This window comes from Crotalus tigris, unplaced genomic scaffold, assembly GCF_016545835.1.
Source record: "Crotalus tigris isolate CLP2741 ecotype Arizona unplaced genomic scaffold, ASM1654583v1 scf7180000023675.2660513, whole genome shotgun sequence".
NCBI lineage: Eukaryota > Metazoa > Chordata > Lepidosauria > Squamata > Viperidae > Crotalus > Crotalus tigris.
The window spans coordinates 2,066,325-2,310,117 of record NW_024100112.1 but is presented as its reverse complement, the minus strand read 5'-3'; the positions used below and the strand labels follow the sequence as shown (position 1 = coordinate 2,310,117).

General features: G+C 37.8%; 4 protein-coding genes and 1 long non-coding RNA gene across 20 annotated transcripts; 3 read left to right on the top strand and 2 right to left on the bottom strand.

Annotated features, from left to right (window-relative positions):
- Positions 1-3,410: 3,410 nt before the first annotated feature.
- Positions 3,411-123,581, top strand: WDR17 (WD repeat domain 17). 6 transcript variants are annotated; one of them, XM_039320643.1, is made up of 30 exons: positions 3,412-3,800; positions 22,557-22,685; positions 23,186-23,369; positions 24,352-24,582; positions 30,380-30,631; positions 31,139-31,261; positions 40,730-40,917; positions 42,072-42,240; positions 43,536-43,627; positions 47,098-47,180; positions 48,392-48,478; positions 58,178-58,342; positions 71,325-71,527; positions 71,629-71,778; positions 73,253-73,383; positions 74,145-74,270; positions 76,513-76,668; positions 77,620-77,684; positions 84,922-85,054; positions 85,667-85,758; positions 86,268-86,367; positions 101,603-101,742; positions 103,192-103,212; positions 105,873-105,984; positions 107,673-107,814; positions 107,929-108,031; positions 121,058-121,159; positions 121,762-121,860; positions 121,987-122,170; positions 123,409-123,581. In XM_039320643.1, exons 2-30 carry the CDS (start codon positions 22,563-22,565, stop codon positions 123,526-123,528), a joined length of 3,876 nt encoding a protein of 1,291 aa, XP_039176577.1. In that variant the 5' UTR covers positions 3,412-3,800; positions 22,557-22,562; the 3' UTR covers positions 123,529-123,581. The 6 variants fall into 6 exon arrangements, 5 of the variants coding, with proteins under 5 accessions (XP_039176579.1, XP_039176581.1, XP_039176577.1 ...); XM_039320645.1 differs by lacking the exon at positions 58,178-58,342 and having other exon boundaries at positions 3,411-3,800; XM_039320644.1 differs by lacking the exon at positions 103,192-103,212.
- A 2,187-nt stretch (positions 123,582-125,768) lies between these two features.
- Positions 125,769-137,016, bottom strand: SPATA4 (spermatogenesis associated 4). 3 transcript variants are annotated; one of them, XM_039320656.1, is made up of 7 exons: positions 136,893-137,016; positions 135,235-135,398; positions 132,457-132,586; positions 131,972-132,090; positions 131,437-131,657; positions 129,968-130,084; positions 125,769-128,857 (listed from the first exon to the last, which is right to left on the bottom strand). In XM_039320656.1, the coding sequence occupies exons 2-7, from the start codon at positions 135,333-135,335 to the stop codon at positions 128,724-128,726; spliced, it is 822 nt and encodes a 273-aa protein (XP_039176590.1). In that variant the 5' UTR covers positions 135,336-135,398; positions 136,893-137,016; the 3' UTR covers positions 125,769-128,723. The 3 variants fall into 3 exon arrangements, with proteins under 3 accessions (XP_039176590.1, XP_039176588.1, XP_039176589.1); XM_039320654.1 differs by having other exon boundaries at positions 136,837-136,992; XM_039320655.1 differs by having other exon boundaries at positions 136,793-136,976.
- A 3,043-nt stretch (positions 137,017-140,059) lies between these two features.
- Positions 140,060-197,757, bottom strand: ASB5 (ankyrin repeat and SOCS box containing 5). Of its 9 annotated transcripts, XM_039320629.1 has the most exons (11): positions 197,599-197,755; positions 196,806-196,914; positions 196,664-196,697; positions 194,745-194,800; positions 190,696-190,989; positions 165,193-165,272; positions 157,891-157,998; positions 157,357-157,507; positions 157,129-157,263; positions 142,826-143,017; positions 140,060-142,368 (listed from the first exon to the last, which is right to left on the bottom strand). In XM_039320629.1, exons 5-11 carry the CDS (start codon positions 190,889-190,891, stop codon positions 142,241-142,243), a joined length of 990 nt encoding a protein of 329 aa, XP_039176563.1. In that variant the 5' UTR covers positions 190,892-190,989; positions 194,745-194,800; positions 196,664-196,697; positions 196,806-196,914; positions 197,599-197,755; the 3' UTR covers positions 140,060-142,240. The 9 variants fall into 9 exon arrangements, with proteins under 9 accessions (XP_039176563.1, XP_039176561.1, XP_039176560.1 ...); XM_039320627.1 differs by having other exon boundaries at positions 196,806-197,757; XM_039320626.1 differs by lacking the exon at positions 196,664-196,697 and having other exon boundaries at positions 197,343-197,757.
- LOC120297700 lies at positions 194,809-196,737 on the top strand. The gene is made up of 2 exons (XR_005553861.1): positions 194,809-195,054; positions 195,661-196,737. It is a non-coding gene; the product is annotated as an uncharacterized LOC120297700 (long non-coding RNA).
- Positions 197,758-197,898: 141 nt separating the features above from the next.
- On the top strand, positions 197,899-206,147 carry SPCS3 (signal peptidase complex subunit 3). The gene is made up of 5 exons (XM_039320634.1): positions 197,899-198,315; positions 199,776-199,849; positions 201,012-201,088; positions 204,202-204,317; positions 205,738-206,147. Exons 1-5 carry the CDS (start codon positions 198,173-198,175, stop codon positions 205,868-205,870), a joined length of 543 nt encoding a protein of 180 aa, XP_039176568.1. The 5' UTR covers positions 197,899-198,172; the 3' UTR covers positions 205,871-206,147.
- Positions 206,148-243,793: the final 37,646 nt, after the last annotated feature.

Sequence of the window (243,793 nt, the reverse complement as noted above, 5' to 3'; positions counted from 1 at the left end):
TTCTTTCTCATGGATTAACTTCCTAAAATTTCTCTTTCTTATGAAGTGTTAATGAATTATGATTCATTTTATAATGAAGTGAGTAAATATGTAATTGTACAATAAACTCATTCTCTTTCTCCCTGATGGGTATAAGGTGCATTTCATTGTATGGCCTTCCATTTGCTCTTTACTATATCCTGCTATAATTAAAATATTGGCAATTCTCCACTAGTGCTTTCAATTCTATTCTGTAAAACTTCTGCTGTTAATTACCTGTTAACTATCCACTACCAAAGATATATTGTAGTTTTCTATTTTGTAGATCAATCTCAAGGAAGTTATTTTGTATATACTATGGTTTTGAATATGTACATCTATTGAAATATTTTTCATATCTGAACATTCCATTTCAATTACTTTGATGTAATCACAGTTTTGGTCACACTTACTTTTAATAGTATGCTATACATTCATTCAAAAGTTCCCTTAACTGTAGGAAAAGAGAACAAGCGACCTCTGCTGATCAAGTGATGGAGAATAACATCCAAAATTCATAAAAGGAACACCTTTATAATATTAGGTCATTGAACGTTATATAAAGTCACTACAGGGTTATAACAATAAGTTATCAGGCAAATTGTGAAGTGAGAAATTCTATCTATCAAAGAAAGGATGTATGGTATATATATCTCCTCTAGTCTTTCTTTCTGCACTCATTCAATCCTCTCCTCCTATTTTCTAGAAGTGGTGGCAGTGTTAGTCTGGGTATTCTACTTTGCAAACCCTAAAAACAAAGTGGAAAAATTGTTGCCATATTCCAAGCTGCCATGGATCTTGCAGTAACAAACAAACAAATAATTCACTCCTACTACTACGACTCAAGAGGAAAGTAAATCAAATGCACTCTATTGCAGGAAAAGCAAAGACTCATCTTATTGCACCTTTATAGAAATTATTGGATTATATTACAGTATAAGGTGCCTACTTTCTTGCTTTCCACTTTATGGAAAGATTATGATCCTTACCTATCATAAGCTAGGAAAGAGTTCATTTTTCATATATTTAAGTCTCATCATAGGGTACTTTTTTTATATTCCTTGCTATTTAACCTTTATACTTTGTCCCAGCATACAAACCACTATGAATATATACTACATATACAATTACACTCCAAGAATTTGGTGATATGATTTGTATTTTATAAAAAAATGTTTTTAATGAGCTGCACTTTCCTTTGAGACAGCTCAAGATAGGAAGCAAAAGCAAATAAACTTTGAAGGGAATTTTGAGAGTGTATCATGATACCACATGCACTTTAAGTTGCTGAGATGCAGGTAACAAATGTTGGATTGCAAAGCAGTCTATAGATTCCAGATTTCATAGAATATTGTGAGATTTTGCACTGCAGTATCAAGACATATGTTTCATTATATAACACACATTTCATCAAGAAGTAATGCCATATAGCCAAAATGGCTATTATTCATCCTAAATTAAAATTCATGATCCATTTTTTCATTTAGTTTCAGGGCTGCACTTAAAGTGAGATAACTGGATAAAACTGAATTAGTGATTTAAACCAAGCAAGAATATCTTGGCTTAGCATATTGTGTAAATCTTACTTTAGTGTGTCCTCTTTTTAGATTTTACTCTTTTCATTTGCATTATCCTTTTAGGAGTTCTATGACGCTCAAGCATGTACTTGCTGTGGAGTTACTCAACAAAATCTAATATCAGTGAAGAGTAACCAACATTTCCTATAATCATTATGGGACAAGCACCTTTATATAAACTATATGAAATGGTATTTTATGACAATTGTGTCCCAGCATTCCTGTAAGGAGTTCAGCATAACATGTATCAAGATTCCACCCAACCTTCTATACCCGGGTGTCAAACCATGTCATGTGACTTTTTTGCATTGCCAGAGTTGGGGTGGGCGCGGCCTCCATATGACGCAACCGGCCCACAGGCTGGCAGTTTGACATCCCTGTTCTATACTCTCAACAACAACTAGCTTGAGATATAATCATTTAGTTCCCTCAACCAATAAAACCACAATCACTTTGTTAAACAATCTAATTGACTGGATTTGTTCAAAACAACCATCTGCAAATCATGCTTTACTAACCTCATGCTGGGTTCACACTATTTCTGAAGTCAGATAAGCCGTATTATTATGTCACATGTGTGAATTAGGCTAGCAGTCAATCTTTAGATGGTTAGTGATGTTGGTAGTCAAGTGGAACTTGAACATAGCCCTCACTAATCCCAGTCTGATTATAGGATTAGGGATCAATATTTCAGGAGGACAAAGGATGGAAATTAATCAAGGAGAAAAGCAATCTATTGTAGAACTAAGGGCAAATTTCCTAACAGTGAGAACAATTAACCAGTGGAACAATTTGCCTCCAGAAGTTGTGGCTGCTCCATTACTGCAGGTTTTTAAGAAGAGAGAGAACAGCCATTTGTCTGAAATGGTATAGGGCAGGAGTGTAAAACTGCCGGCCCGTGGGCCGGATGCATAATGCGGAAGCCGCGCCCACCCCATTGCTGGCAATGGCAAAACCGTCCTGATACGTTGTGCAATGTCATGTGACATCACGAGTTTGACATGTCTGGTATAGAGTTTCCTGCTTGAGCAGGGGGTTAGACTAGAAGACCTCCAAGGTCCCTTCCAACTCTGTTATTTTTTATTTTATTTTCACCAGCTTTGGTACACTTAGGGAAAGGAAGCTGAGATAGACAGTGGGCTCTGGCCATGAATGCAAGGAGCAGGCCATCTAGTGGATTCTACAGACTATTCTTCTAGAACAGACCTGTCAAACTCGTGATGTCACGTGACGTCCCGTGATGTATTGGAACTGTTTTGCCATTGCCAACAATGGGGTAGGCACACTTCCACGAGACGTGTCCGGCACATGGACCAGCAGTTTGACACCTCTGTTCTAGAACCACTATTTTAGACACTTTTCTGGGATACATTTCTATGGCAAAGTTTAATTGAATCATAATGATTCATTATTGATAATAAATAAGTAAAGTAAACCTAGTAAACTGATCACATATCTTGGCAGGCTAAAATCTGACTGGCTAATTTGTGATTCGGTGTCCTATAAAAATATAATCCACAAATATAATTGCTATCATAGACCAATAGTTGAATTAATCCCTGTCACAGCATCTACCCAACTTGGCTTTTCTTGTTATTACTCGGATGGGAGAATAGCTGGAAAGCTATAAACTAAAACAGTCTCAGAAGGCAGTAAAGCAAACTGCATCTGGATCATGCAATAAAGCGTCACGATTTATTCACATAGGAACCAAACATGATTGGGAGGATTCTTATTAGAACTACCTCCAAGCAGGCAACAATGATTTTCAAAAGAAAGGCAAGGTCAATTAAAACCGCGCAAACTCAGAATGCTTCCCGGCGCTCAAACATTAAATCCAGAACCTCTGATACAATTTGCGCTACCCTAGGACCATTTTCCTTTCCGTTATTTGGCACTTTATTCCCACGCCACGCCTCTGATGTCCATCAAGATGATATCACCTGCTGTGAAGAAGCCTACAAACGGTTAGGTAGAGGCGGGCTCAGATCGTTGCCGGGGAAACGAGGATAGTTTTGTGCGACAGCTGCCTCTCCTTAGCAAGCCGTCTTTCTTCATCGCGTGCGGGTTGAATCGGGAGCCCCGGTGTGGCTGCCAATGCCTGTCTTCGGGCAGGTGGGAGCAGGCCGAGAGCAGAAATAGAGCCACGGCGATAAGAGGGAGACACAGGTGCAGGAGCGAAGCGGAAACAAGCAGCCATTGGAGGTACTCAGAAAAGCTGGGAGGGAGAGCGTATTTTGTTGCTCTTCTGCGGGTTCCTCTGATCTGGAACCCAACTTGAGGGGTGAAATCTTACTATCAATCATACTGGAGTTGGGAACTTCCTCATACATATCAGGGGAAAAAAAGATATAGTGAAAGCAACGTTCCTGCCATTTAATCGACAAGTAGTTTACAACTTTTAGTGGGGTAGTTAGATTAAAATATGTATCATGTAATGATGCTTCTTCATTTATTTTGGAGCATGTAGGAAATTATTATGACAAGCTTATACAATCATTATCTTGTTGGCCACAGGATAAAAGACTGAATTGTGCAAAGATTTCTGTGTATAAATGTTGTCGGGTTGTATATCATCCCTTAGTATTTTGGAGTATGCCAGGTTTAAAGAGGAATAAGTATGCATCTAAGATTTTTGTTGCATTAGTAAAGCTTTGTGCTCAAAGGCTCAGCATACTTGAGGAAAACATGAACTTGTTAGGATATTGTGACAAGAAACAGGAATCTCAAAACTAATGAATTACAGAATACATATTTATAAGTGTGCTGGTTAAGTATCAAGGTTTTTTTAACTGAAAAAAATATTTGCAATTCATCTGAAAGTTAAGGATAGTTTACTGAACCTGCTTCAGTTTTATTTATGATGTATAAGATTTAAACAATTTGGAACCAGTATATAGCATATGATGACCTTAGATAATTGTTTTTACTGTGTATGTTAAAAATTACAGATGCCATTTTGCAGTTGCTTGAGTACGATTTTGGTGGCTTCTATATTCTGCTGCCATAAGCATCTGCAGACAGAAAAGGAGGCAAGGAGTAAAATATACATCAAAACATCAAATTGCAAACTTGATTACTGAGGAATTTGTGTGAGATATTACAACTCAAATCTGAAAGGACAGAACTTGTGCTTTGGCATTTGGTATCATTGTGATCAGAATGAGACATATATCTAGAACATTCTCTCCTCTAAAGTTTATTAAATACCTAATAGGTATTTTAGATACTGCTGTAGACTTATGTCTTAACCCATAGTAGTGCCCTTATATAGCAAATGTGCCAAAATTATAGTTGTTCATATTTCTGTATGCTAATCTTCCTGCTAAATAAAACTAGCTTGATTCCAATCTTACAAAATATAACTATTTGATGGAGGTAAAACTATCCTAAATTAGGCTACAGAATATTCTGCCTCATCATAAGAAAAAAAATCCTCCAGAGCAGAAAACCTGGCATAAGCAACATGTATACAAAATACACTAGCCAATTTTGTCAATTAGCTATCCAAAATCCACACCCCAATCGTACCTATTTGTTTTTCATTACTACTTTAGTTTCATTCAAATATTGTACATTCTGATAGGAATATTTTATAAGTTAGGGCTGCTTTATTCTGGCTTTTGAAGCATATATCCTGTTTCATTTTTGGATTTGTTTATGAAAGTTTCCTTTTCTTAACATTTATTTACATAAGGTTCTGCACTGTAACAAGTCCTGAAGTAATGTAAACATTCTGAATTAAAGAAATTACATATTTGAAAATATTGATTATTTAGGAACTTTAGTCCATTGAAAGTTCAAGCTTCTGGATTCCTAAGATTTAATTCAACAAATTTGAGGAGAACTAAATGGAAAGAAATCATAGGCACATATCATTTGTTAGTTTTATGTAGAGCTAATAGCCTTTAACTTCCTCATATAGACTGCTAAAACTGTTATAATGGTATTAGCTGCTTGCTCTATATGTTTAAAAGCTGATTATACATGATTAAGCTCTAAAATAACTTTACATAGCCTATCTGCAGAAATATTGAACTTCAGTTTAAAACAGAGGTCCCCAACCTTTTTGGCACCAGGGACTGGTTTCATGGAAAATAATTTTTCTATGGATGGGGGAGGGGGAGTTTCAAGATGATTCAAGTGCATTTTCTAAATAAACAAACAAATAAATAATGCACTTTATTTCTATTATTGTATTAGATTAGACCAGTGACTTTCTGTTTGTAAGAAAATGGGAAGGAAAAGAGACAATCCTAAACTCAGCCTTACAGCAAAACTCTTCCTCATTGCAAGCTGGTTAGGAGCTCTTGGCTTGCAAACTTGGATAGCTGCACGAAGAAAGGAGGAACACACACACATACACCCCCCCATACACAAATACATCAAATTAAACCTCAAAAAACAGGCAGGATATTGCCAAAACACGAGGAAACTGGAGCATCAAAATAAAAGCAAAAAACTCCAATTGAAGTGCAACGGAGCCCAGTGCTCTTAGACAAGAGAGAGAATCCCTTAAGGTGAGAGGTAGCTTCTCCCTGCCCCCATTTGGACCCTGAGAAAGACACCCTCACACACACATATCTTGGAAGGGTTCTTCCTCTAATGAGGCTTTGGGGGAGCCCCCGGTTGCAAGCTGGGCTGGTGCACATTTGTCTTGCAAATGTGGAGAGTAGCAGAAAGGGAGCATGACCCCAGTTGGGGTCCAGGAGGGGTAGAGGAGGGAAGTGAGGAAGAAGAAGAGGAGGAAGAAGAAGAAGCAGGAGGAAGAGGGAGCAGGACCAGGAAGAGGAGGAGGGAGAGGAGGAAGGACGCGGAGCTCATACGTTGCAAACCAGTTGCAAGCGGAGCTGTCAGAGAACCTTGCACTAAGCAAGACAGCTTCTGTCCTGCCACTCTCCCGCCCCTGCCCAGACCCCTGCAGACTTGCTGCATTCCTAGAGGTGGAAGACATGCTTTTAGCGCACCTCCAGCTGTGCGGCCTGGTTCTAAGTGCCTGTGGCCGAGTCCTGGTCCACAGACCAGGGGTTAGGGACCTCTGGTTTAAAAAATAAAGGCATAATCTATACCAAGATTTGATAGAAACTGATCTTAAATAAAATTTTATATGTGTATAACATCTAAAATGCTTGTGATGTGAAGACTTATAATTCATATATAATTTAGGAGAAAAAACAGTTTTTATAATGTGGACAAATTTAAGCTGGGGAATTGCTTTCTTTTCATCTTACCTATCGGTGTCATTGGGATTTCTGGTCATATAAAGCAGAAATGCAAAATATGGGGTTTTGAGTTAAATATTCTATCACTATGCTGATACTATTTAAAGAAGTAAGCAGCTAGCATTAATAGTGGATTAGATTTGTTTTGTGTGTCTTACTTGAAGACAGTTATATTCAGAAGTTGAACTATATACTAGGAACAAATAGATTTTCCCACTTATTTGTCTTGGGATTTTGAATATGGGAAACAAGTTAAATTTGCTTAGACTATGGTAATGATTCTTTAAAAAGAAGTAAGTAACTATTTAGAGCAAACTAAACAGAACATGTGATAGACTTAGATCATTATATACTTAAAATATCAATACATGTATAATTTGTTTACAAGTTCAGTTGTTTATGCTCAGATTCTAAGAATTTTTTTTAGCAAGTAATTTCAGTAAAGTTCAAAAGTCAGAAGTCTAGTGCTTCATTCCTTAACACTGCTTTTAACACAAATTTGTATTTAAGTTGGAACAAGTCATTGCATATCAAGAATGAACAATAACAAACTTGTTTACAAAGTTTTTTTGTGAAGTTTAAACTTATAACTTTAAGTGTTACCCCTTAAAACTGAGTTAGTGGGGAAGCAGACTTCCACCAAGGATAGCCCAATTCAAGTAGAAACCATTATAATTCAATCTGTTACCACTCTGAAGACAAAGTGATCAAACTCAAAATGATAGAGAGTATTCTCTTTCCTTGATATGATGAAATGCGGAACCTGTGGCAATGCTTTTATGAACCACTGAAAAGAGGCTGTAGACTATATTAAAAATATACACCTACTTTGCGATATTCATGAAAACATTAGATGGCTTCAGTGCTTTATCAGATCAAGGAAAAAGAACATTGTTCACCATTTTGACTTGGATAACTTTGCCAGCCAGCTAACCAGCCACATTTTAAGTATTATAACAAGTTAGTTGTCTGTCAGAAACCAATTTAAGTGGGAAATAAGAGTTCTATAGTATTAGTAGTATATTTCCTAGAGTATAATTTTAGTATTTTTTATATACAAAGTCTTTTTCATAAGTTATTTGGTTTTCTGAGTACAGGTAATCCCTGAGTTACGAGTGTTCATTTAACGCTTATTCAAAGTTACATGATGAGAGCTCCCTAGTGCTTATGAGCAAGTCCCGAAGTTACAAATATTACAGCACCATGGCAGTTGTTTGCCTTTACGAGCGACCGCAGTGGCTCTGCAACATTCACCCTGGTTATTCCCTCCCTCCCCACCCCCGGTCCGGGTCTCCCTAGGCACCAGGCCTTCAATAATCACCCTGTGAAGATTGAGATCCTTTGCTTTCTTTGCTGCTCCAGGCCTTTGGTGCATTCGCAGAAAATGGAGGCCTAAAGTAACGCAAGATCATGCGAGATCAGTGGGGCGATATCTCACACTACTGATCTTGCATGATCAAATGGATTTGAGGCCAGGGAATGCTTCCATGCACCCCACGTGGCCCGATCCAGGCTCCAGAGGCCTTTTCCAGGCTGCTGTGGCCTGGATTTGAGTCTGGTGAACACTTCCACGCACCCCACATGGCCCGTCTGGGCTCCAGAGACCTTTTCCAGACCACTGTGGAATGGATTTGAGGCCGGCAAATGCTTCTGCAATCACCCCTTGGCCCGATTGGGCCTGCAAAAGGCCTCTGGAGCCTTTATCGGGCCATGGGGGGGTCACAGAAGCGTTCCTTGGCCTCAAATCCAGGCGGCAGCAGGAACAGCAGCAAAGAGGAATCGGATGTTTTCCAGATGAGTCTGATGCAGCAGGAAGGGAGGGGGAAGCATGCAGTATCTAAGCGGGTCGGGGAGGTCTTGGGGCCTGTTCCACTAGGCCCTCTATGGTCTTCCCCACCCTGAGATACCTCATGTTCGCTTAACGAGCCGTGTGAATTTTAATGATTGAGGAAGTGATCTCATACCTCGAACGAGATTCACTCTATGAGCTTTCGAGTAATGAGTGTAATGGGCAGGCTGCATTACACTCATAATTCGAGGACTACCTGTACTACGGCAGTAATTGTATCCATATTTCAAGTAAATAAGTTTTTAGTATACGGATGTCAAGATGGTAGACACTGCAAGAGATAAAAGAAGATGCTGCTATTGAAGCCACAGTATTGTCCAATGTTAAAGTTGGCCAGGTGGGTTCATTGGGACTTGGTTGGAGTGTATACTCACACTTACTGGGAAGACGATCCACTGGACTCAATAGGACAAACTCGGGTGGCATTTTATACAATCTAAGACAAGTATAATAGTAATGTTAGTTATAATTTAGTTCTCATATACTATTTAAATGCAATATCTTGATATTTATTTTATTTACATTTCATAAGGATTTACCTTGAGCTTGTTATAAAGCAGTTTATTTCACAGAATAGAGGATTATTTCTGTGTAGTGTCAGTAAATTTTCACACAGAATCCATGTTGCATTAGCATTATTCAAGTGTTTGGTAACCTAGTCATCATCTTTATTTTTACTATGGCTTGGATAACTTGTATTTCACATTGGTTTGATGAAGAAGATTGGTATGAGGAACAACAAAGAGTAAGGTGTTTTCTTCTATTTGTTTTTCAGTTGCTTTGCCTTTTGTCTCACTGCAGCTTTTTTGTTTTCTTGTGTATTCTGGGCATAATCTGCATTTTGCAATGCAGTGATTGGATCAGAAATATTTGAGAACTAAACCAGATCACAGTTTTGTTTTTGTTTTTCATTGCAGTAGAGTATGCTGGGGAAATAGTTAAGAAATGGTTGTATTTTCTGTGGTTACATATCTTAAGAATACAGTGTGTTTTTAAAATACCTGTTTTATTTAGACGGATGAAATTACATACAATATCTAAGAAGTAAATAAGAGGAGTTTATGGCTTAATGGATATTAAGCTTGTTTACAAAATTTTACTGATGGTATTTTGAAGGCTGCTTTATTCTTTAACAGTATTTTACTATAAGAAATACCGTTGCTATGGCAATCTTTGTACAAAGGAAAACATTTAAAAGATAATGCACACTTTCATTTTATTATATTAAGTGATATTATCATTTTTATAAGTTTAAAATAAGGCAAATGTTTTCAGATAGTAAAGAGAAATCTGCATTTTGGTGCACTGGGGCATGTGTGATTGTGAATTGCATATATAATACTGCACATGTTGCTGAAAGGTGTGTCTGAAGACCCTTCTGTTAATATAACCTGTCTCACATCTGTGTGTTTATTTTGAAAAAATAAAAGAAACAAAAGAAATAGGAAACAATTTAATAAATAATGGAAAAAAAACTTAAATTCTATTCATTAATATTTTCATCAATTCTCTTCCTAGCAGTCTTTTTTTTATAGAGCTTATGGAAAGCATTATCAAGATGCTCCTGCTATCTTTCATTTAGATAGTGAGGAGAGGCTTTTTAACCCCAGCAAGGTGGTATCATTATTTGACTTCAAATCACAATCTGGGTAGTTGAATGAATCAGATGGAGACATGATTGGTATGAACAGGCAAAAAATATTCAGTTTTTTTTCTCTCATTATAAACAATGTAATATATTCACCTGCTTCTATGTGCTGTGTACATAGATGGGTAAGATGGGCATTACTCACTAAGGAATTCAAGCCTAAACTTTGGTGTGCAATGCCTTATAGTGTGATCTTGAGGAAAGAAGTTGAAACAGTTTATGTCCAGGATGTGAGGGGTCTGTAAATATTTTCACAGTCCTCTTTCTGGCTCATGCAATATACAGGTCCTCAATGGAAGGCAGGCTGGTAGCAATTGTTTTTTCTGCAGTTCTAACTATTCGTTGAAGTCTATGTCTGTCTTGTTTGGTTGCAGATCCAAACCAGACAGTTATAGAGATACAAATGACAGACTCAATCCTTCCTTTGTAGAACTGTATCAGCAGTTCCTTGGGCAGTCTGAGCTTTCTGAGTTGGAAGAACAGGAAGAACAATCTTTTTTGTGCTTTTTTGATGACATTTTTCATGTTAGGTGACCATTTTAAATCTTGAGATATATAGAACCTAGAAACTTGAAGGTCTCTACTGTTGATACTGTGTTCTTTAGTATTGTAAGAGATGGTAGAATAGGAGGCCTTTTCCTAAAATCTACTATCATTTCTATAGTTTTGAGTGCGTTCAGTACAAGATTTTTCCAGATGCACCACAAGGCATCAACTTCCCATCCCAGCACAGATTCACCATTGTCTCAAATGAGACCAATCACTGTTGTATCATCTGCAAACATCAATACTTTAACAGAGGGATCCTTTGAGATGCAATCAGTGTTATATAAAGAGAAGAGAAGTCGAGAGAGCCCTGGGGGCCCCTGTGCTAGGTATCTAATGTGATTTTGCCTAGCTTCACCTGCTGCTTCCTGGAATGATGGTATTGAATGGCGAGCTGAAGTCTACAAAAAAGACCTTTGCATAGGTCCTTGGAGATTCAATATTTGCTAGTTTGTGTAAGTTTCACTTTTTGTTGTTGTTACTTGCGAAGTCATGTCCGACCCATCGCGACCCCATGGACAATGTTCCTCCAGGTCTTCCTGTCCTCTACCATCTTCTGGAGTCCATTTAAGTTCACACCTACTGCTTCAGTGACTCCATCCAGCCATCTCATTCTCTGTCGTCCCCTTCTTCTATTGCCCTCAATCTTTCCCAGCATTAGGCCCTTATCCAATGAGTAAGTTTCACTTACACTACTATAAAATAAATTTTTGTTGTTTGGGGGTACAATTCAAGATTATTATTAATAATAAAAGTTCATAGAATTTAAAAGGCTTGAATCCTGGTTAATTTTCAGAACATATAGAATGTGTCTGTCTATTATGAAACGGGAGAAATCATGCTGCAAGTTTTTCTTTATTGGAAGATGAATAATCTGAGTCTGGAATAAGCCATCTCTGTGGTGGCTGCTACTAATAAATATTCATATAATAAGTTAAATATCGGTCTTCTTTCAAATGACCTGTCCTGCATTTTACTGTTCTGCTGTTATTGCTTAATTCAAATAAAGCCCATATTATTTCCTATTTAGGGTAGTAAGTGAATTTTGCATTTTTTTTGCCTTGGAACACCTAGCAGATAAAAGGGAAATGGAAAATGGAAAAACTTACCTAGCATGGTGAACTGGACTTCCATTGTGGAGGAAAGAGGGGAAAACGTGCTCCTTTTCCACATCATATCACACCAAAATAAGAGTATGGCCTATCTACTAACTGGGTAATTTGTGAACTTCTCATAAGGGAAGAAATGTAAAAAAGTCTCACAGTGCTTGATTTGTTAGACTGAAGCATTGATTCCTTGTTAGAATGCAGTACTTTCAATTTAATAGGAATACTTTCCAGTTTGGTAGATCAGGAATTTGCTATGGTTCTGTTTAAGTTACTTTTGTTTTAATCCTTTGAAGCAAGTGTGTTATACTCTAGTCTTAAGACATTTTAAAAAAAATTCGTTGTGATTATTTTAACTTTAATAAATTGTCTGCTTTATACATTAAAATTATGTCAAAACTGTTAACTTTACCCATCTGTTCCAGATCACATGAACAACTGATAATCCATTGTCAAGAATTACTCATGCACTTCTGAGATTACATTGTTTTATTAAAGGCATGGGTCCTAGTTCTGAGAAGATATGCTTGGTAGCCTTTGATATAGTGGAGTGAATTATAAGCAGAGTGAATATTTTATGTAAAAAATGTTCTGGCATGAGAAATTGAAGAGTCAAAAAAGATCTCTGGCTAAAATCACCAAATACCAGAGCTTGTCAGAATAAATAATATATTGTTGTACAGCTTGGATCAGTTTAAAGCAGATCTATATGATAGTATATACTGTGCAGAAATAATAACTATATTTTGAATATTGTTCATATTAAAAATGTCCAAAGTAGTTCCCTTAATGAACTAACAACAGTTTTTAACATCAAATAAACAGCTAATATGAGATAGTATTCTTTCCTTTTGACAAAAAGATGAATTCATGGAGAATTTGATAAAGAGTACGGTACTTCATTGAAAACATGGTAAAATTGTAACATAGAACACAATATTACAATCTCTGTATATGATTAGACATATTCTAGTAGCCAGTTACAGTTTGCAATTAACTACTACATGTTTAATTTTTAAAAAGACATAACATTTCTCTAGGCAAGGCAGACATTTTTACTAATAATATTGCAATAGTGGTATATGAAGTTAAAGTGTAATTTTGGAAATAAAGCAAAAATTGTCATTCTAAAAAGTCACACTTGCTCATTGAAATGGTATGTCTCAGAGAACCAATAGTTCCCAGGCTATTGATATGGCTTGCCTGTACTTCACAAACACGTGCACTTTTCTTTAGCATCTTCTTTAGTAAGTCAGTATTATTACAATTTATGCTAGAATTAATATCTTCAACAAGTAAGATGCTTTTGATTTTATAGCCAAACTGAGACTGCATATCTGGAATCTTCAGGGTTTTAGAAAGGAAGTAGAAATCCTTAAATGGCTTACATAAAACATCTATATGAAGGTAGGAGTAACTTAGTCAATTAGCAATAAAATTTTATCATACCAGTTCGTTTTATTAAAACATATCTACATAAGAAATTTGAAATAACTTTTATAGTTTTATTACTTTTCTTTATTTAGGAAACAAGGAGGCCTTAACATATTACTACTACTGATGCTATATTTTTTCCCCTCTTTTTCTTTTTCATTTTCTTGGTATAAAAATGTCCTTTTATCAGTTTTGTATTTATGTGTTAGTGTAGCAAAATACTTATTAATATATGCAACTCTACAGATAACACAAAATATTTATCCGAAAATATTTATCTGAATTACTGAGGTTCAGTTTATAAGACTGATTCCTGTTATTTCAAAATGATTTATGCAATTGTTTTTGTTTTTTATTGAAAATTTTTAAAAACTTTTACAAAGACAAAAAAAAACAATAACAACAACAAAAAAAAAACCAAAACAATACAACCCTCCCCCAACCCCTCCCAAACCACCCCCTCTCTCCCCCCCCGGAGCTTCCCAGAGCAGAATATAGGCTTAATTAAAAGAAATTAACAAAATTATAAGATAATTAAAAATAAAATATATGTGAAAAAAGAATTATAAACCTTAAAAAGAAAAAATATTTAAAAAAGAAAAGCAAAGAAAAGAAAAAGAAAAAGTAGAATTTTTATACAAGTTATAAAAAAGCTAAATGATATTTTTTCATATCCAATTTAAATTGTATAAAATTTATCCATTTTTCCCATACAGCAAAAAATTTCTCTTGTGTTTGCTCTTTTAAGAAAGCCGAAATCTTTGCCATTTCCGCCAAGTAAGATACTTTAAAAAACCACTCTTGCAAAGTAGGTAAAGATTCCTTCTTCCAGTATTGACCTACTAACAGCCTTGCGGCTGTAATCAAATTCAACATCAATATAACCTCCTTAGCATCACAATCAGTAACAATACCAAGCAAAAACAATTGTGGAGTAAATTTTACCCTCTTTCTAAAAATTCTCTGAATGTTCCACCATATCTTAATCCAAAAAGCTTTTATATTTTTACACGACCACCAAATATGATAATAAGTGGCATCCAGGCAGCCACATCTCCAACATTTAGGCTGTAAGTCAGGATACATGAGAGACATCTTTTGTGGATCAAGGTGCCATCTGTAAAACATTTTATAAAAATTCTCCCTTAAATTCTGGGCTTGTGTAAACTTAACATTTCCCACCCAGATAGTTTCCCAGGTATCCAGTAGAACTGGTTCACCAAAATTCTGCGCCCATATAATCATACAGTCTTTAATTAATTCTGATTCTGAATCCAGTTCCACTAGCACCCCATAAATTCTCTTGATGTGAGTTTGTCTTTGATCCTTTACTTGCTTAAAAAGATTTCATCTTCTCTAAGCAGGCCTAGATTACGGTTCATCTTCCATCTATCTACTAATTGTCTATATTGAAACCAAGAATAGGTAATATTTTCATGTACTAGATCTTCCAAAGATTTTAACTGCCAATTTTGACCATCCCATCTAAGTAATTGTGTATAAGACACCGTATCCATTTTAACACCTCTCTTTATCCCCTCTATCGCATGCCAAGGTATAGCCCATAATGGTATTTTAAAATCACTTTTATAATATTTCCTCCAAACCCTAAGTAAAGAAATCCTTATAATATGAGATTTAAAGGCCCAATCCACTTTTTTATTAAATATTAAATAGGCATGCCAACCAAAAAGTAAATCCCATCCCTCCAAATGGAGTATCTCTAAATTTGTTAAATTTACCCAATCACTAATTAATGTTAAAACCACAGCATCATAATATAATTTCAAATTCGGTACCTTGAGTCCACCTCTCTCACGGAAGTCCTGCATAATTTTAAACTTTACCCTTGGTTTTTTCCCTGCCCAAATAAATTTATTAATGCCTTTCTGCCATTCATTTAAATTAACCTCATTCTTTAAAATCGGTAACATTTGAAATAAAAAGAGAAATTTTGGCAGGACATTCATTTTAATCACTGCAATTCTTCCCATGAGAGATAACTGTAAGTTCTCCCAATTTTTCAAGTCTTTTTGTACCCTGACCCACAACCTTTCATAGTTATTCTTAAACAATTTTACATTAGAAACAGATAAAATAACCCCCAGATATTTTATCTTATCAACAATTTCAAAACCAGTCAAATTAGCCAAAATCTGTTTATCACAAGTAGTCATATTTTTAGATAATATTTTAGTCTTATTATTATTAATTTTGAAACCCGAAACTAATCCATATTGATATATCAACTGTAATAACTTCACTACAGAATAAGTAGGTTGAGACAAAGTAACCACCAAGTCATCTGCAAAAGCTCTTAACTTATATTCTTTTTTGTTAACTTCTATTCCTCTTATTTCCTGCGACTCTCGGATTTTAATCAACAAAATTTCCAATGTTAAAACAAACAGCAACGGTGACAAAGGACATCCCTGTCTAGTACCTTTTTCTATTATAAAAACCTCTGACAAACCCCCATTAACAATAAGTTGTGCCGTTTGTTTTTGATATATAGCAGTAAGAGCTTGTAATATTTTTTCTCCAAAATTCATCTCCTCAATTGCTCTTAACATAAAATGCCAGTTCAATTGATCAAAAGCTTTTTCAGCATCTAAAAATATCAGCCCTGCAGGGACTTGGTTGTTCTTATCTAAATATTCTAATATATTAATAATTTGTCTAACATTATTTTTCATGTACCTGCCAGTTATAAAACCCGATTGGTCCTTATGTATAAGCTGATGCACAACCGTCATAAGCCTATTAGCTAAAATTTTTGCGAAAATCTTATAATCTACATTTAAAAGAGATATAGGTCTATAATTCTTTGGTAAAGTAAGATCTTGATCCTCTTTTGGAATCAAGGATATGAAAGCACTGCGCCATGACGGAGGAATCTCTGAACCCTGCAATATGTTATTAAAAAGCTCACCTAAAGGTTGAATCATCTCTTCTACTAAAGTTTTATAATAAATAGGTGTCAAACCATCCGTACCTGGCGCTTTACCTAATTTTAATTGCTTAATAACTGTCACAATTTCCTCATTAGTAATTGGACCATTAATTTCTTGCTTCTGATCTTCTGTCAATTTAGGAAAGTTAGCCTCCCTTAAATATTTATTTATATCTAAAATTTGTACATTAGTAGTCTTATATAATTTTTGATAATAATCTAAAAAAGATTTCTTAATCAATTCCTTCTGATACACTAATTTACCATTATAATTTATTTTATCTATTATTCTCTGTCTCTGTTTCTTTCTTAATTGATAGGCCAACCATCTCCCTGGTTTATTGGCATTACAAAATGTATTTTGTTTCATAAACAAAAAATTAGTTGCAGATTGATCAGCCATCAACATGTTAAATTGTGTTCTTAAGAACTTTATAGATTCCTTAACTTTTTCATCTGAAGGATTTAAAATCAAAAACTTTTCTTTTGATTTAATCTCATCTTCCAGTTCCTTACGCTTCTGAGTCTGCTTTTGTCTATGAACATTGTTCATTTTTATCAAAATCCCACGCATAAAAGCTTTACCTGCATCCCATACCATTGATGTTGATGTCCCCTTATACATATTCAAAACAAAATAATCCTTTAAACACTTCTTTAACTTTTGAACATTCTTTTCTTGTCTAAATAAGTTCTCATTCACCCTCCAGGATCTCCTCTCCTCTTTTTCATAAATCAGCTCCATCCAAACTGGACTATGATCCGTCAATGACCTAGGAAAAATTTTTACATTCTTTACCCTATTATATAAGTCAGTTGTAATAAAAAAAAATCAATTCTTGAAAGAGATTGATGTCTATCTGAAAAAAAGGTAAAGTCTCTCTCCTCTTGGTTATGTTCACGCCAATAGTCTCTCAATTCCCAGTCCTCTTTCAGATCAAAAAAGGCTTTAGGTAATTTAGCCTGTTTAGAAAGGGTAGAAGAACCTTTTTTGTCCCTTTGTGTATCTAAAACACCATTCCAATCCCCCATTAATATCACAGATCTATAGTCCAGCGAAATTATTTTCTGATGTAACAGTTTATAAAATTGTTCTTGTTGCTGATTTGGTGCGTACAATCCCACTACAAGTATTTTCTTACCATATAAACCAAGTTCAATCATTACATATCATCCTTGAGGATCTGATTCTACCAGACAAACTGGTAGATTTTGCTTAACATAAATAACCACTCCCCCTTTTTTCCCAGGGGCAGGAGATACAAAATGAGATCCCAAACGAACATTAGCTAAATATTTTTGATCTTTAAGTAAAATATGAGTTTCCTGCAAACAGATAATATCATTGTTATGTTGCTTTAAATAATGAAAGATTTTCTTTCTTTTCTGAGGGTAGTTAAGGCCGTTAACATTCCAGGTCAGGAACTTTGCCATCTCCCTTAACCAGGAGCCTGGAGAAGACTGCCTGAAGATCTGCCATTGATGAATGTGTTGCAGAACTCTTGGGTCTTGCTCCTCCCACCGGCAATGAAGCACTTTCATAAGAAGATTCTTTGACTTCTTTCTTCTGTTGTTCCTTTTCCTTGCGTCTGTGTGCTGCACGGGTCATCCTCTGCTCTTTAACCTCTGTTTGACGTTGCCATTCCACTTGTGACTTCCCAGCAGAAATCAGACCTAATCCTTCAGATTGCTGTTCCACCTCTTTGCCGCCCGAAGATTTCTGGATCATAGATAAAGATGAGCCTGCTCCCAGGACCATATTATAAAACTCTTTGGCTTTAGCAACCGTGTTAAGCCTATAACGCATCCCCGCATGGCTCAAAACAATACCCGTCGGAATCTCCCATCTGAATGACATTGATCTTGCTTTAAGTTCATTAGCTAAAAAAGCAAAGTCTTTCCTGTTTCTTAAAATTCTTGATGGAATTTCCTTTAAAATAATGACATCTTGGGCAGCAATCTGAAATCTCTTATTGTAATAAGCTTGTATGATTTCATTACGCAGAGGCCTCTTTGTAAAATAAATCACCACATCTCTTGGCAAATTCTTTTGTTTCGCAATCCAAGAATTAACTCTGTAAACTTTTTCCACTTCTCTGCGTAATTCATCTTTATCCATATTCAAAACAAGAGCTAGATCATTAAGCACCATCTCTGTCAAATCTTGATTCATATCTTCTTTCAAACCCCTGATTCTCAAAGCATGCTCCATTTCCCTGTACTGGGACATAAGAATATCCTCTTGTGAAATTTCCACCTTTCTTTCCATATCCTGGAATTTATCTTCAATAAAGTCAACTTTATCTGCGACCTCCTCACTCTAGAATCCAATTTCACAACCACAGAAGCCAGGCCTGATAAAGCTGTTACTATATCTTGCCTCAAAATAGTGTTATTGTCCTCTAACAGCTGCTTCATTTCCTCTTTACTTTCAGATTTATTCTGTTTAAGGAGGTCTTTCATCTCCTCCTTAGTTTCAGATTTGATCTGTTTAAGAAGATCCTTCATTTCCTCTTTGCTTTCAGATTTGCTCTGTTCAAGAAGTTGCTTCATTTCATCTCTAATTTGGGATACAGCATTTCTCATTATATCTTTAATCTCTCGTGCAGATAAGCCTGGCAAAGGAGGAGAAGGTGGAGGCAGTACTGATGGTGTAGCTTTAAGTTGTTGTTGTACAGTTAGAGTTGTAGGAGAGGAAACCACCTTAGAAAGTATAGAGGCCGGTTGCCTCTTTGAAGCCATTTTTCAAAGTATTATTCTCTCTCTCTTAAAAGGAAAAAGGAAAAAAAAAAGTACTAAAATTCTTAAAGTTTAAAAAAAAAGCCAAGAAAAGTGCCCAAAACACGATCAGAAAATAAAGGAGAAAGTTAAAAGCAATAGATGTATTCATTTAAGTCCATATTTTCTTTCCGGAAAAAAAAGTAAAGAACAAAAGAACAAAGTACTTTCAGAACGCCATCTTACTTTCACTCTCCGTGCCGACAAAAAAGAAACAAGGAAAAAGAATCAAAGTCAACTAGAAAAAAATTAAAATAAAATACTAAACTAAAAAAAAAAATCCTTTAAACTGCTCTGTCCGCTTTAAAAATTACTCACCAGAACACTTTAAACGCGGAGATGGTAGCGGAGTTTCCTTTTGTCTCCGAAGAGACAAAAACAGCTGGGAGGTGGAGAAAGCAGGAACTCCGAGGGAACGCTCCTTCTGCCCCCTCAAAAGAAAAATCCAGAGGGGGCTAAGAGGTTCTACCTCTATTCTTGCAATCTCTACCCCTTCCCTTCGCCCGGGAAGGGGATTCCGAGCCGCGGGCCAGCTCGGAAGTAGCCGCCATCAATGTTGCTCCCCAGCGGAAGCTCATTTATGCAATTGTTGAAAGAAAAATCAGGTCCAGTTCCAAGCCAGGAGAAAATATAGAGGCTGACTGCTTAGGAAAGAAGGTTCTTGTTTATTAATGAGCAGAACCAACAACAGTATGTAGTTCTGGGACAGCTGACAAAGTGGCTGAGTGAGTGGATAGATCTTTATAGGATTCTGATTGACTTGCTCCAGGAAGTTATGCAATGTAGTGAGTCTTGTGTCTTTTGCTATTCTGATGGTGGTGGGGAAGTCCTTTTATGTATGCCCTGTCCTTAGAATTTGGGTGGGGGATGTAAATTCTTAATCCCATCAACTCCAGCCTTCGGTGGCTAGAGGCGTTTTGTTCATAAATATATTGGCCAAGTCTTCCTGAATGGATGAAAAAATCTGCATTCCTAAAGGCCAGCCTCTTCAGGTTTCTTAGTTTGAAGCTGTCTTCCTATGGTAGAGAGATACAGGTGCTTTCTGCGTTTTTTCTTCATTCCTCATTTGGGGAAAATATAATATTCTGCCTCTTTTTAATATTAAGGTAACCAACCATCCTCCTTTAGGGAGGACAGTCCTCCTTTTGTGAGTTCTGTCCTCCCTTGAAAAGTGTCCTTCTACAAGTTCTCCTTTTCGATATTTGAAGACTAATCTACAGGGCTTTTTTTTCTCAGAACTCTCAGAACGGCATTCCGGCACCTTTTTTGATGGTTTTTTTTCAACTTTTGCATGAGCTGTGCTACTACCCCATTGGCTTTCGAAAGCCAATAGGAATTGCTGCTGAGCACGCCAAAACACCTGGCCAGCAAAATTTGCACATGTAAGTTGTCTGCAGCGAAGGCAAATTGGCAGGAACTTTGCACCCCTCCCTGCTACCCAACTACACCATCTCCTAGTTAGTCCCGAAGATACCTGGAGGAGACTGGACCAGCGACGCCACGGTAACTTTCTCTTGATCTTCAGCCCTGCTAGGGCAATAATGGCTGCGGGCACAAGAGGCAGGAGTGGCGGGACTGCTGCAGGGTGGGGGTGTGAGGGACGGCAGTGGCTGGCTGCCCCCTGTGCTTTGGGAGCTGCAGTGCCTGCTCTACATGGGACTGTGCAGGGTGGGCGGTGGTGCTGGCGGGGCAGCTGCAGGCGGGGTGTGTCAACAGCGGGCTGCCCCCCGGGGCTGGAGCCAGCGCAGCTGGTGCTTTGGGAACCGTGGGGCCCGTTCTACATGGCGGGGCAGCAGTGCTGGCAGTGCTGGCAGGCACGGCATAATTACAGTATAAAATGTTATTGTTACAAATATTTTTTATTGTACATTTATCATATTATAGTGTATTCTGTATTATTGTTGCAATGAATAAAATGTTTCTTTTATTTACGATATTTTTTTCTTCAATTTATTTGTGTCCTCCTTTACATTGTAAAAAAGTTGGTCACCTTATTAATATTAAGAATAAAGAATATCTTAATCTGGGGAGGGTGGCTTCCTACACTATATTGTAATTTTGACTATAGCTAAAACCTAGTATGAAGTTATAATGTTGAGTAGTAATTCAAGATTTGTGATCTATTTGATTTAAATATTGGGTTCGAACCCACTTTTTAAAAAAATCATTTGGTAAATTTTCAAATATTTAGAGTTCTCTGAAATAGCTCTTTCATTATGTGTTTAGAACTTAGTACCATTCACATACCAAAAACCAACAGTCCATTCAATCCAGTTAACACATTTATAATAAATTATAGTATCAGATTTATTTAACTTTACCATGATATCTAAATATTGGGTTATAAGGGAAAAATAACAAATTGTGCTCTCATTTGTTTAAATAAATATTTTTCCTGGCTTTCTGTTTAAATAACCCCAGTGTATATGTGAAATTATCAAGTGTATACTATAAAAGTCAAATAAATATAGTTTGTCTTGTTGCTTTATTTTCCATAATGAGGAAGGAAGGTCAATGGAGTCTAAGAACAGAACAGTGTTTTTGAGTTTTGGACTGACAAAACTAATTGGATTTTGCAGATTTCTTCTTTAAAGTATGTGTTATCATTAAGAAATAGTTGGCTACTCTGGCATAGGGAATATTTTAACTGCTCACAATTGGGAACCATAAGGCACTACCTCCAAGGTTCTTTCCATAGTACCACATTAAATTATCGATTTGTTGATTATACATGCATTTTTTACTTTAAATTTCTTTTCTTTCTGTGAATTTCAAGCCAAAGTGGACTTAGTATTTTCATTTAGTGTTAGGTGACCAAATCTAATAATGGATGAAATGAATTCAGTGCAGTTAGATAGTATGTAAAAGTTCATATGGGTATATATTCTATTCTTACTTAGCAGCTGCTAAAATTCTCCTATGAAAGGAATAATTGCTTATGTTTAGCATTGAGTTCTCTGGTGTTTTAAAAAACACAGTGTTCTTGTGTGCATGTATAAGGATTGATAGAAATTAATAAGACATTCACTTTTCAGTTTAAGTGTAATAAAAAACTTCAATGAAATAGTTTTAAAAAATGTGTGTGTCAAAGTGAAGATGTGCCTTTTGTATGAGCAGCTGGTGGTGGAATGTACAGTAATTATCCCTGTTTTATTCAAAAGTTGAGTCTTTAATTTACCATTTCTACATTCTCTTGAATTGAAGGCCTAATAATCATGAGCATATATAGAACTTAATATGATATTGTATATAAATACAATTTTTATAGATCTTAAATCTGATTTATAGAAAATGAATAACTGAAGTATTTGCCTTGAAGTCATTTCCTGAAAATCCTTGTTTAATACTTTCCAAATGTAAGTTTTACAGATTTCAGTGGGATTTACTCTAGACTTGTTTATTAGACTTCTCTTTTTATTTTTTAGGCAAAAATGGCACAGGTTAAGCAAGTGGGTCTATTAGCAGCTGGCTGTCAACCATGGAATAAAGATGTATGTGCAGCTAGTGGGGATAGATTTGCCTATTGTGCAACCCTGGCTATTTATATATATCAGGTGAGAAACATTTTAGATTTTCTTTCTATGTCTTTCTTTTCTTGCTAGTATACAAGTATTTAGTATACTGTTTTATAATTTTATATTTTATAATTTTTAAAAATAACTGTTGCTAAAATTATCCTTGATCATTTAGACATTTTTTCAATCCATATTATTTCTGTAGAAAATATTATAATAATACCAATTTAAAATGCATCCTATTTTAGTAAGGAGACTCTTCTGAACCATGTGACTGGTTCTGTAGAATGAATGAGAAACCTAAAATAGGTGAACTAAGGTGAGCTATCTCTTTCTGTTTCTGTAATCTATATGGCTCAGGATCACACTTTGAGTCTCTGAAAAGATATTCTAGATAGAAGATGCAGAGAAAATAGAGAAAGGAATGTTTCCCCAGCAAAATAGATTCTATGCTATTTAATTTTAATATTTATTAATATAGAAAGATAAATATTTGATGTAAAAGAATTTAATTCTTTTTTGTATTTTTAAATTTTTAGTTGGATCAGCGATATAATGAATTCAAGTTATGGGCAATTATGTCTGAACATAAGAAGATCATCACAGCTATTTCTTGGTGTCCCCATAATCAGGATCTCTTTGCAAGTGCAAGTGCAGAAAACCTAGTAATAATTTGGAATGTGGCTGAACAAAAAATTGCTGCCAAATTGCACAATACAAAAGGTATGATATAAATCAAATATTAACATTTATTTACAGCAAAAGCTATCATGTGCTATACACCATGGCTTTAATGCAAAGTTACTCTTCTGATTTAAAGAAATTTGATTCAGCAAAAGAAACTAAAAAAAAAAAAGGAATGAGAGAACATGACTGTTTTTTTCCCCTAGCGGAACACTGAGCAGGATAAACAGATGGTAATTAGAAGTCAAGTAATTTATCTTTTAGCAAAAGCTAGGCTTGATCAGTTTGCATACATAAAAAAAGAAATTCTATAAACAGAATGCATTTTTGCATGTAACTTCCTTTCAGAATAATATATTCAAGAACCTATCACTGCCCTGGTATAGTATTATTATTATATGATAAAAAAACAAGAGCCACGCTTCCCCCCCCCCTGTGCTGATAAATAGTCATGTTTATTTTTGGTAGGATAATATGAAATAAAACAATTATGATTGTTTTCCATTATATGGTACAATATAATGTTGTGTTTTATTACTGTGCTATAGAAATATTCACTGTAATTGATTCCTGATTCTGAACTTTTTGATGTATTTTCTTATAATATTATTTGGCAGTAAAGTATAGATCTTTCCTCTGCCTGTCTACTCACAGCAACTGTTTTGCATCCAACTCCTATAGAATGGTTACTTGAAGTTTAACAGTCATGAAAAGTGCTATTTTTTTAATCTCTTCAAAATGCATTTTGCTTGGAAATCTTAAGTTAATCTATATCTCAGAATTTATAGCAAAGCAGAAATAATTGTGAACTAATAGATCATCATAGATCTAATTTTCTTTGTGTTTTATTTAATAAAGCTGGTATATTTAGACAATATATCTAAAATATTGTTTCCTATCTGTCATTTCCTAAGAGAAAAGTTACAAACTCTCTTTAGTAGTGTGAAAAAGAGGATGCTTGATTCTGGGGATTTGGAAATATGTGTTTTTCTCAATTATTTGATATCTTTTTATATTTCAGGTATCCCTGCGTTTCTTAGTTGGTGCTGGAATATAGGTGATGCTGTTGCATTTGCCTCGCATAGAGGTCCATTATATATTTGGACATTTTCAGGGCCAGAGAGTGGTGTAGTGGTACATAATGAAGCTCACAGTTTTATGTCAGATATTTGTCTGTTTAGATGGCATCCCAAGAGAAAAGGAAAAGTAGTGTTTGGTCATACTGATGGAAGTCTTTCTCTTTTTCAGCCAGGTAAGAAACTTTATGCCAAGGCAAGAGTCAGTGCATCTGATTAGAGCAAAGAAAGCTGTTACTATGAGATAATTTCTTAGATGGTTTCTTTTTTTCAAATTTTATTCCCTTCACTCAAAATCCCAATGCCATGCATTCTTGCAATCATTTTAGATTAAGATGTCACCAGATTTCAATAGTCTAACAGACTTCACAAAATTTGGAATGCCAGTAGCATATATGCTTACTGTCAACATACTGTCAAAATGTATACAAATAAAATGTACAAATAAAAATGTAATTAATTGGCTGTTGATATTGACAGTGATGATGTGTAATGTTGGAGAAGGCTCTTGAGAGTCCCTTGGACTGCAAAGAGGTCAAACTGGTCAATCCTAAAGGAAATCAACCCTGACTGTCCTCTGAAAAGACAGATACTGATACTGAAGCTGAGGCTAACTTTGGCCACCATTGGAAAAGACTCTGATGTTGGGAAAGATTGAATGCAAAAGGAGAAGGGGATGGCAAAGATTGAGATGGTTAGGTAGTTTCATCAACACAATGGTCATGAGTTTGCGCAGACTCAGGGAGACAGTGGAGAACAGGAGGGCTGGCATTCTATGGTGTATGGGGGTTACAAAGAGTCAAGCATAACTTAGCGACTGAACAGCAGCAACAATTGACGCTGAAACAAGAGAGCTAGTTAGGTATAGTGGTTAATGCGCCAGGTTAGAAACTGGAGGACCAGGAATGCTAATCCTGCCTTAGATCAGCTGGGTGACCTTGGGCCAATGATTCTCTCTCAGCCATAGGAAGAAGGCAGTGATCAACAATATCTGAAAATCTTGTCCAAGAAAACTGCAGTGTCTAGTCCTGCAGTTGCTAGCAGCCAACATTGACTCAAAGGTACATATGCATAAAATCCACTTGACAATGAAATTAAATTCGCCTGATATGATCCTTTGAGTTGTGTGTTTTCTTACTATGCATTAGAATGATTTGGAAATAGTGCATATGATAGCTTATATTCCATAACAACTTAATTTTAACTATTTTCTCAGGCAACATTTTTTATTATGCCCATATTCTTCAGTATTCTGAAATAGAGGAATGTTTACTAAAATCATCTGAATTCATTTGTTCTCGTCCGGTACAAAATTGATGCATTTCTATATTTGAGTTCTTACATATAATCTTTTTATAACATATTGATTTATGTATTTTTATTTATTTAAAACATTTATTTAGCCTCCCATCTTTTTTTATTAAAAAGTTTTACAAAAATTACAAAATATACCCCCAAATCCACCCACCCTCCCCCCTCCCCTCCCCCACTTCCCAGAACTGAATACAGGGTAACAAATATAATAATCATAATCTAACTAACTTAACCAACTATATAGATAAACAAATATAATGCGCTTTAACTCCCCTTTAACACAGAATAAACAATTTGCAAATAAACTTAATCATATAAACAAGTTAAAATCCTAATTCATAAACAATACAATATAATAAAAATTTCACTATAATAAACTATTAATAACAATAATATTCTAAAATTTATTCATAAAATAAATGAAACTTTTTAGTCCCGTATTTATTCTGAATATAATCTATCCATCTTCTCTAAACTGAAATATATCTCTCTTGTGAATGATCCTTCAAATAAGCCGAAATTTTTGCCATTTCTGCTAAATTTGAGACCTTAAGGGTCCATTCTTCTATAGTCGGCAAGGAATCTTTCTTCCAATATTGTCCTACCAACAGCCTTGCTGCTGTTATTAAATTCAACATCAAATTAGTTTCCTTAACATTAAAATCTACAATAATACCCAACAAAAATAGTTGAGGAGTAAACTTTATCTTTCTTCTAAAAATATTTTGAATGTTCCACCAAATTTTAATCCAAAAAGCTTTTATATTTCTACAAGTCCACCAAATATGAAAGTAAGTTGCATCCAAACTACCACATCTCCAACATTTGGGCTGCAAGTTAGGATACATACAAGACAATTTTTGGGGATCCAAATGCCACCTATAAAACATTTTATAAAAATTTTCTCTCAAATTTTGAGCTTGAGTAAATTTTACATTTCTAACCCAAATTGTCTCCCATGTGTCCAATAGAATCGGCTCTTGAATATTTTGTGCCCATTTTACCATACAGTCTTTAACTAACTCTGTTTCAGAATCCAATTCTATTAAAATATTATAAATTCTCTTTATATGGGCTCGAGTTTGATCTTTAATCTGTTTTACCAAATTCGCATCCTCTAAAGTAATACCAACCTTTTGATCTAAACTTCACCTAACTAACAATTGATTATACTGAAACTAAGAGTGTACAATATTTTCTTGCTTCAACTCAGCTAAAGGTTTTAATTGCCAATCCTTCCCTACCAAACTAAGTAATTCCTTATAAGAAATCCTATCCAAATTTACTCCCCTAGATACCCCCTCTATCACGTGTCCAGGAATCCCCCAAATTGAAATTTTATAATTTAACCTATAATAATACTTCTTCCAGACACGTAATAAAGCGTTTCTTAAAATATGAGATTTAAAAACCTGATCTACTTTTTTATTATAAATTAAATATGCATGCCATCTGTATAATAAATCCCATCCCTCAAGAAAAAGTATATTTTTATTTGTTAAATTAAGCCAATCATTAATCAGCGTTAAAGCCACCGCATCATAATACAATTTTAAATTAGGTGCCTTAAGTCCTCCTCTTTCCCGTGCATCTTGTATAAACTTAAACTTAACTCTCGGTTTTTTTCTCTGCCCAAATAAACTTATTAATATCCTTCTGCCATTCCTCGAAGTTGGCATCTTTTTTCAAAATAGGTATCATTTGGAACAAAAAAAGAAATTTTGGAAGAACATTCATTTTAACCGCTGAGATTCTCCCCAACAAAGATAACTGTAATTTTTTTCCAATCATTTAAATCCTTTTGCACCTTTACCCATAATGTCTCATAATTATTTTTGTACAACTTAACATTAGAAGCTGTAATGTAAACTCCCAAATATTTAACCTTTTTCACTATTTCAAAATCTGTTAATTTAGCTAACACAGTAGTTCTCAACCTTTTTAATGCCACGATCCCCCCCCCAACCGGTCATAAGTTGAGGACTACTCAACCGATCATAAGTCAAGGACTACTCAACTGGTGCAGCACTGTTTGCAGAATGGGACTTTTGGCGGGCTCAGCAGGGCAGAGACAGCCTGGACAATTCCTATTGGCTTTTGAAAGCCAATAGAATTAGACTCTATTCAAGAGAGTCTATTCTATTGGCTTTCAAAAGCCAATAGAATAAAAGGGAGTAGCACAGCTAAGGAAAAGGGGGGGGGGAAAAATGGCGGACTGCGTTGTTTGGCGACTCCCGTGAAATGGTCATTCGACCCCAAATGGGGTCCCGACCCACAGGTTGAGAACCACTGAGCTAACATATCCTTTTCCTTCATAGACATATTTTTTGAAAGTATTTTAGTCTTATTGTTATTTACATTAAAACCGGAAACTTTCCCATACTAGGTTATGATTTCCACCAAATCCCTTACTGAATCTGTCGGTTGAGATAATGTCACAACCAAATCATCGGCAAAAGCTCTCAACCTATAATCATTCTGTTTTATTTTTATTCCCTTTATTGTAGTTGATTCACGAATTTTAATTAATAAAATCTCCATTGTTAAAACAACAATGGGGATAGTGGACATCCTTGTCTAGTAACTTTTTCAATTTTAAATGCTTCTGTTAATCCTCCATTAATTATAATTTGTGCCGATTGCTGTTGGTATATAGCCTTAAGAGCATGCAAAAATTTATCCTCAAAATTCATTTTCTCTACAACTCTCAATAAAAATTACCAATTTAATTGATCAAGAGCTTTTTCAGCATCCAAAAATATCAAAGCTGCAGGGATTTGATTATTCTTATCCAAATACTCAATTAGGTTAACAATTTGTCTTACGTTATATTTCATATATCTTCCAGTTATAAATCCAGATTGTTCACTATGGATCAATATTTAGCCTCCCATCTTATAACCAACTCTGAGTGGCTCCCAATACAAAACCATATCAAAATTATAAAACCATAAAACATATTAAAACATTAAAAAAGAGATGTGTGATCACATTTTTCTTTATTATTAAAGATAATCTGTCTTTTTAGATACAAACATCTGGGAGGAAACATGTAGATTTGATAGAAAAAGCCAGATATCCTGCAAAATTTGAAATCATGTTATGTTAAAAATAGACTTATAATAGATAGAAATGTAAAAATACTACTATTTCAGGATTCAATTTTTAAATTGCCTGTAATCTACAGTAGATTAGTAGGTAATGAAGCACTGTTTAAGTGTGGTAGTCCCTTGAAGAGGAGAGGATTGCATATGAAACTACCTTCTTCCATTAATGTATGTGTACATATTGTATTAGGGATTCCTCACGTATAGCAGGAAGAATACACTGCAAATATATATAGTAAAATAAAATAAATAGGGGAAAAATCATGCAAATGTAACATGCTGCTGCAGAATTGCATGTGTTAAACTAACTAAGGTATTAGTTAAAAATTAAGTGATTGTACTTTCCTATCATGAATTCAGCATTAGCAAGTATTGTTTTGTCTATTCAAAATAAAAAAACAAAAAAACCCTCCAAACTCTTTCAGTGCTGTAATTTAAGACTGAGTCATTACTAAATAAGTAATGGATGCAAGGATGTCTTTTAATTATTAGTATTTAGCATTTTATTCAACATGTTTTCTTTATTTTAACTAATTAGATCTCTATAGCAACTATCACCAATGGAGGCATCCAAGAAAAAAAGGGCAATAAGGTAGACAGACGTATGTCCACAATTGAGCTCAAAATTTCTGTTGCTTAGTGAGACAGTTGTTAAGTGAATTTTGTCCCATTTTATGACCTTTCTTGCAACAGTTGTTAAGTGAATCAATGCAGTTGTTAAGTTAGTAAATACATTTGTTAAGTAAATCTGGCTTCCCCATTGACTTTGCTTATCAGAAAGTTGCAGAAGGTGATTACATGATCCAGGACACTGCGACTCTCCTAAATATGACTCCTGATAGTTGCTGAATGTTGATCACGTGACCATGGAGATGCTGCAATGGTCATGAAAAATGATCGTGTCACATATTTCATGGCACTGTAACTTTGAATGGCCACTAAATGAACTATTGTAAATTGACGAGTACCTATACCAGTGGTGGCGAACCTATGGCACGGGTGCCAGAGGCAGCACTCAGAGCCCTCTCTGTGGGCACGCGTGCCGTTGCCCCAGTCCTAGGCCTTCAGCTGGGTTTTATTAAACCTTTTCGCTTTAGGGCTCTGCCGCCATGTGCAAAAAAAAAAGGTTCAATCAATCAGTCAATTTCAACTTCTCTTCTTGCAAAGTTGGGATTGATTGATTGAACTTTTTAGTCCCACCCTGTCTGCCGTTACCACCGCAGCCACGCCCAGCCAATGGGCCACATCCACCCGACATCCAACGATGCATAAGTGATTTTGGGTTGCAGTTTGGGCATTCGGTCTCTAAAAGGTTTGCCATTACTGACCTATACTAAGCCTTCTATATTTTCAGCATGGAAGTTCATAATGTTTACTTGACTGTTATTCTGTTGGGACATGATTTGGAGGAGAAACCAATTCAGTGTATATTGAAAATTAGTTCACATATTTATATTTCAAATGTATGCAAGTATAACTATTTGAACACAGTGATTCTGTATATAGAATTTTTCTCTGTAAATGGATACATTGCATATTTTTATTTTTCAAGGTTGTAAGAGTCAGAAACATATTCTGAAACCAGAATCACTTGAAGGGACAGATGAGGAAAATCCTATCACTGCTCTTGAATGGGACCCTCTGTCAACAGATTATCTTCTTGTTGCAAATTTGCATAATGGAATCCGTCTTGTTGATTCAGAATCTTTCTCCTATATCACAGCCTTTAATCTTCCTAGTGCAGCAGCATCTGTGCAGTGCTTAGCTTGGGTTCCTCGTGCACCTGGAATGTTTATCACTGGAGGTACAAACATTTTTTTTTCCATTTATATTATAGTAACATAGTATGCAGGGTATACAACAAACTTTTTTATCTCAGTAGATTAACTTTGTTACCAAATTATCAAAGTAATTGCATAATTAATGTAAAAGCAAGGATAAATCTAATATTTTAAAATGCTAGTTAGTTTTCTGACGTCACTATCACTTCCTTCACAATGAAAGCTTTTCTTTCATTATCTTTTTTCTTACCTTTAGTCTGATTCTAGAAAATAAAATCTGATGGGGGGAATTCAGAATGTTGGGTAAAAATTGGCATTAAGTGGACAATATGTACATTGGGAGAGAAATTGCATTAGATGGATAATATTAAATGATACTGAAAGCAGAATTTTTCTACCATATTTCAGTCTCTATTTCTGAAGTCATGCTTAATGCTAATTAAAAATCCAATTAGATTTTTGTCTTTTGTTTTTAATTATTGCATTGTATTATTTTATTAAAAATTAAGTTAATCTTTTTTTTAATATAGATTCTCAGGTTGGTGTATTGCGTGTCTGGAATGTATCACGAACAACACCAATAGATAACTTTAAGTTGAAGAAAACGGGTTTCCATGGCCTACATGTACTTAGTTCTCCTCCAAAGAAGAATAGTAAGTATACATATTTATTTTTTGATTTGAACATATTCATGGAAAGCTGTGTGCCAGATCAATGAACCTAACATTTAGCTCGTAAGTGGTTCTGTATGGCAACAAAATATGGACCAATTAATGTCTAATAGTTCTTCTGAAACAACCAGAACTTGCATATAAAGCAGTTCTTAGAGTCATTCAAAGGCATTATACATCTTTCTCTTGTAATGTATCGATAAAATCATTAAAAATCAATTCCTTATTACAGGTGAGTCACCCAAACTAAATAAAATGTTATCAAATGTAGAGAACACGGTTATAAAATATAATATTTAAAATAGAATAAGCCATATGAGATAAACAATCTTGCATTAATTTACTACATCAATACCAATACTGTACGTGAGTTTTACAAATTGCAAAAACAAATTTTGCAATGGTGAATGTTACCTTAGAATTCTTATCTGCCAGTAAAAATGGAACATAAAATTTGTCAGTTTATCCTGCAAATGTGGTTAGAAGATCTGCTAAAAGGTATGTCTCGATGAAAAATGCAGTACAACAGAATATGAGTATTGTACTGTATTACCTTTTTAAGTATTGCAGAGCCTTTCTGCATATGGAATTTTATGAAATGTTTCATTCAGATGTGCTGTTCATATAACATTAAACTATAATGTTAGAAAGCTATTTAATTTAACTTATCAAAATGCTTTCGGATAGTAACATTTATTGATCACTGTGTACAGCATCGTACATTTTGTTCCATCTTGTCTCTGAAAGGTCTAACACACAAAAGAAAAAGAAATGTTGCTTTGTTGTGCTTGTATTGCCACTTGCATTTTAGGTAGCCAAAATCTTAGGGAGCTCTGCAGTTTCCAGAAACAAGACCAAGTAGATAACATACAAACAACTATCAACAAATATTCAAAGGTATAAAATGCACAAAGGAAAACAACAACCCACAATCCTTCCTGGATATCCTCATTAGCAGAGACAGCAATGGCAAACTAGAAATACTAGGTTATCATTAAACCACACATACCAACCAAGTGCTCCACTGTCAAAGGAACCACCCAACATCCCACAAAAGAAGTTGTGTAAGAACACCATTCAGATAAACACAAACCCACTGCAGCAACCCTGAACATCAGGAAAAGAAAACATCATCTATACAACATCTTCCAACAAAATGATATTTACACAACTTAATTAAAAAGTGCCTGACAACTCAACTCAATATAGCACAATCAATACAAACTGTGAAAATGATAACAGCACCATGTAGTATATCAAAAATATCTCAGAGATTTCCGGTTTTGCATCGCAGCAAGACAGATGCAGGAAGGCAGCTGCCTTCCTCACCCAATTTCTCCCTGTTGGGGGCCCTAAAAGCACGCTGCCTTCCGCACCCAATTTCTCCCTGTTGGGGGCCCTAAAAGGGCCTAAAGTCACTCCGAAGAGGCGATGAAGAAGGAGGATTGCCTCGTTGATCATGGAGAGATGGTGGTCTTTCAGTTTGATCCAAGGAAAGCCCTCCAAACAGGTGGGAAAGACTGGCTACATTCATGTGGCCAGCCATTAGTTGCTAACAACTGAAGAAGCAAAGCACTAATTAGCATCGTAAACACATGTTTGGAACTGGGTGAGAATATTGATCCTTTCTTTACTAATTTACAACTGAATTCCCTGGGAAAGGCTCCCAAAAAGCTAAAACCTCTGAATGTGAATGGAAGCGGCATTTTAATTTATTTTATGGGAGACAGAAATACATAATACTGAAGTGGAAGTAAAATAAAGCTACAGTTTTGATAAATTTGAGACCTGAGAAAATTGTTAAGATTTTCTCTTTGAAAAAAATCATTGAGGTGAAATATAAGAAATCAATCTTTTGTCTTACGAATGGAAAATGGATTTTGAATGACATCTAGTGGTGGATTTGAGTATAGCACTACAACTAGCTTCTTGCCTGCTTGGTGATTCCTAGCTTAAGGGAGAACAGCTGGCAATGAAGGAAAATATTTTGATATACTTATCACCCTGACCTTCTTGGACTATAAACATCTATTGAGTTTGGACTTTTAATCTCAAGAACTATTGGGAGAGAAAGAAAAACTTGTCTTTTGACTACGTCTGGCTGGGAGAGACTTTTGAGCTGGTTTCAGGATGGTTGAACATTTTGAATACTTTAAACATTGTGGATTACAACCTTGCCTGACCGACAGTTCTTGGACACCCGAGACAAAGGATCACTACAAAATATTGCTTTTAGGACTGGACCCATATTCTGGAACCTATTGGATTATAAAGGTTACACATAAAGACTAGAAAACTAGATGAAACTTTGTTCTACTCTTATTAAGATTGGTAATACTAGAGCAGGGGTCTTCAAACTTGGCCCTTTTATGACTTGTGGACTTCAACTCCCAGAATTCTTCAGCCAGCATGCCTGGCTGAGGAATTCTGGAAGTTGGTCCACAAGTCATAAAAGGGCCAAGTTTGAAGACCCCTGTACTAGAGGATCTCCAGGAATAATGTCTCAAGAAAAAATAAACACCTTTCAGAAGGAAATATACTCTATGCTACAACTAATTCAACAAACAATTGTTGCACACAAAGAGGACACAGAAAGAAACCATAATGAGACTAAAAACAATTTAGATAATATAAATGAGCAAATCTCCAAATTAAATTTACAACTAGAAAATTCCCAGACAATGACTACAAAGCATAAACAAATAAACCAGAAATCAGAAGATGAAGCAGAGGAAATGGACCTGGAGACGGAAGAGATAAAAGAAGGGAAATACAAACTACCATGTACATATAAAATACTGCAAGACTTAGCCATAACAATGAAAATGGAAAAGATGCTTCACCCCTTAGGTCTGCAAAATATATCTGATGATAAGGAAGAAGATTTTTAAAAATGGAATATAGAGCTGTCAGGAGAAATGTCACAACTTGGGAGACAAAAAATGAAAAGAAAAATTGAGGGAGAAAGAAAGTGGGAGTTCCTTAAGGAATATAAATGGGCAGAATTCCCCCCCCCCAAATACCCTACCTAAATTGTCTTCCTCATGCCAAGCAACTTTTACAAAAATGGAAAGAAATTCCTGGGTTATTTAATTACCTTAGCTTGGAAAGCTACTTGGCAAAGAAAGAAAGTGAGAGTTAGATTTAAAAAACAGAAGATTTGACCCATTAGAGGGGGCATTACATGTTTAAATATTTGAATATAATTAAGAGAATGGATGACCCCTAGATATAATTAGACTTTTATAATAAAACATATGATTTAGAATTAAAATAGCATTCTTTTTTTCTTTTTCTTGATATGGGAAATATGAAAATAAGAAGATGACTGGTATGAAACATTTAGCTATATAAGTGTAATTAATATTGAGAAAACCATAACTAATATTTCAAATACTGATAGGAAATCAAACCTTAACAAGAGCATGAAAACAGGATATTGATTTATGAATTGATATTGTTATTTGTACAATATTAGTAAAAGATGATGAGGATGTTTATAGCTAAACTTGTATACATCAATAGTAACAAGAATTGTAACACTGTAATGAGGGGAAAATGGAAGAAATATGGGGAAGAAAGGATCAGGGAAAAAATACTGGATTGTGCAGCACTGAACAGATTTATATTGAAGAAATTAATGTTAAATATGTGAACCCAGACAACATGTTGTTTACTAAGCACTAAAGATTGTAATTTTTAAAAATCAATAAAACATTAAAAAAATATCTCAGGACTTCCGATTCCGGATCGCGGCGCCTCTAGTCGCATGACGAGTCTCCTCGTAAGCTAGCTTCCCTCCACCAGTAGACCCTTATGTGGGTTGAAAGTCGCCCTGGAGGACGCAACTACCGTCAAGGAGGCTGTGCTCGGCTGCGGAGAAACGGCGGCTCCTCCAGCTGTCCGAGCTAACTCTGAGGGCCGACAGAGAAGAAGATCGGCCAGTAAAATGGCCGATCATCCAGCTGCACCAACCGCAAGTCAAAGAACATCTAAGCATGAAGAACCACTGTGTGAATCCGGGTGAGACCTTTCCTTCTCTCGCTATTCTGATTTTTCCTGTAAACAGCTTTTGACTATTTCCCTTTTCTAAGAAAGCGGTGGCTGCCTATATGGGAAAAAGAGCTAAAAGTTTTTTGGGGGTTTTTTTGGTTTTTTTTTTTACTATTGGACTTTTTGGGGGGATATTTAGGGGAAAAGAAGAAAAAAAGGACACTGTTAACTTTCAATTTTATAATGCTGGAGATACCTCTCTTGTTAACTTTTTTTTTAAAAAAAGAGAAAAACTTTTTTTTTTCTTTAACTTTATTAACTTGGAAAAAAGACTCTACAGTCCATTGAGAACGTCTGGTAGCGAAAAGCAACATTGCAACTGTACTTCTCTTTGTTATTTGAAGAGGGATTGGACTTTTATTGATAACAAAAGAATAAAGATAACCTGACAGCTGGGTGGTGAAGCTTTGGAGGGGGACATTTGTGGATCTTTTTCAAACATAGTCTCTAATAAAGGAACAGGCTACTCTACCACCAAAAATGGAAGAAAGTTATCCATATCTTGACTACAATTTAATACTGGAAAAAATTCAAGAATTGGCAGAAGACTTCAAAACTTATTTGAAACCTTGGAGAAAACTTAAAGATGCTACCTTGGAACCTCAAATTGACCCTCTAATAATGAATCAAGTTATAGAATAAGGAACAATAGAGGAAGAACAGAGTGATTCTGAACAGGCCTTTACACACCAAGATATACAATTTAAAGAATCAGAGACACTATACTTACAACCCAATTGTGAAACTACACTGGGAGAAAACGTGGAAATCACTGAGCCAACTAATTCTACACAACATTACCTACAACTGATGAATAACTTTGATGACCAAGAAATAATTGTAATTGTCTTAATTCAACTATTAAAAATAACACAGATTGACATTCAGATGTGATCCTTTGGAAACTACAATAAAGTGGATAACTTATTTCTAACTATAACATGGAATAAAGGTCAATATAACATTCAGATAATATTGGCAAAAGGGAAGAAAAGTTTGTTCAGTTTGAATTGGTCAGAAATTTTTGTAACCAAATTTTGAGGCTTGATAACCAAAAAGTTTTAATATGGGAACAAACTTGGCATAGAAAGAAAGCTAGAGTTAGGTTTAAACATGACATAAAATGTTATTTGATGGGTTAAAAAGGCTTTAGAAGTCTTGTCTGACTTAATAACGAATAAAGGATGTGAATTTATTGTTATCATAGTTGATAATTACTTGAAGGAGTAAACCTTATTAGGAGTTTAAAAGATTTTATAGACGTAAACTGATGAAATGATAGAATATATTTAAAAAAATAGAAATGTATTTTTGGACTTATTATTTTAAACATGATAATTATGTTGCAATAGAGAGAGAGATTTTGTCTGATTTAATGATGAATGAATGATGGGAATTTGCTGATATTATAGCTGATAAGTATTTGAAAGTGTAAGCTTTATTAAAGGGGTTAAAAGATTTTTTTGTAGATATAGATTGATGAAATGACAGAATATATTCTCAAAAATGGAATTGTATTTGTTGGATTTATATTACTATTTTAAATATGATAACTAGGCTGTAATAGAGAGAGAGGAAGAGCTATTTGTGATAGGGAAAAAATTAGTCTCAGTGAATGATCTATCATTAAGGATACCTGAAATCCCAATTATATGTTCATTAAAACGTAATTGGAGTATGAGAACTGTAATTAGTAAAGTTTAAAAACAGGATATAGATTGTTATAATCACAATGTGACTGAGGATTTTTGCTTGATTGAATTTTATCTAAAACTGTATTAATTTTAATAAGTAATATTATATTTAGGAAACAGAGAGGAAACTTTTGATAATTAATTTGAGTTATACTTATATGATTTTGTTTTTGAATGATTTGACACCCTGACCACCACGTTGTGTCCTAAACTTTTGTAAAAATGGAAAAAACCAATGAAACTTTTTATATATAAAAAAAATATCTCAAAAACCACCAACAGACTACTACATCCACATGGCATCAGTGTAGCACACAAACTAACTATAGCTCTCAAAAACATCCTAAGTAAACCAAAAGCCCCAGAAGAGTCATCTTCCACTTATGTAAGGATTTCAACAGCCAGTATATAGAACAAATAGACAGGAGATAAATAGAGCATACCCATGAATACCAACTAGCAGTCAGAAGACATGATGAAAACTCCTTAATTGCACAACACATGGACAGACTTAATCATAGTTTCACTGGGAAACTGTGACCATCCTAGACCAAGCCAAGTCCAAAAATGCTAGAAAATTCCTGGAAGTCTGGCACTCTGACAAATTGGCTTTCAACAGGTACATAGATATAAACAACATTTATTGTATACTATATACCATTCAAAAAAGGCAATCAAGCCAAAAAGGGAACAAAAAGACCACAATCAACACCCAGATGCGCACAGATTAACACTAAGATTAATATTAGACCAACAATTAAGAAGCATGCAAGACCCCAGTTAAGGAGCTGCCAAATAAGCTAACAGTAAACAGCTGAATCAAATTACTATCAAGACTAATAGGAAAAGCCATTAAAATATAAAATGAGAGCAAAATCCACTTTCTACTATTACTGATAATATTACCTAATTTGGGTAATGAAATATCTGCAAAAAAAAAAAAAAAGAAGAAGAAGCTTGGAGAACATCAAGGACCCTTCAGAAACAAGAATGTTTTGCTCCTTCATACATTTGCAAATGCAGATCTAATGTTTTATTTAGTGTCTGGAGATCCAAAGGATCTGCCATGTTCCTGACTTCCTGCTAGGCGTTTCTGCATGGGGTTACATGCATTACATCATAGCATAAGGGCATTATGATTTGTTTTATCCTTGATTGGTTTAAGGACTGTTTTGGATAGTTAGGAAATTAAAAGATAATCATTTTATAGCATCCTATTTCTCTTATCATTCTATTTAGTATTTTTTTCAGTATTCCAGTATTCCTTCCAAACTTCATCCTGCTGATTTTAAATAAAACTGAGGGTATAGATTGGACACAGTTCAATAGAAAAAGAAAAATAGATAACATAGAGATAATCTTTGAGAAGCTATGCAGAAATAGTTAGTTTTACAAAAGCATACTTTAACCCTGGGAAATAGGAAAGATTAGAAAGAAGCTCAGGATAATTCAAAGTATTTAAGAAGGGAAAGGAACATGTAGTCAAACTTCCAAGATTCTCTTATTATAGTCTATCTGAATAGATATGGTTCCAACCAAATTTGTGAATCTTGTTTCCTGACATGATTGGCTTGGAAAGGTTGATAGAGGTCACCACCGTGAGTGCCACTTCTAGCTGAATAATTTGTATCTTTCCACAAGCAGCAGTTAAATCTGTTGTTTTCTTAAACTAAATTAGCTAGGAGAGGACTTCACAATATCAACAAAAATTACCTATAAGAAACTCCTGAGTATACTTCCAGAACTTGTATTCCCTGCCATCCAAAATAGTAAAATCCCCAGGCGCGTTCTTTGCTGTATTGTACTGCTACTTCAATATATTGTGAAGTAAACCAGAAACACGTTAATGAGTTTCCCTCTCCTAATTATTCCCAGTGGCCAGATGTTGCATCATTTCTCATATTGATTTACGTTTTTGGTGTTGCTTTGTCAATTACTTCTTCATCAACATTCTTTAATAATCTTTGTTTTGATATACATCTGACATAATAAAAACATGAGAATAGTGGAAAGGTCATTAAGATCTTGCATTATTGCTAGTCATCCCTGTGCCAACAAGAACCTTTCAGTAGCCTCTTGCTTGGCATGTTTCTAGCTAAAGATATAGAGTGGTTTATTGGTAACATAATAACATGATTTAAAAAAGTATGGATTTCCTGATCAGAATAGTATTCATTATCTCATAGTTCTGTCCTCTATTAATTAAGTGGTTTCCGTTTTTAATAATGTGTAGGATTTTCTCTTTTGTCAGTGTTGTTTATTCAGTACTTCAAATTCCCTTTCTGAAAATATCAACGTACTTGTATATCCCAACGGAACTGCTTCAAAAGTTCTTGGATGTGTCTAGTGGTGTTCGGGCGAGCATTATTGTGAACCACACCAGAAGTGGTGCCATAGAAAATCCTGCCAAATGTGAAGATGCCAAAGGAGTACTGCTAGTGAAGTTAATGGAATGTGGTTCAACCATCAGTTCAGATGTCTACTGTGAAACATTACGAAAACTCAGATGAGCCATCCATAACAAGTGTCAGAGCATGTGGTGTGGTTTGGTTCACAATAATGCTCGCCCGCACACCGCTAGACATACCCAAGAACTTTTGAAGTGGTTCCGTTTTTGATCGCCCCTCTCCATAGTCCAGATTGGTGCCAAGCAACTACTACTAAGGAATTTCAAACTTTGTAAGATATTATGACAAGTGCCTCAATTTGAATGGTAATTATGTCAAAAAGTAATGTCATGTTGTAGTTTTCTAATGTGTATAATAAAAGTTCTGTATCTGCAAGTGTCTGTCATTGATAACCAAACGGAGGTTTATTTCCAAATTGCTGTCATAATTTAATATCTTGATTATTATTCCTTTGAAATTGTTGTAACTATTATTACAAAGAGTTACTTTTACTATTTGTAAAAATAGTAACCCAGAAAATAATCACCTTCTCTTAATCTATGCTCTGTGTTTTGATAGATCAAGTGTTAATGGGATGTGAGATATCTTATGTAATTTAGTAAATATTACCCAGTTCTTCAAAGACTTCTCTAAACTTCTGTTTTATCAGCTGGAAGAAAAATTATTTGTTATTATTTCAGAGTCCAGTAACTAACTTAAGCAACTATAGGGGATTTCTGGTTTCTGCACTGAGCTAAGACCATATTTTCTGACTGAATGATTCATATCCCAGTTCTATTACATAATCATGTAAATTCTAGTTCTCCTTAGGATGAAAAATGAGCCAATAACTTTGGACCAATCATTCTTAGCCTGTGAAGTCAGACTTAGATGATAAGCCGGTTGGTCAATTTCTGTCAGAACCAATGGATTAATGTAGGGTTGAAATGGAAAAAAAGACCCTGCAACTGTAGGAAAAACACTGGGAGGGAAAAAGAGTTTTAAATTATAATTAATTAATGATTATAATTAAATGCCAAGTAGGTATAGCTTTGGGTGTCAATACCTGCACAAATTTTGATCTCTTTGATAGTTGTTCTTAAATGGCTATTTTTTCAAATTCATTAAAACAATCAAATATATTTTCTGGGACTTATTTTTTTCTGTCTCACATTTAACAGTTTTCTCCAACTATAATAATTTTAGTGCAAATATTGTAAAATATTATGCAAGAAGATTTTTTTATCTATAGTTAGCAACAGATTTAAAGGAGAAGAATGGAAATTATGCTAATAATATTTTACCTTTTCATTCAGCATTTTTTTCACAGTCTCGTACAAAAAATCATCATACATCATCTACAAGTGAGGCTGTTCCACCTCCAAGTCTAACTCAGAACCAAGCATTTTCACTTCCCCCTGGACATGCTGTCTGCTGTTTTATGGATGGTGGAGTAGGGCTTTATAACATGGGAGCTAAGAAATGGGAATTTCTTAGAGATTTGGTATGTTTGTTCTCTTACCTTAATAACAGATTCAGATCAGTTCAGCTGTATTTTATAGTGAAGTAATCTTATTCTAGAGAGTATTATCAGAACATTATGTGCAATATAACTCATGCTTGTATACAGATGCCAGTCCTCATTCTGTTGTTTCTATCACCAAAGTTCCATTACAATCTGGCTATAGGAATCATTAATAGACAATTCTTGGTAGTTCCCTGCTATAACCACTACATGTTTCCATAGTAGTCATTCTTGAAGATATGGATTATCTAATAGAAAATATTTCTGTATATATGAAACACTGTAAAAAAATTGCAGTCCAGCAAATAAAGCACATAAAGAAAAACAATGAAAGAAATATATTTTAAAATAATTCCCCATTTTGATAAACATAATAAATAATTTAGTGGAAGAATAGTGTCCAGCGTGATATTAAACAGTAATTAGCAGCTTTTGTCAGCAATAAGTTAACATAATTTATAGAATGATAATCTACAAGAGTATTGAAAGAACCTATGTGGTTGCTGTGATGAACAGATGATACTGTGAATCTTATACAAAGCCCCATTTAGTGGATTTCAATAGACCAAATTTCTATCTGGACATCTCCCTAAATTAATGCAATAATGTTTGAATCTGCAGTAGTCTCAATTTTATTTTAAATTTAAATTAGTCAGTTAAGTAATTATAGACATTTCTGAAATATTTCCATATTCAATGGATGTTCAGAAGTAACACAAGTCTTCTTCCCCAGAATGGTCCATAAGAATAAGATTGCATTGTATTCTGTCAAAAAACATAAAATGCTGTCAATCAAGGTATCTCAGTGACAATAATCGTCAATATTTATGGACATTAACAAAACTCTAGGTATGTGTATATTTGCATTTCACGGAAAGCTTTGTACAATCCCAAATGACACATTCCTTATTCCAAAAGAAAGACCACAACATCATATTATTTGGATCTGGTAAAATACTTTAATTGTATCTGTGTGGAATAATCTGGATGAAGGGCAGCCTAGAAATATGAAAATCAATAAATAGGGTTTTTCTTTTGCTTTAAGGTGCATTTATTTTAAAAGATAAAACTAGGAGAAAGGAAAGTATATAAAGTATACAAGAAGTGTTCTAAAGAGTTTATTTCTGTTCTAGGGTCATGTTGAAACCATCTTTGATTGTAAATTCAAACCTGATAACCCTGACCTTTTAGCTACAGCATCATTTGATGGAACAATAAAAATATGGGATATAACTACTTTAACAGCTATCTGTACCTCTCCTGGTAATGAGGGAGTCATATATTCACTTTCATGGGCTCCAGGTGAGAATATTGAACCTTCAAAATTTTGGTACACAATTGAAAAGAAAATTCTAATTGATTGTGGGAGATATTTTTTTCTAAAAAATGAGATAGCTGTGTTAATATTTTGCAAAAAAACTATGTGCAGAGCATTAATTGCTAACTTTGCAATGTTAGCAATATTCCCCAACATTAGACCTTCAAGAGATTCCCTTGAGATATTCTTAGTGGATTTTGTGATAAAGTTTATATTTAGCAACAGTTCAATCTATGCATGTTATGGGAAGTATATTCCAATATGTTATGTTACCTTTTGCTAAAGTTCACAATTGAGTTCAGGATATCAATAAATACAGCTAGTTCAATTCTTCAGTCATTGCTTCCTAATAAATGAATAAAATTATAATGACCTGTACATAGCAATGCTTTTGACAGAAAACTGCAAAAAGGGGACATCACAATAATTATGTTAACAAATTTAGTTCATAGAAAATGTAGAACTCGGTTTAGAATAGAATTTACCATTAATTATATTAGGAATATATTGTGGACATTAATAATAGCTTTTATGGATTACACGGATAATCACAAAATATTATTGAAATGTGGTAAATTATTCAACTTGATTGCAAAAGAATACCAGTTTCATAAAATGTTAATACATATGTATATTGATTAAGAATACAAGTTATTGTTCTAAGCAAACCGTGAAAGGCGAAACAATACTGTACTCTTCCTGTTTATTACTTAATAGATGGATTTTTTGACCTTATTTTTTTTAATAATGTGAAATGTGCATTTGAAACTGAACATAGTACAACTTCGTAAATCTTGTATCAGTATAAGGAGAAATTGAAGGCTGATGTGCCATCAAGTCAGTGACCACAGGGATAGATTTTTGCAGAAGGTGCTGTCCTTTACAGTGGTAGGATTCAAATATGTGAACAACCGGTTCTCTGTGTGGATGCCGCTTCCGGAAGTCCATTCTTGGCCTGGGCAACAAAAAATTAGCTACTGGTTCTGCCAAACTGGTGCAAACCGGTTGAATCCCACTACTGGTCCTTTAGAACTTCTAATGGTGTATTCATCACTTCTGTAACTGAGCACAACTTGCTAACAAACAATTAGAGGAAGCTTTTATCAGGTAGAAGATTATGAATGAGTTTGTAGAGTTAGAAGTGCCCTTTAAAACTGGACTTTCAATTCAAGAAAGTCTACTTTTCACAGTGTTATTGACTAAGATACTGAAATAGGAAAGGAAAGATACATGTGTGTACAATGAATCTTCTGTATTTTTATTTCTTTATTCTATAAAGGGGACTTGAATTGTATAGCTGGTGCAACTTCAAGAAATGGTGGTTTCATCTGGGATGTGTCACGGGACAAAATGATAACTCGCTTCAGTGAGGTAAGTTCTTTATTTTGCTTGTTTTTACTAATGATTATTCAAAAAATGTTATGCCAATTTATACACAGTGTACTAATAACCTATTAACTAAGTGTGAATGAATGAATGTGTCTGTATTTCTCTAAAAAAAGCCTAAATATTTTACTGTGTTTTTTATGAAAAGAGACAAAAATTTCCTGTTAAAGAAATGGAACTAAAATAGCTTGTAGAGGGTACAAGAATAACTCAATGTAGCCATCTCAATGCAGCTTTCTTTGCACAGTGTAGTATCTGAAAGATGTTGAGTATCACTGTGTTTTGCTTGAATATCAAAATATCCTGTGGTGTTCTTATGAGTTCTCTGTAGCCCTTACCCATTACTTATAATGGTACTTTTATGATTTCTTTTAAGGGGCTTTAAAGTATTAGCCTAATCTAATTATTTATTGGAATTCAGGAAAAAAAATTGTAGAGAGTTAAAAATCTATTTTATTTTGGCATATCTTTAGGGCTAGTTAAAAGATTTCATAATAGCTACACATGATATTAATTCCTACTTAGCTTTATTTAGTGTTCTATTTTATTTTTAAAGTGTGAATGGAATGAGTTTTGATTGGCAGCTTTTCTAAAGGCTCCCTGGCAAGTTAATATAAGGGTTGGTTACTAACATAATTGTTAAAGTGAAATTAAAAAGATACCACATGGTATTAATGGTAATTTTTTCTGTGTAAAACTGCTTTCTGTTCTGATTAACAAATTGCTACAGTATTTAGACAATTGCTACAGTATTTTAGACCATGTAGTTCAAAGAAGGGACTCTTTGAATAGCTTGTAGTTCAAAGAAAACTGAAAGCAATGGTTTCCTGACTCTTTCAGGCCACTGAAGAAATAACCAGGGAGTGCAGTTTGGCAAAGGAGTTCAACTGACAAGAAAGAGGGCAAATAAAATAGTGTAATAAAGAAGAAAAAGCAATTGATTAATTGCTATTGCTGGCTATTTCCTAAATATTACTGATTGCTGATTGCATGTGATAGGAACATTGTTTGCTGTGGATTAGTTCAGTAAGCTTCAGGATGCATATACAGGTAGTCTTTGACTTACAACTGCAATTTGAATCAGAACTTTTATTATGGTCGTTAAGGCAGTCACATCTGATTTTATGAGCTTTCTTTACTGTGGTTATTAACAAAATCACATAGTCATAAACTGAATCTGGCTTCTATTGACTTTGCTTATACGAAACCCTCTGAGAAGGTTGCAAATGTTGATCACATGACTCCAGGATGATGCAACCATCAGAAATACATGCCAAGTGCCTGAATTTTGATCATGTGACCAGGGACACTGCAACGGTTGTAAGTGTGAGATTGGTCGTAAATAAGTCACTTTTTTCAGTGCCATTGTAACTTCAAATGATTGTTAAACAAATAGTTGTAAGTCAAGGACTATCTCATTGTCAGTGAGCTCATTGAGTAAGCAAAGAGGAGCTTAGCAGAGTAGCTGCCCCACTCTCTCCCCCAAAAAACATGGTGGTGGTATTTAATTCCCATTCTGAAAGTAAAGAAATCAGAAGCAAACCTGTCCATATGCCAGCATCTTAAGGAAGGTAGGGTATATTTATAGAGAAGAATATTTATAGAGAGACAATACTCCAAGAAGTATCACTGGGAGTAGGACGAATTTAAAAAGATAGTCTAAGTCTATCAAAAACTTTTAATTCTTTAACCACATTAGAGGTTTTTTTTGGGGGGGTTGTTTGTTGGTGAAAAAGAATGTGATGAATATAATGGTCTTATTTATAGGAAGTCGGTAGAAGTACACAGAAAGGGAGAGAAAAATATTATTTGTAGAGTAGTGCTAGAGATTAATATACTAAATTATAAATAATGATCCCTTCCTGTCATCCCTGCCATTTATATATCCACAATGGTTTTCCAATATGTTCCTCCCTCATTTGTCATTGAAATGATTTGCAATTATACTTCCAGAATCTATCCAATAAGATTTTTAACATGTATGTGTCTAGTTAAAAAAACATGTAACTTCCTTAATTTTATGTCAGAGCATATGTTATAAAGACTTAAATGTGTGTCATTAGATGCTGCTTATATCTCCAAATATCTGCAAAAAGCATTAAGTATCCATATTTATATTTAGAATTTTTGAAATTATAGTCAAAAAGTAGGTATTTACTATATATGGCTTACATGTTTACAAATATTCACTTTATATAATATATAAAACTTCTGTAAAGTGTCAAATATTTGCAATTTCAGCTAGCCATGTTGATTTCTGGATCTCATATTGGTAAAGCTTGGATACTGTATGTATTTTAAAGCCCACCACTGCAACTCATAATAAAATACTATCATATTTAATCAGTAATTATATTTTAAATATTAATTTATTTGATAGTATTATATACTGTATGTCATCTGACATACAAATTCCAAGTTTTAATAATCAATTATATACTTTAAAATTATTTTTATTAAGAAATTTAATAAATGAGCATATATGAATATCCCATAATTAGTTTGGGATCTGTACATATAATTTTGTTCTAATGTTATTTATAACGCTATGTACAACTTTCAAAAGAAGTGCTTTAGAATATATGGAAACACAGATAAAGCACATTGTTCCAGTAATTAAAGAAGTCAGCTCTTTTTCCAAGTCCATATGTAGCTTCAGATTGTGCTTGTAACAGTCCTCCCATGCTTCATTATTTTTTCCTCCTCGTATTGAAGCAGCTACGCATGTGTTTGCATGCCTGTATAACTGGAAACAGCTTCCAAGGCAGCTGTGTTTCCCTGAAAAAAAGATTGAACTGCTTCCACATTTTAAAAGGAAATGTTATATAAATGTTCTTGCATGTTCAGAAATGTTCCCTTTTAAGAATTTTCACCCCACTAGTTAATCAGTCATTCACTCAGTCCTTCATTCCATTCAATGACTAGTATTCTGTTTAGAAAACATAAACGTTAGAACATATCAGATTAAAGATGATGCAAATATTATAAAATTGGCAATAAAATAAGAAACGGAAATGTCTAAGTGTTCAGTGTAATTGATTTTACAGACAATAAAACAACCTTTGACCACATTTAAAGAAACAGAATCATACTAGCTAGCTAACAATTGTATATAAATAATTGTATATAAAACAATTGTATATAAAACCTACACATTTTATTAATAAGGGTATTACAAAATATAACAATGCCTTTCATTGAATAAACAGTAAAGTAAAACATGCCATTTCTTCCACTACCTCTTCACCACAACAATAGAATCTAGATAGAGGACTTTCCGAAATTTTCTATCAAATATCTCTGTTGAGAAATGAGAAAGACATATCAGCATATCAGAGTCAATATGTAATAAAGATCTTTCTAGGACAAGGGGCAAGGTTCGTAGATACATGGATAAATAAGACAAAAAGGAATGAACTATTTCTTATTGATGGGCATTTTAAATTTTTTTGAAGCATGGGAAGAATGGAATCTTCTGCATTGCATGGAGTCATAAAGATTCCAAAAGGATAGCAACCTGCAGTGGTGATGGATTCTGGTAAGTCTCATTTGAAACGAGTTTAATTATTTGCCACATAATTCTTGATTATACATAATTGTATGGCATTTTAGGAAATGATAACTTGACAAGGAATTTCATGTCCAGGAATGTCAAGTTGTTTTTCTTCCAAATATGCATATGATGTTAAAGATTTCATTTATTTGTATGTTTGTTTTATTAGTAGACTTACATCTACTGCAGTCTTGTTGGTTTACAATATGTCAGTACAGATATAATATTTGTAAAATAGTTAGGTTTTTACCTTATGAAAGGCAACAGGGTGGGGTTGATCAAATTTCTGAGGAAAGACTTTTTCAAAAGCAGCTACACCAACAGGAAAATAGTATCTGCTTCATCTTGTGAAAGTAGGTTATCAGAAACTCTTTTTTGCAATGATCAGATATATCAAAACTGGTAGGAGAAGATAATCCTGCAAGTATTCTGGTGCCAAGCAACATAGGGCTTTAAAGCCAAAGCTAGCTTTAGTTTTGGCTTTAAATTGCACTGAGAATCTAGATATCAACAGTAATATAATGTGGTCTTATAATGTGATAATGAATGTAATTCTGAATGCCATTTTTACCAGCCTGCAAAATAATGGTATTTTCTCTATTAATGGACGTGTATTGTGTAAAAAATTTGAGGCATAAAATTCCAGCACTTGTATGTCTTCAGATAAGTTGAATTGAAAGAAAATGAATGGCCCAAGTTGACCCAGTAAGATTCCTTGGCTGAAGATGAACCTGGGATTGTCTGATTCTAAATCACCATTTTATATCCCCTGCATCTTTTGGTTTATTGTATAGGCATAATTTCATAATATGATGCTTACTTCAGTATAATCTAGAGCTCCATTGCTTAATCTACTTGTCAGCCTTAAAAAAATCTGGCTATATTTTCTGATGAAATGCTGACTAATAAAAGATTATGATGTAGAATTGCATGTTACTTTGAAAAAAGGTAATAACACAGATTTATCAGTAGCATAAACAATACTGCAGAGGAATGATTTGTATGTATTCACACATAGGAATGATCCACATTATAGGATCATTTGGTCTGTTTCATGTGGTTGATAGAATAGTCTTCTTTTGTTATTATATATTTCTAAGAATTGTTGGAATTTAATATTTATTATAGTAATTTTAGTTGCATACTCAGAAAAAAACCCTATTAATGTTTGATGTTTTTTTCATGTTGTAATTCAGCATTATTCGGACAATTGATGGCAAAATTCTCCACAAGTACAAACACCCAGCTGCAGTTTTTGGCTGTGACTGGAGTCAAAACAACAAGTGAGTTATTATTGCGTATAGTTACTTACATATTTATCTCATAGCACCAAAAAGAATTTATACTAAAATCATTGTCACTTATGTAATATTTGTTGGTTTAGGCTATTTTTTTTCTAGTGTTGTGACATTGTCAGATAATTTCGACATAAACTTTGCCTTGTATTGCTTTTTTTTCCAGTGTTACAACTCTTCATTATTGTTTCATTAAGCAAGACATGTTCTAGTTATTTAACAGTTATGAAAAAGCATTCTCTATTCTCTACATTTTAACCATATTCACATGTAGCATCAAGAGTTAAGGTTAATATTGATAAAGTTGACTGGAGTATGCATAATATAATTATTTCAATTAATTAAAATAGTATTTGCTGACCCATTAGTTTATTTTTATCTTTGTCTCATGATGACTGGCAGTTATAACTGCTTGCTTAGCATCTCAGATTAGAATAGAAACTATGGGAACTTTCACTATAATATATATATTTTTAAAAAATATCCAAGGTAAAAAATGGATGTCATGTGCTGTTACATTAAAATTTTGAAAGTATGCTTTGTATTTGCCACTTAAAAGCAGATTTGCAAGCAAATAAAATCAGTTATGCTGACAAAATTGTTCAAAATTATGTTTAGACATAACTATGCCAGCTTCTTTTTTTTCTTCTTCTTTTCTTTTGGCATTGTTTGATAGTTTCACAATTTTGACAGAGAGTACAGATGAAAAGAAATTTTGCTCTGACATCCTTTATTTTATTTATAACATTTGTTTATTTTGTTCTTTATCCAAGGCCAATTATAATATAAAAAACCATTATAAAATATAGCTATAAATTTTCCACTAAGGAAATTAGAATTATTTTCAACTGCATGTGGCAAAAAAGGAAGTTGACCTCAACTATTGTTGAAAACTAAGCTAGCCAATGTTTGTGCTGAACTAGCCTATAGAAAAAAGGCATTTAGAAATGTTAGACTTAATTTGGTTCAGATACAACAAAAAGCTTCCCAAGGAGATAATGAAATATATAAGAAAAAAACTGAAAAGTGTTTCTTTATGTAACTTCTCTATTTTTTGTGTGTGTGTGTATATCAGAGCTTTCAGACTGAATTGGATTAGATAATAAATAGTAAAGCCTTTTAAAAATCAGATTTATTTACATTTTCAATATTATTTTAGGGAAAAAACATTTGTTTTAGCAATCAAGACAATGATTAGCCAATAGTGAAACATTTTGTAATGATTTTTGGATGTTTCATATGTGCTGGCAATGTTGTAAACACCAACAATACTGAAAAACGATTGATTGTTTATATCTCATAGTTTGTATATCTGAGTTATGTTTATTGAAAGCCAATAATATTCAAATGAATCTATATTTAATTCTTATATAGTAATTTTTTTCTAAATAGTTATAGTATTTTTTTTATAAATCTCAACTGTGTATATTGTGCTGGGAACACAGAAGATTACTTTAAGCAAAACATTTACTGAAAGATTTATTGGAAATAGTAGGATTGTATGCTTCCAAAATGTTTTGAAGAGGTATTTTGTAATAAACAGGGCAGTATCTCTTTAAAATAGCTGTATTTGTTTTTTGGGGCTTTTCTATATATCTAAAAAACAAACACAGTTCCTATAATGAGTCAGTTAATTAAAACTTCTATATCTTTAAGGCACTCATTACAATAGTGCAAGTTTTTTAAGGTTGCATGGAAACCTGAAAAAAGATGTGGCAATTTTTAATTAGATGCTGCAATTGTGTATCCATGCATCCCAAAGCACTTCTAAAAGATTTTAAAGCAGTTATAGTACCAGAAAATAAATGAATAGAATAGAATAGAATAGAATAGAATAGAATAGAATAGAATAGAATAGAATAGAATAGAATAGAATAGTCAACACTGTTAATATAGGATATTATTGCTTTGACAAGATATACAGAACTGTCTGGTATTTTTAGAGTTAATTCAGATGACAGAGTGAGGGAGAAGATTCATAAGGAAAGCCTGGGGAAAAGGAACGGAAGTTAATCTAATTGAAAGATGTGACTGCAAAATAAGGGAGGGGTTTAGAAAGAAAAGCTAGACGCAAGAAAGAGAAATTCAGATTCTGACATACATCCATAATGTGCCATCGATTTGTTACATTGTTAATAAAGACTTTAGGATAAACATGCCTGGAAGTTCTTTGAAGTGTTTCATTAGTCGGAAGCATAACATCATGCCAGAATCCACAAATTTTCAAACCAATTAAGGGGTCCCGAACTCCAATCACTATTCCTAAACTTAGGGGTAGACTGATAAAGATTCGGGGAAGATCTCACTATGGAAGGGGAGAGATGGCTTGAGGCCAGTCCCTCAGCAGCAGCAGCTTCCCCAAGGAGTGGAGCGGCAGCCAGCCAGTCAGCGGAGAAAGAACTCTGGCAGATTTCCCAGCTGGGAGTAAAGACTTCAAAAGCAGAATGGAGAGATAACGAAGTTTTGGGTGAGTCACTGGAAAGATTTTAAAACCCAGAGGTGAAAAGCAGAAATCAATTCCTGCAGAGAGAAGCCTACAGCCCTTCCATTGCAGATGTCCCTGCCAGGGACTCCAGCCCTGAGAGGGAATCCCAGTCTGAGGCCTCTGCAGTAATGGGGAGATCGGATTCCCCAGCAGGTGGATGGTCCACGTCCTCTGAACTTGCCACAACTAATAGAGGCCTTTCAACGGCTTGGGGTGGTACAGAAGCCAAGAAATCAGCAGCTGGTGAGAGAATGACCACAGCAAGGAGACTGGCCACAGCCCCCAAATGTGCAACCCCTAGGCATAAATCTGCAGCCAGGATGGGCCCAGCAGCGAGAAGATTGGCCACATCCCCCAAACGTGCAACCCCTAGGCACAAATCTGCAGCCAGGATTGGGCCAGCAGCAACAGCCACCGTAGGGGCCCCAAGATCCTATAATTGCACATTTTTCAGAGCAACCTTCGATGGGGACCCAGAGAAGCTGGTTTTTTTCCTCAACCAAGTGCGCTCTCATTTGAATTGCTGGGCCTATCTCTACCTGGACCCGGGGGCCATGGTTGATGTGATTGCATCCAGCCTAGAGGGAGAAGTATCCAAATGGCTGAACTATTTATATGATGAACAAGCCTCCAAATTGGAGAACCCCCAACTCTTCCTCCTAGGGCTGAGGGAAAGATTTGAGGACCTATCTATTGGTCTTAAAGCAAGAGAACAGATCCACAAAATAAAACAAGCCGGCAGGCCTGCCCTGGAGTACGTACGGGAATTTCGCAAGATAGCAGGTCGAATAGAGGGGTGGCCTGAACAATCCCTAGTCCATCACTTCAAGGAGGGACTGGACAAGCACCCCTCCCAGGCTTGTATCTATTGAGCAGTTCCTAATCAGCTGCAAGAATGGTACCAGGCAGCAGTAAAATGGACATTCAGCTCGCCTGCTATAAGAAGCCACCCCCACAAGAAGCCGAGCTGAGGCCAGATCAACCCAAATGACAGCCACCCTCCCTGAATAGAGGGGTGGTCTGAACAATTCCTAATCCATCACTTCATTGAGGGATTAGACGATCACCTCTCTCAGGCATGCCTCTATCGAGCCGTACCTGATCAGCTGCAAGAATGGCACCAGGCAGCAGTGAAGCTAGACGTTCAGCTCGCCCGCTATAAGAAGCCTCCCCCACACGACTCTGAGCAGCAACCAGAGCTACCCGAACAGAAATCACCCCCCATGAAAGCCTTCAACTACTGCAATGGTTGAGAGACCCAGGCCACCTACAGGCCCATCAATTAAGTGTTTCCGATGCAGACAGGAAGGACAACAAGCAGCAAACTGTCCAGTACTCTACCCCCGATTACAGAGCAGACCGGAACCAGCAGCAAGAAGGAAACCTGCCCAGTGGCTGACGAGAGAGAAAGCCATCCGGGTCATCCAGGAACCTGTTGCCCAGATTACACCCCCCACACAGGAGAATGACGAGACTCCGGGTGGACCCGCCCCTGCTCTACCCTCCTTTGACAGTGACGATGAAGGAGAGATCGACCTGATGGTGAGTCGACAAATCCCGCCTTTTTCACTGGCCGTCAAATTTATAATCCCTTAGTCTGGGGCACAAATGCACTTAAACGTGCTAATTGAAAATAGAACAAGAGCTCCTCACCATTCAGTGGTTCAAAGATAATCAAATCTCTCTAATGTGCAGGGATGGCTTGGCTTACAAGGGGGGGAAACTATATCTGCCCGAAGCCCTCCATCTTAATGCTCTCAAACACAGCCATGATGTAAAACAGGCTGGACACTTTGGATATTTGAAAACCCTACACCTCACCCGCTGGCAATTTTGGTGACTGGGGCTGAAACGGGATGTGGAAAACTATGTAAAAAATTGTACTGTATGTGCCACAATGAAAAGAATCCCAGGGAAAACCCGCAGGTTACTGCAGCCGGTGGCAGACCCTTCTCAACCATGGGAAGAAATAGCTATGGACTTTATAGTAGACCTACCTGAAAGTAGAAGAAATACTGTCATCTGGACTGTGATAGACCTGTTCTTGAAGCAGGCTCATTCCATCTGCCCAACAACTGACCAAATTGTTCCTGAAACATATCTACCGGCTGCATGGAGCCCCTAAGCGAATAATTTCGGATGGGAGTGCAGTTCACAGCGAAATTTTGTAAGAGTTTTCTTAAATTAATTGGATCATCTCAAGGTTTATCATCTGCTTTTCATCCGGCCACCAATGGGGCTGCAAAATCCACTAACAAAATGGTGGAGCAATATCTTAGATGCTACGTTTCTTACCAGCAGACGAACTGGACTGACCTCCTCCCTTTCACGGAGGTGGCATACAATAATTCTGTGCACAGCAGCACCAGCTCCACGCCTTTCAGAGTGGCCACAGGAAAAGAGTTCAACCCAATACCTGAATACCCTCAGGTGCCCTCCGCTTCCCAGACACTTGACCAATGGGTGAGGGGGTGGGAAGAAGTTTGGAGAAATACAAAAGCTGCTTTAAAAAAGACTTTTGAAACCTATAAAAAGCAGGCTGATAGAAAAAGGGCTCCCCAAAGAACATTCCAAGTTGGGGAAAAGGTTTATTTGTCAACTAAATAGTTACGCCTCAAATTGCCCAGCAAGAAATTGGGACCAAAATTCTTGGGGCCTTTCCCCATAGTAAGGATCATCAATCCGGTCACCGTAGAACTAAAACTCCCTAGACTTTTAGGGAGAATTCACCCAGTTTTCCATTGCAGCTTGTTGAAACTTTATCGGGGTTCCACTTTAAGACCTCCCCCGAAGAAGGCACCTGGGCCACTCATAGTTGCAGGACAGACCCACTATGAAGTGAAATGTATTCTTGACTCTAGAATTTTTAAAGGGAAATTGCAATACCTAGTACAATGGAAGGGATACCCGTTGTCAGATGCCACCTTGGTGAAATCCAGTGAGGTGAAAGCTGACAGGCTCGTCAAAAGATTTCATGTGAAATACCCCAACAAACCAAAAACTAATCATTAACATATGCTTTTGCTTACATTACAGGATCTGTTCTTTTTGTAAGGGGGGGCCAGATGTCAACACTGTTAATATAGAATATTATTATTTTGACAAGATATACAGAACTTTCTGGTATTTTTAGAGTTAATTCTGATGACAGAGTGAGGGAGGAGATTCATAAGGAAAGCCTGGGAAAAAGGAACAGAAGTGAATCTCAGACTTCCGGTTCGTCACACAGCCGCCATGGACGGTTGGGAGACTTGCTCTCTCTCCCCTGTTCAGTTTCATATCACTGGGGGGCCCTGAAAAGGGCTGAAAGTTGCCTCAAAGAGGTGACCAGCAAGGAGGGGCTTTCGCTGGATCCCGGGAGAGTAGCAACTCTTCCGTCAGACCAGGCGATTCTTCCAAACCGCAGATGAAAGGACCGGCCATAGAAATATGGCTCGTCCCTAGGCTGCAAACAGCCGAAGTCACACTACCATCTGGCAACTTCAAAGCAGCATGGACAGGACTGGGTGAGGTTTGCCTCTCTTATATCCTAACTACTTAATTACCTGCATAAGCTGCTAAAGTACTTTCCCCCCTGTGATGAGGGAAGGGGGATTCTAGCCCTCCCTCCAGAAACAGCAGCTATCAACCACTTGGGAGTTTAAAACATTGGAAAAATACTGAGATCTTAATTGGAATCCTATTTCCTAAAATTGGTGGATTATAAGATTTGCAACTTTCTGCTCTCTCTATATATATTTCTTCTTGATTTTTATTCTAATTACTGTTGAAGATTTGGGGTTTTTTCCCCCTTAAATTAGAGCGGAAAAAAACCCCCTAAAAAGATCCAACTAACTCTAAGACGTAACCTGCTATTCTCTAAGAGACTTGTTGACAGCTTTGAAAATAGATAATATATAAAATAACCTTGAAACACCATCTGCAAAATTCAGCTCAGTTCCCCATTTGGTGGACTTTCTGACTGTCAGTTTCTTTTTCTTCAGTTTAATATATTACAATGGAAGGAGAACAGGAAAGGATTTCTTCTACAGAGGAAGTACAGGAACAAATTCTTTGTATGTTAAAAGTGATGATCCAAACTCTACGTATGCAAGCTCTGGATATACAAATTCAAACTATGACTTCAATCAAAGAATTATCTATACAGAATTCTATAGAGAAAGAGAAACAACCAAATGTTATGACAGAAGACTTAGATAGTCAACAAATACAGACAATAGAAAACACAAAAAAGAAATTGATAATAGAGAACAAGGAAAGGACGTTTCTTATAAACCAGAAGGAATTTGAAGATAAACAAGAAAAACAGATGAAAACAGAAGATAAATACTTCGGGACAACTGCATCGAACTGGAAAAATAAAGAGACTACCGGCTAAATCAACTAGTCCTTTTAAGAAAACATCAACTGGATGTTCTTATTAACATCAAACAATAGCCACAACAATACAAGGAGATTTTTTTGATGATTTAAAGGCAAAAATACGGAAAATGACCTGGCAGAGGAAAAAAGCTAGAATAAGATTGAAAATGATTGGGGTTCTGATCTATATATGAGCTCTAAAATAGAATATATCTAAATAGATAGAATATGTATTCTGAACACGAGACATTGTAACGACTTGAGATAAAGAAAATTTTGGTTATATAAAATCTAGAAATATGTTGAAATAAAAATATTATATTGTCATTAGATGGGTAAGATAGATGGTAGAATTTATATATAAGGTGTGTATTTTAAATATTAGAATGTATGAGCAATCGGGATAAAGGAATTGTGTTTAATTAAAAATTTGGACAAATTAAATAGTAAATGTAATCTGAATGTCTACAAATAATTAAGATTTGAATTTAAGATATTGTTATGAGTTGAGATAAAGGTTAAGTAAAACTTAAAAGTATAAGTACTAATAATTAAATTTGTATATGGGTTTGTGGTATAAATGTTGATAGTTTATTTTTAATTTTTTTCTCTTTCTGGAAAGGAAGAAAGGATGAATTAGAAGGAAGAAAAGAAAAAAATTATTAGCTCTAAATGTGAGATAGGAGACTTAAAAAATTGGGATCATCTAAAACCTGGAAATGATAAAGATTAAACGTTAAACTTAAATATCAATGGCAAATTAAAGTTAAAAAAACTTACTAGGTTATTGTCTAAAAGGTGGAATGTCAAATTAATTAAGATATGTATAGACTGAAGATTATTGATGAATATTAGAAAGGTATTTTATGTTTGTTTAGTAGAATAAGAACTGTATTGGTTTGAACATGACAGTAGATATCATGGGGGAAAGAGAGGGAATTAGTTTGTTGTAATAATTTGAGATTTGTACTGATGATATTCAAATGTAACAGAATTACTGTGCTCAGCTGCCATGCTACTTTTCAAATATGTAAATGTAATATTGTAAAATCAATAAAAAACTTGAAACTGAAAAAAACGAACGGAAGTGAATCTTTGCCCTCCGGGCTAATTGGAAGATGTGACTTATGACTGCAAAATAAGGGAGGGGTTTAGAAAGAAAAGCTAGACGCAAGCAAGAGAAATTCAGATTCTGGCATACATCCATGATGTGCCATCAATTTGTTACACTGTTAATAAAGACTTTAGGATAAACATGCCTGGATGTTCTTTGAAGTGTTTCATTAGTCGGAACCATGACATGAATAGAATAGAATAGAATAGAATAGAATAGAATAGGAATAGAATAGAATAGAATAGAATAGAATAGAATAGAATAGAATAGAATAGAATAGAATAGAGCTGGAAGTGACCTTGGAGGTCTTCTAGTCCAACCCCCTGCTCAAACAGGAGAACCTATACCATCTCAGAAAGGTGAATGTCTAGTCTCCTCTTAAAAATCTCCAATGACAGAATGCCCACGATTTCTGGAGGTAAGCTGTTCCACTAGTTAATTGTCCTCACTGTCAGGAAGTTTCTCCTTAATTCCAGGTTGCTTCTCTCTTTGATCAATTTCTAGCCATTGTTTCTCATCCTTCCCTCTGGTGCTTTGGTGAAAAACCGCCCTCCCCGCCGCCTTGTGGCAGCCCCTCAGATATTGTAACATTGCTATCATGTCTTCCCTATTTCTTCTTTTCTTTAGACTAGCCAAACTCAAGTCCCATAGCCCTTCTTCGTATGTTTTAGTCTCCAGGCCTTTGATCATCTTAGTTGCTCTTTGATTTTTTTCCAAACTCTCAACATCTTTTTTGTGATATGGTGACCAAAATTATCTATAATGTTCCAGGTGTGTTCTTACAGGGTTTTATAAAGCAGTACTAATACTGTGCGTTATTCTATGCCTCTGTTTATACAACCCAGGATTAGCTTTTTTGGTTGCTGCTGCATACTGCTGGCTCATAGTCAAGTGAACGTCCACTAGGACTCCAAGGTGATTTTCACAGTTACTGTTTTTAAGCCAGGTCTCACCCAATCTGTATTTGTACCTTTGGTTTTTCCTCCTAAATGTAAGACTTTGCTTTTCTCCACATTCTCCATATAGGGCCCATTGTTCAAGTTTGTCAAGATCTTTTTGTATCCTGAACTTGTCTTCTGGGGTGTTGGCTACTCCTGTCAGTCTTGTGTCATCTGCAAATTTGATGAGTTCCCCTTCAATTCCCTCATCTAAGTCATTTATAAAGATATTGAAGAGTACTGGGCCTAATTATTACAAAGGCAATTAGACAAAGGCCATTTAAAATTATTTTCACACTGGTATACCATTCTAGAAAAAAATATCAAAATGTCAGAAATGATTACTTACTATGAGATAAATGCAGTTTCTATTCAATTTGATCATCTTTTTTTCTTTTATTTTTTAAAATGCTTTAACTTGTGAGCCACCCAGAATCATTGGGAGTTGAATGGCATACAAACAAATCTCCCTTTTTACAACCCTGTAAATGTAATAAATAAAATGAATAAATTAAAAAATAAAGTTGAATTTCTGTATTGTTGTTACTGTTAATTTATTCCACTTCATATAGGCTCCTTCATTTTTTAAACATACAAATAATGTGTTGTGCAATTCATGCTGTGAATAAGCAAAACATCCCCCTTTCTATTTTCTATAGTAAATTTGGATGATTGTATATCCCACATCTTCTTTCATATCTGTTCCTAATACTTAATAACCTTGATCTCAGCAATTTTAGAAGGTGGGATTCCAGTATGGTAATTGATGGCTGTGATTTTTCTTACAGAGATATGATAGCGACCGGATGTGAAGATAAAAATGTCCGTGTTTATTATCTAGCAACTAGTTCTGATCAGCCATTGAAAGTATTCAGTGGGCATACAGCCAAAGTATTTCATGTAAGATGGTCTCCCCTTAGAGAAGGAATACTTTGCAGTGGTTCTGATGATGGGTAAATATTTTTTCTTTAAATTTATGTCACTAACATAGAATTAAATTTTGTTTATAATAATTGAAGTTAGTGAAATAGTTACTTTAGATTTAGTAAAGGAAGGAGTACATAGACTATTCATAAAACACTAAATTGTTCTCAAAGACCATTGCTTATATTGTAGCCTCCTCATGTTCCTCAAGGAAACTGATGTTTTTTACTATAGTCTCCACCACAAGGCCTGGGATAGAGTAAAATGTTGTAGTGCATTAATATTTGTGCTGCAGAACCTATATCACTAGCATAAAGGTGAAATACAATATCTGTATTCAAATATTTGGCTAAAATCCCAATATCGGGATAAATTTTGTAGAATTCAAATCTAGACTGTAACCAAATTGCTCTCATTAATAAAAATGGGGATTGATGCCCGTTCTTTAGGTTCATACTGAATGAAACGTATTAATTGTCAACGCTGCTAACATTGGATGTTCTTGCTTTCACAACAGATGGAAATGTAGCCATCTTTTCTCTATCGCTTTTAGAGTTTGTTGATGATGGGAGGGGGAATGTGGATGAAAGTCCAGCTAGTCATAACAATAATACTCAGCCTTGGGAACCCAAGATTATTAGGTCCAGAGTTGATAGAAATTTGGCAGGCAGGGAAGATGGGGAGAAAGCCCGCACTTCAAGTTAATTGGGGAATGTGATTTATGACTGTTAATTGGAGGAGGGAATTGCGCTTTGCTACTTTGTGCCAGGGGAGGTGAATTCAGTTTTTGGCTTCAGCTATGTAGTGCTGATACTTTGTTTCTCGAATAAAAGATTCTTTAAGGAAAACAATGCCTCGAAGTTCTTTTGAAGAGATTCATCTGTCGGAACCATGACATTAAGGCCAAAACTCCAATTTGTACCTAACTATCTTGGGTTCCTGAGCCCTGGTCGCTGTTCCTAAAATTGAGGGATAGACGGACAAAGATTTGGGGAAGATCTCAGCATGGAGAAGGAACGAGTGCCTGAAACCAGCACCCCAGCTGTGGCTGCTACCTCAGAAGGGGGAGCGCAAGCCAGCGTGCTGGTGGAGAAGGAATTTTTTCAGGCCTCTCAGTAGGGAGCAAGACCCAAGCCGCGAGGACAGCTGATATGGTCATCGGAATGGACCTTACCTAGTGGAGACTCTAGACACCTTGAGACGTCCTTGTCACCATCAAGTGCTTCGAAGGCAGACGAGGTCAAATTGCAAAGAGGGGCTTCCCACACGTCGCGTTCCCTGGATCGGTGGAGAACCACAAAATTGACTACCGCTGAGGACTTAGGTGAGTGGAAGTACCTGTCTGCAGCCCGTAGTCAATCAGTGGAGAAATTGGATGTCAATGCTGCAAACATTGGATGTTTTTGCTTTGACAATATAAAGAAGCATTGCTCTTAGAATTAGAAGATGCTGGGGGGAGGAGGAAGAATGTTTCCCCTGGTTGTTTTTAATAAGATAAGAAATGGCACATTATACAATGGAATGGAAGCTTTGCCCTTCAAACTGATTGGAGAACATGATTATGACTGCTAATTGGAGGAGGGAATGGTGCCAGATATTATGTGCTGAAGGGAGCGGAATTCAGATCTTGACATTCACCGTGCTGTGCCAACACTTTGTTACATGATTAAAGACTTTTTAGGATAAACAATGCCTGGAAATTCTTTGAATTTTGTACTCCTTCCTTTCCCAAGGCTGAGTATTATTGTTTTACTAGTCGGAACCATGACATCATGCCAAGATCTTTCTTTTCAAACTATCTGGGGTCCTGAACTCCAGCCATTGTCTCTAGGCTTGAGAGAAGCTGGCAAAGATTCAGGGGAAAATTTCATCATGGGAGAAGAGAACTTGCTTGAAGACCGTGACCCGGCAGCTGCTGATACCCCAGAGGAGGGAGCCTCAGACAGCTTACTGTGGGAGGATGAGTTTTGGTAGATAGAAGTGGAAGCTAAGCAACTGGGAGGGAGGGACTGGAGGCCTCTCTCAGCAGGAGTTGCTTTCCGCTTTCTGCTTTTCACTTCTCACTCTTCAGATCTTTCTGCCAAATATTCTACTGACCGACTACGAGCTGCGGACGGATATTTCCACTCACCTGAGTCTTTGGTGGCAGACGGCCTGGCAGCTCTCCACCGGTCTGGGGAATGCGATATGCAAGAATCCCTTTGTTGTAGCTCTACCTCATCTGCTTTTGTAGCCCTTGAGGGTTGCAAGGCTGTTTCGAAGCGTCTGGAATCTCTGCTGGGCTTATCTCTGTCTGACGACCAAATCAGCTCTCCTAGTTGCTTCGGTCTTGCTCCCAGCTGGGAGATCTGCAAAAGTTCCTTCTTTGATTGCCACCGACAAGATCAGACCTTAAGCCGTCACTGGGACAGCCAAACTCCAGATCAACATGCTTACTGGCCACCCAGCCCAGGGCCCATACAGCAATGGGGGATGTCACAGCCTCCCTGGATGGGAAACCAGCAGTCGCTGGCTGTGCATCAATCGAATTGGGGGGCCACAGCCACAGCCCCCGAATGTGCAGCAGCAGATGCGGGCCTTGCAACAACCAGAGGTGATGCAGCCACCAGGAACTCTGCAACTGCTGGAAGTACAGCAGCAGCAGTGGGGCTGGCTGCCGCCTTCGATTGTACAGCAACCACTGAGGGCCTGGCAACCGATGAGATCCAGCAACAACCACCTCCAGGGCCACAGGAGGCTTACAAAAACTGGGGATACCACAACTGCCCACAGGTCAGCAACAGTGAGAAGGGCAGAAGCTCCCGCACATGCAGCAATCACTGGGAGGCTTGCAGCAACTGGGAGTGCCCCTGAGACCATTGGGGTCATACAGTAGTTGGAGATGCCACAGCCGCCGGCAATATAGCAACAGTGATGGGGGTGGCAACAGCCCCCAAACGTGCAACAACTGCTGAAAGGCTTGCAGCAACTGGGGATATAGCAGCAGCCATGGGGGGGCTAGCAACCAGTGGGGGTGCAACATCCACAGTGGGGAGGCCAGCACTGGTGGCGCCACCTCTTAGAGCAACCTTCGATGGGGACCCAGAGAAGCTGATCTTTTTCCTCAACCAGGTGCGCTCTCACTTGAACCGCTGTGCCTATTTCTATCCGAACCCAGCCTCTATGGTCGACGTGGTTGCTTCCAGCTTGGAAGGTGAAGCATCTGAGTAGCTGAACAATCTATATAACGAGCAAGCACCTGAGCTGGAGGACCCCCATCTCTTCCTCCTAGGACTGAGAGCAAAGTTTGAGGATCCATCCTTTGCCCTCAAAGCGGAGAAGCAAGTCCACAAGATAAAGCAAACTGGCAGGCCTACACTGGAATACGTACGAGAGTTTCACAAGATAGCTGGCCAAATAGAGAGGTGACCCGAGCATCCCTAGTCCATCACTTCAGGGAGAAACTGGACAAGCACCCCTCCAAGGCTTGTACCTATTGAGCAGTTCCTAATCAGCTGCAAGAATGGTACCAGGCAGCAGTAAAATGGACATTCAGCTCGCCTGCTATAAGAAGCCACCCCCACAAGAAGCCGAGCTGAGGCCAGATCAACCCAAATGACAGCCACCCTCCCTGAAAACCTCCAACCACCGCAGCTACTGACAATCCCAGGTTGACTGCAGCCCCACCGATCAAGTGCTTAAGATGTGGACAACAAGGACATCGAGCAGCGAGTTGCCCGGTCCCTTACCCTCAGCAACAGAATAGACTGGGACCACCAGCGAGAAAGAAACCAGCCCAGCAGCCGGTGAAAGAGAAATCCAACTGGATCACGCAGGAACCTGTTGCCCAAGTCACATCCCCCACGCAGGAGAGTGCCGAACCCCAAGCCGGACCTGCCACCACTCTACTCTCCTACAACAGTGATGACAGAGAGAATGACCCAATGGTGAGTCGGCACGTCCCACTTTTTCTCTACCTGCCAAACTCATAATCTCTAAGATGGGGACCCAGGTAGATTTGAAAGTACTAGTCGACTCTGGATGCTCCCGGTATGTTATTAGCTTATCACTTGCTCTGAAAATGGGCATACGAGCAAGGCTGCTCTCCAAACCTATGAGGTTTGAGCAAGCTGATGGCTCCCTAATGGGAGGAACTTTAGTCACGCAGTTGACTGAACCTCTACGCTTAGAAATAGGTGAACACTGGGAGTTCATTCGTTTCATTGTTGCTTTGAAAATGACTGAGACTGTGATCCTAGGACTAACCTGGTTAGACAAATGGGAACCATTTATCTAGTGGGAGAAGGGAACAAGGACTGTGAACAAGGACCCAAGCCCCCCCTTAACTTGACAGACATTACAAGAGAACCTAGCCCACCCAATGGGCTAGTGCACATGGCTGCCTTGACTCAACCAGGTGAGCCACTCATCCCTAGCGAATACTGGGACCTAGTGGAGGCATTTAGTGAGAAAGAATGCAACACTGCCTCCTCACCGGCCCAATTATTGCTCTATCGAACTGTTACCGGGAACCAAACTCCCACAACCGAGAATGTACGCTATGTCCCCCCTTGAGATGGAGGAGATGCAGCAGTATATGAACAAAAACTTAGCGAGGGGATTTATCGAATGGGCCAAGTCTGCTGTGGGAGCCCCGGTGTTATTTAAAGAAACAAAAGACGGGTCGCTTCATCTCTGCATAGATTATAAATGTCTGAACGCGGTGAGCATGGAAAACAAATATCCCCTCCCCCTCCTGAATGACTTACTGACCCACCAGGCAAAGGGGAGGGTCTTCGCTAAGTTGGACTTGAGAGAGGCTTATTACCAGGTGAGGATAAAGGAAGGAGATGAGTGGAAGACTGCTTTTAACTGTTCCGTGGGGAGCTATCAATTTAAAGTCATGCCTTTTGGACAGCAAATGGCTCCAGCTGTCTTCATGCAGCTGATTAATCAGGTATGTGATCATTTATACAAAGGGGTTTTGGTGTATCTTGATGACATCGTGATATACAGCACGAAAACGGCTGACCATGTAAAACTGGTGAGAAAAGTGCTAAAGAAACTGTTGAACGCCAAACTTTATGTTAAACTATCAAACTGAGTTTCACCAGACCCGACTAGATTATTTTTGCTACAGAATTTCCAGCGAGGGCATTGAAATGGACCCTACCAAAGTGAAAGCCGTAATTGAATGGCAGCCCCCAAAGACTCGCAAACAGCTCCAGAGATTTCTGGAATTCGCCAACTTCTACTATCAATTCATCCCGTCCTTTGCTGAAATTGCCCTGTCCCTTATGGAATTACTAAAAACAAGCAAAGAGGGAGGAAAGCCATATCTGGGCCAACCACTAGCATGGACTATGAACTGTCAAACTGCTTTTGAAAATTTAAAAAGACTATTTGCGGTCGAACCGGTCTTAAAGCATCCTTGCCCAGGGAAGCGCTTTGTGATTCAAGCCGATGCCAGTGATGTGGCCATCAGAGCCGTGCTACTGCAAAAGAACCAGAGTGCAACCCTGTAGCCCTGCGCCTACACTCAAAAAAATTCACTTACTGCGAGAGGAGAGGGGCTGTGTGGGAAAAGGAAGCTTTCATAATCCATTGGCTCTATTAAACTGGAAACACTATCTAGAAGGGAGTAAGGTGCCTTTTGAGATATGGACTGACCATAAAAACCTAGAAGCACTAAAGACTCCCCGCAAATTGTCCCTGAAACAAGTATGATGGGCTTTAACTGTTTTAACTTCACCCTAAAGTACATACCGGGAGGAAAAAACTTCTTAGCTGATGCTCTATCCAGATTGTCCAGTACAAAAGCCAGCATGATGAGGTTAATGAGGCAATTATCTCCAATCCACAAACTGCTTCTCAACCTGCACCGCGCAGAGTCCCACCTTCAAGAGCCCCTAAAACAAGATCTCACCGACCAATGGTTCAAGAACAATCAAACTTCCCTAACATACAGGGATGGTTTGGCTTACAAAAGGGGAAAACTATATTTGCCAGAGACCCTCCACCTTAATGCATTCCGACATGGCCATGATATAAAACAGGCTGGGCGCTTTGGATATTTAAAAACAGTACACCTCACCCGCCATCAATTCTGGTGGTGGGGATTGAAACGGGAGGTGGAAAATTATGCCTGGAGTTGTGCTGTATGTCCCACCATGAAAAGAATTCCAGGGAAATGCCCTGGGTTATTGCAACTAGTGACAGACCCTTCCCAACCATGGGAAAATATTGCTATGGATTTTATAGTAGATCTACCTGAAAGTAGGGGAAATACGGTCATCTGGACTGTGATAGATCTGTTTTCAAAGCAGACTCACTTCATTGCCTGCAAAGGGCTCCCGTCTGCCCAATGACTAACCAAAATATTCCTGAAACACATGTACAGACTGCATGGTGCACCTAAATGAATAATTTCTGAAGGGGGTGCAGTTCACAGCTAAGTTTTAGAGGAGTTTTCTTAAACTAATTGGCTCATCTCAAGGACTGTCATCGGCTTTTCACCTCTCTACCAATGGGGTGGCTGAATCTGCGAACTCAGTGGTGGAGTAGTATCTCTGATGCTATGTGAATTGTCAACAAACGAACTGGACTGACCTTTCCCTTTCACAGAAGTGGCTTACAATAACTCTGTTCATAGCAGCACCGGCTTCATGCCTTTTAAAGTGGCCACAGGAAAAGAGTTCAGCCCAATAGCCGAATACCCCAAGCGCCCTCCACTTCCCAAACTCTTGATCAATGGGTGAGGGGGTGGGAGGAAGTTTGGAAAACCACGAAAACTGCTTTGAAAAAGGCTTCCGAGACATACAAAAAACAGGCAGATAAAAAAGGGCTCCTTAAAGAATATTCCAAGTTGGGGAAAAGGTTTATCTGTTAACTAAATATTTACGGCTTAAGTTACCTAGTAAGAAGTTGGGACCGAAGTACTTAGGGCCTTTCCCCATTTTAAAGATCATTAACTTGGTTACGGTGGAATTAAAACTTCCTAGGCTCTTAGGAAAAGTTCACCCTGTTTTCCATTGAAGCCTGTTGAAACCTTTTCAGGGTTCCACCTTAAGACCTCCGCCTAAGAAGGCATCTGGACCCCTCGTGGTGGCAGGACAGACTCACTATGAAGTAAAGCGTATTCTTGATTCTAGAATTTTTAAGGGAAAATTGCAGTACTTAGTGCAATGGAAGGGATATCTGTTGTCTGAGACCACCTGGGTGAAATCTACTGATGTAAAAGCTGACAGACTCATTAATAGGTTCTATAAGATACACCCTAATAAACCAAGAGGAAACCCCTAACCTGTGCTTTTGTTTACATTACAGGATTTGTCCTTTTTGTAAGGGGGGCTGGATGTCAACGCTGCTAACATCGGATGTTCTTGCTTTGACAACAAATGGAAATGTAGCCATCTTTTCTCTATCACTTTTAGAGTTTGTTGATGCTGGGAGGGGGAATGTGGATGAGAGTCCAGCTAGTCATAACAATAATTCTCAGCCGTGGGAACCCAAGATTATTAGGTCCAGAGTTGATAGAAATTTGGTGGACAAGAGAGATGGGGAGAAAGCCTGCGCTTCAAGTTAATTGGGGAATGTGATTTATGACTGTTAAAAGGAGGAGGGGATTGCGCTTTGCTACTTTGTGCCAGGGAAGGGGAATGTTTTGGCTTCAACTATGTAGTGCTGATACTTTGTTTCTTGAATAAAATATTCTTTAAGGAAAACAATGCCTCGAAGTTCTTTTGAAGAGATTCATCTGTTGGAACCATGACATTAATATTTGCAGTAATGTTTTAATTATTATCTGAATTCTACACTATACAATATTTATTTGCTGATTGACATAACTAGCCTATGTTATAAATCTGATATCTATGATCTATATGTAGGAAAGGCAAATTCTGATTTCTCCAAAGGTTGCAAAGAAGCAAATCGTATTGTGATTTTGGCATTTTTAATGCAGCCACCATGATTTCAAAGCATGATATATTTATTTACATTTCATAACATGCTGCCTATTCTAACAATTTAGCATGCTATGCTAACACAGCCAATTGCAATTTGGTGATATGATACAAGTATGATACAAGTCAGTGGGAAGATGGATGTTATCAGCTGAATGCTTTCAGCATCTTTCAAGGCTAAAAGAAACTGGCAGTCTGCCTTTAATTATGTCAAGATGAAGGCTGGGAAAATGTTAGAAGAGTATTGCATTAATTTCTATCAGTGTGAACTGTCAGAAGAAGAGGGGACCAATTGGGCACATAAGGATTGCATGTAACCTATAGTACAACCTGTATTAATGGTATTTAATGGTTACTTGTCATAGCTTGAACAATGCAGTTCTACAATAGATAGTTCTATTATAATTCTGTAGTTTTATATCACCTTCATCAACCAAGTCAGAACATTCCTCTTATATAATCACCTGTCTTTTTGGAATGTCTCAATCTTTATTGTATTTGTTTTAAGTTCTAAATATGGTATCTGTTTCATAATTTTAAGATAGGCTTTAGAAGATTTCAGCTACATTTCTACATACATTTACTAGACATAGGTCTCGCTTAAAATAAGTAGGACTTATTTCTGAATAAATAAGTATAGCGTGACAGAAGGAAAAGGCAGCAGAGAAAACCATGTTTCTTTTTCCTCCAGTGGGGAAAAGTAAGGGGCTAGACACTATTAATTGGAGAAATGCTTCACATATAATTGTGAAATGGTGATACATAGATGATTGAGTAAACATAAACTACTCCATGTCATCTGTGACAGAAAGAATATAATTTAAGAGTCAACTCAAGTTACGCAAGAAGAAATAAATTCCCTACAGAGGTACATGTCAGATTTCTCAAAAAATCAATAAGAGATGAGATATTGAGAAGAGTCAGAGATGACCCATTAAGGAAAAAGAAATTGTAGTCTTGAAGCAGATACATAGGAGGATAAGAGATTCACAAAGAGACTACCAATTCTTGATCAAAAAATTAATTAAAAAGGAGTTTTAGATGGCTGATGCCAGAGGGGATATTATTCAATTGGGACTCCAAAAGATACAGATTGGATTCTGTCTTTAAAGCAATGGAATTTTATGAGAGACACAGAGTTTTTTTGAAGAAGGAAGCTCAGAATTTCAACCAGAATGGGAATCCAGAAAATAGGAAGAAACAGCAATAAAAGGGGCAGCCAAACAAAGGGAAGAAGAAGATATAGAAAACACAAATCAAGAAGAAGGGGCAAAGGGAAAAGAACAGAGACAGACAAGAACAATTAAAACAGTGGTGGCAAACTTATGGCACATGTGCCAGAGGCGGCATTCAGAGCCCTCTCTGTGGGCATGCACGCTGTTGCCAGAGGCGGCATTCAGAGCCCTCTCTGTGGGCATGCACACTCCCCTTGTGGTCTCCTTCTCACCAGCAGCCCTCCCAGAGGAGAATCGCCCCCAAGCATGACCCATGTGGAGCAGCGCAGCCAAGGACATGGCAGCCAGGCAGTGGGGACAAGACTCCACCCTCGCACCCCACCACAGTTGATGCTGTGGGGTGCAGGCAGAGAGTTTGGCTGTCATGGTGCTTCTGGGCTGCTTGGGCGATCGGCGAGCTGTGGATGCAGTGGGTGGTCATGCAGGTGGGGTGCAGCGGGAGTGGGGCGGGTGGGAATGGGTTGGGGCACTCAGTCTCTAAAAGGTTTGCCATTACTGAACTAGAAGAATAAAATCTAAATATAATTGAAGAAGCTGGAGAAGGATAATGGGATTCTCTCAATGAATATAAATGGATTGAACTCCCCTTTTAAAAGGATAAAAATCTTTACATGACAATAAAAACTCAAAAGGGATATAGTTTATCTGCAAGAAACACATATTAAAAGACAACATTATAAATTTCTGGAATGCCCGAAAATTGGGAAGCTTTTCTTTTCATCAGCCCAACAAAAGAAAAAGAGGAGTAGCTTTATACATTAACGAAATAATGAACCCAAAACAAATTTATGCAGATGAAGAAGGAAGAATACTAATGGTGGAAATGATGTTAAATAAAAAACAGACATTGATGGTAGCAATCTATGCACCGAACAACAAAGAAGAATTTTATCAAAAATTATATAAGAAAATTGTGAAAATGGAATATCAAAATATTTGCTTAGTAGTAGATTTCAATGCAATTGTAGATGCAAAGCTAGACTACAGAAGTAGTAAAATAGGGAAAAAAGATAGAAACATTTTACCTAGGGCTTTTTTAAAATGGCAGAAGAAATCCATATACGGGATATATGGAGAGAAAAACCCAAAGAAATCTCAATATATATTTTACTCAAATAGGCATAAATTTTATAAAAGTATACAAGATATACTAATCCCATTAATGCAAGAAGTATGTAATGAAGTATTAGTAGAAACCAAACTACCAAATACTTGGATAGAAGCCAATGTCAACTTAATACCAAAAGAAGATTCAGGCTTGACTCAGTTAAAGAATTATAGACCAATATCGTTATTAAATGTGGATTACAAACTTTTCGCCTCAATAATAGCAGAAAGACTAAAAAGATTTTTGATTGAATTTATACATTCAGATCAAAATGGATTTTTACTAAAGAGACAATAAAGAACAACCTAAGAATGATCTTAGATACCTTGGAATATTACGAAATGCATCCAGGGAAATAAATGGCATTAATCTTTTTACATAGATGCGCAGAAAGCTTTTGATAATGTCAACTGCCAATTTATGGTACAACAATTAAACTATATGGACTTTGGAGAAAACTTTATAAATATAATTAAAACAATTTACCGTAGACAAATGGCTAAAGTAATTGTAAATGGAGATTTTACAGAGAATTTTAATATTAAAAAAGGTACAAGACAAGGGTATCCACTATCTCCAATCATTATTTACAACTCTGGAAGTGCTGAATAGAAATGTTAGACAGGACCCAGAAATTAAAGGTATGGAGATAATAGATGAAAAATATAAATTACAAGCATTTGCAGATGATTTGGTATTTATATTAGAAGATCCCTTGGAGACAAGCCCTAAATTATTGACAAAGATTGAAGAATTTGGAGAAGTAGCAGGATTGAAAATAAATAGAGATAAGACTAAAGTGATAGTTAAAAACCTTACAGATAAACAACAAAAAAAAATCAATTGTCAGAAAAAAACAGATCTCCAGATAGTTAAGAAAGTTAAATACATTAAATACCTTAACAGCAAGATATGAGACATTAAAAGAAGATAACTATTTTAAACTGTTAAAACAAATAAAATCAGATTTGGAAAGATGGAAAAATTTACAATTATCAATCTTGGGAAGAATACCAATGGTGAAAATAAATATTTTACCAAAACTACTTTTCCTGTTCCAAACAATAGCTATAAAATTAGAAAACATTTTTTTTTGATGAGCTAAATGCATTGATTTTGAAATTTATCTGGCAAGGGAAAAAAGCCAGAATAAGACTGAAATTGCTACAAGCAAAAGCAAATGGAGGATTTGGCCTACCAGACTGGGTTCTATATTATCAAGTGGCTGTGTTAACATGGTTAAAAGAGTGGATAACCGTTAGATACAAAAGATTACTATGTGTAGAGGGACATGACCTACAACTTGGATGGTATGCTTTTCTATGGTATGGGAAGAACAAAATACACAAATACTTTCAAAATCATTATATAAGAAATGCCTTACTTCTGACAAGAAAAAGATAAAAAGATAAAAATGAAAATTTATTTGAAAATACCAGGATGGATCTCTACAATGGAAGCGTTTGTGCACCCAAATTTAATCAACTATGAGAAACTGGTGACATACAGAGACAATTTGAATCTGATGGAAAATTACAAACTAAACAAGAACTGGAAGAACAGGGCATTGAGCTATCATGGTGGCCACACTTGCAAATGCAAATGAGATACGAAAAAGATGCTAAAATATATAGTTTTTATAAAGATTGCAAACAGAGTTTGACCAGATATTATTGTCATCAGATGAAAAACTGATTAAAAAACTCTATAAATTTTTGTTACACCTGAAGATGGAAGATGAACAAGTTAAAGAAACAATGATAACTTGAGCAAAAACTTTTGGGCACAATACAGAATTAGAAAAATAGCAACATTTGTGGGAAAGATATTATAAAATAACAAGGGCAGCTACTTATAAAGAAAATTTATATAAAATGTTTTATAGATGGCATCTACCACCTGGAAGATTAGCAAAAATATTTAAAAACATGTCTAGTAACTGTTGGAAATGTAGGCAAAAGCCAGGCGTGTACTATCACCTTTGGTGGACATGCCCTAAGGCAAAAAAAAAAATTGGTCAAAAATACACATGTGGTTAGAAAAAATTGTAAGAAAACATATAGATTTTAAGCCAGAACTATTTCTTCTAGGTATAATTACAGAGAACTATGACAAAAATGTATATATTTAAAATTACATGTAGCAGTGAGAATTACATTTGCACAGTATTGGAAAAATGAAGAAACACCAGCGGAAGAAGATATAATTAGGAAAATTTTGGATTGTGCGGAAATAGATAGGCTTAAACTGAAAATGAAAGGGAAAAAAGATACAGAATATTTTCAAACGGGGGATAATTTTTATAAATGGCTAGAAAAACGCAATAGAGAGTAGAAATGGAAGCTGTATTACTATTAATGTTAATTATATGAACCCAGACAACACGTTGTTAGACACTAGAGATTTGTAACTATAAAAACTTAATAAAATATTTGTATTAAAAAAAGAAATAAATTGTATCATGTTCCTTTAAAAATAAATGTTATTTTCAAATTCTAGTGTGGATATGGCAATTCCTGTGACTATGAAAAATCACTATTTTGGAACATCAGGTCTTAGTTTTTCACTAAATTAGATCATGTCCCTTAATTTATAGTAAAAGAAATCATAGGAAACGGTACTGTGACAAAGTTTCATCAAGATTCTTCCATGCACCGCAATAGGTTTGTGGTTTTATCTGGAGATGATCAAAATATTGCAATAAAATGTCATCTTTTTTTTATAGCACTGTTCGGATATGGGATTACACACAAGATGCTTGTATCAATATTCTTAGTGGGCATACAGGACCAGTACGAGGATTGTTGTGGAATACAGAAATACCTTATCTATTGATATCTGGCAGTTGGGATTATACAATCAAAGTATGGGACACAAGAGATGGTACATGCCTGGACACTGTGTATGATCATGGTGCAGATGTTTATGGTAACATGTTTGATTCTATGTTTTTGTACATTTTATATTCCTTTTGAAAATCCTATTATTTTAAAATATTACATTGAAATTCCTTAATTCCTTTTCTTTAGGATTAACTTGTCATCCTAGCTACCCTTTCACTATGGCCTCTTGTTCCCGAGATTCCACTGTGAGACTTTGGTCTTTAACACCTCTGATAAATCCTCTCCACTTATGCATCTTGGCAGACAGATCATGGGATGAGATAATTGGAAACATTGGTGAGTAAATGATGGCTTTTGTGAAAGGCTGTGGAATATCTCTAATACATTTATAGTGGTACCTTGGTACTCATTGTTAATTTGTTCTGGAAGGCACAATGAGTACAAAAATGATGATTACCAAACATTTTTTTCCATAAGGAATAATGTAGTGAGTCACAAGGCAGCCAACACCGACAAGTTCTAGCTTGTGCATTAAGTACCAAACAAATGTTAAGTACCAGGAAAATTTTTGCATCAAAATGTGTTAAGTACCAAATTCGATGAGTTCCAAAGCAGTTGAGTACCAAGGTATCACTGTATTTTCTTCAGGTCATACATGAGTTATATTCTCTTTTTCACTCTAAGCCAGAGGTCCCTAACCTTTTGGGCACCAGGGACTGGTGCCATGGAGAAAGGTTTTTCAATGGACCAGAGGGGATGTGGTTTTGCGTACTATCTGCATCCCATGGATGGGGCTTCGCTTGTTCGTTCAGCCTGGTTGCTTGCATGCTATGGGCCGGTGCCAGTCCATGGACTGGAGGTTGGGGACTCGTGCTCTAAGCATTATACACAATTCCTATTGATATTGTATTTTCATTATCCCTCTATTTTTGCAGGTTGCTGTATGTTGATAATTAAATATGTTGATGGATTTGGTACACATTTTACTTCCATATTTGCCCCCCTTATTAGAGTGAACATACATCTTTTTTTCACTGTTTGGAATTGATTTTTCTTTGAAGTATTTTTTGAGTCAGATTTCCTGAAGTTTTAGAGATGTATTCTTCTCTTTAAGAAGTAGCAATAGTTGTAAAATAGTTGTACAAATAGTGGTAGTACTGGGATAATATAATGCTGTAAAATAATTAAATAGCTGTTTGTTTATACATTTATTTATATACAAAATTAAATATCTTTTAATTGTATTGCTTTATTGTTTGTGTTTAGGTATAAGCATGTATCAAATAAAAATACTACTTTTAATACACCTTATTAATGTACAAATAAATAAGAACAAATAAATTTGACAAATTCCATATGAAGACATCTATTCCTATTTCAGCTGACATTATAGTTTATTATGTTCATGAATGTTAACAACTTTATCACAAATGGTTTTGCATAACTAATGGTGAAACAGAATCTGAATTCTTACTGAATAACAAACTATACTCGGGGACTCATTCTGATACCCATTAAACATTCTATTTTCTTGCCTGACTTAAAGAAGATTTGCAATATGAAAACTGTAATACTGGAAAGCAGATTTAATAGAAACAGACATAAGAAATGTTCAGGATAATTGCCCATACCACAGAACAATATAGATGGTGAAATCTGTTAATACATTACTGTAGAGTCCCTAGGTGAAATTGAGAGGGTCAGAAAACCAAGTTTGGCATGCACAGTTGTCTTCATCTATGAGATAAAATATATGTTGATCTTATGTTCAATTTTCTTTTCAAATATTTTGATTATTGGTTTTTAATAGATCGTGCAGTTGAAATAGGTGCTCCTCCTTTGCTCTGTGGGAAAGTATCTAGGGATATTAAACAAGAAATAGAGAAGCTAAATAGTAATCCTCGAGGAAAAAAGCTAAGGTGGTTTTCAGAATGTTTATCAGTAAGTATTAATTTTTTAAAATATATATATACGCAATGTAGAATTTTCATTAACAGTCTCTATTGTATACAGATTAATATTGAATTTAGAGTTCACTGAAATTGGCTTAGTCAGAACATAGGCTTATTGATTTAAGTGGGAATTAAATGGTACAGATTTGAATCATTCTGAACGATTAAACTTCTATATGTAATATAGAAGCCCTGCAGGTTTTTTGTGTTATTTGCTATCCGTTAAAAGATTTTATTATAAAGACTAGAAATACCTGAAAATTACAGAGGAAAATTTGAATTGTATAAAGACTTTATTATGATCTTAGGCTAGAAAAAACTATACATAAGTAATCCAAAGGCTATATTATGCAAGGTTCATAAATGAAAGTACAATACCAGGGGATACTGTATCTTGCAATTATATAATTTATTTATTGAATTCATATCTTCACTATATGATTTTTTTACTAACAGCAGCATAACTAGTCCTTATATTACCAGTTAAATTGCTGATAATAGCTAATTCTTATATTACCAGCATGCACAGAAAAATTAGTTCCAACCTAAAATAATAAAATTTTATAGTGACAGAAATAGCAAAAAATCACAGACACTTAGAAATAAAGAGCAACTATGGAGCCTCTCTAAATTCCCTGAACCCAGTCAATATAATACTTTCCGGAGAGCATCTCGAAAAAGACGTTAATTGCAGGCTGTATTCTAATATGGCATTAACAATATTTTCCTTTTTTAAAAAAATAATTCCAGCCCCGAGGAGGCAGTAAAAACTTATGGGATCTGGTTGCAGTAATAAAGGGTCAAGATGATAGTTTGCTCCCACAGAATTATTACAAAGGAATTATGCATATGAAACATTTGGTTAAATTTAGAATGGTAAGTTGTATTCAGACTGAATATCTTTACATTATTTTGGATTTTGCAGTGCATGTCTGTGTAGCCATAATTTTTCTCACAGATCTGCAAAAATGAATTTGCATTGCCGTATGAGCCTCCTTCCCTCTGTTTCTTGGGGCTGGGGAGAGAGAAAAGGCAAGTGGAAAAAGGCAAGCAAAAAAGTGTGGTATTTCAGCTTGTCCTTATTTCTTCCTATTTCTGATTATTTCCTCTCATTATTTGCTTTGGTAGCAAAGGAGAACAAGAGTGACTTAGGCAGCACAAATGGCAAAGTGCTTCCTTTGATCCCTCCTTATGAATTACAGTGATGCACTCCAGGGACTAGAGTACTTTGGCTTCAGTCCTGGGGGAGTAATCCAAGGAGTTGGGAACGCTTGCTAATTGGAGACTGTCTGCTCCCACATCTCTAGAGAAAATGTTGAAAACTGTCTTCTCAATTAAACTGAGCAGAAGTTTAATTGACAACTTCATTGGAACTGTGGGGACCCAGAGTGCAACACCAATTACAGACCAGTATAGCTTTAATGAGAGGAAGCCTCATAGTTATCAAATATTTGCAAAGAATATTTGTAACAAAATTCTCTAAAACAGTATTGATGGGAGAAACATTTGAAACCCATTCTTGGACATTTCTTTCTTTTTTAAAATATCTCTTCTTGCACTTGAGCCATTGAATGGCAGTGATTACAGATCTAAATGTTTTTTACTCTATATTTAGTTTAGCTTACATTTTTCCTCATTAGATTAAGCATGGTAGTTACAAATGATAATCAAACAAATGTCAAAATATACAATAATTCTGTTCTGAATTACTATGCATATTTTACTACTTTAGTTATACAAGAATAGAAATACTGTGTTTTTCTTTTTCAGAAGAATTTTCATTGTAATGAAACTTTTATTACAAAAACTACAGTATTGGGTTGAATTATTGTGAAGTTTTGTAAGAAATATTTTAAACCAACAGATCAACATCCAGCTTTTGTTACATAGGCTACAGAAATGACAGAAACCTTATCTTTTTGCACTTAATAATGGACCACCTTTTTGTACATTTTAAATTATCTACATCTGAAACATTTGGGATGTTTCTGCAAACACATCTGCAAACTGAGTTGAAACAAAGAGATGTACTTTTCTTCAGCATGATTTGCTCCCAATGAATTCCATTTAAGGTTTGCTATAAATGTCCACACAAAAAACATTAAAAGAAGACAGTTCCTGCAAATCAGAAATGAACTGCCCAGGAATATACAAGAGGAGCCACTGGTCCTAAGGCACATGTATTATCTTTTGCCAGAAAAGCTGCCTTTGTGTAACTAGGTGATCTACCAGAAAGAATTTTGCTTAGAGCAGTAGTTCCCAACCTTTTCTATACCATGCACCCCTAGAACCTTTCTGATATATTCTTGCACCCCTTACAAAAGTTGGAAATAACGGCAATGAATTATGCATATATGCTATAATTTTGAAACTTCTAAACCCAAGTTTTCGCACCCCCTGGAATATTTCTCGCACCCCCAGGGAGTCACAAATAAAAACAGATTTGTTTGAGTACCCATTTATATCAGGCATTCATTCTCTCTTTTCCATCTTCCACATAATCATAGCACTATTAACTACTGTATCTGATGGGAACAATTATGTTAAATATGAACCATTCTAGAGATGGAGAGAACCTAACTATATGACAATTGGTCATATATTAAGAAACCAGCTAAGCATGAAATGAAAAATACATTTTCTTTCTAATTTAGGCAAAATTAATATTGAAGTTCTACTGAACTGTTTCTTTGATTAAAAAAAACTATAAATATTTTTGATTGTCTCCCATATCAGATCAAATCCAGAAAGATTTTGGAATGGTTTTTACAAAGTAGATCGGTTAAGAATGATAGGGCAAGACACTCTCCACTTTTTCCTCTTCCAGCATCTACCCACCTACTTTTCCCAGCACCTTCTCTTCCCTGTCTGCTCTGATCCACTAACATTGCTAATATCCTACTTTTTCCTACCTTTCCTCTCCTGATTACTTCTGTACGGAACTACCTATATTTGTATCTTTTCCCTGAATAAAACAGCTTCATTTTGTTATGTATACAAATCAAAGCACATGTGTTTAGGCATGGACCTCCCAAATATTTAAATGTTCAGAACAGTTCATGCATGCAACATTTTGCACATGTCTTAGAAACAATTTATTTTGGTTTTATTCTTGTAGTCCAAAGCACAAGAACTTACAACAGTAAAGATGTCTAAATTTGGAGGAGGCATTGGTATACCTAGCAAGGAGAAAAGGCTAAAAGAAGCAGCAGAGATATATCTGAGACTAGGTCAAATTCAGAGATACTGTGAACTTATGGTGGAGCTTGGAGAGGTAAGCACCTGGACAATTTTAGACTACATAATATATTATATGCAATGCTAATATCGTAAATTATTTTAAATGAAAATATTGGGGAAAAGGGAGCAAAAGACACTGCAAATAATCTAAGGAGTAAGAGTTATTTTAAAATAAGTAAATGGTGGGCAACTTGTCAATTATTTTTTATATAAATGGTCTTCTGCTTCTAATTTTAATATTTAATATTTGAGTAAAATCTATCTCTGTCTATGTATTATATGATTACTTTTAATAAATCAGTTCCGTTCAGTTATACTTTAAGCATATAATTCTTTGATACTTCCCCAAAAAAGATTTTATGGTGTATTTGACTTGTCTCAAATACTGTCTATAATGGTTAAGGCATTAGGCTATAAACTGGGAGGCTGAATTTTAGTCTTGCTTTAGGCACAAACCAAGCTGGGTGATTTTGGGCCAGCCACTCTGGGAAGAAACCCTAGGAAGGAAGTAATACCAAACCACTTCTGAAATCCTGCCAAGAGAGCTGCAAGAACTTAGCCAGGCAGCCACAGGAGACCAAACAGTGTATGGACATTCCAAGACAGTCCAAATATTTTCAACTTTTATATTAATTGCTACTAAAATACTACTTTTTCTATCTTTTTATTATTAAAAAAGTGAAACTAACTATATAATGATTATTAGAAGTAATAATCCATCAGGAAGTACCTAATTGTCCATGAGGACGTGTCCCTTGAAGTAAACATTTTTTTTCCAATTTTGTCTTGGACAGTGAGAAATGATATACCAATTTCTTTATTGATTTTTGTTTTCCTATAGAATTCCTTTATAAATAAAACTGAAAAATTAATGTGATATTTTAGCTGTCCTGTTAGAAAGAACTAACAAAAGTAAAAGTAAAGACTATTAAACACATGCACAATCCGTGGTGAAAATAATATTAGGCACAATTTATTGTTTCAGTGGGATAGAGCACTGTCAGTTGCACCAGGAGTATCTATGAAATATTGGAAGAAATTAATGCAAAGGTAAGATTTTTTTAAAAAAAGTGCACTGCAAGTTCACATTAACTTCAACTTTTGCAGCTGGAAGTGTAATGCTTGAAGGTAGGTTTTTTTGCACAGTTAAATGTATATTTTTGCATAAGAAAATATCTCAATTTTAACTAAGATATAGAAATTACCTATTGTCTTTCACTTTTCCCATCCCCCTCTATAAAAACGCACACATGTACACACATATATTTTGATGAATGCTACTACAATGGTAGATCTAATGAAGAAAGTATATATGAAATGTTTGAAGGAAGTATGGATGGGTAAGACCTACATCCATACTAACTGAGAAACAGCTTGTTACCAACATTTCAACATAATGAAAAGGAAACTGTTCTTAGAACTTCTAATGGAGCAACTACACATTATATCTTGGCTCAAAAGGACCCAGAAGAACAATTGGAGGTGTAACCAACACTATCACCCCTACATTAAAGAGGAGGCATTCAACAGTAGATCAAGAACCTGAAGAGCTGGAAAGCACCCAGCCCTGACATGAACCACACCTGGTGGCTAAAGAAACTCTAGCAATGCATGAATACCTAGCACTACAGATGTACCAGCTACTAATAACAAGCTCTTCCATCTATAATGAACAGTGCTGATCATGAAAGACAACCCCCCCTCAAAAGAACAGCATCATCCAATTACCAGCCAGTAATCTGCCTCCCCATAACATGGAAAGTGCCAGTAGGCATTATAGCTGCTAAGCTACAGGACCATATAAGCAACTAATATGAGTAGCGCTCAGAAGAGCATTGGATATAACACTACTGTAGAGGCTCAAAACACCAGTTGTTCATTGATAGAACAGTTCTCCAAGACTCAAGGTCTACATAGACCAATTTGAGTACAGCCTTGATTGACCACAAGAAGGCTTAGCTCGGTACCACACCCAAGGATCTGTGTATGCTTGGCACTATACAAAGTCAACAGAAAACTAAAGACTTTTGTCAAGGACTCAGTGGAACTAAGGAAGACAATGGAATTCAACTCAAGACAGCTTCCACAAATGGGAATCAAGTGTGGCATATACCAAGATGATATACTGCCCTTGCTGTTGTCCTGCATATATTTGAATCCCATCAGCCAGCTAATCACAAGGACAGGATACAGATCCAAAAGTGGATGACCTCAAGCTGTATGTACATCAAGACATGGAGGCTGCTGATGTAAAGGCCCCAAAACTCTTCAAAATATATGGAGTTTCCATCCCTATTCCAACTGAAAAGAGAGCATTGTCAAACCACTGACCTAGAATAAACCCAGAGCATCCAGGAATGTCAGTAAGATGGCGTCCAAAGATGAGCTGCTGAGAGAATGCCTGAAGCAACAGCAGACATGGGATGAAGATCAATTAGAGCAAGGGTGTCAAACTCAATTTCATTGAGGGCCACATCAGCATTGTGGTTGCCCACTGGGGCTGGGTGGGTGTAGCTAGCATGGGCGTGGCCTACTGGGTGGGCATGGCCAGCTTGACATTGCTTGCATCAGGGGTGCCTGGGCAGGCCTGGGAGGGATCCAAGGGTCTCTGGCGGAGGAGGATGGGATTAAGGTGAGTGCTGGGACATGGTCCACTGGAGGAGCTTCACTGTCCCTCTCAGGCCATGCGGGGTGGGCCTGGACGGTGGCACGCGGAAGTCAGCCCTCGAGTTCAGGGACCCCGAAGCCCAGCTTAGCCTAGCCCCACTTCCCCAAGGGGACGCCCCAGCTGCGCTTATCTCCTCCTCAAGGCTGCTGCTGCTGTGCTTGCTCTCCTTGGCCAAGTTGCTCATGGAATTGCAGGAGGGCAAAATGTGTGGGCCAGAGGGAGGCCCGGCTTTGTAACCAAAGCATCCTCAGCGATAGGATGGAAGACCATCAGGAGAGGTCAAGGGGATGGCAAAAGGGCAGCAGGGCTGCTCATGGCCAAGTGCTAAGGCAGGACTTTCCTCAGACCCTTCCTCTCATTATAATCTATCTTCCTTCCTTCCTTTCCCCACTTCCTTCTTTTTCCTTTCCTCTTCATTCTCCTTTCCTTCTTCTTTCTTCCCCTTTTTCCTTTTTGTTTGTCTTTTCTCTTTCCCTTTCTCCTTTCCTGTCCCTTCTTGGATGTTCAAATGCAAAAGGGGAAACATTTCTTGATGCCTCTTTGCCTTGTGATCAAATGGCACTTTTGCTAGTAATATGTGGCCACTTAAAAAACCGAGAACAAACCAGGCTCAGTTTACCCCATGCTTGCATTTAGTGGGGGCGTCCATAGACAACAGTACAGCAGAACTGTCAAAATGGTGGCTGTGATAGTTGAACAGAGCTTCTCTGTTTTTTATGTGCAATAGCTTTAGCATTTAGGAACAGAGGTAAGTTAGTTGCTTTTCTATTAATACATAATCCTTAAAAGAGCTCTCCTGCAGGGACCCTGTCATTGTCTAATTCAGACTGGAAATATAGCAAAGGAAAATATTTTTCCCTACTCTGCTTTGTCCTGTTTTGCTCACTAGAAATGGCTATTTGCAACACACAAGGAAGGGATGCTTTCCTAAGAGTTCACAATTCAAGAATACCATACCAGTGTTAACTTGGATTGCCAATAAAGTCCTGTCTGTGACAAAAGAGAATACAAAATTGCTTCTCCTTTGAGCCCAAGTCTCAATGGATCCAGGATTGAAGCAGAACTGCGTGAAATGGGCCATCTCCAACCAAGTTGCCTCTCCTTCCTTCCTTTTTGTCTTCCTTCCCTCCCTTCCTCCCCCACTCCATTCCTTCCTCCCACCCTCCGTTCCTCCCTCAGTTCCTCCCTCCCTTTTTTCCCTCCCTCCTTCCCACCTCCCTTCCTCCTTCCGTTTCTTCCTTCCACTGTTCGCTCCTTCGCCTTCTCATCTCTTTCCTTCTTGCGCGCTGAGGAAGGGGTGATGAGAGGGGGAGAGATTGCCAGAGTGCTATCCCACATGAGTGGGCGGGAGCTGTCCCAGTGAAAGGAAAGCCTCATGGCTGCAAGGCTGTAGGTGCTGGTAGGAGGGGTGGCGGCGCTGATCTACATACAACCTGGTTGTGTCCATCAAAGCCAGAATGAGCTCCATGGGGCACCCACCCCACCTTATGGATGCACCCACAAGCGGAATCTGGTGTCCCTGCTGGCTGCCTTGCCCCGCAGGCTGACTTCACCCAGGATGCCAGCACTGGTCGTCTCCTGTGCGCACACCCGAGGGACAGGACAGAGGCGGTGGGGTAGCTCCTTGCTGATTCCAGGGCTGCTCCATGGAACCTTTTTTCCTTTCTTCCTTCTCTCCTTCTCATCTTTCCTTCCTCCGCACTCAGGAAGGGGTGATGGGAGGGGGAGAGATTGCCAGTGCTGCCGGGCTGTTCAGTCCATCAAAGCCAAAACATGCTCAGCCTTAGCCCTGGAACCAGCAAGAAGCTGCCCCATTGCCTCTGTCCCACTCCCCAGGTGCGCGCACAGGAGACAGCCAGTGCCAGCATCCTGGGTGAAGTCAGTTTGCAGGGCAAAACAGCCAGCAAGGATGCTGGACTCCGCTTGGGCATGTACCCAGGGGCAGGGCTGCCTCGTCGATCTAAGTCTGAGCGCATTCTGGCTTTGATGGGTGCAACCAGGTTGTAGATCAGTGCCCAGTTGGCCTGGGCCAGGCCAAGGTGCGGCAGGCTGGTCTTTTACTGTTTCCAGAGCAGGTCCCCGGGCCAGACAGAACCACATATCGGGCCGGATGCAGCCTATGGGCCTTGTGTTTGACATGTCTGAATTATAGGGAATGTTATGGCAAGAAAAGATCCTGCATGGAATGTATTATCCTCAGAGATTTGAAATTGAGTAACCCTTCAAATGGCTGTAAAGGGCTGAGGCACTGATCATAACAGCAAAAGAACAGGCACTAAGTATAAGATCCATAGAAGCAACATCTACCAAACTATACAGAACCTGAAGTGCAGACTATGCAGAGATGTCTCAGAGATATTTCAATACATAATGGCAGGATAAAAGATGAAGATAGGAACAGTATACACTGAATGGCACAACCAAGTAGTTGGCATTATATACAGGAACATCTTCACAATGTATGGCCTAGAGCGAGGTCCTCAACCTCTGGGCCACAGCCAACTACCGGGCCATGGCCCAACTACCGGGCCATGGCCCAACTACCGGGCCATGGCCCATTCAGAAGTAGGCTGCCAAAGCAGGTGAATGTGCACATGTCTGTGTGCACATGTGTGCCCACCACTAGCACAAATGGCGCTATTGCTCTCACCCACTGCTCACATGGAACCATCCACTCTTCCTCCCAACTGGTCCGCAAAGCTGGAAAGTTGGAGACTACTACTGGGGTAGACTCTCCCAAGTCCAGGTGGGAAATTGCACAGACTGTCATTGAGAACAAAAAGGCTAAAATCCTGTGGGACTTCCAGATCCATACCAACAGGTACATATTGGCCAATCAACTAGGCATCATAGAATAGACATGGAGCATAACACAGTTGTGGTGATAGGCCTGAAGGTGGAACTAGAGAGGCTTTGGAAAGGGAAGGCCAACGTGCTCCCACTAGTGATAGGAGCCCTTGGGACTATAACTTCTAAGCTTCAGGAGACCCCAGGAACAACACCAGAGCACTCTGTCTAAAGTACAATGCTAGGAACAGTAAAATATGGCATAGGATCCTCAAAATCCCAGACCCTCTGGTAGAGGATCCAAGATTGAACAATACACACACCAATCATAGTGGTGAGAAGCGAATATATATAATTCCATTCTAAAAGTTATTAGGAAAAGGACTGAAGGTGAAAGTACAGATATTATAATGTATATACAGCCATGTGAAAAAGAAAGTACACCCTCTTACAGTTCTATAGTTTTACGTATCAGGCCATAGTAAAAATCATCCGATCCTTAGAAGTTCTTAAAACTTGGTAAATACAACCTCAGATGAACAGCAACACATAACATATTACACCATGTCATCATTTATTTTACAAAAAGAAAGCCAAAATGAAGAAACCATGTTGAAAGCCTAAATACACCTTTACTGCTTCCATAGGTATGAAGAGGCTAAGTAGCAGCCAACTGCTGCTAATCAAGTGCCCTTGATCAATTGATCATCAGCAAGTGTGACTATCTCTATAAAAGCTGAAGTTTTAGAAGTTTACTGGTCTCCAGCATTGAGGTATATATTAACACAATACCAAAGAGGAAAGACATCAGCAATGATCTTAGAGAAGCAATTATTGCTGCCCATCAGTCTAAGAAGGGTCATAAAGCCATTTCCAAACAATTTAAAGTCCATCATTCTACATGTAGTGAGGAAGATTATTCACAAGTAGACAGTTGCCAATCTTCCCAGGAATGGATGTACTAGCAAATTTATCCCAAGGTCCGACCATGCAGTGCTCAGAGAAATTGCAAAAAATCCAAGAGTTACATCTCAGACTCTATAGGCCTCAGTTAGCATGTTAAAGTTCATGACAGTAGAAAGAGAAAAAGGCTGAATAAATGTGATTTCTTTGGAAGGATTGCCAGGAGATGGCCTCTTCTCTCTAAAAAGATAAACAAACATGGCAGCAGGGCTTAGGTTTGCAAAGTTGCATCTGAACAAATTCAAGACTTCTGGAATACTGTTCTTTACACAGATGAGACCAAAGATGTTAGGCTAATTGCACAATTCCAAGTTTGGTGAAAATCAAACACAATCAGCACAATCATGCTAATCATCAAGAATGGTATGGATGGGTGATGATTTAGGCTTATTTGCAACTACAAGACCTGGGCACCTTGCAGTCACTGAGTCAACCATGAACTTGTCTGTATACCAAAGTATTTTAAAGTCAAATGTGAGGCCATCTTTTTGACATCAAAAGCTTGGCTAACATTGCTTCATGCAACAGGATAATGATCCCAAGCACACCATCTGCTATTCAACAGAATGGCTGAAAAAGAAAAGAATCAAGGTGTTGCAGTGGCCCAGTCAAAGTCCAGATCTCAACGCAATTGAAATGCTGTGGCGGGACGTCCTGTGGCTGTGCATAAACAAATGCCCCCAAACTTCAATGAGTTGAAGCAATATTGTAAAGAAGAATGGGCCAAAATTCCTCCACAACAATGTGAGAGAGTGAAAAAGTCATACAGAAAACAATTCATGCTATTGCTGCTAAAGGTGATATCAATGATATCATAGTGTAATAAATCAGGTATTGTTATTCATCTGAGATTGTGTTTTTTAAAACTGATAAGGACCAGATGATTTTTAATATGTAAATTAAAGAACTCAGAGAGGGTGTGTTTCTTTTTCACATAACTGTAAAAATGTGTAATTATAGTAGGAAATTTTTACTGTTCAGAAAAAAATATATAGTTAGAAAAACAAAGAGTGGCTTAAATGATAAAAAGATGGCAGGAGCTCTCTATGAAGAAATTGTCGTTGGAAATTTTCAATTTAAGGAAAAGAAGTTGATGTAATAGAAGTTTATTTTTTAAAGAATGCATGATTTGGAGAAAGTGAGATATAAATGTATCGAGGGCTTTTTTTCTCATAGAACGCCCAGAACGGAGTTCCGGCACCTTTTTTGGATGGACCCTTGTAGGGTAGGCAAGGCAGGTTGTATGACATGTGTGAGTTCCGGCACCTTTTTTTTTTTTAGAAAAAAAGCACTGAATGTATCTATTTTAAACATTATAATGTCAACATTATATACTGAAGCTGATAATGATTCAGAATAAATAAGAAATATTCTTTTCATTCAGCTACAGTTAAAATGTAGAATTCAGTTTCTGAATGCTGCATATGGTGACCACTACGAACTTAAATAACTTCAGAAGTAGACAAATCTATGAAGAATTTAAGGATTAAATACATTTTACCTGTTGGTACCAGTGATTTGTGGATTTTCTTATAAATGTTGGACTTGCAATTGAAACAGTAAAAAGTAATTGATGATATGATCTTGGGACAACACTGATTTGTCATTAAAAAGCAATTTGCAGTGTCACATAAAATGTTTTTCACAAGCCTATGTTCTTTAAAACAATATTAATGAAAATAATTTTAATTAGAATTTCTATGTTTTAAAATCACGTTTTGAAAAAGAATAGGACACATTTGAGAAGATAGGAAAGTTATAGCAATTTATATAAAAATTTCAAGTTCTGCAGATGAATAGATCTAATATTAAACATTAATATTAAACTGAAATGAAAATAAAAAAGTCATTTACTTTTGATTTGATTAGGAGAGCTGACCAATTAATTCAGGAAGAAAATGATGAAGTTATTCCATACTGCATAGCTATTGGTGATGTGAAGAAGCTTGTTACATTTTTCATTTCAAGTGGTCAACTTAAAGAAGCTCTCTTAGTTGCACAGGTACTATTTCATGTGCTTATCATAAGTTAATAAATATTATACATCCTACCATAAGATAAAACTTTAATGATACACTATTTACCTATAGATTCTGGCATTTTTCTTATAGGAAAACTTTAGCATACTGTATAAGAAATACTGTATTTGAATAAATTATCTAAATAAATAATTGAAAAATAAACTGAGCATGTAGCACAACTAAAATAATATTTATTAAAACAATACTTGATTCAGAACATATTGGTATTAAAACTAATAGTAAAACTGTTTTCTACGGTAGCGGCTAACCTGATTTGCAAAGTTAATTATAGATAGAATTATCCTGTATTAATCTTAGAAATTGTCACTATGGAGTTTTAGCTATTTCATTATAAATACGGCAAGTGAAATAATGCTGTTAGGTTGGGACAAGATCTCAGAATGCCAAATATTTAAGTTCAGCATTTATTTGAGTATCTATATAGGCTATAAAATAAAACTTGAGAATTTGGGTTAATAATATCATTGTATTGTGATAATATTTTCAGTAAATTGGTGTCTCCCTACCTCTAACTGCTGCTAAGAGTTATACTGAATAATTTATTAGTTTTAACTCATACTATTTTATTCCAGGCAGCATGTGAAGGAAATGTGAAAGCATTTCAGAGTTCAGCAGCAGATGAGTCAGAATATTTTGAAGGGAATAGCATAGAAAATTACAATGAGTAAGTTTATACAGAAAATAGAAAATGCATTTTTCATGTATTTTTATCTTGGTTATAGATTGAAAAACATTGTATAATAATGGGTCAGTTAAATAATAAAATAAAACATTTTCTTTATACTGTCTGAACAGAATGTTTATAAAACAATATTTTCAGTGTTAATTGTATGCTAATTGTCCTTATGTTTGTTTTGGTTAAAGTTGAAAAATGTAAAAGTAGCTCTTTTAAAAAATGTTTATAGATTGACAGATTAAGACTTTACTTGTCAATTAATCAGTCCAAGAATAAAATGAAATTCAAGTTGAAACGGTTACCACATTGACGATACTTGTGTGCCACTGATAGAATTTAGACAGACAGATAGATTTTGTGGATTTGGTTAAAGAGTTTAAGCAAAATGTTGGAACAATCAGAGAAAGATAAAGTAATCAGTGGATTTAGGAAATTTTAAAGTGGAAAAACTTGGCCTATTTTTGACTGTAAATATTAAAATCATTTCTTTCCTATAGTCTTCGACATAAAGTCAGTAAAGAACTTGCTGAGTGGTATTTTCAGGATGGCTGTGCAGTGCTGGCTGCTTGTTGTCATTTAGCTGTTGAGAATATTGAGGTAAATGATTTTCTTTTTTTCAGAAATAGAAAAGTACTTGCTTTTCTCAATATTTGTACACTTTCAATTTAATAAGACAATGTTGTTCCTTTTAAATTGTTGTTACATCCCAAAGGTATTCAGGATGTTAACCATGGACAATATAAAAGTATATATAAAAGATTAAACCCAGGTTGGTAGATAATTATTTCCAAGTCACCTTTTGTAGGAATAAACACACAGTTACTGTTATAGGGATTAGTACTTTAAAGGCAGACATCTCTCTCTGATCAACTTTTCATACAGGCTTTTCATTGTTGCATGATACTGCACATGGATCATACTACTGTCAGATAAATATGTGCTTGTCCTACAAATGTTTGTAAAATTTGTAAAACCACAGGCAGAAGTAAGGGGAGCAGAAGCGGAAGTATGGGGCATTTTGTAGGAAAGGTGCAGTCCCATTTTAAATGTTGTTAGCTAATTAAGGATGCTTGACATACACTCTGAAGATGAAAGTCTCACATCCATTTCCTAATGGGGATTGATTACCACCTCATTAAAAACAGTCAAACAGTGAGGAATTTGGTGAGGCTGATCATCAGTATTATCAGAAGGGAATGGGATTTATTTTTTTTGCAATGTTCTGCATTAAACATTTTATATATGTGTAGCGAAGCTGTCTGAGAGTGTTTGCAGGAGCTTGGTTGGGAAGGGAGAGATTGGGACAGCTGCTGCTGGCTTTGGGTGTGGCCGGTGTGGCTGGAGGAGAAGATAGAAAAGAGAAGGAGAGGAGGGGGGGCAGTTGCAGTTCGTCAGGTGAAAGTAAAGGGACTGGAAGTTTTATTTGTTTTCTTCGTAAGGAGGATATTTTAAACAGAGGCTAGAGGGGGAGAGAGAGTGGAGTTTTATGGCTTCCTTCATGAGGAGGATATCTCAAACGGAGGCAAGAGAGAGATTGTGTGGAGAAGAGTTGGCAGAGACTCCTAGCCTTAGATTTTAATAATAAAGATAAAGGTGGGGGGAGGGTTTTGACGCTGTAACCTGATTGAAGGAGAAGCAACAGAAAGAGAGGAGAGACTGGTGGTGGCTATAGCTGCTGCAAAGCCTGGAAACTATTTGGACTGTGACTATCACTGCTGCCACAGGTTCTAAGACATTGTGGGGGAGTTGCCCAGGAGGACGAGCTACTGCTACATCACACTGACTGTTGTTGTTTCTACTACTGTCTGGATCCGGGGTTTTCCTCCATCCCATTTGACTCTGAATGATCGCTGAGGAATCTCTTATTTCTGCTGCTTTATCGGACTGTTGGATATCATCGTAGCATTGACTATTGTGACTGGTTACTTTCGTTCCTGGAAGCCCCCCCGGACGACAAGAGCCTGCTACCTACTAATTCTGCATGGGCTCCGGCTGGAAGAGATATCATATCAACCCCTAATGCACACTACTGCAGGGTTAAATAAAGGGAGACGGGGCTGGGAGGGCCTGGTTTTTTTGCGGCCTCTGAGGAGGTAACGCTACACATGGGGGCTCGTCTGGGATTTCCTGCCTGGCCCCTCCCCTAAGTAAGGAAGTGTTAGTATTGTGTAGGGATATGAGCCAGGAGAACAATATGGACTCTAATGCAGCCACCAGGTGGTATGAGGAGCAGAATAGTGAAGTGAAGACAAGTGTAGTAGTGAAGGTCCCTGGTAATGTTTGGTCAGAGGAGCGAATTTTACAGACATTAAGGGGCGTTGTTCCAGACCAAAGGGTATATGTGATAAATATGAGGGTAAATGAGGATTCCCCCCATTTTTATGTACTGCTAGAATGGAAACAGAGCGTCCCAGAGTGTTTTGAGGTTCAAAGTCTGCAAGTAACAGAAGATACCAGGGTCGGGGTAATTTTTCTCACTGTATGGGGCATACCTTTGACCAAACCACTAGGCCAGAAGAAAGAGACGTGTGTTTCCCTATCTACGGGGGTAGCAGGAATAGGGGCTACCCAAGTGGGGGGAAATTTGGTTTCCATCCAAAATCCGACTGGAGGTTGCTGTACAGGGGCCGGATATAGGAAATTGCGTATTTTTTCAGGGACGCAACCGGTACCAGAAGGAGAAGAGGAATACGAAGCCTGGATGGAGCAGGCAATACAAGCAGTTGAGGAGTGGGATATACCGGATACCCAGAAAAGACAATGGGTTAGAACTTAAAGGGCCCTGCTGCAGAGGCCATTAGAAGTTTTAACATTGGGTCAGAGACAGTTTACTGTGTGTGACTACCTCTCTTTGTTGCATGATGAGTTTGGGTCAGTTGAGACGGTATCTAGTTTACTGTTCCAGTTAGAACATATGTATCAGAAGAGGGGTGAGAAGCTGTCTGAATATATAAGGCGCCTGAATAGATTATTATATCAGGTAGTGGAGAAGGGGGGATTGGACCCAGCTGGGGTGGAACAGGCCAGGATAGAACAACTCTCCCGGGGTGCTTTGGCTTTGGACCCTGTCTGGAGCCAAATAAAGGTTGAAGCTAGAGGGAATGCCTGGGGATATCACGAGCTTATAAGGAGGGTACGGGCAACCGAGGCTGTGGAGGAGGCTAAGGGAGTGACAGCTGAATTGCCAATAGGACAGCCCTTAGGCCCAGGAGTGAGAGAGGTAAGGAGGAGGATGACTGGATAACCACGATGCAAACCCAGATACAGGAGTTAACCAAGATGATAGCCTCTTGGTCAACAGTGGGTGGCCCACCCTTGCATGGAGGTCGGGTTGGAATAACCAATGGGAGGATGGGCCCACCCACCTGGGATAATAATCCAGTGAGATCAGTGGTCTGTTATAATTGTGGGGACATGGGGCATTATAAGCGCGTATGTCCAAAATCGTATAGAAGATCAGAGACCCCAGTGCATTCGGGAAATTGTCAAGGGCCCTGGGTGAAGGAGCTAGCTGGGCGCCTGGTGATATCAGTCAGCCCTGGTGAGAGAGGGTTTTCTTGGGAATCCTCAGCAGAAATGAGAGTAATGGGGGTATCCTCTCAGATAAGAAACCCCCATCCCCTTGAACTGGCAGAGGCTAAAGCCATGGCTCCTCAGCAGTTGGTGGACCCCTCCCTGGTGGTGCCGGTGCAGGTGGAGGGTATTTATACTAAGGCTCTTTTGGATTCAGGTGCGCAGGTGACGTTGTTATGTAGGGATTTTTATGATAAGTATTTGATGCATATACCCATACAGGAGTTGGGTGATTTGAATATCTGTGGTATTAGTACTGAAAAATTTCCCTATGATGGATGTTTAGCTATACAGCTGACGTTTGGGCCCTCTGTTGCTGGGCATACGGAGACCTTGGATACCTTGGCTATCGTATGTGCTCGCCCCCGGGAGTTAGTCAGGGTTCATTGATTGTGGGGACTAATACTAGTTTAATTAGACGGTTACTTGCCCCAGTCATTCCATTAGGGAAGGGCCCGATAGTGGGGAATGTTCATCCTGTGCTGCAGACAGTATGTCAGGGTTTGATGCGGGAGCAGCAGGGCCCTGCAGAAGGAGTGGGGCGGTTATGGAAATTGGATAAGAGAAAGAGGGTAATACAACCTGGGGAAGTGGTGTGCCTGAGAGCTTCTGTTAAGTTAGATTGGGAGCAGCCTGGGCCGTATCTCATTCTTGAGTCTGGCCCGAGGGGACAGAATGGTGGAGTGGAATTGATTCCAGAGGTAATCTCCATGCGGGTATTGAAGCAGGAAAAGGGGCAGATCTCAGTTGGAGTTCGGAATATCACAGGCCTCCCGGTGCGGCTGAAGGATCGGATGTTGTTGGGGCAGGTGAGCCCAGCTACTCCAATTGAGTCTCTGGATGGCAAGGGAGAGATGGAGGGAGAGGTTTCGATGGATCAGTTTTATCTTAGGAATACCCAACTTCCTCCTGAGTGGCGAGAGAGAGTGAGGGATCAGCGTTGGAGGTGGAGGCATTTATTCTCGAGAGATGATTTTGATGTAGACTGCGCTAGGAGTGCCAAACCTGAAATCCGACTGAGGGAGGATAAACCCTTTAGGGAAAGGTCCCGGCAGATCCCTTTGAGTGACTTAGATGATCTTCGGGAGCACCTAGCAGAGTTAAAAAGGACTGGGGTCATTAGGGAGTCTCGAAGTTCTTATGCTTCCCCTATAGTGGTGGTCCGAAAGAATAACGGGACCCTAAGGATGTGTATAGATTATCGTACCCTTAACCGGAGGACCATCCCTGACCAGTATACAACTCCTTGGATAGAGGATGCTTTGCAGTGTTTGTCAGAGGCAAAATGGTTCAGTGTGTTAGATTTAAGGAGTGGTTACCATCAGATCCCCATGCATCCAGAGGATAGGGAGAAAACTGCATTCATCTGCCCATTGGGATTTTATGAATTCAATCGAATGCCACAAGGGTTGTCAGGGCCCCCAGCAACTTTTCAAAGGCTTATGGAACGGACAGTGGGGGACATGAACTTGATAGAGGTGTTGGTCTATTTAGATGACATCATTGTCTTTGGGGAGACACTTGAGCAGCATGAGGAGCGTTTAGAGAAGGTATTGACAAGGCTTCAGGAGGAGGGGCTGAAATTGTCGTTAGAAAAATGTCAATTTTATCAGCCATCTGTCACCTATATAGGGCATGTCGTTTCGGCCGAGGGAGTGGCAACAGACCCCGCTAAACCTGAGGCCGTGATTTCTTGGCCTAGGCTCCAGAGTGTCACTAAATTGTGGTCGTTTCTGGGGTTTTGTTCATACTATCGGAGATTTGCGGAAAGGTTTGCTAAGATAGCTCGCCCGTTTAATGAGTTGTTAAAAAATGAAGAGGTAGGAATTCTTCCGGTGGATTAGCGCTGGCGATGGCGGCTACTTTGTAGCCATCCTCCTGAGAAAGCGTTAGAACCGCAGAGAACAGCAGGCATCAGCTGTTCCGCGGCTCAAAACCTCCTTCCCAGGCAAAGGGAGGGAGGGGAGTATCACCTGAATAGAGGTAGAGCCTCTGAGACCCCCAAGGAAGTTTTCTTTTGGGGGTGAAAAGAGTGCTCCCACGGAGTTCAGGTTGTCTCCGCTTCTCAGCTGTCTTTGTCCCTTGGGGACAAAGCAAGACGCTGCTCCCACCTCCGGGCTTAAAGAAATCGGGTGAGTTATTTTAAAAGCGGACAGAGCTGGATAAAGGATTTTATTTTTATTTTTTTGATCTTATTTGGACTTTAAGCTTAAAGATTGATTTTTACTTCCCTTTTTTTCTTTTTTCTTTTATCGAGGGAAAGTAAAATGGCGATTGGAAAGTTTTTTTTTTTTTGAAGGGAGCGGAACGGAACGGATTAGATCGTTTTTAAAGGTTTTTTCAAGCTGGATTTGTGTTTTAGGAAGATTATTTTCCCTCTCTGTCAAACTTTTTTTTGTTATTTCTTTAAGGGATTTTTTTTTGTATTTTTTCTATTTTTCTTTTTAAGAAGGAGGAAAGAAGAAACAAAACTTTTCTTTTTGAAAATGGCTTCAAGGCGGCAAGTAACATATACAGTACCCAAGGTGGCTTCCTCTCCTGCGATTTTACCAGCACAACAACCTAAAGCTACACCACCACCTTCCCCTCCTCTGCCATCAGTAACGGTAAAAGATATGGAAGATATAATGGGAAATGCTATATCTCAAATTAGAGGGGAAGTGAAAGAGCTTTTAGCGGAAAATAACATTATTTTGAGGCAAGATATAGTTATGGCTCTAAAAGGACTTGCTTCTGTGGTTGAGAAGCTGGATTCTCGAGTGGAAGAAGTGGCAGATAAGGTGGAGGTTTTGGAGGATAAATTTGAAGGCATGGAAAAAAAGATGGAAATTTCACAAGATGATATTGTTATGTCTCAATATAGAGAAATGGAGTTTGCTTTAAGAATCAGGGGGCTGAGAGAAGACATGCAACAAGATCTGAGAGAGATTGTAGCAAATGATTTTGCTGTGATTCTGGACAGAGAAAAAGAGGCAATATCTAGGGAAATTGAAAAAATATTTAGAGTCAACTCCTGGGTTGCAAAGCAAAGAAATCTGCCAAGAGATGTGGTAATTTATTTTGGGAAAAGATCTCTGCGTAATGAAATTATACAAGCTTTTTATAATAAGAGGTTTCAGATTGCTGCACAAGATGTTATAATTCTAAAGGAGATTCCATCTAAAATTTTAAGAAGAAGAAAAGAGTTTGCCTTCTTAGCTGATGAACTTAAAAAAAGGTTGATGCATTCAGATGGGAGATTCCGATTGGTATAGTGGTGAGTCATGCGGGGACGCGTTACAGACTTAATACTGTTTCTAAAGCAAAGAAGTTTTATATGTCAGTCCTGGGAGCACGCTCATCACCACCTATGATGATGAAAGTTTTGGATGGCAAGGAGGTAGAACAGCAGTCTGAAGAAGTAGTATTGATGGAAGCTGGAAAACTACAGGCTGAGTGGTTGCAACAAGCAGGGATGAAAGAGCAAAGAATGACTCGGGCAGCCCATAGACGTAAGGAAAAAGAACAACAGAAGAAAGATGTTAAAGAAGTTTTACAAGAATCTGTTTCTGAGCCTGTGGGAGGAGCAAGACCCAAGAGTTCTGCGGTACATTCTTCAATGGCAGATCTTCAAGCAGTCTTCTCTAGGCTTTTGGTCAAGGGAGATGGTAAAGCTCCTGACATGGAATGCTAATGGCCTCAATTCCCCTCAAAAGAGAAAGAAAATATTTCACTATTTAAAGCAATATAACAATGATATTATTTGTTTGCAGGAAACACATATTATTTCTAAGGATCAAAAATATTTAGTTAATACCCGATTGGGATCTCATTTTGCATCTTTTGCTCTTGGGAAAAAAGGGGGTGTAGTTATTTATGTTAAGCAAAATTTATCTCCCTGATCCTCAAGGGAGATATGTTATGATTGAAGTGGGACTGTATGGCAAGAAAGTACTTATAGTAGGTTTGTATGCACCAAACCAACAACAGGAACAATTTTATAGACTGTTACATCAAAAATTAACTTTGCTGGACTATAGATCTGTTATATTAATGGGAGACTGGAATGGTGTTTTAGATACACAAAGAGATAAAAAAGGATCTTCTACTTCTTTCAAACAGGCTAAATTACCTTTTTTTGATTTGAAAGAGGACTGGGAGTTGCGAGACTATTGGCGTGAACACAATTTGGAGGAGAAAGACTTCACCTTCTCGGACAGACATCAATCTTTTTCAAGAATTGATTCTTTTTTTATTACAACGGACTTATATTTTAGGGTAAAGAATGCTAAGATTTTTCCTAGAACACTGACGGATCATAGTCCAATCTGGATGGAATTGGTTAATGAAAAAGAGGAGAGGAGATCCTGGAGGATAAATGAAAATTTATTTAGACAAGAAAAGAATGTTCAGAAATTAAAGGAGCAATTAAAGGAATATTTTGCTTTAAATATGTATAAGGGAACTTCAATGCCAATGGTTTGGGATGCAGGTAAAGCTTATATGCGGGGGGTCTTGATACAAATGAACAAGGTTTGTAGACAGAAGCAGGTGCAGAAACGTAAGGAGTTGGAAGATGAGATTAAATTAAAAGAAAAAGCTTTAATTTTGAATCCTACAGATGAGAAGATTAAAGAATCTATAAAATTGTTTAAATCACAATTTAACATGTTGATGGCTGATCAAACTGCAACCAACTTATTGTACATGAAACATAATACATTTTGAAATGCTAATAAACCAGGGAGATGGTTGGCTTATCAATTGCGAAAGAAGCAGAGGTTGAGAACTATAGATAAAATAAATTATAATGGTAAATTGGTATATCAGAAGGAGCTGATTAAGAAATCTTTTTTAGATTACTATAAAAAATTATATATGGGAACGAAAGTACAGGCTTCAGATATAGATGAATACATACAAGATGCTCACTTCCCTAAATTAACAGAAGATCAGAAACAAGAAATTAATGGTTTGATTACCATCGAGGAAATTGAGATAGTAATTAAAGAATTAAAATTAGGTAAAGCACTGGGTACTGATGGATTGACATCTATTTATTATAAAACCTTGGTAGAAGAGTTGAAACAACCTTTAAGGGAACTTTTTAACAATATATTACAGGGTTCAGAGACCGCCTTGTCATGGGGCAGAGCTTTCATATCTTTGATTCCAAAAGAAGATCAAGATCTCACTTTACCAAAGAGTTATAGACCCATATCTCTTTTGAATGTAGATTATAAGATTTTTTCGAAAATTCTAGCTAATAGACTTATGAGGGTGTTAAATCAATTAATACATATGGATCAAACGGGTTTTATAACTGGAAGGTATATGAAGAATAATGTTAGACAAATTATTAATTTAATAGAATATTTGGATAAAAACAACCAAGTTTCTGCAGGATTGATATTTTTAGATGCTGAAAAAGCTTTTGATCAGTTAAATTGGCAATTTATGTTAAGATTAATTGAGGAAATGAATTTTGGAGAAAAAATTTTACAAGCTCTTCGTGTTATTTATCAAAAACAAACGGCACAACTTATAGTTAATGGAGGTTTGTCAGAGGTGTTTTCAATTGAGAGGGGGACTAGACAGGGTTGTCCACTGTCACCATTGCTGTTTGTTTTAACTTTGGAAATTTTGCTGATTAAAATTCGGGAATCACAGAAAATAAAAGGAATAGAAGTCAATAAAAAAGAATATAAATTAAGGGCTTTTGCAGATGATTTGGTTGTTACTTTATCCCAACCAACTCATTCTGTAATGGAGTTGTTACAACTGATATATCAGTATGGACAAGTTTCGGGTTTTAAAATTAATAATAATAAGACTAAAATATTGCTTAAAAACATGACCAATTTGGATAAGGAGACTTTAGTTAGGTTGACAGATTTTGAGGTTGTTAATAAGGTAAAATATTTGGGGGTTATTTTATCTGCCTCCAATGCAAAATTGTATAAAAATAATTATGAAAGGCTGTGGGTTAAAATACAAAAGGATTTGGAAAATTGGAAGAAGCTGCAATTATCCCTACTGGGGAGAATTGCAGCGATTAAAATGAATGTTTTGCCAAAGTTTCTCTTTTTATTTCAAATGATACCTATTTTAAAGAATGAGGCCAACTTAAATGAATGGCAGAAAGGTATCAATAAATTTATCTGGGCAGGGAAAAAACCAAGAGTAAAACTTAAAATTATACAAGATATTCGTGAGAGAGGTGGACTCAAGGTACCGAACCTGAAATTGTATTATGATGTTGTGGTGTTAACATTAATTAGTGATTGGGTTAACTTAACAAATGTAGATGTACTCCTTCTGGAGGGATGGGATTTACTTTTTGGATGGCATGCCTATTTAATTTTTAATAAAAAGGTTGATAGGGTTTTTAAGTCTCATATTTTAAGAACTTCTTTACTTTGGGTTTGGAAGAAATATTATAGAAGTGACTCTAGAATTCCATTATGGGCTATCCCATGGCATGCGATAGAAGGGATAAGGAGAGGAGTTAAGATTGATAGTATCTCTTATATACAATTACTTAGATGGGATGGTAAAAATTGGCAATTAAAATCTATGGAAGATTTAATACATGATTTAATGATTTAATATCATTTATTCATGGTTTCAGTATAGACAATTATTGGAAAGGTGGAAGATAGATTGCAAGGTGGGTTTGCTTAGAGAGGATGAGAATAAAACAAATAAAAGATCAAAGACGAACCCATATTAAAAGAATTTATGGGGTGTTAGTGGAATTGGATTCAGAAGCAGAACTAGTTAAAGATTGTATGGTTAAATGGGCACAAAATTTTGACGAATTGGTTCCATTAGATACTTGGGAGATTATTTGGGTGAGGAATGTCAAATTTACACAAGCCCAAAATTTATGGGAAAACTTTTATAAAATGTTTTACAGATGGTACCTTGATCCACAAAAAATGTCTCGTATGTATTTAAACTCGCAGCCTAAATGTTGGAGATGTGGTTGCTTGGACGCCACTTATTATCATATTTGGTGGTTATGCAAAAACATAAAAGCTTTTTGGATTAAGATATGGTGGAATATTCAAAGAATTTTTAAAAGAAGGATAAAATTTACTCCACAATTGTTTTTGTTGGGTATTGTTTCCGATTGTGACAGTAAAGAAACTATATTAATGTTAAATCTAATTACAGCAGCTAGGTTGTTAGTAGGGCAATGTTGGAAGAAGGAATCTTTGCCTACTTTGCAAGAATGGTTTCTTAAAGTTTCTTATTTAGCGGAAATGGCAAAGATTTCGGCTTTCTTGAAAGATCAATCGCAAGAGAAGTACCTTTTGGTATGGAAAAGATGGATAAATTTTATACAGTACAAGTATGATATAAAAAAATATTATTTAGCTTTTGAATAATTTATATTCAAAGTTTAAAATATTTTTTAGATATTTTTTCTTTTTTTTCTATTTTTTTTTCTTTCTTCTTCTTTTTCTTGTTTCTTTTCTTTTTCTCTTTCTGTTTTTTAAATATTGGTGTTAAAATATTTTATGATTTGTTTAATTATTGTAACCAAATTTGTATATGGTTTATTTGTGTTTAAAATTTTTTCTTCTAATTTTAATTAAGCCTGTATTCAGCTCTGGGAAGGTTGGGGGAGGGATGGGGTGGGTTGGGAGGGTTTGGGGAAGGGAACTTTTTTGTAAATTTTAAAAATTTTCAATAAAAAAAAAATAAAAAATGAAGAGGTAGATAACACAGTGGGTTGTTCAAATCAAATCCATAACCCTAGGGGGCCCAGGAGGTCACAAGAATCTATTCAGGCAGAATGGACTGAGCATTGTGAACAGGCTTTTGACCAGCTGAAGCAAAGGCTTACGAACACCCCAGTCTTGGCTTATGCCGACCCCAATCAGCTGTATGAATTACATGTAGATGCCAGTCGGGACGGCCTTGGAGAGGTGTTATATCAGGAGCATGATCAACATTTAAAGCCCATCGCATATATAAGTAGGGGTTTAACCCCCAGGGAAAAGAGTTATCCCACCCATAAGCTGGAGTTTTTGGCACTCAAGTGGGCGATTGTGGATAAATTGAGGGATTATTTGTATGGGGCTGAGTTTGAAGTTAAAACGGACAATAATCCACACATATTTACTCATCATTGCTAAACTTGATGCCACAGGGCATCGGTGGCTGGCTGCCCTATCTGGGTTTAGGTTTGGTTTAAAATATCGTCCAGGTGTGGGGAACATCAATGCAGACGCTTTGTCAAGGAGGCCCCAGGGTCCAGGAGTAGGCACTAGGGAGTGGGTACAATTTCCCCCTGATGGTATCCAAGCGCTGTATCGAGGGGTTGAGCATCGAGCTAGGGGAGCAATTGGGGCTGAATCAGTGGGGGTTACCATCGCAGGTGTCCCCAAATTATATTGTAATCCTATTCAGATCAGAGGGGAGAGTAGGTTTGCCCTGACTAAGAAAGATCTGTGGAGGGACCAGGTGGAAGATCCCCTCTGTGGTTTGGTCGGAAGAGCTCTAAGAGGTGGTCAGTGGGAGACTCTACTCATCGATGTACCCAGAGGAGCACGAGTGTTGTACAAGGAGTGGGACCGCCTACAGTTTCGAGATGGAGTAATCTATTGAAGGGGCTTCTCGGATGGGCTTGAAGAAAAGTGGCAACTCTTGCTCCCAGAGAAACATAGAGGAACAGTACTGATGGCGCTCCACGATGAGCATAGGCACTTGGGGCCAGAAAAGACTTTTTATTTAGTAGTGGATCAGTTCTACTGGCCCGGCATGAAGAAGGAAATCGGGGATTATTGTAGATCTTGTCTGCGTTGTATTCAGAGAAAAACTTTGCCATCTAGAACTGCGCCAATGAGTCATTTACAAAGTCATGGCCCCTTGGACTTGGTCTGCATTGATTTTCTTTCCTTAGAACCGGATGCCAGTGGACAAGGAAATGTGTTGGTCATGACTGATCACTTTACTTGCTATGCCCAGGCCTTCCCAATGAAAGATCAGCGCGCTGTTACGGTGGCCAAAGTATTAGTGGAGAAATTCTTTGTACACTACGGGCTACCTCAGCACATACATTCTGACCAGGGGAGGAATTTTGAAAGTAGACTGGTCAAGCAACTGCTGGGCTTGTTTGGTATTTGGAAGTCCCGCACCACCCTGTACCACCCGCAAGGCACTTCGCAGCCTGAGAGATTTAACCACACTCTCTTGGATATGTTGGGAACCCTCACCGAAGTGCAGAAACAGCATTGGACCCAACATGTCTCCACTGTCGTGCATGTCTATAACAGCACAAGAAGTGACGTTACTGGGTATTCCCCGTACCGGCTAATGTTTGGCAGGGAAGCTCGCCTGCCGGTGGACCTAGCTTTTGGTACCTCAATGGATGAGACCTCTTTTAAGTCTCACCGTAATTATATGGATAGGTTGAGGAGGAGCTTAAAGGGGGCTTATGAAAAAGCCTCAGAAGCTGCAGGGGTCCGGGAGTGGCGTAACAAGAGGAATTATGATCTGAGAGTAAGGGTCCAGGATTTACAGTTTGGGGACCGAGTGCTGTTAAGAAATTTGGGCCCCGCTGGGAGGCACAAATTGGCCGATCAGTGGGGCTCCCAGTTGTATGTGGTTACTGAGAAACTGCCGGGGTTGCCAGTATACCGAATACGACGGGAGGGGAGCACAGGACCTTCAAAAGCATGGCACTGGAACCATCTATTGCCCTTACACAAGGCAGTACAAGCTACCCAGCCAGTTCCCATAGATGAGCCCTGTGTAGTGGGAAGGGGAGTGGGAACCAGGGCAAAACCCGCTTCGTCTCTAGAGAAGGAAGTAAAAGATTCTGAAAAAGAAGAGGGGGGTATGGATTGGTTATGGTTATCCGGGGACATGGGGAGTGTGTCCCAGGCTGTGGGTGGTGAGGTGGAGTTAGAACAGCCAGGGTCCGACGGCTTGGAATCCGCGCCTAGAATTTGCGAACAGGAGGGGACTCCCCAGAGAGTTGAGGTTAGAGATCAGTCTGGGGAATGGCCAGAACAGGATGGAGCATTGCCCCCAGATATTGTAGAGCCAGGGGAATGGTTGGAGATGGATCCAGCTACTCCACGGGGTCGGCAATCGCCAGTGTCAGAGGCAGAGTTGCCAGTCCTGGGTACCTCCGGGGATGGGGGGTCACCAGAGGACGGCGCCCATGATACTGTTGAACCTAAGGTGCAGAGACCGAGGTGGGTGATACACCCGGTGAAGAGGTTGACATATGATGCACTAGGACACAGTGTAGAGAAAGAGTGATGCCCGCTCCTGATAATATAGATGCTGAGTAGGAAAGCTACCTATTCTTTGGGGGACCAAAGAAATTGTTAGGTGGGGGGAGTGTGTAGCGAAGCTGTTTAGTATTTCCTAAAAACATTTGCACATTTCAAATCTAATTTGAATATTCCATGCATTAATGTATAATTAACAAGTAAGTATTAACCCTTAAAATCATTCAAGGTAGCCGTGCTTTTGCCAAAATTCAAAATTGAAAACCTTCCACTTCTCTTAAATATTCTTACTTTTTAAAAAAATACCAGATCAATTCATTGTTAGAAACTTCAAGATTTTTTGGGGGAAGTAGTCCAATGCATTCTGTGTGGAAATCTGTGATGTTGAACATTTTCTTCAGGGGATCCACAATTTTGCTATATATACAATTAATTTGAAATGAGTGCTTCTGACTATCATGCCAATAAATCATTTATCATAATGTTTTCTAGACTGAGGGGTTGCTAGGATATAGATTTCTATATTCCTGAATCTCAGCATATGTTCAGTATAATGGATTTATAAAGTATTGTCTGACATCTAAAAAAAGGAACATACAAGTAGCATATGGAAATACACATTATGAAAGTGTCTGAAGTTATAGAGTTGTAATTAATGTTATTATTCTGCAGTAACAGCCAGTGAAGTCACTGGAATAGCAGTTCTCAGATCCCTATAATGCTAGTTCAGATACATTTTTTACACTTCAGCTCTTAAGTCTGACACAGCGGTGCCATAAATGTATGTATTTCAGGAAATAATAGTGTCTGGAAAATCCATATATACAGACTGTTCCTGAAACTTTCATGCACACAGATAAAACATTTAGTTATGAATTATGTGGGAATATTGCCTGCTCTTTAGTAGTAATAATATTTCCATTGCTATTCTTAGTGATGAACAGGATGTTTTGATAAGGCCCATATGAGAAGATTTGTTAAGGCTCCTATGGTTAAAACCCATATTTAGAACTGGCACTAATATTTGCCCTGAATATCTCCTGGACAAAAAATGCAAAGTATAGTTCCTTCCCTTGAGATATCTTTTGTGATTTTACACTCTTTGGTCATCATTTTCTTCCTTCAGAAATGTTTCTTATATTTGTTGTATAGGTGGTGGATATGAATACTAAGGCTAAACATTTGCTACAACTTTTGACTTCTTTGTGCAAGCCAACTCCTTTTCAAATCAAGTTCCTCATCTGAAAAGCATCTGGTCTGAAAAGATGATACTCATAAAGTAATAATCTTGTAACAGATCATGTGGAACACTTCTCAACAGACCTTCATAAAGGGGCATTGAGTGGAAACTGCTGTTTAGTGGAACAGTAGCTACTGTTCATCCCAGTTGATAATCTCAGAGTGTCCTGAGTCCTGAAGTTCCTTAATGAAAATTGAGATGTTCTGATCTTCACCAGTAAATTATATTTATTTGTTACAGCCCTGAGGCTAGATATAAATAAGATATTGAATAAAAGAAACATTACATCCTTCTATATATAGGTAAATGAGTATAAGAAAAAATAAATTATGGAGTGTGTGATTCCTGCAATGGATTCATCATACATTTTGCAGTAAATTATAGTATATAGATACTTTATCTGTTCTTTATAATGAGCATTTCTTGGCTGATGAGAAACCAGCTTAAGGGGAAAGAAGCCATTTTTTTCCATACTACTGAGGGTCTGGTCTTTCTGGCTGCCTTTCATCTTATAAAGGTCAGATGAATAAAAGAAATGCCTCATTCACTCTAGAAAGTCCAGATAATGACAGTAACTTGGCTCTAGCTATCTCTCCCATAGAAATGGTTTCTTCGTGTTTTGTTTAGGTTGCTAGGCTATAAATAAAAGATTTAGCCAAAATGTGTGGATCAGATTCAGTGATGCATGTTTTGTCACTCTGAAATGTGGGCTTGAAAATGAATGCTAATATGATAGTCACAATGAATCCTTGTTAGGCTTAATGATTTTTTTTTTTAATTGCGCAAGCTTGCCATGGCAAACCTGATTCGAGGAAATGAACTGGAGTTGGCAGTCAGTGTGGGCACCGTCTTAGGAGAATGTGCAGCTCAGGGAACACATTATGCACTAGAGTTACTGGCAAGAAAATGTATGATTATTCCAACATGGTAAGAACTGCTTAGTCCAAATTATTTTTTTCTTTAGAAACTGGACATTTTACAGAATACAGAAGCCTCATGTATTCAGAATTAGCTTTTAAGAAATCTGTTTTTTATATCCTAGGATTTCAGCTCCAGTGTCCTTAAAACAGAGAAACATTGTATAAGATTAATGAGAGATTGTCATTTGGCTATTTTCAAGCACATTGAAATTGTAACTAAAATACCAGTAGGAAGTAGTAGTTTTTATTAGAATTTTAGAACTGTGCTCTGCTTGCATACTTAAAATATATTATAACCACATTTGTGTACTAGGTTTGTTTCTTTGTACTGTCTAAAACTAATTCATATAAAGTACAGATATTTTGAGATTATTATTCCTGTGGTGCAGTATTAAAATATTAACATGATTTTCATGGGAGTAAAAAGTGCCTGTTCATAAATTGCTCCTGTAATTCACTTGGAGTAAGTTCTTTCTATATTCATTAACAATATATTAGAAAAAAGACTGTACAAATTTGAATAATCCACTAAAGTGTTCCACAATGAATATTTTACTTCCTAGAGGATAGAAATAGTCACTATTAAACAGTTTTCTTCCAGTGCAAATATAATTTGCATTTTTAATTTTTTCCTTGCCTCCCTTTCGTCTTTCATCTTCATCTTATTCTAGCAGGGAATAAGAGGGAGATTTGAGAAAGATGGAATTAATCAGAGAGGATGCTTATAGTAAAATGCAGTATTTTGTTTTTTTAATTCTTCTGCCTTGATTCTTTGGAGAGAGTATATGGCACTATATAAAGCCACAGCAGTGTCAACATACCTGTAAAAGAGACTCAAGGAAAGATAATATTTGGAAATATAAACTTTCATATGAGAAAATGTATTTTATTTGTCAGTAGGCTATACCAGTTTAGTACACACTGGCCTGACTTATCTAGTTATATGTCATATCACATTATATATTTGGGTAAGAACCAAATTGATATCTCTTCATTGCTGTAAATATTTTATGAACCATTTGAGGCTTCTGCAATGGATTTTTCTTCTATTTCCTCTTTTCCAGGAGTTTCCAACTCCCACTTTATTTTGATTTCATGGATTCTGCAACAGTATGGGAAGTAGAGACTGAAAGGGAGGATAAAAATGGTCTCTTTCCCATTCTGCTGGATCAAGAATCTCCTTTTAAAAATGTCATTCAAAATCATATGTATTTGGATCATAATCTGGACCAGAACTTTATGAGAAGACAATTTTTGCCTGCTTCACAGCTCAGTTTCCTTTCTTGGACATGTCATATTTTTAGTATTTTGACCTTTGAATTGGGAAATCTGTTATTTTTTCTCCTTATATATGAGAAATAGAAAATTAACACTGAACTGAAATTTAACTGAGTGGATGTTGATGTTAATATTTAGCACTACTTTGTATATTATAACTTGAATATCTTTATTATAGCTTTCCATCACTTGGATACAGGTACCTTTTTGTTTCTACAGATAAATATTTTAATGTCTTTTGATTACATTAAAAATAACAGTAAATCCATTAGATGATATTGATTTTTCAACTTGAATAAAATATTATTGGTATTAAATGTATAATAGATTACTTGGTAAAGTTTTAGTAGACATCATATGGATTCCAATGAGAGCATTAACTGTGAGAAGACTAAAGACAAATCCCCTAAAACATACCATTACCCAGAAGGGACATCATTAATATTTATACAGTTTAATCATTGCAATTTTTGTAGCATAAAACTACTATAATTAAAAATACTCTTGAACTGTAAACATGTCAAACCTAGAATTGAGGACTTACATAGTAATTCTGTATGTGTGGTATATGGAGGTAGAGAGAGCCAGTTTGGTGTAGTGGTTAAGGAATTAGGCTAGAAACTGAGATGCTGTGAATTAAAGTGCCACCTTGGGCCTCACTCCAGCTAGGTGATCTTGAGCCAGTCACAAAACACTTCTGAAAATGCTTGCCAACAAAACTTCAGGGATTTGACCAGGCAATCTCCAAAAAGTAGACACAATTGAATGAAAGAAAAAAATAGAAATATTAATGTCAAACAATTTTGGGGCTTTCATTATAGTGTCACTTTATTTGTACATAATGTATACACTATAACATAAAATGCCTCAGAAGACAAGATCAAGGTTCAAAGGAGTATGATAGACTTGAACATTGGGACCTATCCAACAAAATACAGTTTAGTGTAAGACATATCTGGGTGTCCAAGTACAGATTAAGCATAACCCAGACTATGAAGCTGACAAAAGAGCCAACACAGTTTTGGACTGCATCAACAGAGGTATAGTATCTATCATGGGAAGTGATAGTATAGTTCTATGCTATAGTAATCAGACTGTGCCTAGAATAGTTGTAGTCCCCAAAAGTACACTGAAGAATTGGAAAGAGTATAGAGAAGAGCAACAAAGTTGATAAGGCACTTTTAGGCTAAAGAGCAAAGAAACTTATTATATTTAAGAGGAGACATTGGAGTAATCTTTCAATACTTGATATCATATGGTAGAGGGAATAGATTTATTCTCCATAATATTAGAACATGTGATAAGAACCAAAGTACACAAGGTTTACATTTACCAATGGAGATCTAAACTTGAAAGGAAGAATTTCTTGTCTATCAAAGCTTTTAAACAGTGGAACAGTTTGTCTCCTGAAGTCATGGGTACTCCATCATTTGAGGGTTTTTTTTAAAAAAAAAAAAAGATTAAACAGCTATTTCTTCAGGATAGTATAGTATGAGAATTCTTGCCCTAGCAGAACTTAGACTGGAAGATTTCCAACATCCCTTCCAACCTTCTGCTTCTATCATTCTAAATTATTTATTTGTACACAATATATATTAGTATCTATCAATACTCCTAGGAATACAAAGAATGAGTTTGTATAAAAGCAACACACTTACTAGTAACTTTTTAAGATTTCTATCTATATGTTATGCCTGGACCCCATCTAGTTTTTATTGTTTTCTATGTAATTATTTGTGAACTGCTCAGAATCAATCAGAATCAGGAGGCATAGTGATATCTAAATTGAAATAAATAATACAAGTCTACAAATTGTGCTTTGCTTAACAAACCATATAGATTGCTTTGTGCATGTTACTATATTATGACGGGTGCATAAACATTAAGCCAAAAACATGAGAAAATGTTATATGCAGAAGACGCCACTGGAAATAATTATTGATCATTTTGACTGAGTTGTCTTTTATGATAACAGTTTGATTGGCTTGTGTTTTATTGATTATACAGTGCATAACCATATATAAAGTAATTTTGCAGTAAAATTTCTACAATTCATGGTTCAAAAGCATAAATTTATTTTCCAAGAGGTCATAAGAAGCTTCTTATGTAAGGGTAAAATAATAAAATAAATTGCCTGTTTTATAATTTTGAACATAAACTTAATTAAACTAGCTTTTATGTACTCTTTATACTGAAGTTTAAATAAATCATTCCTAAATGGAAGAATGATTTAACTTAGGATCAGAAACAGGAATTATGCAAGTAGCTCAGTTATAGATATTAACAGAACAAAGCTTAAAGTTCATCTTGAAATGGGAACCCTGTTCTTGGGCTTGCATTTCCATCTCTTCTATGCAAGAAAGGGAAGCTATCTGCTTCCATACCAGAAAATTGTCCCAGGATTGCTGAAAAATTACATTTTGAACAAATCACAATTACCTGTGTTTATGTATATTAATATACTGTGAAGTTGTGGTTTGCTGTTAGAGAAAGCTTTCACTTTCCAAACTGTCATGGAGAGTATGTTATCATAAGTCAATCCAAAGTTAATTCCTGATCTCCTAAATAATAGTTTAGATGATCATTTGAAGAGGACCTGCATGTGTTTTTAGCGTGTTACACTTAGTTTAATTATCTTCTAAATTAGAATTCTGGGAGTTAAAATACACACATCTTAAAGTTGCAAAGTTTCAATAACACTGTCCTAAATTAACCATGCTTTCTCTTTATTTCAAAAATGTTCTTTCACTTTATTATACAAGTAAATAAAAAAATACAAATACTGTAGTCTTATCTTTGAACTTGCTCCTTCATTTTTGCACATTATGAAATGCCTGATTTGTGCATATTGTTTCATAGGGATTTAGCAGGAGATCTTCTCATGATGATTCCTGATAACGAACTACAATTAATAAAACTGTGTGCTTTTTATCCTGGATGCACAACAGAGATAAATGACCTACATGAAAAGGTACACTTGAGAGGCCAACTGTCTCTTAGCCATTTATGTGAGTAGCAGAAGAGGTTTTATGCTCATTAATTCCTAGTTATGTTTATTGGAAGATTCCTTCTATTACAGAGAACTGTAAATTTACTTTCACATTATTTAAATCATCTCACTTTCATTTGGTATCAAAACTGCTGGAGAGTCAGATTAAGAAAGTTGGGAAAATGAATACTTCCATTTGAATTACAGAAGCTATAGGGAAAAATAATTCACATTATTTGTACATATGCACTATTTGCAAATGATATTTTACCTTACAAATTGATTCTTCAGAAATATGAATATGTGCAGGATAAATAATTATTGCCCACTGAGTTGGTCAATATTTTTTCTAGCATAAGGCAATGGAAAATGTCTGTGTGTATACTTATGCTATTAAACTGTGACCATTAGAATTTTAAGATAACTATATTATTATGAAAAGTAGATATGCAAATTTACATATGATGTTAAACAGATTACTTCTCTGAGCACATAATATAATATAATGTATACTATGCACATAATACATTTAATCCAATTAAGCTCAGGAATAATCCCCACTTGAAAAAAAGTGCCTGCACAATGTTGTCTCTTCTAACACAAATACATAAGCATAGATGCAGTGCAAGGTGGTATTATAGAAAATAAGGTCATTAAGATTGCACATTGGCCTGAATTCGAAGGATAAGAGGTGATTAAGGATGCATGTGTGCATACACGCTATATACATCAATAACTCCTTTAAAGAGGCTACAGTACATCCTCTTCTGAGCTTGAAAAATGATTTCATCAGAGATTTAGCCAACAAAGGCAAACATGAGGGTAGTAAAATCCCATTTGAAGTGTGGATTGGGAAAATGTTTGATTTAAGGTGGCACTAGCAGAGCGTTCTCTCTCTCTCTCTCTCTCTCTCTCTCTCTCACACACACACACACACACACACGCACACATACACACACACATACACACACACACACACATCTTTGTATAGGGGCTACTGCACGGTTCTGTGGGTTATGTCCCCAAAGCCCTATTAATTTTTTGTTAGCATACAAATTACACAAGCACAGAGGTACAATAGTGGCTGAAGATATGAGCAATGCAGCCACACATTTCTCCTCTGCATGGTCTGCCCATGTGCTCTTGTGCCCCTATGCTGCAGGTTAGAGCAGTGGTTCTCAACCTTTTTAATGCCGCGACCCCCAACCGGTCGTAAGTCAAGGATTACTCAACCGGTTGTAAGTCAAGGACTACTCAATTGGTGCAGCACCGTTTGCAGAATGGGACTTTTGGCGGGCTCAGCAGGGCAGAGACAGCATGGACAATTCCTATTGGCTTTTGAAAGCCAATAGAATTAGACTCTATTCAAGAGAGTCTATTCTATTGGCTTTCAAAAGCCAATAGAATAAAAGGGACTACCACAGCTAAGGAAAAGGGGGGGAAAATGGCAGACTGCGTTGTTTGGAGACCCCCGTGAAATGGTCGTTCGACCCAAATGGGGTCCCGACCCACAGGTTGAGAACCACTGGGTTAGAGAAAGAAAATGGTGTTGCAAGAAAGCTCTGCACTTCATTTCAACTGTATCAGACTTACTTTGCGAACATGAACAATTTTATACCCTTCTCTGCTGATAATTGCATTAATTTGTTTCTATCCACTTTCATTTTCAGTGCAGATTACCAGATGTAGAAGAATGTATGCAATTAGCAGAGAAAGCTCAGACAGATGGAAATATATTTGAGTCAATAAAGTATTATTTGTTAACTGCAGAATCAGAAAAGGCACTTCCTATAGGAATTCAGTATGTCAAAGGTAAGCCTTGAAATAATTCTGAACCATTTTTTAAAAAAATACTAATGTGTTTTGTTTATCTGTTCTTCTGTTCAACTTCTTAATCAATTTTTCTTTCCTACTGCTATTCAACAGAACAAATTAGTAGTTCAGATTGGACTCTTGATGCAGTATATCCTTTTTTGGATCTTCTCAGCTATATACGCACAGAAAAATTGTTGCTGCATAAATGTAGTGAGTAAGTATTTTAATAGTAAAATTGTGAAAATGAGTCTTAATTTTTCAAATTTATTCCTTGATTTTGCTTGACGGGATTGACAAATATACAAACATTCTACATCATTTGTGATCTTTATCTAACCATTTTTATAATCTCCCAGGCCTTAAAGGGGTAATATTTCTTCTCATCACACCTTTCCTTCCCATTCCTCCTCTGCATTAATGTCTCTCACACAAGAACCTATTCCATTAATCTGACAAAGTAGACAGAATCAGTGAAAGCTAATGCAGCAGTAAAATTGGTTACGCTTTAAAGTAACAAAAAATACTTCTTTGGAGGTTTCTTTTCCAGATATGTCTTGTATTATAAACAGGTGGAATTGTTTTTATGCATACTTTATTTTAGCAATGTTTTCCTATGAACAAGAATTGTTTTATATTTCCATATAAAAAGGTCAACCTTAGATATTACTAATCAAAATAAAAATAACATTCAGTTAGAACAAAGACTTCTTTAAAACAATTTATCTGAATTTTCTGAAGTTTATAATATATTCATTTTGCTGCTTTGAGGAAATCTTGAAAGAAAATCCATTTTTCGATAGGCTTTATAAGGGGTGTTGTCTATGGTAATACAATAGTATAGTTATCTTAAACTCAGTGCCCTCCAACTATTTAGAATTACAGTTCCATTACTACCAGCAGATACAGGTACCACAGAGAATACTGCATATAACTTGGAGACATGATTTTAAGGAAAGCTAACTGAATCTCTCCTTTACTTGATGAAAGAATGCTAAAATAGTATTTTTCAACTGTAGCAACTTTAAGATGTAATGACTTCAATTCCCATAATTCTCCAGCCATCATGGGCAACTCATGGCTGGCTGCAGAGTTCTAGAAGTTGAAGTCCACACATCTTGAAATTGTTGAGATTGAGAAATACTCACCTAAGCCCGTATTTTTGTTTTTAAAAAAATATTAGGCAACAACTGCCTTAAAAAACTAAACCAAAATGAATTGTATTCAAATTAAACAACTTGTTAGCACCACAGATTAACCAAGAAAATAGATCCAACATAAATAACCAGCACTGTGATTGTGTTTTACTGCATAATGATGGTAGGAAATACCCTAATTGTCACAACACAAAATTTCAAACTATTCTGAAGGCAGATAGAATTTATGTACTTCTATTGAGATAAAACAAATGTATTTTGGGAGGTTTTTAAAATATATATACAAGCAAAATAAAATATGTGTGCAAAGATGTCTGCAATTTCTCTCTCAGTATCAGCAGGATAAGGCAGCACTGACATCTGCTTAAAAGTTAGCATTTCATTAAAAGCAAACAAAACCAAAACCAAAATAGTTCTTCATATAGTATCTGAATAATCCATAAAATCCAATGAATGTAAATATATACTGATTTATGTCTATTGTCATATCCTTTGATAAACTATACAGTGATTAATATCAGCTCCAAAAGAATGAAACAATTAGATTAATTTTATGACATCATGTGATAAAGAGAAAGAATGACTTTGTTAAACATATATGTGCAGTTCTATACGTTTTCAAATTTTTAAATTATTTTACTTTCAGTGTTGTTGACACTTCTGGCATATATAACCAATACATGTTTGTATGATTCCTATGGAAACTGACACTGAAAAATGTAACCAATTTTTTTTTAAAAATTATAGAATGATCTCTTAATCCTCCCTAATCTCAATAACATAGAATACTGTAGTTCCCCTTTCTTATATTTCTTATATTTTTTTCTCCCAACTCTATTGTTTTTATAGCAAAATTGCTAACAAATAGAACAGAATAGAATAGAACAGAACAGAATTCTTTATTGGCCAAGTGTGATCGGACACACAAGGAACAGTAACTAAACAGTATTAAGATGCAAAAAAGAAACAATGAAAGAAACAATGCAATACTAAAGACAATTAATCACAAAAAAAACCCTAAAGAGAACCAAGAAATATAAAAGGGGAAAAAAATCCAGGTAGTAATACAAAACATGCCTATCTCATATAGAAATCACTGGTTTACAAAAGATACCTGATATAAATTGTTATCAAATAGAAAAGTTTTTAAAAACTAAAAATACTACTCTGTTGTAAAATACTATAAACTCTATATAAAAAAAGAACATATTGCTTTATTTTCCAATTAGTTTTAAAAATTGTCTTTCCCAAAACAGTAAGTTACACATTTCCAAAAGCTGTTGCCTAATAGTTGAAGTAATAATGATGGCTTTAATTTACTGAACTTGCAAAAATGTTATTGGTCTTATATTTTAACAACCAAAAGTAGAATGAAAAATTATTATAATACAATTTTCTGAGGATCCTATTACATTCCTGGCAATTTCTTTGATCAACATGTAGGTATTTTATTTCCTGGATATTGTGCTGTGAGAAATCTTTGGGATTTATTATGGTGTAGATTGGACTTTAATATTGAGACTCGTGAATATATAACTCTTTGCTAAAAATAGATGGTAAATGTTTTATTCAAAGATATGGGAAGAAACCAGGATAATGATTTTAAATCAATTAATATATAATAACTACACTAAGGATTTTTCAGATTCAATATGGATTTCTAGTTCACAACAATGGCAATATTTTCAATATAAATGTGTTTGATAGCGCAATGTGGTCCAAGTGCCTTGGCCACTTCAAAGGTATCTGAGCCAAGTTCTTATCTAATGGAAGTTACAGTAGAACTTAAACTCACTTTCTCTTTCTATTACACACACACACACGCACGTGCACACACACACACACACACACACACACACACATTTATCTATCAAATGTATATGGCTGCCCATCTCATAAGAAGTATGGCATGCAGCAAAAAAAAGTATAAAACATGTCAAACACAGCAGATGCTGATAGAATTTACCAATCATGAACTAAAGAATTAGAACCTTCAATAATGCTTTAGCAATAATTGCAAAGTCCTTAAAAATATTAAAGTAATATCAGATTTCAATCTAAAATTGATTCCAATTAATTATATTTCAAGTCTCTAGAAGAAAGGACATCTGCTTTTTCTTTGTTGAAGATGCAAAAATAAAATAGGGATCACTGACCCATAAGAAGTAAGAGAGCAGGGATTTTGAATAGACTAAGAAAAAATAGAACAAAAACTCCTCTTCCTTCATTCTTTCTGACTAATCTTCGTTCATTCACTAATGATGGGTGAAATACTTCTTTTAAACAGATGCGACTCTGAGCAGCAATCTACTTCACTGAAACCTGGCTAAATGAATCAATTGATGGTTATGGCTTGCAAATCCCAGGGTTTCAGGTACAGAGGGCAGACAGAATTGCAGAAATATCCAGTAAAAAGAAGGGAGGGGGGTCTCTACTTTTATATCAACAACCGATGGTGCAAAAATGTAACTACATTAAAGAAATTCTGTGATGTGGACTTAGAGACATTTAATCATCAATTGCAAACTATGTTATTCTCCATGTGAATTTTCCTCATTCATTCTATTTGCAGTGTGTGTTCATCCACAAGTTTGTATAAACAATGCATTATGAACTCTAGCTGACCAGATTATGTGGGCTGAAGGAAAATATCCTGATTCACTCCTCATTGTATTAGGAGATTTCAAAAATGCTAACTTAAGCCAAGAGCTATGAAAATACTTTCAGCATGTCAACTATCTCACTAGAGGCAAGAATACTTTAGACCACTGCTACACAACCTTAAAAGATGCTTATCGGTCTTTACCATGAGCAGCTGTGGGATACTCTGCTCAATGTATGATTCACCTTGTAACTATTTATAGACAAAGGTTTAAAACCACAAAACCAACAATTAAATCAGTGAAGTCTTGGACTGAGGAGGCAAAGCTAAAGCTACAGGCTTGCTTTAACTGTACTGATTGGAAAGTTTTCAATGATACCTATGCAGACTTGGATGAACTCACAATTACTGTAACATCATATGTTAGTTTTTGTGAAGACCTATATGTACCAACCAGAAACTTGTGAAAATACAGTAACAAGAAGCCTTGGTTCACAGCTAAACTCAAGCAGCTACGTCGTGCCAAAGAGGAAGCCTACAGGAAGAAATATAGAATGCTGTACAATCAGGTTAGAAATGTATTAACAAGGGAAATCAAAGCAGAAAAAAGAAGCTATTCGGAAAAGCTAAGGAATCAGTTCTCAACAAATGAAGCAGAAAATATGTGGAAAACTCTCAAAAATATCACTGGTTATAGCAAACCTCCTCTCCATGCTAAAGGAAATGGACAACTGGCTGATGACCCGAATGTGTTTTACTGTAGGTTTGAGAGGAAACCATTGTCACCTATCTCCATCTCAGATACACCAACAACAGCCAAACCTCCTATAACTGACTCCATCCCCTTGGGCCCCCCACCTCTGGTGATCACAGAAAATGATGTGCAAGGTCTATTTCACAGACAAAGGCCTGGAAAAGCACCAGGCCCAGACAAGATAACTCCTTGCTTGAAAGCTCGTGCTGACCAGTTGGCCCCCGTCTTCACTTGCATTCTTTAATAAATCACTAGAGATATGCTATGTTCCTTCTTGTTTCAAATGCTCTACTATCATCCCAGTGCCGGAGAAACCCTCCATCAAGGAACTCAACTACTACAGACCAGTTGCTCTGACATCCATAGTTACGAAAACCTTTGAAAAGTTTGTGCTGGCCCACCTGAAAACCATCATGGATCCACTATTAGACCTCTTGCAATTTGTCTATCGAGCAAATAGATCAGCAGATGATGCTGTTAATATAGCACTGCACTACATCCTACAATATCTTGAATGTGCAAAGACCTATGCAATGGTCCTTTTTGTAGATTTCAGCTCAGCATTCAATACCATCAATACCATCCAGATATTTTTCTCACTAAACTAAATCAGCTAGCTGTGCCTGACCACACCTGTAAGTGGATCATGAGCTTTCTAACAGACAGGAAGCAGCAAGCAAAGCTAGGCAAAATCACATCAGATACCTGTACAATTAGTACAGGGGCCTCCCCAGGGCTATGTGCTCTCTCCACTTCACTCTATATACCAATGACTGCATATCAAAAGATCCCTCTGTTAAAGTACTGAAGTTTGCAGATGATACATCAGTGATCGGTCTCATTTGCGACAATGACGAATCTGGATACAGACAGGAGGTTGAACAACTAGCCTTGTGATGCAGCCAGAACAATCTTGAACTGAACACACTCAAAACTGTAAAAATGATAGTAGATTTTAGGAGAAACCCTACTATTGTACAACCTCTTACAATACTAGACAACATAGTATCAACAGTAGAGACCTTCAAGTTTCTGGGTTCTATAATATCTCAAGATTTAAAATGGTCACTGTTAAGTCCTTCACGAAATGGCAATAACACGAGAAGCAGTTGTAGTTCTCAGGAACCTCTTTATTTCTGTTCAGCATACTGGTTACAAGACGCCGACAACGCCCAAATCTCCCTGCCCCTTTTATAGGCGATTCCCGGGCCAAACTGCAACATTTGGTGCGCTTGCACTCGCGCATGCGCGTGAGTGCTAGCGACAGCCAGTCTGGTCCCGGGCAGCTTGCACCTGCCCGGGACTGTTGCAATGCCCCGAGCCTGCTTTCACAGGCTCAGGACATAACACCCCTTTCCCCCCGGATAAGACTATGATCATACAAATAATAATATACAACCCAACACGAGTGTGGTACCCATACTAGCTTTGTACCAGTTATCCCGCTTGCTTCTACTGTTTCCCAGTATTCTATTCCCTATGTGTACAGGAATACTCTCTGTTAACTCTGTTTTGCCAGTAGGGTTACAAAATCTTCTAAATACTTAGGAGATCTTTTAGCTCTCTGTGACCTCCTGACTTCTGGGTACCTTCCAAGTACCCCTTGACTGAGGGGTGATGTATGCTTGTCCCCCTTGCTAGGCCCTGGTGATCCCCAAGGACTGTTCTCCGATGCCTGGCCTGCTTGCTTGCCCACCGGGCTCGTCAGGCCAGGGCTTCTTTCTCTATTTGACCTGGTTGTCCTGCCTGGCTGCAGGCTCTCTGGCCCTCTTAAGTGACTGTCACTATTGGGCAACTCTGTAGAACCTCCCAGGTCTGTCATAGACCTGTCAAGAGGTTGTCTTTCCCCGTGTTCCCGTTCTGTACCCGGGCTTGCTGGGGTTTCAGTACTGTCCCAAAACTCAGTTGTCCCCTGAGTAATGCCAGAGGTGTTGTAGTCGGGATTCGGTTCCTCGACCACCTCCCTGTGTGCTTGCCCCCTTCTAGGGACAGGGGCAGTGTTGGGCCAACTAGATGGAATGTGTGCCAGCTCTCTTGCAGGGTGTGGGTTGTTTGGACGCTCCCGGATATCCTCCCTGACTGGAGTACTGAGTGATGCGGGTGAGTAGTGATTATGCCCCCGGGGTGACTCCCTGGCTGGAGTAGGCACTGGTGCCTGAGTTCTAGTTGGGCTCCATGAATTCCTATTTGGAGCACTCGCGGAATCTCGGAATGAGCTGTCTGTAGTTCCCTCGTTAATGATAGGCGGCAGCCCGCACTCTTCTCTTTGCCCAAAGGGGTCCCCCTCCCCCCCTGGAAAAGAACCAGGAGTCTCAGTGGGAAGGTCCCGTCTAGTGCGGAGCTGGTCGATGTGTCGTCGCAGGACACGACCGTTGTCCAGGGAAACCTCGTAGGACAAAGGACCTGTGACCCTGGACACAGTGGCAGGGACCCATGAATGACCAGGCCCGTAGTTACGAGTCCAAACCGGGGCACCCACAAGCAGTTGTCTAGGTGCCCTGGGGTGTGTGATTGTGGAAGGTAGTCTGTCCGGGTGCAACCGGTCAAGCTTGGTGGTCAGTTTGCGCCCCCAACGAAGTTCAGCTGGGCTCCTCCCGGTAGAAGTGGAAGGTGTAGTGCGATAAGAAAGGAGGAAGTCAGCCAACCTGTGATGCCAGTCTCCATAGGTAATTTTCTTCAAAGCATCCTTGATGATGCGAACCATGCGTTCAGCCATACCGTTGGTGGACAGGTGGAAAGACGCAGAGGTGGCATGACGAATCATGTTGGCCTGTAAGAAAGCTTGGAATTCGGAAGAAGTGAATTGAGGGCCATTGTCAGATACGAGGACATCAGGAAGCCCGTGTGCAGCAAAAATCCCCCTCAGTACTTGAATAGTCTTTGCAGTGGTGGTGGAAGAGACAGGTACAACCTCAAGCCATTTTGAATGGCTGTCAACCAGGACCAAGAAGAATTGACCCTGAAAGGGCCCAGCGTAGTCAATGTGCACCCTAGACCATGGAAACTGTGTTTCCTCCCATCTATGTACAAGAGCTTGGGGCATTTCAGGGCGTGAGCGCTGACAAAGGTGGCATGCATGCACCTTAGCCTCAATGTCTCTGTCTAACCCAGGCCACCACAAATGGCTGCGCGCAAGCGCCTTCATACGTACAATGCCAGGATGACCCTCGTGGAGGGAACCTAAGACCCTAGTCCTCATTGAGGTAGGAATGACAACTCTGCTCCCCCAAAGCAGACAACCCTGGAAGGTGGATAACTCGTTCCTTTTGGACCAGAAACTCTGAAACTCAGTGCCTGGACAGCTCTCTGGCCATCCAGATAAAACCCAAGATAGGACACGAGAAAGTGTGAGATCTGTGGCTGATTCAGCAGCCACATCCCTGGCATCTAAAGGAGACTCAGGCAAGGCCTGAATGGAGAGGATATTGATTGTTGGTGCAGGGTCAGCCTCTATTACTGGCAGGGGTAATCTACTGAGGCCGTCAGCATGGCCCATTTCTTTCCCAGGTTTGTGAAGTAAGGAAAAATCATAGGCAGACAGAAAGATAGACCATCTCAGCATTCTGGGGGAGATGATTTGGGGAGTTTGTTTATGTGTGGTAAACAGCCCCAACAAAGGCTTATGGTCAGTGAAGACTGTGAAATGCCTGCCATATAGGAAATCGTGGAACTTTTTGATTCCAGCAACAACAGCTAAAGCCTCCCTGTCAATTTGAGCATAATTTCGCTCTGCTGAAGACAAGGTTCTGGAGTAATATGCAACAGGAACCTGAGTTCCATCCGGTCTGAGGTGGCTTAGTACAGCTCCCACCCCATAAGGAGAAGCATCACAAGCGATGCACACAGGAAGGGATTCATTGAAATGTGCGAGCACACTGTTAGAAGTGAGTAAGGCCTTAACCTCATTGAAACTTGCTTCGTGTTTTTGTGACCACTGCCACACTGCCTGTTTGTCCAGGAGCCTATGAAGAGGCTCGGCTACACTAGCCTTGTTTGGAAGGAAGGAGTTGTAAAAGTTCAGAAGGCCCAGAAAGGCCTGTAGTTCGGCCTTGGACTTTGGCCTAGGAGCATGCATAATAGCTTTCAATTTGGATTCAGCAGGGTGAATCCCGGTAGCATCAATTTTGAATCCCAGAAAATCTGTAGAAGGCACCCCAATTTTACATTTGTCCTTCTTAAGTTTGAGGCCCGTTTTCCTGAACCTCAGCAGGACAGCCCTTAATCTCTCAGCTAAGTTGTGTGTAGAGTCTCCAGCAATTAAGACATCATCAAAATAGGGGCAAACCCCTGGTATACCCCGTAGTGTGTTTTCCATTATACTTTGGAAAATTCCAGGAGCAACATTTACTCCAAATTGTAACCTCTTTACCTTGAATGCCCCCCTGTGGGTCACAATGGTTTGAGCTACAGCAGCAGCATCATCAACAGGCAACTGTTGATACGCCTGAGCTAGGTCAAGCTTTGCAAAAACATGCCCCCCCTTGAGGGAGGCCAGAATATGACTGACCACGGGAACAGGATAGGCATGTTGCTGCAATGCCTTATTCAGAGTGCATTTGTAATCTGCACAGATGCGAATGTCCCCATTTGCCTTAAGAGTCGTGACAATGGGGGTCTCCCAAGGACTGGAGTCGACAGGTTCTAAAACTCCTTGCTGAATCAATTTGTCCAATTCGGTGTCAATTTTACCTTTCAAGGCAAAAGGAACCCTTCTTGCTTTAATTCTAATAGGGGTGACAGTGGGGTCTAATTTCAGTGACACAGGGGGTCCTTTGTACGTGCCCAGCTGTGGGCTGAAAACATCTGTAAATTCTTTGCAGACTTCTTGTAGGTCTACTGTTTGCAAGCTATTGAGCCCTGTGACGTGTATTCCCAAGGCCTCAAACCAATCGAGTCCTATGAGACTCGTTCACTCACCTCATACTACTGTTACATCTAGTGGACCTTCAAAATCCTTATACTGTACGTTAAGGGTGGCCTCCCCCTTAACACACACTCTGGAGTTTTGAAAGTCTGTTAACACAATGTCGGAAGGCCTCAGCTTGGCCTGAAATCCGCTGCCAGAACAAATCTTCCTAAACGTGTGCATGGAAATGATTGAAAGTGCAGACCCCGTATCCAGTTCCATAGCCAATGGAATCCCTTGTAGCTTCACTTTAAGAGACAGCTTTTTCTTAATGGGCTTGTGTATGCCTGTCCTATAAATGCTTCTTCGCAAAGCACAGAAACCCACCCTGTTTTGGCTGGGGACCCTGGTACCTTCCAGGCGCAATTCTTCCCGAGGTTGTACCTTCGGACGGCCCAGACACACAGCTGCAATGTGTCCCTGTTTTCCGCATGCCCTACAGATAGCGGAGCGGAATCTACAGTCGGTCCTCTTGTGGTGACCTCCACAACTGAGGCACTTGGGGAGAGCTGAAGAGCTTTCCTTCTGTTTCCCTTCTTTCGTGGGGTAGAGACGGTCTACTTCATCGTCAGGATCCTCCTCTAGGTTCCTTTGGAGTCCTTCCTGGTGCACGGACACAGCTTCTGGAGTGCTTCTGATCGGCCTCATGTTCTTGATGGCGCCGCCCGCTGCCTCTTCTGCAGTAACCTCTCTCAAGGCATCTTGGAAAGATAAGTCTTCTTTAGCGAAGAGCCTCTGCTGCAATTCTCTATGCCTCAGTCCGCATACAAATCTGTCTCTCAGCCGTTCTTCTAGATCCTTGAACTCGCAGTGTTTAGCGGCTTTTCTCAGCGCAGCAATGTATTCTTTGGCTGATTCTCCGGGTCGCTGATCCCTCTGTTCGAAGGTGTGGCGCCAAGTGATGACGGACAACTTGGGCTGGAAGTGTTCCTTTAGTAGTTTTTTGAGATCTGTGTAGCTAACAGATTCTAGAGGTACAGGTGCTGCTATGTTTTCAGCGATTTCGAATGCATCTTGACTGCAAACGCACAGCAGGGTGGTGGCTTTTAAACTATCTTCTCTTACTTGATTGACTTTAAGATAGTTTTCCACCCTGGCTACGTAGGACTCCCATCTTTCCGGATGCGAGACGTCGAATTCTGAAAGTCTTCCAACTTTTGCCATTTTTGTAGAAAAGGAAGGGTCTATCAGCCAGCCTACCCCTGATGTTCGCTGGATTGGCGGGCAGCTGCTGAGTTGATGCCGTTCCTACTGCTCAGGACTCTAGGGTAAGCTTACACCTGTCTTCAGTCGATGTAAGGCAATCCCATCCTCGTTGCCAGTGTTAAGTCCTTCGCGAAATGGCAATAACACGAGAAGCAGTTGTAGTTCTCAGGAACCTCTTTATTTCTGTTCAGCATACTGGTTACAAGACGCCGACAACGCCCAAATCTCCCTGCCCCTTTTATAGGCGATTCCTGGGCTAAACTGCAACATTTGGCGCGCTTGCACTTGCGCATGCGCGCGAGTGCTGGCGATAGCCAGTCTGGTCCCGGGCAGCTTGCACCTGCCCGGGACCGTTGCAATGCCCCGAGCCTGCTTTCACAGGCTCAGGACATAACAGTCACCTAACATCAAAAATGTCATCAAAAAAGCACAACAAAGATTGTTCTTCCTGCACCAACTCAGAAAGCTCGGACTGCCCAAGGAACTGCTGATACAGTTCTACAAAGGAATGATTGAATCTGTCATTTGTATCTCTATAACTGTCTGGTTTGGATCTGCAACCAAACAAGACAGACATAGACTTCAATGAATAGTTAGAACTGCAGAAAAAACTATTGCTATCAGCCTGCCTTCCATTGAGGATCTGTATACTGCATGAGCAAGAAAAAGGGCTATGAAAATATCTACAGACCCCTCACATCCTGGACATAAACTGTTTCAACTTCTTCCCTCAAGATGACACTACAGGGCATTGCACACCAGAACAACTTCACATAAGGACAGTTCCCTCCCCCCCATGTTGTCACTTTGCTTAACTAATTCCTACAACACTGTCAAACTACTAACTACACTGTCAAATCTGTATTACTATGATTCTCCTCATTTTTCCTATTACCTATCCTTATCTTCTTATGACTATAACTTTGTTGCTTGTATATTACAATTTATATTGTTTTAGTATCCTAGTATGATTTATGTTTGCTTAGCTAGTATTCTATGACTATCACTAATTGTTGTATTTTACGATTTATTATTAATGTATTTTTATGTTGTTTATGATCATGATTTATCACTATTACTTGTATGTACACTGAGAGCTTATGCATCGGAGACAAATTCCTTGTGTGTCCAATCACACTTGGTCAATAAAGAATTCTATTCTATTCTATATCATATATCATATCACATATCATATCATATCATATGATCTGGACTTGACAATTGCTATTTTTTGGGAATAGCATGAAACGTACAGAAGTAAATTTATGGGGAAATCCCAAAATAATAAAGATGTTAATATAATGTTGAATTATGTCCTCAAACCTTGAGAACTGTCTTTACTAAATTTTGGTTGTACCAGGCATGAGAGATTACTAAAAGCGTTGTTCTAAGAAATTAGGAAATGGTATTATTTCAGAATTAGCTCCAATACATGAAAATGTCAAAGCTGCATTTAAAAAGATGTCCTTAAAGTAGCATAAAAATAGGTTAGTTTGGGGTTGTTCTTTTTCAATGGAAGAAAATATATTCTAATCACCAACAACAACCATATTGTGAAGTTTGTAGATGATACAACAGTAGTGGGCCTTATTCAGGATGACAAGGTGGAAGCTTACCGCAAGAAGGTTGAGGGGTTGGTGAACTGGTGTAAGGAAAATAGCCTAGTTTTAAATACCGGAAAAACCAAAGAGATCATTGTCGATTTCAGAAAAGGCACAGCCACACTTCTGTGTGCATTAATGATTCACCTGTGGAGATGGTTACCAACATCAAATTCCTGGGTGTGCAGCTAACAAGTAGGCTGACTTGGTCACTCAACAGTGAGAAACATTTTCTGCATCGCATGAGAAAAGCACATCTTCCTTCCCCTGTCCTGACCACTTTCTACAGGGGGACAATTGATAGCATCCTGTCATACAGCATCACAATCTGGTTTGGAAGCATCACTGCTTCAGACAGGAAGATGGTGCAGAGAGTGGTGAGGATGGCCAAAAAGATCATTGACAGTTTCCTCCCTCCCATCCAGGACATAGCACAGAAGCGTTGCTTGAGCAGGGTCCATGAGATTATCTGGGACACTACATATCCTCTTCACGGCCTGTTTTCCTTGTTGCCTTCTGGGAGGAGGCTTCATGGTATCCATAGCAGAACATCCAGATTCAGTCACAATTTCATTCCATACAGCATTAACCTTGTGAACTTTCAAGCTTCCTCTTTCCATTATATATTCAAGATGGACAGTATTTAATATTTATTTGTTATGTATATGTAGGGATGTGGATCTATACATCTGTTGTACATAGTATGTTTAGGTGTGTGTCATGTATATGTTTCACTTTGAAAGCGGGCAACTAAATTTCATTTTTGATGTGTGCCGTTGTGCCTACAGTACTCACAAATGACAATAAAGGTTATTTATCTATCTAAGTATATTTGTTTCTATGTGCTTAACTTTTTTATATAATGACTTCCTTTTATGACCTATTTGCTTTTGCTCATTTGTCTGCTTTTAAAAGATCTTGTTTAAAAGTTTTGCACATCTCTTATATTTCTAATGTGAATAAGACATATACATGTATGCAATACGAATTAGGAAAAATAATGATTTTTTTCCCCAGATTTAGAAATGAATTGTTAATATTAAGTGGCTACATTGGGGCTTTACTGGCTATTAGAAGACAATATATCAGCATTGTACCAGCTCTTTATGAATATACAAGGTAATTCTTCTGTAATAACTTAAGTGAAAGTCTTTCTAGGAATTATGAGAGTTGTATTTCTTTTTCTTTTTTTCCCCTAAAATCTGTCATTCTGAATGTCCTTATTTTTCACATCTCTGTGGAGAATTTGTGACTGTCATTAGTATTTGATCAGTGTCTAAATTCCCTTGAAATATAACTAGTTTTCCTAATGGAAAATGCAGTTTAACTACAAGAATGACATTTGTTCAATTGTTGTTCACAGTTGTTTTAAATTGTATTTGTATTGGTATCAAACCCCTCACTTTTACATTAGGTAGAAATTGAAGCAAGAGCATAGACAAACCTTCTCCAACTCTGTACTTTCCAATATGTTGTATCAGAATTTCTTTATCCCAGGAACAGCCTGAGGTCACTCGGTTGAGAAGAATTGGCAAAAATCATCATAGTTTAGGTTCTAAACATTTTACATTTAAACTATCTGGACGATGATAGGTATTAATCCATATTGACTATATATTGCTCTCCATGGATCACTATCCATATAAAATGTATATTGATCCATATGGAATGGAGTGTAATCTATACGGAACTATCTTGTGTTACTCTATATTTTTTTCCAGCCAGCTTTTAAAAAGAAGGGAAGTATGTGTACCCCTGAAAATTGAGCAACTCTCTGAGGAACTAGATGCTTGGAGAGCTTGTAGCCAATCATTAAACAAGTAAGTGTTTGAATTTATGACATTTTGCTTTGTATAGAAAAATTGCATGGCATTTTTAGAATACTATTTTCAATTGTGAAAATTACTGTTTATTCTTACAAATACTAGCATGCCTACATTTTATAGGTCTTCTGATGAATTACCAGAGATACTGCCATCTGAATTGCAACAACAGATTTATACAACAATGCTATCACGAATTAAAGAAGAGCCTCTTCAAGTAACCATAGGAACAAATTATGTTTCTGGATCTAACTTTCCTAGTCATTCAGATGTTCATATCTCTTGTTTGACAGGATTAAAAATACAGGTATTGGATAACAGAACTGGACTACATTCTGTAAGAACTTGCAAATATCAGTATTTCTGGTTATATCCAACAGTAACACAAATGGAAAATTGCTTACACACTGGTGCTTCCCCAGAATATTATTCCAATTTACGTTTTTTGAATCCCTTGCAAGGATAGTATCCAAAGTAGTAGTATTTTAGTGTCTGGAGATAGTTGGGTCTAGATGAGGAAGAGGCTGAAACACATCTCTAGACTAAGTGGCTGTGCATGGATGAATCATTTGGTTCTTGGCAGGGATATATTTCCTCAGACAGATCTGATATGCAGTTTGGATTTTCTTTTTTTTTCTTTTTTGAGGAGCAGATGGCAGTTGTGGACTGGAAACCTCTTGTTTGCATTTCTACCTTTTCCTAGGAGGTTTTACTCAGTCACTCACACTTTAATCACTTTGCATGTGGACCACTGCAATGTGCTCTGCATAGAGCTTCCTTGGAGGCCACTCGGAAGGTATAGTTGGTCCAGAATATGATAGGATGAGCAGTGAGATGTGTACCCTATTATCCCCATGTAACATCTCTGCTGTATGAATTGCAGTGCTTATCCGTGACTTGATTGGAATTCAAGGTGCTGCTAGTTGACAACTACTAAGCTTTACCTGTTTCTTCAGGTCCCATCTGTTAAAAAATGTGGGACCTAAGAAATGCATCTTCTCTATCATTGCCATTGCAATATTTCCCCTTAAATCTATATGAGTTCTGTCAATTACCTACCTGCTTCAAACATTACAGATAATTGTTATAAGATTATCTTGAAAAAGTTAAAAATTATCCCAGAAGGGGAATACTCTATATTTGAAGGTGATTGTTGTTAAGGGAATAAGTGCAGTAATATCTCTCTTACTTAATTTCAGGGAACAAATATCTTGTCCCCTTGTTTCCTTACAATGAAAACACAGAATTTCAATTCTATGAACAAACGTTCATGAAATTTGCTTGGCTTTATTTCCGTCCTTCTTCACTTGTTCATTCAAAATGTGCTCATGGGAGCAAGACTCTGAGGCATGATAAATACAGAAAGAAGATATATATGTTAGCATAAATTATCATGTCTCCAGGCATAAACAATAAATTATTTAATATCTAAACTTTTTTGCTTTAATGATTATTTCTTCTAAACATGTAAGTGTAAGTGCATATATACTTATTTTAATGTATTATAATACAAAAAGTATAATTTGTTTATGTCTTATTGTTTAGGGTCCTGTATTTTTCCTTGAAGATGGAAAGTCAACAATTTCACTCAGCGATGCATTGATGTGGGCAAAAGTGAATCCTTTCTCTCCACTGGGGACAGGAATACGGCTCAACCCATTCTGATAAAGAAATCTTTCTATGAATAATGATAGTTGCTTTTATTTTATTAGTGGAACGATTTGAGGTTGATATTTTCTTGAACAGTTTTAGGAACTTTGTGAATTATAAATTTAATTTTTATATTAAAATTGATAACCCAAAGAGAATTTCATATATCATTGGCAGCCATGTGCTTTTAGAAGATTAAAATTAGGTATTTGTGAACACTCTTGTGAAGCACATTGCTGGGTCATGCAATAGCAATTTATGCTTTGAATTATTCCTTAGAGCAGGGATAGGCAACCCAAAACACTCAAAGAGCCACTTGGACCTGTTTCCCACCGAAAAGGAAACGCTGGGAGCCGCAAAACACTTTTGATATCTAAAATGAAGATAACACTGCATATATCCTTTTTTACATTGTGTGTGTGTGTGTGTGTGTGTGTGTACAGGGCTTTTTTTGTCATAGAACGCCCAGAACGGAGTTCCGGCACCTTTTTTGGATGGAACCTTGTAGGGTATGACGTGTGTGAATTCCGGCACCTTGTTTTTTTTTTTTTTATAAAAAATCACTATATATATAAAATAAAGGTAAAAAAGGATATATGCAGTGTTATCTTCATTTTAGATATCAAAAGGGTCTCTCTCTCTCTCTCTCTCTCTCTCTCTGTTGTCTCTCTCTCTTTCCTCTTTCTCTTTCCTCTCTCCCTCTTTTTCCTCTCCCTCTTTCTTTCCTCTCTTTTTCTCTTTCCTCTCCCTCTTTCCTCTCTCCCTCTCCCTCTTTCTCTCTCTTTCCTCTTTCCTCTCCCCCTCTTTCTCTTTCTCTTTCCTCTCCCCCTCTTTTTTCTCTTTCCTCTTTTTTCTCTCTTTCCTTTCTTCTTTCCTTTCTCTTTCCTCTCTCTCCCATTCCCTCTTTTCTCTCTTTCTCTTTCCTCTCCTCCCCCTCTTTCTCTTTCCTCTCCCCCTCTCTCTTTCTTCTCCCTCTTTCTGTCCCTTTTTCCTTTCTCTTTCCTCTCTTTCTCTCTCTTTTTCCACTCTTTCTCTTTCTTCTCTCTCTTTCTTTCCTCTCTCTTTTTTCTCTCTCTTTCTCTTTCCTCTCTTTCTCTTTCCCTCTCTCTTTCTCTCTCTCTGTCTCCAGGTGAGGAGAGAGAAAGAGAATGAAAGGCAGACGGCGCCAAAGGGGCAGGGAGGAGGAGCGGGACGGGAGGTAACGGCTCTGGTGGCAGCACGGCGGCAGCCACTGCAGCGTTGAGGGTCCCCGCTACCCCCAGCCCGGCTGCCACCCTTGCCACATCCTCAGCCACTTCGCCGTTGCAAGAGAAGGGCGCCAAGGGATGCTGCTCTCCCTGCAGCATGGGTGCACCATGGGCGGCTGCAGTGGCAATGGGGAGTGCCACTGTGGGGACAAGGGGGGTCCCGATCCACCGCCGGCCCCGCTGCCCTCACAGCCCAAGGTCTCCTCCTGCAGCACTGAAGGTGGCGGCTCCCCAAAAGCAGCTGAGGTGGGCACCACCGATGGGGTCAAGGTGGGGCCGGGCGGCGGAGAGCCCCATGGCAGCCAGGCAAGCTTCATGCAGCAGCAGTTCAGTGTGATGCTCCAACCGGGCGTCAACAAATTCTCGCGATCAGCAGTAGCGGTGGCAGTGGGAGGACGGCAAAGGGGCGCGGCTGCCCAGTCGCCGCCACCTCTCCGGCCTCGCTGAACGCGACTGGCAGCAGTGGCGGTGGCGACAGTGGGAAGATGGAGAAGGGGCATGGCTACCCGGCCGCTGCTGCCTCTCCAGCCTCGCCCAGCACGACAGGCAGTGGCGGCAATGGCAGCGGGAGGACGGCCAAGAGGCACCGCACAGCAGGTGGGGAAAGGGCCAGGCAGGCACCACGGGGGAATCTCTCAAAAGAGGTCACGGAGATCCACTGCCCGCGAGATGGCCGAAAGGTGTGGGTGGAGAGAGGAAGCTACCGAGACTCCCGGTGACCCCCCCGGACTAACAGGTGGTGGCGGCGCAGGGAGAGGGGAGACCCACCAGGCAGGGAAGAGGCACCCCGAGACTGGCCACCCGCGGCTTCTTACCTAGGTTCTGCCTCCGGAGGACGGCAAATGGACACCTTTCCAGCAATCCTGGTAGCTCTTCCTCTGCTGCCACCATGTGCAGTCCGAAGAAGGAAAGAGGTTTGTGGGTAGACCACAAACCAAAGAAATTCAACCAATCAATTCAAACTTCGTGAGAAGCTTGAATTGATTGGTTGAACTTTTTTAGTCCCACTTTTTTTTCAGATTGCACATGGTGGCTGAGGACAGGGAGCCGCAGGAGACGGTGAAAGAGCCGCATGTGGCTCCAGAGCCGCGTGTTGCCGACCCGTGCCTTAGAGGAAACATATTTTAAATAAAGTTTGTGTATTTATCTCCTCCTAGTTGAAATTAAGGACATAGCCTAACAAGTGCTGTCTTGGAAAGAAGATTCATTGTAACAAGTAGAAATTTTGCAGCTGTGATACGTGATGGATTGTGTTTTCATATTTATAATAAATTAATAACGTGTGTAAATCTAATAGTTGTGTAGTAAATTGATTAGCAGGTATTTTGGAATACTTAGCTCAGACTCAGCATAAGAATGTTTTTAAAATATATTTTGAATATTTGGATTTGCATTTGACATCCTTTATTTTAAATGATTAAGCATATTTCTAAAATTTATTTTCCAATAGATCTCTTTTAAATAAACTATTGATTGTACCAAAATGTGCTATGTGAATTTACCACAAATTAATTATTTTCATTTTAGTGTTTGTAAACATGGCATTTAAAGTTCCAACATATAAATAAATTAGGTTTGTTTTAAATAAGTCTTTTTTTCTGAACATATATAATCAAGGTTCAGGTTATTACCACTACCTCTTATTTAGGTACAATTTCTACATTTCCTGTATTATTAGGATATTGGGATTCAGAGTGCAGCTTACCAAAAGCATTTTGGCTGTGAAGGTGAAACACAATCTCTGCTAAGATCAGTTGCTTTTCCATAGTGAATGTGTGTGAAGCTCCTTCCTGAAATTGAATACTGAAAGACATTTAACAGCAAGTAGATAAATGTGCTTTTTTGCACATTGGATGTTTTTCTTTTCAGCTTCTGTATTGAACACAGAGAAAGCTTTGACTTTCATGAGCATTCCCTAGAAAGATGTATTACAGTAATGATATGCAATGGTTATTTTGTTTTGTTATGTTTCCAGATCATTAAACTTTTCATTCAGCAAACCCTGCTTCTTGTTATCGACATATTTTTTCTACCTTTGATTTGTTTGTCCTTTTGTTCTAGAATTTCCTTTGTAGGAATTTGAGACTAATCTCCAGAAAACAGTTAGTTTCATTGTATTTCTAGTTTTAGCTAAGATAAAAGGACTATTAAAAGCATAATATTAGAAGAATAAATCTATAGTTTGTAATTTTACTTTTTTCAACTTAGTTCCTTCACATTTTGTAAAGTATGGTATTCTGTTTTATATACAGTTAACCAATTTGATGTAGTGGTTCAGGTGCTGGCCTAGAAACCAGGAGATCCGAGTTCTAGTCCTGTCCTATTTGTATCTTGTCTCGCAAGGAAAGAGCTACTTCTATTTATGAAAGGCCTGAGATCCAAAAATTATTTTTACATGTTTCTAGAGGATCCCCCACCTCTCCCAAACAATAAACATTTTCTTATAGCATGAAGGAAAAAAATAATTTTAATGATAGTAAGATCTTATAATGAATCATCATTATTATACCAGTTATTCTGTAGAGAAATAATATCCTGTAAACTGGAGTTCTCTTGTTTTAATAAGTAGGTCTGAAAGATTTACAACAATCCCTGAAATGGAATTAGCTACCACTTGTTCTTATATTTTTAGCAATAAATCAGTATACATGTAAGATTATTAAATGTATATGTTTCAGATTTGGGATTAATTTTCTTCCCCCTTTTTTTCTTTCTTCCCAAGACTTTTAAAAGTGTTTCAGAGCATTTAGAAACTGAATAGTAGGCAGAAACTATGAGCATTCTTTTTCCTGATGAACAGATTTGACAGCACACAGTTCTATATTAAATTATGAAGTGAACAGTTTCCTTGCAAATTTACACATGCATTAACATGTTAATGCATGTGTAAATTTGCTAGCCTCTAATTGTTTAACAAGTTTTCTCATTTCAATGTTTTGATTTGGAGGCATTATAATACGACTGTCTGTATTATATGAAGTAAATCATAAGATTTCTATGATCACATAATCAAAATGTAGCAGGTCTTGTGTTAGGAATTTAAGTTCTTCAAGAATTATATTTGCTTACTCTCCTAGACTAGAGAACATTTTGATTATGCCCAGTTTTCAGATATCCTCTACTGTAGGAAATGGAGCTGTGAAGATTCCTTTTCTACAATAGATGAAGGATAATAATAGTAATAAATATCAGACCCTCAGTAATAAGAAAATGGTTTTACCATGGGAATATGTTTTGGATTTTAAAAAAGCTTAGCCGAGTTTTTTCTTGCATTTTTAAATTGTGCTCCTACTGCTTTTCAGTCTCATAACTGGTAAGAAAGATGTGCTTTCTCCCAATCAAAGGCTCATTAAAACTCTCTTGTCCTCCCTACTGTTAAGTGGGAGAAAACAGAGTTTTCAAAATGTTCTCCAGTCCATTCAATCTAATATTTCCATTGGTGGATTAATGTTGTGTACTAATGTAAGATACAAAAAAGAGTTTAATTTCACTGGTTCTAAAGTTCTGACAGATACATTCTAAGAAGCTTCCTTGGTTGATAAGAAGTTGAAATATTTTAACATTATGATCCATTGATTTCCATCAATTTATAAGTGTCCTCAAACGTATATGTTTAGCTATACTGAATATTTTACATTGTTTATAAACGATTAAGAAAACACTTAACAATGAGACTGGAGCTGATCCACTTTATTAAAATTATATTGACTAAGAGTTCTAGGTTCTGCATTACTGGTATAATAAAAATTTGCATTACAGCATGACAAGGAGGTAAACTTCCAGTAATAGAATGGATAAAATTATCTGATTTTATTGCATTTTCTTATGCTTGTGCAAATATGTTAGCAATAGGTCTTTGATGTCAGTATTATTTCTTTACTGGCTTATCTGTAAGGCTCATGTTCCTCAATATAGGCCTCAAATTTGATTATAAATCTTCTTTTGTATTTCTGAATTTCTTCTCTATAGTTCTTTAAAATGTGTACCTGAAGCTTCAGTATTCATGTTCACATCAAATGGGAATTTCTTAGCTTGTTTCACTTGAATAGTTTTGAAATGAACATCTGTTTTGCCTCTGATTTGTGTGGATGCTACACCTAAGAGAGTGGTCAAGCACACAATTAATTTATAGCATATAAAAATTGTTTTAGCTTCTAAAACATTTTTTAGAAATGTGAGTTATTAAAATAGTTAAGATTCCTCTACCTGTAAATACTTGAGAAAATTAAACAAGGCATAAATTTTCAACAATATATCAGTTTCCAGTTATTTTCAACTCAATCCAAGTAAACTCAAATTTGGCTCATTGAAATATGCTAAATATTGTTAAAAAATAAAGATGTAGGACATAATTTTAATAAATACATTCAGGTACATTTCACTCTAAGAACATTAGTAAGAGAGAATATAAAATGCAGCAAAATATTAATAAAAAAACTCAAAAAACTAGCTTCCATTTTAACCTTTCGTGCTGCCTGAAAGGATATTCAGAAGACAATTCTGACATTATGAAAGGGGCAACTGTATTTTTCTCTTTCTTGTGCTACCCAGAGAAGTAAGGGATGAACACAAAGAGGTTGCAGATGCTTTTGGCAATAACAGCCATTATGTCCAAATAACACCCCCTACTCTGATGCCAACAGAGGATGACTAACATACAGGCAGTGGAGGAACTCACTCTTTTCCTCGGTTTTCAACACTGCCCCAAGAAAAAGACTCAGAAGAGACAATATAGGGGAAATAAATGCCTAGACATTTCCTAAATGGCTATCAGAGAGAAAAAAAGATGAAAAGCAACTAATTGTAAATTAAATAAAAATATGAAAGAAAAATATGGCACAATTGGTAGGAAAATAAACATTCTAGAAAGGGAAAAAAAGGGCATGATAAGTATAGAATGAACAAAAGTAGATAAATAAGAGACCGGTACAGAGAGGGAAAGACAGAATTAAGAAATGGGGAGATGAATTATACCAAAAAACTAAAGTGGAGTATATACTGTCCAAAGTTTTGTTACACCGTTAACAGAAGTTACAATTTGGTTAAATGCCTGAAAGGAAAAAAGACATACGCTTGAATCAAGCCATGAATATTCAGTCACAACTATTTCAATATAACTTATTCCTAAACAAGTATTTTTTAAATTTATCTAGCCCATTGAATAGAACTGTAACCTTTGACTTTCAAATCAGAAAAAGAATACTTACTATTTGGCACAGGAACAGATTTTTCCTTTGGAAGATTAGTTGTACCGAACGAACGAGCCAAAATAGAAGAGCGATCAATGGCAAGTTCTCCCAGTGCTGATTTAATACCAAACCGTGCTATAAATCAACAGTCATTTATCTTAAGCAACAAGTATATTATATGCCAGCTATATTTATAAAATGTATTTATTTATATTTCTAAACCACCCACCTCACTGAGAAATTATTAAATTAAATTCTATTTGTGATTATTAAAGAAAATGTTTCATTAAACAGACAATTAAAAAGGATATAGCTTGAGATTATGCAGACATTGATATTCTGAGAGCTCTTATCATAAATCAATTCAAATTTTAAAATAAAGCAAGTCTACAGTATATACACAATGACTATTTTTAGTTATGATCTGCTCTTTTTACTGGACTTTAAGATAGAAAACAACATTAATTGCAAAACAATCAAACAGTTAAAACAGTTAAAAACTAATAAAAAAGACTAATAGAGATTAAAAAAAGATAGAAAGCAATCTAACAATGCAGATAAATATTCAACTAATCAATATTAAATATTTTCCATTACAAAGGTGAAGCTTCTCAAAACAAAACTAACAAACTAAAAATCCCGTGCCCTGTTGTTCCATGGTTTCAGAAATATTTCATTATCTAAACTGAAAAACAAAATGATCACAGATGGGCAAAAAAATCAGAGCAGGAGTGACTTCCAACCTCCCCATTGATTTTCTTTGTGGGTAGCTGGCAAGGAACATTGGAAAACTTCCTTCCAGTTCCTCCCTCCCTTCCCTTGCCAGAAGGCTGGTAAGTGGCTGTTGCCAGGTAAGGTTGGGAGCAAGGCAGCGCATGAGTGGCCAGTGTGGTGCAGGCTCAGAGAGACTGGCAGCGTGTGCATCATTTCTCTATTGACTTTTTCCATGCAATCTTCCCATAAGGAAAAAATTTGCTAATTGGAAAATGGCAAGGAGCATCAACAATGCTCCACCGACTTGTGGAAAGCCATCAGGAAACACTCAAAATGGGAATCACGTGCCCACAGCCAACTGCAGCAGCACGGTGGCAGAGCTGAAGCAGCAAAAATATCCCCAAATTTTACTCTCTCAAGAAAATTTCTTGAGAGAATAAAATTGGGTCCCAGAGTTCTGTAAGCTAGCCTATTTGAGCTACTTTTCTTGAAAACATTTTGTCTTATTATGTATCATTTCACAGAATTGAAGTTTACAAAGTTTCAAACAGACACAAGAGTTTTAGTAGTATAGAGATGAAAAGCAAACTAGTTCTCCTGCCAGCAGGTAGTCCTGTACCTCTCTTTTTTAGTTCTTATCAGATTGATTCTGGATAAAGTACAAACCATGGAAAGTCCTTTCAAGGTGAGATTGAAAAGTGCAGCTATTAAGTTACACAGACAGGGAAATATCCTTATATTATTCAAAAAGATGTTCTGAGAAAAATACTTACATGGATGTTGTTCCCTCTCCATTAACCTTCGCTGCCTATGTATGTCAAGGATGGCATTTATTTTCTGTTTGTTTTTATAAATATCAGGTTCTGCCATTATTTCTGTCATACTGATATTGTTTTTAATAGCCCTTGAAGCAGTTGATCTAGCAACCAGTGGTAAGTTGTCCTGGTAAATACGATCAGTAAAATCAATCTCTTCATCTTGAATATGTTTTATACTACAAGAGAAAAAGAAAGCATAATCAGTTTTTTTCACTAATCAAGGAATAAAACAATGCTAAGCTGCCTGTGTGCTTCTATGCATATTCTTAAACTGAAACTTCCTCAAATTAACTTGAATTTCTATATATTCACAAATCAATGACTACATTTATTTGTGTTTTTTTTTCTTTCCATCTAACTTAATTTTGTCCTGAGAAAAATTATAATAGTGGATTGTGAGCCTAAAGGAAGGAATTGTCTTCTGTGTTATTTAATACTAACATTTAGGTATTAACATGCAACATTCAAATATAGTACTGAAGAAACATACCAACTGTTTGTCAGCATTGTATAAATATCTTGTACAAATATTTCTGCAGCTCCTAGTTTACAATGAATTGTCCCATCAATTAGCTCTCGTGGAGGCTTCAGGTTTCTTTTTGTAAAAAACTTTAATAAAAAGGAAAATACATGAATTCATTTTCTTATTGTCAGTTATTTATCATAAAGGGATAAACAGCTTACTTTATGTAATGCAACAATTGTCATCAGTGTAGACAATGATGCCTGACATAATATCTAAATAACAGAACTGGAAAGACACAACTATTAAAAATATAAATATGTAATATTTCCCTGAAGTCACTATAAATACCATTTCTATATTCCACTTGAAAAATAGCATAAATTATTTGACTATTGACTGTATACTGATGAATTGGCAATAATTTAAATAAGAAGCAAGCCCTCATTTTATTGTAACTTTTAAAATGCATTAAAATTTATAGAAGATTCATAATTGCATTTATTATTCACCTTTCCAAGCAGTGCCCAGTTGCTAAGTTTGATACTTAGGGAGGTTCCATTTACAAAGGAATGCATATGAATGTCTTCTGGGAAGTACCGAGAGAATATTTCAGCGATAAGGTAGCCATTTGAAAAATCCCTATTCGAAATAAAAATATAAATTAAAAAATTGAATGAAAAACTAGCTTTTATAGGATTTGTCTTAATTTAATTATGTCATTCCCTAGATTCTTACTTAAGAAGGATGGTGGTGTTTTTGTGACTTGTTAGATTTTTATACTTAGTTATACTTCCTTTTCCTAAAGAAAATCAACCTTGACTATTCTTTGAAAGGACAGATACTGGAGCTGAAGCTCAAATACTTTAACCACCAAATGAGAAGAGAGGAGTCTTCGTAAAAAACCCTGATGTTGGGAAACATTGAAGATGAGGAGAAGAGGACAATAGAGGATGAATGGTTAGATAGATTCATCAACACAGTGGGCGTTAGTTTGGGGGGACTTGGGGAGAGAGTGGAGGACAGGGAGGCCTGGTATGCTGTGGTCTATGGGGTCACAAAGAGTCGGACATGACTTAGCGACTGAACAACAACAAAATACTTCCTTTTAGAAAAAGGCCTAATAAAAATCCATAATAATAATAATAATAATAATAATAATAATAATAATAATAATAATAATAATAGTAGTAGTAAGTAGTAGTAGTAGTAGTAAAGTTGGAAGGGACCTTGGAGGTCATCTAGTCCAACCCCCTGCTCAGGCAGGAAACCCTACACCATTTCGGACAAATGGCTGTCCAGTCTCTTCTTAAAAACTTCCAGTGTTGGAGCATTTACTGCTTCTGGAGGCAGGTTTTTCCACTGATTAATTGTTCTCACTGTCAGGAAGTTTCTCCTTAGTTCTAGGTTGCTTCTCTCCTTGATTAGTTTCCACCCGTTGCTTCTTGTCCTGCCTTCAGGTGCTTTGGAAAATAGCTTGATTCCTTCTTCTTTATGGCAGCCCCTGAGATATTGGAATACTGCTATCATGTCCCCCCTTGTCCTTCTTGTCATTAGACTAGACATACCCAATTCTAGCAACCATTCCTTATATGTTTTAGCCTCCAGTCCCCTAATCATCTTTGTTGCTCTTCTCTGTACTCTTTCTAGAGTCTCAACATCTTTTTTACATCGTGGTGACCAAAACTGGATGCAGGATTCCAAGTGTGGCCTTACCAAGGCATTGTAAAGTGGTATTAATACTTCACGAGATCTTGATTCTATCCCTCTGTTAATGCAGCCTAGTACTGTGTTGGCCTTTTTGGCAGCTGCAGAACACTGCTGGCTCATATTTAGGTGATTGTCTACTAGGACTCCGAGGTCCCTCTCACAGTTATTACTATTGAGCATGGTGCCACCTATGCTGTACTTGTGCATTTGGTTTTTCTTGCCTAAATGTAGAACCTTCCCCATTGTTGTCCTCATATCTCAGATAAATAAAACAATTTTGTTATGCAACATCAAATTCAAATTTCCCTTCCTGAAAAAGGATAAAAAAACAAGAATTGAATGATAATAATCGTATAATAGAACCAATTCCCATTTTTTTCCTTCCTACTATTTCCTCAAAGTGCAAGGTCCATTTTCCCCCCCCAGATCAACTTGAGTTTTGATCCATTGCTTATAAATAGGAGCTGACCAATTGGCTCATTACCCGAGCCTTTTCTGTGTCTCCTGAAAGTTCATCCTTTGTCTTTAGAGTTTAGACCTGCATTCATCTGGAATCAGTTCAATACAGATACAGGGTTTAATTTGAAGGAAAGAAATCTATTGTAAGGAAAAGAAAGAATGATAAAATGGATAAATACGTTCAAGTAAATCAAATGGACCTGGCTTGACTTTCCCTACAGGTATGATTCCAATGAGAACATAAAAAGTAAAAGTAGTTACACTGGTCTATAAGCAAAAAGAATCTCAAATCAATACTTGGTCAATACCTTTATTGAGGATCAACTTAAACTTTTTAAAACTCTGCAAACATTCAATAACTCGAGGATTCCACATCAGGAAAGGTAATACAAAAAAATCAAAAGAAAAAGATGTAGGAAAGCTAAACAAATTAGGCCAAGCTTTGCAATAATTAACTTTATCATTAAGAGCCAATATCAAGACTGCAGACTGAATGAATTCACCACTAGTAAATATTGCCTTTGTTTTTTTAACCTTCCTTTCTTGTATAGTTGCATTTAATATTTATATCATCTCTAATTGCCACTGCTTAGCTTCCTGAAAATTCATTCTGAGGTCAGTTTTTCAATAAATATACAATGGTTTCAATAAATATACAAATTGCCTTAAAACATAACAAGTCTCAGGTCTTAAGTCACACATTTTAAAGAAAAGCTGCTTTTTTAAATAGCCAACTTGTAGAGATTTGATAATTAGTTAAATAAATTTCCAAGTAAACAAACAAAAACTCAACTATGGTTCATGCATACAATGACATTGAATGCAAGCTATAAGATTATGAGATTCTTTGTGAAAAATAGAAAATATATTGAAGTCAGACAACAACTACTGTATGTAGCATATGTGTATTTTGTTGAAATTGGCTATTTCTAACAAACAACCCTGTAAGCCATTTTGGATTTTTTTTTAAAAAAAACAAAACCTGGCATTTAAAATATATTTTCTATTTCTACAGAATCTGTCAAGTACCATCAGATCCTTGGCCATCTGATCAAGAACAAGGAAAGCTTTCAAGAGGAAGAGAAATAATACCAATCGTCTTCTTGAATTATTTGTCTTACCTACGGAAGTTCCTTGGTGAAAAAGTGAGGTCAAGACTCTGAAGCCATCGCAGTACTGTCAGGGGCAATCCAGTACGCCCTGGACATTTGGAGTATGACATGAAGATGAGAATTCTTCTAAACTGAGAACTTCTTATGATCTTATATCTTTCCCAATTTCTCACCTGTCAGATTTTACATTAAAACACCACAAAAATTAAGACACCATTACCGCCACCTACTCTCTTATCAATCCAATTTTGTCACATTAGTTAAAAACTCATATAAGCTATAAACTCTCCATAAATTGGGCAGCATTAATTCCCAAGGTTTTTTATTTAAATATTGTCCTGTATATGAAATTATATCTTCCTCAGCAAATATGTAAAGAAAGTACTATTTAATTGGCACTACCAATTACATTATAGTGATTCTGAGAATTACAATTCCAATATACCTGATGATTACTACAGAACCTTGGATAGGACCAGTCAGCCATTTCTGGTGTGACTAGAAATACTTCCTTGGTACCCACTAGACCTCTTTATTATTATTTTTTTAGAAAATCATAAGAAAAAATGACATGCTGTAAAAATAAGACTAAACTGGGGTGCAATTATAATTTTTTCTTCTTTCCTTCTTATACAGATATTCAGAGCTCATAGTCATTCCAAAATAAAAATGGTGGGTGGCTGCAGCACAGGGCTTTGTTTGGATATGTGTCCATTTGCTTAGCAAAAACAAAGATAAAATGAGGTGAATGTTCTGAAGGATAAAAGGAGCCTTAGGAATAACATTGCTAACTATGTACAATAAAAAGAAAAAATAGAGAAAAATAATAGAAGAAAGAATGCTTTGAGGTAGGAGTGAGAATGAGAAAGAATAAATATGAGAAACATTTTTTATTTAGCAAGTACGGATTCGTTCATTCTGTCTAAAATTGAGAGCTGAGACATTTTACTCCCTTTTCTATTTTATAAACCAATGTCTATATTTAATTTGGAGATTCCCTCCAACATGTGGAAATAGCTGCAGCAATGAATCCAGCAGTTTGCAAATATGAATTAGATCACAATAGAAAAAGGGAGCTACTAGCCAATTCTGCAAGGCCTTCCTTTATCAAATGCTGGTTTCTGATTACAATATCACTGAATATTTTCAGCTCTTTAGACAGCTAGGGAGTCAAGTGCCTTTCACCTTTAAATTACCCGGTCTATTATTATGTACTCTATTGTTATCATTCCTTTCAAATCACTCCCAACAACTTCTAGAGTTATCACATCCATTCAAAGTTTGTAACATTGTCCCAAAAGCCCAGTAAGGCATGCCAAAGCTTAATAGACCTTTGTTGACCCCCAAAGCCTGCTAAGCTAAGATCTATTTATCGCTTGTAAATCCTAGGGCTGTAGATTAGGCTAGAGTCTAGACTCTAATCTAGACCGTCGAAAAAAATAACCCAGAAAAGGGCAATGGTAAATCATGTCCATCCCAGGATTCGAACTGGATTATGAACGCATTTGAAATTGACTTTCCTGAAAGCAAAATTCAACTTTGCTCTCCACACCATCCACCTCCCTACCCCGATTCAGCCGCTTCTTCCTTTCGTGTCCTTTTCTGAACTACCTTATTCTCAGTCTCCAATGATCCTTTCCATCCACACGCGCGATTCCCACTCTTACTTGAGAAGGACCTCAGGGTCCTCGATCGCCGCGTCTTCGATCGCCATAACAACCATCACCAGAGCAACCTTTCGAGCAACAGACCCACCGACGCGAAAAAGTCAGCAGCCCAAATGCGCATGCGTTCCAGCGACTGAGCAAGTACGAACTGTAAACGCTTTTAGCCGCTGGCATCTTTTTCGCGGGTAGTGGATTAGTTTTAGGTGTCATGTTGTACTAAATCAGGAGGTCGATTGCCAGTAGTGCATAATTAAACGAACCAATACACCCACCCACCTACCCGTACCGCTTAACACAGACAAACTTCCCGGTCACTTGTCATTTATCTTCTCTCGGTGTCGCGTGTTTCTTTTTGTCTCTTTCCAACTCCGAGCCGGCGGAGTTGGCTGGCTCGTCCCGTTTTCTTGATCTGCAGATGCTCTTGTTCCCCTCCTTTTGTATATGTAGGAATAATCTGTTCCCAGTCAATTTGATAGTTGTACAATCAGTTCAAATTCTGCATTATCTTGTAATGCAAAAAAGCGAAATACATACCATGAAGAGGAAGGACAAAATTGGCCCAGGGTTTCATTTTTAAAATTAGTTTCAGGAAAATTGGAAGCACAATTGTTTTTGTGATGCTTTGCTTTTGTTTAAGTTGGAGAACTAGTTTAATAAGTAACGCGATACAAAAAGTTTCATTGTACATTTAAATTGGTAAAGGACTGAACCAGTTATCTGAATTTTACTGTCCTCCCCCAAAGTTTTGCCCATGTTAATTCAGTAAAAGATTTGCTCTTGAAAATGCAAATTTCTGGCTCTAATGCTTGTAGAAGTGATTTTTAAAAAATTATCTTTTATGGATGTGTATATATCTGTCTTGAGGGGGAAAAGCCTTTCCTTGACAATAGTATTGGAATGATGCAAAAAGAAGAAAAAGCTGCATAAAGCTTATTGAAAACCATTTTCTACTTGAAATCAAAAATTGTCAACTTTCAAACCAATCTAAGATGTCATAGATACTGCAGGTGAAAACGTTTTGAGAAAATATTCCTGAAGTTGGAATAGATAATACAAATCATCTGTCCAAAGGTTCAAACCTGGCCACATTTTGTTTGTATAATGGAAATTTTAACCAGCCATTCAAGTGTTATTGAAATATTCCTTTCCTAAGGGATAAACTGTTGGAAAGTTATAACAGTTTCATTATATCAGTTTAAAAACATCCAATTTTATATGCATATTATGTTTCATCTGACATTAGAGTGTAGTTATTTCTGGGTTGAAGAGAAACTGTTGTTAAATTTTGTATGTTGTTTGTTTAAATAATGGGAGATGATAGGCACAAGGGGTAGCAGTAAACTTTAGTCTCCAGAGTATGACTGAAGCACACACCCTTTGGCCTTAAAAAATTCAGAGAAGTTTGAAAATGAACAAAAATCATAGGCATGGGAAATAAAAATAGAAAATCGTGAGTGGAAAGTACATCCAGACAACATTAATCTAACAATAGATTTCAGGCTACAGGTCATAATCCATTCTGTTTTAGGCAAAATATTTCAGCAAGTGTGGACTGGATGGCATGATGATACATGCTGGTTCAGAATACATAATTCAAGTATGCTCATCAGTAGTTCTTCATGAAATTAGAGAGCTATGGTTAGTCCTGGATCTTCTATTCTTCAATATTTACATTAATTATTTGGAGAAAGATGCTTTTAACTGGGAATGACACAAAATAGAGTGGGATATCTAATAACCTATTGGATAGAAATCCAATTCAAAATGATCTTGCTAGGAAGTAATGGGTTGCCTATAACAGAACTAAATAGAGACATGTACAAAACTCTTCACATAAGAAACACAAATCAAGTGTAAAAGTGTAAAATGGAATATTAAAAATTTTAAAGATTTCCCTATCCAGTCATAACCGACTCATGGGAGCAGTGCTTATTTGATTCCCAGCTAGGGGAACCTGTGTTATCTGAGAAATGTTTCTGTCATCATGTGGCCAGCATGAAAATATGGAATGCAGTAATCTTTCCACCAAAGCAGTACCTATTTATCTACTAACATTTGCATGTTTTCAAACTGCTAGATTGGCAGGAGCTGGGGTGAATAATGGGAGCTCACCCTGCCATGCAGTGTTTGGGTTTCAAACCCAGGCTGTTGGTTATCCAGCTGACAAGCTCAGCTTCTTAACCTCTGAGCCATCGCACCCCTTAAGATGGAATATATCTGGCCTAATAATAATTGTGAAAAGATTTTGGAATAGTATTTATTGTAAACTTAACATTGGCTAACATAGGGAAGTGGCTATGAAAAGCAAATATAATTTTATTTCACACCACTTAAAGGATAATTTGTAAATCATGGGAAGTAACTTTTCCACTCTTTTTTGTGTTAGTCTGACCTCTTCGTGAATACACTATCCAGTTCTGGCACTGAAAAAAAATAGAACAAATGTTGAAGTGGATAAATAGAAATTAAAACTTATGAAACGAGACTGAATGGGCTGTGAACATTTAACCTTGGAAAAAGATGACTTAGCATGATATGATAGCACCCTTCGAATACCTGGAAGGATGTCATATTGAAGAAAGTCAAGATCTGTTCTCTCCTTTATTCCAGAGCACAGAATGATGAGCTTAAGTTACAGCAAAACAGATTCCAATTGAATTTGAATTCCTGCTTGGACTAAGAGCTTGGATTTGATAATTAAAATGTTCTCTTTCAATGCTATACTTATACTAATTGAGAAAGCTTCTTTGGAATTTTCATACGAAGAAAATCAAAGGAATCATAATACTACAAAAACTCCAGTCTCAATATATTTGAAAATTACTATTACAATTGTACTATTACAATTGAAGTCCAGTGGCATCAAATCTGATTGGTGCTGTTTATTTATTTAATATTTTATTTATATGTGACCATCTGTAATTTCTGTGCATTTTAAAGTAATATAATCACATGTGCAAACATTTATGGTATTCTTATGTAGTGACTAAAGCAGGAGTAGTTAAGTCCCTGTTTTGTCCTGAAATTTGCTGGATGATGCCAGGACAGTTAGGGGCTGGATCACAAAAGAAAAACAAATAAATTTACAATAATAGGTCTTTATAAAGTATGTATGCCAGACAGGTCTGAAAATAAAATGACGCATATTTGTTTGACTATCTTTTAAATTTTATATATGCACATCAGTTTTAGAGAACGAAAAAAAGAAAATATACTTAATACATAGACAGTCATTCATCTTTACTCAGAATATATCAAACAATAAACTAAACAATAGATTTTATGCAAAATTTACAAATTCTAGACTTTCAAAATATTCTCCCCTATTCCCACTACCTACATTATTACTTACAGAGCATTTCATGATTTTTTTAAAGGCAGGAATACATTGTAGGATCATTCCATTCTAGCTCTAAAAAGACCAAGAATCCACTAAAAGGCAGTTAATTTCTCATTCTTTCAACTGCAATAGGAACATAGAAGAAAGTAGCTTCTGCAGGAACAACAATATTTAAAGCCTACTACTAAGAGTTGCATATTATTTCTTTACAAATGAAGCAAGAACCTGTTTCAACTAAACTAATTCTTACAGAGCATAATGATCTTTACCAGCCCAAATGCTGGGGGTATATAGCAGAAAATGAGCATATCTAGGACAAAAACTGAATTACCTGATTTTATTTAAATTTAATGGTAGCTCTCTATATATGAATAGTCACTTAATGGCTGTTCAAAGTTATGACAGATACCCCCCCCCCAAAAAAAGCTACTTACGACTCCATTTAGACATTATGGCCATTGCAGCCCCCTACATTCACCATTATGACCAACATGGGCCTTGGATCTATTCTCCACATACCCATCATCCACTGCACCCTTAGCTTTTGAAGATCTCCATATGTCAGGCTGTGCATTAAGAAACAAGCGGTCTGTCCCTTGCCCATGGCTTTGTGAAAGCAGAGGAAAAAATGATGGCCACTTCTGGGATGCAAGCCTTAGCCTCAGTCCCCACCATGAGAAACATGGAGATCTTCAGGGGACAGCAAGCAGAGCACAAGATATATTGGGAGAAGGGAGGCATTGGAAGGCCCAGGGCAGGCAGGTCTGGGCCTATGCTAGGCCTCTAAAAGCCTCCCCCACCTCTGCTTAATAACCCATGTGTTCATTTAATGGCCACATCAGGGAGAGCAGGGGATGAAGGTTGTTAAGCAAGGCCATCTGACTTAACAGCCATCACCACTTGTGAGTGAAATGGGCAGGTTCCATTACAGTCGTATCTCGAGGATTACCTGTATATATAATTGCAATTAAATTATTAAATGAAATTAGTATAATCATCTCCCAAACTTATTGTACTTAATAGCCTCCCTTTTCAGTTGCAATTTAGAATTACATCCAAATCTTGGGAAGCTCCTAGTGAATTTGGGATCACAAGTTGAGAAAATTTATACAGAGAAGAAATATGGAAAGGATTGGAAGCATTAATTTATTTAAATCCCATTTCTGTTTCTCTCCACTGCCATTCTAATACTTTTAAGAAAATAGTGCTGAAGAAAAGAGATCACAATTCAAAAAGAATTTACAATTTGCAGTGCAATATATAGTCTCCTGGAAATAGCAATAGTACTTAGACATATACTGCTTCACAGTGCTTTATAGCCCTCTCTAAGCAGTTTTACAGAGTCAGCATATTGCCTGCAACAATCTGGGTTCTCATTTTATCAACCTCGGAAGGACGGAAGGCTGAGTGACCCTTGAGCCACTGAGAACTGAACTCCTGGAGTGAGCAGTGAGATAGCCTGCAACACTGCCTTCTAACCACTGGATCACCATGGCTCTTAGACTGACAAAAGTAAAATTTAAATGCAATCAATAAGAACTATATTGTAAAAAATACATTTTCAAACTATTAGGCTGTGTAAGTCCTTCCAAAAACATGCTTTGGAACATGCCAGGAAGTGCACAAAGCCCAATTTTTTAAATTGCTAAGGTAGCTGTGGAGAAAGTTGCTGCTGTCTCTGTCTGCATACATATGCATATATAGCCAGTGATAAATGGAAATGGCTGGAAGCAGCTTCTTAAATATTTGGTTGCTTTAATCATTCAAAAAAGGAGTCTTCGCACATATTACCTTGCATTCCAGAACACTTTTTTCAAAGGATTTGTACAGCTCTGTAAAATATGGACAGTTATATTTAATTTTAATACTATTTCAAAGAATTCCAAATTATGTTTGGCATGATTTTAATGTGCAGGTGAGCTTGTTTAGGTTGTTTCCTATCATATAATTTTTCATATGTAGCATGTTGTAGAATATTTCTTCAAGTTCTGAAATACAATTCACTATTTTATCGATACTGTAAGAAATTTTTCAAGATGTTTGGCAGCTGAAGTTGTGGTACAAGGTGCAATCTAGATTTTCCTATATAATTTCGGATTTGTAGTCGGCACAGCTGGCAAAGAGAACATGGAGTAACTGCAAGTGAATAAAAAATGACATTAGGTAGCATTAGATAGTATTCTCAAGAACTTACATTTTGAACTTATTGTATTATATATTTTTATTATATATTCAAACAGACATTTCAGTTGAATACATTAGATTTCTTGCATGCTCTGCCATTTTTACTGACATGCATCTAAGAGGTATCTAGTACATATGCACGTTTTCAGTAAGGAAAATTAAGGAATGTTTGTAAAATTCAACAAGACTTTGAATGATTTGGGGAAAAAAATAGAAAGGGTAAAAAAAAAAATGTTTTCCCAGGGAAAGTGAAGTTTGCAACCTGCTATAGTCAGACAGGAGGATGGAAAATTCTTCTCCCCTCGTTCTAAATCTAATATATGCTTCTTCAGCACTGAGAAAGAGAAAAAGAAGCAGCTTCGTCTGCCATCCAAAACCCAACAGCAACAAAGAAAGAACAAAACTTTACCTTCATGTAATAGCAGTATTTTTTCCACCAAACTGCTTGAAACAGCGACATCTACTGGTCGTTCAAACTCTGAATTTTTGGTATTTACGTCTGCTCCAAACTCAAGAAGCATGTTTACTATTTCTGTATTAGGTAACCTTGCAGCTGCATGCAATGGAGTTTCCAAAAACTTTCCCTTTTGCACATTTGCTCCTATAGATGTATAATAGAATGCATTAAATATTAACCTAAAGATATTTTAATAAAGATTCATAATCAATCAAAGTGTCTAAATTTTGTTTCTCAGAAATGAACATTCATTAGCAATTTGTTTTATTTAAATTCTGTTTTTCCACATCAGTGAGTACTAAAGGCAGTTAGGAAAACTAAAGTGTAAAAGCCCAGGAAAATAGATGCATAGTGGTTGTTTTTCTAAAGCAGAAACCATAGAGAGCTTTGCCCAAGACAGATAGTACATTAAACATCTTGGGAAAACCTTCTCCTATATGACAGAGAAATGACCCTTGGCTAATAGGGACATCTTTAAAAGTGCCTCTCTTACAGATATTAACACCATATAGTTTCATAACAGAAGTACGTACTTCAACAGTCTAGATATACATCAGATCAGACTAGACTACATTAGACTAATATATCTAGCATTTAAATATATAATGGTGAATAGAATGTGTTCATACGTAGTGATGAGAGGTGGAGTTAAAGAAATCTAGTGACTGTTTAGGGGTGAATTCCTTATTGATGGAGGTGGAGAACTAATCACAATAATAATGGTTTTAGGAAGATATGGCAGGGGGAATATTGGTGAGAGGCTCCACTTCTTAGTTTTGGTCACCACAATGTAAAAAAGATGTTGAGACTTCCGGTTTGCCATCGGCACCTCCAGATGCATGGAGACAAACTCCGTCTTCAGCATCCGATTTCATCCCACTGGGGGACCCTGGAAAGGGTCGAAAGTCACCCTATAGGGGTGACGAGTGAGGAGAGGATCCCCGCTTGATCACGGGAGGGCGGCAGCCCTTCTGCTTGATCTGGGGCAGCTCTCCAAACTGACGGGGAAAAGACCGGCCATTACAATATGGCTCGTCATTAAGCTGCTGACAGCTGTGAGGAGAGAGGGAAGGGAATTCCTGCCCCTCCTCTAAGAACAGCAGCAACTGACTATCCAGGGGAAACAAAGCAATTATAAAAACAACTTTAATCTAATTGGATGCATATACTTTTGAAATTTGGGGACTAAAAAGTTTTCTTAAAAGTTTTCTTATTCCTATTTCTACTGAATACACTGAGTTTTACTAAAAAGAAAAAAAATAAACTTTGAAAAACTATTATAAAAACGGGGGATTTAAAAAGTTTTAAACGGCATCGGTGACATCTTGTGGCAAAGTTTGGTATTACAACTTGTTATTGCCTAAAAGAGACTTGGCTTGAAGCCCAGACTTCAAATAAAACTCTTTTGACCTTGATACCACCTGTGAGAAACTCAGCTGTAAAGAGAACTTCTGGGTGACATAACTAGCCTGCTTGAACTATGAATGTAAACCTTTACTAACTTTCAGAGGTATATGTGGGGAATTGCTTTCCTCTCTCTTTATTTGAGGAACATTGGTTATTATATGAGATGATGAAATACCTTGGGCTATAAAATTTTACTTGAGAAACGACTTCTATTATAAAGACTAACTATAAACACATGAAATAGAGGTCCCATACCTAGTTATAAAATTATTTTTAACGTGTGATTTTAAACTCCTCAACTTAACACATTATTAAGAGAATATGGATGAAGACCAGGAAAAGATCCTTTCCATGTTGAAAGCAATACATGAAACCATTCTTTCAGCTTGGGACAAAATAAGACTCAACATAAAAGAACAAGATGCCAGCTTAGATACAGAAACCCAAATTTTGACTACAACCAAAGAACTAACAACGCAGAAGATAACAGAAGTGGAACAATCAAATACTAAGACAGAGGACTCAATTGACCAACAATTTCCAGTTAATGGAAAATCCAGAAAAGGGAGTGACAACACTGAAAATGGAAAAGACTTTCTATATAAATCAGAAGAAATCTGAGAAAGAAGAAGAACAGATTGAATGGAAGATAAACATATCAGGACAATCATAAGGAATTGGAATAATAGGGAGACAATTTAATGAGATAAGGGGAATTTTGATCATTAAATTTAAAATATTTGGAAACTAGTTGAAAATAAGGGTTCTATTTGTTTAATATTTAAAAATTAGACCCCAAATAAAAAACATTATGAATATGTTTGATTTATTGATTAACTCAGACAATATATGTAATGGTTTTGATTTATTAAAGGGGATACTGTATTATTAATTAGATGATTTAATATGGTGGGAAATAGATAACTTTTAGGAAATAGAACAAGACTATATTCAAATAGATAAGATGTGTATTCTGAATATTAGATTCTGTTATGAATTGAGATAAGGAAAACTTTGGTTACCTAAAGCCTGGAAATTATAAATATCAATGTTAAATTTGAATATTGATGGAAAACTAAAAATTGGGAAAAATCAATAACGGGACATTGATTATCTATAAAGATTGAATGTAAAAGTAATTAAGATATGTATAAGCTAAAATTTATTGATAAATGTAATAATGATGTTTTTAGTTAGTTGATATAATAAGAACTGTATTAACTTAAATAGGAGATAATAGATATTAAGGGAAAAAGAGGAAATATTTGATGTTGTAACTTCAGATTTGTACTAAAGATTTTTGTATGTTATTGAACTATTGATTAACCTAGCCACCACATTGCTTTTTAAATACTTAGATGTAAAATTGGAAAATTAATAAAATATTATTTAAAAAATAATAATAAAGATGTTGAGACTCTAGAAAGAGTACAGAGAAGAACAGCAAAGATGATTAGGAGACTGGAGACTAAAACATTTAAGGAACGGTTGCTGGAATTGGGTATGTCTAGTTTAATGAAAAGAAGGACTAGAGATGACATGATAGTAGTGTTCCAATATCTCAGGGGCTGCCACAAAGAAGAGGGAGTCAAGCTATTCCCCAAAGCACCTGAAGGCAGGACAAGAAGCAATGGATGGAAACTAATCAAGAAGAGAAGCAACCTAGAACTAAGGAGAAATTTCCTGACAGAACAATTAATCAGTGGAACAACCTGCCTCCAGAAGTTGTGAATGCTCCAACACTGGAAGTTTTAAAGAAGAGACTGGACAACCATTTGCCTGAAATAATATAGGGTTTCCTGCCTGAGCAGAGGGTTGGACTAGAAGACCTCCAAGGTCCCCTTCACCTTGATGATGATGATGATGATGGACCTGCAGTCTTGATGCTTAGAACGCTGATAACCTTAACTTCGTGCTGCTGATAGTAAATAATAGGTCTGACTGTAGATCTTGTTCATTCATGATTTGGTGAATAAAGAAAGTAACTGGTGTGTATTTTCAGAACCTGGTAGGGTAAGGTAGCAATGTCATGCTTTTGAAGATATGGCCTATCTTTCCTGTGATCAGGGCATCTGCCCCTGAGATTCTGATGTGTCTATGTGGTAAAAAGGAGTCCTTTCACATTTTGGTATAGAGAGAAATGTTGTCCTCCTTGCCCTGGGGGTCAGGGCTGGAACAACTTGGATTCTCATGATCTCTCAGTCATGGTCCCAGATAACCATGGACCTGTTTGAGCTGAATTTGAAGGGCATTTGACTCAGCCCTTTGCTGTACTTAGAGCATGTTGTCCAAATAAGACTGTCAATTTTAGGAATAAAAGTTAAGTTAAGTGACACGTACTCTGTAAAATTTCTACACGCAGACAGAAAGATTTCTACACAAAATTTCTACACGTAGACTGCAAGATTTCTACACAATTTCTACATGTACACGTACCTTGTAAGAGTTCTGCACGTAGGCTATAGGATTTCCACACTGAGCTATAGGATTTCATGATAAAGTACATATAAGGGAATAGGTGAAGCAAAATAGTAAGGGGCAGGGATAATGTATTTTGTTTAGGCGGCTCTGGTAAGATTGTAACCTCAGAGGAGGGGCCAAGGCATCGGGATAGAATGTATATAATGTGTGTTTTTGCTGTGACCAGGTGTGGCTCAAATATTTATTTGGAGTCTACCACGCTTTGCAAACCGTTGTAGCCAATAAATCTCTGTCTAATTTCAACTTGCTGTTTGGTGTTATTCAGTGGGCTAGAATTTCTACCAACACAATGAATAGTGAATTGATTGGCTATGATGGTACAAAAGCTTTATGAATCCAGATAAATTACAAAAAATGCTTAGGAAATATAGGTAGGAAACAGTGTTCACAGTTATAGCAGCAACATGATATAGCAGAATTTGATAATGACATGCTATTTTGTATATGATTATGAGACCATTGCTTGTTTAATTTTACTGTGAGATTGTTTACAATAGTTTACATCCTTACTGGGCACATTTTATTGTTTTCCACTATTATTGTTATATTAAGGAGATTTTAATTATTCTGTAGGCCATCAGAATTTTGACTATATAAATTTACTCTCTCAAAATGTTAATATAAGAAATCAATTTAATTTCTATTGTTATACATGCATACAAGCATACAAATACACACATATGCCTTTGAGTTAGCCTTGATTCTTGGCAGTTATAGTGCAGTTCTTTTGACAATGTTTTAAGAAATGGCTTACCATTGCTTTCCTTTTAGGACTGAGGGGATAATTCACCCAAAATAGCAATAGCAATAGCACTTAGACTTATATACTGCTTCATAGTCTTTACAGCCCTCTCTAAGCAGTTTACAGAGTCAGCATATTGCCCCCAATAATCTGGATCCTCATTTTACTGACCTTGGAAGGATGGAAAGCTGTGTCAACCTTGAGCTAGTGAGATTCGAACTGCTGAACTGCTAGCAGCCAGCACTCAGCAGAAGTAGCTTGCAGTACTGTATTCTAACCAGTACACCAACACAGCTCTAGGTAGGATTAGAACTAATATTCTCCCAGTTTCTAACACATTGTCTTTAACCCCTACACCAAATTACCTCTCACTGTTAGCTACTAGGTTTTTTAAAATTCAACTTCAGGTGGTCTAGTAGATTTTGATGTTTTGACGAACCGAAGTTTCTTCTTTCTGGAAGATTAATTGGACAATGTGACCTGAACTGTCAGGGAGGGGAGGGAAAGTTTTACTCTTTTAATTATCTGTTTCCCACCATATTCTCAGAACTAGCTTTCCTTCTATCATACCGGTATGCTAATGCTTAATAAAGTTTACATTAGAGATTGCAATGTCTCTGGTATTGTGCTTCATTGGACTTCTCAGCTGGAACTTGACACTAAGCTAGCTCTCTTCAACTTCAATTCCTATTGAGGGGCCCTGAGTTCCTACATCCTTTCTGGTACCCTCCAGAGGGGTAGTGAAGACTCAGGAGAAGATGCCTGAAATGGAGCAGCTGGTTGGAGCTGGGCTGGGGTCGATCAGCAGAATCCCAACCAGGACCAAAAGCAGCTTTGCAACCCCACCAGCCTCAATACACCCCAAGGAGCGGGCTGAATAGAAGGAGCCAACCCCGGTCCTGGGGTGGACGGGTGGAATGGCAGTGTTCAATTGGCCATACTTGGAGAAGTGGCAAGAAGGGTTGCAGAAAGCCACCGAAACCGAATTCTCACTGTACTACCTCGTCCTGAGCCAGGCAGAGAGTTAAGAGTGGTGGAAGCGAGGAGCCTTGGAATGGCTGGCACTGAGAGAGCACTACTTTCCGGTGTGCAGCAGCCAGTTGATGGAGCAAATGAGGCAGAAGTTCAGCAGCTTGGAAATCTAAGTAGGAGAGACAGCCCCATGAATGGATTACAGACCTCAAGGAAGTTTGTGCCAGCACTGACACCGATTCATTCACTCCAGCACTCAGCAGAAGCAGCAGCTGCGATGGCTGTAGGGGCAATTAGCCTGCAACCGGGGATGTCTCCACAGCCCAGCCCCAGTCCAAGGTTGGGGGCTTGTAGTCCGCCACAGGCCCCTGCCCCCCACCTTGGTGGAGTAGATTGGCAGCCACTACTGGCTCCTGGGTATGGAGCCCATCTGTGGATGTACCCATATGACAGGGTTTGGATGCCGGGACTCTGGCCAGTGCCAAAACCACCACTGTCCCCACAACTGAGAGAAACTTTTGATGGAAACCCTGAGAAGCTGACATTCTTCCTCAACCAGGACTGGGCCCACTTTGAGTGGCATGGAGAGGGCTACCCTGATGACGTAGTAGCCAACATAGAAGGAGAGGCAGTGGAATGGGTGACAGACCTCTACAACAAAGATGCCCCTGAGCTGGCAGACCCAGACATGCTTCTCTGCAGTCTCAGAGCCCATTTTGGAGACCCCACACAGACCCAACAAGCGGAGGTAGAAGTCTGTAATGTCAGATAGGGGAATAGGCCCATGGCTGAGTACATCAGAGACTTCAGGAAGGTCACAGGAAAGCTGAGGCACTGGACAGAACAGCTCTTGACCCAGTACTTCCGAGAAGGGCTGAGCTGCGATCTATTTCACCTGTGCCTGGCTTGAGGGATTCCAAACTGGGTCAGTGACTGGTATCAGCTAGTCACCACTGTAGAGCTAGACCTGATAGTGTACAAGGGCCATGGGAGTAAAGCCAAGAGAAGCATACATTGGGGAGAAAACCACCAGCAATGGCGTCCCTGTCTGATTGCTCCCCCATCATGTGTTTTTTCTGTGGCCAGGAGGGTCACAGGGCAGTGATGTGCTCAGCGCCAACCCCTTGGATGACAGCGACTCACTCGAAGCCAAAAAAGCTGCCAAAGAAGGGGAAAAAGAAGTCACGAGCGGTAGCCCAGGTCATTGAGGTCTCCCCCCCGAAAGCAAAGGGGAGGGAGCTCTGGCCAGAGAGGAGCCACCAATGATTCTCTACGACAGTGAGAGAGAGAGAGAGAGAGAGGGAGGATGACCTGATGGTGAGTGGACTTGTCAATCACCTTGAAGTTAGGGTGGACATTATGGCATCTTGTTCAGGGGTGAGGGGGTGGTTAAGGCTCTTATAGACTCAGGCAGCACCTGTTGCCTCATTAGTCAAGCCACAGTGCAGATGCTAAGGTTACATATGAGGAAGCTTAAGAACCCTATGAAGTTCAAGCAGGTTGATGGCATGCTGATAGGAGGCAAAGCCGCTTCCCACCTGACGAAGCCAGTGCAACTACAGTTTGGCAACCAACAAGAGACTATCTGCTTTATGGTCGCCCCAAAGATGGCAGAGGATGTGATCCTGGGTCTGACTTGATTAGCCAAGTGGGGGCCCCAGATCTATTGAGAGAAAGCCTTTAGACTGATGGTTATAAAGAAGCAAGCCCCAAGTCCTCCGACAAAGAGAAAAAAAACAGCCTAAGAAAGGAAGGGAGGTAAAGAGAACCTCTGAGTGCAGCAAGGGAGCATCTGAGAAGGGGGAGGAGCAGCAATCTATCCCGAGGGAATACCATGACCTCATAGAGGCATTCAGCCAGAGAGAATGTGATGTCCTGCCCCTTCACCGCCCCAAAGACTGTGCTATCAAGATTCTACCCGGGGCGAAACTCCCCAAACTGAAAATGTATTACATGACTCTGAAAGAGATGAAGGTGCTGAGGGACTACATCGGTAAGAACTTAGCAAGGGGGTTTATCCAGACAGTAAAATCTTGAGTGGTGGCACTTTTTTTTTTTTTTTTAAAAAAGATGGGTCGCTGAGACTATGTGTGGATTCCCATAGGATCAATGGGGGGTGTGTGGAAAACATGTATCCTATTCCTCTGATGAAAGATATGTTAGGGCTTCCAGTTTTGACATCACAGCAGACGGACGCAGGAAGATGTGTTCGCCTTCGATTTCGCCCCGCTAGAGACCCTGGAAATGGTCGAAAGTCACCCTGTAGAGGCGACAAGCAAGGAGGGAACCCTCGTTTGGTCATGGCAGGGTGGTGGCCTTTCTGTTTGATCCAAGGAAGCCCTCCAAACTGGGGGGAAAAGACTGCTTACATTCGTGTAGGCAGTCAGAAGCTGCTGACAATGGAAGACAATAAGCACTAACAAGCAACCTTACAGCAATGTGGATGAAACTGGGTGACACTCTATTCTCTCTTTAAGACTTTAAGACCTCTTCCTGGAAAATACTGCCCAAAGCACCCTCCCCAATGAGAGAGGGAAGGGGAATTTCTACCCCATTCCCTCAGGAAAAGAAAAGCGAGAATTAATTACTTGGGGGAAACAGAGAAAATTACAAGATTAATTTGGAATTAATATACATTTATGACTTTGAAATCTGAGGACTAAAAGTGCTTTTGAGACTTTTTTTTAAAGAGATTTGAAAAATTTACATTATAAGTTGGGATTTAAAAAGCTGGAAAACGGTGCTAATGACATCCAGTAGCTAATTACGGCACTACAATTTGTTATGCCTAAAGGAAACATGGCTTGAAGCCCAGATTTAGATATGACTCTTGCTGACCTTGGAAGCTTTCACTTTTGAAGATTGCACTGGGAAAAGGGAAAAATACAAAAACTTTTGGACTGCTTATCAATGTGGCAGAGATGATGAACTATTTTGAACCTGGCTTGTCTGAACTACGAATATATTACTTGACTTTCAGAGCTATATTGTGGAATTATTTCCCTGTAGGAGAAATACACTTCATTGCTTGAGATGATGGAATATTTTGGATTACAAATCCTTGATTGATGAACAATTTTTATTATAAAGACCATCTACAAAAATGAAATGGATGTCAGCTTTAAATGGTAAAAAAAAACCATCTCTAACACTTGTTCCCAAAGACTTCAATTTGCCATACTACCAAGAAAATATGGATGAAGATCAGAAAGAAATTCTCTCCATGTTAAAATCAATACAAGAGACTATTGCTTTAGTTCATGATGAGACTAGAAATAACCCAAAGGAGATAAAAGAACAATTTTCTAATCCAAATTTACAAACCCAGAACATGACTACAAAGAAGGAACTAGCAACCCAGAAAATAGAAGGAAAACTAGAAGAAGCAGATCCAAAGATTGAGGACCTAATGGAAGGAACCAACTGACAGATTCAGACAACTGAAGAATTAGAAGATGGAGCGATAATATCGGAAATGGAAAACACATCTTACCAATCAAGAATTCAGGACAAATTCGAAGAAAAGGAAGAAGAACTGATTGAATGGAAGATAGAGCTCTTAGGAGAACTGTGAAGAATTGGAGGAGGGAGGCTGTTTAATGAATATCAACGGGTTTGTTCTTCCAAAAATACTTTAACCAAATGGTCTTTCTTATTACAAATAATATACACAAAAACAGGAAAAATTACTTGATAATTCAGATGCATTGACCTGGAAAGTTAGTTGGCAAAGGAAGAAACCTAGAGTAAGAGTGAAGAAAATAGAGGTTTTGATCCATTAGATGGGATATTATATTATTTAGATGTTTGAATATGGTGGAGGATAGATAATTGCTAGATATAGAAGTACTATCATAACTAGAAAGATAAGATTTGTAAGGAGAATATTAGATTTTGGTGCAAGAAGGGAAACAGGAAAAGGCTAAGAAGTTTGAATAAGAAGGGAAACAGGAAAAGGCTAAGAAGCTTTTGGTTACCCAAATATAACTTACTTTGGAAGTATAAACAACAGAGACATTTTGGTGGGAAAATAAAATTTAAAAAAGCAGAAATAAGATACTGATTGAACCTATGGATATTAAGTACAAATGCAATTAAGATATGTTTTGGTTAGAAAAGTAATCTAAAAGTGATATTATTGATATTATGAGAAAAATGTAACAAAGATGTTGATATTCAATTATATATTTATTAATAACAATAAAAATTGTATTTGCCTAGTATGGGAAAACAGGTACTACCAGAAGAAGAGAGGAAACATTTGATGGTGTAATATTGGATCTAGACTGAAGAAGTTAATATATACCACTGAATTACTAATGGACCCAGACAACATGTTGTCTATTAAGTATTTGATTGTAAAACTAGAAAATTAATAAAATATTTATTAATAAAAAAGACATTAGGGATATTTGGCCAAAGGGAAGATATTCACAAAATTAGACCTGGGGGGGGCATACTATTGAGTAAGAATCAAGGAAGGCAACAAGTGGAAGACTGCCTTCAACTGTCCCCTCAGAAGCTATCAATTTAAAGTGATGCCTTTTGAACTATAAGGGGGCCTTGCTGTGTTCATGTAGCTCATAAATGAGGTGCTACATGAGCACTTATACAAAGGGATTTTAGTGCACCTGGTGACATCCTTATTTACACTGAAACCATGGACAAACATGTGAAACTGGTGCGACAGGTGCTGAGGGAACTATTGGATGCTAAGCTGTAGGCCAAACTATCAAAATGCGAGTTTCACAAGTCTAACCTAGACTATTTAGGCTACCGTGTGTCTTGTAAAGGGGTAGAAATGGACCCAGGGAAAGTGAAGTCTATCCTGGAGGGCAAGCCCCTAGCCCCCGCAAACAGTTGCAAAGCTTTCTAGGGTTTGCAAATTTTTACAGGCAATTCATCCCCTCCTTTGCCACAATTGCCTTACCAATTACTGAACTATTGAAAACTGAAAAAAGGAGGGGGGAAAGCCCCAGCCAAATCAGCCTTTGAACTGGACAATGAAATGCCAAGTGGCATTTGAAAAACTGAAAGGGCTGTTTGCAGCTGAGCTAGTGTTAAAGTACCCAAACTCAGAAGAGCTATTTGTGATCCAGGCCAATGCCAGTGATGTGGCAATGGGAGCAGTCCTCCTCTAATGAAATAAGGAGAGAAACTGTGCATACATGTCTTGCAAGCTAAATGAGACAGAGCGGTGGTAGGCTGTGTGGGAGAAAGAGGCTTTTGTAGTACGGTGGGTGTTACTAACACAGAGGCAGTTCCTGGAGGGGGCAAGGCTTCCTTTGAAATGAGGACTGACCATAAAAATTTAGATGGACTGAAGACCCCTTGCAAGCTTTCCCCCAAACAAATCTGATGAGTTTAGTACTTCAAAAGATTTGACTTTGAATTAAAGTACATTCTGGGGGGAAAGAATTTTCTTGCAGATGCCCTGTCCCACATGCCCTAGTACAAGAGTACTTGGGAGGAGGTGGTGAGCTCCATTGTTCCCAGTAGGCAATAAGTGGCACAGACTACAACCAGGCAGCAAGAGAAGAAGAGGAGCTCACCTCCCACTGACGTGTTTGCCCAACAATTGAAGCAAGAGCCTCATACTAACGTGTGGTTTATGGCTCATCAGAGATAGTTGACTATGAGGGATGGGCTGGCATGGAAGGGGGACAAATGGTATATCCCAGACTGCTTGCAACTATAAGTTCTGCAATGCAGCCATGATGCTAAGCAAGCGGGTCACTTTGGGTTCCTGAAGATGCTACATCATGCCAATTATCAATTCTGGTGATCAAAGATGAAGACATGTGGGAAGCTGTGCAATCTGTGTGGCCAGCAAGAGGCTACCAGGGAAGAGTCCAGGACTGTTGCAGCAGCTGGCTGATCTTACCAGTCCCTGGGAGGGTATAGCCATGGACTTTATAGTGGAGCTACCAGAGAGTGGGGGAAGTACTGTGATTCGGACTGTAATAGACCTATTTTCCAAGCAAGCCCACTTCATTGCATGTGTTGGACTCCCCTCAGTCCAGAAGCTAGCGAAGATGTTTTGCATCTACCAGCTACATGGAGTGCCTAAATACATCATTTCAGTTTGTGTGGTCCAGTTCACTGCTAAATTTTGGAAGGAGTTTGTAAGAATGATTTGGTGCTCCCAGGAGCTCAATTCTGCTTTCCATCCAAATACGAGTGGATTGGCAGAAAGAGCTAATGCAATAGTGGAATAGTACTTGCATTGCTATGTCAACTACCAGCAAACAAACTGTGCAGAGCTTTTGCCATTTACAGAGGTAGCGTATAACCATGCAGTACACAGCAGCACTGGTTTCACTTCATTAGGTTAGCCACAGAGATGGAGTTCGTGCCAATACCAGAGTGCCCACAGGAGCACTCCCTCCTCGAGTACCCTAAGCGACTGGGTGGGTTCGTTCCAACAGGTTCGGAGCGATGCAAAGAGGGCTAAAGTGGCCAAAAGTCAGAAAAAGCAAGCAGACAAAAAACAAGCTCCCCAGGAAATGTATCATATAGGAGATAAAGTGTATCTGTCTACCAAGTAGCTTAAGCTGAGACAACTTGCAAGAAGTTAGGGCTGAAGTACATAGATCCTTTCTGCATCGTAAAAGTCATTAACCCAGTGACAGTTGAGCTAAGATTACCAAGATTATTGGGTATTCCATTGCAGCTTACTGAAACCATATAGAGCAGTGGTGGCGAACCTATGGCACGGGTGCTAGAGGCAGCATTCGGAGCCCTTTCTATGGACACACGTGCCATTGCCCCAGCCTTGCCTCTCCCTGTGACCCCCTCCTCACCAGCAACCCTCCTGGAGAAGAGTCACCCCCGAGCATGGCCCATGCAGAGCAGTGCAGCCAAGGACATGGCAGCCAGGCGGCGTAGACAAGACTCATGCCCCATTGCACACAATTGATGCTGCAGGATGCAGGCAAAGGGCGTGGCTGCCAGGGCGCTGCTGGGTGATCTGCGGTGAGTCCTGGAGGCAATGATGGCCCTGTGGGCAGGCGGGGTGAGGGCAGAATGGGGGCGGGGGCAGTTTTTGGGCACTCGGTCTCTAAAAGGTTCGCCATCACTGATATAGGGGATCCATGATGAGACCAGTAGGAGAGGCTGCCCCAGCCCCAATAGTGGTAGAAGGGGAAGCACATTATGAAGTTAAGCAAATCCTTGATTCTAGTATCCACAAAGGAAAATTGCAATACTTAATCCAATGAGGGGGACACCCGATGTCAGACGCTAGATAGGTGAAAGCCCAGCATGTAAAAGCAGATGGTTTAGTAAAACATTTCCACACTAAGTACCTCCAAAAGCCAGGACCAGTAGAAGGGAATAATGAATAAGCAATAATGTGTATTCCTTTTTGAGACCCAGAAATCAGCAATGTGAAGAAATAGCCATTTACAGGAGAAACTCCTAATGGGAATGAAGCTTTGTAGAATTTCACCCTAATTAATCAAGATTGCTTAGCCGTAGTTGCTTCTGGATGGGGAACAGGGAACCATGAATTTTTAAGGTCCTCAATAGGAACATTTCTTGGTGATAAACTCACATTAAGAATATATGTTCAATTCCTAATTTATTAACTGATCATCTTGAACTTAGATTGTTGCACATAAATTGACTTAGATATTGCTGCTATGCCAGACTCCTTGCAATTCAAAGGGTTCTTTAGCTATGAAAGCTTTTGCTCCTGGATTATTTTTAACTCTTATATTTGTTTTGGTTTTTGCCTTGATATTTTATTTATTACAGCAGGTGGCACCATTTATATAACTTGATTGCACTTGGAAAAAACTAAACAGGATCAGACCTGATATTAGATGGGAGATCAGCATGTTCCCAGGAGTACATACTAAATTGGGAAGTCAAGAAAGCATCCTGAAAAAATGTATTGATAAATCACGTATTGATAAATCACCTAGAAATTATTGCTAAGAAAGTTATTGGGCATGTCCCTGCAATCTCCAAGAACTTAATTTAAGGAAGACCTGGCTTTTTTATTATAGAAATAAAATATAATCAGTCAGTAAATGTACAGCCTGAGCTGATTTTTTTAGAGATATACCAATCTTACCCAGAATGATCAAACACAATAGTGCAAGTTTATTTATTAATTATGAATATGCAAATCTTTAAAAAATGACACCATTAATAAGAATGAAGTTATAAAAGTATGGGTCTTTAAAACAAGGGACCTCACTAACTTTATTTTTTTAGATCTAATATGGATAGTGATCTAAGGATTGTTGAATTTCATATATAAGTGAATTGAAAAGTGGCATAATTTGAAATATACAGTATAGTTGATATAATAGAGATTAATTATGATGTATCACTTGAAACACATTAAAATAATACTTTCCTGTATGTTTGTAAGTTAATGACTTCCAGAATCAACATCATCTTCTCCTGATGATGTTGATCATAATGAGAAGTAAGTAATATATTTTTCAGGAATAAACTACACTTAAAAATAATGTTCTTTATTGTTGATCTGAAATCAGTGCAGACTTATTAAAGTGGCCTAATTAGAAAAACAAGTTGGCTTTATTTGTAGCAAATAAATGAACACTATAATAGGTATAGTGAAAGCCTGGTTGAGTTCAAGAAGAAACAAAATAAAAATACATCAAACAATGTATATTACCTGAATGCAGAAGTTTGTGAACACACTGTTTCTGCTGTGAAAAGCAGGCCACATACAGAGGCGTTCCTAAGTGAGGAACATCTAGATCAACTTCTATGCCCCAGGAAATCAGCAATTCTAGACAATCACTGTGACCTAAAGAAAGCATAATGTAATTAATCCCTAAAACAAAATCTTAATTTGTTAAATGACTGATATATTTTGTAATCTACTTATTTTAATACTTACCTCTGCTGGCTGCTTCATGAGTTGGTGAAGGAAGATATGTTTCCTGTTGAAGTTTTGCACCATATTCCAACAAAAGTTGTATACAAGATGCACTCCCTCTTGAGCAGGCATTAAATAGGGGGGTTATCCCATCAACAGTTGTGGCATTCACCTAAAATATTGGTTAGATTTATTGATGGGGATAAAATACATGTTTACAAATCATACTTTGTATTTATTGCTCTCTCTTGTATCCAATGTGGTCTGGAGATACGAAAAGGCTAGTGTTTGCAGTGTGACATTTTGACACACATTGCATAATGTTGTCATCTCAAGATGTACCAAATACCTATGTTCCCCTTTTCCCATGCTCAATCCATTCAGAATGCAGTTAAGTAAAGATTACATATACTGTAGGGAAATGTCAGTTTAGTAAAAAAAAAAAAAAAAAAAGTAATAAGCTAGACTTCCAGTAAAATAGGTAATAATACATATTACCTAATGCTTCTAAGAAAAACTTTCTACCTTTTAACCACAGATGATGTGATCACTTACATTTGCTCCTGCTTCGAGAAGTATCTGAGCACATCCTACATGATCTCCAAGGCATGCCTCGTGCAATGGTGTCACTTGATCAATGGTTAAAGCATCTACATTGTATCCCTAAGCACAAAACAAGAAATTAATAATCACAATGAATCTCCTAACTTTTCAATTTCTTAATGAAAGATAAATTACATAACAAGAAGTCTTTATTCAATATTTGTGTAATATTCACATTTAACAATTATTCAAAAGGAATGTAATTACAAAAAAAATTGTATAGTTCAGGACATTTGGGGGTTTGATTAAATACTGTATAAATGGTATAAAACTATGCTTATCGTTTACCAACTAATTACAATTACTATTTTTACAGTTATCTGACTTACTTTTTGTTTTTTGTCCCATGCCAGATTTCAGAAGAAATCTGATAGATTTCTGTTTTTCAGTATGTGGAAATAGAATCAATCACACAGTGCAATTGCTTTGTCTGTCAAAAAGACAGTCTGAGTTGTGCTACAACATGGTTTATTTAACAAAAGATTATAGGAGAAATCAGTGATTCAGTTCAGGATTCTTCAGCACCGCTTTCCCCACATCCAGCTAGTTCAGATATGGGAAGGATCTCAGATCCCATCATCTTTCGGCTGGCTGGAGGGCTTGGCCTATAGAACCTCTAGAATTGCAATGTAAAAATCCCAAAACTATTGGAGAAATGGTAATTCTGCTAGTGTTGTTGATGATAATTGTTGTGTTCATGATTCGTGTGCAATTGATGAAGACACATGGTGACAATTAACAAACGCTTTATTCTCTTTCTCTTACAACCAAGCAAACAGCAAAGGCACCCAGGCCTTTTATAGGGCCAGAAACCCAGACAGTGTTAACCAATAGGAATTGAGCATTTTCACACCTTGCAGATGCGCACAAGGCTGGCGCCAGTTTGTCTGGTCCTGGGCAGCTTTTGGAATGCCCGGGACCATTTGCAACATTCTGAGCCTGCTTTCAGCTCTTGCAGGCTCAGGACACAACACCCCCCCCCCCTAGATGGAATACACCTAGCTTATGCACAGGTGCGCTGTGCCATGCAGGGAGATTGGCACACAGATGCATTGTTCAAATGCAAGGAGGGTGGAAATGCTCGGGTCTGCATGCAAGCAAACACCTTTACAAAATAGTTATTAATTCAAATAAACATATCCAAAATTAAAATAATATATGAGACTCTTACTAAGTGTTAACCCCCTCATTCAGCAACCTCATAGCAAAATTCCTTATGTGTTGACAGGAACCTCACATATTCTTCTAGATGTTTCAGCGGGCACTTTGCCCACTGCGACCTTCTAAGGTGAGGGTGCCTGGCCTACCTGCTCATCTACCAGGATACCCAGGTGACCCACCCAGCTGCTGACTGGCTGGACTCTCTGAGTCCAAGCCAGCATACCTTGGAGGGGTGGAAGTCCCCGAGTCCACAATGGACTCCTCTTGGGAACACTGTCCCTTGAGCCCAAGGCCAGCAGTTGGAGAGGCCTGGGTGGCAGAAGTGCCCCAGTACTCCATAGCCCCCGAGCACATGCTAGAGATGCCAGAGTCAGGAGCCGCCTCCATGGCAAACCCCCTTGCTACTGACTTCCTTTTCGGAGCAATAGCTGAATTATGAGAGTGCCCCTGATGGAATTCCCTTTCTATAGATTTATGTGGATACCCCCGGTCTGACTCTCTGTCTGGAGCAATAACGGATGTGCGGGATGACCCCCTATCCTGGGAATTCCTGCTTGGAGCACTTGCGGAATCTTCGGATGACCCCCAAACAGCCTCAGCAGCTTGTGAGGCCCTGTTAGGCCTAGGAACAGGTGACTCAGAACCCATGTTATGGTCCTCCTCCCCCCCCCCAGAGCAAAGCCAGGAGCAGAGACATGGCTGTCCAGCCTCCAACGCAGTTGGTCTATGTGTCTGCGAAGAACGCGGCCATCTTCCAAGGCAACTTCATATGACAACGGCCCAGAGACCTTACAAACCACAGCTGTGACCCAAAGATGTCCAGGCCCATAGTTCCTAGCCCAAACCGGATTGCCCACCTGAAGTAGGTGCCCGCGGCTGTGACATCTGTGAAGCCACCCGGTCTGGGTGCAATCTGTCCAGTTTGGTAATGAGGCGGCGACCCCAACGGAGTTCTGCAGGCCTCTTCCCCGTGGTTGTGCATGGTGTGGTGCGGTGTGCAAGAAGGAAATCTGCTAACCTGTGATGCCAGTTACCATAAGTCAGTTTCTTGAGAGCATCTTTGGTAATGTGCACCATTCTCTCTGCCAGTCTGTTGGAGGAAGGGTGGAAGGGAGCAGAAGTCACATGCCGGATCAAGTTGGCCTGAAGAAAAACCTGGAACTCAAAAGAGGTAAATTGAGGGCCATTATCTAAAACCAGGACATCTGGAAGCCCGTGCAATGCAAAAATTCCTCTCAACACCGGATGGTCCTGGCAGTAGTATTGGAGGAAACAGGAACAACCTCTAGCCACTTGGAATGGCTGTCAACAACGATCAGGAAGAATTGCTCCTGAAAGGGCCCAGCATAATCTATATGTACCCTTGACCATGGGGTTTGAGTTTCCTCCCACCTATGTACTGGGGCCTGAGGCATTTCAGGCCGTTACTGTTGGCATAGTTGGCACCCGTGCACCTGAGCCTCGAAGGCTTTATCGATCCCAGGCCACCAAAGATGGCTGCGCGCAAGCGCTTTCATCCTGACTATACCAGGATGTCCCTCATGCAGAGAGAGCAAGACTCTAGACCTCAATGAGGCTGGGATTACTACCCTGCTACCCCATAACAGGCAACCCTTGAAAGTGGAAAACTCATGCTTCTTGTGCCAGAAGCTTTGGAACTCAGTATCTGGGCACTTGTCAGGCCATACTGACAACACCCAGGTCAGCACACGTGTAAACGTGTGATCAGTGGCAGTTTCTGTAGCTACATCCCTAGCATTTAGGGGAGATTCAGGCAACTCCTGAATGGAAAGAATATTAATGGCAGGAGCAAGGTCTGCCTCTGCCTGTTTCAGAGGTAACCTGTTTAGGCCATCTGCGTGACCCATCTCTTTACCAGGTTTGTGAACTAGAGTGTAGTCATATGCTGACAGGAAAATGGACCATCTGAGTATATGAGGAGAAATGATATGTGGTGCCTGTTTGTTAGTGGTAAACAAACCCAGCAGAGGCTTATGGTCTGTATAGACCGTGAAGTGGTGGCCATATAAGAAATCATGGAATTTCTTTATGCCAGCCACTATGGCCAAGGCTTCTCTGTCAATCTGAGCGTAATTTCGCTCTGTAGATGACAGAGTCCTTGAAAAATAGGCCACAGGGATTTGTGTCCCATCAGCCTTCAGATGGCTAAGTACTGCACCCACCCCATAAGGAGATGCATTGCATGCGATGCAAATAGGCAATTGCTCATTGAAATGCGCTAAAACAGCATTTGAAGTGAGCAAGGCCTTAACCTCATTGAAACTCCTGTCATGGACTTTGGTCCACTGCCATGGAGCCTTCTTGTTTTAAGAGCCTGTGTAACAGTTCTGCCACTGCAGCCTTATGTGGGAGAAATGCATGGTAAAAATTTAAGAGCCCCAAGAAGGCTTGCAGCTCACTCTTGGACTTGGGACTTTGGGGCCTGTTGAATAGCTTGCAGTTTGGATTCAGCAGGGTGAATGCCTTAGGCATCAATCTTGAAACCTAAGAAGTCAGTGGAAGTGACTCCTATCTTGCATTTATCCTGCTTTAATTTAAGGCCTGCTTTTCGAAAATGAAGCAAGACAGCCCTTAACCTTTCTGCTAAATTTTGAGATGACTCCCCAGCAATGAGGACATCATCAAAGTAGGGACAGACCCCAGGAATACCACGAAGTATGCTCTCCATGACACTTTGGAATATGCCAGGGGCTATATTTACCCCAAATTGCAATCTTTTGACCTTGAAGGCTCCCTGTGAGTTACAAAAGTCTGAGCCTCTGCAGATGCCTCATCAACAGGTAGCTGTTGATAGGCCTGTGCCAGGTCAAGTTTCGCAAAAATCCTTGAGGGAGGCCAGAATGTGGCTTACAACAGGCACTGGATAAGCATGCTGTTGCAACGTTTTATTCAGTGTGCCCTTATAGTCTGCACATATACGGATTTCCCCATTAGCCTTTAGAGGTGTTACTATGGGGGTTTCCCATGGACTAGAATCCACAAGTTCTAAAATGCCCTGCTGGAGCAATTTGTCCAGCTCAGCATCTATCTTACCCTTGAGGGCAAAAGGTGCCCTCCTAGACTTGACCCTGATGGGCGTGATGGTTGGGTCTAACCGTAGCGCAATGGGAGACCCCTTGTAGGATCCTAGCTCTGAACTAAACACATCTGCAAACTCCTTGCAAACCTCTGCAAGGCCCAACATTTGCAAGTTGTGCAGCCCAGTTACTAGGATTCCCAGAGCCTTGAACCAATTGAGTCCAATAAGACTCGTACGTTCACCCCCAACTACCACCACATCCAGGGAACCTTCAAAATCCTTACGCTGTACCTTGAGTGTGGCCTCCCCCTTCACACAGACCTTGAATTTTGAAAATCAGTGAGTATTAGGTTCGATGGCCTAAGTTTAACTTGAAGGCCACTGTTGCTGCAAATCCTTTTGAAGGTGTTAATTGAAATAATTGGGAGAGCGGACCCTGTGTCCAACTCCATCAATAAGGAAACCTCTTGCAACCTCATGATAATGTGAAGTTTCTTCTTAAGGGGCTTGTGTGTCCCTGTCCTTAGAATACTCCTGTACGATGCGCAAAAGCCCACCCTGTGTTGGCTGGGGACCCTGGTACCTTTCTGAAGCAATTCTTCCTGAGGTTGGACCTTCTGGCGACCCAAACAGATGGAGGCGATGTGGTCTTGCCTGCCACACGCTCTGCAAATAGCAGAGCAAAACCTGCAGTCAGCTCGCTTGTGGCATCCTCCACACCTGAAGCACTGAAGAGATGCTGGGGCCTTGTCCGGACATCTCTTCGGCCTCCTCTCAGCTGGCTGGTGAAGTCTGTCCACCTCCTCTCCAGGATCCGCTTCTGATTCTTCTCAAGCATCCTCTTGATGGACGGTAGCTATGGTTGGAGGGTTCCTGGCAAACCGCAAAGCCTTCACAGCCCCACCTGCTGCTTCCTCAGCTGCCACCTCTTGTAACGCGTCTTGGAAGGAAGCATCTTCTTTTGCAAAAATCTTCTGTTGTAAGTCTTTGCTTCTTAAGCCACATACAAAGTGATCTCGCAGCCTCTCTTCCAGATCCTTGAATTCACAAGGCCTGGCTGCTTGCCTTAAGGCCACAATAAAGTCCGCAGCAGATTCACCTGGCCTCTGGTCTCTCTGCTCAAATGTGTGCCTCCAAGCAATGATGGATAACTTCAGCTGGAAGTGTTCCTTCAACATCTTTTTCAAGTCAGCATATGTTACTGACTCCAGAAGTGCAGGGGCCACCAGATTTTCTGCGATGTCAAAAGCTTCTTGTCCGCAGGCACACAAAAGAGTTGCTGCCTTCAGACCATCTTCTCTTATCTGATTTACTCTAAAGTAGTTCTCCACCCATGCTATGTAGGAATTCCATCTCTCTGGGTGGGAGACATCAAAATCAGTCAAGCGGCCAATCTTCAACATCGTAAAGTTTACGACCTTCACCAATCACCTCCTCTGCAAGCTGATGTTTGGGAAAGGGTCCTTTTGCTGAGCTCACCCCCAGCGACTCTGTACTGGCAGGCTGAGATGCTGATGTAGACGCCGTCTTCCCCCTCGTCAGGACTTCCTGGGTGAGTCCTTAATTCTTTTTTTATTGCTTGCAGAGGATCCCACCTTCATCGCCAGTGTTGTGTTCTTGGTTTGTGTGCAATTGATGAAGACACATGGTGACAATTAACAAATGCTTTATTCTCTTTCTCCTACAACCAAGGAAACAGCAAAAGGCATGCAGGCCTTTTATAGGGCCAGAAACCCAGACAGTGTTAACCAATAGGAATTGAGCATTTTTGCACCTTGCGCATGCGCACAAGGCTGGCGCCAGTCTGTCTGGTCCCGGGCAGCTTTTGGAATGCCCGGAACCATTCGCAACGTTCTGAGCCTGCTTTCAGCTCTTGCAGGCTCAGGACACAAAAATAATGTAGTTAGTGGCATCATTACTCATGTTACTCATAATTACATACGTTTATGACATCAGGGGAGTCCCAGCACTGCAAATTTGGAGATCCTCTGAAATATAGAAAATTCTAAAGTTTTACTGCCATGGGAACTTAGAGGTTTTCAGGCTTTTAGCTATTTTAAACATGAAAAGATGCCATTCTTTTAGAATAGTTAGTACTTAGAATAGTTTTGAATTGACTTGTGGCATGGGGATCTGCATGTTGAAATTGTTTTAAGTCACCTTAAAGGTTTGCAGAAATATGGGATGTAACTTTAATAAGGAAAATAAAAATACAGTAAAAAACCTGCTTCACCATTTAAACTAGCCATAAATTGCACAGAATATCTACAGCAAATATTTAGTATAAGAAGGGTAGTGACTGGGTATTAAAGTTTCAATAGTAGAAGGCAGGGGGCTAACTAACATATCCTTCCTCATCAATTTTATTCAAATAGGAAGTAATTCTTGGATAAATTGGAATAATGAGCAGTTCTGGGTTGTATAGCCTGCAGAATCATATTAAAGAACTATCCAGTTTAAGACCATAATTCACATTGTGTTTAAGGTAATCTCATTCTGTAATCATATCCTGATTTTGGTTATCTTTGTTTAACTACAGCCTTGTGCTTTTTGTTTGTGTGGTTGTTATTTAGTTTTAAAAATCACATTGGTTGGCTGTGTCCTGCAAATGTAGCTAAAATACTGATTGCAGAAGAGAGGTACATACAAATCCTTATCACAAAATAAAGCTCATGTGCACACTTAGTAGGAAACCTTTAACAACAATGTGAATTAGATGATTTTATCACCTAAGCCTGGATAGCAATGATTTGGTTAGTTTTTCTATTGTAAAACTGGTAGTGTTCAGAATCCTAAAACAGTATGCCTGGATATTTATTACTTCCTACACTTGGAAGGAATGTATCTAATTCTGATCTGTTTGTCATCATCACTGTCATATATGCTATGGTAAGATTCTTTGACCTGTATAAACAAGTAAAGAAACCACAGAAACCAAAACTTGTAATTAATGAACAATGAAGTAATACCATTTTCATGTTTAACAAAGCAGTAAAATGCTTTTACATTTGACAGAAATGAACATTGATTTTAGTTACATTTTCACATTTTACCTGTGTAATTAATGTTTTGAGAGAAAGAAGACGCCCTTGGCTTGCTGCTTCATGCAGGGGTGAGCGATCTGCCCAAGAGCCTACGGAACAATACCATGGCATAGTTTAAATTACAAAAATAATTTTCATTAATGTAAAAGAACTGATTACAAACAACATACCGTACATAACTATCAGTATACAGGTAGTCCTCTAGTTAAGTTCATAATGTATCCTGCTCATTACAATGATAAAGTTACTGTATGTGAATCACATTAAATGAACAAGCCTCCCTCCCTGCTCTCCCCAATTCATTTGTTAATCAAATACGTTAAGTGTGCATGGGATATCTCAGAGGTAGGAAAGACCATGGAGGGCCCTAGTGTAGAAACAAGACCACTTTCCTCCAGTCACCCAAGGTATTGCCCATCTACTGAGATATCTCATGCTCCTTTTCCCACCCCTTGGGGTCCCCACAACTGCTTGGGGCTTCTCCACACCAACACCTTATCATTGATTGTTTACTTACCTTTCAAAGAGCTCCAGAACTCCAGAACAGGCTGGGCCACATGGTAGAAAAGGCCATGTTCTTTTCAGATTCTGGCAAAGCTATTTTCCTTAAATCTCACGCTCTTATACATTTTTGCTCAGAGAATGGAATCGTCTATAAGAACACAAGATCTATTGCATCTTTGAAAGTCTTGTCTGGTCCAAGCCTGGACGGTGCACAGTACCCTCTGCACACTGCTGGGCAATTGGTTTGAATGAGCTGCTTTGGGGATTGTGGTGCGAAGGTGGCAGCAACAGTCAATCAATGTGGGGCATTTTTCATGCTGGTTTTGACTGGAGCAAACAGGACTGTGAGGTGAATGAGCAGCTGTAGCAGGAGAGTGAGCCAGAGCAGCGGCACTGTCACTGGGGACACCATGCCTGGGAGTCTGTGCCGCCTGTGCTTACTCGCCTCCTGTGGTGCCTTGGGTGCCAGAGCCCTGGGTGCACTTCTGGTGTGGCGGGCAGGTGCCCCACAGCTGCCTGTATCACTGGAAGGGTCCTCTCACTCCAGGTGATCCCAGCAGCCTGTAGGCACTTCCCTGCCCACCTGATCTTCCCCAGGGCACAGCCGGCAAGTGGAGGATAGCTGGTGCATCAAGCTCTCCATCTTTCCATCCATCTCCATGGTGGTGCAATTGATGAGGTCCAAATGGGTTCAGTGCTTCACTGGGTGGCCAGCATTTAAGAAAAAGGTGACCGCTTTTTTCTCATGTGGCAAAGCCTGTTCTGGAACTCTGGAGATCTTTGAAAAGTAAGTGAGGGACCAGTACTGGGTTGGGGAGGAGCACATGGAACTGGGTGGGCTAGCAAAGCTGGCCCAGTTCCTGTGGAAACCCGGTGGGACAGGATGGGGGGGGTGAATAGGCAGGGGGTATGTTTCAGTGTCTCTGTGATCAATCGTAAGGGCAAATAACTGCTGTGGTATTGCAATATACGTAACGTACGTATTGGGAAGGGTGTCATAACTTTGAACTATCACTAAGTGAATTGTCATAACTCAAAGACTACCTGTACTATGAAAGCTCTCATTGTCATGACCTTTACGTGGGTGAAACAATACATCACAGGGCAACAATGTTTGAACCAAGGTACCTCCAAAGGGCTAATTCACAGAATATATGTAAAATCTGGGACCTGTGACTCCCTAGGGAATAAAATTTGAGAACATTGTGGCTGCTTCTGTGCTACTAACTGCTGCTGTGCTGGCTGGCCTGCTGCTGAGGTCACATCATTTTTATTTTCATTATTTCATTTCCTGGCCAGTTTTGCAATCTCTCAATCCTTCCCCCATCTAGCAGTAGGAACTTATTTATTTGCCTGCTAAAAATAGAAAGGAAAGGAAAGGAAAGGAAAGGAAAGGAAAGGAAAGGAAAGGAAAGGAAAGGAAAGGAAAGGAAGGGGGAGGGGAGGGGAGGGGAGGGGAAAGAAGGAAGGAAGGATTTCTGATATTCCCTGCCAGATCCCCACAAGGAAACTCAATGAGGAAGCCTGTAGGAAATTGGAAGTTGCTTCTGCTCCCACTGCTTTTTTGCCCAATCATTTTGTTTCTTTGTTAAGGAAGGAAGTATCTTTGAAATAATGACCCAATGGGCCTTGGGTTATCTAGTTGTTACTAAATCTAAATCTCATCCCTCAGTATACATCTGGTGAATCATTCTCTGAATGGAAAAAAATGATAATGGTATTCTTTTTTTTTTACATTTATCCACACATGGAAATGCTTTTAAGGTTGTAAACCTAAATATGAATGAAATATTGGAACTGAGCTGCAAGTTCCATTAGCTGCAAGTTAGTTAATGGAATTCACTTAATATAGTTCTATAGCCAGAGGGAAATGGCCCCTATTTCTTTTACCATATCAAGATACTGGTGTGTCTTTCAGCTCTTGCCCTATTGCGCAAACTAAGCAATTCAGTGCATGGGTTCAAAACATATTGCTAAATAGCTGAAGGAAAATCCAGAAATACATATGTGCTTTCCAATGCTCATTCCCTGCAGTAAATAAAACTCTTCTGATTTAAATTCAATGTAGATGTGTACATAATATTTGTTTTTAACACTGCACAAAATTCTACCACGCTATGGTAAAAGGAACAATATGCTATTTATATCAGAAAATGAAATATAAGCCACATATTTTGCAAAAGATTATTGTGTGAGCAACAGATCCCAATATGTATGGTTGCTATTTACAACTTCCTTCATCCATCCTCTGCAGAGAATTCATTACACTTTTGTGCTAACTTGTTTTACTGCCAAATGAGCTTTAAAAGCTGCAGCATTGGGGAAAGCGTATCCAGTGTATAAAGTGCCTGATTAGTATCCCTGAGGCATTCTGAGCTTGTATGTACTAGGACTATTAATTTTGTTAAAAGTAGAATACTGCAGTCAAAATCTTTCTGTTAGTTTTCACTTTCCCTTGCAAAACATATTGATTCATATCCTTGCTAACTTTCCTGTTTCCTCCTATTCCTCCCTTTAAATGTATATGCTGTGCTTCTTAGAAAATCATGGCATGTGTCATTATTGCAAAGCCATGAAATTCATTTTCTCACAATGTCAGGATAGAATTCAAAACTCTGCACTGAACTAAGCCTGTGTCTACTGTCTCTATTATAGCTATACTAAGAGCAAATATAGATTAGTTATCTCACTTCAAAAGTATTTATTCCCTGTGGGCCTCCTTTTTCTATTAATTAGAACTAAAGGTTATCTCCCATATTTGATATTGGATTTTAATCTGCCTTGCAAGTAGCCTGTTACGGTTACATTTGCAAAGAAAAAGGGATTGTAAAATGTTTGTATAATTCATATGAGAATACTGTAAGTTACTTCTTGGAGGAATGTTTCATCCTGCATTCTCTCCTCCTTCCTCCATTTAATTTCTACAGGCTATTGGAAAGGACAAGACCATAAAGCTGTATTCTGACATTTTAAAACCCCATACAGAAAATGCCGAAACAATCACTATTTCTAAACTACTAACCCAAAGTCCAACAAGACACTGAGATTTTTGTCAGTTATGTAATGAATTCTTGTTTAATGATTGGTGGCAGAATTGTAAGGTATCCCCAACCCCCGGTCCGTGGACCAGTACCGGGCCACAGCATGCCAGCAACTGGGCCGTACAAACAAACAAAGCCCCATCTGCAGGATGCCGGCAGCACACAAAATCACGCCCCCTCTGGTCTGCGGAAAAACCTCTCTCCACAGAACCGGTCCCTAGTGCCCAAAAGGTTGGGGGGCTCTGCCCTAGAAGTAACAGAGGTGTGATTTAATATACAAAAGTCTTTCAGTACAGTACTTGATTTTATCAAGCTTCCACAGCATGGCATGCACTGAATTGTAATGGAGAGAGAATCAAGTTCCAATTCAGTCTAGTTCTTTAAATTTAAGGAGAAAAGTATTAAAAGGATTAGTTGGAGGGAAAATACAAATCTAATATTGTTAGTCTAACATTTCCTTATGATTCTTTTTTCACTGATTGAAATGCAAAGTACCAGTGGCTATATTTAGATTCTGCATTGCAAGTCATATGGTATCTAATTTACGAGGAACAAGAGCTGCAGTTCTGTAAATATTGCAGAGATCAAAGTTAAAATGCTACCATAAACAGAAAAAAATAAGGAAAGTTTTAAACATTGTATACAGTACCTAAATCTCCATCTCCCCATGGCATTTCCAGCCAATTTTGACTATAAATCCTGCTCATTTTAAATAAGAAAAACTGTCTCTTTAGCTGATTCTTGTTAATAACACGTCAGCCATATTTGGAAAGAGCTTCTTGCACTCAGTATAAAATGAACTTTCACCTGTAAAGACACTGCAGAAAACAAATATCCAAAGACCTAAGTTTAATATTTCAGCTTTCATTGCTCAGCCCTGTATAGCAGAAATGTTATCTGCAACATTGCATAATTTAAAATATATACAGTATTTCATTTTATAATCAACTATGTGATCTAAATAATAATGATTTGAATTTGGCTCTAGATTCAAATATCTGCTCTGAATTTATTAAGTAAATTTGAGCAAAATAATCACTTAACCTCATTTATATCTTTAAAAGAGAAAGATAAGTACTTTATTTTATACAACTTTTGTAAAAAGAAATGTAATAAAACAACTAATTATTTCAGAAGTTAAATGTTTAAAGTTAAACTTTGCAATATCATGTTATGAACTCAGTGTCATATACTGTGAAAATGGTCACATGTAACTAGACAATAAACTATCAATTTCCCCAAATTTTCTGTTTGTATAAAAGTATTTCTGAAAAATACTGTGCTCTCACATTATTACACAAACAATTAGCTGCAGTGTTATCTTTAAATTTTTGTAAGAAATGACTCATATATAATTTCTGGATTTATATGTAAGCTATAATTTTCTATAGGTCAGAGATTAATTTATGGCTTCATGGTAACTTATATGCTCAGTGTCTATGAAACATTATTTGTTTGAATAGTCCTTTTTGACCGAAATATCTGAATCATGGTTTACAACCAGTCTAAGACAGCAGAGAGGAGGGCATTTTTCTTACAATTCCTAAAATAGGGAAGTGCATTTAGGATTTTAACAAAATTTAAGTGACCTGCCACTTCAACCGAACACTTCATTGACACTTCATCTGACCGTAGATGAATTAGTTTGCAATAACAAAACAGACATACTGCTTACAATCTTTAGTTTTTCATAGTAAAACCTCACTTCTCAAGTAGAGTAACTGTCAGGCCCCTCGAGTAATTCTCGGGACGCTGCCATTCTGTCGGGAGGGGGATAGTAGTGGGCTCTGGGATGTTTTTCTTCTGCTTTGTTCTTTCAACCTTTGATGTTTCTCTTTGGGTGTGAAAGGTGGAAGGAATGTGCCTGGGGCCATCTGCCTTACCTCTTCTCCGCTGGGAAAAAGATGCCATGCCTGGGAACAGTGCCTTATTGCTCTTTCATCTTCCAATTCCCATAAAAACATTGTACCTTTGGATTGACTGGGTACAGATTGGGCCATTGGGCACTTGGGAGGGGTTTGAAGAGAGAAGTTTAATGTAACGGTTTGAGCAGAAATATTCAGATTTTGCCTTGCCTTTCTGCTTTCACTACCTCTCAATAAAAGTTCCTTTTGAAATGATGCCAGTTTCAGGAGTTCTGCTTTCTTGGGAGTACAATATTAGCTGAGGCAGGACCTTTCAGTAACTCTTGCTTCTCTTCTTCAGAGTTCTCCCTCACTGGAGAATATTAAAAATATTTGGTGACTAGAACTTAATTTCAGCGTAAATCTTATTACAGACCTGCAAAATAATAGCCCTGACTTCTTTGGGAAGTTTTACAACAGCACAAAAAATGCATTATGAATGTGATAGAACTATGGTTTTCCAATGGACTTTCAAAATGTTATTGTGTAATCATTCAGTCTCTTTTTTATTTTATTCCTCGAATATATATTAAAAGAGGAAAACATTACAAAAACACTCTGAGAAAAATTCCCAGTTCTACCCAGGTAACATTTGAAAGATACATTCATGCTAATGTTTAAATACATTTTGACTGCATAAAATAATACTGATTAATGTCTTTACTACGTTAACAAAGAGCAGGTCAGAAATATAATGCATATATGTATCAGTGATTCAAGTCAAGCATCTGGGAGTACATTATCTTTCCAACATTGAAGGATATAGAAACATAAAAACATAGGAAACTGACATCACAATATGACCCAGTGAACCATTGAGTCTGCCCTTTGAGGTTTTTGTTTGTTTTTGTTTTCTTTTTAATTTATGTATTTATGTATTTATTTATTTATATTTTTGGCTCATCACACCAATCACCCAGATGTTCAGACTGGATTTGGCATGTTTGTCTATCAAGTTCTTTCCAAGGACCTAGGATAGGTAGATCTGGATGACTGATGGTGTTATAGATATCATTACAGGATGGAAGCTTTTCTGAGTAAAGCCACCTTTTGCAATTGACTGATGGTGAATTTTGTCAATGTCGATGGTGCTCAAGTGGGGCTCCAGTTGTTTTGGAATTGCACCCAAGATGCCACTACCATTGCTATTACCTTTGCTTGCTTTTGCCACAGTTGTTCTACTTTTATTTGTAGTTCTTTGTACTTTGTTATCTTCTCTATTTCTTTCTCTTCTTTTCTGCTGTGTCCATGTACTGTCCCATCCACTATCCAGACTTTTTCGTCCTTGGTTTTAGGACTATACCATCTCTGGTGCTAGGTGGGATTGCACTGCCCCAAACAGACCCTATGTGAAATCTGGGGGTCTTCTTGGATTCAAAATTCCTGTTCAAGGAGAAGGTAGCAGTTGTGGCTAGGAGGTCCTTCATATCATGTGCCACTTGCATCCATTCTTTACAACCTTCTCCAGAAAGGGAAAGTTAAAATCTGGACAGCAGCAGTTTAGATAATGGAAGGTCTGCTGATGACAAATGATAGTGCGCCACTGCCACCTTCAAAACCAGGGAAACAATCCTCTTCCTCAAAGAAGCCAATACAATCAACTAGCCACGTTATTAGCTACATAATAATCCAGAGGGACCAGACTCTAACAAACTGGTGTCTGAGCTTACAGTTCGAAGGATCTTGTCCACTTCATCATGAATGTGTGAGATTTGGTTGAAGCCACCATATCTAAAAGTGGTGAAAGCATGTAAGCAGGGTCGACAAAAGCCAGGAAAAACTCCCTTAGGGAAAGGAAACAAGTTTTAAGGAAACAAGTGAACAAAAATTGGGCCTAATCACATGGGAAGCCCCTCCACAAATTTCACCAACAGCTAAAAAGCAAAGCAGCTGTGCCTGAGCACATGGAAAGCTCTTCCCCACCAACAAAGCTAGGATTTGGGGGGATAAAAGGGGTCCTGAAGCTTGTCTACTCTTTGAGTCATTTTTGGATCCAGACTTGGTAACTTTTATCCGTGGCAGTCTAGTGAGAGACACTTGGTAAATGTGGATGAGACAGTGTGTGTGTGTGTGCGAGAGAGAGAGAGAGAGAGAGAGAGAGAGAGAGAGAGAGAGAGAGAGAGAGAGAGAGAGAGAGAGAGAGAGAGAGAGAGAGATTAACCAATACAGTTGCTGTTATTTTAAATTCACTGGGTCTCTGTGTATACTAAAGAACCATTTGTGCCTCAGTATTCAGTTGAAAGTGATTTGAATGTGGCAATTTTCCAGGGCTATGAGTGTGTAAGAGAGTGACCATAAGCTGAATCTGAGATGACACCTATGTAACAAGTCATAGAATCAAAGTGAGTCCAAATAACATCCCAAGAATGCACCCCAGGAATTAATTTGGATTTGTTTAGTGAAAGTCCTAGCACAATCCCAAGTGAATCCAAATGATTTTGTGGCCCAAATAGTGTGAGTATTTCACATCTCAGCCCTTGTAGAAGATCCCGAGGCCAATCTTTCCCCACTAGGGAATAGATCACTATAAACAGGCCACATGAACAGTTATAAAATGATGGAATAAGGATGGAGAAATACATTTTGCCCACTTTATCCCCATGATGTAGGCCCAAACATTGGCGCTTGTGTTTGGTTAGATTCACTTTTTATCTTTTTGTAACAGTACTCCAGGCATCACTTCTGGTGCTCATCTCTTGGAGCTCCTCAGAAAACCAAGGTGTACCCCAACATTGGCATAAAAACAAATACAACCTTAAACAAAAATAAACAATATCCCCACATTGACATAGCTGGCAAACTACGGTTTAAGTAATCCCTCCAAAACAAAGATTGCAAATTGTATTTTGCAATCATAATTTAATATTGGAAGGACTGGAGGAAGAATCTGTGCATTTAGCTTTTTTTGCCAACATTTAAACTATGAATGAAGGAAATTTCAGTTTCTTTACTTTGCCTTATTATTTAGTTTATTAGTGCTAAATTATCAACTTACTGAAATGAATGAGTATAAAGTATTAACATGAAAATATATTTTTCTACTGTTTCTTAATCGTAAATGCAGTGATAATGTAAAATATTAAAAACTTCTTTTATTTGAGATGAATAAATTACAATGCAATTCTATAAATATCAAGCAATTTGATATTAACAAGCAATTTGAGTTCAGTGGCATTCTAGGTGAATTTGTGCAATTTTAACCATTCTTTGGATGAAAATAAGTATCCATATTAATGTCTTAAACACAAAATAAGTGTGATCTCTAAATTAAATATACTTCTACTCTGGATAGTGAAAGGATTATCTTCTATACATAGCCTTTATTTTAATGAGAAAAAAGTAGTGGCAGACTGTTTATTGTAAGGAAGGTTTCTGTCAAGAAAATGGCATAATAGAAAGTGTTATAGCTGTCTTCCTTTGCAGGATAATACTTCTCTGGATAAAAATCTGCTCTTAAAATATAATCATTCAGCTATATGGTTAATATGTCTGGTTTTAATCCAAAATGTAACAAAGTCTGTAATAATCTTTATATTTGGATAATGACTATAAAATTTCAGAATATCTTAAATTAGATCGGTTGGAAATGTCAAATACAAGCAGCTAGATTTGTTGTTGTTGGTAAATATGTAAGCAATAAGCAATGCAAGATGTATTGTTTATGAGGTTTCACAGTTCCTTCATGTTGTCAGAATATTTTACAGAATAGATTAGATATTGACTCATTTCTGCAATTATATTTACCTGTAGTCCTTCTTTCATTTGCACAGATATGTATATTTATTAGTATATATGTATTTATATATAAGTATTCTCCGCCCTTCTTTCTGTAAATATTACTTAGCAATGTTACTTAGCTATATTATATTATATATTAATACACATACACATACATAAACACACAAATATATATTTTCTCTATTGCAAAACCATCTCATACTAAATGCACATAGCTTGTTTTTAAAGTCTACTAAAAATGCACAAAAGCATATGTCCTAACATGCACAATAAAAAAACATATTTACATTGAAATTTTAGTTTAAGAAAGTGTGCACTTGAGTCTTAACAAAAAGTGGGCATGCCAGCAAACATCAGTGCCCTACAAGCTGCTGAAACAATGAGTTTACTAACCTTGACTGGTGAGAATGCCCCAGTTAGCCTTCCGTTTCACAGGACGCTCTTCTGTGCATTCTAAATTTCTCTTTGAGAGATTCTGTTTAATGCTGCTCCTCTCAACAACAGCATCTGTGGACATTTTTTTTAAACTCCTGCCAAGGCCTCTGTGTCATCAACACTATTCTGTAGAACATTCATAATCTGCTAACTAATTTCTTTCTTCCTTGATATTCTGGCTATACTTATTTTGGAATAGCTTCCCGTAGAACAGTCACTACAGTTAAACCCATTCAGCAACATTTACTAACAGAACAGGCAGCTAGAGTGAGGGAAAGAAAAGATTGCATTGGCATGTTCTATTTATAAAGTAAGAAAAAATCAGCTTAGCTATGACATGGGTCTGTTTACATTATTTAAATGGAAGACACTCTTGTATTTTTATTCAAAGCTGTGCTAAAAACACTGTCCCATGATGACCCTAATAAAGACCTATCTAATCCCAAATATCCTTTGATAAAAATGGATTACCCCTCCCACCACCTAAATACATGTTTGTACACAGTGTATGGAAGATATTGAGCTTCCAACGGTCCCTTAAGACCTTGTTACATGCCAACAAGGCTGGAACCCCAGGGGGCTATTGAACTTGTGATGTAGCGCGGCTATTATTAACACCCCTTCGCCCATCATTTCTCTGTTTGTTAGGATAGTTTTAATATTTTTATAATTAAGAATAAGCATCCAGAGTTGCTTTTGGTGAGATGAGCATCATGGATGGATGGACGGACAGATAGATGAAATATGTGAGAAGAATGGATCCACTATCTTTTCCTTGAAGTTGTTGCTGTTAGAAACAACTGGTATGTAGATTTTCTGACTATTGTCTGGTTTTCAACTTATCTCAAATATTACATATATTTAAAATATATTTTAAAACAAATGCTTATCTTGGATGGCCAAAGGGACTTATGCATATTTGTAATTCTAACATTAGAAGAGATTAATTCAGATTAAGTAAAATGATTTATATACTACAATCCCGAATTTTCTAATTGCCTAACAGAATGCCAGGTTGACTGTTCCACTGCTCGCTGACTTTAAATGAGGGTAAAATAAAACAGCAGCGAGGAGCAGAGGAAGTTTCAGAAATTGGGCTGCTTGACTGACATGTTCTACTTGCCTGAGCAAGCCAATCACCAGAGCTCTTTGCCTGCTCCCCACTTTGTATGCTAAGTGGCTTAGCAACCACTTCTGTCTTACTTAGCAGAACCATATGCATTAATGCATTAATGCTTCACCTGTGGAGATGGTTACCAGCATCAAATTCCTGATTGTGCAGTCAACAAGTAGGCTGGCTTGATCGTTCAACAGCGAAACACTGGTGAAGCAGGCATAGCAGCGCCTGCATTTTCTGTGTCGCATGAGAAAAGCACATCTTCCTTCTCCTGTCCTGATCACTTTCTACAGAGGGATGATCAAGAGCATCCTGTCATACAGCATCATAAGTTTGGTATACAAGCATCACTGCTTCAGATAGGAAGGTGGTGTAGAGAGTGGTGAGGATGGCTGAAAAGCTTGGCAGTCCCCTCCCTTCCATCCAGGACATAGCACATAAGCATTGCTTGAGCAGGGTCCGCAAGATTGTCTGGGACACTACACATCCTCTTCACGACTGTTTTCCTTGTTACCTTCTGGGAGGAGGCTCCGTGGTATCCGAAGCAGAACATCCAGATTCAGTCACAGTTTTGTTCCATACAGTATTAACCTTGTGAACTCTAAAGCTTCCTCTTTCCATTATGTATTCAAGATGGGCAGTGATTAATATGTCACTTATATATAAGGGTGTAGGTCTATACATATGTTGTATATAGTATGTTTAAATGTGTCTTATGTATGCGTACACTTTGAGAGCAAGCAACTCAATTTCATTTTTAATGCGTGCCATTGTGCCCACAGTAAAAAATGACAAGAAAGCTTGTCTGTCTGTCTGTCTAGCATGGTACCCTTTCTAAGAAAAGTGATTCTTTTGAAAATAAGTGTAAAATCTATTTTTACTATATATTTAAAATGAATGTTTTTGGAAATGTTAAATTCATGTCTACAATCCATCAGCCAGAGCCAAAGATCAAGAGGGTGTTTAAGAAAGAAAAGCAGACATGTTTAAAATTAAGGAATATGGTACCTCTGCAGCGCATTATAGCCTAGGAATTTTCCATAGCAGAATTCTTTTGTACCTTTCTCATAAACACTCCCTTGTATTTTTCCTACAAACTCTTTTTATTACAGCATACGAGGTGAAGCTTATTTTTACTATATTTAGAACAATCGGGACTCAGAAATAATGAGTAATCTAGTGTAAATAACTCTGAGATTTACTAATAGATTCCAATCTACCTCTTGCCCTCCATTCTTCTCAAAAATAACCATAACGCTTAGTTTTGAACAATATGTAGCATACATTCGCACTGTATGTAGGACTTGAGACAAATTACTTGTTTATTTAAAGCATTTATACTGCACACTTAGTTCTAATGTAGTTAAACATTAATAAACAAATTTAAAGATCTGATTTACTATCAGACCCATCAGTCCCATGCAACCAAGACAGCCTGGGGTAACACAGCTATGATTGTTTCCATGGGTTTTCAAACATGGAGGAAGCAAGAAGTATAAAATATGGGAAACATCATCTTCTTTCTCTTATACAAAAAAGAAAAAAACCTAAACCACAGTTTAAATTTAGGCACCCATTTAATCTGGGAAGCCTTAGGACATTTAATATATGTGGCCTCCTGGGCATAACCTGACATAATAATTTTCTGATTGAAAGTCTTAGATTGTCCTAATCATGTCACAGTATAAAGTCTGAAACACAAACTGCAATCAAAATGGTCCATTTAAAATAGTATATGCTTTATTAGAAAACATACAACAGAAAAAAAATACAGATGGGCATCGCATTTAGCAGAGGACATAAAGGGACCATGAATAGCTTCCTCAAGAATGGAGATGGAGCTTCTGGAAAAATAGTTGTGAGATGAATCATTATACATATCCAAAATTACCTAATGTAAGTTAACATACTTTCTCACAGGCTCCTTACTACCTATGGAAGCCTGACTAGGTTGAATTTATTCAGCCACTCCATCTTGGAATCGGCTGTTTTTCTTCCCACTACTATGTTGCTCTCAGAAAGACTCAAGAGAAATATCTAGCTAGTCCTCTTTCCTGTTTTACTCGAGGGAGAAGGGAAGAGGAGGGAGATGCATTTTCTCAATCTATACAGCCAAATATATCACTTGGGCTTCCTTTCTAGAGGTAGAACATACTAGGATACAATCATTTGTATGTGTGTACTGATTTAATAGAGACTTGCTTCTAGAGACTTGCCTACATAGAGGTGGCCATTACAGATTTAAAATCTTAAATGAGACAACAACAACAAAAAAAAAACAGAACTAAGGAGAAAAAACAAAAGCAAAAATATTCCTGTATAAACTCTCAGTGTTAAGATAAAACTGACAACAGCTAGCTATAATTTTAATGCTATAATTCCAGTGCTGCCAACAATTGGTCTTACCATGATGAGAAAGGAAAAAGCTAAGATGGAAAAAGACTCTAAAACTAAATTCTTAATACTGCCAATAAAGTGGCACCCAGTTCCTATGCCTATGTCTGCCTAATGCATCTGCACTCCAGTCACATGACTGTATTTTGGGTGCATCTGCGGCCCTTTGCAGCATTCTGCAGTCATAAGACTGTGATGTATGATTTTTTTGCTGCAAACTGGCAATTACATCTGCCCAGCAAGAAAAAAAACATAGCAAACAATGGGTTTGCTTAATGAACAGTGTTTTGCTTTACAATAGCAATATTCACTTAACAACCACCGCGAAAAAGATTGCAAATTGGGCATCATCTTGTGGTGACCTGCTTTATGACTGTCATGACTTACCACTGAAACTGTGGGTTTGATTATGATCATTAGTTGAGGACTACCTGTAGTTTGATAGTTGTACTGGCTTCAAATAAAGCTCACTGAATGATCTGAGGTAATCTATTGACCATCTTGCAGTCTATTCTATTCCACAGGGTAAAACTATGAAATGAGGATAAAACTGGAGGGTAACCGTTAAAATTGTAGTAGTAGTACAATATGCTCTGGGGATCAGCCTCACAACTGTGTAGGCTGCCTGAGCTCCTTGACTCCATCTGTAGAGCTTTTGGTGTCCTTCTCTTGGTTGGATCACATCCTGATAACTATGGGATTCTCTGGTGCCATTACCCACTGCAGGGAAGCTGGACTTATTAGTTTGATCCACCCACAGCTACTGATGGACCTGGATGGGTTTCAGAGGGAGATGGGGTTGTCCCTGTTGGTCTGCTGCCCTGATGACTACTTGGCATGGGGTGCGTGTGTCAGTGGAGGCTTTTGATCAGATCGTCCCTATGTGACCTTTTCCCTCTCATGGAACAGATCCCTCCCTGTGATTTACAGAGGAACTGAGAGAGCTGAAGCAATACAAGAGACATCTAGAGCATTGTTGAGGATCTACAAGGGATGAACTTGACCATATATGGGTTATTGCCATGATTAAGGCTTTCATGTATCTCACAATGTTAAGGATGGTGAAGTGCCATTACTTTTCTGCCCTTATTGCATTGATGGATAACCGTCCTGCATTCCGGTTTCAGCTGACAGTCTGTCTTGGATAAAGGGACTCAGAGAACCATTTGTAAGGTCATGTATAAGTTTTTCAAATTTGCTCACAATTGGATGCCAGTCTTGTTATACTGTAGCTCCAGAGGAGATACTAGGGACAAAGTCTTGTCCAATTATCTGAACCTGTTGGACCCGATGAAGTGGACAGAGGACTTTTTTTTAGATCAATGCCCTTCCTGCTTGTTAAAGCAAGCTGGGGGGTGGCATGTGAATAAGCTCTAGCAGTGGAAAATTCTTCCTTGAGTGAAAGGTTGATCCTTTGCCTTTTAAGAAAGCCTTGGTCTGCCCCCTTCTCAGGAAGCCATTGCTGGACCCAACAATACTTGATAATCTTTGTTCAGAATCTAACCTGCTCTTTTTGGGAAAGGTGATTGAGAAAGTAGTTGCACAGAGCTCCAAAGAGCTTGGATGAAGTAGACTATCTCGATCCTTTTCAGTTAGGATTCAGACCTGGGTATAGCACAGAAACAGCACTGGTCGCACTTTTGGATGATCACTGGTATGGGGTGGGACATGTTAGACTGGCACCATCACTCCGGCATTTCAAAGGTCCCTCAATATCTTGGGGAACTAATTGACAAAATGATTTTTGAAAACTGTAAGAAAAGGAAGACCAATCTGAATGAAGCATGGTTTGACTACAAAAAAGCATTCAATTCTCTGCCACATGACTGGATAATCAAATACCTAGAAATAACAGAAGTCAGTAGAAACATCAGAAAATTTGTGCAAAAATCGATGGCACAATGGAAGACACAGTTGCAGGTCAATGGTGACAGACTGGGAGAGGTTAATATCAAGAGAGAAATATTTCAAGGAGATTCACTATCACCACTACTATTTATCATTGCACTGTTTCCTCTGACAACAATACTGAATAATTCAGGCCATCAAAAACATCTGCCAGACTATCCCACCTCCTTTACATGGACGATCTGAACCTGTATGGAAAAAACACTATCTGAAATAGAAGCACTGCTCAACACTGTCTGTATATATAGCCAAGATATTGCAGTGGAATTTGGATTGGACAAATGTGCCACATTTACTATCAAACAAGGAAAAATAGTGAAAAATGAGGGAATCAAGATGTCCCATGAAAATAACATTACAAGTCTGGATGAAGATGATTACTACAAATACCTGGGTATCCTTCAAGGGACAACATCAAGCACACTGAAGTCAAGAAAAAGATTAGAGGTGAGTACATCAAGAGAGTGAAGAAGATCATAAAGTCGAAACTCAATGGAGGAAATACCATGAAGGCAATCAACACCTGGGCAATTCCAGTCATTAGATACACAGCTGGAATAATGGACTGGACTCAAGCAGAACTAAAGGCAATGGATAGGAAGACCAGAAAAATAATGACAATGAATCATGCCCTTCATCCTCACAGCAACATTGACTCTATCTACCAAGGCAAATAGATGGGCATGGAATGTTGCAAGTAAATCAGATGGTTGAAGAAGAAAAAAGGGTTTTGGAAGAACAATGAAGAAGATGCATTGAAGTTAGTATACCAGGAAGGCTTACTGACTATTGGAGAGACCAAACTGGCCTACAAGAAAGATCAAATGAAGAACAGAATGGAGGCATGGGAAGACAAAGCACTACATAGCCAGTACATTTAAAAATAGCAGGGAAAGCAGATAATAACAAGACCTGGCAATGGCTAAGAGCAGGAAAATTGAAAAAAGAGACAGAGGGGTTAATTCTGGCTGCTGTAAGAAGATTGCACAGACTGACTATAAGCAGTGATATGACAAAGTAGCAACAATGGTGCATTGAAAGATCTGCAAGAAATAACAATTGCTTTCATGCAAGAACTTGTGGGATGATAAAATATAAAAATAGAAAATGAAGAAGTTAAATTGCTCTGGGACTTTAGAATTCAAACAGACAGGCACCTGCCACATAACACCCCAGACTTAACAACTGTCGATAAGAAAGACCAAAAAGTCTGCATAGTGGATGTGGCAATGTCTGGAGATAGCAGAAGAGAAAGAGCTGGAAGATAACAAAATACAAAGGCCTACAAACAGAAATAGAACAACTGTGGCAAAGACAAGCAAGGGTAGTACCAATAGTAACAGGTACCTTGGGTGCAATCCAAAAACAACTGGACACCACTTGAACACCATTGGCATTGACAAATTCACTATCAGTCAATTGCAAAAGGAAGCTCTACTGTGAACAGCTTCCATCCTGCAATGATCTGCCTATCCCAGATCCTTGGTAAGGACTTGAGAGATAGACAAAAATGCCAAACCCAGTCTGAACATCTGGCTGATTGTGTGATGATCAATAAACAACAAAAAGAACAATAATTGGAAGCTTTGCCAGAAGTTTGGGTTTGAATGCAGCAAAAATTACTGGGAACACCAAATTGACAAAGTTCTTCAAAATGAACAGGTCAAGATCTTGTGGGACTTTCGAATCCAAACAGACATCTGGCCCACAACACGCCTGACATCACTATTGTAGAAAAAAAAAGGCTGGTTCATTGATATTGCAATACCAGGTAATGCACGAATTGAAAAAAAAAACTAGAAAAATAACAAAATACCACGATCTGCAAATTGAAGTTGAGTAATTGTGGAGGAAGAAATCAATGGTTGTGCCAATAGTACTAGGAGCCCTTGGAGCAATATCCAAAGGGCTGCCTAGATACATTGAAATTTAGAACTTATCAGAACTGAATATTCTGGCTTTGCAAAGTCCACCCTACTCAGAACTGTCTATATACTCAGATGCTGCCTTAACAGCTCTTATTTCCTTTGTTAGGACTTGAAGTGTTAAGTTTTTACCAGTCCCAGACTGTGAATTGAATATTAATAATAATTATAATAATTAAATTGTTACTACTACTAATAATAATAATCACAATCATAATACCATCAAAAATCCAAATCTGCCTATCCAGCTCCTTGGAAAGACTCGATAGGTAGATACAAATGTCAAAACCAGCCTGAACATCTGGCTTAAAGTATTAATTACTATTAATATTATTACTATTAATAATACATTAGAGAGCCACTTATTTTGTGAGAGAAACAACTAAATAATTTGAAAAATAAATAAAATATGCAGTTTGGACTCGGGGAATGGTGAAATATAAATACAATAAATAAATAATACTAATAAAATCAAGAAAACGACCCCATGTTGAAAGAATAATTATCCAGACATCATATCAAAACACATTTCTTAGGCAGATGGTTTACATACATCATTTATCATGCTTATAGTTTAGTGGCTCAACAGTTCATCATACTTCTAGAAAAATAATATGCTGAATTCTTAGTACTACATATATTGAGTTGAATAGTCTATACGGTATTCCTTTCATGCCCATCAAAACTTATTGTACCTGGAAAGCTTGAGTGAATCTCTATTGCTTTTATTAATAGAAGTCTGATCCTTCTGGAATGTGTATTGAAAAGTACATGTTGTACTATTTTCATTCTCCAACAACTGTTGTTGAGTGACATTATCAGTTGCAATTATTAAATGGTATACTATGAAAACATTTATTACCACAAACTGTATGAATGCATCCAAGTTCTTCAGATTACATATCTAAAAATATGGACCGCTAGAGCTGAAAGGTCAGATAATTGGGAATTACCATAAAAGGGAAAAATGGTAGAGAGAGCAAACCTAATTCTTTATCAGAACACTTCAATAGTTTAATATTTCTAAGTCCCTGTGGAAAAAAAAAATCTAGATTTAATCAAGACTTTTAAGTTTCACATTAAAAAAAATAAATAAAGAGTAAACATTTTCACTTACATATCAAACTCAACTATTATTCCGAATTTCCAAACCTTTTCTGGCATATCTCCTGTCATTTATTTTCCTGATATGGAATTATCATGTTGGGAAAAGCTTAAACAAAAAAACTGTAAGTAAAAAAAAGGGAACAGAAAAAAAATCGCACTAGAGCAATGTTAGAGGAAAATAAAGCTTGGGAATATAGAAATACATGTGTAATCTTAAAAAAAAATAGAACACTGTAGATCTCTAAATTCAATATTGACGTCTAGAAAAACAGCATCCAATTTATAGAAATTATTATAAATTATTCATACAAACTATTTGAGGGATCATACAAGGAATATCATGTCCATATCTTCTTCTCACACTTTTTAAGTATGTTCAAGAAAACATGGTGTATGTGTGCATTGAGTTTTGTGTAGATTCATCAGTATTCACTAGGGTTTGATTCTTGTTAATGTCCATTATTGTTTAGAACTTGTGATATTATCAATATAGCTATGAACTTGTGACCAGTTCGTTTATGTGATGTATTTGCAAAAGATTTCCCACTAATAGTCAGGTTGGGAGTCTGCTCTTCGCTTTTATTTTTCATATTGTTGTTAGGCCACTTCTTTTATTGGTAAACATGTGCTTGACTTAAATTTTAGACTACATAAGTTCTAGTTGAACTGCATGGTCTTACATCTGCCAATTTTTCAAAATAATAAACAGGATCTGACAGCATCAGAGAATTAACCTACCATTTTTGTAACCCCAATTCCTATGCAGTAGAAATAAAAGATAGGCTTATCTTCAAGAAACTTACTTTAGTTTTATCCCACTATTTTAGCAGATTACTCTAGGACCAACACAATATTTTCCTACCCATCACAAAAATCTTCAGGTGTTAAATCCAATGTTCACTCCCATAATTAGTCAAAGTAATGCAACTTTAGAGCCTTCTTAAAGATCACCAAAGATTCTTAGACCCCTTCCTGCAGCAGTCTCCAACCTTTTTGGCACCAGGGACCAGTTTTGTGGAAGTCATTTTTTCTACGGACTGGGGCAGGGGATGGTCTTGGTTTTGCTCACTTGCCTGCCACTCACTTCCAGCTAGGTGGCTTGATTCCTCACACACCAAAGACTGGTACCAGTCCATGGCCCAGGGGTTGGGGACCCATCTTACTGTATTTTGGTAGAGAACACACAGAAGTTCAAACAGCAACTATAAGCAGCTCTCCCCCAAAGGTCTTAATGAATGGTAGTGATCATGTAGAAGAAGATACTCTCTGGGGTGATTTGGATAGAGGCTTCTAAAGGCTTTCAAGATAATTATTTATATTATGCCTCAAAGCAAACTGGCAACCAATCTAATCATTTTAATAGTGGAGTAATCAGTCTCTCTTAGTCACTCTAGAGATCAACCAGTTCAATTTTTCAATCTAGTGTACTAGAATTATTACCAAACTCATTGTAAGAATTGTTGCGAGATGTACCTGAGATATACCTCAGCTGAACCTAATAGGAATATACTTTTTCAAGAATTCATACTATAGAGTGGCATTGTTGTATAAGAGCAGTGATGGTGGACAAACTTTATTTTGCTTCTATGTACATTTTTCATAGATGAGCGCATCACATTTAAGCAGTATCATAAGGCATTCAGCTGTTTTTAAAATGGTAGGGGGAGAGAATCAGAAAATTATGTTGTTAATCACTTGAGATATCATTTATGCCATTAATACTTATTTAAATATCTTACATATAATTGATACAATTGCACTCAGTATATAGGACTACCAGATCAGGTCTGCAAAACTCCAGATGACCACTAGATAGCAATAAATAATGGGTTTTTAATCTGGATATTTGCCACCTAATTCTGCTAGTCCTATTATTACATTAGAGCAGGTGTCAAACTGCCGGCTCGCGGGCCGGATGCATCATGGCGAAACTGCGCCCACCCCATTGCCGACAATGGAAAAAAGTCACGATACGTTACGACACGTCACATGACATGGCAAGTTTGACACCCCTCCATTAGAGGAATACCAGGATCAAAAACCAGAGATGAAAGAATCTCAGAGGCCCTCTAATCCAACATATTGCTCTGTACAGATCCACTATGCATTTCAGTCACCAACCTCTTTTCAAAGTTCTCCAGTGATGAGGAACATAGCACCATGAAACAACTCATTTGATTTGTTTAACAATTCTTAACATCAGAAAGCTCTCTAATATTTAACCTGAATTTATGTCCCTTTAGTTCCAACATATTCCTCTCAATCTTTTACAGACTAAACATATCTAAAATTCCTCAAGTCACTCTTCATGCTACTTAGTTCCAGACTCCTTATAGACCTCCTTACAGTCACCTTCCCTTTGTCAACCAAAGACTAGCAGATCCCTTTTTTCTTATTTTACCTTCTGATAAATGAAATTGCCAGTAAGGGAAGTCAGGAATTGTTGAACCTCTGTGTCTTCACAGAGTTAGATTTACAGCTGGAAACTGGACACCTTTCATTGTTGTGATCATATGCCTTCTTTGAAAGTTGGATCATCTAACAGAGAAAGGCCTTATCCATATCTTCTGCTTGTCCAAGCAATCTATAATAAACTCACCCCAAAAAATCAATTTTGTTACTCTAGGAGTATCTAGATGGAGACTGATATAAATGAGTTTTATTCTGTTTGTCAATTTGATCAAATCTTTTGGGAAAACTGAATCAATTTGACTCACAGCTTCAGTTTGATAATTCAGTATGACATTCTGCTTTGCTTCAGAAACAACATTTAATTCAGACATTAAATTAAAGCATTTTCAAATTGAATCAGAATTTTTCGTAGCCTTATAAATATTTCCTGGCTCCTAAAAATATTTTCCCCTTTATGGATTACTGCCTTGTCGTGGCGAAGGGGCTTGCGTAACTCAATGAAGCTATAAGCTATGCCGTGCAGGGCCACCCAAGACGGACAGGTCACAGCAGAGAGTTCTGACAAAATGTGATCCCCTGAAGAAGGAAATGGCAACCCACTCCAGTATCTTTGCCATGAAAACCCCATGGACAGTACTAAAAGGCAAAAAGATATGACGCTGGAAGATGAGCCCCTCAGGTCGGAAGGTGTCCAATATGCTACTGGGGAAGAGCAGAGGGCTAGTACTAGTAGCGCCAGAAAGAATGAAGCGACTGGGCCAAAGCCGAAAGGACGCTCAGCTGTGGATATATCTGGTGGTGAAAGGAAAGTCCGATGCTGTAAAGATTTTTTCTCCATAGGAACCTGGAATGTAAGATCCATGAATCAAGGCAAGCTAGATGTAATCAAAAAAGAGATGACAAGACTGAACATCGACATCTTAGGAATCAGCGAACTAAAATGGACAGGAATGGGTGAATTTAACTCAGATGACCATCAGGTATACTACTGTGGGCAAGAATCCCTCAGAAGCAATGGAGTAGCCTTCATAGTCAATAAAAGAATAGGAAAAGCAATACTGGGATATAATCCCCAGAATGACAGAATGATCTCAATTCGAATCCAAGGCAAACCATTCAATATCACAATAGTCCAAATCTATGCCCCAACCACTGGTGCTGAAGAGGATGAAATTGACCGGTTCTATGAAGCCCTACAGCACCTTATAGAATTAACACCAAAAAATGATGTCCTTATCATCATGGGGGATTGGAATGCTAAGGTAGGAAGCCAAAAGATAACCGGAATAACAGGCAAGTTTGGCCTTGGAGTACAAAATGAAGCAGGGCACAGGCTAATAGAATTTTGTCAAGAGAATACGATGGTCATAACAAACACTCTTTTCCAACAACCCAAGAGACGGCTCTACACATGGACATCACCAGACGGTCAACATAGAAATCAGATTGACTATGTGCTCTGTAGCCAAAGATGGAGAAGCTCTATACAGTCAGTAAAAACAAGACCAGGAGCTGACTGTGGCTCAGATCATGAGCTTCTCGTTGCAAAATTTAGGCTTAAATTGAAAAAAGTAGGGAAAAGCACTAGGCCACTCAGGTATGAACTAAATCATATTCCTGGTGAATATACAGTAGAGGTGACAAATAGATTTAAGGAATTAGATCTGATAGACAGAGTGCCTGAAGAACTATGGATGGAAGTTCGCAACATTGTACAAGAGGTAGCAACTAAAACCATCCCAAAGAAAAAAAAATGCAAGAAAGGAAAATGGCTGTCTGAGGAAGCTTTGCAAATAGCTGAGGAAAGAAGGGAAGCGAAAGGTAAAGGAGAAAGAGAAAGATACACCCAATTGAATGCAGAATTCCAGAGAGTAGCTAGAAGAGATAAGAATGCCTTCTTAAATGAACAGTGCAAAGAAATAGAAGAAAACAACAGAATAGGAAGGACCAGAGATCTCTTCAAGAAAATTGGAGATATGAAGGGAACGTTTCATGCAAAGATGGGCATGATAAAGGACCAAAATGAGAGGGACCTAACAGAGGCAGAAGAGATTAAGAAGAGATGGCAAAACTACACAGAAGAACTATACAAGAATGAGCTTAACGTCCCAGATAACCACAATGAGATGGTCACTGACCTCGAACCAGACATCCTAAAATGTGAAGTGAAATGGGCCTTAGAAAATCTGAGCAACAACAAAGCTAGTGGAGGTGACAGTATTCCAGCTGAGCTATTCAAAATCTTAAAAGACGATGCAGTAAAAGTGCTACACTCAATTTGCCAGCAAATTTGGAAAACTCAACAGTGGCCACAGGATTGGAAAAGGTCAGTTTACATTCCAATTCCAAAGAAAGGCAATGCCAAAGAATGTTCAAACTATCATTGCACTCATTTCACATGCTAGTAAAGTTATGCTTAAAATCCTACAAGCTAGACTCCAGCAGTATGTGGATCGAGAACTACCAGAAGTACAGGCAGGATTTCGAAGAGGCAGAGGAACTAGAGATCAAATTGCCAACATACGCTGGATCATGGAGAAAGCTAGGGAGTTCCAGAAAAACATCTACTTCTGCTTCATTGACTATGCAAAAGCCTTTGATTGTGTGGATCACAACAAATTGTGGCAAGTTCTTAAAGAGATGGGAGTACCAGACCATCTCATTTGTCTCTTGAGAAACCTATATGCGGGTCAAGAAGCAACAGTGAGAACTGGAACACGGAACCACTGATTGGTTCAAAATTGGAAAAGGAGTCTGGCAAGGCTGTATACTGTCGCCCTGCCTATTTAACTTATATGCAGAGCACATCATGAGAAAGGCAGGGCTAGATGAATCAAAAGTTGGAATTAAGATTGCCGGGAGAAATATCAACAACCTAAGATATGCAGATGATACCACTCTAATGGCAGAAAGTGAAGAGGAACTAAAGAGCCTCTTGATGCGGGTGAAGAAGGAGAGTGCAAAAGTTGGCTTGAAACTCAACATTAAGAAAACCAAAATCATGGCATCCGGCCCTCTCAATTCCTGGCAAATAGATGGGGAAGAAATGGAGGTAGTGACAGATTTTATTTTTCTGGGCTCCAAGATCACCTCAGATGGGGACTGCAGCCAAGAAATTAAAAGACGCTTGCTCCTGGGGAGGAAAGCTATGGCAAATCTAGACAGCATTCTAAAAAGCAGAGACATCACCCTGCCAACAAAAGTGCGTATAGTCCAGGCCATGGTTTTCCCAGTTGCAATGTATGGCTGTGAAAGTTGGACCATAAGAAAGGCTGAGCGCCAAAGAATTGAGGCCTTTGAACTATGGTGCTGGAGAAGACTCCTGCGAGTCCCTTGGACTGCAAGGCGTTCAAACCGGTCAGTCCTAGAAGAGATCAACCCCGACTGCTCTTTAGAAGGCCAGATCCTGAAGTTGAAACTCAAATACTTTGGCCACCTAATGAGAAGGAAGGACTCACTGGAGAAGGGCCTAATGCTGGGAAAGATTGAGGGCAATAGAAGAAGGGGACGACAGAGAATGAGATGGCTGGATGGAGTCACTGAAGCAGTAGGTGTGAACTTAAATGGACTCCAGAAGATGGTGGAGGACAGGAAGACCTGGAGGAACGTTGTCCATGGGGTCGCGATGGGTCGGACACGACTTCGCAATTAACAACAACAAAAAATATTTTTGGATGCCATGGAGAAATTTGTATTTTTAAAAGTGGATTGTTGATTATAAAACAACATATAAATATAAAAGATATATTCTTGCAATACTGAGGACCAATTGTGTATCTATTCTATACAATATTTTGATAATTAAAAAAAGGATTCATTCCCTAATAATATATTACTAATGGGAGACACAAAGTTTCAGAGCAATCAAGAGTTGAATCTGGGATATGTGTGATAAAATTTCTCTTTGAATTGATATTGCTTTTAGGAATCTTTTCATAAAGCTTAAACATTCATAAATTCAATACATTCATTATATAATCTGACTGTATTAGAATTGATCATTTTTAATTTCTTGTTTTTGGGCACTGCCATGAATTGAAATCAGAAAGATGTTTTCCAGTTCCTATGCAACGCTTGTTCATAAGAACCTGCAATAAGTTTCATTTGCATCTTGAAGACAAACATATGGAGTAGGTCATTGTCACACAAATATTAAATATCCTATATTTTATACTCCTATTACATATAAATTATCCTATTTGTCTATTTATAGTTTGGATTGCTGAGTATTTTTTTTTTTATAAATTATAATCTTGCTACTTTAATCATTATGCTATATACTTGCCAGATCTTTTTTGAATAATATTGTAATATACATTTAAAACATTATTATTTCTGTTGTGTTTTTAAATCATAAGCTAATTTTAACACAATAGACAAAAGTAGACGTATATTTCCATTAGTTTACATAGTAAGCTTGACTCCTCAATTCAAAGACTCATGCAGGTAGTTTATCTGGCAATAATAAGAAAGCCTTGGCATTTTTTTCATGATGTATAGTCTACAATTCAGCCTATAGCCTTGAGATTTCCTAGTAGTCTCCCATCCAAGTTCCTACATGCAATTATGGGAGAAGAGACTGTCAAAAATGTACCTATGAAACTAATAATTTATTGGAATGAAATAATTGGCTATTTTAAATTCAGCACTAATAATTCTGAAAGATTACAGTATTACTATATAGAAATCAAACTTGAGCTGAATATTAACTGAAAAGAGGATTAATTATACTTCGGAAATTTTATGCCAATTGTTACAGAAAATTAATTAATACATTTTTACAATACAAAAAGAATAGAAATATTAGATTTCATCAGTTTTATTTAACTTCTTTCCTATTAAATGGTCTGCAATACATGACAGGAGCAGGACATTGCATGAAGAGAACTGATACTTCTGAGTGTAAAAACAAGTGTACGAATGCAGATAACAAAAATCAACATGGATAGTATGGAGAAAAAATGCTTAACAAGGTATTTTTATAAACCTGGCAAAACAGTAATAACAAATAATAGAAAGAAGCATACCTTGTCCTTGAGGAATTCCATAAAACTCAGCAGCTATTCTTGCTGCCTCTTTACGATTCCCCTTTACAATATAGAAATGACTGAGTATTGCAAGGCTGATTTTTACAAAAAGTTTAAAGCAGAAAAGCGAAAGTATTGTAAAGTAGACATTGGATAATTGTTGGGCAAAAGGCCGATTTTCCTCTACAACAGTCATTGCTGCACAAGAGTCTTTGTCAGTGTTTAGCAACAGCTCTGAAATATGTTGCTAAGATCATATGGCTCCAGCCAGACACTCCGAGGGAACAGCTGGTCCTGAGGAAAGAAAATATCAGCTGGTCATGATGTGTGCAGCTCAAAATATGAGGATTATTTATACTGTAAATAGCATGGAGTTCACTAGCACTCCCACTAGGTTGATGGTATTTAACTGAAGAATACATACAGCTTCAAGAAGTCAATTATAAAGTGCCAGTTTAAAAGGATCGATAAGTGCAAGTACATCAGGTTTTGTGCTGTTGAAGAAAAGATCTCAAATGGTATTATTTACATTATATTAGATAACATCAGAAGAAAGAGCAGCCAAAATATACCTTTCTCAGTCATAGTTCAGCTAGCATTCAATTTTCTTTCTCAAGCTATTTTAGCTCCTGTTGTTCTTTTTAAGTATCATGCATCCATGAAACTTATGCTTCATTGATCAGCTATAGCCAGTTGAATAGCATAAAGCATATTAAAATGCCCTTTATGTGCTATCACTGTATTGTTGCTTTTTATCTTTGGCCAAGACGAGAATGTTCTCAATTAGATTTACCCATACAGACTCTGATGCAGGATTGTCTATTCTTATATTGCTGTGCATAGTCATGGTTTTTCTCCATCATCTTAATTTTACTCACCAGAATTTTGGACATGATTCCTTAATATCCTCAAAAGATGATATGGCTATTGATGCTAAATGGATCTTTTTGGCTGAATTCTACTGCTTACTTTAGTATAACTTTTTAAATGTGTATGGAACTCTTCAAAATGAAATTTTCCTTGCAACTTAAGCTGCTGAACTTTAACAGAAGTTAAAGAACACAGTAAAATATTAGGGAAAAATTAAATAAAAGAAGACCAAAGTAATGACAAAAGGTGTGGTTACCAGCCTAAGAGCTAACAACAAAGCTATTGTGGTGGATATCTTCTGCCTTTGGGACTTACTATCAACATATTATGAATAGCCAAGCAAACAAATTAATGGATCACAGAATAAATCTCAAAAGAAACCAGCATGGCTGCATAAAGAACTCTCTGACAAATTGAAAGATAAAAAGGACAAGTGTAGAAAGTGGAAAGAGGGGCACATAGCTAAATCAGAAAATCAACAAATAGCCCGAGCCTGCAAAGATGAAGTGAGGAAAGCCAAGGCTCAAAATGAACTAAGGCTTGCAACCAAAGTCAAAAATGACAAAAAAAGCTTCTTTCAACATGTAAAAAACAAGAAAAAAGTGAAGGAAACGATTGGTCCATTAGTGGGTGAAAGTGGTAAGAAGGTGACTAGCAATAGGGAGAAAGCAGAACTATTTGACTCGTTTTTTGCATAAAAAACAGTATAGAAACACAAGTTAAGATAGGCAAGAAAATGATAGGTGAGCACCTGTCCAGCCTAGACGAATTCGAATCACCAGAACCAGATGGATTACACCCCAAGGTTCTCAAGGAACTGGCAAATGTGATCTCAGAACCACTGAACTATATTTTTCAAAGATCTTGGAGCACTGGGGAACTACCAGAGGACTGGAAAAGAGCTGATGTAGTTCCCATCTTCAAAAAAGGAAAAAAAATGGATCCAGGAAATTACAGACCTATCAGCCTGACCTCAATACCTGGGAAGATTCTGGAAAAGATAATCAAACAACGAATCAGCGAACACCTAGAGGCAAACAAAGTCATTACTAAAAGCCAACAGATCATGCCAGATAAATCTTATTGCATTATTTGACTAAGTGACAAAATTAGTGGATCAGAGGAATGCTGTGGATATAATTTACTTGGACTTCAGTAAGGCATTTGATAAAGTAGATCACAACCTACTACTCGATAAGATAGAAAAATGTGGGTTAGACAGCATCACCACCAGATGGATTCGTAGCTGGCTGACCGGCTGTACTCAGCGTGTGGTCCTCAATGCAACTACATCTACATGGAGGGAAGTGTGTAATGGGGTGCCACAGGGCTCTCTTCTAGGCCCAGTGCTCTTCACCATCTTCATCAATGATTTGGACGAGGGGAATAGATTGGGAACTTATCAAATTTGCAGATGACAGGAATAGCTGGCAGGAATAGCCAACACTCCAGAAGACAGGCTTAAGATACAGGAGGACCTGGACAGACTTGAACACTGGGCGCTATCTAACAAAATGAAATTCAATGGTGAAAAAAGTAAGGTTCTACATTTAGGCAAGAAAAAACAAATGTACAGGTATAGTATAGGGGGTACCTTGCTCAATAGTAGTAACTGTGAGAGGGATCTCGGAGTCATAGTGGACATCACTTAAATATGAGCCAGCACTGTGCTGCAGCTGCCAAAAAAGCCAACACAGTGCTGGGCTGCATTAACAGAGGGATAGAATCAAGATCATGTGAAGTATTAATACCACTTTACAATGTCTTGGTAAGGCCACACTTGGAATACTGCATCCAGTTTTGGTCACCACGATGTAAAAAAGATGCTGAGACTCTAGAAAGAGTACAGAGAAGAGCAACAAAGATGATTAGGGGACTGGAGGCTAAAACATATGAGGAATGGTTGCTGGAATTGGGTATGTCTAGTTTAATGAAGAGAAGGACAAGGGGGGGACATGATAGCAATGTTCCAATATCTCAGGGGCTCCCACAAAGAAGGAGTAAAGGTATTCTCCAAGGTGCCTGAAGGCAGGACAAGAAGAACGGATGGAAACTGATCAAGGAGAGAAGCAACCTAGAACTAAGGAGAAATTTCCTGACAGTTAGAACAATTAACTAATGGAACCACCTGCCTCCAGAAGCGGTGAATGCTCCAACACTGGAAGTTTTTAAGAAGAGACTGGACAGCCATTTGTCTGAAATGGTGTAGGGTTCCTGCCTGAGCAGGGGGTTGGACTCAATGACCTCCAAAGTCCCTTCCAACTTATTATTATTATTATTATTATTATTATTATTATTATTATTATTATTATATTATTATTATTATTATTATTAAAATTCTCACTCAGTACAAATCAGGAGGTCCAGTTATTATATTCTGAACAAATTGTGCAAAAACCTAGCTCTTTTTAAAAGGTAGGGAAAGGTAGAAAGAGAAAGAGCAAAATAGATCCACTTAATTATAGCCGTGATGGGAACACTGACGGACACGGTTCGAAACAGATGTCTTGAAGAATATGACTCTATATGGTTGCCAAGAGTGAACATTAATTTAATGACATGTAATTAAAATCAATTCATTTGCTGACAGAAAGTCTGATTGTCAAACAGCATGAGACAGAAAACAATATGCTTTAATCAATGAAAATCACTAGAGGAATTAATTTAGACTATAATTACAAAATTTTCATGGGTTAAAATGTATATTTTGAAATGTACATTCAGAAGATTAGTATTTTTTATAATTGATTATACTTAGGTATTATTTTAATTATATATTTTAATATTGTGCATTAGTTTTACTTTAAGGAGACTTTAAAGTGAGAAAAGCACTTGTGGAAGGATTGTTTCTATTCCAACTTCAATATAAATTTTCTCTAGTAATGTTCCATGAACTGTAAGCAAAGGAATTCACCACTAGTACATTTGGAAAGCAGAGAAAAGAGAATATACTGCATTTGCATAATATACAGCTTTCTTCAGGCATAAAATTTGTCTTAATAAGGGAAATCCACTTCAGTAGTTAAAGGGTAAATCATAGTTCCAATGCCTTTATGATTTCATTCCCCTTTATCCCAAGCTGTTCTTTATTTGACATGTTTGCATAATTCTGTCTTGGAGCAATAGTTGCCAAGCATTCCAGCAATATCAGATCAAAAGGACAGGTGATAGCATATTACCTTTTATTGTGTCTTTTCTGGGAGGACAGAACATGTAGTCTCTCAGCCTCCATGGTCTGTGACCAATAGGTGACAAGAACATGTACAGAAGTATAACAATTTAAAAGTTATATACTATGGATTCATAGGATGTACATATACAGTAACATCAAATATTAACTGCCAGGAATACTTAACACTTGTTATTTTCTATAAAGCTTCACTCTTTGCAGAAAGCATGGGATTTCCAAGTGAAGATTTAACTACACAGAATTGTGTTTCAACATATGTAAAGTGGCTTAATCAAAACTGCCAGCCAAACTTCTGGAAGGTAAAATATTTAAAAATAAACCTTAGGGACTGTTATTTATCATTAAAAAATCTGCATATTTTATACCTTATTATCATCACTGGGAGACAAGATGACTGACTGCAATCTATACAGATAATCTTCAACTTACAACAGTTTGTTTAGTGACCATGTTTTCAACAATTTTTCACATTTATGACTATTCAGCATTCCCATAGTCATGTGATCAAATTCAGACACTTGGCAACTGACTCTTATTTATGACTGTTGCAGTGTCCCAGGGACATGTGATCACCTTTTGCAACTTTCTGACAAGCAAAGTTAATGGGGAAGCCAGATTCACTTAAGAACCATGTTACTAACTTAATTGTAGTGATTCACTTAACAACTGTAACACAAAAAATCATTAATGGGGCAAAACTCACTTAACAAATGTCTTGCTTGCAACATAAATGTTGGGCTTAATTGTAATCACACACTGAGAACTACCTATATGTGGTGAAGAAAGGAGGCTTTTAATGAGATGAAGGTCACAGAAAAAATAAATTTAGGCTCTTAGCTACCCTTTTTTTTTTTAAAAAAAAAGCATGACACCAATTTTATTTTGGACTTTTCTGCAAATTTCAGGGCGGAAAAGCAGCTGAAACATGGAAAATAAGTTAAGGACAACAAAAGTAAAATTGTCTCAAGCTATGACTGTAGTGGAAAGCAGGACAATTAATATTCACCAGAATGAAGAGGAAATTGCTCCAAGAAAAAAAAACTAACTGAAATATCACAGAGAATTAACCATTTCTTCTGAAACTCTATGGATATGTTTTCTCTAAAAATATTCTAATGTTCATCCCTCTCAACAAACTTCAGAAAAATCTTCTTGAAAGATTGGACCTAATTATTCTTTCCAGATACAGAAAAGCCACTATTCTCTGTGTTCTTGGACACTCCGCTGATGGCCAAGGACGAACACTTTTTTTCTTGCAGTACATCACAAACATAATTTGTTGCAGAATCACACACACACAGATATGTTTTGACTATAGTCCTAAGAATGTACAAGTCAGCTGTCATCAATATCTTATGTCTATTGTTCCACTCAGTTTCCATCTGTTACTGGCTGAGTAGCAAGGAAATTGTTTGCTGGTGTATCATGCCACATGGAATTTTGTGAGAGCTCTTTCTCTCCCCCCCCCATTAGGTTCCTCTCTATATTTGAAAAATGTTGGAATATTTTCCTTTCTAGTGGTCCTTAGTTCTGCTTCCTGCTCTGTACTCTGGCCTACAGGCTATTATCAATGTGCATCTGTAATTATGTTTGTTGTGTGCTCTGACTTTGTCTTCTTAGAAAAGACAATTCCTTTGAGATGTTATTGAAGGTTTTCCTGTAGCTTGGATATGTAATCATAGCCAGATCAAAACCCATAGCTAAACATTACTGTTTTAATATATAAATAAGAAGGCAAAGTACTGTGTCTCTGCTAGCAAAACTTTAGGTATGTTAAGACAATCTATCTGAGTTGTAATCTCCAGAGCAACAGGAGATGGCAACTAATAGTTTTCTGCATTTCTTTGCTACCATCAGGTGTTATTTGGAATTATTCCGCTAAAATATGTTTACTCTATATTAATTCACCACTGCAGCATTTTCCAGATTTTCTGGATAACTCCTGAAAGATTGAAAAAAAATAGAGTTAAGTATAAAATCTACTTTATCTTTGCTTTATATTTGTGAGTCACCCCTTCCCCCATTTTTCTTCTCATAGATTAACACTTACTTTGGCAAGCAGAAAGATAGGACCACCGGTTCCTGGAGAACAATTTGCGTCCATATTCGATTTCCAGTTATTTTTGATACGAGCATTACAGTATTAATGCCTTGCAGTGCTGTATGGAAAATATGTTTTTAAAAGAAATATAGAGTTTCATTATTTAGTAAGCTTGCAACCAAACTCTCCAAACCTAAGCTGAAGTCAGATTTCATTTTTAAAACGCCTTTTATTGTGCTGAGAAATATAGGTAGCAGCGTCCCCTGTCGAAAACTTGCCATTTCAATGTCTACTTTATTAACTGGCTTGCTGCAGCAGAGAACATGGCGGGGGGGGGGGGAGTTCAACCAGAACTTTACAATAAGCCCCGCCTGCTGTTTTAAGTTGAGGCATGCAATGCTTAGTATTGTCCTCCCCGTATTTCCAATAAGCTACACCCAGCGTCTTTCGAGTAGCATCCCGCAAATAAATAAGAGCAAGGCAGTTAAGAGCCTCTTGTGTCGCAAGGGGATGAACTTTCCATTGCGATGCTGCACCCGGCAGCACCTGTTTCCGAAGGAGAGAGGCAATTCACAGGCTATCCAGGCGGTGTAGAGAAACTAGCGTAATTCCATCTGCTCCAATTAGCGCCTTCCAAATGAATTTGGCTAAAAATAGTCTCCAATTAGATTTCCGTTTAGGATTACTTAATGCGTTGGAGTATTTAGTTTTCTTAGCAATCATTCCAAAATTATTTGACATTGCTTTCCCCCCACCGCCGGTACAGGCTTGGGGAATGCTGTTAAGAACTCAACCTTCGTACATTCGGACAGCAGCGTAGCAAGCAATCTCAAAAATAAACTTTGGGCTGTATCAAGGGCAAATACAACGGATTTCCCGATCTGGCAAAGCTTGTTCCCTCAATTCGGCGTCAATACTGCTCAAAAGCAGTATTTCGCCTCAGGCAGACTTCCTGTCACTCTAACTTTCTCATCTCTATGGAGGAAGTAGAGCGAACGATGGTTGCTGAGGCTCATGGGACTTGTAGGCAGTGGAATCGAGAGGGGATATTCCGCCCATGGGCGGGCTGAGGCGGACGGGTGCTCTTTGGGCCCTCCTCTCGCGGGGTGGATGGGCGGGTTCGTTACCAGGCAAGGTGCTGCGTTGGGCCTCCCTTTCTCTTCAATCGTGGACAGCGGCCGTCCCGGCAGCAGCCTTCTCCTTTCGGATTCAGGTCCTCGTGTTTCTCCCTAACTCGAGCTTGCCTGCCTACCGACCCACCCACCCGTCTCCGTTCCTCCAGAGCTGAGGCCTGGCCGGCCCAAAGAGCAAGAAAAAGCGGGCAATTGCTCGCTCGTACGCGTGTGTGTTGTGAGGGCTGGAGGGACAGCGGGGAGATGAACACCGTCCTAACTCGAGCCAACTCGCTCTTCGCCTTCTCGCTGAGCGTGATGGCGGCGCTGACCTTCGGCTGCTTCATCACCACTGCTTTCAAAGAGCGCTCCGTGCCAGTCAGCATCGCCGTCTCCCGTGTCATGCTGTGAGTGTGTGAATGAGGGAGGGCAACGTCACAGTCGGCCCTTCTCTGTCTCCGGAGATGGGAACCAGCAGCCCATGTTCCGGCGTGAAGAGGGGGACATGGAGGGAAAACAGGATGGGATGCGCATTTCTGCTTTTCAGCGGCCCCTGGCTGAGAAGGGTGAATGCGCCGAAGACTTTGGCAGCATCTCAAAAACTAATGAATTCTTTAGGGCGTTTGTTAGTCTTTATGGAGCCATGATGCTTGGCTGCTCCAGCTGTCAGAGTGACCTGACTTTTCCGGGTGCCGAGTTGTATTGTGGAGTAACCCGCCCCCTTTTGTTTAACCCGTTTTCTAAATCTCTCTTCTTGTCCTGGTGCTTGCTTTTAATATAAAGCCTTTATATAGTCTCACAGGAGTTGCTGTTGATGGAGAATAATTTTGAGATTAGCGTCTTCTCCTGTTTGATTATTGACTGTTAAATGTTATTCCACTCCTTTAATACGTAGCTGCTTAGTTCACATTTAAAGGAATTCTTAATATTGCTCTTGCAAACTACTCTAGTTCTCTATTTGCTGTCACTAAGGTCTTAATCTAATTTTCTTCTAGATTGTCAGTTTCATAAGTGTGGCCTTTTCTTCCTGTTCTGTCATTTCCTTTTTCTTTAAGCCAATGAATGAACAACACGAACCTTCCAGTGCTGTAATCTGCCTTCTGGCAAACTCCCTTGAGAGTGGATGCACAGAAAGGCAGTTCAGTTTAAAAACATCAGTTGCTGTTTATATTTGACAGCTTATTTGCTAAGCATAGCCCAGTTTCTAAGAAGTTGGAAAAGTGTAAGATGTTGAATGTTACTTTGTAACAAAATATCTTGTTTCACTAGCAAAATAAAACCTATTTAGATACACTTTTCTGAAAATTTCAGTAGACACCCTTATGAACTGGATTTCAGATCTCATATACATAACATTGTTAAAGTGTGTTGTGTTAACTGCATTACATCAATTAAGTGATGGAAATGCAGAGAAAATACATTTATGATATTTTCTTATAGCGAGCCATTCGGATGAAAAAGATAAAAATATGTCCAGATTCTCATGGTATAGTAATTGTATTAGTAAGAAGTATAAATAAGTGCTAAGAAAACTAAATTATATACATGGATATCACATATACTGAATTCACATTTACTTGGCATGTTTTGAATAGTTTTTTTTTTTACAGAGCTCCTTAATTTAATGTTGATTCCCAATTAACTAGCAATTTACATTGTGTTCATTATACTGGATATTTATGATCAATTACTTGTTGATTATAAGAAATATTTTATCTAAGATATTTTACAAATTATTTTTGTAATCTACAAAGAAATATTACATTATTTAGGGCTATTTAACATAGAATAAATTACATCTAAAAGAGACAATGTTAGAAAGGAATACATGAATAATATTGAATAATACTTTTATTTTATTTTGTAGAAAAAATGTAGAAGATTTCACTGGACCAGGTGAAAGAAGTGACCTCGGAATCATTACTTTTGACATTAGTGCAGATATCCTTTATGACAAATGTTACTATTAAACGGGTAGAATGTCTTATTGGCTTCAACAGAACAGAATCAACTCTACTTCCTTCATTTGTAGCAAGCAGTGGGAGAAACACTGCCTCCAAAATGGACAGATGTGAATATTAATGTGTGAATATGATTTCACACAATGTTTTTAATTTCAAACATGACGGTCCATTCAGATGCTTATGGAAAAGGAGTTTCAAATTGGTTGTACTTTAAGTCTTATGTTGAGTGTTCTACCATAGATAAAAACTTGGGTTTTGCTTCCTCATAAATAAAGTTGGAAGCAATAGTTAGGCATAATTCTTTGAAATCATAACCATAGAACTGAATACGCAAAGATGCAGTAGTAGAAGATTTATTTCAATGCAAGTTTAGTGGACAATATACCACCAATATTCATTTCTTTCACTATTGCTTTGGGGGCTTTTTCCTAATGATCATGCTTACACTGTATATACTTTCTCAGTGAACAAAGTAACACAGATTTGCATACGGCAGCTTGAAAGCTCATCAACTTAATAGCATTGTTGTTAATCATGTCTGGAAAAAAACAGCAGGAAAAATAATTGCATTCATTGTAAATAGCAAGTAGCAAAGAAGTAAAAAAATAACAATGAATTCAAAAAGCAGATAAATTGAAAAATAATAATCTTAATAATCTTAATAACCAAGTAGATAACAGTCTTTTTTAAGTACATAATGATTCTCATGCTTCCCTCCTTTTCCCTTCAACTAGGTCTAACCAATGGCAGGAACAGATCTACTTGCTGTTTTATTGTTAGAGTGCTCAAAGCACTGTGTAATAAAATGGTCTTTTTCAGTTCCCAAATCAAAGTAAAATTGTGGACAGTATCTTCTAAATTCATAACATTCAAAGTTCTCATTCTTAATTTTGTATACTTCTAGTGAGTATTTTGTATACTTCTAGTGAGCACTTTCTCTGTTCTACCAGCTTGTAACCAGCAGGGCTTTAGGGCTTGTTGGAATGCTTCGAGTTCAAATAATGTATACAGGCTTGCCAATCTCTGTATATGGTTTTTTTTCTTTAAATAGCAGCTTGGCTTGTTGAGATTTGTACTGAATGGGAATGTTTTGAAAAGAGTCATATTCTGAAACAGCATATGTTCCTTATCTTTTTCACATCTGCAAAGTATATTTGATTGGAACGTGAAACAGTTATTTCTATATTTATCAGCAGAATATTCAACAAAGAACAATGTAAGTGTGCATTTAACAGTGAATAAATGGGAAATCATACTAGATTTCATGCTATTAGAATTACTGGTCTTCATAACAATAATACATGGACAGTTATTTTACTTCTTACATTCTCCTTAATCATCAAAATAAACCTTAGAACATATTCTGGCAATAACTAAAAAGCAGTGGTTGATTATATTTTGAGGTTGTTCTTTGACAGGCTATTACCTATGATGCATTGTAATTTGCATCATTTTCATTTGCACCATTTGACTACTTATTTAAGAGAATTTATATGGCTGCCCACTCATTGTCAGCAACTCTGGGTGACTTACAAAAGTAAACTATAAAATGTATATAAAAGTTTATCCATATTCTGAAAGTTTTTAACTTACCTGACAGCTCTAGCTTGAATACTGTTTGAAGAGATGTCTTAATAGAAAGAAAGCAATTTGGATTTCATGTATTGGCATTACAATACCATCTAACTTCTGTTTCAAAAATTTAAATCATGGTTATCTTAATCAGAAAGGACAACAACATTTTGTATGATAGAGATTAGCCTTTTAATCCTTCAAGTCAGGGGTCCCCAACCCTCAGGCCGCAGCCAAGTGCCGGGCCACAGTCCATTCAGAACTGGGCCAAACCTGCATTTGTGAAAGTAGTGCACACATGAAACCATCCCCTCTTGCCCTCCCCCACTGCGACAACCAACAGTCCACTGAGCCGGAAAGGTTGGAGACCCTTGCTTCAAGTGGTCTTATAAAAACAGACTTCTATATAGTTTTAAAACTTTAATTTGCATAGTTTTAAATTTTTAACTGCTTTTCTATTTTTTTACAATCTGCAGTCCACCCTGATTTATTGGGAAAATGGATGGCATATCAATTTAATTAATTAATATGTAATATTTCTGTTTACAATATTATGGTTTGAATCATGATTTTAGTTTTAGGATCATTGCAACTATTTCTAACTTTTCTTCATTTATTATAATTTTCCAATGCCATTGTTTCTTTTCTTTATAAGAAATACCTTTCTTTAGAAAAAAACTGTCTTAAATGATGCTTCCATACTTTTGTACATTTTGCCAGATAACAGCTGTATTTGCACAGTGAATGTGTAAACATTTAATTTTATTTGCTGAATAATGTAAACAACCTTCAGAAAGCTACACCTACTGTAATAGTTTTTCATAGTGCTCACATTTATACTAATATCAAAACAAATAGGGTTAATATATAATTCTAGGACTTATTAATTTAAATAGCAGTTACCATTGAAAGTTGGTAAAACTTAGTTTTAGAAAAGAGAAGAGTAAATAATCTGTTCTTTGATACCCTTTTAATTGTTTGCTAAAGCTAACTGCTTAAGAGCTGCAGCAAACCTATGACAGAAAATTGCAGTTTATTTTAATCTTTCTATATGTGAATTAGTAGTTGTTGCATCAGTGTTTTTTAAAAACAAACTCCATTTCTTAAACATGTCTTATCTATATTTTAGTATTATATTCTGTGCTCACTTCCTACTATACCTTTAATATGTTTATTTTTATATATTTGTGTGTGTCTGTATATATGTACACCCACATATACAAATTATTAATGATTTATATAAGTAATAAATCAATAATATACTTTATTATATTGTTACAATAAATAATATGACAATAATATACATTATTTATAATTTTGAATAGAAAACTATTTTTGCTTTCTGTTAGAAATTATAATAGAAAATAGCTTTCTGTTAGACTTGGTCCATATGCTTCACAAAGATTTAGCATTAAGTACTTAGTTTATTTCTTTATTGATTTTTTACCATCCTCCTAGGACCATGGTGACGAACCTCTGGCACCTGTGCCACAGGTGGCATGCAAAGCTCTTTCTGTGGGCACGCACACTGTCGCCCCAGTCCTAGGCCTTCAGCTGGATTTTATAAAACCTTTTCACTTTAGCCCTCCGCCACCATGTGCAAAAAAAAAAAAGATTCAATCAATCAATCAATTTCAAGTTCTCGCGGAAAAAAAAAGATCTCACAAAGTTGGAATTGATTTATTGAACTTTTTAGTCACACCCAGTCTGCTGTTACTTCTGCAGTCATGCCCACCCAATGGGTCACGCCCACCCAATGGGCCACATCTACCTGGCATCTGACGATACATGTTGGTTTTGGGTTGCAGTTTGGGCACTTGGTCTCTAAAAGGTTCGCCATCACTGTCCTAGGGAAATCATATAGAAAAAAGTATGGCTGCTGTTGTTATATGTAAACTCAACCATCTCTATATATTCAGAGAAATACAATGTATACATAACAATGTATATGAGACAACGGTGTATGCTAGATGAAACATTTTTAATCTGTGTGTTGATGCTACAGTTCTGCTGAAATATGTAGTAGTTATTTTTTGGCTCAGAAAAACAACTCTATTTCTAGAAACTCTTAAGATAATATTTTCAAGAATTACTTCTCAGCTTTTAACGGTCCTAGAAAATCTGCACTTCAAGAGTACAAGAGTAACCTGCAAATTGCATGTGGCTTCCTTTGTTTTTTTTAAATAACAATTTTATTGATTTTTATCTAGAAAATGAGCATAAAACCAGCTTATAAAAGGTATTAAAACAATTGAAGGTAAACTATGCATATAAAAGATATAAAATAATAATATCGCAAAGAAAAGCAAATAAGTGAGAAAACAATACATTAGTAAGAAGATTTTTAGCAGTGCATTTTTCCTTCTTTTTAAAGGTTTTATGTACCTATTTTTAATTATCATTATTTAGAATATGTCCCTTCAGCCCTCAATTGCCAATGCACACACATACACACATGGATAGGAAGTCCTTCAAAAAAACTTTTCTGCCTCTGTTTCAGTGGTTCCATATAGCTTGATATAAATATATTTGCTTAATTTACTTTGAATTACTTTAAATCTTGCAGAAAAGATTTAAAAATTGCAGATTAATCCTGTTTTATGTTTCACTTCCAAGTGCACTTCTACATTGCACTTATTAGCTGACTTTATTTAAAATTGTACTATGAACAAAAACAAAATGTTTCTGTATTCTGTTTTCTTAAGAAATATACTTTATATTGGTTTTGTTGATAATAACTTTTAGTTTTAATTGTAGGCATTGAATCAAGTTGTCCTTTGGGACAAAATTATCTTGAGAGGAGATAGCCCAAAGCTGCTTTTGAAAGATATGAAATCAAAATACTTTTTCTTTGATGATGGAAATGGCCTCAAGTGAGTAAATTTCACCTTACGTTATTTATTGATATATATTTGTGATATATGTACCCCAGGATAAAACTATAAACAGTCTTCAACTGTATATTTCTATTACATCTGTGCCTCTTCATTGGAATACCGGTATATCTAATCCTTAAGAACAATAATTGGGACTGGAATTTTCATTGCTAAGCAATGCACTTATAAAGTGCAACATCATGCGATTATATCACTTAGCAATAACAATTCTGGCAGTCCCCATTGCTGTTGTTAAGCAAGGATCACAGGTCATTAAGCAAGGACCTTCTTGCCAGCTTCCAACAAGTAAGGTCAATAGGTAAGCCAGCAGGAAGTTGCAAGCATAAGCATAGCTGGGCCAGGGATGGCTAGTGCTGCCTGTAGGAAGGTGCAGCGATAACTGCTGCAGTGCTGCAAAAGTGTGGCTGGCAGGCAGGTGGGTGCAGAATTGTAATTCATAGCCAGGCTCATCAGGAGATAAAGTGTAGGAGTGAGAACAGCTTGCAGGAGTGACTTAAAACCTTCCTGCCATCTTCCCCATTAATTTTGCTTGTGGGAATCTGACAGGAAAGGTGACAAATGGTAATCATGTGACCCTGGCACACTGCAATTGTCAAGAGTGCAAGCTGGTTGCCAAGCACCTGGATTGCGATCACATAACGGCTGTTGTGCTGGGACGTCTCAAACTTCAAGGACTAGTCATAAGTGCCATTGTTCAGCACTGTCATAACTTTGGACAGTCATTGAATGAGTGGTCATTAACTGAGGATTACCTGTAAATAGATACTCTTTTTTTTGAGATAATTCACTATATGCTGACCATATATTTATAAATGTTGCAAGTATCTACTGTATCGCTAATATAACTTACACAAGTTTAAGTTAAGTATAAGTTTACGTTACAGAACTTGCTATTAATATTAACCTGACTATAAATCTTGAATGTCTAGTGAGCTCCTCTGTGTTACAGGGCCACAATAATGAGATTCAGTTTTCAAGTTTCTCAGTATGAAAACTGAACGTTACAGTTTATAATCAAATTCTTGTTAAATTGAATTAATGAATTTTTATGATGACATGCATAATAAGGCTATGCAAAGGATATGAAGGCATGTTTCACGAACTGTACAGTCACAAGCAAAGTGCTTCTCAAAGGTCTGACAAAGGTTGAGTTGCTTCAAGGGCATTCTTGGGTATATGTACTTGTTTGTATACAGACAGAAGTCATGAAAACCCTTGAATCAACCATACCAAGTGTTCTGGAAACATTGATTACTCAACACTTTGAGGAGGGGCCCTTACACAAATGCCATTTCATGACATCCTTTTTGAATATTTGCATAGCAGTTATACATCATTTTACTTACTGTAGCTTTTCTTGTAACTTAAAGTACTTAACTGTTTCTTCTAATTACAGGGGCAACAGGAACGTCACTTTGACTCTCTCATGGAATGTTGTACCAAATGCAGGAATCCTACCTCTTGTAACAGGAGCAGGACACATATCTGTTCCATTTCCAGATACTTATAAAATGGCCAAAAGCTATTAAATTATTAGTCTGTACCTTGAGTAACATATTTTTATACTTGTACATTATAAATTTTATCAATTTTTAGTCTCTTGCCCACTGCAATTCAAAGGTACTGTACTTAATTTCTTTAGGCTTAGCTGAGAGGGAGGGACATTTTGTCAGATTTGTTTTCAGTTAAAAAAGATGAAATTCCAATCTCAAGGAAAGGTGGTTGTTTAAATTTGAGCAAATGATTTTGTGTTTACTATTGGGAGAAAAATACCTTTCTTATAAATAAACTTTTTGAAATCAGAAACAGTTTGGTTTGGTTTTTCCCATTCTCCTATATATGCATCCATATTTGAAACAATAGCATATTATTATGCAGAAACAAATTTTGAGTAACTTTGTGCATTTACTGAAACAAATTCCTTTGTAAAAAATTTTTTTATGAAAGACATGAAACATGAACAAACTTGTTTAAAATAATGCAGCATCTTTTTTAAAAGAAAAAAAGTACTTCACAGTTTTTAGGAGTTGCATTCTCTAGATATTGGTACAAAAAATTCAAGTGGCATCAATCTTGAATGTGATTTTAGGGCAAAGATTAAAGTAGTTTTCACAAAAGCTGTGGTGGGTGAGATTAGAGAAGATACACCATGGGATATATCATTTAAAAATAAAACTGCAATTCTTAGATCAGACTGAACAAAAAATTCAATCCATGCAGTATTGACTATATAAAAACAGATTAACAGCTTATTTTGTTAAAAAGAAATCTTATTATACATTCTGTTTTTTTTTAGTTGTTTTATTCTTTTGTTCTTTAATGCAGTGACCAAACTATCTAATCCAATTCCTCATCTATTTGGACAGTATTTTTAATTCATACCTGTTGACAAATGAAATATAAAAAAATTACACATTTTTACTTTTATCAGTTACATGTCTTACATTATATTCCATCTAACACACTTCAAATAACACACATAATTAATTAAATCTTAACATACCCCAAACAGCATGGTAGTGTGAGAGGCTTGTAGAATCTCTTTTATCCACATGTAACTTATTGCTTATCAGAATAAGCAATGTTTTCTGCATACATGCACGGATGAGGGACAAAGTATGTGTAAATCCTGAAAAGTATATTTTCTGAACCATTTAATTTCTTTAAGGCTATTTTTTTAAAAAATTAGTCCACTTGCCATGATTTAACCTTTAGACTTTAGATTTCTTTAAGACATTGTTGCTTACTATGTCTAAGGAAAACCAAAGTTGCTTAGAATCATTTTATTTCACTTCAGATGCTTCCCAAGAGCCAGCTTTCCTTTCATCTGGCATACTTTTTTTGCCTAGAATATGTTATACATTCTTCTAATCACTTCATCCATATATCACTGCATTTTACATTACAATGAGCATGGACAAAAGCCTTAATGTGATTAAATACAGGCTACTATGAATGGTCTTATTCAGGGATCAGCAACCTTAAACACTCAAAGAGCCACTTGGACCCGTTTCTCACAGAAAAAAAAAACATTGGGAGCCACAGAACCCTTTTGACATCTAAAATGAAGATAACACTGCACATATTCTTTTTTTACCTTTATATTATGTATAAAAAAACTATACTGTATTGCATTTATGAAATCAATGAACTGCTTACAAAGAAAACAAATTTTTATGCCGGAGAAATAGGGGGAAAAAACCTTTCTCCTTCATCCCAGCAGGTGAAAGCAATTTTAGTAGCTTATCTACCATCTTTAAATACAGCATAATTATCCCCGTACCTCATCTCTTAATTAAAAAAAAAATCAGAACATTTCATTAAACGTTCTTTACTAAAAGTCCAGTAAGGACAACATATATTCATATTTTCTCTCTCTCTCTTTCCTCTCCCTCCCCCTCTCTCCTTCCTCTCTCTCTTTCCTCTCCTTCTCTCTCTCTCTTTCCTCTCCCCCCCCCGTCTCTCCCTCTTTCCGATCTGCTTACCTGGTCAGCTGGCCTCATACTGTTCTCCGACAAGCTGACACATTCTTATTAGGCTGGCTCTCTCCTGCCTTTGGTCTGCCAGTCCTCTTCCCCCACTAAGTAAGTAAAAGTGTGTGTGTGTGGACAGAGAACTGCTTTCTGCTTCCTGCGGAGACGCAGCAAGGGCAGAGAGCCTGCCCAATAAGCTTTTCAGCTTGTTGGAGAACAGTGTGAGGCCAGCTGGCCAGGTGAGCAGAAGATCGGAGGGAGAGAGAGAGAGAAGGGAAGTGCAAGTGCCTCTCTCTGTCTCTGTCTTTCTGCAAATGGCGGAGGAGGACTGGGAGCCGCAGTAGAAGGCTGAAAGAGCCACATGCGGCTCCAGAGCCACAGGTTGCCAACTCATGGTCTAATTAGTTTTAATGTTTTAGCCTACTTATCTAAAGAAGATTAAAAACCTGGATTGAAGATTACCAAGAGCCCTGTTTAACAGCTGGCTTATGCTGTGTCTAGGAGTCACAAAGAAGCCCTATTATAAAATCAATGTATTCAAATAGATCTTATTGGTGCTCCATGATTCATAACACTGTGGCCCTCATAAACACATAGACCAGCAGCTCATTACATAATAATCCTACGGTGAGATGATTCAATCACAGTAATTTCCTATTGAGCAGGTTTATATTTCTGAAAGGATCATTTGGAAGCAGTATCAGGTGTTACAGGGTAGTACAGTGAGGGGAAAAACTATTTGGTCCCCTGCTGCATTTGTACGTTTGCCCACTGACAAAGAAATGATCAGTCTATAATTTTAATGGTAAATTTATTTTAACAGTGAGAGAATAACAACAAAAAATCCAGAAAATGCATTTCAAAAATAGTTATAAATTGATTTGCATTTTAATGAATGAAATAAGTATTTGATCTCCTATCAATCAGCAAGATTTCTGGCTCCCAGGAGTCTTATACAGGAAATGAGCTGAGATTAGGAGTACTCTCTTAAAGGGAGTGCTCCTAATCTCAGCAAGTTGCCTGTATAAAAGACACCTGTCTACAGAAGCAAGCAATCAGATTCCAAACTCTCCACCATAGCCAAGACCAAAGAGCTGTCCAAGGATGTCAGGGACAAGATTATAGACCTAGACAAGGCTGGAATGGGCTACAAGACTATCACCAAGCAGTTTGGTGAGAAGGTGACAACAATTGGTGTGATTATTTGCAAATAGAAGAAACACAAAATTATTGTCAATCTCCCTTGGTCTGGGTCTCCATGCAAGATCTCACCTTGTGGAGTTTCAATGATCATGAGAACGATGAAGAATCAGCCCCAGAACTACACGGGAGTATCTTTTCAATGATCTCAAGGCAGCTGGGACCATAGTCACCAAGAAAACAATTGGTAGCACACTATGCTGTGAAGGACTGAAATTTTGCAGTGATTGCAAGGTCCCCCTGCTCAAGAAAGCTCATGTACAGGCCCATCTGAAGTTTGGCAATGAATATCTAAATGATTCAGAGGAGAACTGAGTGAAAATGTTGTGGTCAGAGGAGACCAAAATTGAGCTCTTTGGCATCAACTCAACTCATGGTGCTTGGAGGAGGAGGAATGCTGCCTATGACCCCAAGAACACCATCTGCCCGTCAAACATGGAGGTGGAAACGTTATGCTTTGGGGGTGTTTTTCTACTAAGGGAACAGGACAACTTCACCGCATCAAAGAAACTATGGACGGGGCCATGTACTGTCAAATCTTTGGTGAGAACCTCCTTCCAGGGCATTTAAAATGGGTGGTAGATGGGTATTCCAACATGCCAATGACCCAAAATGGCCAAGGCAACAAAGGAATGCTCAAGAAGAAGCACATTAAGGTCCTGGAGTAGCCTAGTCAGTCTCCAGACCTTAATCCCATAGAAAATCTGTGGAGGGAGCTGCAGGTTTGAGCTATCAAACATCAGCCTTGAAACCTTAATGACTTGGAGAGGAACTGCAAAGAGAGTGGGACATAATTCCTCTTGAGATGTGAGCAAACCTGGTGGCCAACTACAAAAAAATGTCTGACCTCTGTGATTACCAACAAGGGTTTTGTCACCAAGTACTAAGTCATGTTTTGTAAAGGGGTCAAATACTTATTTTACTCATTAAAATGCAAATCAATTCATAGCTTTTTTGAAATGCTTTTTTCTGGATTTTTGTTGTTGTTCTGTCTCTCACTGTTAAAATAAACCTACCATTAAAATTATAAACTGATCATTTCTTTGTCAGTGGGCAAACATACAAAATCAGCAGGGAATCAAATAATTTTTCCCTCACTATAACATAATTTGTAGCAGATACTAAACAAACTGATAGGTTAATAGTTGGCAGAGTTTGTTTTATTCCTTTCCATAGACATGGAAATTTCAGTATTTATATAGCCATGAAGAATTTGTCTTATTGCAGGAAATAAGATGTAGAATAGAATAGAACAGAATTCTTTATTGGCTAAGTGTGATTGGACACAGAAGGAATTTGTCTCCGGTGCATAAGCTCTCAGTGTACATACAAGCAATCATGATCATAAACAGCATAAAAATACGTTAATCAGAAATCATAAGATATAACACTTAGTGATAGTCATAAGATACTAGATAAGCAATCAACATAAATCATACTAGATTACTAAATAAAACAATATAAATCATAATATACAAGCTACAAAATTATAGTCGTAAGAGGATAAGGAAATAGGTAATAGGAAAGATGAGAAGAATAATAGTAATACAGCTCTACTATCCGTGTTTTCCCCAAAATAAGTCTGGGTCTTATATTAATTTTGGTCCAAAAGATCCATTAGGGCTTATTTTCAGGGGATGTCTTATTTTTTTGCCCTCCAAGCAGCAGGTGGAAGCAGAGGTGCAGGGGGAAAGCAGGGCCATCACGAGTGGGGCGCCGGGTGGCAGGCTCACTGGAGGGCTAGGTTGGAGGGCAGGGGCCAAGCACGCAGGTGGCAGTGTGGCACCACTCCCATCCTGCCACTTGCTTTGCCTCAACCCACGATGGCGGCACTGGCAACAGGCAGACACAGAGGCACAGGGGAGGAGGAGTTTTGCATGGTACAAACAAGGTAGTAGATACTTTTACCTCACCAAAGCCATTTAGTCTGAGGTGACTAGTGAATATGATTTCAGCTTTTACACTGTCCCTTGACTAGAATATTAGAGAGTCTTATTCAGGAATTGCTCCCCTTTTCCTTCAGCATGGCTCAAGCTCCCCACACTTCTTTCCACTTCTGCCTCAAAGCCTCAGTGATTCAGTTTTCTCCTTGCCTTCCCAGCATGCAATCCTAACCCCACCCCATTCCTTTAACTACCACCTCCTCATTTATTTCCATCTGCAAATGTCAGGCTTTCTCTCTCATTGTTTGTTCTTCTCCAGGACTGTTTTCTTATGGAGGGTCTACAAATATGACTTTGAGGCAGCAGCTGGGTGAGTTTCAATTGCCATGCGTGACATCTTGATAGTGCGGTTCACTGCACTGCAAAAGTTTGGCTCTTTACTTTCTCAGCAGCAGAACACGTCCCACTCTGAAAGGAGAAGGGAGCATTGCCCATTGTTTTTTGGCTTATTGGAGGGTTCGGCCCAGTTTGGTAATTGACTTATGGGAGGGCTCCTCTTCAGCCTGGTGTATACTGTGGGCTGAAGTTCTGTCCGATTTAATGAAGTGAGGTTTAGCAGGCCAAGAACTGAATTGCTGAGGCTTTGAGGCAGAAGTGGAAAGAAGTGTGGGGAGCTTGGGCCTTGCTGAAGGAAAAGGGGAGCAATCCCTGAATTAGACCCACTAATATTCTAATCAAGGGACAGTGTAAAAGCTGAAACCACATTGACTGGTCACCTCAGACTAAATGGCCTTGGGGTGGTAACAACATCTTCTACCTCATTTGTACTATGTATAGTTCCTGTGCCTCCCCCCCCAATGCATCTGCCTCCACCTGCTGCTGGTGCTGCCACTATGGGGTGAGCCAAGGCAGATGGCAAGGTAGGAGTGGTGCCATGCCACAGTCTCTGTGCACTCGACCCTCGCCTTCCAACTTGGTCCTCCAGCAAGCTTGCTGTCCACTGCCCTATCTGTGATGGCCCCAGGGAAACGGAAGGGCAGAGAGTCCTCATCCCCAAGAGGCAGCTGGGACTCCCTGCCCCACCTGAGCCTAGCCCCGGAGCTACACCACGTGGTCTGGAAGGATTGGTGAGACTTCTCTGGTGGATCAGACCCTGGTGTCCACTCTGGTCCCACCCCCTCTGTCAGAGACCCTGGATCTCCCATAGCCCTGCCCAGGGTCCCCCAGGCATCTCCCCCCCCGACACAAACAATGTCGAGCTGGCCATGCTCCCTCAGGCAACCACAATGCTGGGGCTTATTTTTGGAATAGGGCTTATATTACAAGCATCCTGAAAAATCATGCTAGGGCTTATTTTGGGGTTGGGTCTTGATACTGTTGATACTGTGTTGCCTAGTATTGTAAGAGGTGGTACAATAGGAGGGCTTCTCCTAAAATCTACTATCATTTCTACAGTTTTGAATGTGTTCAATTCAAGATTGTTCTGGCTGCATCACAAGGCTACTTGTTCAACTTCCTGTCTGTATGCAGATTTGTTTTGTCATGAATGAGACCAATCACTATTGTATCATCTGCAAACTTCAATACTTTAACAGAGGGATACTTTGAGATCCAGTTGTTGGTATAGAGAGAGAAGTGGAGAGAACATACAGCCCTGGGGGGGGGGGGGTCCCTATGCTAATTGTACAAGAAGGTCACCTGCTGCTTCCTGTCTGTTAAAAATGCATCAGTAAGGAAAGATGGAAGTATTTCTGTTGGAAATGTATCTTCCTTCTGTACTTTTCCCCTGGCTGTTGTTGGTTGAACCTTTTAATTTCCCGTGTAGCAACAAAGAGGGTATTTTGTTTTTAATAGTTCCTCCCATTTTATTTTTTTTCTGGGAATTTTAAAAGAGCAAAACCCATCTTATGGAAATAATCTTGCCTTAGTTAAGATTCTAGACTCTTTATATCCCGCAGAAAATAACTTAAAAATCTGTTATACATATGCTGTCCAATTTCTGCTGGAGAAAAATTGATATTTCCACTTTTTCCTAAGAAAATGTAATTTTATCCACTAAAATTTTGTTAGGTGTTTTTGGTATTCTTACATAGCCAGATCTTTATTGGCATATCTTCATCAGATCAAATGGCCTTTTCTAAATTGGCTTTTGAGATTTAGTTTACACAATTTATCACCCATCCATTAATTTCTTCCACTTGTATATTGCCAAATCAGCCATAGGTTGTAGCAGTTTCCAGTAATAATCAGCAATGAAAACAGCCACAGGAGAAAATTAAAATTAAAACACCCATAATAAAATATAAATAGCTGATATACTAATCAATTTGTAAAAAATACACAGAATAATTATACTAATACTAATTGAATAATAAAAAGAAAAGTGAATGGATAAATAATGAAATAAAATAAAATAACTATAGATATAGTAAAATAAAGTTGGCAACAACAGTCTTAAAATGGGCCTGAAGTTATCAAACAGTACATTACCATATGTTCAAATTACTTTTCAATCTTCATTTTATTTTTAAATTTTATTTTCTTTAAGAATTTTTGCCCGTTTTTTAAAAACTTTACAATCACAACCATAAGTTCTTGGTTGTAGAATTCCACTTGTATCATTTAACTTGGTGTTAAAGATAAACTTAGCACAATTTGTTGAGTGCAGATTGGAGATTTTAAGATTCTAGGAACTTGGAGCAGTGGGCACCTCGCTCCAAAATTCTGGATGCTCTTTTCTACTAGAGCTATTAGAAAATAGACTTCCTCAGCTATCTATTTATTTTCCAATCCTATAAGGTGGTGATAACTTTTCCATCTTTTCTTCATTGCTTCTATTTGAAACAAGACATGAAAAGCATACAGAGCATGGTTTATGAATCCCCCCCCCCAATTCCTTAATTTTAGTTCCGCTCTTTTGGACATGACTGCAAGGGAGGCAGGGGCTTTAAAAAGGAGCAGTCAGCAGCTTTCTGATCCATTGCCAAGTTGTCAGTATCTTCATTGATGCAGATGCCTTGATATTTTTTTTTTCTGAATCTTTTTTTTCTAGTCCACTTTTAGAGACCAAGTGCCCAAATTGCAACCAAAAACCCACTTATGTATCATCGGATGTTGAGTGGGTGTGGCCCATTGGGTGAGCGTGGCACATTGGGTGGGCATGGCTGCAGTGGTTACGGCAGATTGGGTGGGAGTAAAAAGTTCAATCAATCAATTCCAACTTTGCAAGATCTTTTTTTCTCGTGAGAAGTTGAAATTGATTGATTGAACCTTTTTTTTTTTTTTTGCACACGGCGGCGGAGGCCTAAAGCAAAAATGTTTTATAAAACCCAGCTGAAGACCTAGGACTGGGGCGACAGTGTGCATGCCCACAGAGAGGGGTCTGTGTACCACCTCAGCTCTGGTCTCTGTGTGTGTGTGTGCATGTGTGTAATTACAGAGTCCCAAGCACTTTAAACAATTCTTTCCAACATTCTGCTGGATGAGAAAGCATAAGAAAGTATGGAAAAGATGCACAACATGATTTCTGGATGTCTTTTCAACCCTTTACCAGCAGTGATCAGATATTGGTGTTGCCTTATTGGTGAGGGTCGACATATAAAATAAATAAATTTTCTTCTGTGAAATGAAATAATATACTGTGAATGTATACATATGGGCAGTGGCTGTATGGTATACACTATTCTAGATTATGAAATGAGGGAGTCAGAATGGAGTTTTTGGTGACATTTGAAGTACCTGTCCAAGTGCCTCTCCCATAGAGGTGCATTTGATGAAAATGTCTGTATTTAAGTAAAATGACTGGTCTGTAATCTCTGCTTTACTGGCAGGCAAATTTACAGATACTTACATCTTGGCACCTGGCTTCCTATTCTCTCAACAGCTATGGTAAGAATAACATGAAAATGAGCAGTGGTGGCACAGTGGTTGGAATGCAGTATCGCAGGATAACTTTGCTCACATTCCTTCAATCTGAACCGGCTCAAGGTTGACTCGGCCTTCTATCCTTCCGAGGTTGGTAAAATCAGGACACAGATTGTTGGGGGCAATATGCTGACTTTGTAAACTGCTTAACGAGAGCTGTAAAGCACTGTGAAGTGGTATGTAAGTCTATGTGCTATTGGTATTGCTAAAAGACCGTATGGAGCACTTTGGTGAAAGTAAGAGTTTATATATCATATAATATTTAATATTTTATTTATTAAAAATTATGCTGCCCCTCTCTCCTGTAAGGTGAATCAACATAATCAATTCTTCTTCTTCTTCTTCTTGTGCCATATCCATTATTGGATGTTGGCAATCATGTTGGCCATCCTGTTTTTATCAGCAGCCATACGAAAAAGTGCTGCTGAGTTTTGTCCAAACCAATCCCTTAGATTTTGAAGCCACGATGTTCTTCTTCTGCCTGGACATCGTTTGCCTTCAATCTTTCTCTGGAGGACTAAATGGAGTATGCCGTATTTTTCTGGGTGTCGCATCACATGTCTGAAATATTCTAATTTTCATTTTTTAATTGTTTTGAGGATTTCCCTTGGCTTTCCCAGGCGGCTTATCACCTCCTCATTTCTGATCTTATCAACCCAGCTTATACGTAACAGCTGCCTGTAAATCCACATTTCAAATGCTTCTAGTCTCTTCAGGTGGTCTTCTGTCAGAGACCAACTCTCACTCCACAGAGCAGGATAGAAAAAAATATAGCATCTGACAAGCCTGATTTTCAATCTTAGGTTTATCTTGTGACTGCAGAAGACCTTTTTCATTTTGAAGAATGCTGTTCAGGCTTTTTCTATCCTTGCCTGTACTTCAATGGTCATGTCCCAGCTTTCATATAAATTAGAACTGAGGTGTGTGATCCTTTCAACTTTTTCTAGTGGTATTCCTTCTGAATTTATTGGTGGCAAATTAATGGGTTGTTTGCTGATGACCATGATTTTTGAGGTGTTAAGCTTCAAGCTGTATTTTTCAGATATTTCTGTGACTTTGTTGATGAGGAGTTGAAGGTCTTCATGCTTATTGGCAAGCAGAACTGTATCGTCAGCATATCTTAAGTTGTTGATCCAAACACCGTTTACTTTGATGCCAGCATCGATGTTCTCCAGTGCCTCGTTGAAGATTGTCTCAGAGTAGATATTGAACAACAGTGGAGACAGAATACATCCCTGCCTGACCCCTCTTCTTATTTCTGCATCAGCTGAGTATTTTTGGCCTAGTCTCACATTTGCTACCTGATGCCAATACAGATTCTTTGTTATTTGGATGTCTTTGTCATCTAGTCCCACTTGTTTCAGGATTTCTAATAGTTTGCTATGTCTTATTTTATCAAAAGCTTTTTTGAAATCAATGAAGCACATGTAAATACTGTGATTAATATCTCTGCAATGCTATACAAGAACCTGAATGCTGAACAGCGCATCTCCTGTACCAAGATTGTTTCTGAAACCAAATTGTGTATTACCTAGATGCTCTTCAATTTTGTTGTATATTCTTGTGTGAATTATTCTCAGGAATATTTTCAGAGCATGACTCATTAAGCTTATTGTTCTGTATCTGGTACACTTCTTTGCATTTATTTTTTGGGGGATTGTCACAAAGGTTGATTTTAGCCAATCATTTGATATCTTTCCTGTTTCATATATCTGATTAAAGAGCTGCAGTAAAAAATTCTTCCCATTGTCTTCCAGCAATTTTAAAATTTCTACTGGGAAATCATCAGGTCCTGTGGCTTTTCTTGTTTTTGCTATTTTTATTGCAAGTTCAACCTCTTCCATAGTGATATTTAGTCCAGTTGTTATACTTCCCATATCTGTATCATCCCTAGTGTCCTCAAAAAGTTCTTCAATATATTCCTTCCATCTTTTTAGCTTTTTATCCTCATCTAAGATAATTTTCCCCTCTTTGTCAACTAAGTTGTTGGTGTTCTTTTTGTAGAGGCCTGCTGCTTCTTTCACTTTTTTGTGTAAATTGAAATTATCATGTATACATTCTGTCTCTTCTATTTCCTTGCATCTCTTTGCAAACCACTTTTCTTTTGCCAGTCGAATTTTTCTTCTAATTGTTTTCTGCAATTCATTATATTTTTCTTTGTTTTTATTTTTATAAGATCTTCTTTCATCCATGAGATGAAGAATTTCCTCTGTCATCCACTGTTGTTTCTTGTGGTACCCCTCTCTCTGTTTTGAATTTGTTACCTCTACTATTGCATTTTTTAATTTATTCCAGTTCACTTCTACATGATCACCATTCAGGTTGTTGGTTTCCCTTAAATGATTTTCTAGTTCTTCTTTAATCTTACCTCCATGTTTAATGATGAAGTCTCTGTCGATTCTTGGTTTAGCAGGGTTCGGGTTTTTCATCCTTTTTAGTTTCAGCTGAACTTCAGCAAGTAGTAGATTATGATCAGATGGTACATCTGCACCTGGGTATGTCTTTACTGATTTTACTGAGTTTCTAAATCTTTTGTTTATTGTAAAATAGTCAATTTGGTTCCTTACTACATTATTTTGTGTATCTGCTGGTGATCTCCAAGTGTAGAGGCGTCTTTTTGGCAACTTGAAAAAAGTATTCATCACACATTGCCTATGTTCCTTGCAGAAGTCTACAAATCTGTCGCCTCTGCCATTTCTGGTTCCTAAGCCGAAGTTTCCAACTACAGGAGCATCACTTCCTTCACCCATTTTTGCATTGAAGTCCCCCATGAGTATTGTGATATCATTACTTTGTAGGATTTTCAGTACACTGCTTATATCTTCGTAGAACTTCTCTAAATCCTTCTCATCGCTGTCAGCTGTGGGAGCATAAACTTGTATAACATTCATGTTTACCGGAGTACTATTTATTTGGATCTTTATCACTCTATCGGATACAGGAATAAAGGACTTGATGCATTTATTTACACGATTGTTTATAATTATAGCTACTCCATTTTGATGGTGTTTGCTATTCTCACCAGAGTAGTAGATAGTATAATTTCCTATTCTACACATTCCATTTTCAGGCCAGTACATTTCACTCACTCCCAATATAGAGATATTGTATTTGGACATTTCTTGGATAGTGGTTGTGTGTTTTCCCAGCTTTGTATAGGCTTCTCAGATTCCACGTACCAATTCAATTTTGGGTTTATCATGCTTTTAGCAGACCGGGAGATTCTTAGCACCTCTGCCCCATTTAAGGGGCGCCCTTACTCGGGGCCATTGTTAGGTTTTTCCACCATTAACATGATTTTCCTGGGAAATATATAGTGTAGTAGTCTTCCTTTTGCTTTCTACACCTCTGTCCACACGCTGTTCAAATGGCTGCCACCACACCATGTGCTGTTCTTCTGAATCTGTTCCAACCAATATGGTCTCCGCCTTCAATACTGGAGAGCCAGCTGCCAGTCACCAGGCCTGTTGGTCCACAGGAGGTATTTGATTCCCTCCAACCCGCCATTACAGTATAAAAGCCATAATGAGTAGGGGGGCCCAATCCACCACCCGGGGACATGCTCTGTGGGGGTTCCAGGCTCCCCCTAAGAGAACATAATCAATGTTGAAACCATATATAAATTCCATAATAAATCCGTCATCTCAAGAAGCATAGGCTCATCACAAGGCATTGTGACAGGAAATAAATGTTGAAATAATGGGCTTCTACAGAAGTTTAAACAAGTTTAAACTGTTTTTGTGTTGTTTTAATTTGACAGATCAGTGATTTTATGCTAAAATCACAAGCATCAGTTTATCTACTAAAGGAATTCCAAAATTTAAAATAGAATATTTGTATAATGGTAATAGTGTCACAATGTAGATACACAGCTAGAATTTTGTAATGATAGCTACTAAACAAAAAATTACCATTAGGTGGCATCATTGCATTGCTAAATAAGACAAGCAGGCAAGGCTTATTTTTCAACAAATTTCTTCCTCTTCTAAAACTGCTGCATTGTTTTTTTTGGTTGTTTACAGATAAATATCCTTATGAACTGCTTGGAATCTTCCCAGATATCATGTCAGATTGACAATCTCTACTTTGCTAGCTCTTCTATCCCCCTCCCTTTTTTGATAGGGACATTTAATTTTCTCCAATCATTTGGCAGTTCTTCAATTGCCAGTTCTATGATAATACTAGGAATTTGGCTAGATGATCCAGATTTTTTTAAAATTGCCTTGGAATGTCATTGATCAGATATTGGAAATTTAAATTAATTAGAGAGGTTTACCTCAACCATTTTTTTTTATCAAGCTTTAATCCTGATACTTTATATCACTCATCAAAATTTTATGGCTCATAAAACATTTTTGTTGAAAAAGCTCATAAAATTAAAATAGGAATTAAGTAGCTTTACCTTTTGTTTTTTAGCTGTTACCATTGTGCAATCCTCAATGAGCAGCCAAAAAGGCAATTTAGCAAAATGTCTATGGAGATTCTCAATCATCTGGGTCATGGTTGCCCTAGCAGTGCTTCTCAACCTTGACAATTTTAAGGCATGTCAACCTTGACAATTGCTGGCTGTGGAATTCTGGAAGTTGAAGTCCACATGCCTTAAAATTGTCAAGGTTGAGAAACACTGCGGCCTAAAGGTTCTTTCCAAAAGGCAGCTGGACTTCCTTGATTTTTTCCTTGAAAACATTTAGCTTCTTTAAAACTGAAGAAGCTTCTTGCATGAGAAGCAAAATGTTTTCAAGGAAAAAAACCAAGAGATTCCAGCTGCCTTTTGGAAAAGTACCTTTGGGACAATTTAAGGGGAAAAATCCCCAAAGCGTTGCTCAAAGAGACGCTGATGGGCTGTGGCTTCTTTCTCTCTCTCTTCCCAGTCCTATGACTCAGAGTAGAGCTGCTTGTAAGAAAATGGAAACAATTTACACTTTTCCTTACACATGTGTTCTTCTTGATATCTTTTGCCAACAACATCTCTTTCTGGGTTTTTACTTTCTGCAGTGTTTCTTTGTGACCTACTCTTTGCTTTATTTCAGTACTTTTCTACTATCAGATTTTCCATTGGGATTTAAGATAATCATATTGGTGTCTCACTCTAGGTTTTCCCTTCTTGGATGTTTTTTAATATCCAAGTAGAATTCCAAAACTGACATTATATTTTTACTATCTCTTTTTCTTTTTTCCTCCCATTATTTTCTGTTGTAAAATAATCAAATCTAAAATTATTTGGGTGTATTAAAATTTATGTTTTTAGAGTCCAAGAAATGTTGCCTATGATTTATCTTTTACTATTAATATCAAGAATTCCAGCATTATACAACTATTTGATTTGAAGTAAATATGTCTAAGAGTTACCTGGAGGTAAGATGGGTGGCTGATAAGTTTTATAAGTAAATAAAAAGTATGTCTGAACTAGTGATTACATAATGGAAAAATGATGTTTTAATCACATTTTTCTCCTCTCGTGCCTTTTATTAGTGTTTTTTGAACCTATGTAGTTTTCTTACATCAGGTACCTTCAAAATGGCAGTCATGCAAAACGAGATGACACATAAAAATATTAGAGAATTAAGCCTTCATGTTTGATGCACCATTTATTTAAATAGTTCAAAGTAATTAAAAGTGAAAGTAAAATTGTATGTTATTTGCAAACTTGTTTGTTCAATTTCTAGTTTTTACCAGTAGATGTCAGTCCATTTCCTTCAAAAAGTGGATAATATTATTTAGATATCTATTTCTGCAGCTGATTGCTGAAGATTTCATTTAAAACTAAAATGTAAATATACAGCTGCATTAGACTAAAGTTATGCTTTTCAAGAGAAAGTGTTCATTAGTATATGTACAATATTATTTTTTTACCACCTATAACAGGGCTTTTCAACCAGTGGTATGGGTACCACCTGGGGTACATTGGCACCTGGCAGGTGGTACATGACCATCCTAGAAAAGTGGTAGTGGGGGAGGGGAATGAGCTGAACCGGTGGCAACAACACCGCACAAGCCTGAGCAAGAGATGGCTGAAGCTGCAGGGCTCAGCTTCAGCCAGGATCAGCGCTTCTTCGAGGCTGTCAGGGCTCAGTGGAAGCACCAGGATCAGCGCCAGGCTCCAGCTGGAGCTCAGCACTGATCCTGGCACTTCTGCTGAGCCCAGAAGAAGCACTGATCAGCTGGAATGTTGCAACATCTCCAGGGTCTTGTGATTTACATTCAGATGCTTGGCAACTGATTCATATTTATGACGGTCACAGTGTCCCAGGGTCATGTGAAATGACCAAAACCTGCTGCAACTACCCAGCAGATGGGGGGAATAAAAACCAAACATTCCCCCACCCCACCCCCGCTGCCAATCCTCAACAGAAATGCTTACAACAATCAAAACCTCAGACGGGAGGAAGAGCGCGGCCGGGCAGGTAGGCAGGTGTCTTGCTCGGCTGTGACTTGGGGGGCACTTTTTCAGTGCCATTGTAACTTCGAACAGTCACTAAGCGAACTGTTGTAAGTTGAGGATTACCTGTATTTTATCACTTTTTTCCTTTTTTTTCTGGTCATCAAGTTTTTGACACCTTTCTAGGCAACTGGTGGTACTCAGATATTTCCATATCCTAAAAGTGGTACAATGGGTGAAAAGATTGAAAAGCCATGACCTATAATACATATATAAGAGGAGACAGGGAAATTTTTCAGTTAAATAGAAACTACTCAGATTATAATTCCAATAAGTGTTGAATAGAAAATATGCTTGGTTAAGAGGCCATGGAGCATGCTAGCATATAAGTTTAAAACTACTTATTATCTGACACTGGGATATTTTCGCCACCTTTCATGCTCTTTGAGATATAGGTTTCACATTTTTATGGTTGTCTCATCCATATCTCTATCTTCTTGAGTAGCTTCCAAGTTTTATATCATATTGCTTGTATAAAAGGGAAATGCACATGCTATATAGGAAGGAAAGCTTGTCAAATGAATATATCATAAGTACAGATACATCATAAAGCTTTTTATTCCAGAAAACAAAAACTGAGGGGTCTTCAGTGTTCTCTGGTCTTGGTTGTTTTCTTGCAGACATTTTACTACCCAAACTAGGTAACATCATCAGTGCTAGTGTTAATTTGAATTTCTCTAGGCCCAGATAGATTGTGCCATCTATTGCAGTGGTTCTCAACCTTTCTAATGCCGCGACCCCATAATACAGTTCCCCATGTTGTGGTGACCCCCAACCACTTATACATCACCAGGTGCCAGGGGCGTGGCCAAAGAAAAGGGGGGAAAAATGGCGGACAGCCTTGTTTGGCGACCCCCGTGAAATGGTCGTTCGACCCCAAATGGGGTCCCGACCCACAGGTTGAGAACCACTGATCTATTGGATCTTCTTTTTCTTCCATTCAATCTTGTTAAATATTTGGAGATTACCTGGACAAAGTCTTTGCAATTTTCTTGACAAGACTTTTCAAAAGTGGGTTGCCGTCAGCCCCTTTCTAGAGCTGACAGAAAGTGACTGGACTAGCTGGCTTAGTGCCCAGATGGAACTATAACTCATGGTCTTCCAATTTCCAGCCTGGTGTATTAATCCCTATACCAAACAGGCTCTCATTCAGACCTTAGGTGATCTCAAAACTTAAGCAGGGTTAGACCTTGTTAGCGCCTTGACTATTGACCAATTAGAATTCTCAGGTTCCTAAGATAGAAATTCTCAGGCAACTTGAAAAAAAATATCCCAGAAGAGGACAAGACCAATAATTTTCACACTCTTGCCAAGAAAATTATATGAGTGCATACATGTAGTCATCAGAAGTTGAGCTCAGTCCAAACGATTTTACTTTTCTCTGGAGGGCATTCCTAAACCTTGGTATAATGACTTAACCTTCGACTGAGTTATTGTAATTTCTTTTTCAAGGTGAACATTCAGTTAACAGACTGGACCTAATTGGGCAGCAAGCATCACATCAAGCTCTAATTTTGGTATTCCAATTCATAATGCTTCTAAGTACCAGAATGATTGAAAGATCATGCAATGGCCAACAGAATACATTTATTCTACGCAAGTAAATGAAAAGTTTATTTCTACTTATGTTAGCATAAACTCATTCTCTGCCCCATTTCATGCTTTGTGCACCATGCCTCTTTATATTTTGTTCTTTTAGTCTGAGAAAAGCCTCTTTTAACTTTATGGTCTTACCTTTTTTATTTTTATCAAATTTTATCATTTCTGTTTTGTGTCTGTGTCCTCTTTTTCCTATTAATTTTCCCTTTGCTCTGCCCCCCTTATTCATCTTTGCCCCTATTTATTCTGTTTTCTCTTAGATTCTTTCTTTATTATTTTATATTCCATTTTATTCCTTGTTTTCCCTCATTTTGTTTTCTTCTCTAGTCACTCCTTTATTCTTTGTTTTCCCTTTTCTATACTTTCTCTCCATTTCAATCTTTCTTTCCTTTAACACATATTCCTTTTTTTAAACTTTCTTTTTCTTGTTTTGAAGATATGAAGGGGAGAGAAAGAAGAATGGGGAGAGAAAGAGAGGAGGAAAAAACATTGTCTCCTAGAGATTCTGAAGGTTGTATTCTATGCCCTGAAGGGGATCAGACTGGAGATATTTGTAATAAATGGTCTTTGCATTACTTAATAATGTAAAATAAAACTAAGTAGCTATCTAACTGCAGTCTAATGGAATTTGGGAGTCAATGGAAATGAGATAATTTCAATCAGACTATATTAATAACATATTTTAAAATACTTATTCTTCTCTGATGTTTTTCATTCATGCAAAGAAGGGAAATGGAGCAGGATAAGATGCTGAGGAAAAGCAGAACTAAACAATAGTAATGAGTCATGTTTAGGAGTCTGTTGAATAGATTCCCTTTATACCAGACCTTTTAATGTGAAATAAAACTGCAAGAAAACTGAAGGCAATTATTTTTAATTAGAGTTATATTACCCAAAGCAAATCCTTTCTTTTCAAATGGGCAGACTAGAGTTCCTGCCTTTATGCTGTTCACATGAATTATTATAGAGATAACACAACATTTCCCTGTAGATAGGAATCATGGTTCTGTTTTCTAAACAGTCATAATTAATTTTTAAAACCTTAGGAGACAATTTTCTAGGTTCACTTCCTTTTCTCTAAGTTTAGATTTATCAGGAGGCTCTCAGCTCTTCTCCAAACTTTTCTTTTTCTTCCAGCATTAGCTTTTTCTGGGCCTCTGTGATCACCATGACATTTCCAAAATGGTTCCAATAATTCAAGCAGCATACTTTCAGGACAGCAAGGCAAGGCAAACAATGCAAATATGACTCACTGAACATTTTAGTTTCAAATTTAAGAAACTATTTCCTAATAGTACATTTATTGTGAATATTCTTTTTTTTGCTTCTTTTTTTTAAGCACAGTATTCTTATTCATTCGATGAAGAAATTGCTATGACATTTTTAAGAAAAAAACATTTTGGTGAAATTATGTAGAGTACAAGTTATATGATTATAAGTTCATTCATTGTATAATCTTTGCTCTCTCTTGGCTGCTCATGCTTCTATTAGATCTGAAAGAGAATCTTTATAAAGCTCATTTTGCTTTCCACCAGGTAAAACTGCCAACCCACTTTCTCTTTGCTCAAGGTTGCTGCTGAATTTTGAATTTTGTTTTCAAAAATTCAATTCTTTTACAAATGAATTTCAGTGTAATATCACAGTTATTCTACCAAGATAAAGATTTCTACCTTGAGAATACTTGGATCAAATTAAGTTAATTTGGCTTGAAAGGTGAAAACATACATTCTTCTGAATAATGCAGATCCATAAAATATATTATTTGCTATATATTTTCATTGATGGGATGCTGTTATACTGAGCACATAAAAGTGTTCAATCTTCCAATAATTGAAATTGATTGAGAAAGGGAATATCTCTGTTGCTGACACAAGCAAATTGTCTTTCATTACATTTTGACAATAGACAGATCTGTTCTTCCTCTTCCTTTTTTTCTTTCTAGAGGAATTCAAGCAATTGCTCAGGATGGCTGGGAGTAAGAAAGCTTAAAAAGTATAGTCTGGCACTGAAAATTAACAGGATCATTCATTATCAATTAAGCAGCTAAAATAGATCCCCAATAGTTATGTCATTATTGTGGATTTTCCCAGTTGTATATTCATATTAATATTGGTTAGCCTATTGATTTCAGTGAAGAAAAAATGAGTTAACATATAAAGGCATGAAAAGAAGGGCATGGGTGAGAATGAACATTTTATTGCCATGAATATCACAAAGGTACAAAAAAAAAAAAGGTAGCAGAAAAAAGGGTATTTCTCTTCCTGGAGATACATTACACATTTTTGACAATTATCAAAAGGAAATGTTTTTCAAGAATGCTCAATTTTCATTTCAGATAAATTAATGAAACTTTTCAATATCCTGAATTGAGTACTGAATAATGTTATTATATGAATGATTACAGTCCATTCAGAAAGTATTCAGATCCCCTTCACTTTTGTCATTTTTGTTATGCTGTAGCCCAGTGGTGGGATTCAGCCAGTTCGCACCAGTTCGTCAGAACCGGTAGCTATTTTTTTGTTGCCCAGGCCCAGAATGGACTTCCGGAAGTGGCATCCACACAGAGAACCGGTTGTTCACATATTTAATCCCACCACTGCTGTAACCTGATTTGACAGTTGTTGAAATTCATTTTTTCCTCATTAATCTACATTCAGTAGATTAATGCCAAAGTGAAAATAGAATTTTAGAAACGTCTGTAAATTTATTAAAAAGAAAAAACTGAAATATCACATTGGTATAAATATTCAAAGTACTTCACTCAGTATTTTGTTGAAGCACCTTTGGCAGAAGTTACAGCCTTCAGTCTTTTTGGCTATCACACAACAAGCTTTGCACTCCTGGATTGGGGGATTTTCTGCCATTCTTCCTTGCAAAACTTCTCAAGCTCAGTCAGGTTGAATGGTGACCATCAGTGGACAGCCATTTTCAGGTCCCTCCAGAGACATTCAATAGGGTTGGGCATTCACTCCTATGTCACTCCTAAGCCATTCCTATGTTGTTTTGGCTGTGTGCTTAGGATCGTTGTCATGTTGGAAAGTGAACCTTTGGCCCAGTCTGAGATCCTATGCGCTGTGGAACAGGTTTTCGTTGAGGATATCCCTGTACTTTGCTCCATTCAGTTTTCCTTCAATCTTGACTAGTCTCCCAGTTCCTGATGCTGAAAAACACCCCACAGCATGATACTGCACCACCATGCTTCACTGTTGAGATGATGCAGGTAATGTGTGGTGCTTGGTTTCCTCCAGATATAACATTTAGAATTGAAGCCAAACAGTTCGATCTTGGTTTCATCAGACATGAGAATCTTTTGCCTCATACCCCAGAATCCTTCAGGTGCTTTTTTTCAAACTCCAAGCAGGCTTTCATGTGACTGAGGAGAGGCTTCCGTCTAGCCACTCTGCCATAGAGGCAGATTGGTGGAGGGCTGCAGTGATGGTTGTCCTTCTGGAACTCTATCCCATCTCCACACAGGAGCTATGGAGCTCAGTCAGAGTGACCATTGGGTCGTTGGTCACCTTTCTTACTAAGGCCCTTCTCCCCAAATTGCTCAGTTTGACTGGGTGACCAGATCTTAGAAGAATCCTGATTGTGTCAAACTTCTTCCATTTAAGAATTGTGGAAACCACTGTGCTCTTAGGAACCTTCAGTGCAGCAGAAATTTTACTGTATCCTTCCCCAGATCTGTGCTTTGCAATAATCCTGTTCCTGAGCTCTTCAGGCAGTTCCTTTGACCTCATGGCTTTTGCTTTGTTACAGTATGCAGTCAACACTAGAGAGGTGTGTCTTTTCCAAATCATATCCAATCAATTTAATTTATCACAGGTCGACTCCAATCAAGATGTAGAAACATCCCAGCAATGATCAAGAGAAATCGGAGACACCAGAGCTAAATTTCAAGGGTTGTTGCGAGGGGTCTGAATATTTATGAATCAGCTGTAGCTTAACAAAATTGACAAAAGTGAAGGGGTCTGAATACTTTCTGAATGCACTGTATTTATAGGATACCTTATTAAACTTTGTGAACTATGTAGGAATTAAGACATATGTTTCATTGACTGGTTAAATCAGTATATTGTGTATAAAATTAAACTTAGAACATACAGTTTTTAAAGGTTATAAAGGTATAAATTTGAATATGGAAATGTAATATTTAATTATTTATATCTAAACATAAACTATATTAGCTTTTATTGAAACTTGTGCTTTCTATTTACTGTATATTGATAATCTCATATTCCTATATATAATGCACCAGTACTATTTTAAAAGTTTTAATTTCTTAGTTACATATAAATTATTTGCACTGATTTGGTCTCTCTTTTTTCAAATAATGGCACAATAATGCTATGGATTAATCAAGCTATGTGAAGTTGATTCACTGATTCCTAAGGATAATTATCCACACAAATGACCCTTTATCCACATGGAGTAATAACTGCCTGTTCTCACAAACCACATTTAGATTCTTGAAATATTTGTTCAGTTCAGGGATCTTAGTTACTTTGAGTTATGAGTTCCTGAGTCTCCAAAGGGCTAGTTTTCATTGTCATTATTCATGTGATGGTTTTTACACAGAGAAGAATGAACAGAAATTCTTATATAGTTATGAGTGTTTGCTTGCATGTATATACATCATAAATCTTTAAGTCATCACTTATTCCTTAAGGGACTTTGGCAGCATGTAGAAGTTTCTATGGGGAACACAGAAAACCTCCATTCAAAATGAAAACATGTTTCAATCACACATGTTAAAAGTATTTGTTTGTATTTTCACAATATAGTTTTTGTTCTTTACCTATTTCACCACCTATTGCCCTTCTGTATTCCTTAAATTTAGAAAATAAATTTCTTTTATACCTATCATGACAACCTGGAAACTATAATAAAAGCAAAACTCAGACTAAACACAAGAAGATAATAGCTACTGATAAGGGAACACTTTATCTCAGGAAATATGGTATACTTTTCTGGTTAAACAGAAGCTGGATAGTTATTGGCCAAATATGCTCTAAATACATTATACATTGCAAATATTGAGCAAATCCAAGCTATCAAATCACCAAGAAAGAGAAAAAGGCATGTTAATAAAGCTAGTTCATTAATAATAGTGACAGCAGTTAAAAATCTACATCAGGGGTCCCCAAACCCCAGTCTGTGGACCTGTACCGGACCATGGCATGCCAACAACCAGTCCGCACAAACAAGCAAAGCCCCATCCATGTGATGCAGGCAGCACACAAAACCACACATTCTCCGGTCCGCGGAAAAACCTTTCTCCACAGAACTGGTTCCTGGTGCCCAAAAGGTTGGGGACCTGTGATCTACATAGTTTAATGTTCATATTTCATTAAACATGCAGAATGAGAAGAAGGAGAAGAGGAAGAATAACAGATTTTCAAAAAACCTATGTAAATCTATTTTCTCCTTGTGTTTCTGTGTATCTTACACATTTAATTTCATAACCATTTCCTCCATGCTGATCCTATTTTTTATTATAGAAAAATAGTATACGGTGGCAAGTTCAAGGATGAACAATTCATACCTATGTTTGAACATCAGGTCAATGTAAAACTTTTAAGATTACATCCTCCACAATTCAATTGTAAATAATGATTTTAATTTTTTTTTTCTTTTAGATAAATAAATAAATTTTTCAGTGGGTTTCCCATTGTCTCCTTCATAAGGCTTAGAGAAATGACTGGCCTATATAGGTAGTCCTTGATTTATATCCACAATGAAGCCCAAAATTTATGTTGCTAAGAATTTATTAAGTGAGTTTTGTTCCATTTTACAACTTTTCTTGCCACATTTGTTAAGTGAATCACTGCAGCTGTTAAATTAGTAATATGGTTGTTAAGTGAATCTGGCTTCCCCATTGACTTTGCTTGTCAGAAGGTCACAAAAGGTGATACATGACCCTGGGAATGTCATGGTTCCGATAGATGAAATCCATCAAAAGAACTTCAACACAAAAATTCTTTCTTAAGGAACATTTTATTCAGGAAACAAAGTATCGGCACTACATAGTTGAACCCAAAAACTAAATTCCTTTCCCCCGGATAAAAAGTAACAAAGTGCAATTCCCATCCCCAATAAGCTGTCATAAATCACATTCTCCAGTTAGCCTAAAACGCAGGCTTTCTCCCCAGCTCCTCAGCCTGCCAAAACATTATCAGCTCATCCTTGGATTCCCACAAAGCAGTGTTATTATTATGGCTAACTGAGCTTGAGCTTTCATCCCAACCCTCCCTTCTGCACCTGATTTCTAAATACCAGAAAAAACATGTTAAAAGAAAAGAGAAAATGGCTGCAATTTTCATCAGTTGTCAGAGCGGGAACATCCAATGTTTACAGCATTGACATCCACCCCCCCTTACAAAAAGGATAAATCCTGCAATTCAAACAAAATCATAGGTTAGGTGTTGCCCCTTGGTTTATTAGAGTGTTTTTCATAGAATTTACTAATAAGCCTGTCAGCTTTTACATCACTAGATTTTACCCATGTGGCTTCAGATAATGGATATCCTTTCCACTGCACTAAGTACTGTAACTTTCCCTTAAAAAGTCTAGAATCAAGAATACATAATGAATCTGTCCAGCCACCACTAGAGGGCCAGGTGCCTTCTTAGGGGGAGGTCATAAGGTAGAACCCCGAAAAGGTTTCAGTAGGCTACAGTGGAATACAGGATGGACTTTCCCTAAGAGTCTGGGAAGCTTTAACTCAACCACGACTGGGTTAATGATTCTTATGATGGGGAAGGGACCTAGGTACTTTGGTCCCAACTTCTTACTAGGCAAATTAAGTTGTAAATATTTTGTGAATAAGTAAACTTTTTTCCCAACCTGGAATGATCTTTGAGGAGCCCTCTTTTTCTCTGCTTGTTTTTTATATGTCTCAGAAACCTTTTTCAGAGCGATTTTTGTTTTGTCCCAAATCTCCTCCCACCCCCTCACCCACTAGCATTTGGGAAGCAGAAGGTCCCTGAGGATATTCGGATATTGGGTTGAATTCTTTTCCTGTGGCAACTTTAAAAGGCATAAAACCCGTGCTGCTGTGAACAGAGTTATTGTAAGCCATCTCTGTGAAAGGGAGGAGGTCAGTCCAGTTCTTTTGCTGATAATCCACATAGCATCTGAGGTACTGCTCCACCATTGAGTTTGCTTTTTCAGCTGTCCCATTCATAGATGGGTGAAAAGCCAATGACAGTCCTTGCAACAAGCCAATTAACTTGAGGAAAACCCTCCAGAACTTGGCTGTAAATTGTACCCCTCAGTCTGAGATTATCTGCTTTGGCGCACTGTGCAGCCTGTAAATGTGCTTCAGAAACATCTTGGTTAGTCTCTGGGCTGATGGGAGTCCTTTGCAGGTGATGAAATGAGCCTGCTTTGAAAAAAGATCTATCACAGTCAAAATCACCATATTCCCCCTACTTTCAGGTAACTCAACTATAAAATCCATAGCAATTTCTTCCCATGGGTGGGAAGGATCTACAACAGGTTGTAATAGTCCAGGGGGTTTTCCCGGAATTCTTTTCATGGTGGCACATACAGCACAGCTCTTGACATAATTCTCTATATCCCATTTCAAATCTGCCCCCCAGAATTGTCAGCGAACCAGATGCAGTGTTTTTAAACAGCCAAAGTGTCCAGCTTGTTTCATATCGTGATTGTGCTGGAGAGCATTGAGGCAGAGGGTTTTGGGCAAATACAACTTTCCCCCTGTGTAAGCCAATCCATCCTTGCACATCAAGGAGGTTTGATTGTCCTTGAACCATTGATCATTGAGGAATTCCTGTTTTAATTTCCTTGCCCCAGGATCATCAGGGTTTGGGACTCTCAAAGATGGGGCTCTTCATGGCGCTAGTTGAGAAACAGCTTGTGGTGTAGATATGATTGCTTCATTAACCTCTTCACGCTGACTCTTGTATTGAGGCAATCTGGACAAAGCATCAGCTAAAAAGTTTTTTTTCCCCATTATGTACTTCAAGGTGAAGTTAAATCAGTTAAAATATTGTGCCCACCATATTTGCTTTGGGGACAGCTTGCAGGGAGTTTTCAGTGCCTCTAGGTTTTTGTGATCAGTCCATACTTCGAAAGGCACCTTGCTCCCTTCCAGGTAGTGTCACCAGTTTAATAGAGCCCAATGAATTGCAAAGGCTTCCTTCCCCCACACTGTCCACCTTCTCTCATAATCAGTGAACTTTTTCAAGGTGTAGGCACAGGGCTGTAGGACGCCCTCATGGTTCTTTCGCAATAGTACAGCTCCGATGGCCACGTACTGGTGTCGGCTTGAATCACAAAGGGTTTCCCTGGGCAGGGATGCTTTAGGACTGGCTCAACCGCAAATGGTCTTTTCAGGTTTTCTAAAGCAGTTTGACAGTTCATAGTCCATGTCAGCGGTGGGCCCGGTCATGGCTTTCCCCCATCTTTGCCAGTTTTTAAAAAGTCTGTGAGGGGTAAAGCAATTTAGGCAAACAAGGGGATGAATTGTCGGTAAAAGTTGGTGAATCCCAGAAAACTTTGAAGCTGTTTGCTTTGGGGTTGCCATTTGATTTTGCCTCTCACTTTACTCGGATCCATTTCAATGTCCTCACTGGAAATTCTGTAGCCTAGATAATCCAGTCAAGTCTGATGGAATTCACACTTTGATAGTTTAACATATAGTTTAGCATTCAACAATTCTTCAGCACTTCTCTCACTAGCTTCACATAGTCAGCCATATTCATGCTGTATATCAGGATATCATCAAGATACACCAAAACCTCCTTGTACAAATGATCATGTAGCACCTGGTTGATCAGCTGCATGAAGACATCTGGAGCCCCCTGTAGTCCAAATGGCATAACTTTGAACTGGTAGCTACCCATGGGACAATGAAAAGCAATCTTCCATTCATCTCCTTTTCTTATTCTCACTCAGTAATATGCCTCTCTTAGGTCCAATTTAGTGAAGATGCTCGAGCTTTGCTAAATGGGTTAGTAGGTCCTTCAGGAGGGGGAGGGGTACTTATTTTCTATGCTGACAGCATTTAACCCCTTATAGTCTACACAGAGATGAAGTGACTTGTCTTTTTTCTCTTTAAATAACACCGGAGCCCCCACCTGAGATTTGGCCAGCTCAATGAATCCTCTTGCTAAGTTCTTGTTCACATATTGTTGCAGTTCATCCATTTCAAGGGGGGGGGGTCATGGCATACATCCTTGGCCGTGGGAGTTTAGCTTCCAGTAACAGTTCAATGGTGCAGTCATTGGGTCGATGGGGTGGCAGGATGTCACATTCTTTCTCATTAAACATCTCCGCTAGATCCTGGTATTCATTGGGGATGAATGGCTCGCCGGGTTGTGGCAGGGTAGCTTTTCTTTGCTGACTCGGTAGATGGCCTAGGCTTTCCAGTAACATTGGCCGACTTAAGAGGGGGCTTGGGCCCTATGGGTAATCTCACAGTCCTCATCCCTTTTCCCACCAAATAAAAGGCTTCCATTTATCTAACCAGGCTAGACTTAGAATCACATCCTCAGTCATTTTCGGAGCCACCATGAAGTGAATGAACTTCCAGTGTTCACCTATTTCTAAGCATATCAGTCCTGTCAATTGTGTGACTAAAGTTCCTCCCATTAAAGAGCCATCAGCTTGTTCAAATCTCACGGGCTTGGAGAGCAATCTTGCCCGTATACCCATTTTTAGGGCAAGTGGCAAGCTAATAACACACTGGGAGCACCCAGAGCCCATTCTTAAATCCTCTTGTACACCCGTGTTTAGGGACTATGAGTTTGGCAGTGAGAGAAAAAAGTGGAAAGGGTTGATTCACCATCGAGTCATTCTCTCCTTCATCATCTGTGTCATAGGAGGGCCGAGCGGTGATAGGTCCAACTGGGGCCTCGGCGCTCTCCTGCGTGGGTGACGTGACCTGGGCAATGGGTTCTTGTGTGATCCAGTTCAATTTTTCTTTCACTGGCTGCTGAGTTGGTTTCTTCCTCACTAATAGCCCTGATCTGCTTCCCCGTTGGGGGTATAGGATCGGGCAACTCACTGTTCAGTGCTCCTGTTGTCCACACCTGAAGCATTTGATTGGTGGACTGGCAGGTGGCTTGGGAGATTCCGCGGCCACGATGGCCAGGGATTTTTGGGGAGGAGGCCGCCTGGCTTGCTCTGGTTTTGGCCCAGCTTCTTGAGGTGGTGGCTTCTTGTATTGAACAAGCTCGACGTCCAACCTTACTGCCGCCTGATACTACTCCTGCAATTGGTTAGGGACAGCCCAATAGACACAGGCCTGGGAAAGGTGATCATCTAGCCCTGTGGTGGTGAACCTATGGCATGCGTGCCACAGGTGGCACGCAGAGCCCTCTCTGTGGGCATGCACGCCGTCACACCAGTCCTAGGCCTTCAGCTGGGTTTTATAAAAACTTTTCACTTTAGGCCTCCACCGCCATGTGCAAAAAAAAAAGGTTCAATCAATCAATCAATTTCAACTTCTCGTGGGAAAAAAATGATCTCGCAAAGTTGGAATTGATTGATTGAACTTTTTAGTCCCACCCAGTCTGCCGTTACCACCACAGCCATGCCCACCCAATGGACCATGCCCACCCAATGGGCCACACCCACCCAATGGGCCATGCCCACCCAACTCCCGACAATACATAAGTGGGTTTTGGGTTGCAGTTTGGGCACTCGGTCTCTAAAAGGTTTGCCATCACTGATCTAGCCCCTCCTTGAAGTGATGCACTAGGGACTGCTCAGGCCACCTTTCTATCCGATCTGCTACCTTGTGAAACTCTTGTACGAATTCCAATGCAGGTCTACCATCTTGCTTTATCTTGTGAATTTGTTTCTCTGCTTTGAGGGCTATGGATGAGTCCTCAGACCTGGATCTTAATCCAAGGAGGAAAAGATGGAGATCCCCCAGTTCAGGCTCTTGCTCGTTGTACAAATTGTTTAGCCACTCATATGCTTCCCTTCCAGATTGGCCACGACCACATCGACTGTAGCAGCTGGATTTGGGTAGAAATTGGCATTGCGATTCATGTGGGAATGTACTTGATTAAGGAAGAAGATCAGCTTCTCCAGATCGCCATCAAAAGTTGCTCTAAGGGGTGGTGCCGTCACGGGCTGCTGCCCCCCCATTGCGGCTGCATTCCCAGTGGTTGTTTGCCTCCCTGCTGCAGCTATTGCACTCCCAACAGCTGCTGACCTCCCATCGGTGACTGTGGCATCCCAATTGCTGCAGACCCCCCTGTGGTTGTTGCACATTCAGGGGCTGTTGCCACCCCCACTGCTGTTGCGCTCCCACCGGCTGCTGACCTCCCAGCAGCAGTGGCTGCGGCATCCCCAATTGCTGCAGGGCCCCCAATGGTTGTGGTGCTCTGACCTGTTGCTGCCTGGCCAAAAAGTCACACAGCTATTGTACTAAACCTTGTTGAATGCTCACATCTGGGTCTCCTCCCTGCTTAGGTCTTGGGCTTGGGTGGCACCAACGGTGATGCACAGGGCTGTGTGACTGATAGTAGCAATGGTCGGGGCTCTGATGGTACTGGTGATGATTGCCCTAGTGTTGGCTTGGGCTTCAGTAGTGGGGCCGTCCATCATGGCTGTCATCGTAATCCTGCCACCTGGAACTATCACGCTGGTGGTGCCTGTTGAGGGATTGTGACAACCGATGCTAACCAGGGCTTCTCTGGTGGCTGGGACTCTTGCATCATGATTGGTGCTCTGGAGTCTTGGAGGAGTGGCGAAGACTCAGACTGCCATGTTTAGAATGATGGCTGGGACTCACCTTTCTCGCAGGACTGGAGGTCAATGCTGGTGGTTTTGATACCGGGGAAACCGCCTGTGCGCCACTGGCAGGGCTGGAGCTTCTCTTAGGCACAGAGTGGTGTTGGCCCCACTGTTCATCATGTTCACCGGCATGTGAAGAGTGAGAAAATTGTTCCCCGCTCCTCATCTCCAGCCCTTCAAATCTCTCCACCAACTTTTTCACCGATTGGCTATGTACTGCAGATAGGTACTTCCATTCTCCAGAGTCTCAGTGATCACCAATCATTTGGCTCCCCCACGGTCCAGGGAGCATGATCCTGGAGAGGCTCCTGCCTGCAAGTTAGCTTTGGACACTTTCGAAGAACTTGCCTTTGGCAGGGTTGCCTTGAGATGCTTGTGGTCTCCACTGGGCAGGGTCCACTCCAATGACCAGATCAGGCCTGGCGTCTTTGGTCTTCCCCCCTGCTTTAAGGCATCAAATATTTCTTTCTCTGCCAGTGGGCTGTCTTGTGCTCCCTCCACTGAGGCAGCAGCCATGGTTGGGTGCTAGTTGCAGGTGCTTCCTCCTTCTCCATGATGAGATCTTCCCCGAGTCTCTGTCAGCCTATCCTCCGACTTAGGGAAGGTGACTGGAGCTCAGGACCCCAAGGTGGTTAAGGTAGAAAGGTAGTTTTGGGGTTAATTAAAAGAACTTCAAGATGAAAATTCTTCCTTAAAGAACATTTTACTCAGGAAACAAAGTATTGGCACTATATAGTTGAACCCCAAAACTAAATTCCCTTCCCCTGGATACAAAGTCACAAAGTGCAATTCCTACCGCCAATAAGCTGTTATAAATCACATTCTCCAATTAGCCTAAAACGTGGGCTTTCTCCCAAGTTCCTCAGCCTACCAAAACATTATCAGCTCATCCGTGGGTTCCCATAAAGCAATGTTATTATTATGGCTAGCTGAGCTTGAGCTTTTATCCCAACCCCCCTTCTGCACCTGATTTCTAAATACCAGAAAAAGCATGTTAAAAGAAAAGAGAAAACAGCTGCAATTTTCATCAGTTGTCAAAGCGGGAACATTCAATGTTTACTCCGTTGACAGGGACACTGCAACCATCATAAATATGAACCAGTTGTCAAGCATCTGAGTGTAAATCATGTGACCCTGGGAATGCTGCAATGGTCATAAGTGTGAAAATGATCATAACTCACTTTTTTCAATACTATTGTAACTTTGAATGGTCACTAAATGAACTCTTGTAAGTTGAGGACTACTTATAATCACTCAGTTGGTTTTGCACTTAAGTCAGTGTGAGAAATCATGGTCACCTGCTTGTAGCCTGCTGCTTTAACAGCTACACCAACTTGGCTCTGTACTTATGGACTAGAACAGTAAAATATTTATTCAGTGTGTGGCTGCCATGAAAAATCTAAACTTGAATATCATTAGGAAATTAGTTGAATATCATTAGGAAATAAGACTGAACACATTATATAATTTGCTAGAAATAATAGCACCATAATTTGTTCCATCCTGATCACCATATTTCAAAAAGATTATTATAAATAGAATCAATGCATAAAAGGATAACCAAATTCATTTTAAAAAGTGACTTAATTTTCCTTTCTTATAACTCCTCCAGAAGTGGTGAATGCTCCAACACTGGAAGCTTTTAAGAAGAGACTGGACAGCCATTTGTCCGAAATGGTATAGAGTTTCCTGCCTGAGCAGGGGGTTGGACTAGATGAACTCCAAGGTCCCTTCCAACTTTATTGTTGTTGTTGTTGTTACTATTATTATTATTATTATTATTATTATTATTATTATATAATGAACCTGGTCTCTAAATAAGATTCAGAATAAATAAAGGAAGTATTTTCCAAACAGCAGAGCTTAGATTTTCAGATATGCAAGAAGTCATAGGTTATTATGGCTTTGACATATGATGATATCAATTTATATGTCTTTAAAATAAGATTATAAAGATCATTAATTATATGCCAGTATTGGATGAAATAGAACCTTTAATAATTTGGGAAGAACATAAAAAAATGATATAATTGCATTTACTGTATCTGCTACTTGTATGTTTCCCACAAACATTCTAATTAACCACTATGAAGGCTTCCAAGTCAGAACTTATAATGAGTTAAACATCCTTGACTATAGGAGGACAGCACTGTGGTAACATCACTAGTTAGGATACGGGTTATAGCTGATTAAAATCTCTCCAGAGAAATAAAAGATCCTGGGATTGCCTACTTGTGCTTTTGAGAATTGTTCCTCACAAGAAAACCACAGACATTGAGTTTCTTATGGTCAATTGTGAGTTGGATAGCTTGGAGGTAAGGATTATTAACACATCCTGAACCACTGAGTAACTTTTATAGTCAAATGACTCACAAAATTCTCATTTATTTAAACACCGTTAGATTTACTCAATTTATAAAATTAAGTAAATTTATAAAATTAAGAAATTCCAAAGTCAGGAAAAAATGGAAGACTCTTGGTGAGTTGCCTTCTTTTGGGAATTAAGAAATAACAACAATAACAATAAGTTGGAAGGGATCTTGGAGGTTATCTAGTCCAACCCCCTGCTCAGGTAGGAAACCTTATACCATTTCAGACAAATGGCTGTCCAGTCTCTTCTTTAAAACTTCCAATGTTGGAGCATTCACAGTTCTGGAGGCAGGTTTTTCCACTGATAATTGTTCTAACTGTCAGAAAATTTCTCTTTAGTTCTAGGTTGCTTCTCTCTTTGGTTAGTTTCCATCCGTTGCTTCTTGTTTGCCTTCAGGTGCTTTGGAGAATAGCTTGACTCCCTCTTCTTTGTGGCAATCCCTGAGATATTGGAACACTGCTATCATGTCACCCCTTGTCCTTCTCTTTGTTAGACTAAACATTCCCAGTTCCAGCTACTGTTCCTTATATGTTTTAGCCTCAACCAAATCATTGATGAATATGTTGAAGAGCACTGGGCCCAGAACAGAGCACTGGGGCACCCCACTACACACTTCCCTCCATGTAGATGCAGTTCCATTGAGAACCAAACACTGAGTATGGCCGGTCAGCCAGCTACGAATCCATCTGGTAGTGATGCTGTCTAACCCATATTTTTCTATCTTATTGAGTAGTAGGTTGTGATCTATTTGTAAAATGCCTTACTGAAATCCAAGTAAATTATATCCACAGAATTCCTCTGGTCCACTAATTTTGTCACTTGGTCAAAGAATGCAATAAGATTTGTCTGGCATAATCTGTTTTTGACAAATCCATGTTGGCTTTTTGTAAAAATAAGGGAAAAAAGTTATCTTAGAAAATAGCTTTAATTTAAAAGCATAAACTTTAACAGAATTGTAATTCAAGAAAGTTTTAAACAGATAAAGGAAACAGTAATTTTTGAAAACAGGATAATGAATGTTTTTCTGTTGGAAGTAACTTTGAATATATTAAAATTAGTTAGAAAAATAGACCAAACCAGAATGCGATTGTTTATTATTAAGAATAGTAGATAATTGGTGGATTTTACAAAACAAGAATATAAGAATAAGATAAGGCTAAGCTGTGTGACTAACTACCGTGTTTCCCTAAAAATAAAACTTATCCTGAAAATAAGACCTAACTTGATTTTTACTGTGCGCCTAATATTAGCCCAATTCTCAAAATAAGTCTTCCCATTCCATTGCACCTGATTGCATGAGGTGGGACAAGGCACATGGGTATAAATCAAGCTAAGCCAGGGACAGAGGCGTGGATCAGCCCCATGTGTCCCACACCCACTTACTTTAGGACAGTTGCAGCCAGGCCTCCCACACCCTGACACGTGCCTTGCCTCACTGGCTCACTTTTTCTGCGGCCACTTGCCGCCACTCGTGTGCATCACCTCCGGCCTCCGTTTTGCCATCAGAAGCCTTTCTTGATGCATGTGAGAGGTGGCGAGTGGTAAGATATCCCCTGCAAAACAGAAAAAAAAAGAACTTTGTCTTTTACTTTCAGCATAGTATTCAGCATACTTTCCCTTCCTCATAATGGCAACCACAAGAAAAGCTGTAAAGTTAGGAAAAGGACAAAGAGCTTCAGTTAGAACAAGGAGCATTTTACCAGATTTATTGCAGAAAATGTTTAAGGAATTTAGCAAAAAAATTGACTGCAACAGTTGCCAATTGTTTGCATTTAAAAGAAGAAGAAGATGGAAAGATTTGGCACTACTACCTATGGAGGAATGTTTGGTGAATTGAAGATCTGGCTGAGATAGATAAATTGACTTCTTTTATTATAGAAAAGAAAGAATTATGATGTAACTTTAGACACTGAGGTTAAAATATAATTGTACTTATAACTGCTGGGAAGAATATAAAAAACGCATCCTTATTTTATGCTTACTGGTATGTATCTTTCTTTATTGATTGTTCTTTTTTAAATTTTCTGCTATTTTCTTGTTGCACATTTAGATTTTTTATATATTTCTTTGTTTTTAACTTCTTCTTTTCCATTTAGTTTCTATTCATTCCTATTATTGTTCTAAAACTTTTTATAAAAGTTATTTGACTATTGTGAGAACAAATTGTTGGTCTTTTAATCAAATCTAGTATTAGGTGTTATGTTGCTAATCTTTATGTAAACATAATATATTAGTTTCTTGAATTTGTTTACTGATTATAAGCACCTTATATTTTCCTTTTATGAAGTGTATTTATGAAAAAGTATAAGCAACTTAGGTATAAAGCTGTTCTTTATATTTATATTTGAACTGAAATAGTTTTGTGGATGTGTTGTGGATGAAATTTGGACCAGCATCTGTTTTTGACTGATTAAATAAACTCTTTGGTATTAATGTACATAAATTTGCAGGGTGGAATTTTCCTTTAAAGTTAAGCCAGATACATAATAACTGCCAATGTACATAAAATAAATACAATAATTTTAAGGAGTCTTTAGTGTGGGTCAATGGGACTAAGTTTTGCATCTAGGTTACTTCTTTTTCTCTTTTTTGAGCATTTTTTAGAACTATTTAGAACAAATATTTAGTCTATAAATCTGGTGATTTGTCTCTAATGTCAGTGCCAAAATCTTTGATAATTAATTAAATGTCTGATTTGGAATGATCATTAGTCAATTTTAGTACATTTTGGAAGAAATTCTATCCTTTGGGAGGTAGCTTTGTACTTGGAATTATGGACTATATTGCTACATATTCATATAGGAAACCTAAGGTGGTGTCCAAGCAGCTAATTCAACTGAAATAATTTAGACAAATGATATCCAGTTGTTAGAAGCATGTAGAAAATAATACAATATTTGTTCAAAAGGTAGCTACCAAAGTCCTTCTGAACAAACTATTCAATGCTCTTGCATACTTACAACCAGAGGGTTCAGCTGTCACATTGCTCTTTAGATATTATCACAAAAGGAAACTTTATTTCTTCATAAACTTAATCTTCTATTATTCTTTTGTGGTTCATTGAGGTAGGCAATCTAAAATGATTTTCAACTGGCTTTCAAGAGTATTTTTAATTTTTTTAACTTCCATGTTTTATTTTGTGTTTGACCCTTATTCATTAATTTTTCTCTTTTGGGCTAGTTGAATAACCCCAGAAAAAAAAAGAAGTCATCTACAACATACAGTGTAAGAAATGCAATAACCACGGCTTCCGGTTCCGAATTGTGGTGCTGGCGGACGTTTAGGGAGATCGCTCCCTCCGCTGTCTGGTTTTCTCTCGCCAGGGGATCCTGAAAGGGGTCAAAAGTCGCCTTGGAGGGGCAACAAGCAGGAAAGAGGACCTCCCTATTGATCGCGGAAGGGCGGTAGCCCTTCCATTTGATCTGTAGCAGCTCTTTGGAGTGACAGAGAAAAGATCGGCCACTCACATGGCCCATCATTAATGCCGTTTCCAGCTGAGGCCAAATTTACAGCTAAGCACTTGAAAGCACTGTGGAGGAACTGAGTGAGATCTGCCTTCTTTCTATCCCAAATATTTTTTTCCTGTAAAAAGCTTTTTGAAACTGCCTCCCCCTGCGAGGAGAGAGGGAAGGGAACGTTTTCTTCCCACCCACAAAATGGTGGCCTCTGACTACCTAAGGAAAACAAAGCCCTGAAAAAACACAACTAAGTACCTGGATTTATACCACCTTGATATCTGGGGACCCAAAAATTCCTACTTTCAAGGGGACCTGTCACCTTATCTACTTTTTAAAAAGATGAAAAAGAACTTAAACTGCATAAAAACCTAGCCCTGGTCTTGAAAAAGATTTTAAATGCTGTCAGTGACATCTTGTGGTGAAATGTGGTATAGCAAGTAAATCCTCTTGTTAAAGAGATCTGCTTACAGCCCAGATTTGTCCTTGGTACTATCTAAAAGACATAATAAGCTGGGAGAACAGCTGGACAGTAAAATTGGTGTTTAGGAATTGTGGAGGTGAACATTTACTGACTTTCATCCAAGAAATAGCCTTCACTAAAGGATTATCTATAACTGTGTTAGAAATGGAGGAAGACCAGCAACAACTTAAATATAAACTCAAACTTGAAAAAAATCCTTGAAGCTACTGAGATAATTAGATCCAGACTGAAAGATAAAGGCACCAGCTTAAACCTACAAAATGAAACTCTGAATTCAATGAAAGAACCTACAATCCAAAAACCAACAGAGGCAGAAGAAACTAATACCAAGATAGAGGAACTTAAAGATCAACAAATACAATTTACTGATCTTACCTATTCTGAAGAAAGAGGCAAGTTTAGATGAATGGCAGAAAGGTATTAATAAATTTATTTGGGCAGGGAAAAAAACAAGAGTAAAATTCAAAATTATACAAGATATACGAGAGAGAGGTGGACTTCAAGGTACCGAATTTGAAATTGTATTATGATGCCGTGGTTTTAACACTGATTAGTGATTGGATTAATTTAAGAAATGTAGATATACTCCTTTTGGAGGGGTGGGATTTATTATATGGATGGCATGCCTATTTAATTTATAATAAGAAGGTGGATAGGGCTTTTAAGTCTCATATTTTAAGAATTTCTTTACTTTGAATTTGGAAGAAATATTATAGAATAGACTCAAGAATTCCATTATGGGCTATCCCAGGGCATGCAATAGAAGGAATAAGAAAGGAGTGAAGATGGATAGTATTTCTTATAAACAATTACTTAATTGGGATGGGAAGAATTGGCAATTAAAACATATAGATGAATTAGCACAAGAAAATATTATTTATTCGTGGTTTCAGTATAGACAATTATTGGAAAGGTGGAAGATAGATTATAAAGTGGGTTTGATTAGAGAGGATGAAAACTTGCTGAAACAAATTAAAGATCAAAGTCGAACCCACATAAAAAGAATTTATGGTGTATTAGTGGAATTGGATTCAGAAACAGAATTAGTTAAAGATTGCATGGTCAAATGGGCTCAAAATTTTGATGAGCTGGTTTTATTAGAAACATGGGAGATAATTTGGGTGAGGAATGTTAAATTTACGCAAACTCAAAATTTACGGAAAATTTTTTATAAAATGTTTTATAGATGGCACCTTGATCCACAAAAGATGTCTCGTATGTATTCAAATTTGCAACCTAAATGTTGGAGATGTGGTTGTCTGGATGCAACGTATTATCATATATGGTGGTCATGTAAAAGCATAAAAGTTTTTTGGATAAAGATATAGTGGAATATTCAAAAAATTTTTAATAGAAGGATAAAATTCACTCCACAATTATTTTTGTTAGGTATTATTGTTGATTGTGATGATAAAGAAATTATTTTAATGATAAATTTAATCACAGCGGCAAGGTTGTTGATAGGACAATATTGGAAGAAGGAATTTTTGCCTACTTTGGGGGAATGGTTTTTTAAAGTTTCTTACTTATCTGAAATGGCAAAGATTTCAGCTTATTTGAAAGATCAATCGCAAGAGAAATATCTCTTGGTGTGGAAAAGATGGATAAACTTTATACAGTATAAGTATGATATTAAAAGATATTATTTAGCTTTTGAATAATTTATGTTTAAAGTTTAAGATAATAAGTATTTTTTATTATATATATATATTGGATTTAAAGTACTTAAAAAAATTTTTTTAATCTAATATTTGTTTGAGGTTTATTTAAGTTTAAATGTTTTGTATTTTTTAGTTTTAGTTAACCCTGTATTCAGCTCTGGGAAGATGGGGGGAGGGTTTCTGGGAGTGTAGGGAGGCAGTGGGAGAGGGATTTTATTGTAAAATTGCAAAAAAACAAAAAAACCAAATACAATTTACTGAAAACCTTGACAGACAAACCCTGACCGCAACTAAAGAACTTACAACCCAAAAAGCAACAGAAGTGGAACCAAGCAACACCAACATGGAGGCTGTTAAAGACCAACAAATACAGCATACTGAAAACCTAGATAACCAAATAACAACTTTAAAGCCGGACGTGACTCTCTACCTAAACCAGAGGAAACCTGAGGAACAAGATGACCAAATGGTACTGAAGGAGTCACCAGGACAACAGCCTAATGACTATGAATGGACCAGCCTTTCTGGAAAATTGATAACTAGATGGTCTCCCTCGGTTCAAGCAATATGTGCAAGAATAAAGGGAGATTTATCTGATGATTTAAAGGCATTGGTATGGAAGCCTGATTGGCACAAAAAGAAAGCCAGAGTTAGATTTTAAAAAATGGGATTTTTTGATTTATGATAGAGGATCCTAAAGTCTCAACTAATGGGCTAAAGGGAAATTTTTAGATGAAGGGAAATATGATTATTGGATTTAAATACTCTTGTTAAATGATAATAAATAGGGGATTAACTGGCTTAATATTTAGGATCTAGACATATAAAGGAAATGAAAATTAACGATTAGGAATTAGCTTCGAACTATTGTTTAGCCCAAATAATATAGATGATGGACTTGAGACAATAAAGGACACCCAAGTAATGATGTATTAGGATGAGAAATAGAAAATATTTATGAAATAAGATAAGAATATATTTAAGTAAGTAATATGTATATTCTAGATATGATAACTTTTATATAGTGAAATAAAGGAAATTTGGATTACCCGAAATTGAAACACAATGGATATTAAAGGTTAAATTGGAATATTGTAATAAAAAATTAAAAATTAGGTAAAACTTAAAAACAGGATATGGATATGTATAAGCAAAAATATATTGATAAAGGTTTTAATTAACTTTATT

What these genes read in the sequence shown, in the direction of transcription:
- WDR17 (XM_039320643.1), top strand. Translation starts at nt 22,563, where the DNA reads ATGGCACAGGTTAAGCAAGTGGGTCTATTAGCAGCTGGCTGTCAACCA. An exon ending in TGGAAGAAATTAATGCAAAG is followed by an intron (nt 77,685 to 84,921) that starts GTAAGATTTTTT and finishes TGATTTGATTAG; the next exon opens with GAGAGCTGACCAATTAATTC. An exon ending in AGCATAGAAAATTACAATGA is followed by an intron (nt 85,759 to 86,267) that starts GTAAGTTTATAC and finishes TCTTTCCTATAG; the next exon opens with TCTTCGACATAAAGTCAGTA.
- SPATA4 (XM_039320656.1), bottom strand. Translation starts at nt 135,335, where the DNA reads ATGTCATACTCCAAATGTCCAGGGCGTACTGGATTGCCCCTGACAGTA. An exon ending in TCACCAAGGAACTTCCGTAG is followed by an intron (nt 132,587 to 135,234) that starts GTAAGACAAATA and finishes TATTTCGAATAG; the next exon opens with GGATTTTTCAAATGGCTACC. An exon ending in ACTGGGCACTGCTTGGAAAG is followed by an intron (nt 132,091 to 132,456) that starts GTGAATAATAAA and finishes TTTTTATTAAAG; the next exon opens with TTTTTTACAAAAAGAAACCT.
- ASB5 (XM_039320627.1), bottom strand. Translation starts at nt 190,891, where the DNA reads ATGACTGTTGTAGAGGAAAATCGGCCTTTTGCCCAACAATTATCCAAT. An exon ending in TCAAAACATTAATTACACAG is followed by an intron (nt 157,999 to 165,192) that starts GTAAAATGTGAA and finishes TTTTGTGCTTAG; the next exon opens with GGATACAATGTAGATGCTTT. An exon ending in TCACAAACTTCTGCATTCAG is followed by an intron (nt 143,018 to 157,128) that starts GTAATATACATT and finishes ATACATCTATAG; the next exon opens with GAGCAAATGTGCAAAAGGGA.
- SPCS3 (XM_039320634.1), top strand. Translation starts at nt 198,173, where the DNA reads ATGAACACCGTCCTAACTCGAGCCAACTCGCTCTTCGCCTTCTCGCTG. An exon ending in TACTTTTGACATTAGTGCAG is followed by an intron (nt 199,850 to 201,011) that starts ATATCCTTTATG and finishes TATCTTTTTCAC; the next exon opens with ATCTGCAAAGTATATTTGAT. An exon ending in AATATTCAACAAAGAACAAT is followed by an intron (nt 201,089 to 204,201) that starts GTAAGTGTGCAT and finishes TTTTAATTGTAG; the next exon opens with GCATTGAATCAAGTTGTCCT.